Source organism: Camelus ferus, chromosome 9, assembly GCF_009834535.1.
Source record: "Camelus ferus isolate YT-003-E chromosome 9, BCGSAC_Cfer_1.0, whole genome shotgun sequence".
NCBI classification, from domain to species: domain Eukaryota; kingdom Metazoa; phylum Chordata; class Mammalia; order Artiodactyla; family Camelidae; genus Camelus; species Camelus ferus.
In genome coordinates, this window is record NC_045704.1 from 64,694,631 (window position 1) to 64,982,988 (window position 288,358).

The window sequence follows — 288,358 nt, forward strand, 5'->3', positions numbered from 1 at the left end:
AATGTTCGGGAGGGCTCTCAGCTGTCACAGCTCCTGGGATCAGGGCGTGACATGTGTGGCGGACACTGTACAATCTCCCCACTTTGTCGGAACGCCCTGCATCATTGCATAGGGCCCCACTTCCTTCTGGCTGGATGGTCTGGTCTGCCTTGCTGCTCAGGGCTGGCCCCCAGCACCTGGCAACTGGGGGGTGCTCTGTCGCTGCTGACTGAGTGGATGAGATGTCGCTCCGTCCAGCCTGTCATGCAACCCCAGCCTGAAGCCACCAGCACCCTGGGCTCCTTTCCCGGCTGGAGCAGCTGCGGCTGGAGGCAGTAAGCCTGGTATTCAGAAGGCCCTTTGCTCTTTCCAAACCTGTTCACCTGCCTGGTCACATTCAGTCTCAAGGATCCTTACAAGATGAACATTTGCCTGAGAGTAAAGGACACCTGAAAAGTTCTCGACTTTTCTTTGGCACATTCATTCAGGCCCACAAAGCCTGAAAAACCAGTGTGTTGCTGTATGTTACACAGACTCTGAGGGAATGGCACCATTCGCCACAGTTTAGGATTGATTCTTAAATACATGGCATTAAAGGGGTCATCCCTCCCACGTTGTCTGTGGAACTGTAGTTTATCCAGTTGGAGTTTTTCCTGGATACACTCAGCCCAAACTTAGGGGGCTTTTGGCGAGAGAATGCGAGTTTCTTCCAAGCGTCTTACTCTGGGAATGCTAAGGACTTTCAGCACAGCAGGTGCCTGGGTTAACGCCTTCCTCACGTCTGACAGAGTCCACTCCCTCACCTCCAGGGGCAAGGCGCACATCTGTGCTGGTCAGCTCCGCAGCCCCAGGACCTCGCATTTTCATAGACGGATGGATGAAACGTCAAAGAACCTTCCCCCTTCAGAGAAGTTTTGAGTTCTCTCTTTTTGTTACTCCTATTCATTTCTTCACAGAGGAGTATCGCAATGAGCAGACCAAAAGGAGCGTGTTCGTGAGCACAGAGAGCAGTTAAGGAGGCCAGGTAGCAGGGAATCTCTCTACAAAGAAAAACAAAAGAACCTAGAGGAAATGAAATGTTAAAAAAAAACACATGCAAGTTTCTGAGGACCAGGTACTCTATCTTACTTTATTCTCACAAAAACATCGTTACAGGAAGAGCGACCACTTGGTGTCCCCTGCGTAGGTTACATTGCTGAGGACGGTCCGTGCACCAGCTCATTTACAGCTCACGGCGTAATCAGGCCAACGTTATTATCCCCATTTTACAGACAAGGAAACTGAAGCTCACAGAGATAAAAAAGGCTGCGACAGTTGCAGGAATTGAATCTAATTCCGAAGAATATGCTCTTCTCTGCTATGACTTCTGGGAAGGGGGCGGATTTGATTTTCTTTGAGAGAGGTGAAGAAACTGAGGCGACTCCTGCTCCAGCCAGTGAATGGCAGAACCAGGACCCAAACTCAAGCCGGCCTTTCTCTAAATCCTGACCTCTGCTCAGCCCTCCAGACGCTCCTCCTTTCTGACACGCTCAGTGGTACGAGGCCGACTGCCCCAAGTGACAGTAGGTGGGTACAGAAGGAACATTTTTGACCAGAGACTTGGCAATGGTGTCTGATACACATTAAAAGAAAAGGAAAACAACAACAACAACAACAAAACAAGATTTCCCTAAGGGTTGGGCTACACTGAGCTGCCCAAACAGAAAACAGAATTAGGTCCCTGTGGGATGATTTTAAACATTATTTAAATTCTTTTTTTCAAAAACTTACTTGGTTGAACAAGCACTTCATGTTTTTGGTACAACTTTCAAACCACAGAAAAGGGCATGTAGAACCTCTCCTCCGGTTCTCCAGTCCCCCCGCCCCCCAGGGGTACCTGTTTGTGTGTAGGGGGGTAATCCTGGCCCGCCCCACCCCCTAATCCACGCTCAGGGCTGAGAGCAGGAGGAGAGGGGACTCTCCAAAGTGGCCGGGAGAGAGAGGAGGTGGGGGAGGCAGTGGAATGAATGGCATCTGGCGCCTCTGGAGACAGGAAGCTGGCGGCCGAGGCGCCGAGACTACCGGCGGAACACGGACCGCCCAGGGGGCGGGGCGGGGCCGTCCCCCTCCCCTCGCGCTGCTGGGGCTCCGGGGCTGGGCGGGGCGCCGGGGCGCGCAGAGGCCACGCCCCCAGGAGCACTGGCGCGCTCCCGATTGGCTGCGAGGCAGCTCGAGGCCCAAGCCGCGCGGCCCGAGAGGAGGAAACGGGCTGCGGCCACGTGGAAGAGTAGCTGACCAACTGGGTGTGAACCGTGACCCCTCGGGACATTTTGGGGGTGCGGCTGAGGCCACACTTCTAATGAGTGGAGGTGATCGAGCAGTAGACTCAGCCCTGTGCTGACGGGCCGCTTGCTGCGTGCCCGCCGTGGGCCGCCGCGCTGCCCCGCTAGTGCGTCTGCGCCGTGTTCTCAGCCTCGTCGAGCGGGAGCACTCCTCGCGGGGAGAGAGCTTTGCCGGCCCCGTATTTGTCTTCCTGAGGGCTGGTGAAAGTAGAGGACACCGGGGAAAAAAACAGTCAAGGAGAGAATTCTTGCTTGGTTCCCAGCCTGTGTGCAGCCTGACGAGGAGAAAGGCCTGGTCCCTGTATTCGCAGCAGAAAATGTCCCATGGCTGTCATTGGTTGCTGCTGTCGTGTTTGTTTGCCAACCTCAAGATAACCGGATGCAAATCCCTGCCATTCCTAGATAAGGAGAGGGCGGGTGGGCTGAGGGTGTAGTGACCCGCCCAAGGTCACCTGGCAGAGAAGACCGGTGGGGACCTGTCCGGCTGGCAGGTGGGGGGTACGCCCCACTTGGGTACGCCCCACAGCCTGACCAGAGTGTTCCCCACAGCCGTGTCAGTGCTCGTCAGCATGTCCTGGTGCCTCTGAGATCGAGGGCTGGAAAATCAGGTTTTTCAGATCTAAAATCCCCATTCTTCACTTCCGCAGCAGTCCCTGAGGCCTCAGGAAATAGGCTTATGATAACCAAACTCTGCTGAGGCTGATTTGTAACCAAGGAAGCTAATAATTTACAAGAGGTGGGGAGGGGCACAGTCCTATTCCAGAGTCTCTTCACCAGGTCATAGGCCTCCCTGTCAAAAGCATAACAGGAAAATGGGCTGATGGGCAGAGAATGGTAGAGCAGAAGAATGCGCCTAGTAAAATTTATTCAGTACTGGAGCTGGGAAAACCTGCTGCCTGCCCCCCACCTTTATTCACGGAGAGAGCTGCACGCTGGGTTTGAGTTTCAGCTCCAGCATCACCGGCTGTGTGGCTCTGGCTAGTTGTTTAACCCCCTGCGACCTCGTTTCTCCCCAGGTCCCAGGGGGTCGCCTACCAGAGTCTCTTTCTCTTAGATGGTGTGTTTGCACTGAGAGTTGGGTTCTCAGAAGAGGGCTGTAATTTCCACCAGTCCTTCGCTAGGTGAAAAAAAGACAATGTAGTGAATTTTCATCGTGCTAAATTCATTGAAATATTTGATGTTAAAATGTCCTTTATTTCATCAAATGATGGTGATAAGAGATTTTTTTTTTTTTTAATGTTCTTAGCTGTATAAGAAGTCAGTCCCTTAGTCCAGTCACGCGGGGTTTGCATCTGCACAGCCGGGAATATCTGGATTAAACCACTGCAGTAAACTGAAAGGGTGCACCCTCTTTTGCTTTTGGGTCTTCTACTTGACCAGTGGTTTCAGTGAATTTAGGAAATTTCTGAAACAGAATGTTTTAAGTCCATGTTATTCAGTCGCAAACTTCTTTATGTGTCTCAAGAGAGAATGTCACATTTGGTGGCGTTTTCCTCCCTGTCTGCCGACCACGTCTACTTTGGTTGCCCTTCACATACTCCCGTGTCTGGTGACTTGGGTGTTATGTAAGACGTTAGTGGGGATGCAGAAATTATGACTGAACTGGCTGCAGCCTCCAGCTCCTGTGGGAGTTTTGTGCAGCAGGGGGAGCTAGCGCAGCGGTGCCCCGCTCTGCTGGAGGGTCGGCAACTTCCAGAACCGTCGGGGTGGGGTGGCTGAAGCTGCTGAGGAAGACTTCAGCCTGTGTTTTTATGTAAAGAGAAAGTGAAAAAGAAAAACTGAGAGGAAGAGGGGAAGGGACAGAAAGAAAAAGAGAAGGTGAAGGGGATTATTTGAGCAAGGCAAGCTCTTTAAATAAAAAATCCATATGGCCCTCTAGAGGAAAAAAAAAGTTAAAATTTGGGAGATAGATAGTGAGTGACACCTGTTGTGTTCAGGGGGGGAGCTATGTAAATTGCAGCACCCTTTTCACCATTTCAGGGGCACACGCGCCACTGTTCTGCTCTGGAAAAGGGTCTGGGTGAGCTGGCTAAACCCAAGATTGGGGAGAGGCAGGGCCCGTCTGGCTGCAGCTGGGCTGCGAGCCTCAGGTAACTGGTAACTTCCGAGTGGTTGCCCCAGCGTGGGACCCTCGCTCCATCCTTCATCCTTGTCAGACAGTCATCTGGTTCCCCCCCCGAGCTGGTCAGCAAAAGCCAAGGTCGTCACCCTGTTCACAAGCTTGCAAAGGCTTTTTGTAACCTGTAGACTGTAGGCTGCCACTATTTTGATTCTTGGGAATCGTTTTACTTAAATCAGGGGAGACTGAAAACCAAAACAGGGCCTTTCTGGCAGCTTTCTGGGCAGACCCCTCCTTGGAAGAGCTGGGGAGCAATGCTATGCCAGAATATGAGGGTGTTTGCACACATGGCTCTGGGAAGATTCTTAAAGGATCTCCCACTTTTGTACTCGAGGCAAGACTGTGGAGGACGGGGAAGACAGCCACATCCCTCACCCTCGTATGTCACAGTTATAGTTGGAAAACCTTGGTGGTATTTGGTGGTGGTGGTGGTGGACGTGGAGGCAGGAGTTTCCGTCACTGACCTGCAGAGACTGGCATCAGCTCCAGCTGTGTGTTCAAAGCAGAGGAAAGCTTAACTACCGCCATCCTTTGTCTGGAGTAGCCTCCTAACCAGCTTTCTTGCCTTCCGAAACCTGCTCTGCTGGCTCATAAGAGTTGATTGTGCTTGCCTCGTCCTGTGTTCAGTGACATCAAATCGGTGTGCTTGAAACTGGCCGTGGCGGGAGAATGCACACTACAGAAATTGGCAAGTGCCACAAATCAAGGCTTCTGTTTTTCCCTAAAGGTCTGATTGATCAGCACAGCACCTCGCTGCTTCTGCTCCTGTCCCCCTACATTTATTTCCTTCCCCAGCTACAGTGGTTCCCCAACAGGTAAAGCTGACTGTTGCCACCTGTTGCTTAAAACATCCAATGCCTTCGCGTTGCTCTGGAAAGGACCACGGTCTTTTCCGTGGCTCCGGAGGCCAGCCGGACGGTCCCCCTGCAGCACACTTCACCTCGCCTCCGTCTGCGAGCCCCGTCAGTTCCCCCAGCAGAGCCGCGCTCTCGGCGCACGGGCCCTTGCGCACGCGCCGCGCCCGGGCACTCGCACCGCCTGCCGTTCCGGCCCCGCGGCCGGCTGGGCCTTGCGCCCAGTCCCGCTGCGTGGGCTGCGGGCTGCAGTGACACCAGCGGAAGACCCAGGCGCTCTTCTGCCGCCTTCCAGCTTTCCCTCGTGCGGCTGCAGCCGAGGGGGACACGCGCCGAGCCGGCGGAGCCGCGGGATGGGGCGGCCTGGCGGCCGAGCCGGCGCCGGAGGACAGCTGTCTGCGCGGGGCTGCTGGAGCGTCTGCGCGGGAGGGGAGGTCCACGTTTGCCCTGTGCAGCCTCTGGATTCAAGACAGTTTTGCTACCACAGAATAATTCAGCCCAGCAGTTCTCAGAACCCTTTAAACTCTTAGAAATTACTGATAATCCTGAACAGCTTATATTTATGTGATTATGTCTGGCAATATTCTCATGTCAGAGTTTAAAACTGAGGCTTTTAAAGCTGAGAAGTGGGAGAAATTTTTAAAATGTATATATATTAATTATTTTTAACGTAACAATAATAGAACCATTACTTGCTAACATACATAACGTATTTTATGAAAAACAGCTAGCTTCCAAAACTAACTAGTCGGAATGATAGTGTTCTGCATTTTTGCAAATCTCTGGATTCGCGGAAGACCCCGGCATTCTCGTTCCTGCTCTTCCACTTACTCAGCTGCGATCTGTTTAGTTGCCGTATTTAGGTGTAAAGAAATTCTCGTCTCACAAAGATAGTGTAGTTATAAAGGGTTGTATTTGAATAGCCTCTTTCTGATGATTGTGGACATTCTTTTTGGATACTAGATCAAAACTTGACAAGTGGTAATTTTTTTAAAGTTAGTACAATATGGAATCTGAAACCATATCAATGAACTTCTCATATTCTATTACATGAAAGTCCATTAGGCTATCTTGCACTTTGAATGGGTCCTTTACCCTCGCGTGATTTTGTGAACTTATGCATTGGTTATTTGGAAAAGATTGGTTCACCAAGTTACAGAGATCTTCCAAATGTTGACATACTTCATTATACAATATATTATAAATCACATTAATTAGTATCATCATCAATCTCATTGGATTCTTTCAGTATTAGGATGCTGTCAAGCACATAATAGTGGCTACAAGTTTTCTAAAATTCTAATTTTATTTGAAAGCTTGAATTTTATCTTTGGCAACAAACACTGTCAGTTATTATCCTTGAAGTGACAGATTTACTTTATTTATTCTCAGAAGAAAAAAAAAATCTGCCAAGAACCCAAGATGGAATAACCATAGTTTGTCAGTAGTTCTTTTTCAAGTAAAAACTGTGTTCCATGATAAAAGCAGCCAGTTCCATTTACAACTCAAAAAATCAAACAAGTGCTTTCCCTCCAGACAACCACCATACTTCCGTATGCAGCAGAAGGGCTTTGTGCACACTTCCCGTTTGTCACACAGAAGACTGAAAACATGTGCACTTGACGGGAGTGATTTAATGAAAGAAATAACTTGTGCGGCTTAATTAAAGGCACTTCTAAGTGAAACTGACTTCCCCACCCCCTGCAAGTGCCTGGCGGAAGAACACAGTGGCTATGAGAACAGTCTGGTGCCACGGCCTCACTTTGTGCTAAGGCCTCCAGTTCTGCAAACTGGTGCTTTTACATTATCAGTGCAAATACCAGTCTAGTTAAAAAGGGGCGGTGAAACCTTAGTGTAATTACGCAAATAAGGTTGACCTCAAAGAACCTCTGAAGGGGCCGCCAGTACCCGCAGCGGTGTAAGGACTACACTGTGAGAACCACTGATCTAGCCCATCCTCACTGATCCACTCATCCTCTTCCTTCCGGCTGAAATGTGCCCGGCCTTACCCCACCTCCCCACCAGGCTGTCACACTGTAGATATGACGCCCAGGTTCACGACCACTTTCCCAGGGGTCCCTCTTTGACTTCCTAGGTCTGCTCTCATTTTAGCCTCCTCACGTGCCGCATGCACCTCTTCACCGTAATAGTTATCCTACATCGACACCTGTCTTCCTCGCTGGATTCTCAGCACTGGTAGAGCAGGGATGGCTTTATTGGCTATTACATTTTCAGTGTCTGGTGCATAAGTGACTGAACAAGTGTGGGGTTCCAGAGCAGCCATGTGAAGAGCCCTAATGAGCTTAGGCGGAGGTTCCTGTTGACTCGGGACTAACTAGGATGGGTCTGGGGCCTTGAGTAAACTTCAGCTCAGCCAGGCCATCCCGCAAACAGGTTCCATATAAAAAAGACAGCAGGCCCGTGACCGGTATCTGAAATATCTTTTCTTAGCTCTTCCCTGTTTCTGAAAAATTTGTGTGTGTACATGTGTGCATGAGGGAGAATGGGTCTGGAGAAGGGACACTGTCCGTTCTTAATTGCCCCTGTAATGGGAAAAAGCACTAATCATACTTGGAAGTGTCCTGCGGTTCTATGCTTTTATCTCATCCCGTGGAGTCTTTAACAAGAGCTGCTGGTAAGTAGGAAGCTGACTTCCGCTCTAACGCGCTGGCTCCCCGGGTGGAGGTTGGTGAGCGCAAGGATGAGGAGCCTGTCTTTCTCTTCCTCTTTCTCTCTGTGGTGCCCAGCCCAGCACCTGAAGTACAGAAAACATTCAATAAATGTTCATGAAATTGTCGTGTGGCAAGAAGTAAGGCAATGTGGCACAAAGAAGGGAAGGCAAAGGACTTGAGCTGGGAGCTGACCGCTGAGGGTGACACAGCCCACCACCTTCCCTGTCCAGAAGGAGGTTTGGGCACAGCTGGCCAACCTAATGGCTGCTGTTGGCCATGGTTAGCGGCTCTTAGACCCACCTCCTTTTTAATTTCTACATCCACGATGTCCAGGGCCAAACCACTGCACGCTGCTGGGGAAGGGTGGGGGCCCCTCCGTGGTTCTCAGCCTGTGCCATACATTAGGTCCTCCAGGGAGCGTGTGAGAAATGCCACCCCCAGGGAGACCCCCAGGCATCAGTGTTCTCCGAGCTCCCTGGTGAGTCTGATCCTCAGTCGGGACACAGAACCACCAACCAGACAGGAAGGGGGCGCTCAGGTGCTCCTGGGGCTCCCCTACCTCCACGGGAATACCCTGGAGACCCGGTAATGAGTCCCCGAGAAGTTAACACACGGCTGTCGGCCGCCACTGTCGCTGTCACTGCCAGAGAGGAGGGCGGGGATGGGAGTCGGCTCCACGCCCGGACCCAAGCCGCCGGACCGCCTCTGACTGGTCTCGGGCCTGTGCTTGAGCGCGCCTTGCACAACCCAGCTTTAAGGCACTGTGGTCTCCAAATCTGTTCTTCGCACCTTTCAGTCGCTTGAACCAGAGGCAAGTGGAGCGGCATGGGCCCTGGAAGGCCAGGTGTGCGACCAAGTCCCGCTTGCGTGAAACTCCCCGAGGGGGTCCCGTGCCGGGAGTGCTGGGAGCAGTGCTCATAACGGCCCGTGTTTATAGCTCGGTTGTTGCTCAGGAGCCCCCTCCCGCTTCTGCTCCCCACGCGCCCACCCGCCGGCTTCCCGCTAATAGGGTTCTTCAAGCTACTCTCTAGTGGTGGGGCGGACACACCACTCGGGTCCAGTTATGCTGTTAATGGTGTTTACACAGGCGAAGTGCTCAGCTTGTGAGACCACCGAGCCTTAAGGACGGGCAGAACACCTGCTCGGGGCTGTGGTAAATTAACCTTTAGTCGGCTTGCCCTAATTGACCCGGTGCTTCACTCCCAGGCATTCTAAGCATTTAAAAGCACGTAATGAAAGATCTGATTAGCCTGTAACCACGGTGGTTTAAGAGAGCTGATACAGTATTCCTTTTGAAATATCCCACTGAATTAAAGATTATTTAGGAGACACTGGGCTGAACATAAGTTAATTCATTTTGCGTGACATTGGTCTTTAAAATGTGCGCCAAAATGTGTAAACATGAAAGAACCCGCTTTATACTCATGGAACACTTGCTGAAGCACTGACACCCCTTCACTGGCCGGAAGGAGAGGCGGAGCCTGTGTGCCCGGCGGCGCTCATCACTGAGGGACACATGGTGGCCTCGGTGTGTCAACAGACAGGGTTCGCAGGACAGAGGTGCAGAGGCTTCGGAGAGCTCTCCCAGGCTGGGACCGGGCTCCAGCTCTGGCCAGAAGCTTGCTGGCCAGCGGTCAGTGGGTGGATGGCATAGGGTCCGGAGTGGCAGAGACCCAGCTTAAAACCTCAGCTCTCACACCTGCTGGCTTTGTGACCTTGGTCAGCCTCAGCCTCGTCAAGCCTCCATGTTCACATGTGTGAAATGGGAAGGTTATCAGTTTCCAGCTGCCGGGGTTGCTACGAGGATTAACAAAGATAACACAAGCGCAGCACTTGGCACGCAGAAAATACGTAACAAATGTTAGCAGATCAAAACCCAGTCAACCACACAACGACAGAAATAGGACAAGAAGCCCTGAAGAGCCACATGAAATGTTTCAGCTGTTTGAAAGTGTGACTGCCGCCTTCCTCTTCACCCCGTCCGCAAGCCTGCTAGTGACAGTGACCTCAGAGAAAAGTGTACTTAGTGTCATATATGGAGCCTGTCACGTGGCCCTAAAGCTCAAGTGCCCACGGCGAATCTGGGACAAACCTGCAAAATGAGCTGCTGCTCTCAGAGGAGGCTTCTGGAAGCCACGAGAGTCCCTGACTGCCCTTCTGCCCGAGCACACAGTCAGATTCCACTCCCCAGCAGGGCGATGAGGCCACCTGGCTGACTTCTGGGCGACAGAAGTGAGGTCAAGCGCCTGAAAGAGGGCCAGCCCGGAGGGCAGAGGCGAGGCCCAGCTTCTCCCTGCATCGGACTGAGACACGGACGAGGAGTCAGTCCTTACTGCGTGATGCTGCGGAGACCTGTGGTGTGGCTGGAGCGGCTTGCCTGTCCCGGCAGGTACGACACGCTGCTTGCGTCTTTCGCTGGTCTCTGCAGGCGAGCGAAGCGCCATGCCGGCGGGCAGGGGAGCTGCTCCCGCCCCGGGCTCCACGCCTCGCCTCCTGTTGGACCTAAAGGGCCTCGGAGAGCTGGAAGTCTGAAAAGGAGGCCTCCTGCCTCCCCCATGATGACACCAGTGCCCCTGCCCGAGCAGAGACGTGGCTGGGCCGGCCTGTGCTAAGCCTCTGAAGGGAGATGCCAGCTGCCTTTCCCCTCCTCTTCCCAGAGCTTAACTCCTGTGCCGGCTCTGCCACCTCAGCGCACTGCAAAAACTATTTGGTTCAGTCACTTAAACTAGTTCAGTGACTTTGGCCAAGTCCCTTAACTACCTTGGGCATCAGTTTCCTTGTCTGCACAACGGGCATAATGATTCACCAACCCAAGAGGGTTCTCGCAAGGATCAGAAATAACTCTTGCAACACATAGATCACAGTGCCTGGCGCTGGTAGTCACACAACAAAGGTTGTTGCTCTTAAATTTGTGTGCTTGAAACTTGGTGAAGTCCACAAACATTTGTTGAGCACTTGCTACAGGATACAGAGGCGAAAGGGGGGACAGAGCTCTGCTCAGATGCATTTAGGCTCCAGTCCTGACATCGCCTGAACTCTTTCCTCCCCTCCCCTCCCCCTGAACACACACACACACAAACACACACACGCGTGCGTGCACACACATGCACACACAGGCGTAATTGGCAAGATGAAGTAGAAAACAAAGAAATGAATTTTCAAAGGGATAAATTCAAAAGGGTATCTGGGGCCAAACTTCTCTTCTCCCAGTTTGTTACACGGAGTCAGGTATCCCTTCCTTAAGGAATTTCTCCCTCTTAGTCCAAGGATTGGCAAGATTCCCTGGTTAGAACCTGGGCAGAAGCAGTCAAACCTCAGAGGGTTCTCAGTCAGTAGAAAAACCAAGTCTTCAGCTGCTGCTTAAGCCTGATTCCTTTGTCTAAAGGAACCTGGGGAGAAGGGAGAAGTCAGAGTTCAGAATCATTGCTCTGTTTCCCAGGCGTGGGGCTGAAAGAAACTGGAATCCTCACAGAGCTGGAGAGGAACAGCTAATTACATGTCTGTGAGTTACCGAAGGTAAAATCTTCAGTGGCCACTCCAAGCACAATATAACAGAGCCTTTAAGGGTGGGCTTAAGGAGATTAATTTACAAAGACTCTACAAGTAGAAGCCTCTAAAATAACTGTAAATGGAAAAAAGATGCTCAAAATCACAGAGTTTAAAAGCTAGGGAAAACTTCAAAGGACATCTAACTCAGATTCTCAAATCTGGAATTGTCACTGGTCCATGATGAAATGCAAACAATTAGGACAATTTCATTTATTTTAAATGACTTATCATTTGTTCTAAGACTATGGTCTTCCTAATTTTTTGGTTGAAGTCATTTACAGAATGATGGCCGTATTTTAGATGGTATCTTGGTTTTGTTTTCTGTCTTGGTACGTCATGTGGTTTATTGTTCTAGGGTAAGTAAAGCAAATTCCAAGTCTCTCTGACATTGCTTTAGGACAGCGCTTGGAGAGCCACACTCTCAGTCCTCTCCTTCACGACATTGGAGGCAAATTGGAACTATGGTCCTGAGTCTTCTACCCACCAAAGTAAGAGTCTTAGGGCCGAAGTTAGGAATTCCGTGCATCAGAGGTATCTGGAAAGATGCCAGGCTTGTTAATTTATAAGCAAATTTGTTTATAAGGACAACTGCCCTCCCACAGCTCCCTGCTACGGGAAGCTGACCCTTGGGCTGGGGTTGAAACATAAGTGGCCGCTGGACTGGACCAGGCTGGAGTGGCCACCAGAGACAGCTATCCTGGGGGTGGATACATACCTGTGAGACGGTCTTTTCTGACAGGCTCTGCCCAGGAAACAACTTCAAGTACTCTTGAGCAGGGAGGCGCCGAGAGAGCCAGGTATAGGTGCAGAGAGTCAGGGAGGAAGAGGAGGTAACACACGGGACACAGGGCTGGAGGGCCTGAGAAGCACCGCAGCGGCAGAGTGCGGGAATGAAGACCTTCGATTCTGGTAACTGAAGTGCAGACAAAACCACTTGGATCCTGGCCTGTCTTGGGTCTTAAAACAGAGCTGCTGCTTGGTTTTCATGAACTTTGCCCGGTCTGTTACCCCCGTGTCATAGTCATAGACGAGTGAACGGCGCACCCCCATCACCTGAGCAAACTTGAAGGAATTCTAGCAAAGTGTGAATCTTGGTCTCAGTATTTACAAATCGGGGCTGCAAGGGCGGAAACACGGTTGGATGACTAGAATCTATCAGGCCGCACAGGGGAGAGGATTCTTCCAGGGAACACAGCTGGGCCGGGTGTAGAGCGTGCAAGGTCAAGGTGGGTGCAGAGTGGTGGGGAGGTCAGTGTGACCAGCGGGAAGCATGTGGGAGGATGGCCGCTGTGAGGCTGGAGCAGTAGGGTCCAGACTGTCAGGGGTCTTCCTGTCATGCTGAGGTTCCGACGAGGTCCTTAAGCGGGGTGGGGGAGGGGCACACGACCCCATTCCCTTCTCCGTTGGCCTCCTTCAGGTTACAAACGCAGTTAATGCTAGAAAAGACAGACTGAGAAGCAGGGGGCCGGGAAACGTCACATCGGCTGCACACACAGGTCTCCTGGAGAAGCAGACAGTCAGGACACAGCCATTGCTCTAGGGAATTGAAGTTGAGGCCTTAAAAAATTTATTTTAAATTCTAGACGGCACCATTTTGCTTTTCACACCTCAGTATTCCAGTTACAGAATTGCCCCCTTTCCTACTTCAAGTTCCCGGGGCTTGAAGAACAGACGTGCAAGGAATATTTTCATATCGTCTTTCTCACATCAATTCAAATGATTGTGTCTAATGAGCCACAGGCCACTGCTCTAAACCAGAGAGCATTAATTCTTCAGGGACCAGAGGGAAGTCAGCATCAGCCTGACACAGGAACCCCTCTGACCACCTATTTAAGTGATGGGATGCTGGTCCTTCATGACGCGTGGCATTGAAAGGCTTGGCTAGCAAGTTGTAGTTAAAGTAATACTAATTATTACAGTTATACTAATTTTTCTTCACTTTGTAGTTAGTAACCATTGTGGCTTAAAAAGACTCTGAATCACTGTGTGATGTGACGGACTTCTCATTGTATGGGCTTCTAGGAATGATTTTTAGAACAAAGTTTGTAAATTTAAGGGGTCTAGAAAGAAGTATGTGATTTGACTTAGGCCCTACAAGTCTAGTTTCATAAACTTTAAATTTATTAGTTGACAAACTAGTGAATATAACATAGCAGAGGTAGACTCACAGACACAGGGAACAAATGAGTGGTTCCCAGCGGGGAGGGGCATGCAGGGGAAGGGGAGGGGGAGGTGCAAACTCCTGGGTGTCCAACAGGCTCAAGGATGCGCCGTGCGACACGGGGAAGACAGCCAATATTTCGTAATAACTGTAAGTGGAAAGTAGCCGTTAAAAATTGTATTAAAAAAGAAACATCTTCCAAACCCAAGGTCATTCAGATTTCATCTCATGCTTTTTTCCAGAATGTTTATAATTTTACTTCTTGTATTTAAGTCTGTTATCCATTCAAGTTAATTTTTTATATTGTATGATGTGATGGTCAAGATCTTTTATTTTCTTTTTATTTCTTCCTTTTCCCCCCTTTTCTGTTCTTTTTTCCCCCCTTTCCCTTTTCTTTTATCCCCCGGCATCAATCTTTGAAAACATTGTCCTTTCTCTATCGAATTGCATTGGTGTCCCTATCAAAACTTAACTGACCCTTCGTTACAGGTCTATTTTTAGACTCTGTTCTATTCCACTGACCTGTATGTCTGTGCCAACACCACAGTCTCTTGATAATTGTGGATTCATGGCAAATTTTAAAATCACGTAACACAAGTCCTGCAGTTTTGTCCTTCTTTGGCTGTTTCTGGGCCCTTTGTACTTTCATATGAATTTAAGAATCAACTTGTCACTTTCTACAAAAGAGGCTGCTGGTATTTCAAATAAGATTGCATTGAACCTATATATTAATTAGGGAAGAATGTATAATATTAAGTCTTTTAATCCATTAATATGGTGTATCTCTCCACTCACCTAGGTGTTCTTTAATTTCTCTCAGTGATGATATATGGTTTTCATTGACCTGGTCTGTATGTAGTTTGTTAAATTTATCTCTAAGCGTTCAATGTTTTTGATCAGATTCTAAATGATACTGTTTTGCTAATTTCATTTTTTGATTGTTTATTGCTAGTATGGAGAAAAACCATTGATTTTTGCTGTTGACCTTGTATCCTGCAGCCTTGCTAAACTCACTTATTAGATCCAGTAACTTATTTCGTAGACTTTTGAGGATTATCTGTCTAGTTTGCAGATTTCTAAGGTTTATCTATCATGGACAGTGAGCTTCTCAGAGACGGCTTGACTTGTTCTTTTCCAATCTGCGTGTCTTTTACTTCTTTTTCTTACTCTATTACTCTAAGATCTCCAAAGCAATGCGCAGTAGAAGTGGTGAGAACTGAAAAGTTTTCCTGTTTCTAATCGTAGTGGGAAAGCATGGACTCTCTCACCATTAAGCGTGACATTAGCACTAGTTTGCTGATGATTATCTCAGCCCCACTATCAAGTTGTGAAGTTGTCTTTCATTCCTTCTCTGCTTGCATATGTACTTAAAAGTCATGAATGGATGTTGAATTTTATTAAATGGTTTCCCCCTATTTATGGTCATAAGCATATGTATTTTGTTTTCAGTCTGTTACTATGGTGAATAATAGTAATTGTTTTTCTTCCATGTGAAACTAACCTTGCATCTCTGGGCTAGACCCACTCGGTCATGACGCGTTGATTTGCTAAGGAGTTTTGCATCGATGTTTTTGAGGGAGAGAGAGGTCTGTGGTTTTCTGTTCTCGTAACGTCTCTGTCTGGTCCTGATGTCAGGTTAACGCGGTGTAATGACCATTGGGATGATTAGGGCTATGGTGGTTTAGGGTACTTGTGAGTGGTCATTAGACTATGATCAGATTTAGCAACAGAAGGAAGTACCATTTCTTTGTGTGATTTATTATAGGTACCATGATTTTATTAATGCATGGGATTATTAGAATCAGAGAATAAACAATTTTATCCAAAAGCAAATAAGGGTCATCAGAATAAAAACAATCGAAAGGGTAAAACCTATTTTAGCAGAAAGGCTCCATGTAAAATCACCTCTAAATAAACATATGGGGAAATGAATAAATCTTATGTCAGGGCTTGGAAAGTGCCTGGCACACTCCTTGGTCATGCCTGTGCTCAAGAAGTTGGAAGGAATTCAAGCAGGGCACTCGGGGATGTTCTCGGCACACCTCTGCTGCTGAGACATGGTGCGAAGTGGGGCTGCAACGGGATCCCCTCGACTGGCCTCATCTTCCTGATTCCCCTCGGCACACCTCAGACTGGCAGTGATGACACCCACCTCCCCACTGAGAGTGTCTGTGGGGAGAAGAGGTGAGGACGCTGATTAAAAGTAATCATTGTTTCAGGAAACAAGGGGTCTGGATCATTGACTGCTACCAAGAGAGAGGCGTGGAGAAGCCCAGTGGGAGCAGGTTGGAGACAGACTCGCAGCCCCAGCCCGGATGCCTGCATTTGTGTGACGAGCAAAGATCTTTGTGTGCTTTGTCAGTCCTGAGAGAGTCTTCTTCCCAAAATAATTACTTTATCTTTGTAGCAAGAAGAGCTCTTATTTTCTGTCTAAATTCACATCTTCAGCTGCCTTGTGGAAGCCCCATCCTTACTAAGGCTTTGGCTGAGATGTTGGCTGCATTCTGCCGCAGTCAAGTCTTCGTCCTCATCTCTTCAGGACATTTTAATCTGGACTTTGAAAGGAGAAGGAGGTTCAGGATCCCATCATGCCTCCAGGATGAAAAAAACTGAACAGAGACGGAGAGAAAAATCACCGTGGTCACTAGCAGGGAGCAGTATGGGACTGAGTAGAGTGGTTTTCTTGAGAAATGGTCACTTCGTCTGTGTCCACCTGCCTGGCTTCCCCTAAAGGCCGAGCCTGAGATGAAGGCTCACATCCAGGCAGTTCACCTGGGCATGTGGTCCCAGGAGGCGAGGGAAAAGCGAAGGAGAAGGAAGCAAAGCCAGCGGCAGCCTGCGTTGCCGAGTTGCCACGGCGTGAGCCGTGCGGGACTTCCTGAGGGTCCACATGAACTGTGTTTCAGAATGTCCACGGGGGATGAAGGAAGGACACATTTATTTATCAGCTCTCATCAGCCCCTCATCAAGACTGGCCCCAGAGTGTCGGCACCCCTGCATTCTGAGTTGTCCGCGTGGGAGAAAGCTACGATGCTGACGGCACAACAGGAGCAGTGAGAGAGGACGGCACAGAGCGCGCTATTCGGGACTCGGACCTTGCCGGAGAGTGGGCGAACCAGACAGGCCTCCGGTTTGGACCGTGGGGTTGGGGTGGAGCACCTGCTTTTTAGCAAGTCAGAGGACAGGCCCTGGGAGGGGCGGGCACAAGTCTGACATGGTGTCGGGACGTCCACTGAGTCCACTCAGATCACAGACGGGAAACTAGAGTGTCACCGAGGAAGTGGATTTCAGAAACCAGCGGACGGCAGGAGGAGTCAAGGAAGGCTGAGACCACCTGCAGGGCGCAGAGGCTCCCAGGCTGCCCCCACCCGCACTTCCAGGCTGACAGAAGCCAGGCTAACGCGCACCAAGCACGGGGTCCCTCTGAACCGACGGTTCACCTGTCCACGTGGTGTGACTCATGGGTTCAGAATGAGGGGATCTGGTGCCGTCGACTGGGCCAAGGGTGACAGACTGGACGTGCCTGATTCTCAGCTCAGCTGCAGCTGAGCAGGAGGCCCCTGCCCTAGGGGGCTGGCACACAGCCCCGACCCTGGTCCAAGCTGACGTAGTCAGCCAGTTGGCCCGCAGACCCCAGGCTAACTGGGCCTCGGCTGCCTGGGGGGCCGCCCCGCCAATAACACATAATCCTCTGAGGCCAAAAACAACTCTTAGCCAGCACCAGCAGCTCCCTGGCCTAGGGCAGCGCACACAAGCCGGGAGCCCCTGACTGACGCTCACAGTTCCTCCTTAGTCTCATTTTGGAGGAAAGAGCCATGTTTTATTACAATAGACCAGGATTTCTGTCCCATCACACCACACATAGCAACAATGTAAGCAAATTCATTTAAACAAATTTTCCATTTTGAATCAGTTTAATGTCAACACCTTTCTTTTATGTTGTTCAAAGAATTATCTCAGATTCTCTAGGCTTTCGTGGGGAAAACACACTGAATTGATGTTTTTTATTGAAACAAAGACATCTGAAGCAAATTGAAATTAGACATGTGGTTTTATCCATTGTTGGCTGTGGAGCAATTGCTAGGTTAGCATTCCTTTATTTTCCTTCCAAGGAAAAAATTCCAATCGAATGAAGCTTTGAAAATAGCTAACTGGAAGTGTGAGTGACTTGTTTTGAAAGACGAGGTGACAACAGAAAGTCAAGACTACACATGCTCGTATGTTTCTTAGGGGAAAAATCCCCAATTTAAAGAGACTTGGGCGCAGCTGCTGTTTCTTTGGATAAAATGCATAAGGATGGAGAAGATGGCTTTTCTTAAGGACACAGTAGATGTAAAATTTTGAAAGTGAGTATAAAAAGTGCCACTTTTTTCCTTTTTCAAGATTTTCCCCTCAACTCTGCGTGGTTTTATTATTTGATGTTGGTGCTTTAACACTGTGCTGAGCACACTCAGCTTTCCAGCAGCACCCGGGGACGGCACAGCGGTGCTCCTTCGGGAAGCAGGGGCCTTGCTCCTGCCCGTGGGGTCCTCCGCTTGCTGGACCACTGTTTTCTGACGGCCCCTCAGCTCAGGGGTGCCCTCCCTGGCGCTTCGTCCTGGGCTCCGCCCTGTGCAGTCTCATTTGAACACCTCTCTCCCTGTTCCCCGAGACACGTTGTCCTGGCTTCCCATCCCAGCTCTGGCAGATTCCAATCTGCTCGCCGTCTTTTAAGATGAATCACAGATTACAGCGCTGACGAGCAGCCTAAGTCCCTAAAATAGCTCACACGTGGATCAGGGAGGAAAACTGGGCTAATTGGGTGGCTGAAATCAAGTGGATTTTGTTCAGTAACAGTCACTTGTCCGTCAGGCCCTCTCCTGGCAGCGTCAGCTTCTGAGCACTGTGACAAACACCAGAAGCAAGCAAAAAAGTCTAAGCAATGAGTCAAATAGCTGTCACGGAATCCACATAACTTTATTTCTTTGATTAAATTTCACAAACAGTTATTGAGTATTTTCTGTCTGCCAGACTGTCCTGGGTGGTAGAAATACTGAGATGAATAATTTATCTCTCTCACCTTGTTCCAGAAAGGATCTAAGGCAGCTGGTAGCAGAAACAAATAAAATAAAACGGTCACATACAGGATTTTAAACTCTGGGCAAGGCAAATATGAATTAAAATAGGTCACGTCGAGGGGGAGAAGAGGACATGGATACGTGGCCAGTGGCAGCCTTCATAACTGGGGTGCTTGAGCTGTGGACTTGACCCTCAGTGCACTCAGTGGCCAAGGGGAAAGGGAAGCGTGGTCAGCTACACACTTCCCGTCACGGAAACAGAGAAATTGTGTAGTGACTCGAGAGGAAGGTGAGTAAGACATGTTCCTAATGGCGAGGAATTCGTAATCCAGCGGGAGAGACAGACCGGTAGCGCGCTCTGTAAAACACAGCTGTGTCATGATGATCTGTGTGAAGCGCTGTGGGAAGAGGCCGGGGGAGCCGTTTATTCGGCTTGAGAAGGAGAAGACGCTGAATGCACAATGCCCCAAAAGACGACATGGACAGGAGGGGAGCGTGTGTGAGACGGGGCGGGGGAAGAACACAGTGACTCTGGATTAGCAGGCCCCCACGATGTGCGCATAAAAGTTGCTCCAAGTGACTATTAAAAGACTCCAAGTCAGCAGGGCTGGGGTTGCTCACAAGCGCTCTAAAGTGCTAATTCTAGTGCTCAGGGACCGAACTTTGAGAAACACAGTGTTGTGCAGTGTTGAACAGTGAAAGATGAAGCTGGAAGAGCAGGCTGGGCCCGCTTGGAGGGGCCTCCTCTGCCACAGTTAGAAACGTGGACTTCACAGGTTGGGGGGGCGGCTGGATGCCTTGACGCTTAAGCAGGTGAATGACGCCGTCAGCCCCGTGTGTCTGTGTGTGCACCTGGGTTTCATGTCTCTGTTTTCTGATTACAAACGCAGCAGCTAGAGGATGGAAAGCAGGAAGAAAGAGACCCAAAGGGAACCAGCTAGGAATGCTGCAGGGTCCAAACTGAAGCGGCTCAGGATGGTGCAGGGTGACGGCCGGGGCAATGGAGAGGGGACACCTTTTCCGCAGTGAGCATGAGCCTGTGACTGCCTTCTCAGCCGCAGGCTCACTCTCCTGGTTAGCGTGTTGTTTTCATGTCTTGCCGGCTGTTTGACTGCAGTTTCTGTGAGCGGCCAGCGGCCTGCTGGGAGGGGACCCGGCGGAGCTCGGCCTGGCCCACTTGTGGGCGGCAGGACCACCCGAGGAGCCGGAGGGGCGCGGCTTCTCTTACGGTGACCTCGCGTTGGAAGGGAACATAGTGCGTACAGTTTTTTCGTTTCCCTTTTCATGTTTACACATTTTAAAAAACTTTTAATAAATAGGCAAAATAGAGAAGATAGTAGTGAATCCTCATAACCAATTACTCGGATTCTGCAATTTCAGGATTTTTACATTTTTTTCCAGCTGAACTGAGGTGTAACTACACACTCAGAGTGTACAGTGTGATGCTCTGACATACGCACGTCCGTGAGGTGATCACCACAACCAGGTTAATTCGCACATCCATCCCTCACGTAGTTACCTTTTTGGGGGCTGACAACACTTAAGGTTCACTCCCTTGGTAACTTTCAAGTACACAACAGTGTTACTAACTACAGGCACCGTGCTGCGCGTGAGCTCCCCAGAGCCCAGCCATCTTGTAACTGAGGGCTTACACACTGGGACCGGCCCGTCCCCTTCTCCCATGCCCCCCGACCCCTAGTAACCGCCGTTCTTCTCTGTTTCCAGAATTCCATTTCTTCCTTTCTTTTCTTTCTTTTTTTTTTTTAGATTCCACGTATAAGTGAAACCACACAGTACTTGTCTTTCTGCATCTGGCTTATTTCACTAGTGTGATGTTCTCCAGGACATGCTGGAAATGGCAGGATTTCCTTCTCCCTCGAGGCTCAGTAACATTCCATTCTGCACGTGCACATCACGCCTGCTATATCCGTTCATCCTCTGTCCACAGACGTTTAGACTGTTCCGTGTCTTGGCTCTCGCAGATGACACTGCAAAGGACGTGAGTGTGCAGGTAACTCTCTGAGACACTGGGAAGGGCTCTCTGTGTGTTTATACCCAGGAGTGGAAGTGTTGGATCACGTGGTGGCTCTTCCGTTCTGAGGAGTCCCCATGCTGCTTCCCGTCACGCCTGTGCCCATTTACATTCCTGACAAACTGCATGAGGGTCTCTTCCCTCCACGTCCCGGCCGCCACCTGCTACCTGAGATCGTCTCTGTGGATAAACCCGCTCCACACTTCTTGTTCCCTCTTCGGGGAGAAATCTTGAGATTGCACGCCTTGTCTCAGTCCTGCAAAGCCAGGCTGGGTGCTGATGCCCCTGTTTGCTTTTCTTGGGTGGCACTGACTCCCCAGTGAGTGTGGTTTCTCTCACTTTCTTGCGCAGTCAGGCAGGTTTTCTGCACATGAGCACCAGCCATCTGCAGAGGCTCACACTTGCACCTTCAGGGGACACGCAAGGGGCAGCCACGGGGTGGGGTGGGGGTGGGGGCGAAGCGAGGGGAGCACGCAGGTGCCGGTGAGCCAGGCAGGGGGATCTGCAGGTGAACTGCCCCAGCAGCTCGTGGGCAGGCTCTGTGATGTTCCGTGAAGCTGTTCACAGGGCCCAGAGCCCCTCGACGCCCTCTGAGAGCCCTGCCTGCCCCACTGCAGGCCCTCCCACCGCTCCCGTGCAGCGCACGCCCGGCCCCTGCTCTGGATGGGGCGAGACAGACGTGGGCCCCTCAGGCAGCATCCCTCCCAGCGCTCACTGTGCCCCGCGCATGGAGCTGCGCCACCCTGGGGACGAGGTGACGTGGGGGAGGCGACACCATTCCTCTCACTCTCCTCAGTGTGCCCGGGGTCGGGGCTGTGCGGGCACCTCTCCTCCGGACTCCCGGACCACCGCGAAGGCTCCCGCATGTGGGTGGCTGTCAAAAGTGCTGTTCTTTGCAGGGAATACAAGAGAAAACTCCTGTTTCATCATTTTGCTGACGTCACTCCCACGGGCTTTCATTTGTCCTAAGAAAATGGGTGATAATGTCCAGTTCACTAGATTCTGCGAGCATAACGTCTCCCCCTCAAAAATGGGAATGAACCCTGGCACTTGGCGTCGGAGCTCACGCAAAGCAGCTGCCTGGCGCCGGCCGCATTCTCGCACAGACACCGATCGTCCTGTCTCCACTCCTGCTGGCGGGGTGTTTCTGAGCGTCTAGCCTGTGGTCCAGTCCATCACTTCACTTACAGTGTAGGAGCCGCTGAGCGTAGTCCCAAGACAAAGTCAGGTGAATAGCACTGGACTAGGACCCACTGAGCACGCCCGTGGTGAGCGGGGCAGTGGCCTCGCAGAGATGGCCCCGTCCTCGTCCCCAGCACCAGTGGCTCTCACATGCAAAAGGGAGAGTGTGGTTTGCTGGCATTGCTGTCACAAAGTACCACAAACTGGGTGGCTTAAACAGCAGAGATGCCTCCTCTCACGGTTCTGAAGGCCAGAAGTTCAGAGCCGAGACGTCAGCAGGGTCGGTTCCTCCCGGGGACTGGCCTCTCCCTCTGGCTTGGAGGTGGCTGCCTTCTCCCAGATTTACTCGCATCATCTTCCCTCTACGTGTGTCTGCGTCCCAATTCCCCCTTTAATAAGGGTCGGCCATAGCAGGTTAAGGCCCCCCATGGCCCTGGTCCTCACTGATCACATGCACAAGGACCCTCTTTCCAAGTAAGCTCACGTTCTGCGGTTGAAGACCTCAGCATAGGCGTCTGGGAGGCACAGTTCAACCCATGACAAAAGACTCTGCAGTCATGATTCACATTAAGGGCAGTGAGGTGGGGAGGTTATCCTGAATTATTCACATGGACCCAGTCTAGTCACACGTGTCCTTACAAGCAGAACCTTTCCCTCTGTGGTCGTGAGAGGGAGTTGTGATGGCAGAAGAGGGCGCAGAGCGAGCACGTGGCTGCTTTGAAGACGGAGGGGCCACAAGTCGGAAACGCCGGCAGGCCCAGGAAGCTGAGAAGGCGAGGAAGCAGGTTCTCCCCCAGATTCTCGCCTCCAGACGGAGCTCAGGCAGCCGAAGCCTTGCTCCTGCTTAGCCTGGTGAGGCCTGCTGTCAGGCCTCTCACCTGCAGAACCAGAAGAGAACACATTGGTATTGTCTAAGCCACTAAGTCTGGGGTAATCTGTAGCAGCAGCCATCAAACACGAACACAGGTCCCTCCCAGTCACAGCCCCTAATTCTCCATGCGTCTCCCACCCTCCGTAAGGGCTGCCTCCCTTCTGGGAGCCACTCTCCGCAGAGCTTCCCCAAGGCCCACCACAGCCACAAATCGGACCCGAGCCACGTCAAGTGTCAGGCTCCTCACAGTGTCTGCCAGCCCCTGGCTGAGGTCGCAGACCCTCCCGCCTGCACTGAGCTGACAGGAGCAGACAGTCACTCCCAAGATCTTGAGCGAAGAGGCGCTAGGACCAGGAGCTGGGAGCTGGTTGCTGTAGAGATGATGGAGTCTGGAGAGAAGGCCCACGGGCTGGTGGCACTGAGGTTCGGAGGGCTGTGTGGTTCTGCTCACCCCAGTTTGCAGCAGGTTTGCACGACTTGCTGGAGAGCCTGAGCACTTGCATTTGCTACCCCAGGAAGTCCCACCAAGACGCGCGCAGAGGAGGAGGAGAGGGGGGTGCGGCAAAGGCCGGGGCCGGGTGCTGCCCCCAGCCCCGGTGTGGGAGAAGCCAAACTCCTGGCTGCAGGGAGTCTCCGAGGGGTTTCTGGGCTCAGCACTACAAGGAAATGTTGTCCAACGACTCCGTGGTGTTTTTTCTGTGAATTCAGTAACCAATTTCTGGAGGCTTTGTTTTCTTCCAGAAGAGCCAAACCACACGTGTCCTCTTGAGGGCGCTGCCTGCACCGCAGGGCCTCATCTCTCCTTACACAGAGGATTGGCCAAATAGTCGACTGCCACTCGGGGCTTTGGTTTTGCATTGTTTTGTTTTGTTTCAATCTGTTTGATTTTTGAAAGCTGTTAAGATGTGGATTGGAAACTCTCAGACGATCTGACCCTCTCCGGTGTCAGGATGCAAACACCCCCTCCCTGCTTAAACAAGGCTCTGGTCTTTCCTTTGCATCTGTTCCATCAGGAACTGCTGGAGACGAAAGCAAGTGTCTGAGAAGAGCAAGTGTGACATGTGGCTCGCTCACTCTCAGGAGCACACCTGCCTGCCAAGCGAGGCCGCGGGGCAATCTGGAACCAGTTACCATGCGAACGTTTTACTTCAAAGCCAGGTCACTTGACTTGCCTTTCTATGTATCGCCTGTCTGGACTTCTTTTTCAGTATTAAGATGCCCCTAATGAAGCACAGGTGACCTGAGCTTGGAGGTGAGTGCTGGGCAAGGAGTTTGCCAAACGGACTTAGAGGGAAAGCGCTCTGTGTCCTCTGGCCTGTGAGGCTGCAAAGCCACCACCACAGAAACCGAGCCCCAGCTCTGGAGGGAAAGGAAGGGAAGGGAGGCTGGTGGTGTTCCGATGCCCAAAGCCCTGTCCTCGGCTTTAAGATGTGGCAAATACGCAGTACGTTTCTGCACTGACGTGCAGGGCGGGCCACTGTCCGGTGTGTTGAAAGGTCTCAGATAGAAGATGCTGGAGAGCAGGCCTGTGCCTGGGGGACTTGCTCTCCCCTGTGTCCCCCAGGCAGGGACCTGGCAAAGGCCTTGAGATGACTGACAGGTGACGGGGGCAGAAAATAAAGTGTACAAGCACCTGGAGGTACCAGGTGGCCGGCGAAGGCACACACCGTCAGGGCAAGCACGCAGACTCGGCCTGCGCTGCCGGCTGCCGTGTGTGCGGCAGGCGCCGCACTTTCTTACACGCCTTCACAGACGCTGTCTTGTACTGCTTTTCTGAGAAACCGGGGAAGATGCCCCCATCTTTTCCGTCCTACGGAGGAGGGCGGGGGGCCCGAAGGGCTGCCTGACTCACTACGACGCTGAGGAAGTGAGTCTCGGCGTTCACCTGCCTCCAATGCAGGGCCTCAAGCTCAGAGGCTGCAGGGAGCAGGCAGCACTTCTGGGGGACCAGTGGCCGGGAGGGCGCACGCCCTGCCCCGCCCAGGGGCCGCGGCCCTCAGCAAGGGCAGGGCGCTGCCATCCAGCACCCAGGCCCAGCGGTGCCAGAGCCTTCTAGTTTTCCACTCCCCAAAAGGGATTTTGTGTATTATTATTTTGTGTTATTCAAAACAACTTACCAGAAACTGAAAACAAATCAAACCCAGCTTTGTGGGCCTTAAGCAACGTGCCTTAAGGCCCTGCCCTGTGTTCCCGCCCATCTGCAGCGTGTGCTGGTGGCTCGTTTCATGTTTACGGAGCACCTGCTGCGTCAAGGAGCTGTGCTGGGGGCTGGGGACAGGCACATGTCCCTACCGAGGGGAGCCGCTCTGCTGGTGGGCGGCCCCTGTGCTCCTGTCCACGGGGCCTGCGCAGACGCGGCTTCCAGCCCTGAGCCCCGCTGGCTGCTGGGGCTTAAACAAAACACCACACATGTGCACAAGAGTGTGAATGTACTTAATGTCGCTGACTGCACAATTAAAGCTGGTTAAAATGGTCAATTTTGTTATCTGTACTTCACAACCATAAAAAATTCATGCTGAAAAAGAACCTAATTTTTATCCTTCACCAAGACGCACTCTAAATGAGAAGAGAAAACGTAGTGCTGTCAAACACTTCAACTCGACAAATACATGAGCACCGCCTGTCATCAAGCACCATGCAAGGTGCCGGGAACATAAGGCTGAGGTAATCAGTCCCCGCTGCGAATGTAACCTCCACCCGAAGCTGAGAGCGATGTTGGGAGCAGCCTGGGTTTTGCAGCTGATAACGGCGAGCTCCCGGCAGGCCCTCTAGAAAGGGATGTGTCTACTTCGCCGGAGCCCGCGGCAGCCGGGGGAGCAGACGGGTACCAACCCCGGGGTCCAGAGCCGGGAGAGGCAGCGGGGCAGTCAGCAGCTCACCCTGGTCACGCAGGGTTGGAGGCCGGAGAAGCCAGGTGCTGAGCCCAGAGCCCAGGCCGGGGGAGTCCTCGGCCCCGCGTACCCAGTCTGCAGGGGTCTGGGGAGGCAGGGGGTGCGCAGGACCAGGGTGTCGGTGCCGCACCCCAGGGCGGGTAACGTGCCACGTGTCCCCTGTTCCAAACGCAAGGCAGTGTCACAGAGGGCGTTGTCTTCGTCCACTGGAGCTGCCAGAACAAAAGCCCGCAGACTGGGTGGCTTGTAAACAGCAGAAATGCATTCCTCACAGATCTGGGGGCTGACGCCTGCGAGCAGGGCGCCCGCCTCGTGCTCCTCCAGGCCACAGGCCTCCCTCATCCCCTCAGCAGAGGCGGGAGGGAGCCCGGTGGGGGCTCTTTAACAAGAGCACTGACCCTATTCGAGGCTCCACGCCCCAGGACCACCCCCTTGGGGGTCAGGAGCCCAACACGTGTGTTCTGGGGGACACGAAGATCCAGCCCATAGAAGTCCCTGCTGCCAGTTCCTAAAGGCTGAGGGATGGACGAAACGGGAGGGACATTCTGGTCACCCGGGGGGAGGGCCCCACATCCTGGGGCCCTCAGCACCAGCTGTGGCCAGGGAAGGGTGACCCTCGCGACGTGGGGGCACCTCTGAGGGAGACGGCGGCTGCGGCAGGGCTTGGGGGCCCGCAGGGGGCTTGTGGGGCCCACCACCCAGAACAGGACCAGAAGAAAACGCCAGGGCCACCTGGCAGCCGAGGGCGCGCAAGTTGAAGCCTCTTGAAATAGCGGGAAGGTCAACTGCCGAGGGCAACTGGAGGGTCTGCTGGCACCCGGGGCGGAGGCACGAGGCGTGCCTGGATGCAGCCTGCCGCAGCCGTTTCGGGCCTGACCTGACCTGTAGATGCAGGGGTGCGACCCCAGCCAGGGTGGCCAGGGCGCCCCACGTCAGTCTTTCAACTAACACTGAGCCCCTGCGAGTGTTGTGCTGGGTCATTTTTTTTAAAATTTTTACTTAAAACATTTTTTTTAATCAAATCTTTTTCTTTCAAGGAGAGATGATTCAGTATTATATCAGTTTCAGGTGTACAGCTGAGTGCTGCAGTGGTTTTCCGGGCCATGCTCTGTTTTTGAATGCTGGGGACACAGCAGTGAACAAAACAGGTGGGCTCCCCGCCCCCACGGAGTTCCTTTTGTAGGTAGAGTTGATTATCTGACGAGATAATACACAAGGAAACAGGAAGCCATAAGAAATGTTCAGAGAGTGACAAGAAAATGAAGAACGTAGTGGAGAGCTCAGTGCGTGACAGTGGTCACTGGTCCAGATAGAATCGTCAGGGAAGGCCTCTCTGGGGAGGTGACATCTGAGCTGAGACCTGAATGAGAGGACGGGGTGGGCTTGCGCTGCAGTGCAGAAGGCAAAAGGGGAGGTGGGCAGATGCAATCTTGATCTCCCCACAGCTCTGAACACATCTGTCTGAGGAGAGGAGGAAGGTCAGTGGGGTCGGTGCAGACAGCTGGGGAAGGAAATGTAAGAGATGAGGTTGGGAGGGACCAGGTCGTGTTGGGCCTTGCCGGCTCCAGGCTATAAATGTACTGGAGGAGGCTTAGCACTTCATCCAGAAAGGAAGAGATTCCTGGACCAGCTGGGAAGGGTCCAGGGAAAATCAGCTGGGCCACAGGTGAACTTCTATGAGGCTGGTTGAGAGTCCAATGTGCAGAGTCCTGGACACGCGCCCCAGCCAGGGGTGGAGGGTGGGGCTGGGGCAACACAGGACAAGATCCTGGGAAGGTTAATAGGGCCTCTGGGAATTTCAGCGCCTCCTGGGGAAGAGAAACCAAAGCCCCAGTAACTGCTAAGTGAGAACGCTGGCAAACTGAAGAGGGTGTAGTGCAGGGAGGGTTTGGGGGAAAGGGGATGGTGGGGGGCCCTGGCAATACGGCTGATTAGGGCGCCACCTGCTGGTGGGCTGCGGCGGCGGCGGCGGCTGCTGCTGCTGGTCTCCTGGTCTTGGTCAGGTCAACCTCAAGTGGAGGCCAGGAGGGGATTTGTAACAGCATTTATGATTGGACTCTTGCTGTCTTAATTTTGTTTGATGCATGAATACAACAGATGCTAAATTCCAAAGGGCTCACTATGAAGAAATTTCAAAGTAGTATGAAGAGCATAGAAAACAACTCTTAAATTCCTCAACCACTGGGAAAAGGCAAGAGGGCTGCGCAAAGGGAATTTTCGCAGTGAGCACCTGACCAGTCCCGCCAGGGCTGGTGGGAGGGGCTGCTCCTTGCATCAAGCCTAGAGAGACTCTGAGGAGAATGCTTGGAGAGCTTGCTCAGCTCCTGCATAGAAAGACACTGGACTGGGATCTGACGTCTGCCTGGAAGCTCCAACAGGCTCGAAATGGGCGGGCTGGCTGCCCTGGAAAGGAGAAGTGAAAGAGAAGCGGTTGCTGCTTCAGGCAGAGTTAGTGGGGGCAAAGTATGCGTGCGTGTGTGTCCTGATGTGCTGGGAAAGAGACAGAAGAGCTTTTATTATCGTGGTGAGGTTGTTGAAGTTGCTGCTTTTCAAAGAAACAGCAAGTATTGATGGACTAGCCAGGTATAATAAACATCACGATATGAAATACTGTATTTCCCAAAGTGGACGTGTATTTTTTCTGATTATAAAAATGCTGTCTGCTAATCAAAATTCAAATAGCTCAGACATACACACGAGCAGAAAATGGGTTTCCCCTCTACTCCCCACGCTGATCCTCCAGATGGACACTCAGCGCGCGCCTGCGGCCCGGGGTGCGCTCTGCGCTGTGACCAGCAGGTGGCAGCACACCACTGCGCTACAGGGACCCAGAGCAGAACCGATCCGAGAGGCAAGTTCTGCCCAGCAGAGCGCTTCGTAAAGCGGCTTTAAAACAATGTTTAAGTGTTTAAAAATGGTGTCAGGGAAAACCTCCTAACGATTTTTTTTGTATGTTTAGAAATGGTCAGTTCTTGCCATTGTGCCCTAGGTTGTTGCCCCTAAGCCCTGAGCTTTTGAGAGCAAGGAAGAAAGAGTTTAGAAATCAGAGGGAACGTGTCGGCGCGCGTACCTGGAGGGCCCGGGGCTGCTCCCGGGGAGGGTGTTGCCGCGGCCCCGCGAGGCCCGGGGGACAAGGCCGCGCCGGCGCTCAGGGGCGTCTGCGCGGCGGGAGACGCGGCCTCGTCCGCCCGCGGCAGCGCCGGGCCTGTTTCCGCTCTGCCTTCGGCCCGGGAGGCAGCGCGGGTTCCCCTCGGGAGCCGGACTCCCTCAGCCAACTGTCTGCGCCGCGGACCCGCCAGCCCGTCAGCCTGCGCGGCCTCTGGGTCCCCCCGGGCGTCTTCAGGAGGCAGCGCGCAGCTGCCCCCGCTTCGGGGCGGCCCGGACGCTGACTTCGCCGGCAGCCGCCCCCGGTCTGCGGCGCTGGCTCCGGGGAGCCGCGCAAGCCGCCGAGGTCCCCCCGCGAAGGGCACGTCCCACCCCGCGGGGCCTGGCGGTGCCCGCGCCCCCGCGCCCCGGCTCCCCGCCCCCGGAGAGCGCGCCGCCTCAGCGCCGCCTGAGGCGCAACGGGGCGCGGCCAGCAGGAGGCGGGCAGGCCGGCGCTCACGGCAGCCGGTGCGCGCGCCAGGGCCGCCCCGTTGCCCGGAGGACGCCCTCAAGTGAGGAGAGGCTGGGCTTCTCGCCTCGGGCCTGAAGCCGCTCGGTGAGCGCGACAGGACGGGCAGGCACGGTCCCCGTCCCCCTGACGCCCCCAGCCCCCCCCACCCCTCTCACCGCCGGCCTGGGGGCGGGGGAAGGGGCGGCCAGGCTGGAGAGGGGCGTCGGGGCCGGGGGGCCTCTCGCCCCGCTGCCGCCGAGGCCGCCGGGCCCCGCAGACCGCACCTGGCTCAGCCCCCCTCCCCGGAGCCGTCAACCGCCGCACACACGGTCACTCCCGGGGGCGCCGCCCCGCGCCGCCGCAGGCCTTGCGCACCGGAGCGCGCAGTGGCTCCGGGAGGGGTGGGCAGTCCACCGCACCGGCGGAGGGGGCGAGGCTCGGCAGAGCCAGGTGGGCGGTGGGCGCCCCGCACAGCGGAGCGCCGGCTCCCTGCGGGGCCCCTTCCCGGGACCTGCATCCCGGAGCCTCCCGCCGTGTGCGCGTGGGCCTCTCGATCTCAGGGCAGTCTCCAGTGAAGGGGCTCTCGGGCGGCTCCTTCTCATTCTGCGTCCCCTGCCGCCCCCAGACCCACTGCTGCCCCACCACCACTGTCTGCAGCCCCCGCCCCGAGGGCCAGGCCGGTCTGAGGATGGAGACACCTGCCTCCGTGTCCAGGGCGACTTTTCACCCTGTCCACCCCCAGTCCGTGCCCACCCCTTTCCTCCAAACACCTCCTTTTCCTGTTGCCTAGAGATGTTTGAGGTCTGACAGTTTCTGCCAAGGTCGCTGACGAGCCTCAGATGGTGGCCAGTGGGCCGCCCCGCTGCTCGCAGGGCGGGCCCCTCGCTTCCCGGGCCGGCATTCCCCACCTGGGTCCGTGGACTTTCAGGGCACTAGAGCCCGCAGTGCTGGCCAAGGGCAGGCCCACGCTCCACCGCCCTCTCCGGGGCCCACCCGAGGACCCCTAGGGCTGGTGCTGGGGGTGGGAGCAGTGTGCAGGGCGTGTCTCCAGCCTTCCTCTCTCGAAGTAGATGCTGGCTAAGCCCTGCTATTTGGTTATTCAAGCAGCTGAGGAAAGCCTGCTCCAGGAAAAAAATCCCCGTTTCTCTTTACCAGAATCCCTCAGACCTCCCAGCAATTCACTCTTCCCAGTGAAGCTGATCACACTCCCTGACTGACATGGAGACGGCGCTGTTGCAGGGAGGTCAATGGAGCTGGGACATTTGGAGTGATATTATTATGACTGATAAGGACAGCTCACTTCCTGAGGGCTCACTTTGTTAGCCAAGGTTTATTGAACTCTCACTAGTGCAAGGTATCACTTTAAGTACAATATATGTGTAAACCATTCAGTATTCACATCCTGTGAGGCAGCATCGTCATTCCCATTCTGCAGACAAGGAGACTGAGACATAGGAAAGTTGAGTGCTTGCCTAAGGCCATGAAGCTAGTGTGAATAAGAGAAGCCAGGAGCTCAGATCAGTCCCTGCTCCGTCCCCAGACTCCCCACGCGGGGCACATTCAGCCACTCAGCTCCTCGAGCATCTGCGAAGTTTGCGGCATTCAAAGGAAATAAGGTTTAGGCCCTGGCCTCTGTGAGTTCAGTGCCAATAGTAAAGACAGACATGTGAGTTACAGCCCAAGGAAACAAGTGCTGGGAGAGGGGTAGGTAGGAAGGGCGCGGGAACCGAATGCGGAGGTCCCTGAGATACAAGGGCGAGGCACAGGGGAGGAGGTTCATGTGCCAAAGTCCAGAGCCACAAAGGAGGACATCCTTCCTGGGGCACTGCACTGCGAGTCATGGCGCTGCAGGACCTCCTGTGAGCAGGGAGGGTGGCCACATCCACCGAACCGCTGGATGACCGCCGGGCTCCCCAGCCACTGGTCAAGTACCCAGCTGGCCCTTCCTGTAGAGACCCATGCGCGGGTGATGGGAAGAGCTACCAGTGCCTGCTCCATGGCGGCGTGGGCCCTGCCTTCTGGGCCTTCTTACAGTGTGGGCCGTGGTTTTCTGATACTTCCCGTGTGTCACGAAATTTATGAGTCTGAGCTCACACAGTGGCAACTGGTGTTGTATGTGGACCTTCTCGCTCCTCCAAGAAAGGATTCAATTGTGTCTCTTGAAGTAATTTAATCCTAAATCTCAGGCTGGAACAAATAGAAAATGCAAATCTGTACTCCTTGTTTAAGGATTCTGCATTCTTTGATAGTTTCAAAACAATCATGCAGAGAATAACAGATTTTAACAAATACATCTTGTTGGAAAGTGTAGATGCTTCGACAAATTAGAAAGCCAAGTCACACTCTTCCTTGTCAACTCGTGCTTCCAGCTGGCAAGCATTTAAAATAATATTCCAGGAAGGTTTAACATTCATGATTACATTGTTTGATTATTGCACTTTCAAGATAATGGTTTTTCAAAATTGTATCTTGCAGCTAAAAATTAAATAGCGACTTCTGGGTATGCACGACATTCTTTAATAAAATGAGACCCAGCGTAATATTCTCAGAGGCTGAGCAGTAATATAGAGGAGATTTACTGTGGTCCAAATGAGTGAGATCACTGATCCGATAGATTCTTATTATTTTCTCAAGCTAAACTCCAGAGGGTGCTGGGAACGGAGCTCAAGCTCCATTCACATCTTCCAGGATCCTGGGTGGGCTTTTTTCTCCCCCATGGACAGCTGATGAATTCCTGGGGTCTTTTGGCTGTGCTGGGAAAATGCATCCTAAGAGAAGATTGTGGACAGAGCTGTTGATTTGTTGTGTCCACTGTAAAAAAAAAAAGTGCCTCTAATTTTTCGGGCAGTGAAACAATCTATTTGATACTATAATGGTGAACACATGTCACTATACATTTTTCAAAACCTGTAGAATGTACAGCACCCAGAGTGAAGTGTCCTGTAAGCCATGTGCTCTGGGTGACAACGACGTGTAGTGTGGGTTCCTCAGTGATGACAAGCGCGCCCGTCTGGTGGGGAAGGTAGGTAACTGGGAGAAGCTGTGCAGGTGGGGGGACACAGGGTAAATGGGAACTGTACTTTCCTGCCTAATTCTGCTGTGAACCTAAAACTGGGCTTTAGAAAAGCTCCTCTGGGCAGCTCGGGTCAGCAAGCCGCCGGCCCCGCCAGCACTCCGCACCCAGACTGCTGCCCCGGCTCCGCCGCGCTCTGCGCGGGATCCGAACCCCCCGCTTTGTCTCTGGCTCGTCCCTCAGGATCCGGACGTTTGATCAGTGCTCGCGGTGGACACTCCCGTGGGTGCCAGGCACAGGCTCCCACGTGGGTTCCGCTCGGCTCAGACCCAGTCTTCAAGACGTCTTCCCTGAAGAGGGGCCGGGTGAGTCTGGGTACAATAGCAGGTTTGGTGGGCTTTTCCATATGGAATATTGATTTAATAAAAAAAAATCATTGACAACGTGCTAGAAGGTCGAAGCTGGATGGATTCCCAGGGGAAAAAAAGTGTCCTGGGCGGTAGATCCATCCCGTGTTCATAGATCAGAACCAGGAGGACAGACGAGCCTGAGGATGGAGTCCACGGAGCGCTGGCAGCATCCCACTGTCCGGGCTCGCCTGCTCCCGCAGCCAGGCTCGGCCGGAGTGCATGTGGGCACAGACACGCACAAGGACGGCTTCACACGTGTCCAGTGGGTGTCGCTGGGTGGGGGACCCTGTGTCATGAGTTCAGGGGTCTGGCTCCTGGCACCACGCGTGGCTCTGGCATTTCGGAGGCCTTTGCTCCGGGGACAGAGATGGTGAAGACAGGGACCATGGAAGAGCTTGCTGGGCATTTTAGGGGCACCTACACCTGTGCTTCTGCCACACACAGTGAGGGAGCCACTTCCCCTGGGGATGATTTTAAACTAAAAGGTCATTTGCATCCTTTCAGGAATTTTTATATCCTTTTTCCTTAGCTATGACTACGGAGGCATTGACCCAGAGGCCCTTGGACACAGGTGTTCTGAACAGCCCACCTCCTGACCTGAGTCACAGGAAGGCCCTATGTGTTAGCACAGGGAGCTCACGGCCTTCTTGTTTTTTAAGAAAGGGATCTAGTAATACAAGAAATGCAACTACGTACGCAGCAAGAATCCCATAAAGGGAGCTAGTAAGAAAGAGAAACCCACTCTGCTTTTCTGGGACCCACATGTGAGTCCAGAGTACGTGGCATGTCCTGAATTGCAGGTCAATCTTTTTTTTTTTTTTTTTTTTTTTTGTAGATCTTTTCTTTTTCTAATTGAAATATAGTCAATTTACAATGTTGTGTTAATTTCTGGTGTACAGCATAGTGCTCATTTATACATATGTATCATTTATATAAGGCCAATCTTCAGTTTCAAAAGCATCATCCTCTTCCTAACTGCAAATACATGGTTAGAACTAAAGCATTGGACAGTTTGCTAATCATTGTCTGCAAATATTTGTCACTGAAAATCTCTTGTGCTAAGCCGTCCTAGAAAAAGTTGTATTAATGAACTCTATTAAGCTTGGAGAAAAATACAAATCTCCCCCTTTGTTACTTTAGGTAATCGCATCTTCATTCAAAAGCATGTTCTCATCAGAGGATTTCAGAGTAGAAGCTACAAAGAAGGAAGTGTGGGTGGATGTGTATTCACGCCTGCACATCGTGGTACCCACCCAAATCCAAACCTCGTTCATGTCGACAGTTTGAAGCATGTGATGAGAACAGTGACTCTGTTTGTGTGCTTAGGGCCTCAGTATGGCACTCCCTCCCTCACCCGCTTCCTGGAAAACCAGGAAATAAGACTGGAGCCAAGCAATAGGAAAATGAACATCAGAGGGAAGCAAAGCCACGGAAAGGAGACAGAATGACTCGGTCTGTGAAGCCCACTGGCAACCCAGGGGAGGCGTGGCGTGTGTGAAGGGAGAGCATGTCTGTCAGAGCAGCAGCCCGTCGGCCCTGGCGGCCTAGGAAAAGGGCCACTCCGGGGCAGCAGCTGATGGCATGAGCAAAGGGCCCTGAATGCCCGGGAGAGGAACGGACCGGGTCCGAAATGACGGCGTGGGTGCATGTGTCTTCAGTGCCCTTCGATGTTCTCCTTTTTACCTATTTCAGTTATTTTTAGGACCCCCTGTTTCCTCCACTTCCTCCAGATGGATAGTACTGTGCTGTCTTGTTTTTCCCCGAAACCAAGCTTTTCAGAGGCAACAGGAAACCATGGAAAGGAATCTTACCCTTTAGAAGTCATGATTCTGGAATGCATATATAATTATTGGTTCTTAACCTAATTATAAATGTTTACCACAGATGCTCAAATGTGAGATGAGGAGTCTTTTTCCTAAAATTTATCTCTTGGAAAAGAGGAAGTAGTTTTATATTTAAAACCTCAAAAAAGGTTCTCTGGAGGCTGCTCTCCCCGTTATGTACTGTGAATGGCAAGGCGCTGTGTGGGGAAGCCCACCCGGGAGAAGGCGGTCTAGGCCAGCAAACCGAGTCCTGGGCCCTTGGCGCAGGCGTCCCTAAGGCAAGGACGAACCCAGGGGCCGAGGCTAGCTGAGGCCAGGGCGTGCGCCAGCCCCAGTCAGCTTTAGGTGGAGCCGGCAGCCTGCCCTGGCCTGGCTTCCCTGAACATTCAAGTCATTGTGCTCTTCTTGTTCTGATCCCATAGGCCTCCCTCTTGGCACAGCAACCTTCCGGTGCTGACTTGGAGTCTGCCTTCAGGACGAGGACGCAGCGGTCACGCAGACTTCTGAGCATTCTGGCCCCTGTGACAGTCTCTTCTTGTGGTCAGTCAGCGTCCCGGCATGCTGCTTTTCTCCTGCAGCCTCACGAGTCAGTCTTTATCTCAGAAGTGTATCTGTTCCCGGTGGGTTGTTGAAGTTCTGAGTCTGCGAGGCTGAAATCCAGCCCAGCCCACGGACAATCCACACGGTGTGGTGGCTACAAGTCCAGGCTTCCCAGCAGGCAGACTGCTGGTCTTGTTCTTCAAGAAAACTTCTTGACCTGTTGGGTGGATTAAAGAGAGCTTTTGTTTTCTGGTCATATGATGGATACTTTCCATTCCAAAGGGCAAGTTTTAATTCCCATCTCTGCATGGCTCTAGGTTGCTTCTCTTCTTCATTCACTGAGGATGAATTTTGCAAGTAACACCCACAATTTCCACGTTACTTGCAATTTAGGAGGCAATAAACTTATCAGTTCTTATCAGCAGTTCCCAAATAAGAAATCACAGTTTACTTGCAGCTCAGTATAAGAGCTGAACTGATATGAGCTGCAGACCTGGACACGAAGGCTGGGACCAATAAGGCTGACAACCAACACTTTCTCTTTTTTGGTGTAACACCCCCTCCCCCAGACTTTTAGGGCACCTGTTTCCTGGCAGGCTCCTACATACACGCGCGTGCACACATGTGTATACTTCTGAAGTAAAGCGTTGAGGTGCTGGAGTCTGCTGCCATCTCTTTTCTTTGACAGCTCTATTCCAGATATGTCACGTCAGCTTTCTCTCACCAAGGGAGGCCTGTTTAGGACATGGGTTTTAAGTAAAAACTGAAGACACCACGAGCCACTGCTTACATGGGAAGCTCGGGAAATGGGAAGGCATCTCGGGCAGTGCTGTGAGACAGGAAAGCAGAGGTCCGATCATATGTAATAGAACAAACTATGCGGATAATTCTGAAGGGACTGCTTCCAACTCCCTGGAACCTGCTCACAGGGCACCCTGTCCTCTCTTTCATAACATTTTTGCCATGGTTGCAATTAACCAATTATGGAACTGTTACGTCAATGCCTGTATTCATGCAACATTTCAAGCTCTAAGAAGGCAAGACTGTGTCCAGATTTATTTTCCCTCTGAAAACTCAGCACCAAACTACAGTGTCTTGTACTGTAAAAATGGAAGATGGTTAGTAAATATTAGATGACTGGATAATATGCCATCTGAGGAATTACATCTTTCATCTTTGAGGCACTACTGCCTCAGCAGAGTGCCTGGCAGAGCAGGAATTCAGGCATCAGCTGTGAAAGGGAGGAAGGAAGGGTGGGAGGGAGAGGTCATCTCCATCCCAAGCTGGACTTGAGGTTTCCTGATTAATATCATCAAAGGGAAAATCTCCTTCTGTTAGCAAAAGATACGAAAAATAAACAGAATGCCATCTAATTTAATTTAGCTGCAAAGAAAGTGACTAACGAGGCGTTTCTGTACTCGGGTAGGAGGAGGGCTCTCTGAGCGCTGCCTGGAATGGCTTCAGTTCCTCGGGTGACTGTTACAGTCTTGTGAGAATAATCTCCTCTTAATAAGGACGATTACTTAGATTTATCACTCCTCTGTGGTCTTGTTAAAGATCTAAGAAGAGTCCTATTTAAATGAAAAGAACAATAGCAGCTTTTTAACAGGGAACAAGGTTTAATTAAAACCTGAGCATTGGATCGGCACCTCTGTGGCTGCGTGGAAAACTGGGTTAAAAAAAAAAAACAAGGAGTAAGGAATGGCACCGACTTCACCTACTTCGGGGGAAGAAAGTCTGTTTTGAACGAGAAGGCCTCGAAAGGGTATGTGTATTCAGATTACACAAAGCATCCTTGTTTGAAGGCGGCCTCTGGAATCAAGTCTTCCTACTTTGCTTAATGAAACATCCTTTAGAACTGAGATAATGAGCTCGAGTACCTGCAGGGACACCCAGTCCAAGAGGCAGAGCTGGGGTGACTGATGGGCACCACTGTAATCACATGCAGCAGCATTTTAAAGGCACTTTATAATGTCCTAGTGAGGGCCCAGATGGCTCTCAGAGAAACACCCTGCACCAGAGCCCCAGCCCACAAGTCGAGAGGCCGAGGGTTCTTCTTCCTGCTTGAGTGAAAATGGTAGGAGCCGTTTGGAAACCCCTGGAGCTCTGGCCCTGGGGAAATGCCATTAAAAATAACTGGTATTTAGAAGCCCACAAAAGTAACAGAATGAAACAAAACAAGCGCGGTGCCCCATCAGACTGGGGCCTAACCAGCGGCCAGGCTGCCCTGCAGCGGACCCACAGCCTCGCGGTCTCACTGGCTGCTGCTTCCGTGCTGGAGGCGCGCGGGTACACGCAGCTGGCTGCTGTTTGCAGCATCATTCTGCCCTAGATAAACAGCCAGCAGCAGTCACTTACATGCATTTTGGGTGACGATGGCACATGGGAGCGCATGTCATCTAACCTATGCCAGAAGTATTTCCATTAAATTATATTATTGAAAACAATGAAGGAGTAGGTATGGGGTGGGGTGGGCTGGGGGGGTGCTCCTTCTTGGCTTACCGGGTAGGTTCTGGTTTTATGGCACCCTTGTGGTCAACAAATGTCATACCAAGAGCAGGCGAGCACTAAATGAATCTCTTCCTGTGATGATTATAACAAGACTGTAAAATGGAAAACAGTAAATATAACTCATCCTTATTAAGACTCTGGTATTTGTTTCCAGCTAGAGCTCCTAACAAGAGAGTAAACAATACTTGGTCTCTTGTGATTGCTAATTAAAATGCAATAAATTATGGAATCAATTTAAATTCTGGATCAGCTCTACAGTGGGTTCAACAAGCCTCCTAAATTTTATTTTCCCCTTGGGGGGGGTCTCTTTTCCAGAACCCTGAGGTTGGGGCGGGGGGCATGGGCGCATGCACGATCTCTCTTTTGTTCGATGTTTAATCGCTGGCTGCTCCTTTCAACGAAAGATGGCCAATAGCGGGACAAATTCCAGGATCCCGGCAGACGTCCTCCCTGCCTCTGAACCTGCTCTTTGCTTCTGGCTTGCGATTTGGACCAGAATAAGTCTTGGGGCTGCTGCCCAAAGTTGTGCAGTGGCTGTGGCCTCAGCTAGGTCCCTGGAGCAGCCAAATAGCCTGGGCTGCCCCCCAGTCTCGTCTGGGCCCAGCAAGGACACAGTCTAGGCAGCACCTTTATGTGCCTAATGCAGGAAGATGAAGTGTTCGTCAGCAAAGCCAGCAAGGCAGGAGGCCAGTGCCTCCTGAGAGGGGGACACACAGAGATAACCCAGGCACGGATAGGGAGACGCAGCTGTAGATACCGGTGCAGTGGTTCAGGAGCAGCGTCCCACACCAGAGACAGCTCTGCACTGCATCACTGAAAACGATGGGGGGGGGGGTAAGGAGATACACGTGTTACCTCCATCTAGATATCTATACATGTATCTATAAATTCCTCTCGATAGTTATAGTTCTAATACATAATATGTAGTATATAATAGTATGCATTATATCATATATTGTATTAATATAGATATATTATCTATAAATTAATATGTAATGATTAGTAATTATGAATTACTAGCAATAGTACTAATGCTATATAGTTATCAATGTATAGTATGTATCTATATAATATATGTATCTATCTTCATATATATATATATATATATATATATATATATATATATAAAATCTTGTTCTGAGGCTATTTAAAATCCACTAGAACTCTGCAAGAAAGGAAAGTATTCTAAGAATGACTCCTCTGGGAAAAGCAAAGTTAACTTTGACTGGATGTGGCAGCAGCTCTTCCAGACTGTCAGAGAGGGGACAGGAACAATTCGCTGTGACTTCTGATGCTAATCCAGACACAGGACCGAATGGAGACCCTCGGAAGGCTTTGCTGACGGCTCTTGATCGGCACCAGCCAGGGGCAGGTGAAGGTGAGAAGACTCTGTGTGTTGCAGCCAGAATAAGGCTCAACTAGGACTGCCCGCTGGGCGAGACCAAGACAGTTTCAGGCAATACCACAATTTAACCAGAGCAGATACACAACCCAAGTCTGCTCTTTCCCCGTGTAGAACATGCCTACTTCTTTTCTGCCTCCTTCAGACAAACATCAGCAGTTTCTTCTCTCGCTACCCAAGAAGTAAGCTTGACACAGTAAAAGACATGCCACCTGCCCGGCTGTCACTCAGCTGTAACTCTGTCCCATGTAAGTTCTACCCCTTGTGAATGTGGGAAGTGCTCCAATCCGGCCAGTACTTAATAAGCTCTTATTGGTTACTTGAAAAGCAAAGGACATTTTCACCTCCTAGGTGGGCCAGGAGGTCTCTTTCAAAGTCAGCAGAAGCAGGGTGCAGGTCCAGCCACCTGCCAGTCAGGCTAACCAAATTCTGTGCTCTTGTGCTGCAAGAAAATTAAAAACCAGAACTCAGCAATTACTTGCTCTGATCCAATTCCCTGGTAGCTGCTAATGAATGTTTAATAGTGATTAGTTTCATTCTGCCCTGAAATCTCTGACAGGAAAACAGTTCTCAGGGCTGCAAACAATCACTAACAAAGACTGCATCTCTGGAGAGAATAACCAGCCACTAACAGGGTCTCTTCTCTCTGTTCTCCTTATTGCCCTGTATTTTTTATTTGATGGTGCCCCGTGCAATGAGCCTTTTCTGTTATTTCTCATCCTTAGGTCGGTAGTAAATCAAATTCCATCTTCTCATTTATTTCTTCTGCTGGGCGACATTTTTGCATTTGATACTGTTCACGGTGATGGGGTCCTGGAGAGCCAGTGCCAAGTCGGTGGTCAGGAAGAGGAGACCAGACAATGTGGAAAAGAGGGCAGAAACCCCTAACTGTTAAAGGCTGTGGGCAGAGCATTGTCCCCAGGTAAGAGAAGGTTCCTAGAAAAGTTCTGTTGGAAAATAAGTGCTTCCAAGCGCCAGACGAGGACAAGAGAATCCTTTTTTTTTTTTTAAATCACAGAAGGCATCAATCTTATAAAGAAATTTAAAAAGAAAATGCCCACAAAGAAGAAAGTTGATTTTAACTCTTTTTAAAAATTAAAAACATTGGCCTTCAAAAGTCTGGCATCATTTATGGCTGGTTAAGGGGGTGGATGTGAGGGAAAGGATACAGAAACGTGATGAATTATGAGCTCGGTTCAGGCACACGTTGGGAAAGCCCTTGAGTCCCAAAGGCATCTTTACATTTAGGGCCTTGAAGAAGGCAGGAACGCAACGCCTGTGTGAAGCCCCAGGAGGAACCTTGGCAAGGTCGGTGTTTCCAAAGCAGTGCAGGCGAACGAGGAGCTCCAGCCCAGGCAGAGCCGGGGAGCCCGCAGTCAGCAGCCCAGCGGGAGAAGAGCCCGACGGCACGCAGAGCGCGGGCGAAGAACCCCGCCCAGCCCAGAGCCCAGGGGCAGGAGCCGAGCGGCGGGGGCGCGCGGGGGCGCGCGCGCATGCGCACACTCGCAGCCGCGCCGGGCCCTGGCGCCCGGAGCCGGGTCCCCGCTTACCCGTTCTCCCCGTGACCTCTTTCCCCGAGGGAGGCCCAAACTCAACCATCATTCCTCGGCCCCGGACACTTACCGCAGCTTCAGTCCGGTAGGCCACACTGCCCGACCCCATCCCCCACCTCCCCCCACCCCCAGCCCTTCCCTGCGCTCCCTGGGACTCGCTGTCAGCAGCAGCAATGCCCCTTTCCGGTCCGCCTCGTCTTTTCTGACCGACACGTGCTCTTCTGGGACATTGCTCCCCCTGTGGCTCTATATGGTAATGGCTGCCTGGACCCAGCTGAACCTTTCCCCCTTTCCCTGCCCCCCCAGCCCCCTCATGCCCCCCCCCCCCGCCGCCCCGTTAGTCCATGGTGGCTCATTACAGTTCCTCCCAGGTCTAGGCCCGGGCCTCGCTCCTGAGCTGGCGTCCCCAGTTGCCTACTTGACGTCTTTACCTGGATGCCTAATAGGCCCCTCCGGCTTTAACTGGTCCAAAATCAAGCTCTCCTCTCTGCTCCTCTGCGTTAGTAAATGGCAGTCCTTTCTTCTAACTGTTCAGGTCAACACACTCGTGCATCTTTAGGGCCTTCTCCCCACCCGCCTCGATGGAGACACAGTTGACATGGAACACGGTGTGAGCTAAAGGTGTACAGCGTGATGATTTGACACATGAATACACTGGTCAGTGGTTACCGCAACAGGATTAGTCAACACACCCGTCAGCTCACAGTTACCTTGCTCTTTTGTGGTGAGGACTTTTAAGATCTACTCCCAGCAACTTTCACGTATACAGCGCAGCACGGTTAACACAGCCACCATGCTGTGCATGGCACACACAGAACTTACTAGTTTCATAACCGGAAGTTTGTGCCTTTCGACGGCCTTCGCCCATTTCCCCCACTGCGCCGCCCCTGGCAACCAGCAGTCGACCCTCTGTTTCCGGCTGCCCCCCCCCCCGCCCTCCTTCTGCCCTTTCCCCACACGGCAGCCGGAATAGCCCCCCTAAAGCTAAGACGTACTGGGCTCGTCCCCAGCCCGGAACCCTCCTGCGCCTTCCCCCGCGGAGCAGAGGCAGCCAAGTCCTCACTAAGCCCTGCAAGACCCCCGGAATCTGTCCCGCTCTGACCGGTCCTGCTCCTCCCCCTGCTGCCCGCACATCCTCGGGGCGCCGGGAGGGAGCTTCTGCCTCGGCCGCGGCTTCTGCGTAAACCCCACTCACCTGCTCCTGATCAGACCAGGCCGAATTTGGCAGGTGGGAGCAGAGGGTTTGGAGTCCAACGTTCTAGGGTAGACTCAGCTTCACCACTTAAGTTCACTGTGTGAACTTGAACGATTGGTTTCCTCACTTTTCTTGTTTATAAAATGGAGAAGAAACACCTGCTCCAAGGTGGCTGTGAGAGGAAGGGATGTTAGCACAGAATTCGGCACAGGCCTCCGGCGGCCGAGGCGGCCAGAGCACACCTACAAGGGAGGTGCTTCTAAGAGAGGAGCCAGGACTTTGTGGCAGCTTGATGGACTGTCCAAGGACGTCTTCACTTCTCTGCGTGCCCATCGCTGGCCCCTGGGGCCCGGCCTTACCAGCACCGCAGCCTGGAGACAGGGCCAGACACGCCACTGCGGTGCCATAGCAGCCGGCGTCCACTCTGCGCCTTTTTTCTTCATCTATCTAAATAAAACTAGGTTTCTTTTTTATTGTTTTCCCCTTGCAGGGGAATGATTGAGCAGATGACACCAGACTTGGAGGCCCGACTCTGCACGGGGAGCCTACGGAATGCCCGGAGTTAACTTCAGGAAGCCCTGGAGGGTCCTCACGCTGGCGCTGAGTCAGCCTCGCCTCAAGGGCTGTTACCCCCCCCCCCCGATTCCCGGGCCCCGCCCCAGGGTTTCTGACTCGGGGAGGGGGGGTCCGGCGTGGGCTTGGGAATTCCCACGTCCGGCCAGTTCCAGGAGGGACAGCCGGCGCCCTCCGGGAACCCCGCCTCAGGTGAGCCCGCGGGGCTGGGTGTGGGCGCGTGGGCCGCCTGGCAGCCCGCCACACACGCTGCGCCCCGGGGGCTGGCGGCCTCGGAGGCAGCCCGGGGGGCCGGCCAGCTCTTCTGAAGTAAAGCCTGCTCTGGGGACAAGGGGTTATCTGCAACTTGATCTCTAAAAGGAGTGTGAGCAGGGTGAGCTGCAAGGCAGAATTTCTTGTAGCTGTAACTCCTCCCCACATCCCCTGCCTGGTAAGCGCGGAGGAGAGCACCCCTCCAGCGCGCGCCCCCTCATTCGCGCCCTGCGTCCACCGCGGCTGCTACACTGGGGCTTGCGGCCAGAATTAGCTCCTGGGTAAGGCAGACCCGCTCGAATTGTTCTTAATTTCCCACCACACACACGGGTTGAGAAGGATGCAATTTTCTAATGATTTGCAAGTTGGAAATTGTGCTCATAAAACATTTACCTGAGATAACCCAAATCGCGTTTCTAAAATCCAAACCACACTCAGTTAATTAAAATGGAAACAGCTCTGTGAGACCTAGTCACCATGTCCTGACACCGCAGGTGACGGTGCTCCAGGGACCCCTGCCAGGCCCACCGAGCAGCGCTGCGGCCGGTCCAGGCTTCCCGGGCCCGCTCTGTGTGTGGCTGAGGAGGAGAGCGGGCCGCGAGGACTCCTGGGCTGGGGCGGGGCGGTCGGTGAGAGGAAGCCAAGGAACTTTCAGGAACAGGGAAAGGAAATCTCAAACGAATTGTTGGATGCACTGCTGTATAGCCCCTAATTTTAGAATGAGCTGCTGCAGCCACTGCTCTGTGTTCCCAGGGTTTACAGGGCTGGTCTCCACAGGATGGGAGAGGGGACGCACAACCGGTGGAACGTTGGCAGGTCTGGGGGGTTGGTGACAGAGGTGACTCAGAGAGCAGGGGCCTGGGGATTTACTGAGATCCTTTGGGGAGGTCACTAGCTTCCCACAGCTTGTGCTGCACAAGACTTGAGGTCTTAAATAGTAAAGAAAAGGGTGGCCTAGCCAGGGGACACCCAGGTGACAGAATTCTGGGTAACCCGAGGTGACAGGATACTGAAATCAACAACTGATTAGTTTTGCCTCATTCCTTTTTCAGATTTCTCCAATCTGAAAGTAAGTGTGTTCATTCGTTCGATAACATTTGTGAGGGGCTGCTGGGGCCTGGCTGGGTGCCAGGTGCCGAGGGACTCCTGGTGCCCACGAGGCAGGCCCTCATCTCAAGGAGCTTGTCTTTCGTTACCTCCCCGGCCTTCTCTTCCTCCACAGCCCAGCCCCATCACCATGTCCGCAGTCCAATCCACTGTCCTCCTCTGTGCTCTCACAAATCACCCACTCCTGGAGCCTGAGGTCTTCAGCCATTTATTAAACAATCGTGTGCCAGGTGCTGCTCGGGGCAACGGGGACTCAGCAGTGAAGAGAAGAGACAAAAAATTCTGCCTTCCTGGCAGAGACAGGTAATAAACAGGATAAAAATAAAGCAAAGACACAGCATGTTAAAGATGAGCATGCTAGGCAGTGATGAAGAGAAAAAAATTAAGCCGGGAGGGGGACAGAAGGTGTCTGGACAGTGGGGTTCAGGGGGCCGTCCAGGGCAGGGCTCTCTGGACACAGACAGCAGGGAATGGCAGGTAGCCCCAGCACCACTGCTGGGTGGGAGCTGGTAACTAATGAGAATTTGTTTTCACAAAGAAAAAATTAGTAATCCAAAAGGTAGGGAAGTATGGCAATTGTTGCAGAAATGCTAAAATGCGATGTGGTTACACCAAATGGGTTAAAATTAAAATATCATTTAGTTATTTGGAAGATGTACTTTCATGGAAAACAGCCCATTTACTGTTGGCGTTAGCTAGGTAAATGAAGCATTTCCGCAGTGTCCTTTTGTTCAAGTGCATGGTGAGTTTCTGAGGAATGGGTGTGGTTTTAAATTCTGGATGGAGGAGCAGTGCAGCCAGTCCTTGTCTTTCGTCCCATGAACTCAAGTGATGATGCTCAAGGCATTTCTTCACAGTGAGCCTCCTCCCGGGAACCCAAGCTAAGCAAGGGAGGCCTTTGTTGTTACTATTATTGTTTTATAAGTGTCTGCAGCAGACCTACCCACCTTACCTTTCTGAAAAAAAAAAAAAAAAAAAAAAAAAGAATCTAATTATTTTTCCCTGGTGACAAGGGAGCAACTTATGAAAATATTGCCTTGCAGGACAAGGAAGGATGCAATGACAGGCAACGCTCAAACTGGAGATTAATTAGAACTCAGCCTCCTGCCTCTTCCTAACGCATCTGTTAGCTCTGTCCTCACCAAGTGGGGTTGTGGTGTCCCACGCGAGACACTGGAGAAGTCCACGGCGTCCCTGCTCTGGGGAGGGAAGAAACAGCAATTATTCCTTTGAATTCTATTGGGTGAAATGCATTTTTTCCCTCCCCCCCACAAAACGACAGAATCATTTCCTAATAAAATGTCCCCTAGGCCAGACGGTGCTGCTGGAACACAGTTTTTAATATGCAGTGGTCCGGAACCTGACAGGCCTTGGCAGAGAGGGCGCCCCTGTTTTAAAAAGCTGAATGTGGCTGACAGTGACATCACTGCTGCCTGTGTCTGTTAGAGTCAGCGCAAGGTTAGACAAGTACACTCCCACAGGCGCCAAACGGCGGCCTCCAAATGCACGTCAGCAGTGTGCTTGCAGCCAAATCCGGGAGGAGCTGCTGCTTCTCATGCTGCTCCCATTAGTGAGACAAATGCCAGCATCTAGAAGCCATGTTTTTGCTCCTGCTTATCAAATCTTTCAAAACATTGATAACTCGTCTTTATAGATTGTGAAAGTCAGATATAACTCTGAATGCATGACTTTACTGGAGCCCTCGGGGTAAACTTATCACCTGGAAGCCATTTTACAGGGACGATTTGACTTTCATGTGGAGTGGCGTAGTACACCCCGGATGGAAATCTAAAATAAAATATCTGGACTACAACCTTCGTCTTGGTGGAATTTATGATTCCCTTAGTACAATAATTTTGAAAATTGTATCCCTTAAGCTACAAGACTTGATATATTATTAACTGCTTGAACTGAAGAAGCTTTCCAATAGGCTTACATGCTGTCTAGAGGCACGGATTAATTTCTGTGGAACTACCAGCTTATCTCAAACTGTTTTTCAGCAGTCTAAACTGCCAGCTTCATCTCCCGTCCAGGACAGGTCGGAGTGCCCGATTCCTGTCTGGCAGCTCTTGGGCACTGCTTTTAGCAAAGCTCTTCCAGCAGATGATGGCCATTGATCCACCAGAGAATTGGTTGTGTTCAGTCAATTACCCCCCAGAGAAACCTGCCTCCACTGGGGACTCTTATCTTTCTATTTCTGGGGCATTTTCTGGTTTTAATTCTACTCTGACAGGACTGAACTGGTGTACTGAGCATGCTGGTGGGACGGGGCCTGCGGGGTATTGTTTCTGGGAGTCAGAGAATAGCCTTTTTTTAAAATAGCTTTAAGCGGTTGTGTTGCCAGAGGGAAACTGTTCAGCTGTCTTCTGCTTTCACACCCCTATTCCCTCATCCCAGACACCGCGCCTTGGAAGTCAGCCCTGATGGGGTAGGTATGTAAGACCCACTGGCCTATCCAAAGGCAGAGAGGGCTGGAAACCTCTCCTTGGCGCTCTTCTAATAAGATTCTTCCCCTTCACCCACATCAAAGCTGAGTTGGGAACACATTTAATTATCTGCTTACGGTCAATTCTGTATGTATTAAAGATAATGCTAACCATCCCCTGATGTAGGGACAGCATCTCTAAACACTATTTCTGGGGACACAAAAGAGGAGAACTCAAGGAGCACGTTGCAGCAGAAACTGATGTGTCCTGTGGCCCTAGATGTCAGGAAATGTGGACGTGTTTAGGGTTAGTTGCTCCACAAGAAAACTTGCAGTTCCGTGAAACTTCACAGCCCATGTATGAAAGAGAGGTTCTCTTCAGTTTGACAACAATCCTAAAACTTTACATGACATTACATATAGCAAGTTGTGAAGATGAAATAAACTTTTCAAAACTATCACTAATAAAAAACAAATTTTCATCAACCACATTAAAGGGTAAATTGAACAGGTGGCCAGTCGTGGGGAAAGTGTCACAGAGGTGTAGCCAGTAGGTTAGTTTTGCGGCTTTTGTGAGGCTTATAATGTGTTGTGACTTCCCTCTTTTTCAAATTTATAATTTGTTTTGTCTCTGCCTAAATAAATACTCACTTTGTACTCAGCTGTGTATCAGTAATTTTTTTCTTCCTTAAACAGAGTCCTCCAAATTGAGTAAGCCTCAGGCCTCACAGTACCTGGATCCGCCCCCCCCATGTTTTAATCACCCTTCTCTAATCCTGGGATGCCAAACTTTGGATAATATAATCATCTTCTATGCGTATAATCGGATCCGTTACCAGGACTAAGCATTTTAGAATTTATAGTTTTAAAGTCTTTATTAAACCTAAAGCATCATAGGAACCTCAGCAAAGAGTGCATATAAATCTCCATATTTAAGAGGATAAACCGACTACATCAGCAAATTGTCACTGAGACTCTTTTTTTCAAGTTAGCATAATAGAGTTCTCTAAAGGCTTTAAAGTTCTCTGTGGGACATATATTTATGGTGAGTTTCTAAATTTTTCTTTTTCCCTGCTAGCTATTTAATTTTTCTTAGTCGTCTTTAATTATCTCTTTTAAAAAGTGTCAGCACACCAAGGACTTGAGTCATCCAGTAAATGTTAACACAGGGTTTTAAAATATGTTGCGAATTTGTTACCTGAGTTATTTAATAAATAAGTAATGCAGTGATCAGATGCTGAATCGATACAAATAAAGTCTGTTACTTAAAGGATCCCAAGATACTGTTGTTCTGCACGAGAATCTAAAGTTACCACTGGGCGATCGCCCTTTCCGGGAGGCCGTCTCCCTGCGCCGGGGAGCTGCGGCGGCCGGCCGCGTGGGGGCGGCCGGCGGCGGGGGTGGGGGGGTGCGGCAGGGGGTGCGGCGCGGGGCGGGGCGGGCAGGACCGGCGGCAGCCTCCGCCCATCTCTGCTCGCAGGTCGGAGAGGAGCCCGCACGCCCCGCGGTTGACGCAGGGCCAAAGCTGGGACAGATTTCAGAGGAACCCATTTCCTTCCTCCAGGGCTCCAGTAATTTGCCCCCTAATCTGTTAGCCGGGCTGTTGGAAAACTTCTTAGAATATGGAAGCGCTCCCTTCGGCCCTGCAGTAAAAGCTGCCCCTGCCGCGGGCGGAGCGAAAGCAGAGGACGCGGTCTCCGCTCCGGAAGGCCCCTGGGCGCGCGCCCCTCGTTGTCAGCTGTGCAGAAAGCCCGGTTTGCCGCTGGTAACTTCGGCTGTCACGGAGCCTCTGCATTTGTAGAGCGTTTAGCTTATTGACCTAAATGCGCTCATGTTTCGGAAGGAAAAAAAAGCGGTCTAATTAATTCACAATAAAAATTCTCCATTTCATAGAAGATAAAACTCGTATCACCCAAGCAGAACTGAATGTGTGAGGCGGTGCAGCCAGCCGCAGGCAGCAGCCTTAAAAACGACAATATCTGACCTTAATATGTGTGACTCTATCAGGATTCCATTTTCGACAGGTACATTTTTCAATATTCTCGGAGCTGAAATCATGTCATTTATATGCAAATGACCACGTCTTCGGCAGCTGCTGCTTCTCCGTTGAAGCCGAGGGACTTATTTGCACTTAATAAAGCCTCATAAATAGGTTTTGCTTCTAAAAGTGTGGGGGAGCAGGAAGCCCACCGCGGCCTCTTACAGCTGCAAGCTTCTTTTTTGTTTGGAAAGCGAGCGGCCGCGTCTGAGAGGACGGTTCTCGGCTGGGAAGGAAGCCGGGCTCCTCAGCGGGCCCCCCTCCCCTCCGCGGGACGCCAGCGCCCCGGCCCCCGCGCGCCCTCCTCCCTCCGGGGGGTGATGTACCGAGACTCCGGCTCCAGGCTGGGCCGGGGGCTCCTCTTCCTTTGCGCAGAGCCTCCTGCCAGGCGGTAGAGCAGGTGTCCAGCCCCCTCAGGCTGTCCTGGCTGACGGAGGAAGAGGTGGGGGAGTCCTTGGCAAGTGGGGGAGAATTTTTCCTTTTACGAGTTAGGACTTCCCCTTTTAAAACACTCCCACAGGGAAGGGAGAGCTTTGGGGGCTGTTTGCACACTCTGATGCTGATCAGGCAGCATGAAGAGAACATTAAAAACTCACCTTAATTCATGGGATGAGTACATAGCTCTTCTCCTTTTCCCCTTCCACTCCCACCTTCCTCGCTGGCCATTCTTTCTGGACAGAACTGGATGGAAAGGAAAAGACTGTATGTATCTGGTGTGCAGGTAACACGAACTCGACCCATTTCCTGTTAATGCTCCTGTAAAACCACCCAGGCTTCCTGATCGGGGTGAGCAGAAACGCTCCATTTACCATTTAAGACCATTTAAGACCTGCTAAAAAATAGAAGAATGTCATGAGATAATTGTCTCCTGCTGTTAGATGCTAAGACAAACCTGAGGCGCTTATGAAAAATAAATAATGATGGGAAGCAGGGTCGTTTATTTTTAAAGCACTGTGCTGCTGATTTGGTAATAATGACCTATTATCCTTGTCAGAGTAATGGTCTGTTCCTGGAGCTCATTTCTGGTGTGTGAGCAACTGGCATAGTAGAGATGATTATACTGTCTGATAAATGTGAAAGCATCGAAGACACTGGTTGACAATACTATCATTAAATTGTCACCAGCTTGGCAAAGAGACAAACAGCCCTCCCGCATCAACCTATCAGAGATGTTTATAATCGCAAAAACATCCAAGCACAGTATTAATGTAAATAACTATCACACACACACACACACACACACACACACACACCCCTAAAAACCCAGCCGCTAGCAGCACAGTGTGGCCAGGGAAGAGATGGAAGGAAGTGATACCCAGTCCTTGAGTCAGGAGTCCGGGGCTCTAGTCTTGTCTCTCTGAGCCTCAGTTTCATTAACTTTAAAAATAGAGATCATGTCTGCCCTGTGCATCTCCCAATGTCATTATCAGTATTAAAATTGTAACGATACAAAATACAAAGTAATAATAATATATTATCCGTATTAGATTATAGTGCAAAGTTGCTCTTGGTATATTTAAGATTTTACATTGGTTTACTTTTTACAAAAATTATAGTGAAATACATATAACATTTGTCATCTTAACCACTTTTAAGTGTACAGTTCAGCAGTATTAAACATGCACATTTTTGTGCAACCTTTATCAGCATCCATTTCCGGAACTCTTTTATCTTGCACCACTGAAACTTCCCCCCTCCACAGCCCCTGGCAACCACCTTTCTATCTTCTGTCTCTGTGAAATTGACTACTCTAGGTACATAAGTGGAATCATACAGTACTTATCCTTTTCTGTCTGGCTTATTACACTTAGCATATTGTCCTCAAGGTCATTCATGTTGCAACATATGTCAGAATTTCCTTCCTTTTTAAGACTTAATAATATTTCATTGTATCTGTAAATCGTTCTTGCTTACCCATTTATCTGTAGCTGAATACCTGGGTTCCTTCTACCTTCTGGCTACTGTGAACAATACCACAAACAGAGTTTATATGAATATGAATATGTTCTATTTATGAATATATTTATATGAGTATGAATATAACTCTTCAAGATCCTGCTTTCAGTTCTTTTGGGTATATACCCAGGAGTGGAGTTGCTGAGTCACGTGGTGATTCTACGGTTAATTTTTGAGGAACAGCAAGACTGTTTTTCACAGTGGCTGCACCATTTTACATTCCCACCAATAAGGGTTCGAATTTCTCCATATTCTCAACAAGGCTTCTTTTCTTTTCTTTTCTTTTCTTTCCTTTTCTTTTTTTTAAATAGAAGCCATCCTACTGGGTATAAGGTGTATCCATGGTTTACTTTTAATACAGTGATGTGTAGGAACCACTGTCTAATACTATCATGAAAGTTCTCACATTTGGAATGATGTATTTCTTAACCATACACTAGATATTAATTTGCCAACTATATTTACAACTACGGTAGAGGGGGCTTTAGGAGCTCCTGTACCTCCTGTATTATGTGTTTATATATATATATATTATATATATATGGTTTTAATGGAAACTTCCCCCAGAAATTATTTATATGTTAAATTATACATATATTTTTATAACTCACACATATATAGTGATACTTAAGAAGTTTTACAGTTTATATATGTATATCTAAGTCACAAAGCTTCTTAGTTTTATATACATAAGTTATATATATATATATATATATATATATATATATATATACACACACACACACATATATCTGTATCTCTTTTTTTTTTATTACAGAAAGTAAGCTTCTTAGTTCCAAAGCTTCTTAGATGCATCAGCCAGTCAATCTAGAGAGTAGGAATCATGGGGAAGCTGAAAAGCGTGCCTCATCTCCAGAGAGTCCCATTCAGCTGGTCTCGATCAGGCCAGATGTCAGTATTTTGGTGATTCTAGTGAGCGGCCAGTGCGGACCCCCGCTACCCTATATCCACTTCGTTTCCGTTTTAAATCTGCTAGTCCCTTACTTTTCAAACTATGGGCTTGGGTCATCATCGTCACCTGAGAGCTTGGAAACCGAGACTCAGGCTCTACCCAGACCTGCTGAATCTGAATCTGCGTTTTAACAAGATCCCCCGCTGCTGCACATGCACCTTGAAGTTTGAGAGGGGCTCTGGAGTGGGGACGGGCAGAAGTTGTTCACCACCAGCCACACACTATTCCTTTTCAAAAACCTGCACTGAGCTGTGAACCAGTCTTCCCTTGAAAGGGTCAAGGAAAGAGGAACTTAATGTCAACCCTACTGCACGTGGGCGGCAGCCCAAGTCGGCTCAGCTCCGTCACGCAGGGGAGGGAGGGCTCGTGAGTCCCGGCAGCCGGACCTGCACCTTCGCTGCGACCAACCCGCTCAGGCCCCCCACCCCAGCCCCCGTGGGCCCCGCGGCTGCCCCGCCCCCTGGTCAGCAGCGGGGAAGGCCCACCTGCGGCCCTCTGGCCTCTCTTCAGGATGCGTCTTCCCTCACCTTCGTCACCGTGCACTCTGCTGGGCCATCCAGATCTTCAGGCCACTTCAGCTGTGGGACAGAGAACACGCCAGGCTCCAGTGAACGGCTGCTCCTAGAATCTCAGCGGCCGTTTAGTGCAGGCTCGCACACAGCGACAGGTCCGGCCAGGTCATTTCTTCTCTGGGCTTGAATATCCCCAGGCGTGGAAGCAAAGCTGCACGGTTGACTTGTACTGACCTTGCTTTTTATAAAAAATACAAACTGCTAAGGCATGCACCCCACGCTCTGCTTATAAAGTTTGATACTGAACCAAAGTGAAAGACTACAATTTTTGTGGGCAAATTTTGTGTTGTTTGGTTTGGTCTGTGTTTCAGCCACATGAGAATTTTTTGATCCTAATTTAGTAACTCAGCCTTCTTTCACTGATCACCAGGCTGAAGACGTTAGGATAAAAGGTATTGGTGAAAATGTTGAACAGTTTAGGGCTGAGGGACCAACCTCTAAGTTGTCCCTCCTGGAAACCTTCCTCTGAATGTATAACATTTCCTAACTAGCACTGTTCGGATTATTCAACAAGTTAAAGATCCTCTTACCTAAAACGACAAGTCCATAGTTCTTTCATAAGGATGCCTTGAATTCTGGGCCATGCTGAAGTTCCAACACTCCTTGCCTACAAAACCGTTCTAACTTCCAGCATATCGCCCTTTAGAAAAAGGGAGTTGCATTATTGGCGTGGCTTGCTCCCACTGACCCCACACTATTGCTGGGGATGGCTGTTCACGTTGGAAACGCTCCAAAACTGTCCTTACTACAATCAGTTCCGGTTTCATTGACTATTTACTTACTCATAGTATTTATTCCTCACAATTCCTTAAAGACTTTTGATGCCATTTCAACTAGTTAGTCTGTAAAATAATAATGATGAAATGAAGAGCTACCGTGCATCGAGCATTTAACCTGCGCCAGGTGCTGTGTTACAGTGTTTTACACTGACGTGTCTCCCCAGCCCTGTTAGGTACACACCGTTATCCCAACTTTACAGGTGAAGAAACTGAAATTTAAATCTGCTAAGTGACTTGCTTGGAGAACAAAGTAGACGCTAGGTCTCCCTGGCTCCCAGGCCTGCTTCCCAGGCGATATACGTTCCCCTGGGATGCAGTGGTTCAGCTGCAGAATCTTGATTAAATTGGGGCTCCAAGTCCTTCTCATCAACGTTCGTTACGCCTTTTCCAGTCAGGTCTGATGAGTCATCTTCTTACCCAGAAAACGTACTAAAAGGTAGCACGATGGGACAGAGAGGTCCCGCCAGCCTCGCACCATTACTGTCAGACCGGGGGCCACTCCCTTCTCAAAACTCTTCCCACTCTGACTTTCTCGTTTTCCTTACTATTTTTATCTGGTTCTGAGCATTAGTCTTCCCCCAAGACTTCGTTACTCCAGATCTTGGGTGTGTGTCATCCTGGTCGGCCTCGTCCACGCTCGCCAGGCTTGCTACCCAGTCTGACGGACCTCATCGGGCTCCTCCAGCCTTTCTTCCTCGGTGGAACCATTGCAGCGTTCAGCATCAAACTGTGCACTCAGTCATTTTCATTGCTTCCTTACTTTTGATGGAGTCACTGTTGTGACCTCAGTGAGCGAGCTTTTCCACTGGGCCCATGAGAGCGAGGGTGCTGCGTGGAACAGCCACGCCTGCACTTCCCAGCTGCCCATCCCCTGACTGCGTGTGGCCGCAGGGCTGTGCCTGGCATCGGGTACAAAGTACAGGTTTCCTCTAGCACACACTTCCTGCGTCCTCAGGAACCTGCTGGGGTAGCGCACTTAGAACATCCAGAAAACAACAAACCTGCTGTGATGCTGTCATACAGAAAACCTGCCAGGTTGTCAGCCGTAGGGCTTCTGATGTGGAGGAGGGACGTAGAGTCGTGATTGACAGCTCACACTTGGCGTCCATCAGACCCACAGACAGTTGTAGGTGGTGTGGACATGGTGCCACTTCTTAAGCTTTAATCTCCTCCCCTGAAAACAGGGATGGTGAGAATGGGGTAACTGGGTAACGCATGTGCTCCTTAGTGGGAGGTGAGTGCTGCTCAGCACCGCAGCTGCTTATACGCTCATAATTCAATCCCTTGGCCCCGGTGTGAGGTTTTGATCAGCTGCCTCCAGCTCCTTCCAAGCACAGCCTATTAGCGCAAGGACGTGGGCAAACCTTGTGACCGCGGTGAAGACATCGCGCCGCCTTCTAAAGACTTTGTGAACAACCTGTGGTCTCCTCTTAGTTCTGAGTACAGATGAGAGGCCAAGTTGACTAGAAGTCATTGTGTAGAGCTGTAAATACATTTTTGGAAAATGTTTTGGGGTTTTAAAAAACTAAGAGAGGGGAACTAATTCAGGAAAGGACTGGTTTCTTTCAATACTTAGGAACCCTCGCTAACACTCCATTTCTCAAAAGGGCTGAAGATAAACAGAAGCGAAGTAAGCTTCTGCTCAGGGCCTCCCTGGCTTATGGTCGCAGCGCCGTCTTGGCTTAGAGGCACAGGAAGCTGTCTCAGTTCAGTTACAGTGACACCAGTGTGGCTCTGTGCCATGAGCCCAGAGGTGGTGCGTCAGTTTCTATTGCTGCTATAACAATTATCACAAGCTTAGTGGCTTAAAACAACACAAATTTACCACTTACAGTTCTGGAGGTCAGGAGTCCAAAAAATCAGTCTTACTGGGCTAAAATCAAGGTTGCCTGACTCTGAAATCCAGGGCTACATTCCTTCCGGAGGCTCTAGGAGAGAACCCATTATCTCGCCTCTTCCAGCCTCGGGAGCCCACCTGCGTCCCTGAGCGTGTGAGCCCTTGTCCGTCATGGAAGCCACGGCGGAGCGTCTTCACACCCATCTCCCTCTCGCTTTCTCTCTGAACTTGGCTTCCACCCGCACATCCCCTCGGGCTCGAGCTCTCCTGCCTCCTCCTTTCATTTGTAAGGACACTTGTGGGCACATCAGGCTCAGAAAAGCCGGGCTGACCTCCCATCTCAAGATCCTTAACTTCACATCTACCAAGTCCCTTTTGCCATGTTATGTGATGTGGTCGCAGACATGGGGGGTTAGAATGCGGATATCTTTGGGGGCCTGATTCTGCCTCCGGGGTGTGGGTTACACGCTCCTTGCTCGGTCACAGGGCCCACAGATATTACCAGTACTGGCTGACAGTTTACAGCCAGTACTTCAAGGGGGTCAAGCCGTCATCCAGAGCAGCTGAAGTTAATCAAATAAAAGCAGGTATCAGCATGCGCTTTGTCACATCAGCAAGAGAATCAAAACAGTATGACAGTAAATTTGACTTCTTGTCAGGTTGAGTTCTTCTTTCAGTGCTGTGTTATCAGAAAGAGGCAGTACTGTTATAATGTAATTTATATAGTGCCTTCCTCCGAGCGATCAACAGACGATTCTTCCGCATCCTCAGAGAATTAGTCTCTTTTTATCCCAGCTCAGCTTCTCCAGCAATATAATATCTAGTAATACAATATCTGTGTGCAAGAAATAAATCAGACTCACTAAATTTAAGAATTTAAGTTCACTTAAAGAAATTCCTTTTGGAGGTTTTTTTTTCATTTGAAAATGCTCCTCTTTGGTGCTGTGGGGCCACTGACCCACAGTAGGTTTATCAGGTCATTTAGCCTTTGTGTCAAAGTTACCGCTCAGATGGCTTTGAATAATTCCCCTTTAATAAAGATATGCCTCGAAAAAAGATTATCAACTTGAATTCCTGCCACCTAGTAGCATTAGAAAAATAGGTATTTAGCAATTCTTTCCTCAATGTGGTTTGGGGGTAGCGATGATACTGGGTGGGAAAAGCTTTCCCTGAGGAGGTGATTATTCACATTCACACATTGTTAAAAGCCACATGGGTGTTTTCCGTTCAGAGAAGCTGCTGGTAGCCCTGAACGCTGAGCCTAATTCAGAGCAACTCCCTCTCTTCCTCTAACCAGTCCGTATGAATTCCCAAGTTTCTAGATGCACTCTGGCCCCAGCACCGAAACTGGGGCTCTCGCCAGCCATCAGGACTGTCTGAAATTGTTTGCTTTCTGCTTCTCTCCTTCAACAACACCCCCATGTTTTATCTTAGTATTGACAATTGCTACCACTGAATGAGTATTTACTGGGTTCCAGACACTCACATTTGTTACTCCTAATTGTTACTGTGAGTTACCTCACTAGCAAGTATTTGTTGGAAGACCTGCTCTGGATCCTGGAGGCGGTGTCGAGTGGACGTGTCCACGTCCCAGCTGCGGGAACGGGCACCGCACGCTGGAGCGAGGAGCTCAGGGCCCTGCAGCTCACGGGCTTGCGGGAAGCCACCAGGGGGGGCCGGGGGGGGGGGCGCCCAGGAACCGCTGGCTGTCTCCTTTCGTAGCTGTGTTTGAAAACTTATTTGACTGTTTGGGACATAAGGTTACTAATGAAGTCAGGACCTTCAAGAGAAGTTAAAAGGCACTTTAAGAATCAGACTGAAAAACAGAGAACTCATAATTGCTTAGAACACAAGTCCCACTCTCAGTAATCAAAGGCTTTGATTTTATAAACTTCAGGATTCTGATATATACACAAGTGCAAAAAAGGTGATGTACCGCTTAGACGGAGTCATAGAAACGGCCCGAGGGCAGCTCCGCGTGCGTCCTGGCCGTGTGCTTCGCTCAGTCCCTGACGCTCAGGTCAGGGGAAGGCAGTGCTCGCCTGTCAGCTGCGAGCTGACAATAACATGCTTTTGTAGTCTTTGGTCTCCCACGGGACAGAAAGGACTCTGAGAGTAAATTTACTCTATTGCTGAGATCTGGACCTTCCGATGGCTGGAACATGGAGATACTTGTTTCTGTTGGTTTGTTTTACAAGTTTTACTCGGTAGGAATCAGAAAGTTCCATATTGGGAATGTCAAATGGTGTTTCTGGAGGGCAGTTTGACAACCTGTTTCAATAATTTAAAGGTGCATTTCTAGTGAAAGCAAATAGATGAAGATGTATGTGTAAGAATGCTCATTGCAAGATGAGTTACTAAAAAAACTGGAAGCAGTCTGAGTGTGTATCAATAGGGTAGTCACTCAGTAAGTCACGCGCATCCACGCATGAGCTACGTGGAAGATGATTATGTATCCCCTATCGTATTGCTAAATGAAAACAAAGACCAAAAGCAGATTATAACCCCACTGTGTGTGTGGGGGGTGTATCTGGATGACTGTACTCCAAAATACGCAACCTACGGTGATCCGTAAGTGGTGGGTTTGAGGGAGGTTATATGAAATTTCTTTTATTCTTTTATCCACATTTCCCGTTTAGATCACCCAAACCACCCTTCCACCATTGACAACGATTCTAAGTCATATGATATAAATGTTCACAAATATTTCTACAAAATTTATTTTTTGTTTTTTGCACAGATATTTTAAACTTACTTAGATAGTTTCACATTCTATTTCTTAACATCTCTCACCTAGTACTATGTTCTGTAGGCCTGTGTTGCTGTGTGTCTATTGCTGATTTATTTTCATAGTCTAGGTGCTGTAAATAAGCACATGCTACTTTCTTAATCAGACAACACCCAACAGAGCTCTTCCTACTGTGAAGAAAGAAAAGAAAGAAAATAATATTTCTTCCAGCATAAAAACATAAAGCCATAAATTAATTCACTTAATTTTGTAAATAGAAATATCCAACTGGAGAAATGTTTATTACACTTAAGATTCTATTTCACTAAACACCATGACTTTAGAAAAGTGTTTGGACATATGGAACTCTTTTCTATAAATACAAAAAATTCAAAGAGAAAAGAGAAATTTCTTTCTATGAAGACTCTAAAATGTTTGACTTACTTTAGGAGGCAAAAATTTCAAAAGACAAAGTTATTTTGAGAGTGAAAAGTAGTGAAATGAACTTATTACAGTGTGTTCTCACTATATATTAAAAATGAAATTAAAATCACTTAAAATAAGAGAAACATGACATTGTAATGCAAACAGAAATTGAGGAAAATCCCAGAAGGATGGGAAGCAGTGGGTTGATGGACAGCACAGGAAAATGAAAAGACAATCAGAGAAAGTAATAACGCCTGCTGGGGAAACCTGAAATTTATACGTTGAAAGTTCATAATTTTTTACATAAAAATCTAATAATAAGTAATAATCCCTTTCCTTTCTTTAAACTTTAATTTAAGGTCAAAAGCAGAACTTTAGGAACAACTCTATTCAGGCACAGTTTTATAAGACATACACCAAATACTCTTGGTGAGATTTGTGTTTAAATTTCAAACTTTTCTTCAAAACAATATATTTCTAGATGAGAGGTATGGGGAAAAAATCACCATAATTATTTATTATGGGGGAAAATGGCAAGATGAGAGTCGCATTTCAAGTGGATGTTTCTGAAGCCCTGTTATCCTGGAAAAGGTCACAAAGTCTGGGTTTCGTTTATTTCTTATTTAGGTTAGTTTTCACTGACAGCAGAGAGAACTTTATGACATCGCTCTGGCAGGCAAAACCAAGTTGCCTTTACGAAAAGGATTTTGTTGAAAACAGGGCCGCCTTTTTTTTTTTTTTTTTCTCTGCAAAATATTGGGTTTCAAAATGAAGTCACTGACCTAGGAAAGATAAACAAGTAGTCTTCAGGGGTCTGGGGGCAGGACAGAAAGCAGACTAAAGCACAGAAGCTCAAGTGTGAAAACCGAAAAATAGGACACTGATCTGAGGGTTTAGGGCCAAATGGGGAGAAGAAATATCTACTGATCGTGCCAGGTGAGCCGCAAAGGGGAACGACCAGGACAGCGACCAGGCTGTCTAAAGAGAAGGTCACAGCCGTCTTGCTTCTCTGGAAACTGGAGTTAAACTGGATCCTAAGACTACGTGGTGTGTCTTGGCTAAGAGCCCTCTTGAATTTGCCTTAAATTCTCCAACAGAAAAACTTCAAAGATTAGGAAAAACGTGGATTTTGATGATTTTATGTGACTTTAAAGACTAGTCAGTATTTCATTCGTTTCTAGGCAGAATGGCAGAACAGTTGTGCAAAGGGTTCTTGAATTACACAGAAATTCAAGCTTTGTGACCTCCTGCAATTTATTTAGCTTCCTCACATATAAAACATGTACATAACAAGAGACTTTACCTCACAGGATTATTGAAAGGATTAAACTAAGTATGTCATCTATGCACACAGTACATATTTGGTAACCTTAGCTGGTACTGGTGTAGTTACGCTGGGAGGTTTTTTAAAAAAGAAAGTATGTTTAACATTTGAGCACCTGCCTGAGACTCAGATCTGAATTTTACACCAGTTGAGATTAGTGTTTTGTAACGTTTTGACAGGTCATATTGAATCTGAAAAAGACATTATTTGTTACTAATAATATTAGAAAGCGAACTTCTTTCAAAATCTATCACGATGAATAATATAGTGGGTATAAATCCCAGCCCATTTGCTCCAGGATGCAAGGAATGTTAAGTTTCAATTTCTTTCAAGCGCCTCTTCCACTGGATGCTGGAAAAACAATCCCAGTCAACTCAAGACCCTCCACTTACACGGGACTGCACGCAGGCCCCGGGGCTGCCCGGTGGCCGGCTGGCACCCTGTCTGTGCGCCTGGCTGGTGACGCATGTGTCCCGGTGTCCCTGTGGTGGACACCAGCTCCTGAGACTGCTGGGAGAGTGAGACAAGCAGCCAGGCCCCAGAGGCCCTGCCGCAGCCCCTCCTAGCCCCTGGCTCCTGGGGGACGCTCCTGCTGTGCCACGTGCCATCCTGGGGCACAAAGGGCCCCTGGGAGCCTATCTCCGCCCCCGTCTCAACTCCAGCATCCCACACTGCCCGCCACTGCCACTCTGTCCCTCCCCGTGCCATGGACAACGGGGCAGTGAGGGAGAACGCAGGGGTCTGAGCGCCTTCTCAAAGTAGGGAAAGTGACATTCCTTCTGCTCTGGAATCTCCAAAATCATGCAGAGAGGAGTGTTTTATTATTGCCTAAGTCTTACCACACCCTCTTCAGATGAATCCAGGGGCAAGCTGGGCACAGGTCCTTTTTCAGGTACCTGGCATCTTCACTTTCCCTGGCTTCTCTCGTTTCTCAGAAGTCTACAGACTCTTCAGTCCTGGGGGCAGAGAACACAGATATTGACCCATCAGGTATTTTTCCAATTCTCTGGTCTCAAGTCTGGATTGTGGCTTTTAAAATTTAAAAAATTAGGGATTCGACACCCTCCCTTGAGGACTGTCTACTTCATAGCCTGGCTGCCTCCGTGCGGGGGCAACAGCAGACAAAACAAACAAACAAACAAACAACAAGACAGGTCAATGCATCAAAATACGTCCAAGCAGGGAGGGGTGCACATTTTATCATTTTCATCTAAACGTTTATTTCAAATACTTAATTTTCCATAATGAATTGAAAGTCTCCCAACTAAAATATTTTTCTTTAGTTAAAAATATGGGCTACTTTATATACTATTGGTAAGTACTTGATTTTATAATTTCCTTTCAGCCCAAATTATGATGATTAATTACATGAATTTTATGCATATAAATGATCCTAACACTATCCTGCCGGATGAGGAAGCGTCTTTTCTTTACGCTTTCCTTGTTCTTTTTCTCCTTCCTCAACCTGTCTGTCAGTATGTCCCCTCAGTGATCTCTTGTTCCTCTCCAAGTTCACTCCATCCTCTAGCCCCACTTCCTTAAATTTATAATCCACTATCCAAAAGAATGTGTAGCTTTCCTTTTTGTAAAATTTGACTGTCTGCATGTTACCTCCTTAAGAAACCCAGACACTGTAAATCTTACGTAGAGTCTAGAAAAAGCTTGAAGTCAGAGACATTTGGTAACATAATTTGATGAAGATGTTAATTTTTTAAAAACCTTGATAACTTTAAAGGGCCATATATTTTTGTTGCATTTTGATCATGGTTACCTGGATCATCATCCATGAACCCTTTGAAACGTGACCTGGTCGTATTCATCTTGGTAGGACTGGTTCATGATACAGCGGGTCGTAGAGAGCAGCTGTTGACTCACTCTGTTGAACGAGTGAGGGGATCGAGTGGTGAGAGACGGATCAAAGCAGATGAGGGTGAGCTGAAAGAAAATCAAAGAAGGCCCGTGAGGGTAAAACAGAAAACCGCAACCGATCACGGTCATGTGTGAGTCCAAACAGAAAAAGCAAAAAGGAAAAGAAAGTTAAAGAACGTAAGTCTAACAGCAAAGAGAGAGACAGCAGAAGAAATTCAGGAAAAAGTGACAAATGTAACAAAAACAAGGTGAAGAAAAGGGCCGAATCTAAAAGTAGGAGTAAGAGCGAAGAGAAGTCAGAGTGAGGAAGGCGCTGCGAGCATAACCGACGTGAGGAAAAGAACATGAAATCAAGGGGTAAAGGAAGGGAGCACGAGAACGTCAGAGAAAAAGAAGTTTGATTCTAAAGAAAAAGAGCAGGAAAGGAGCAGAAGTGAAGCCTACAATTCAGAACCGAGCCGCGATGAGCATGCTCATGATGAGCGCGAGCAGACGGGACGCGCGGTCCAGGCGGAGAACGAGGGGGACCTACCGGCAGCGGCGACAGGGCGCGGCCCGCGGAGCAGCCCGGCCGTCGGGGAGCCGGGGCGGGCTGGCGGAGAGGAGAGGAGCGGGGGCCGCGAGCTCTGGGAGAGGCGGCGGGGGAAGCCGAGGGAGGGAGAGGGCTCTGGGGTGAGGGAAGCGCGCGCGCTCACAGCTCACGTGTCGGCAAGGAGCCGGTGATCAGGTCTACGCTCAGAAGCAAGACAGAGTCGTCAGGAAAACAAGCTGAAGTTCTCCACGTCGAACAACAGGGCGCCGAGGAGACCAGCGCCTCAGCGGAAAAGGAAACCAAAAGTTAAACGATCAAGATGACAGTGCACGTGGTAAAGCCTGAAGATGCCGGCACGAGCCAAGCCCTGGGACAAACGAAGGCAAACGTGGCTGAGGGCGTTGTGTGCACTAGTTTCCAGTCTTCTCGATTTTTAAGTTTAGAAACTTGCTGATGAATCTCCTTTATGGTAGCTTCCTCTTTGCAGTTTTTAGGTTTTTGGCTTTCTTTTTAATGTGGACTTCACTGAGTTGATCTTTTGATAATCTGAAACCTGGATAATTTGGCCTGCTAAAGTTTTAATAAACTGGAAATGAGAAAAAATATTGTAGTAAAATTCTTTTAGATTTAAAAAAATTCTAAATGGTAAAAGTTTACATTCCAAACTGATTTAAAAACTAAAGAAAAAAAGATGACTCCATCACGTGTGCAGTTTCCAAAGGATTGAAGCCATTTACTGTCTTACGGAGGCAAAATGCTAGTGTCAGCTGAACTGTCATTCCTTTTTTAATGAAGTATTTCACAGCGACAACATGTAAGTCGTGACGGCAGGTCTGTGCACATTTTTCTAAACCTTTCAGAACGCTGTGTGTGGCTGGGTTTTGTTTCCCTGTCTTGCTGAAGTACGCAGGGCGTTTGAGGCAGATGTTAGTTTAGGGAAAGGCTCCCAAGTTGAAATGTGCAAATAAGAAAGACAAAGATTGCTCTTCTGAATATCTACTTCTATTACATTAGTTAAAACTCTACAGAGCATCCAAGTGCCTTTCAAGCTACATGACAAAACACCCAGTTGATGCATGAGAATTACAAAGATAATTTACGCGGCTGGTGAAGAAAACCGCCTGTCCTGAAAGGCAGTTAGACGAGAGCTACGCCTCACGCTACACTCACGGCAGGACCGCACTGTCGTCGTTGCTCTTGTACTTGTCTTCTGGGATGGCTTCCCTTACAGTTCCGGTGCTGCCTCCTTTCTTCTCCTTTCCAGCTAAAACAAGGGCTTCTCACACTTCCATGTGCATGTGATCACCTGAGGATCTTGTCAGAATGCAGATTCTGACTCGGAAATCCTGGCGCGAGGCCTAAGACCTACCCAGGGCTCTCCATGCTACTGGTCTTCAGATCAGACTCCGAGTGGCAAGATCTTTTAACGACTGGCAGCCAGGAGCTGAAATGCCGGAAGATAAGAAGTGCCAGCGTTTCCCTTTTGTTTTGTTTGTTCCACTAACTAAGCAAAGCCCACATGAAACTCTCGGCTCACTTAGCTGAACTGTAAGCTTAGCTTCCCCGACGTCCTCCTCACTGGTGCCTTCTGTGCACACACCTGTCCTCACCTAGGATGCACGGTAAATGTCACCCTCCCAGGGTGCTCCCTTCTGTGCTAGTTGATGGGGTCTTGGTGAAGCAACTCTTTGCATAGACTGCTAAGGAATACGCTGTGCCAAACCTAAAAGAGTGAATGATCTAGCAATCTTGCATTTGGAATGTATTACAATAGAACATGCAGAAGATTTATTTTATAATTACATTTTTCTTAAGGTAATATTAAAACAGATTAGTATGTTCTGACCATAAACCAACTGAGCATGCTGGCAGGGAAGGAACGGGGATGGAAGCCCATTCCTCATGAAAGCACGAGGAAGTATATGTAGGAGGGAGGGCTACAATTAAAATTTTTCCATGGATGATAATCTGTGGAAAGTCAAGAGTTCCTTTGTCAAGTCTTACGCAACTTAACGCAACTCAAATATGACAAATGAACATGGCATTATTTCACCTCTTCCCAATGGGTTATTTAAAAATTGCCCTTGAGGACACTTTCTTTTTAGTACGAACAGCTACCATTCATTGAGCACGTACTATGTATCAGTCCTTAAACGAAGAACTTCCTATGCAGTGGCTTGTTCAATTCTCACTCCATACCTATAAGGTAGCTGCCATTAAACTAGCATTACAAATGAGGAAAAATACAGCCAATTAAGGACGCTTTTAATTGAAAAAAACTGAAAAAATTTAACAAAGATTTTTGTGAAAGCTCTGTTGTGTGGTTCATTCTGCATGAATAAATACACCCAATACATTTAGAACAAAAGTTACAAAATAGAAAACCTGAAGGTTATTATTCACTTCATGGAAAGAATACGCAGCGACTGTAGTCCACTAGGTGGTCAGCATGTAACAGGTCTGTGAGTTACGTATATTTAATATACACATAATTTCCTCAGTAAACACTTGCACAAAGGAATTTGCTATTCGTCTTGACCACTTATGAACTGAACCTATTATCTACCCAAGTGTTTCCAAAATTGGCCTGATCATAGAGAATGACTGAGTGCTAGTTAACCCCACAGAATTCCCAGTCCTGCCCACTGCAGAGTCTGAGCCAGTAGCTCTGAGATGAAGTCTAGGAGTTTGTACATTTAATACATTATCCATATATTTCTTACAATGAGGTAAGTTTGAGAAACAGTTTGCTGAGTAAAGCTCAGGTTTCTTATTTTAACATCTAAAGTCCTCCACAGTGTGGCCTTAAGATATAGTTGAAACAGCTCCTACAATAGTAACTTATGTTTAAAATTGTCTATTCATTTTTCCCCAAATAGATACTTTCCTCCCTTGAACTGCTCAAGCAGCTCCCTAGGCCTAGAATCTCCTTCTGTCATAAGACTTTGCCCGTCAAAATCTTAATCATCTTTCAAGACTCAGCTGAAATTTAACTCCTCTAAAAGGCTTCCCTGACCCCATGATCAAGATTTTACTCTCCCTCCTATGAAATCCCACAGTTCTTTAACCTCTACTGCAGCGGCTTGCAGAGCGTGGTCCTTGGAACAGCAGCACTGGCATCGCCTGGCAACTTGGTAGCAGTGCAAATTCTCAGGCCCCGCTCTAGACCCACTGAGTCAGCAACTGGGGATGGTGCCCAGGAACCTGTTTCCAAACAAGCTCTCTTAGAAGATTCCAAAACACCCTTGAAGCTTGAGAACCACTCCTCTAATGTATTCTATACTTTATTATTGCTTTACTATAGGTCTTAATTTCTCTACCAGAATGTAAAGTAAGCTCCACAAGAGGAAAAACGGTGTTTTCATCATCTGGGTCCCTTTGCAGCACCAAGCACAGTGTTTTTCACTGAGCACATCACAGTAAGTCTTGCTGAATTAAATTGCGATTTCCTTAGTGTCAAAGTCTGTATGCAAGATGAGCAGATTGCAGTGCACCAATTTTTCATTTTAATGGTGTTTAATAACCTTTAAAGGTTGTAGCATGATTGATTCAGATGCAGAAACACCGACTGTAAAGATGACTAAATTAAAGGACTGGTTGTTCTTATTTTTCAACAGAGACAAAGCCTCTTAGATTTAAGTTTTTTTCCTCTAAGTTTAATACTATGATGCTTCATAAATATTTACTAATAATAACTAACGACCTCATTTTTCTTTACTTCTCTTGTCTCTAGAGCTTTTACACCTAAAGAAAAATTCCTAAAATTTCTTAAGTGGCTTCAAGTTCACACTGTGTCTACAAATAAGTTAGATAATGAACATTGCTTACAGGGCCTATACACTACTTATCAATAAAGAAATTTGATACAACTCATTGGAAAATAACATAAAATAGATTTTGCTATAGTAAAAGTCAAGATAACAAAGTTTCCACCACATTGAAAAACAAGCTAAGGAAAAACAACAATCTATATTGATTAATGTTTCATTTATTGTTGCTCAAAATTATATAACAACAGGCTTAGACAGCCACTGGATTCTGAAAAATCTCTAGTAAAACAAAACAATATTGGTGAAAATTTACAATAAATAGATTCACTGAACTAGCATTATTTTGTTTTCACAGAATGCCTTTCCTCTTGCTAGGAAAATATAAAAATGAAATATTAAATTGTTTCCCATAAAAATCCAATTAATAAACATAATTATTTCTAAATGAAACTTAATTATCAGCTCAGAAACAAAGTCACTGTAAAAATGCTTTCCATGAAGTTACAATATGATGGGAAAAAAACATCAGTCCAAATATTTTGCTGCCAAAAAGTCAACAAAGCTGGTCAAATTCAAGAGAAAAAAATCTGAATAATTACGAACTACTTTTTTTTTTAAAGCATGCTTTATAATTAGGCTTCTTTAAACTTTGTCTTATTAATATAGAAAGCATTTTTGTTTGTTTGTTTTAGAAAATACCATCGAATATTGAAAGAAAAGATTTCATTTCATCAGCTTCATCATTAGGATGATACCTACTGGGGGGAAAAAGCAAATGTAAAAATAAACATTTTTGTAACACAATTTATTTTTAAATTCACAACAAATAACGTAATAACAAATATAAAATGGGTAAACTTGAAGATTAATAAGAGGTTAGTTTATCATACAAACTTCAATATGCATAACCTTGCAGAAAGTCTGCAAGGTGAAATCAGACTTCATAAACTGTGAAAGGTAGAGACAAGTATCTTAGATATTTCTTCAAACATATTGGAAAGTAATGCCACTTAATCAGTGTGTGAGCAGGTCTATACACCTCGACTGTTCAAGAGGAGAGGGAATCCGCTAGTGTTACCCATGAAAGTGACCAGCAGTAGGGGAGCAGACTAGACTTAATCTGACTTTTTCTTTGAACCTGTAGTTATAAAAGATGTTGGTGGCTAAAATACAACTTGAACTTTTGAAAATCTCTTCTGAATTTCTCAAGTGACCTCACACTTTATATTTATAATCGGTATTCAAATCAGTGAAAAAAAAAAGTGATTATCAACACAATATAATGTTTTAAGTACTAGCATCAAACACAGGTTCTCAAAAATTGAGGTATTTGATATTTTGAATTACCTCATGAAGCTTAGCTTAACAGGGGTCTAAAATTGTAATGTCTTTAAGTAAATAAAATACATTTAGGTTCTAATCTTTAAAATTAACCAAGGAAAAAGGAATGCTGAACTCATTTGTAAAAGCTTTAATTTACAGTCTTGAAATGTTTTTAAAGAGTTCTTACCTGAAATCAATTTCCTTTTCATATTCTTCACTGTTTCTAACAAAGCAATCCACCTTCTCAACAAAATTTGAAGACTGTGATATTTTTTCAGAGTGAGTGAAGCACAGTTTTTCAATCACTGGTGACAGACTTTGTTGTTTTCTTTCTTGTAAATGGATCTATATTTTGGGTCAAATAAACAGCAATTATTGAAAGTTTAACTATCCAGGCAGTATTTAAAAGAAAAATAAGAAGTGCTTCTTCTCACAGTATCTGCAGTTTCAGCTTGTTGAGGTGGTTTTGTCATGGAGGATGCACCAGGCTTGGACATGGCAGAATCTGATAAATAAATATCTGGCTTCTCATGTGATGAAACAAAACTAAAAATCAAAATGAATTATTTGTAAAATATGGCAAATAAGAGAAACACACCATCCTCATTTAGATCAAAGGTGGTTCTTTGAAAAGTATGACTCAAGTTTATCTTATTTATCCCCCCAAAACGATGCTGTTTCATGGAGAACTTGTGTATCTCCTTTCTTTTAGACAAAACAACAATTTATATATTCTAAATTAAGAATACTAGTTTTAAAGGCCTACAGAAAGGATCATTCAATAATTTTCATTGAAATTGAGTCTTATGCTTAATCATCTGTCATCTCGCAGATGGAACATCTTTTCTAAACCCCACTTGCTTAACTTTTAGTCTCCTTCCCCTGTTCTGGTCTCACTACAGACAGACATCTCTAGCTATCTTCTCGTGTATAACTGTATATCAGAACTCGCCTTTGACCTTCTGTATTACATTCATTCATTAAAAAACATTTATTATTCACTACCATCTGCCACATGTTATCGTAGGAGCTAAGCATAAAGTGGTAAACAAATCCTCAGGGAGCTGTCATCTGCAGAGGAGCAGACAATGAATAACAACAAATACAACTATAGATCCTGGAGTGATATGAAGAAAATGAACTGAGTAATATTATAGGAAGTAACTGTGTGGAGGCACAAACCCACTTTAAAAAGATGGTCACGAATGCCAGTCTGAGGAGGTGACAATTTAAGCTGACACAGGCTAAAATGTGACAGTCATGCAAGGAGCAGTAGGTGGTGGGTAGGGGGAGGGGAGAATCACTATACTGATAGGACTGAAACTTTCTGTCTTTGATGAATAGCAAAGAATTAAAACAGTAAAAAGGGTATAAAAGGGAAAGCAAGTCTCTTGCCCGCAGACACTCAGGTCCCGCAGGCCGTCTTCCTTGCTGCAACTTCTGACACCAGTTTCTCAGAGGCTTCTTGATAGGATTCCCTTTTAAACCTACTTATCTTCTGTTGGTCACTTCTAAACTCTCCCAGAATTATTCGTGGTTTTCTAAAGGTGTGATGCACAAAATCGTTCACGTGCCTTGTTTTCTTCCCAGTGTGATTTGTCTATTTTCTCTAAACCCACAGCTTTGTTCCAGTTGTTGCTTCCAATCTGTCTTTTCTGTATGACTCAGAGTTAGAATAAATGAATGGAAATGATAAAAGACAAATTTTAGGCAATATTTTAAAAAGCTATTGAATGATCTGAGAGATCCAAACATGGAAGAAGCACTTTGGAGCAAACGAGCTCCTGCTCCCTGGAGCTGTCTTGGCAGAGACGGCATGATTACTTGCCAGTGACGCTGGACGGCTAATCAAGGATCCGGTGGTAGGGAGAACAAATGACATTTAAATTAAGTCTCCCTCAACTCTGGAGTTCTCTGAAATCTATGATTCTGTGGTAGTGATGCTAATGATCAGTCAAATGATAAATAAAAGCAAAACTATCAAAAGACACCACACATTTTGAAGTTTTTAAAGAAGGAGAAATAAATAACCCTTAAGCAGAAAACTGGACCCTGAATAAAAAGGGGTTAGCACCTCTCCTCTTTGGGAGAGCTCTGCTCTCCCTTGACCTCTGCAATCAGGTCCCACATCCAGATGCATTTACATTTCTGCAAAGACACTTTAAGCTGAACATTTCTAAAATTATTATAGTTTTTTCCCCCAAATGTCTTATGTGTCCTATATTCTCAAGTAGTATCGCCACCTGCCCACTTGCCATTTATTCTTCCCTCCTCCTTAACTACCACATCCTACCAACTGCTAAATCTGATCTGAGTTATCTGTGACGTACCTCAGAAATCCAGTTCGGCGCCTCAGTTCCTATCACCTCTGCCCCACCTGGAGCCGCATAGCAGACTGCCTTTCTCAGTGGCCGCCATGCCTCTGGTGGTCCCACCCTCTAAAACTCATTCTAAGTATCACTGCTAGAATGACTTTTTTGATTAAATTACTTACCCTTTGCTTAAATGGATGGCTCCTCACTGCCTCCGATGGAGGTCAAAAGCTAGAGGCCCCTAGGCTAAATCTGGCCTGTAAGCATTATTACCATTTTTTTGGGGGGGGGGGTGCTGCAGAGTATAATCACGTTTTACAAAGAGCAACTGTCAAAATTGAAAAGTCAGAAGATACCACATAAATTTTTGACTCTTAGTTTTGGGGGAACATCGGGGTATTTGACAACACTAGACTCACATTTCCTGCACAGCAACAACTGGCAGGGGCTGAGTCGTGGTGCTCCCGGTAGACAGGACACTACAGTCAACTGGGCCTATCAACCCCGAAGGCATCTGAGTTTGTGGCCCTGACCTACTGGATCCGGCACAGGTATCCAAATGCGGCATTCAAGGCCCCTCCCAGACCTCAGCAGTCAGCCTCGGCGCTGTGGCCACACGGACCACTCTTCACTGACCCTGAGCATGCGACTGCCTTAGCATATGCTGCTTCTCCCTGGAATGCCTTAGTCTCCTCCCTTCTGCTGGTCAAACTCCCATTCAGTTTAAACTTATTGTGAAAAACGGAGGTTCCTCAGCTCCAGCCCCAGAGGCCGTGATTCGGTAATCATGGAGCCCAGGAATGTGTATTTTTATATATGTATATACCCCTACACAATTTTGATTTGGGTGGTCTGACAACAGCACTTTGAGAAACACAGCTCCATGTTTAAGAGGATGCAGGCTGGCTCATACCTTATTCTTCTCTGACATCTAATAACTCGATCCCCATCTCCAGTTACGTATCAAGAGGATATAAAGTTGTAAGTAGTCTAAGTCTAAAACTTGCCTGTTTGACATTTCTGTTTGGAATCTGCTTTTTGATTCTTGGAAGGGTAGCTTACTTTCCCTGGTACTGGAACTCAAAGTGTTTCCAAATCCTATGTAAAGAGAGAACATTTGAAACAGAACGCCAGGAAAGAGCTAAACGGAGTTTTTCACAAGTTCTACGAGGGCTCTCTCCAAACAGACACGACAAGGTTAAGGAGGGAAAAGTCTTCTCAAAAGTCAAATTTAATGTGCACAGAGAAACAAAAGAGCAAAGCTAATGGAATACAAGTACAAAACACACAGGTTAGCTTATTAGTCACTATATTAAAGGGTCTTCAGACCACTATTATTAATTTATTTTTAAGCCATGTAAATGATCAAGTCAAAGTTCATTCAGTATTTTCAATGACTGCAAGGGGCTGATTTCCCTCTGTTATCCATCCTGGGAGAGAGGATCTCCATCTTGCTACCTTGTCTTATCATCAAGATTTTCACCCTTCTGTTTTAGTGAAATAGAGTCAATTCGCCAGTAACTCAAAGGCCTACTCTCGTTATTTTTTGATTGTATATGATTTAAACACACTATCTAATACATGAGAAGCTGACCTTTTCTACTTTATTTATTTATACCTGAAAAGTCAATATTTCTAGTAGAAATAAAAGTTATCTTTTAATGTTCTTTGCTCACATGTGAAAAAAAGAATACTTCAAAAAAATGGAACATTTTTGTCTTTCACAAACATTACCAGACCATGAGAGATCTTAGAATGGAGAGCAGGACTGTCTGTTTTATAAGGGAAAATTCAATAAACAATCTGAATTTGAATAGAGCCTTTAACAAGATAAGGAGCTGTAGAATAGAAAAAGCTCGTTTGCTGTATCATCATCATGGAATAACGCTGACCTCTGTCCTTGGGGACGGGAAATGTTATTTGTGGGAGGGTCACATTTTTAGTTTTGCTAAAAATTATGATCTTAAAAAAACCAAAGCTAATTAAACAAGCACACAAAAAGGCAAAGAAAATTAGTCCCAAAAGCTAAACTGAAAAATATTCAAAGAATTTTTCATGACATTATTTCATGCTAAAATATATACGTTTCAAATAAAATACATACATACCAAGAAATACATTTGATGCTATTTACCTGATGTTTTGGACTTCTCAGTATCAGCTGAAAAGCTAGTAACTTCTATTAAGTTTTCATCATCAAAATCATCCCAAACTTCATTTCCCAATTCAAAGTTCACATTCAAAAATGAAGAATTACTTTTATCTGCATCTGTCAAATTCTGTTTTCCAGATGCATTAAGATTTCTGTTGAACAGCACTGTGTGATGGGCTTTCTCATATGAAGTTGTAGAACAGGTCCATCTAGAAAAATCTGTCATATTTATGCATAAAAGAGTATAGGTACTTTTTAAACCATATGCACCATTATCTACTGACATATCAAACACATCTTTCAACTACCAGACAGAGGTCTCAAGAAAGCATTGCGGAGTATTATGTTCAACCAATTCTATTTACTGTATGACATGTAGTGATTGATTGCTGCACTGAATGTAATTTTCAAGGTATTCTTCTAGACAGAATTAATTTTCCCTCTTAATTCCTATGCAAGAATAATCTTAATCCAGGATTGCACTGTAACAGCTTCTGAAATGGACTTCCTCTCTCCAGCTCTTCTCCTACAAGTAGTAATTGAGTATTGTTATGAAAATACCTTTTTTTTATTTTTCAGTTTCATTAGGTAGAATTGATACAATTTGACTGCACATATACAATATATTACATGTAAATACATATATAATATATATTGCACATATTTTAAAAATTTACATATATGTACTACCCATTGTTTCTAAGAAGAGTTTAGAGCTCTAGCTTTTTAAACTTACAGTTATCAAAGGAATAAAGCCAACCACAAAATAAGAACAGAATGCAGTAATCCAATCATAAAGGACCGTCAAATGTACTTATACATATTCAAGAAATCAATCACTTAAGTTATAAATAATATGTAGTTCATTTGTGTCCTTTTTTTTTTAGATTCCACAGATAAGTGGCATCATATGGCATTTTTCTTTCTCTTTCTGGTGAAAATATACATTTATTTTTCTCCTGCTAAAATACCTTCAGTGTTAGTCATTGTTTATAGCATGGGCTTAGAGCCAGACTACCTGGGTGAAAATTCCACCTCTCTCATATACCAGTTGGATGATCCTAGACAAGTAATTTAAACTCTGAGTCAAGTTTTCTCCTCTGCAAAATGGGGGCAATAATAGTACCTACCACATATGATATGGGGACTTAATGCCTTTACTTGTACAGTTTTCCATAGTAGTGTGCTAATAAATGTTTAATAACTGCTTCTTCAAAAAAAAGTACATGTATATGCACTATATGTGTTTATTATATGTAAAGGGTTGTTGCACACAATTTACAAATAATGATAAAATATACAGTATTATTAATTGTAAATTCCATATATCTAATCGATTACCACTGAATGTTTTCATTGAATTTTGCCAAACTCTTATATCTGTATCAACCTACGGTTGCAATTGATAAATGAATGTAGTTCTCACCTTAATTTGTCAATTCAAATGTTGTTTGATATTTTTGGTGACTTTAATAAAAGTAAAACAACAAAGACATATATTCGGACTTCACTCATTCATCCATTGGCTTAAGCATTAACTTCTTTGTTGAATTAGATAATAATTTTCAAATGCTAGAAGAACACTCCTTCAATTTTTCATGCTATTCACAATGTAAGGTCAATACACACGACACACCGTTAAATTTAATCTGCACTAGTAACATTTTCTCCATTACTTTCTGAAATCTAAACAATAAACAAAACAATAAATCAAGCCCTGATTTGTAGTGTTTACTGATTTCCATGGTATAAATAGTCCCAGCATGACTGATTTCAAGCTACCAACATGACGCGACGTAACTAAAAGCAAAGTTGGGAAGAAACCGGACAATAGCACCCCTTCGAACAGTGTTTCCACCACACAGATACAAACAGATGCAAATAATCTCAAGAATACAGATACCAGCAAAGTGTAGCAGGATAATTAGGAAATGGTTAATTTTTAATATTTATAGCTTTTGTTTTCAATATAATTTGTTTAATTGAAAGCTTACATAATTCAACTTTAATAATACCTGAAAGCTTCCCCCAAATTTAACAGTCACCTCTCACAAGCCAGCACGAGCTTGCTCCAGTAAAGCGAGTTTCCTTCACTTTAAGTAACCTCTATCCTTTTCTTCATTATCCAAACCCTTCTCTAGCCTTCAACTGTTCCTACAACTCCAGCTCACATTCCTCTACCTTTGTACCTTGATACACATACAAGCATTACACAACATGCTGTGTCCTGAAAAGAGGAGTAGGTACAAAGGGCAGTGGACATACAATGAGAAGAGGACCGTCTAGCTAGATGGGGACCTGCACCTGAGGAAGGAAGACTGGAGCACATTTATACGCTGAAGAGAAAGAGACTGGCAGTAAGGGGAAGAGGAGAGGGGCAGCTGGTCTCCTGAAGCCGGGGGAGGCAGAACTGGAAAGATTAAGATTACAGACGGAGGGATGAGCCTTGAACAGAAGAAGAGATAATTCTTCTCTTAAAACAAATAAAGAGTTAAGGATGGGTACAGAAATAGAGAAGTATACAGTTGGGGGGCTAGAAAGCTGAAAAGAGTTCATATATCATAGATTTGATTTTTCAATTCTCCACTGGTAACTGAAGTCAATTTCATTTTATAGAAATGGCATTGGACTGGGAATCAAGAGATATGGAATCTATTTCTGGCCCTATCATTAATTAGATATGTGATTTTGGGCAAGTAATTTAATCTCTTTGAGCTTGGCTTCTTTCACTGTAAAATGAGAAATTGCACAAAGGTCCCTCATAATTTAAATTTTATAATTCAACATGCTTTCTGACATTTTTTCTTCTTTTCTTGAAACTGGAATACAGATGATAAAAACTGTCATGTTTTTCTTAAAACATTCTTAAGAGCATTATTTGAATACACTTTAAGTATGTTTTGCCAAAGACTAGTGTGTAAAAAGTATAATTAATATACCCAATTACTATTAATAATAGTACCAGATACTGTGCTAAGAGCTTTACATACATTATCCCATTTAATCCTGAAATCCCTAAATTATAAGCAGATGAGGGAATTGAGACAAAGCGGGTAAGTGCACTTACTATGAAGAGTCATACAACTACTAAATGACAGAGCTAGGATTTGAACCAAAACAGATTATTTCCAGATGCTATAAATTTAACTGCTATACTATACAGTTTCTTCTTTTTAAAAAGGTTGGGGGGGCACTCAGTAAAAGAGGGGCACAGTTATTATTGGGGTTTAAAGTATCCAAATGAGACTTTTACAGCATAATACAAATCACAATTGGAATAACGGGTGGAAAAGAAGTAAAAGTTGAAAAGCTACGTAAAGACAATGTGAAGGTAAACAGAATGAAGAATGAACTCTGGTGTGGAGAAAGGCAGGGAACAGAGCAGCCATACAAGGAATAAGTTAGAGGGCTACAGGTTGAAGGGGGATAAAACCAAGGGAGTTGACAATCTTACAATCTATCCACGTTGTGATGATAGTTAGGCTTGGGACAAAGTGGACAAAGGCTCTGATACTCTAGATGTGATCAGGGGATTTTTCTTGATCTGATATTGGGCCTAATGGCTGCCATGGTGTCATAAGAGGTGGGAGGTGCTCCAGCCCCTGCCTAAGTAGGATCTTAAATTATGGCTAGAGAAAGCATAATGCAAAAGAATGAAGGAAAGAGTGGCAACAGAGTCAAAAACAACACACAAATGAAATTGTGTTAAAAAAAGCCACCAAGCTTACCATTTCTACATACAGCCACTTGAACAAACAGCTCTGTGGCCACAATTATTTCTCACACGTTTTAACAGACTGGCTGTTAGTAGCATGACCCAGAGCAATGGTGTTATTAATGGCAGGATCTGGAGCGATGATGAATCAGGCCCAAAGCTGAAGAATTTATATGCACTATCTCACTAATTTAATGGCAGACATAGCAAAGCAAACCTAACTTACAGGCCAGCTATATCCCACAGACTAGGCAACAGTCTCACATTATCACAGAGAGTGTAAGAACCACAGGTTTAAGAACTGGAGAGATACTAAAGGTCACCCAATTTAATCCCTTAATTTTAAAGATAAGCCTAAGGTCCAAAGAGGTTAGAGAAATTTCCCAAGGTAACGCAGCTATTTTGTAAAACTGGACTAACTTTATAAACACAGAATTATTTTAAATGATTCTAAAGATACATAAAAGTAATAGTTCAGCATTTTAATACTTTGCATATCCAAAGAACCCTTATAATTCTCAGCTTTCCCTCATATTATCTATAAATTACAATAGTCAGTGCTATGTAGGTAAAGATGTTTTACATCTATGACAGACCCAGCAAGACCATCTGAAATAAAAGACCCAAGAATTCGAACTTGGTGCAAGAACTGACGAGAAAGATGTTGCCGAGTGAATAATCATAATAATTTCAGATGCTGGTTTTTCAATAACATTGCTTATCAATCCAAAGCAGTGATAAATCGTATTCTCTCTCAAGTCAACATCAACAGTAATTTACCTCTGTCTTGATAAGAAGATGGTTCTCGCTGTTGACCTTTTGCATAGACCTCATGCTGAGCCCTCTGCTCCATCATAGGCACCTCAGGTGTGTTTAAATATTCTGACCTTTATAAATAAAACCATAAAAATGTTAAAGAAAATATTAAAAATTAACCTGACTTTGAAAACTACTTATTCATATAAATGGAAAAAAACTGCTTCATCCACTCAACACTTCTATGATAAACTGTGCTAGCCTGACTAGTAAAGGGTAAAGACAGGTGTTTAATGGAAGTGACAACTATTCAGTCATCTTTACGTGCCCCCAGTAGGCAGAGTTCCGCTACCTGTGTGTAGCCTTAAAAATCTACGGCTCATGCGACTTGCAGTTAGATAACAAAACCAAGGATCTCTTGCAGCAGTGTTGGCGTCTATTCTGATCGGTCAGCGGCTGTTCTGTCCTGGCTGTTCAGTATATTAAATGTCATCCCTGCATGTAAAATGCCTTTATCTGGAAGGGAACTTACATAAACTGCTACCTTTTAGGCATCATAATATGGGAAAAGAATGCTGAGATGTCATTAGGGCCCTCTGCTTACCAGGAATATGAGCTTTGCTTATCTCACCTACATAGTGGGATAAAAATATCTTGGTTTATGAGCCAGGCCTTTGTGAAGGTCAAAAAAAATAATATACAAAAGTGTAATTTTAAAATTATAAAGTATTTTATAAATCTGAGGTATTATTAATACAGAGTGGGCCCCTAAATGGGAAAGATTAGACTTTACACACCAACACGACTTCTCTTTCTAAAGTATACTCTTGCCACCTGGTAAGTTTGGAAGGCAGAGAGAGCCTGAGGGCATGGCACACAGGATGGGTAGTAAAGTACCCTAGGACTGCAGAGTTCTAAATAAATTTGGGGTACGAAAGACTAGAAAACTCCTATCATGTCACTACTTCACTACGGAGCTAAACGATTGCTGTGATTTAAAGGAAGCCAGTGACCATCTTTCTCTGAATAAGTGATTATCTGGAGGAACAGACAGGTTATGATGAATATTTTACCTTAGATATTAACATTATATTTGTACCTTGATATACTGGGAAGAGAAGTTTTTGGAGTAAAACCAAACTCTTTAAGGTTCACACTTTGAGATTTATTCATCTGCATCTATTAATGAAAAAAAAAAATACAGTTCAACTATCAATTTCACATAAATACCTTTTAACAAATGAGCCAGACAGCAAAATTCCTGCTGACACATACAGTCCCCAAACCAATAAATTATAAGAAACACAGGCAAATTCTCAACTCAGATCTCCTTCTCAGGCCCTTCTTAAACACTGACATTCTTCCCGGCTCCCCTCACTAGGCCTTCTTCTCTTCTCACTCTACTCAGTCAGAGATCTCCTTCACTCCCATGGCTTCACGTACCATCCACATGTGAATGATTTTCTAGCTCAGTTCTCTCCTGATTTTCAAATAGCTATATCCAACTGTCTTCAGAACATCTTTACCTAGACATCCTGTAGGCCTCAAAATTCAGTATTTCCTCAGTGATCATGTCTCTTCTCCTCCAAATTTGCTTTCCCTTTAGAGTACCTACCCTAGTGAGGCCCCTCTTTTTTCCCAGTTGTTCAAGCAGAAGGCTGGGCACCATCTTTAACAACTCCTGCTTCACCCCTCATAACCAATTAAGCACCAAGGCAGCAGATTCTACCTCTGAAAAATATTTCAAACCCAGCGACTTCTTTCCACTGCTACTGCCACTACACTAGGCTAGGCCATCATTTTGCCTGGATTACAGCAAAATCTCCCTAATGAGTCCTTGTGTTCCTTTTCTATCATCCTCTAATCCATTCTCTACGCTGCATCCAGAGAGAACTTTATAAAATGCAGTTCTGATCATGCCACTGATTAAAGCCCTGCAGTGGCTTCCTAGTCCTTTTAGGATAAAGTCAAATCCTTAAAATAGCAAAAATGTCCTCATGATGTAGCTCCTACTTCTCCAGTCTCATCTCTCTCCAACCCCCTACTTGTAATTAAACTCCAGAAGGATCGTATCACTTCTGTTTTTAAAAAGCTCTCTCTCTCAGCTCAGCTCTGGCCCACTGCATATTCCCTGTATCTGAAACACTTTTCTCCCCCTCTTCACAGCCCCTCTGGTACTCACCTCTGCACACCTGGCTTATGCCTTCATACCCTTCAGGTCTCAATCATGCTTATTAGGAAGCATTTCCTGGCCTATCAAGTGTGGAGCGAGTGCACTTTCTACGTAAGTTCAAGTTGTCTTACACTTCTGCCACAGAATCACTTATCACACTGTAGTGAAAAAGCCTCTTTACTTATTTGTATCCTTCACTCAACTGTAAACTCTGTGAGGATTACAGAGGGACGAAAACGATCTTATCACTGTATCTTCCACACCTACTACAGTGCTTGGCATATGCCTGGTACTCAATGAATATGGAAGGAAAGAAGGAATAATATGGAATGAATCTGAAAAGAAGGAATGAAGGAAAAACTTGGGCTACTAAAAAAAAATTATCTCAGAAAAGGTGGTGGCCATTTCAAACTGCAAGCTTCTCCATGTGTCCCAATATTCTCCTTGTCTTAGCCTCATGACTTAGAATCGTCTTTCTTATAAAAGCCCTAGAAAAGAAACAGGCACTCTGCCATTTTCTTGGTTCTGTTTTGTGGCCCAATCAATTATTTTGCCCTGAATACGATGACTTAGGCCTAGAGTAAGTCTGCTAGCGACTAGCTTGTCAACCAATAGGAACTCCCACTGCTTCATCACTTGAAAGGGAGACTCATCCAGGCACATGGATCAAAACCAGCTTCAGACTTTCCAGCCCACTCCACCACAGATGGAGCCACGGAAGGGCAAGAGCGTCAACCGCTGAACCAAGCCAAGAGCTGCGTATCCCTCCCCGTTTCCCTCTTCTTTGGTCAAACAAAACAAAACAAAACAAAAAAGGCTAATGAGGGAAGGGGCTGTATAATTATGCCCCAAAAGTGGATTTACAGATTAATTAAAAACTATAGTATCTTTTCCTATAGAAACAATATTATGAATAACAGTCACGTTCCTAGTCAAGCCTTCGCTGTAACTCTAAAGTACACTGTGGATACCTGCCTAACTGATACACAGAATAAAGGACTATCCATGTACATTTAATTACAGAACAAGGGATACACGTTATTAAAACTAACCTTTAGACGTTTAACTGGAGGAAGAGATGAAACAGCATCCCTGCTTCTTAAATCAGATATATATGATGAAATCGTTGACCCTTTCATTTCTGACTTCTGTGCAACTCCAGTCTTACCTATGAAAATAGATTCTAGATTCTTTAGGTTAAACTTTAGTATTGTTCATATAAAGCCAAATTTCTTCAAAATTTCTAATCTAATATTTACTTTTAAAAAATGTTGCCCACAAAAGAAAAACTTATTTGAGTTATAAGCTGCATGAAATAAATATCATACACAGATAATCAGGGTATCATTACTATTCATCAAAGAAACTTCAATTTTTAAAACTTGAAATAAACTTGTTTAATGGGACTCACAGCAGTCATGTCCACATGTATGTTTATTTTTACAGTGATGATTACATTCTCGGTTCCCAGGTTTTTTGCAGGTAGTCATTCCTAAATTAATATAAGAAAAACAAACCTATTTTCACTATGTCTATTGTTATGATTTTAATTATGATTAATTTTTATCCATTGCCTTTCCTTTCTGGCAGTACAAAGAGATGATGATTTTCACACTCTCTCCTAATCCATTTAATACGTATTTTTAAAAAGATATTTCTGGTAACAGTTAGTCCCTGCCCCACTATTAGCCAGGCCCCAGCTTTTCATAAGAAGCACCCTGAGCCACCTATAAGCTTCTCTTAACCCCCTGATATAAATAGAGCCAACTGTCATAGAATCAGTTAACTCTTGCTGAATGAGGTAAGAATGCAAGTGGAGTTTTGAAAATTTTTTTTCTGCTTTATACTTAATAGCGAAGAACATGGAAAGAAGCAAACCTCATGGCATTTTGATGGCACCACTGACAGCAGCTAGTAGACAGGACACCATACATATTTAATAAATGTTAGAAATAGTGCCTTAGGGGTATAAGAAATTTGCTATATGATTCATAGAGAGACTGCTTCCAGCTTGACCCCTCTAAGCTAGAATTAATATATCCAAATATGTAGTTTACTCTTCATTTACTTTATGTAAGTAGGCTTTTTCTTGATTTTAACTCTTACTAGTAACATGGAGCAAGCGTGTGAATGGCCCCTAAGGACAGGCAGGATCTGGACAGGAGAAGGGGGCCAGTGGATGTTCCAGGTAGAGGGCATAACATCCAAAGGCAGCAAACCACAGACTGCAGAAACAGAAATCGGTTTATTTTTGCTGGAGCACAGATTTTAAATGAGCTAGAAATGTTGGAGACTGTGAAGAGCTCTGAAAACCTTTATTATCTTTCTTGGTCCTTTACTCTTCATTTTCAGTGTGCTACTCAGTCAGCCTTTTTCAAGGCATGGCACATCTAAATGATAATATGTGTATAGCACCCTGGGGTAAATGAATAAGGCTGCTCGCCATATGACGCAACTGGTTAGATGCCTCGAGGGGTGAGCAGATCAATGTACTGGGTACTGATAGAGTAATAAAATGTCCCTGGCAGCTGGAAGCTGACAGCTGAACCACAGTGTTCCCAAATGAACATAAACAATTTCGGCAGAACATAAACTACATTCAGTTAAGGCCGGTCTATGATTGTAGCAGAAGACAGAAAGAAGACTACTGTGTAATTATTTCTTAAAGCAGAGGCAAGGGCAGTGAAGAACCACGAGACTAACTAAACATCTCCCTCTTCTGGTAACACAAATGACTACTATTTCTTTAATCTTCCCATCTCCAAGATAAGACACACCAAAATATCCAGCGTCCCACTGCCGAGAGCACCCAATACAGAACTGACCTCTGCTTTCCCTACACCCTTCTAAGAATCACCGGGTACAAGGTGAACTCCTATAATAAGCTCCTCCCAATGCTGAGATGACCCACAGTTCTGCAGGTGCTGCGCTCTCCTTTGCTGCAGCAAGTTAAAAAATACCGACTTCCCTCTATACAGGTATGCCCCACGCTTTACAAGGTGTGCCATGGTGCTGGCTGAGAAGCTCTGTCCCAGTTCATGATCTCATCTCTTACCTGGTTTCCCTGAATCCAGTCCTACCATGCTGTAATTTACCCTATACGCTGTTGCTTAAGTAACCCTCCTAAAATTCAACTCTGATCAGAGCATTTGCCCACTCAGAAACATTAGCTACTTCCTCTTGCCAACACAATCAATCCCATATTTAAGGTATTTAAATGTAATTCTAGCTTTCCTTCTAGCACCCATATCCATCAAAACACATTAACCCTACATCCAACCAAACACATTCACTTGCCATTATTCAAACAGTCCCAAGCCTTTTTGTGATGGTACCTTTGATATTACCTCTGGTCTGAGAAGACCTCCCTCTGTCTTTTACAAGCCTATCAACTTTCAAGGGCAACTCCAATGGCACCTCTGTTGTGAAGATCTATCCTGATCACCTCAACTGGAAGTGACTTCTCTCTCCTCTGAGCCCTTGTGGCATTTTCTTCATCCCTCTCACTGTGTATTGCCTTACATTTAACGTATTTACATGAAAACACGGTGGTGAAGTACAGGGCACCATAAACTAGAGCAAGAACACGTGAGTTCTAATATGGGATGTTGTCTGCAGAAAACAGATGGAAGACAGTGCCTGTTTTGTTTACCTCACAGAGGTAAAAAGATAAAATGAAATTAGGTACGTGACAGCATTTTTAAATTAATAAACTAATATGCTAGTGTATGTATTACTTCTACTGTCACATTACTCTAAGATTATACTAGCAAGTATAAAATTGCTCTGTGTGCTATGAAGGCCAGGGGCGCAGCGCTGTGTAACAGGGGGCTGTCCGGGGCAGGAATGGCGCGGAAGGCTGAGGCTGTCCCTGAGGAAGTGATCACTGGATTGAGGACTGAAAAGAGAGGAGTTAACAAGGCAAAGGGGTGGGAGAAAGAACGTTTCAGGCAGGAGGGATGGCACATGAAAAAGCTCCACGACAAGTGGAGCATGGCACATGGAGAAATTAAAAGGTCTTACTTGTTGGCTGGTGCTCAGCAAGCGAGAGACAGCGCACGAGACGCGACCACAGCGGTGGAAAGGTCAGCCTGCGTCCACGGGGAAACGGCCCCACCGTGGCACCCCAGCAACTGCACGTCTCCACGTAGGAAAGGCTCAGTCATTTACAGAATGCCCCCTGATCTTCCCCAGGACATGTCAAGAGAGGCAGTCTTGTGAGGAACTGTTAGAGGCCGTTCCTCATCTGCCTCTTTAGCTGGTCGGAGACTCCCTGTCTTGCAGAAAGCTGCCGCAAGGCAGTCTCTCATCCGTCTCCTGGTTCCAGTGAGGCGTAGGACGCTGCCCCTCACCTTTTTCAGGTACAGCTGCAGGCTATAAAGCCGCTTAGCTGCAGCCTCGAGTAGACTCCTCAAAAACAAGGCAACCCACCATTCGTGTCACCTGGCCCCTCCAGTCCAGTGTTAGCCTGTGGGATGATGGATGCAGGCAGCTGATGCCACGCTGATCTCGTTTTGCTGTGCGTGTTAAGTAATAAACTGTCTAAATACAGTTGGGTCTCTTGTGTCCTTACCTGCCAATTCTATGGAGGTGAGGCAAGACTACACAGCAGTCGGCAGCCCACTGCTACTTAGGGACTGAATGACCACGTGATAGTGTGGAAACTTACAGCGGGTTTTAACGACTTGGATCTTTTACTCTAAGAGCTATGGGGAGCCACTGAAATGTTTTAACCAAAGAAGGGACATAACAGAGCATTTTGAAAAAAAATCAATCTACGGAGTGTGGTACAGAGAATGGATTTGAGAGAGGACAGAGTACATAAAAGAAAATCACCGCAGCAGTCTCGAGTGGTATTATTAGCAGATCAAAGAGAATGGACTAACTTGAGAGAGCTATAGAAGGTAAAAATATTTTTAATGCAGAGTCAAGTGCTTTCCTTTCTTGAGCAGCGTATTTTCCATGAAGTCTTACTGTCTTCCTTCTAGTCTAGCAACATCTACCTTAAGTTTCTTTAGCTCATTCAACATTTCCAAGGTGAGGACAACCACATGAAAACACCTGCCCCAGTCACCTCCCCCGTACAGACCCCACCTGCCCTGAGCCCTCCAGCCTCCTCCCAGTGCAAATCTACACCGGTCCTGCAGGTGTCATCCTGGAGCTTCCTTTCCTTGAGCTCCTGGGCTGAATCTACTATTGCTGGATTCTGACTTTCTCTTTCTTGGCTAACTGCTTTGTTTGTGCTCACCCTCAGACAACTGCCTGATTAAATAATGTGTGAGAATCAAAACTTCCGACTCCTTAAATGTACTAAGATGTCTTTGTTTTACTTTCACACTTAATTGTTTGGCTGTGTATAGAACACAGGGTTGGAAATCATTTTTTCCCTGGATTTTTAAGTTCATTGTCTTGTAGCATCTGGTGTTGCTGATAAAAACACTAAAAATACTGTGATCTTTGTTCCATGGACACATTTGTGATTTTGTCTCATCCATGATGCTCTGAAGTGTTGCCTTCTTCGTAGAGCTTCTTTCCTTCACCCTAACCAGCACCGAGTGAGCCTTTCTGACATGTAGATTTATGCCTCACTTCATCTAGAAAATCTCCTCAGATTATGCCTTCCGTCTTCCTGGAACTCGCAGTCGGGTACTGGACCCTGGATCTCCCGCTTGTCTTTCATGTTTTCTGTCTCCTTGTCTTTTTGCTTTCATTCAGGTTGTGCTGACATTATCTTCTGCCCTCCAGCTAAGATATTAGGTTTTTTGCTGTTGTTTTTGTTTGTTTCTTCCTGAATCACCATTTTCACTTCCCTGTGCTCACTCTTGTTCTCCAATTGTTCTTTTTTCTTCATGACATCCTATTCTATTTTATGGTTGCAATTCAGTATTTTAATTTCTCTGAGGTTACTGATTAGTTTATACTACGTTTTATTATATTTCTGAAGTATCCTCCTGCTCCTTCATCCACTTTCTGTTTCCTTATTCTGGGCTTTCTTTCACGTTCCGTATTTTCCTCAAATGTCTCTTCATCTTTGGTTGTCTGCCTATATGGCAGCCCTATTATAGCTCCATTTCACAGATGAGAAAATTCATAGAGCGGTTTGGTAGCAACACGTTCAAGACTAAGCAGATAATAACAGCAAGTGTGAGATTCTGATTCAGGTCGTCTAAATCCAGAGCCTGAGCTCTCAACCACCTGCCTCACTAGCTGCCTTAGGTCTCCCCCTTATAATGGGTTTAATTTATTTAGGGAAGGAATCTACTGTTTGTGGGATGGGAGAACAGGAGGAAATGCCTTGCAGGTGGCTGTTTTGCAGTAAGAGATAAGGGGTAACTGTTCCTTATCCCAGGACTTCTAATAGATGAACTTCTAAATAGTACCACAAGATGGTGCACAGTGACTACACACATTTGTTCCCAGAGAGGAAAAACAAACTAGGGCCTGGAAGTCTACTTACAGAGATTCTAGGGACACCCCAACATTTCAAAGCAGAGTTGGAAAGTCTTGTTAGGAATGAGAACTGTATACACAGTTTGTTTACAGAGTGCTAGCATATGGATATTACTTAAGGGACAAAAGCTTTTTTTTTTTTTTTTTACTGTATTTCTGCTAGAAATGGTACTTGAAAAATGTAAGTGCTTCCCCACCCCTACTCCACTCCCTACATCCTGAGGATTCTCTGAATTTGCCTTATTAACAGACACAAGCTTACAGAGATTGATAATTGGAAAAATAAGGTTCTCAGAGAAAACTGACCTAAGCTGTACACTTAGGTACAAAGTTAACAGATCCTACACCTCATCACTATCATAACCTGAAATGCATACATTTTCTTAGTTTTGCACATCATACACAAGTTTTTAAAGCTCCAGTTCCAAATATTCAGAGTAAATGAAATTCATTAATGTCAACTAGAAATGTATTTAAAGAAAATATTTAAGACTACTTTAATAGGGTTAATAATGACTAGTAGGGTAAGGCTCCGTTGCTTAAAAAATCCAGAAAAATGTTAAAAATAGCAGGCATCCCTGACACACTTAGCTTCACATCCTAATTATAAATTCAAATAATCTGATCTGTGCATAAGCAGCTGGAGTTAATGTTTTTAAAAGGCTATTACTTTGATTCTGCAGTTCCTGGTTTATGCTAATCATATTTATGCACTTTATGATTTTACCTTCTAAATGAGAGAACAAATCTCCTTTTAATTGTTTGCCAGATATTATACTATCATTTTGTTATTTATCAAAAAAAAGGGTAACAGTGATGAATTGGAGTCCTCGATTTTACAATTTAATGCATGTGTACACCAAAGAGTATAAAGAAAAGCAGACCCCTTTTTGACTGCTATTTAAATGTGCACACTTCCAAAGTGCTTGGGCACTGGTTTTATCCTTGCTTTCTTCAAGTACATTAAATTTTCATACTCAGAATGGCATAGCAAATGCAAATGAACTTATTAAAGTCAAATCAATTTTCTTCAAATTAAACAAAGCCCATATTTCTTATTTAGAATGCACTTTAAGGATAACAGGTTTAAATGCCTAAAAATAAAAGTTTAAAAATTTTTTACAACTAAAAATGTGTATTTTTAACATTGCTTAATTTACAAATAGCAAAACTATTTTTCCTTAAATTTTAGAAAAAAATTTATCTCTTGGACTACAACTGTGATAGTACCGCTAAAAATATTTTCAAAGAGTTGTAGGCAGCATAAAAATGTTTAATTATATTACACAGTCTAAGGTGCATTTAAAATATGGTCCTACAGTTTGAAAATATGAAATAGTAAACTATCTGTTGAATCTGCAAGCCCATTTGGAAATAATCATTTAGCAACTATGTTCTCTGAACTAATTATCAGTGTGTATCATTTAATAACATGGCCTGACAAGAGATTAGAAAAACTGAAATTTGGGTTGTTTACACAACGTCAGCAGGGTAAATCCATGACCCCGTCATTGTGTCAGTTACTGAGAGAGAATATGCAGATAGAGTATGTATGTTATGTATAAAGGTATTATTATATATCTTTATTTGAGGATAATGGATTTGCATATAAGAACTGAATTATACAATTGGGGTTTTCACAAGATTTGGGATAGTCGTGCATGTATGTATGTGAAGCAGGTGTGGGTAGTAAAACATCTGTCTGGTAGGAAGCATCTTCTATCTGTTTTCCACAGGGCTATGGTGAAAATGTAGGGAACTTCTGCCCTTATAAAGGGCTAGAAGGAAGTATATAAACAATCCAATTTTCAATACAGTTGAAAGAAGCAGAAACAATTCAAGCTATTTTAAACAAAATAACACATGTGGTGGGTGGTGGAAACGTATCAGCATGACCACAGATACCTCACAGAAGCCAAAAGCAGCAAGGCAGCTGGGCATCTGGAGGGGCTGAATCTAAGAACTGGAAAGCCATGAGGACTTCAGCTCTGGCGTTCTCACCTTCGCTTCTCTCTGTGCCTCTGCTTTGGTCTTCTCTTCCATGGTCCCACTAGCTTTAATTATTTCTCTACATAGTAAAGGAAGTCCACCTGACAGCTCTGAGTTTATATTTTCTTAGTGTAGTCCTAATTCTAAATTGTTTTTCTTAAACTGAGATATTTCCTTTCTTCTGGGAAATTGTACTTTGGACTGAATGAAAGGTCAGTCTGGTTCCTGATAATTCTGCTGTTGGAAAAACAGCAGCCAGAATGGAGGTCCGAGGAGAACGTAGTGTAAATTATACAAACATAACCTACTTCTGTGATGTGGCAGTCAGTTCTAAGAAAAAGAGGATACTGAAAGCTACGCAGAAACCCTCTTCCTTTTAATATCCAAACATATATACCATGAGATTTTAGTTTTCCTGTAGTGTGGTCTTTAATATCTTTCCTACTGTATTACTAGATGTTTGAGATTTTTGATGCTACTGTAAATAGTATTTTTCGAATCATGATTTCTATCTTTTTATTGTTGGTATGTAGTAATACAACTGATGTTAAGATTTTTTTTAACTGAAATAAAATTCATATCATAACACAGAACTTTTTAAAGTATATAATTCAGTGGATTTTTAGTATATTTCCAAAGTTGTACTACCATCATAACTATCTAATTCCAGACACTGTCATCACCACAAAAAGAAATTACATACTCATTTAATAGTCACTCTTCATTTCTTCCTACCCCCTTCCCCTGGCAATCACTTATCTACTTCTTATCATTATAAATATGCCTATTCTAGACACTTCATATAAATGGAATCATAACATCTGGCTTTTTATGACTGGTTTCTCTCATTAGCATAATGTTTTCAAGGTTTATCCATGTTGTAACATGTATCCTTAGTTTATTCTTCTTCATGGCTGAATAATATTCCATTGAAAGGAATACCATACTTTACTTATCTGTTGGTCAGTTGATGGACACTTGGGTTGTTTCTATTTTTTGGCTATTATGAATAGTGCTGCTATGAACATTCATGTACTAGTTTTTCTAAGAATATTTTTCAGTTCTTTTGGATATATACCTAAAGGAGGAATTCTTGGGTCACATGGTAATCCTATGTTCAACTTCTTGAGGAACTAATAAATGTTTTCCAAAGCAGCTGCACAATTTCACATCCCCACTAGCACAATATGAATGTTTCAATTTCTCCGTATTCTCATCAACACTTGTTATTGTCCATCTTTTTTATTAAAGCCATACTAGTAGTTGGGAAGTGGGGTCACACTGTGGTTTTGATTTGAATTTCTGTATTGATTAACGATGGTGGACATCTTTTCATGCTGTATATTGGCCATCTGTAGCTGTTCTTTGGAAAAATGTCTATTTAAATACTTTGACCAGTTTTAATTGGGTTGTCTTTTTCTTACTGAGTTGTAAGATTTCTTTACATACACTAGGTACTAGTCCTCTATCAGATATATGATTTGTAAATATTTTCTCATTCTGTGGATTGCCTTTCACTTTCTTGATAGTGTCATTTGAAGCACAAAAGTTTTTAATCTTGATAAAGTCCAATTCATCTATTTTTTTCTTTGGTTGCTTGAGCTTCAGGTATCATATCTAAGAAACTACTGCATAATTCAAGGTCATAGAAATATACACCCATGTGTTCTTCTTATATTTTTATAGTTTTAACTCTTAGCTTTAGGTCACTGATACATTTTGAGTAAATTTTTGCATATGGTATGAAGCAAAGGTTCAGACTAATTCAACTGGGTATCCAGATGCCCAGTCCTATTTACTGAAAACACTGTTCTTTCCTCTCTGAATTGTTTGGGCATCTTTGTCCAAAATCAAATGATTACAGATGTATGGATTTACTTCTGCACCTTCAGTTATACTCTACTGATCCACATATCTTTTATTATATCAGTACTATATTGCCTTGATTACTGTAGCTTTCTAGTAAGTTTTGAAATCAGAAATTGTAAGTCTCCATCTTTGTTTTTTTTTTTTTCAAAATTGATTTGGCTATTTTGGGTCTCATATTACCATATGAATTCTAGAATCATCTTGTGAATTTCTGCAAAAATCTAGAATTTTGACAGAGATTGCATTGAATCTGTGGATTAATTTGGAAAATGTTGCCCTTTGAATGATATTAAGACTTCTAACCCATGAACCTGGAATATCTTTTCATTTATTTAGGTCTTATTTAATGTCTTTCAATGGTGTTTTGTAGTTTCCAGTGTTCACATTTTGCACTTATTTTGCTAAATTTGTTCTTAAATATTTTATTCTTTTTTGATGTACTGCACAATTTTTCTATTGACTCTGTACCCAGGGATGTTTCTAAATTTATGTTTTAATTCTAATAGTGTGTCTATAGAGTCTTTCATATTTTCTAGGCACATAACCATGTTGCTTTCAAGTAATGACAGTTTATTTCCTTCTTCCCAATCCTATCCCTTTTATTTCTCTTTCTACATAACTGTACTGACTAGGACTTGTAACACAATGTTAAACAGAAGTAGTAACAGAGAACATTCTTATATCATTCCCTATTTAGATAGGAAAGTTTAAAAAACAGTTCACTATTTTGTATGACATTTGCTAGACATTTTTAAATCAAAAATGCGCACTGAATTTTTATTAAACTTTTTTTGACATCTATCAAAAAGATCACGTGTTTTTCTTTTTTTGCCCTGTTAATGTAGTGAATTATATTGATCCATTTTTTTTTTTTAGTGCTCAGGCTATCTTGCATACATGGAACAAGCCATACTTAGTTGTGCTGTATTATGCTTTTTAAATATATGGCTGGATTCAGCTTTCCAATATCTTGTTAAAAACTTTTGGATCTATATTCATGAGAAGATTGGTGAATATTTTCCTTTTCTTTTAATGTCCTTGGCAAGTTTTGAAATCAAGTTCATACTGGCCTTGCTCAAAAAGATTAAAACATTAGAAAATATTCTTTCTTTTCTTCTGGAAAAGTTTGAGTAAGTCTGATGTTAAAAATTGTAATTTTTGTAACTTATGTAGGCTTGTATAGTTGCTGCTATTGGAGCACTGGCCAGGCACAAATTACTGCATCTTACCCAGAAATGGAAGCTCTTCTGTATTCTTTAAAGAGGAGGAGGATGAGTGTCCCTGGGCTCACGGAGCATTTCTGTATGTGCTTTTCTCATCACCACTCACTGCAGTTACTATGTATCATAGCTACTAATACTATTCAGAAAACACGACTGTTCAGATTACTTTGGTAGGAGCTGTTGCTCTCACGTTCCTCAGTACCTGTGAATTGCTCCCCCTCCTGGGCCAAAGCAGTGAAAACAGAACCAAATGAATGAAGAACAGCTGGATGGCTGACTGCCTATGCCTCAAGTATTAACAACATTTAGCATTTGTTTTGTAGATTTGACTAGGGAAAATGTAAATATTTTACATTACTATCATTCAACATTAATTCTAAAAACGATTCTAACATAAAATAAAATAAAATAAAATAAAATAAAATAAAATAAAATAAAAAAATAAAATAAAATAAATAGTAAATGTGTATCCAGTTGGTGGCATTGCCACATACAGATCTATTCCAAGTGACTTTGAAACACAGTGATTTGATTATACATGCCTAGTGAGACGTAGTATAAGAAAGAACATATTTGCAAAAAAAGTCAAACTATTTTTAATAATCATATTAAGAGTACAGTTTGGTATTGTTATTCTGAGACTATCTGTTGTGTGTACAATGGAGGATAAAGAAAATTAGTGACATTCTATCACTTTTGGAGTCATTGAGAACCAAATTTCTCAGCAATACAAAAAGGAAATACAGATCTTAGAGTTTAAGGATAAATACTATAGCCCTGAAATGGATTTGGACATTTAAGTATGAATCAATTATGTATTTTATCTTTAAAAACAAAATAGAAGTCACATATTTCCTAATTCCATGCACGGAAAAATCCCAGAGATAATCACTCTATGGTAATGAGCTCCTCTAGCGCACAGACTGTGATCTTAAGAAATTATCATTAAAAGAAACCAAGGATCTTTGGAGAAAAGGCTTATTCCAGGTCTGCGGCTAGAACTATAAAAGGTAAGCCTGGAACATCCTATCACCCCACACAGCGAGGAAGCAATGAAAACTCCTAGGGACACACTGGAAGGACTCGGGAGCCAGTGTGGCACAACTGGATAGTATCAAGATGATACACCTATAACAGTTATGAGATAATTTAATGAGCAATTAGAACATTAACTCAATATTGGATAATTATTAGTTACTATTAGCTTTTTATGTAAAAGAGTAATGCAGTTATTTTTTTTAAACCCTTACCATTTACAAATATATACTGAAACATTTATAGAGGAAATAATAAGACATCTATTTTTCTGCAGAAAAATAGAAGGAAAAATCTGAACAGAGGCATAGATGAAACTCTATTAGCCCTGAGTTGATAACCCCACTGCTTAAGGCGGGTGATGAGTACATGAGGATTCATCATATACTTCTTTCTACTTTTGTCTTTATTTGAATGTCCTATAATAAAAGAAAAATTAAGTTTGTCACTTGCCTTGCCTCATCAAATCCGTTAATTCTTGTACCTCATTTGCTCTCCCCCTCACATGGCCGTAAGAACAGAGTGGGTATGAAAAGGGGGAAATAATTTGTGCTCCAAATATCACCCCAATCTGACAAATATTAACTTAAGAAAGAATTCCTTCTATAAATTATCAGTGCAATTATTAGAAAGCCTAAATATCTAATTCCAGAATACCTACAATCTGAGTTAAACCACGGATACTCCTCCCAGCCCTATCTTTGCTTTAATGCAAAACAGGAATAAATAGAGCTATTTACCTTTACTGGGTTCTGCTATAGTAGTTCTATCTGAACGTTTAGAATGGGAAATCTCTGTTTCTGATTTTTTCTGCATAATTATTTGATTTCCAAACCTCTTGGGTCCTAAGTAAAAGACTGTAAATTTCTGCTGAATATCAAGTCCAACTGGGAAAAGAAGAAAAAGCGTACAAATGCTTATTTAAATCATGTAAATCCATACAGGGGACCATTTATTTGTTTTTATATCTCTTATATTTTATCTTTTTGAACTAGAAGGTCTAGCAAGTCCAGGAAATAAAAATGTTTTTTAAAAAGTTCAGAAGTATAACATGAAAATTTATATATCTGTCATCATAAAAATAAAAGTCAATGTTCCTACAATAATTGAAATTTATCTTAAAAAACAAAATATCTATACATGAATAGTTACAATTTTGATTTTGTTATCCTAGTCTGTGCTATCTCTTACATATCCAAATACATGAAACTTCCTTTAAAATTCATTTTACTTAAATAAACTATTTTACACAATATCATTCATATTATTTTTCTGTTTAACATAAAGGAAATAATTTTTAAATGCTATCATATTTTTACATTCGTGTCTTCACTACTTCAGTAAACTTACCATATTCAGAACTAATTAGATTTATGCTAAGATCTTCAGATTTAAGAGCTCTCTTCACATCAATCTTTTTAGCCCAATTGCCAGTTTTTAGCAAAACAGAATCCCTGAAAAAGAGTAATGCATCATTTAACTAGTGATCTGAACATGAAATGAAATGAAATAATAAATTAATCTTCAAGGGCTGATTGATCCAAAAATAGGTCCTATCTGGTGGTAAATTGAAGTCAGTTACTGAAAACTACTTTCCCCTAATTCTGAGAGGGAAATGGAGTGTCAGTGAAGCTACCATGACCATAATTTTCTTAACGACATGTTGACCCAACAGCTGATTCTAAGCTGCATTAAATCATTTCAGGCCCATTTGAATATACAGTTGTGTCAATTACCTGTGAGCTTGCCCTTAAACCACCACCACTTTAAAACAGCTATATGTAAGTCACACGGATTTGTGAGAGCTTCAACAGTATTTTTCTGATTGACTTGAAATAGTCTGTATCTAATGACATCACATCACCAGCAACCGATTTTGTGACTGGACTTACTTCAGCCTCCTATTGTCAAGGCCGTCATTAGATTCAGTTGTCACAGGGAATAAAGGTTTGTATAATGATCCATTCTCTGTAAACGCATCATGGCTGTTGCAGGAGAGTAGTTAGAGTGAAAGGGCTGCCCTCTGGGAACCTTGTCTGCGATGTTCTAGGAAGGCACCCTCCAGCGCGCTGGCAACAGTGAGCAGATTCCAGTTTCAGAGTTGCTGCCACTCCTGACCGTGCAGGGACAGTACTGCGGTTAGGAGCATGGGCTCTGGAGTCAGAATGCTTGGGTTCAGATCTGATCCTTACTTTAAACTGCCTGTGTGACCTTGGACAAGCTGATTAAACTCTCTTGGTCTCAATTTCCTCCTCTATAAAATGCACATAATGAGAGCACTTGCCTCACACAAAGGTGATATAATTCAGTCCCTGGAAACTACTAAGTGATCTAGCTGAAAATTCAACTGCTACTTTTAGAATTTGCTTATGACATCCTGGGAGAAAATATGTAATAGTATTAGAAAAAAGACTGAAGTAAAAACTGCAGAATGACATGCTAGAGAGCTAGGTATAAGGTAAGGTACCTCCTTTATATATTGGATCTGGTTGCCTGGATCCTACAATGGCTATAATAATTTGTTGGATTTTAATTTGGAAATAGAAGGTATACTTTGAGTTGAGCAGGAGGAAGATTGTCCTTAAAGAGTAGTAGGGTCACGAATGATAGGAGAAAAGCAACAAAACAGGCAAGTTCAGCAACAGTGGGTCACAGATGCTCCCAAAGGTCATCCATTCTCTTGTTGCAAACGATGGTGATAGACTTTACACTGTGTTCACCTGCGTACTAAATACAATAATCTAAAACAACAGACCCAATGTTAATACGAGAAACCACCCCATTACAGAATCAGGAGAATGTAATTTAATTGATCCCCTCATGATTTTATTATCCTTTTTCTCAGTGGAATTTTTCTTCTATAGTATATGCTTAGAAATAATATCAAATAGAAATTTCACACTTACATAATTTTGTGCTTAAAAACCAGCTGATTATCTGCATCACCTATGATTAAGGTAACGTAGTGAGAATCTGGTGCTGTTCTTTTAGTTTGTAGCTGTTCAAAGTTTTTCAATATAACAGTCACTAATACTTCTGCCGTGGTATCACTGTATCTTGCAATCTTTAAGAAAGGATAGGCATAAAAAGTGTTAAAAGTAGCCTTACTACTCATACTCAGCTCCAAGTCAGCTATGGGTAGCTTTATTCCCGAAAATCAAAATTAGAAAAACAGAAAATATTTACCTGTTCCACTTCAAGTTTGTATTTTGGTAGATACATCACTGTTTCTTTTATCTGAGTTCCAAAAGGGGGATGTCTATTTAAAATCTAAAAACATATTTACATCATTATGTTCTTATTACAACACTAAAAACTCTTCTAGGGGAGGGGTATAGCTCAGTGGTAGAGGACATGTTTAGCATGCATGAGGTCTTGGGTTCAATCCACAGTTAACTTCATTAAAATAAAATAAAATAAAATAAAATAAAATAAATTAAAAAACCTCTTTTAGCAGGGGAAGGTATTAGCTCAGTGGTGAAGTGTGTGCCTAGCAACACAAGGTCCTGGGTTCAATCCCCAGTACCGCCATTAAAAAAATGAGTAGGTAACTTAAAAACCCAACTACCTCCCCACCAAAATAAAATAATTTTTTTAAAAACCTTAAACATTTTTAGAGTCAATAGTTTTAATATGTTTGTTACCCAAAACTTTAAATTAAAATATGACTGAGAGGGAAAATTATTTTTTAGTGGAAATAAAGATATAAAAGTCAGGCATTAGAATTTATACAGAATTCAGGTAACATTAGGAGTAAGTAAATATTAAATACCAATTCAAGTTGCCTTGCATCTGTTTCTTCTATTCTTTTAAAGGAAGTCAAACCTGTGTTTACCATAGCATTTGATAATGTTATACCTGTGGAAAATTAATCAAACAGCAGTTTTTAAACAATCCATTTTAAACTAAACTATATTTAAATATTTAACAATACATTAGTAAAAAAAAATTAAAGAGCCAAACTAATGACTTATTTTTAAAGTTTTTAAAAAATGTTCTCAGTGGGATTAACTGGGCTGTGACATTGATTGCTCATATTTATTTTTTCAAACTCAAATAAACATGCATGTGCTTTATAAAAGAAAGAGGAATTCTTTGGTCCACATGATGTCTCAACCCTTAGTTTTACCGTATTTTATCCATAAAGCAATACCAGGAAATATCTATGGTTATATTCATGTTTAAAAAAAGGCAGCATAATTTGGGGATGGGAATATTGCTTCATGAATCTATGGCTCTGTGAGCATTTCCGTCTTAGAAACTGAGTTCTCTCCATGTTTCTGTACTAATTTAATTTTTCTCTCCTGCCTAAAATTTCCAATGTCTTTTTAGAATAAAGTGGCAATTTCCTTATGGTGGTGGCCAAACTCCCTCACCTGTATGGCTTGACCACAGCCTACCTCTCCCATCTAATTTCCTGATTCCTCTCTTGTTGACTACTCTCCAGCCACACTGGTTTCAACTTTGTATCTTAAATACATCAAGTTCACTTCCATCTTTGGATCTTTTTTATTTCTTTATTCTTTAAGAAACTGTAATTTTTAATTCTCACACTGATGTGAATGAATTTAACCAAATCCCAAAATGGAAGACATTGTCAGAAATATAAAATCCCCAGGTACTACTACCACCGTCCAAGGCATATGTTCCTGGGGAGGGATGGCAGTCCTATTTCCCTACTCTTATCTCTGTTCTTGGGAATTTCTCAAACTCATTCTTAAGACACAGCTCCCAGTTTTCATAATTCCCAATGTTCATTTCCATTTTCCCTCACAATCTTTCCTAACTTTTAAATTTTAGTTTATGAACATTGTTGAAAATCAATTTGGATTCATTATTTCTTCCAGATGCTCAATAAGAACTCAGATTTGCTTTTTTGTTTGGATTCTCTCACCTTCCTGTTACAAGAATTTAGCTGGGCAATATTTGCTTCTTTCTGTTCAGCTGTACTGAGTAAGTGCAGAAAACATGTTCGTGTTCAACAATTTGGAAGGGACAGAATGCACCTGATGCACAGACTGCCAATGTTCTGCAAAGTCAGGAAGACTGGCCTTTTCAAATATAATGAAACTTTGATTACTAATCATTTTATCTAATTTCACGTTTTTCTGTAAGTTGCTGTTTCCTAAGTGTTGTATGTAACCTCCTTCCCAGTTCAGAACTCTTGTCTTTGTGGGAGAAGTGTAGTGTTTGGTCTGCCAGGACTTCTGCAGGAAGGTGAGCCTTTACATCAAGAATCTCTCTTCTACTCTGGCCTTTCACCAGCCAGTCCTCACCTTCACTCCAGCTCCCAGGACTGGTCAACCCTCTCCCTCCCTGCTGATTTCAAACTTGAAGGAAATACAAAGTAGTAGTTCCTTACTAAATAGTTGGCGATCTTTGTTCTAAGGAATAATTAAACAATCCTTAGTGACCCATTACCTAATTTTTTTAATGTCCTCAAGATGCATATAAAATTATAAAGCTAGTAAGACTGTCAGTCATGACGTAACAACTCTCTTTTTTGCAGTTCTAGCTGTCTAAGAAGCAGTAGGGCTACAAAGCTGAAGGCATCAACCTGGGAAATGCCAGTGATTCAGGCACATCTAGTAAACTGCACCCTCTAGTCTTCCAGTTCACTCCTGAGCTAGATCCCAACAGACAAGAAATAGATTTCTCTACAGAATCTCTATGAAAACCAGTACTGATATTGAAATGTCACTGAAAAAGAGAAAAGTCAAGATATAAATAAGTTACATAATTTTCTGTAATGAATTAGGAATGACCAGGACAACTAGCTCTGTACCTTGTCATTGAATTCAAAACAAAATAGTCATAAAAGTGGAAGACAGAGCAACACATAGTTACACAATTACTAAAACAAAATTTCACTCTTGATTTCAGGACAAATTTAAAAATAAGGTAATTAATTTTTATTAGGTTTCCAAATTGATTTCAAATGGAATCCTTTAAGCAGAAGCAAATGAAAATCAGATTTTCAAGACAAGTAGAGTAACTTATTTAGGCCTATAAACACATTTTTCCTTAAAGGTCTATAACCACCATAAAATAATTTTCCTAAGAGTGAAATACAAAATAAATTGCAGACATTGACAAACTGCCTACACGTATTCAGTACCTACCAATTTTTTCCAGTTGTTTGGATACATGCAGAGAGTTTTCCCAAAGTTTACATCTGAAACATTTAGCTAAAATCACACTGTTCAATAGTACAGCAAACTTTTCTTGAGCAGCCACAAAATCTGACAACCCTAAAAAAAAGTTTCCAATATTAAATCTAGTACACTATTTTACTGGAAAAGTATTAAAAATCCATTAACCCTATAACATACATCTCGTAATTCGTGAGCCATTTCTGAAAATCTTTGAGGTATCTTGTGTCAAAGCAAAGTCTTGTATGGGAATGCATCCTAGCTGAGCCTGAATAAGACTGGAGGAAAGAAGAAATTTCATTATTTCTTTTTAAAAATTACTGTCTCATAGTATTTGACATCACTGACTGACATATCTTAAAATTCCTCTCTGCCTTGATTTCTGTGACATGATTCTATATCTTATATCATAAGTCATTGTTGACTTTCTCCTCCCAGCCAGCTCTTATTTCTCTACTCTTCTTTATTTATGGAACCTCTCTTTCTCTCAAAAATTTCATTTCTTCTCAAGACTTTCATTATAATCTCTAAATTGATAAATTTCAAATGATCACAGGGCTCTCACACTTAAGACTGTTTTTATCACAACACATCTAAAATTGTTATCATATTCTCCTCCAATGCAGTTCTGTCTTTGGGCTTTAATATATATAGGTATTATAGAAAACAATGCAACTTATATAATCAATAAATATTTAGGTGCCTACTGAGTAAAAAGCATACTGTTAGGTGCCGAGGATTCTGTTCAACATATGTAGGTTGGTAGCATATTAGCTGATAATTAGAAACCAGCAATTTCTTGGCTATAAAATTTGAGGGATAGAAAAAAGGGAAAGAAGAAGTTACCACCCATTGCGCCTACTTATCCCAGGTCTCTGCTACCTGGTGACTTACTTAGCTAACCAGACACTGTCATGCAAATTCCCCTATGGACATGACTGAAGTCATTAGACTTGTATTACTCTCTGGGGGGATCTCTTGATAAGACCAGAAACAGGTATACAAAGAAAAGGGCAGAAAAATTATATCTCATAGTTTAGTTTTAGCAAATGATATGTGAAAATAGAAGCAATCAACTTAACTTCTCAGAATGGGTGCAAATAGCTGAAACTACAGACTAACTACTTCTTTCGGATATAACACATGCTCCTGAAAATTCTTTCATATCATCTATTAAGAAATGGTTATACACCCCAATGTTCATTATTTACAATTATTTACAGCAGCATTATTTACAATCACCAAGGTATGGAAGCAGTGTAAGTGTGCATCAACAGATGCATGGATAAAGATGTGGGGGGATACACACACACACACACACACACACACACACACCTTGTTGGCCATACAAAGAATGAAATTTTGCCATTTGCAGCAACATGGATAGACTTGGATGGCATCATACTAAGTGAAATAAGTCAAAAACAAATACTGTATGATATCATTTACACATATATATGTACTAAATAAATAGAAAGGAAATTGGAAGGATCCACAGCAAACCACTGACAACAGTTACTTCTGGGGCCAAGGGAGACCTGAATTTTTGCTTAATAAAATTTTTTTTGACTCTTTAAAAATGAGTCCATGCATCACAATAAAAAGAAACAAATATGAAAAGAAATCACTGATTTGAAAAATATCATTTAAAGAAAAGAGAGCTAGTGTTGAAGACGAAAGACCAGGTAATTAAAGCTATGAAAAAAAATTTTTTTAAGCCTTAAAGGACAAAGTTGAAGAATAAAAATTTTAAATTAAGAGGATTAACACCTATCTGAAAAAGAACTGATCTGAAATTCAACAGAGTAACAGGAACATGAGGAGACGTGAAAGTGGTAACTAGTCACCACCGTCAGCCACCAAAAGACTGTACGTTTTGGATTAAGAAAACACTCCACATATATTCTCTCTTCCTGGCCACAATTAAGTAGTTGCATAAAGGTGAGAAATTATAATAGGAAGCTGAATTATGATATGTATAAAATCAATTATAAAGTCATTAATTTTAAAGTGACAGTCCCAATCAAAAGAATGTATAACCCAATCTAAGGAAAGGTAAATGAAAGCATTATAATCACAGAGTGTTCCCAAGAAGATGCTTGTGGAAAAATACTTTGAATCAATTTGACAGAACAGTGGATGCAACAGAGAATACTGGAAAAAACACTGTGAGAATCAAGAGATTTAGATTCTAGTTCCAGCTCAGTCCTCAGTATAGCAGCACAACCTTCAGCAAGTCACAACTTATCTGGGCATCACTTGGCTCATTTGTAAAATCAGAGGATTAGGGTATATGATCTCTTAAGTTCTGTATGATCTCTAAGGATATTTAAATTTCTAGAGAAATACAGCTAAGAAACAGGACATCTAAGTTCTGCTCTCTAAGCTATAGATCTGCCTGCTGAGTTGTGTAGAACAATGAGAAGTTTGTTTCTAAGATGTCAAAGTTGGGGAGATAAAATTCAATCAGATGTCAGGAAGCATCCAGAAAAAGTGTGACCTCCTTTGGCTAAGGAGAAAAAAGGGAATTCTATGGCCAACTGGCTTCACTGAGCCACATAAAAAAGTCATTTTCACCTGAAATCACATCTCTAAATCAAAAGGTTTAACGCTAAGACCTAAATACTCAGAAAATCAAGCGCTTGGCATAGCAGAAAAGGATATCATTGCATTTGTGATTCTAAACTGGGTTTAAAATCACTACAAGCTACAGTATAACTTTAGTTTATTCTTCCAATTACTATTCCTCCATACAGACTTCCCATTTGTGGCAGAATAGTCATTTCCTTGTCCCACATGCATTCCTTCACATATGTTTTCGCCTTCAGGATTTGTCTTTCCCAAAACACCCTATCACTGAATAGACACTTACTACATGTGCTTTCATACTGCCCAGTATTTTTATACACATGCTTCTCATTCAAGCCAACCTGAAAGTTCCTGATGACGAGACACATACCCTCTTTCTGTTGTCCACGTGCCTCAACAGAACAAACTCAATGTCTGTTGATTTAAAAATGCACAAATTATCTCTTTTAATTAAAGTCTGAGAGTTTTGGGAAATTAATTTCACATCTACATTCTGACTCCTCATTTTTATATAAATATGTTCTTTTTTGTATTAAGGAAAACAAATTTAAAGTAAGTTAAAATTTTTTTGATAGCTGCTTCGAGTTCATTTTCTACTTGGTGCAAAGTAAAATAAGTTTAAAACAATTTTTTAAAAACTTCATAAATATGAACCATGAACAGGTAGTCACTATTTTAAGACATTTAACAATTAATTGTTTTTACCAATTTACTTTCATTTCTCTTGTTTTAATTTTTCCTTCCATTGGAAATCTGCAAATAAAAACATAGCAAAACTTATTATTATTACGTATTTTAACTGAATGAAACCTTTTTTAAATTATTTAAAACATATTTAATTTCTGTACCTGATAGTTATCCGATTTGGATCTTTGTTCAAAGTATTCAGTGTTTTCTTTTCACTTATCCTTAACTGTACATCTAGAAATTCCTTGCAGCTGGCTATCATTGTGACCTATAAAATTTCAGTATTTGTTCATTTAGTTATGCCCATTCATCTTTTCTCTCATCTATTTTATTTTGTATTTATTTTTCATGCTACCTTGGGATACCACATTTAGCATAATAGAGTTAAAAATCTGCCTTATACATTTTGCTTCTTTAAAAAGGGTTCATTCACTCACTAACAAATGTTTACAAACGCTTATTATATGCCAGAAACTGTGCTACATACTGGGACTATACCAATAAGATTGTAAAGATTAATAAGATAAAATTAAAAATATTCAGTCTAGCACCTACCACATAATAAACACTCAATAAATGTAGCTTTCACTACTACCACTATTACTACTATTATACAATTATTCATCCTTCCGTAGCTTGCAAGTTATTATCCCTACTGAGGCTAATTTTGTAATAAAAAGAACGCTTTAAGTATTAAGAATTTATATTCTGCAGCCTAATTCTGCCAGATAACTTTGAACAAAGTACTCTGCTTTGGTTTCTCACACCTGCAAAATGAAACTAACACCTTTAAAAATTCTCTTTCACACCTACTGAACTCAGAATCAGTTGAGTTAATGTTAACATTAGGAATTTTCTACTCTTGATTTCTCTTCAATTAAGAATAATATTTACGTGGAAATATAAGCCTTCTATTTCTCATCAATTTTTGTGCAATTTTTAGTATAATAATCTTATCACAATAATCAACTTAGATATTTTAAATAAAAATAAACAGTTTAAATTTGAGAATATAAATATCATGTTTCATGTTCATAGCTCTAGTAAAGCAAGAAAGGACCAATGCAGTCACCAGCAACCTGACTATGGTTCTGTCCACTGCTGTAGCTACAGAGCTGCCCCACTGTGGATATCTTAATATAACCTGTTTTTAATCCCATTTTCTCCAAAACCAGTTCTTTCTTCTGGTACATCACCAATACTATCCTCTTTCTACTGTTACTGTTATTCTGATGCAAAGGATTTAGGGAAGAGTTGCAAGTAGGTGGCACATGTGTCCCTCATTGTCCCTCATTCATGGCAGACTTTCCTAGTATGTCGCATCATCTTGGAATCTTTCTTAACATACTGTACTTGGTAGGCACTACGAGGTAATCAGTATCTCTATGTAAGTTAAAAGGCACCTGTTATCCCTACTTTTGATATGTATATACATTTTCTTAGCCGTGATACAGAGATCAAGGGAAAATATAACCTATGGAGTTAATATTCCATATCTTGTGACCAAAGATACATAAGGAGGAGAAAGAGAAGCACTATTAGAAATGCTTTCTTTTCTGCTCATTTATTCTTAAATTACATGAGATACACAAATTAGCTGTTTTCCCCAATATTATTTTATATTATACCATTATGTATTTATTTTCTTGTGAAAATTAATTTACCAGATCTGATAAAGTTTCTTCTCCACTAATTGTACAAAATTTCTTCACTGTCTCAAATGTAATGTAATACCAAGCCATCAATCTTCCAGCCTCTGTGGGAAAAGATGGAAAAATAAACATTCTCCATCAGCTGAAACAATATGCATATTCAACAGTTTAACAAAGAATTCCTGACCATCTCTGCTTTGCCTGTAACAGCGTCAGGTACAAAAGACACCAGAAGATCCAGCAGACACAGGTCTCCAGCACTTACTCACAGGCCAGCTCAGGAGAGACCCACCTGTGAACAGCTGGACCAGAGGACAACATCCAGCTAATTATACTACTTACAAACAAACCTACGTACAGAGGAAACTAAGCCAAAGAGAATGGTCAGTTTGGGATGGTCTTTTAGAGAAAATGGGTCTTGAGCAGGATTTAAAAGTACTCAACAGGCCTTGGCAGAAAGGAAATAAAGCTATGATGACCTCAGGAAAAAAACAAGACTTGCTTATCAAAAGAGAAAGATTAAAAAGACTATCCTTAGAATACTGTAATGAGAAACATGCCTTGATAAACATATGAATACAAGTCCAGGTCAAACTGACCTGCTTCAAATTCTTGCTCTACCACCAATTAGCTAGGCAATCAGATGCTGGTTATTTTTACCAATTTTTTAATGTGGTGATAATAGAAGTATGAATCTCATATGTTTGTTGTGAAAAAGATTAAATGCAATAACTCATGCATAGTACTTAGCACAGTGCCTAACATTAAATAAATGTTGCCTATTTTTATTGTCAAAACACGAAGAATTATAGACTGCAGAGGCCTGAAGGAGCCTTGAAATGCTATTAAAGGGATTTAGATTTTGGTTTTGATTTGTAAAATAACAGAGGACCACTTAACATTCTTGAGCAATACTTCATTTAAACGGGAATTTGAAACGAAATTGTTCTGGAACGAGAACATCAGGCTGCTTGGGGGGATGCCAACCAAAAGTGGGCACTTTTCATCCACCTCTAACCACGAGCTGAGCAGCCGCTGACTTCCAGCACACCCTGAAAGGAGTTCAGGGTGGAGATCAGGAATGAGGCCCTCTGTGCTCTGGGAAAAACTGGCAGAACAGGCCTTCAGACAGTTAGATATTTTCAGAAGATTTTATGAGCCCAAATGTTTGCATCTCCTCGTATCTAGAAAAATCACTAAAATCATTAATGGTGATGTCGACTGAAATAAATGCATAACCTAAAAGTTGAGAGTTATGTTTTATTTGGCGGGAGGATTCGAGCTGGGATGACAGCCTCTCAGATCACTCTGAGGGACTGCTCTGAAGAGGTGGGCGAGGAGCCAGGATATATAGGAGCTTTACAACAAAGACCAGGTAGTTGCAACATTAAAAGATCACCAGTTAACTAGAGAAAACCAGACATCTCAAGTTAAAGAATTGAGCACTTTTCTATGTATGGGAGGAAGCAAACAATTGGGCTCACTGAATTCATTCCTTTGACAAGCACCTAGCTATCTAGGGCCATTATCCTGTCCTTTCTTATTCTGAGTCCCCTCAGAGTGCACCATTGTTGAGTGGCTGCACAGGCTGGGCTGCAGGCTTGCCTTCATTGGGGGGTGGCGGCAGCTGCTGCTAACTTGATGGCTTCAGCATTCTTTGTTTTCTGATACGGTTTGCAGTATTTTTCGTTCACAGTGACATCTGCTCCTCGTGTGTAGCAGCAAGCCTCTGCCTGAATGTGTGCTTGGCTGCACGTACCTCCCCCTTCACTGAAATCATATAAAATACTGATGCGCCCCTCCTCCTCTTTGGAGCAGTTACTCAGAGCTATCTGAAATGCCTGGGCCATAGACGTCATTTTGTCCCAAATAAAACTTAACTCACAACTCTCACATGTGCGTTTGTTTTCAGTTGACAGGTAGAAGGATGAGTGAGGAAATGGAATTCTCTTAAAAGGTTACAGGTTTCAATTATAAGTTATCAAAAATATTAAAAAGAATTTCAAGTCTTGTGAACACACACAAAAACAACTGGGAAGAGGAAAATGGCATACTGCCTCTCAAAGAAAGGGCTAACATCTACGTATGTGCTGCAGGTTTTGCTAAAGGAGGGAAGAATTTGCCATTCTATCACTCACAGGCATCAAAATCAAGCTACAGTAGACAGAACCGAGAATCACGAATAGCCACTTTCTCAGTTAGGAGCCTGGTGAACATGTTCAGCCAAAACATGGGCAATGCAGTCGTTCATAGAAAGGAGCTTCCAAGAGCAGCGTGTGAGATGGCGAGAGCGCGGTTCTCAAGGGAACGCGTGTGTTAGCCTGCTGCAGGTATTTAAAGACACTCCTCTAATCCCAGATGTTTATAAATTAATATAGGATATCTCCCAGCTAGAGGAAATGAAAGGTTCTGAGAAAAGTCTTGGTACTTGCTGGCCTACTAGGAAGGATGAAGGTTTTCTAGGTGAGGTATAAAAATAACCTAGAAAGCAAGCCATGAAGAAAATGAGTCAAGGCAGAAGGAATAAAAAGCATTTTAACAGATGAGCAGGTGAAGAGAGGAAACAAAGGGGCAACTTGCTATCAACATAGGTTTAGAATGATGACTATCTTGTGGTAGCAAATTCAGCAAATTCAAATATTTAAAAACGTCATAGATTCAGGGTGAGGGGAGGCAAAGTAGAGGCCACGAAAATTCACCCCTCGCATCTCCTCCTGTGAGAAGCGTCCTGACGGGTGGATGGCCCCAGCTGCTGAGGTCTCAATCTATCACTATGTACACACCAACATCACACTTCTCATGAGACGCTCCCAACCAATGACTGAGCATGGCAGGAATGTTCAGGTAGGCCTATAAGACAAGGGACTCCTTGGATGGGCAAACTTGGTGTTAAGATTCCCCATCAACTCTGCCAAATGGTCTTAGGACTGCACTGCAGGATAAAATTCCCCACCCTTCTTTCTTTCCTTTCCTCCTTCCTTCGTTTCCCCTTCTTCAGAGAGGTAAGATCTGCATCCCAGTTTAATGACTCTCCCTGCCTCTTGCAGTTACTGCCCATTTTCAAAAAGTTGTTAATCCTTGAATTTGCACAAACTAAGACTTGGCTTTTTGAGTCCTTCTTCCATACACAGTAACAGGCAGAACAGCTTAAAAACCTGGACAATAACACAAGCATACAGATGAAAATACCTAGATACTTGAGTATTATGACCACAAATTGAAAAAGCAAAAACTGTATGAAGCATAATTACTGAAACATACAGACTAAAAATTTAAATACAAAAATAAATACTCAAAGAGAAAAAAAGGTAAATTTTTCCCTATTTTAATTAAAAAAAAATGATAAAGAAATGCTGTAGGAAATTTCAAGTTGTCCAGAAAACCCTTTCCCAGCCAGAAATTAGACAATAAGCTCTAATTTCCTTCATTTTTAAAATACCGTCATTAAGTCCTTTTGGTATCCATTTTAGCATATAACAATGCTTCCCAAACCATGTTTTATAACATTAGTGTTCTCTGCAATATTAATGGATGTCACATTAAAAAGGTTTCTGTGGGCATATAAGAATATAAAAATCCTAGGCTAACCAACTTCAGCTCTGTTGTACTGTCTTTCTTCCAGCACCTTTAATATGCTATTGAACCTCATGAATCTCCTAGAGAAGATGGTTTAGCGTAAAAACTGATTCAGAATATGTACTGAGATACACTGGTGTATGGCATGAAGTTCTAAATTGATTGTCACCATACCATCTGAACACTATACCATTTACTGAAACATCAATTCCAAGGCAGTGGTTCTCAATTTTAATGTGCAAAAGCAGCATCTGTGGAACACGCTTAAAATCTAAATTCCTAGGTTTTACTCCTAAAAGGTGAGGTCTGTAGGTCTGGAGTAGAGTTCATTAACTTCATTTTTAACACAAGAGCACTCTCAGGTGATTTTGAGAGCAAGTAGTTAATCTAACCACACTTTAAGAAACATCACCCTCATATGCAACAAGGAACATTTTCAGCTCTAAGACTGGATTGTCCTTTTGGACATATCTTGCCTGGACATGGAATGAGTGAGGAATGAAAGAGAAACCAAAGATATCAAATATTTTATAATCTTAGGCTTGATCAAACAGTTGTGCTATTGAGAATAACAGAGAGGAAGAGATATAATTTCCTAACCTTGGACGGAAGAGAACAACAACTCATGTTTACAGAAGAATTTTTTTTTTACTGTAAATGTTCATTTTTCTTATTTTGATCATCATAACAACCTAATAAGGTAAGTAGGATATATAAAATATTCCTGTTTTGCAGATGAATAAACTAAGGCTCAGTGAACATAAGGTCACAGCTAGTACGTGGCAGGGCTGGGATTGAAATCCAGGTATTTGGAACTCAAATTTTATGCTCATTCCATTGTACAGTATTCCAGGTCAAATGAACTGTTATATGCTTCTGGATGTCACGCTTCACATTTATATGTAAGGAAAGATTTCCAATAGGAAACTGACAATCAAATTTTGTAGCAAAGGGTCAAGATACTAGGAGCAAAACTACAATTCTGAATTCATTTACATAATGACTATAGCTTAATCTGTGAAGGTAAATTATGTTTTCAAAGAAATTATCATAAACTAGGAATAAAGGTCCAATGTTCACACATTTAAGAAGCCCACAGTAGAGCAAGAAAGGTCAGCAAAGAGAGATTGATTAAAGAAGCAGAAGGAGAACCAAAAGAATGTTAAAAAGAAGAAAATTAATCAGGCAGTATTCACTGAAGATGGAGAAGGTGGGAAAATAGTACATGTATCATTTATTAGGTATGTTTAAAGGCAGACGGAACGGTATCAGTGGATTCAAGAAGATCCACAAGGAAGGAATGATGATGGGAATAAGATGTTTGAGAATTAAAGTATCTACAGAATAGATGAAAAAGTTACATTAGTGATTCTCACGCTCCCTCTAGTGAGACATCCTAGAATACAAAGATGATAATTCTCACAAACAAAATAAGGTTTATCAGAATGAGGACCACGGGAGAAGAGAAAAATATTATAAATCTAGGGCTGGGAGTCAGGGAGATAAATTGTTTTTAAAAACCTCAGACAAACAAATACAAATAAAAACATGATACAAAAATCACACATTTCTACAGTACAATTGTAAGTATGTAAAAATACATTTAAAAATGTAAGGATACATGTTAAATGTTAACAGATAGTCAGATTCTGATTTTTTTTTAACTTTTCTGTACTTCACAATTTTTATTCAGTAAAGTTTCTTTTCTTAAAAAGATTAATTTCTTATAATGAAGTCAATATTTTTTCCCAAGAAACTTTAACCATGAGTGCTAGAAACTACAAAACATTCTTTCTTGTTTCTATTACACCCTAAATACAGGGAGAGGGAGAAAAGGAGCTTAAGTAACCATCCAGGTAATCAGTGTTTGAATAAGTATTGGCAAAAGGATATCTGTAAGAGTTGTAACAGGACTGACACAACCCAAAGAGCTGGACATTTCAAACCATTGCCAAAAGTCACCAGAATTAGTGAAGACAAATTCTGTGCCTGTCAAAAAGGAGGTCTATGATTTTATAAATAGGACTCGTATAAACTTACCATGCTAAAATGATACCCTGTTGAGACCTGAAATCATAATTTTACCATCATCTAAATTTAGTAGAACAAATTTCAAAACTTAGTCTTAAGTAAGCAACTGTTAAATTTATTAACCATAATGGAAAAATTACCAGTTGGTCTGAAGTTAACATCTTCATCCATCTTTATCAAGTCCAGAGATGATAAATCATTCAGATTCTTCAAACATAATTCTGTTCCATTATAGAAATATAATTTTAGTAAGAAAGGAAACAACATAAAATAGAATTTATTATTAAATATTCTGAAGTTGTGTTTCTGTGTAATTGTTCTCAGAACTGTAGTCTCTACTTAAGCGGTTAAAAAAAAAAACAAACCCTCATTTAAAACAAAAGAGCTGACTAATATGCAGAAAAAAATTTTCTAACAGTAAAAATAATACAAATAATAAAAATAACAGTAAGTGATAACATTTACAACTTAGAATTTTTAAAATGATATATTTGTATTATCTCATTCAATTCTCAAAATAACACATATGGTAGATATTAATATTATTTCACCTACAAGTTAGGAAACTAAGGAACAGAGGCCAAGTAACTTGCTCCACATCTAAGTAACTGCTTTGTCACCTAACTTCCAATATGACAGTAGTTTTTCTTTTTCTTTTCTTTTTAAAAAACTTTTATCAAAGTTATATACACACAAAGCATAAAGAGTCAAACAGTTCTACAGAGATTGTTCCAAAAAACATCAGTCTTTGCCCTCCTCCTGGTTTGCCACTCTCTTGAGGTAACTACTCTGGACTATTTTAGCTGATGCTTGTAGTATTTATTTCAGCATCTCTGTATATGACACTACTGCTGTCTGGAAGGAACCTAAGAATAGGAAGCAATGCAACTCCACTCTCACTGATTGACGGGGATCTGAACAACTGTAGGAGCCTGCTGCATACAGCATACTCTCTGTTCCATACTATAAAGCCCAGGAGACTGGAGGTAGTTAAGAGCAGAGAGTGGGAAAAACCACAATCTTTTCAATCTTACATAGGATAACCAGCCACAAAAACATAGTCCTTAGAAGGCAAGGTTCTTTGGGAAATACTGTAAGCAATACTGTTTAGGCAACTTGATAGGTTTAAGTGTTTGGTTAAGTAAGGCTTTTGAAGTCCCTGCTAATTTTATTAATTACCCACTATTAAAATAACATTCGGTAAGTTAATCAATCGAACAAGAATGCTTCCTATATGCTGAGCATTATTCTAAGCTTAAGGTATACAGCGGTGAGCAAGACAATGTTGTTCCTTTATAAAACTTGTATTTTACTAAAGAAAGCAATTAATAACAAATAAATAACATACTTTCAGGTATTAAAAGGTATTATGAAGGAAATAAAGCTGAGAAAGTACCTAAAGAATAATAGAATTTTAAAAACTTTTATTTAATTAAGCTTACATTTATTTCTGACACACAGCTTTATAATTTCTGATTAAAGTAAGGATGTAGTCATCCTGATTTTCAACGTAAACATATCACCTTTTCCAAGAACAAGGAAACAGCAATAACAAGATGGAAATATTTTGTCTTCCTCTCAGTAACTGTGGGTTTAAATATGGTAGCCCAGGAAGGCCTCTCTCACATTTGAACAAACACCTGAATGAAATTAAGGTTCAGGCCACGTAAAATATGCGAGACGTGTTCCAAGAATAAGGAACAGAGAATGCAAAGACTTGAAGTGGGGAAAAGCTTGGTGTGTTTAAGGAGCAGCAGGAGAGCCAATCTGGAGAGAATGGAATAAAAGAAGGGAAAGTGAAGAGATGGAGTCAGAGAAAAAAGGCAGGGAGATATCAAGTAGGATTTTGTGGGTTCTGATGAATGTTTGTATTTTATTCTGAGTGAAGGGAGAGCTACTGGGGATACTGAGCAAGAAAGTACAATCAAATTTAGGAAATAGCATATTCTATGCTAAGGACCCTTCCTAAGAAATTTAAGGCAGACCTCCAAGGAAATGGAATCATTCCACTCAGTTATACAATAAATTTGGCTATTCTTTATAGGCAAAACTTAGCTGTCCTATAATAACTAAAAAGAAGGCAAATATGAACCATGAAGAACAGTTAACAAAGGTTAAGTCATTACAGTTATTAGAATAGAGTAGATATTTCTTGGTCTGTATGATTTCTTGTGCATATTTGATAGTTATGATAAAAAATATACACCTTTAAAACTCTGCTACAAAATTGGTCAATACATAAAAGATAATACAATTATTTTATACATCTGTTTCTCAATAGCAGCATTATGAATATAAGCTATTGCTTATCAGCATGTTTCAACAATATATTTATTCTTTTAGAAAGATAATTTAACTGCTTCATCCTGAATTCTGCATTTTTATTTGCCATATGTGTACGTCCAGGTACAGGATAAATTAAAATTGGGTAAATATTTTTAGTGGATCTAACATTTTTTCTTTTTCTAGAAGATAGTCCCAGTACAATGAAGAGGCAGCAATTTCTAATCCTAATAAAAGCTCAACAATCTTTTGATACTTTAAAAGATAGGTAATGAAATACTGAGTGATTAACTGAAAACTAAAACGGGTTTGATAGACATGCATCATTTGCACAGATTAGGATAAAAAGCATATAATCAAGCTAGGCTTATATTTTCAATTAAAATTAAACTAGAAAAGGAAAACAAAGAGTTGTGTGTCTATAGGCAAGTATTTCCAAAGACGAGGATCATTTTAAAAATAAAAACAAATAAACCAAGTTAACATATTATACAAAGGAAGATACTCTGATAGAACTAATAAATAGATTATTTCAGAAAAAAGTACATGTGCCAAGCTTTATCTACCTATGAAAAAGAAACAGTTCATATATACTTTTTTGCAAACAAGGTTACTTTAAAAAATCATTTATAAGAGCATTCTTACATTCACAATTAACAGAATTTTTCATTAAAATTTATAGAATATAAATTTTTTAGAAGGAAATGCATCTAACCTTGTAATTTTGATTCAATTCCATCTTTGTTCAATCCAGATGCAAAACCTATATAAGTTATGAATAGTTATTAAAATAAAACAGAATGGGCTTGATTCAGCTTTATAAGTTCACTTTATACCCCAGTTAGCTAGAAAAGAGCAATCTAATTAAATCTTAAACACAAAAAGAGAGCTTAAAGAGTTAAAACAAAGCTTAAACATCTATGGGAAATAATCACTGTTGTGAATTCTCCTTCAGTATCAATCGGCTATCTTTTGTTTATTTTATTGTGTAACAGTGACCAGGAATACTATATATATATATATATATATATATATATATATATATATATATATTTTTTTTTTTTTTTTTTTTTTTTTTTTTCCCTTGGAGATCTTAAAGTTTTGAACCTGTGGGCATTAGAATGGTATTACAAGTCAGGTTTTAATTTAATATTCTGCAATCCCAAGTATTTTTATTTTATAACCTGTACCACATGAAAGAACCCACTAGAAGCAACATAACCATGTGTGTTAGCTTTTAGATGACAAAAATTCCAGCAGCAACAATATTATGCATACTTTGATCTGAACACCAGCTGAGACAAAATTCAAAATTTTCTTTTGACTTTAACTTATTTTAAATAATTTTAGGCATTTCTATTATTCTTATTGGAGCTATTTTTTTTCTAAAACACTTATTTTTAATGTTGTTGATTTCAAGTTTTTCTGAAGACTAGAAGTAAAATAGATAAAGATGTCTCACATTTGTCTACTTCTGCTTCTAAATGTATTTGTGATAGCTGTTAATTTTGCTTCTGCTACTTTTAAATTTTTATAATCTATTCTGTGACTTATTTGTATTAAAATATACACAACTGGCTTGAAAAATTACTGCTTCTCCAAATCAAAGTAACAAACCATAATGAGATGGATTTTTCAAGGCTCTGATATACAGCAAAGTTGATCGTATCCATTCCAAAGCAATATTCACATCTGTGATGGTATGCAATACTATTTCAGCATTTAAATGCTCAATTAGATGTCTGTGCAAACTAACGGAAAGAAAAACTTTTCATTAGTAATATGTATTTCAATGCCATAAAATTTTTAACTTGTTTAGAATAATATTTTGAATAATTCAACAATATAATTGAATATCTCATTGCTACTTTAATAATTCATGAAAGATAACTTAATTTTCAAAAATATGAGGAAACCTTGAGGTGTCAGTTCAACTTTTACTTTATTATATTGGGGGGGCAGTTAATTTGGCTTGTTTGTTTGTTTGTATGTTTGTTTGTTTATTGATTGATTGATGGAGGTACTGGGAATTGAACCCAGGACTTCATGCATGCTAGGAATGCACTCTACCACTGAGCTATACCCAGCCCCTCAGTTCAACTTATAAAAAGATTATAGATTTCTCTCTACTCCATGGCTCTAGAAGACATTATTGCTTCAAAAAAGGGTGGGCAGTGGATTATATCCTATTTTCCAAGAGTATTATAATCAAATACTTTACCAACAGGTCTCAGGTTGCCTATCTTCTATTATTATGCAAATTTTAAAGATGTAAAAAGATGTGAAAATATATTCCTCCCATTACTAATTTGGCCTTTTGTAACAAGGACATATGCAACTGCATACTAAGAAACACTGCTAGACAAAAAATATTACATCTTCTTTTTTTAACTTAAATTTCTTAAAAGGATACAAACTCTCTAGTTAGATTATTGAAAAGTTTCAAGAAAATGGCCTTAGAAAATCCCCTAATGTACTAAAAGGAAAACACACGCTGTATCAACATTATCTTTAGGGGACGGCTTCTGTATTACCTGCTTTCTATAGTGTCACTGCAAGCTAGCATCTGACTATACTTTTCTTTTGTACTTAATCGAGTCATAATAACTGCAGTGGCTGTAGTGTCAAACTGTAGGGGAAAAAAACAACAGAAATTTAGTAAAGAAGAGTGCATGTTGATATCAGTCTTCTTCAATAACTCAAGATTTTCATTTCATACTAAACAGTCCCCTGTCTTAAACAACAGGTCTAAAAGGCTTTAAAATACTTCTGAATTTGAACGTCAACTGAAAATTTAATTAAAAAAACTTTTAAGAGTATAGATGTAAAAATACCACTTTGGTTTCAATGTAACATAATTTTGGCAGCCATAAAATCAAAACAAATGTAGGTAATTGTATAAAAGTTGTAACATATGGTACAGTTTACATAGAATCTAATTTACTGTATAAAAATTATAAGTTTGTATAACATAATGCTTTGACATTCTTTGAAAAGAAATTCTTTCTAAATATTCCCTTAGTACCTACACGAATGACTTCTTTATTCGAGTACTTGTCAGATTAGGCCATGTTCTGTAATGTGTATGGGCTGATGTTTAATTGTCACAATATCTGGGGACCACTACTGGCATCTGTGCTAGGATCCAGGGATGCTACATGGTCTGCAATACATGACAGTCTTACAGAATGAAAAACCATCCCATCCAAAACGTCAATGGCATCCCCATTCAGAATAACAAACAAAAACAAAAAAACTCAAAACCAAAAAAAAATCTTTAACAGGGTATACATTCATAAACCCCACCATTCATCAACCAATGGAAGCTTAGAGGGAGTGGAGAGGATGTCCCCTCTGGTAGGACTTGTCTTACTTCCACTCCTCCGTTAAAGTAGATTTTCTTAGTTACATTTATTTTTAAACCTAATCTAAACGTGAAATGTTAAATCTTTAAACAAGAAGTACACAATATTTTTTTTTTGCTTTTTACTTTGTCTTTAAAATAAATCACAAAAAGTGAAATACTGTCACTTACTTGAGGTCGTCCAGCTCTACCAATCATCTGTAGAATATCTGTTTCACTGTACTCCTCAAACACTCCTCCAGAATAATGCATTGTAGATTTTATAACTACTAGGTGAGCAGGCAAATTCACTCCCATAGCTAAGGTACTGGTGGTAACTGCATTAGATTAAGGAATATCACTTTTAAGTCATATAACTTTACTGTTTCAGGCAAACATTTTCTTATAAAAGATATACTTATAAATGTAATAGAAATGCATATATATAGGAAATTAAGAATAAAAAGAGTAAAAAGAACATTACGATGCAAAATAACACATCTTAAAGCCAAAAAACTATTAAATTCTTGCTTTTTAAACTGTACTGTGTTCAGTAAGACGATAAAGAACTAAAACTGCCAAAGAGCTTACTGTAGCATGTAGTTATATAATTTTACATTCTTGGAAGAAAAGCAGAAACAAGTCAGAATATCTGAGCTTTTTCTTTTTTTCTTTTAAAACATTTTCCAAAAGAACTTATCCACAAAAATGTATTTTACTTACAAAGAACTGGTAGGTCTCCAACAGCAAAAGCTCCTTCAATTACTTTTCTATCTGACAGCTCCATACCAGCATGGTGATAAGCAACACCATATATTAAGGTATCTATAAAAGAAATACATAATTTGTTACGTATTGTTAATATTTCATCAGTAATTGGTTCCTTTTGTCTATAGCTGCAAATACTATTCAAAAATTATCTCTAAACCTACCTCTCAGCTTTGCATCTCTTATGGAATGTGCACACTTTTGTAGCCTGTTTTAAAAAACAATTGTTGAGAGTTATTCCCACCGACATCAAAACACGGCTAGTGCAGTAGTTAGTTACCTTGAAGCTGACATGTTTTCACAGTATCATTTTTTGAAAACCATCTTTAAGAAGCAGAGAATATGTAACTTTCATACTAAGTCCCTAATTTTACAACTCAGAAAAAAAAAAAGCAAATAACCCACTTAAAAAATGGTTAGAGGACCTGAATAGACTTTTTTTTCCAAAGATGACATCCAAATGGACAACAGTACAAGAAAAGGTGCTCAGTATCACTAATCATTAGGGAAATGCAAGTCAAAACCACAATGAGATATTACCTCACACCCGTGAGAATGGCTATTATCAAAAAGACAACAAATAACAAGTGTTGGTAAGGATGTGGAGAAAAGGGAATGCTCATGCTCTGCTGATAGGACTGTAAATTAATACAGCCACTACACAAAACAGTAAGGAGATTCTGCAAGTTTAGAAACCTTAGTAACGGAATCTGGGGTTGATGGGCAAAAAGAAGTCATATGGGAGCTGCTACAATGTGACTGGTTAAAGGTAAACTGACATAAGCAGCAGTCTCCCTCCCTAGTCTACACCAACTCAAAACATCATTCCATTCCTTTTCACTTATGCTTTTCTCAGGGAAGGAAGCAAAGGCAGAACATACCAATGAGATTGTATTCAACCGCTTATTGTTCCTAGTAAAGGACTGACTGTGATACATAATAAACATTCTCCAGAGTATAGAACAGAGGTGCATAGAAAGAAATCTATGCTATTGTTACCTTATTAGCATTAACTTCACTTTTTCCCCTTCTGGCTACTTTCTAGACCTCATGTACTTCTTTGGCTATAAGCTGTTTTGGTTTATCTTTCTCTCTCTGGCTCTGTACTGGTAATGTTGTTATTTAATCACGATTTGTTGATGTGTGTTATAAAAGCACTATTGTATATGCTGCATCACAGAGATTTTTTCTTATGGCAGTAACTAAGGGGATCAAGTTAAATCCTTTAAGTGGAAGCAAAATTATGAAAATACAGAGTGTGGGCAGGTGAGTACACAGGCAGTTCTTTAATGAACTAAACGACCAGAGGTCCATCTTTTTCGTGGATAGAAATTCAAAGGATGTCAAAAAACTAAAGTGGTATCCTCTAGGTTTAGCACACATCTCTGGCTGAATAGTAACCAGAGACGCAGCCACAGGGTAGACTGTAACTGGAAACACGATCTGATCCAAGGTGTAGAGAAGCACATCTCTCCCACACAAAACTCATCAGAAAAATCAGCATCTGCTCAGGGCCACATGTAATCAGCCAGTCCAGTTTGAGCTTGAGGTCTACTACCAGATATATTTAGTGATTCCCAAAAGTTGTTATTAATAATAAGCTACTATTAGTAGTAAGCATATGCTGGCATTTTGCTGAGATTTGCTAAGACTGAGTGGTAAATAAGATGACGTGAGTCCTTCTTTCCTCAAAAAGTTTACAATCTAATGAATAGAACAGATATTAAGATAACAATTAAACAAGAGTATTTACTATAATTATAGTAAGTGCTATGAAATAAATATCCAGGGTGCTTATAAGAGCAAATAAAGAGAAACTAAGAATCATGGAAAACTTTCTAAGAAACTGATATTAAAGGTGAGACTTGAAGGATGAAGAAGAGGTAAGAAAAAACATTCTGGGCAAAGAAAATATGACGCAGGAAAGCCCTATGTAGGGTACCAGCTTGGTGTACTCACAGAACAGAGAGGGCAATAAGACCTACGCATAGGGAGCAAAGGAGAAGCGTGGTTAGATGAGTCTGGAGAATTAGGTAAATATCACATTACACAGGGTATTGCAGGCCATATTGATTATTTAGGATTTTATCCTCATGACAATAAGAAACTGGTTTTAGGCAGGAAAATGACATATTTAGATTTGTAATTTTAAACAATCACTCTGTTATGTATATAACAGATTAAACTGGGATATGAGTGTGTTTGTGGTCATCAGATAAAAGGCAGTAAATGAACAGTGACTTTATCTAGGGAGGTGGCAGTGCTGATGGAGACAAAATAATATATTTGAGATATATTTAGAAGTAAGAAGAGACAGGACGTAGTAACTGATTGCCTATGGGGAACAAGGTGAAGGAGATGTCAATGATAGGTTTCTGCCATGAGCAACTTGGGAGATGATGTATAACTAAGATGGGGAACACTGGAGGAGGAGCTGGTTTGAGAGAAAGAACCAAGATTCTCTTTTGGACATACTGAGTTTGATACGCCCACAGATATACAACTGGAGGTATCAGTTAGGCTGATGGACTGTAAACCTGGAGCTCAGAATGGAGGTCTGTTTTGGAGCTATAAATTTGGAAATTCACAGACATATATAAATATGTGTGTACATATATTCTTTGAACCCATGTGATAATCAGCCATGAATACTTGGGAGTGTGGAATTAGAACGAATGAACCTTGAGTAGCACTTCTGGAGTGTTAACATTTAAGAATCAGGTAGAAGAGATATAAAAGAACTAAGAATAAGCAGAAAGCAAAGTAGGAAGAAACATGGTAGAGGATGATCACAGAAACCCAGAGTCCAGAATTTTTAAATAAGGTGGGAGAGGTCAAATGTGTTAGAGGCTCCTGAGAGAACCATTCGCAAGATCAGCTTTATGAAAAGATTACAATATACACTGTTTTGAAAATGGGTTAAAGTATGAAGATAGCAATATGAACAATCTTTCACACCTGGCTATGAAACAAAGAAGACAAGATTATAATTGCACTAAGATTCATTGTCTTACTTAATCCTCCAAATTGCCACTATCCTTATTTTACAGACGCAGAAACTGAGGCTTGGAGAGGTCAAGTTAACTTGAAAAGGTCAACCCAGTTTTTTCATCTCATCTAGGTGATCCCTAAAAGTCTTTCAACCTCCAAGAGAAAATTTAAAAATATACCTCTGTTTCTGTTCCACAGTCATAATAAATTTAGCGTCTTTCACAAGAACAGAAGCAGCCTGTTGCACACCTTTCCTTGTTGCACAAAACTAAAAATGAATGAATAATTTTTGTATTAATTGTATTCAAAACTGAACATTACACTGAAAAATAAGCAATCAACAATCCATACCACAAGTGTAGGTTTCTGATCAGAGTATGTTTGTATAACACTGGCAATTTTGTAGTTGAGGGTTAAATCAAACTTAAATTCAGTTTGGTTATTACTGCAAGGAAATCCAAGGACCACTTTCCGAAGTTTCACCGGTCTATGTCTCTCATCCATTTTCAGACACACAGCAGATCTTTCACCATCTGAAAGCCACTCTGCAATCTTTAAATAACGGAAACACACACATTAGACGTTTTTTCTAGTTAAGTTTTATGGCTAAAAAAACCCGCCCAATTACAGACCATTTTAAAGTCAGAGTATAAGAATATTTAATCAAGTAGTCTTTTCCAACATTACATATTCCAGTGACACCATTCTACTGACATATTGGTAAATGTTTTCAATAGTAGTGTTTCAAGATTATACCCACTTTCCACCATAGTAAACTTCCAATTAATTATTATTATTTTGCTTTATTTTCCTCCTTAAGAGTCCAAAGTAAAATTACAGCTGACTCTGGCAGAGAGTTCAATTTCTCACTGACACTAACTTCTCTGCTGTGTTTCAGAGCTGTGCCCAGGTATGGCTGACACTTTTTTTGCGGTATCCTGAATACTAGCTGAAGAGTAGCTACGTAATGACTGGCTTAGATTGGCAAGGTTGACAATTTTTTTAAACAAAGAACAAATAAACACTTGAGAGATGGCAGCACCAAAAGCACATTTCAGACTCAATGCTAGTTAATTTCTGGACCTGCGGTGAGCAATCCTTAACTTCATATACCCTGGTTAGCAATCAGGCTTCATGCCCTGCTACGAAACTGACTGTTGCTTTGACAGGAAGGTGGATTAATGAGTTTCTAGTTGCATAGCAAAGAAATATTAAAACATTTTCAAGGCTCTCATAGGTAGGGATGAGCTCACATAAGAATTTATAGTCCGAGATGAAAAGAAGGCCAAGACTGGATGCCTTAATTTAGAGGAAAACTGAGGAAGAGGACTTGTAGAAAGACACAGAGCTCATTCATAGAAGTAGTGATTATCACAAGAGGAAGTGAGTTTCAAGAGTTACAGGGGATTGATATTTAATAATTGCTTACACATCAATAAGAAAAGTTTAGTATCCCAGTGTGAAAAAGGGTAAAGGCCCTGGCAATTTGTAAAAAAAAAAACTTAAAGTAGGTGATAAATATATTAAAAATATTTACTTTAGTAGTAATCAAAGCAGCACAAAATTTTAAATGAAGGTACCATTTTAAACAGCAAATTTGAGAACTGTTTAAAAGTAATTATAACAATAATAATTTCATTGTTATTTATCCAGAATTAGAATACAGAGAAATGGCTGATAGTAGAAGTATAAATGAATATAACATTTATTGAAAGCACTGTGCCCTTAGTTTTACATACCCTTTGACTCAGTAATTTTACTTTACAAGACCATCCTAATAATCATGATGTTTTCAAAGATATATTAATTTCAGCACTATTTGCAATAGCAAAAAATGGAAATAATCTTCCATCATTAAGTTATTAGATAAATAAATTATAATAAAACCACAAAAATTATATTGAAGAATGTTTAATAACATGGAAGCATTTGTAGGTAACAAGCAAGTCATAAAAGAATGAGTGTATTATGACTCCATCAATATATCTAGAAGGACAAATGCTGAATTTTTATGGTTTATATGTACTTTAAAATTTTCTCTATTATTCTTGAATATGAACAATATAAGCTGTCATTTTACAAACAAAAATGATTAATTGTGCTAAATTAAAGATAAAGGCAAAAATTTCCATTTAATTAGACAATCTAGTAGCTTTTGTGAAAACAATTGCTAAGAATTAGCAGGGAAAAAAGTCGTATTACAGTAGGCTGAGAAGTAAACAGGAGTTAGAAAGAATGGTGAGATTGTACTATTTTTCAAGTATGCCAAAAGATTGAAGAAAAAAATTAGAACATATATCTGTTATAGAAAGTATAATACTGTACAATTACTTCTTGACATGTCCATGCACCCTATTAACCATGAGTCCTCCGCAAGATCAGGGTATGTTTTGCACCGATCATTAGTGCTTACCACAATTCCAGGCACACAGACTTGGGGGAGGTGATGGCAATCATCTAATTATTGTCATTCTCCAGCATACTTTGCTAGACAACTAGAGTCAGCTGGTTACAACAACCAGAACATATTATTACTCAAGTTATTATGAAGTGTCTAAAACCCATGAAACCAAGACCTTTAGATACTATCAAACAACAGACTTGTAGCAAAAATATTATACTAAACCTGATCAACTAAATTTTATAGCCTTAATACTGCCATATCTATGAGATCTAACCATAACTTTCCACAACATACTTTCCTATTACACTAGTTAGGTGATTTACAGAAAAAAAATTACTTTTCTCTGAGATTAAAATGATTAAATATTTCACTAAGTCATAAAAAATCTGCTAGACTAAAATTCTGACTTACATCCTCAGTATTTGGAATTGTTGCAGATACAGCTACAAATCTCATTGGAATAATACTGCTGGTATTTTCTACACTATGAGATAAAAACTGCATAGTTTTCATTCTGCTGACTACAACTTCAAGAGTTGGTCCACGATTTTCATCTTTTATAACATGTACCTGAGAAAAAATTAAGGAAGAACCATTAGCTATAAAAATAAAAATCTATCTAGTCAATTAAAATGTGCAGTAATATTAACATTCTTACTAACAAAATAAGCACTTTCCACTTGAAGGGATAAAGCAAACACAGAGTTTGGTTTAAAATGTCTTCTTTCTGTCTACTCAAATCATGTCTTAATGTCTATCTCTGAAAGTGAATAATGTGTTCACTACCTCATCAATGAGAAATAATCGAACCAGTTGGACCAAAGAGTTGTCTCTCCATTTTCTAGTCATGCTATCCCATTTTTCCTAGGGAAAAAAAAAGTGGTTTAATTATATTATTAAGATGTCGATAAAATTTTTAACATGTTACAAATGATAGGCAATATTTTAGTTGATGTCTTAAAAGTCATCCCAAGAAAGACTTAAAGATTTTAAAAATTTCAAAGGATTTTGCTAGTCTTGTGTTTAAAAAACTGAACCCCCATTATTTTTAGCTTTAACCAAAAATATTCAAAATTATAGTCTAATTATCTTTTTTAAGCCCTATCAAGTTCCTCCCTCTACAACACAAAGTATTTGGGTAAAAATACATGAAGTAAGTATGATTACAAGTATCCACAATAACGAATTACCTCTTCATATCTTTTGCCTATTTACGCCATTTGGTTGTCTCTTACTTATTGATTTGCAAGTATTCCTTATATACCCTGATACTAGTACTTTTTGTTTGTTTCACACTGCAAATATATTCTTCTACTTAACATTTTCTTGCAACTTTTTTTCTTGGTGAAGAGAAAGAGGTATTTTCTAATAAAACCAAGAAAATAATCAAGTATAAATAACACCTACTGGAGTTGTCATAATAATGTGGGCATGCTGAATCTCAAAGAGGTCATCCACTACTGTATCTCCAGTGAGTTCTTTACAATTCAGTCCTATTGGTCCAAATTTTTCTTTCCAGTCATCAAAACGCTGACTACACAGGGCTTTTATTGGTGCCACTACAATAATATAAGATATTTATCTTGAATGTCAGTGCAATTTAAAATTATTTTTACAAACAGTTAATAAACTAGGATAAAAATACACATTTAGATGCTGCCTAATGTTTATAAATTAAAAGTTAACAATATAAACAAATTATTTAGAACTGTAAAGGTAATCACCAAACAGAAATAAAAATAGAAAAAGAAGTGATTCCTCAGGGAACTGAAACTAACAGTGAAGAAAGGTAGTGCAGGAAATTATTGCCCTTGTGATCATTGATTTCTGTTTTTAACCATGTGCATAAAATTACTTAGATAAACAAAAAAAAATTAAATATATACCTAAAAAAGAAGAGCAGAGGTTCTTACGGAAATTTCTAGAATTAAAAATATTTGATTCTATTTGCTAATCTTTCTGCTTCTTTCAAAAATAAACATGGGAAGGCCAAATTCTCAATTCCAATACTATTTTTATTTATAAATTTGGGAAAATACATTTTGAATTTAATGTAACAGATAAGGTCAAGCACGATATATCTTTATTTAAAAAATATGGCAAACCAAATAATAATTCCTATATCTTGAATTTGAATTTATTTTTTACTTTTGACTTTGTAGTTTCTCATTATTAAAATTAATTATGACTCATATAAATACTTACTGTAAACAATTTTAATATTCGACCATGGCAATGGTACTTCCATTAGCAATCTTGTTATAGCAAGTTCAAACAGTACAGTTTTTCCAGAACCAGTTGGAGCACAAATCACAAAATTCCTATCTGTATAAAGAAGCTAAAACATAAAATTTAATCATGCAATATATAGAATTTTTCATTCACATTTTCAGTTTGTTAGAAAACATGCCTTAGGAAGACTCTATGGAATAACAGTTCATACATCTTCACCTCTAAACTTACAAAAATTGTAAGTTTGCCTTAGATCTACCATCCTCAAAAAATAATGCTATTAATAATTTATCCTCTTGTTCGTCAAAGTAATAGGCTAGACCTAAAAGAAAATAATTTCAGTAGCTTCCAGAGAAATTTTTATAAGTCTAATAAATATAAACAACCTACCTAAGAAAATTACATGCATTCATTTAACAAACACTTTTTGAGCTCCTATATTGTACTGGTCAACTGAGTGTGATACTAGAGACATAAAAATGAATGTGATCTAGTCCCTGCTCTTAGAGAGCACACAATCTAGTAAGAAAAGGCAGATAAGTAAATAATTAAACAAAATACTTACATCATCAAAGGCTTTGGACTGTATATAGTTGAAATATGGAAATTCTTTGAAAATGTGTCTAAATTTCGCCGCTTAGAATAACATTAAGGAGTCAAATATTTCAGAATTTTAAAAATTGGTTACTTTTAATTTAAAAATTAAATTAATATTGACTTTGACAGTATTTAATGATGAGGTTTTAATGCTTCCTATTTTGGCATCAAAAGAAAGGAATTAACAGGTATAGAGGAAGGGACCAAGATGGAAACAAAGGAGGCTCCTAAACTTCGATCCTACCATGGATCCACTGGATATATAGCTACATGTGGAGAGAAATTCCCAAACTAGCTGAATGATTCCTTTACACCAGGAGTATGAGAAAATATCTGCATCAAAATAGGTAGGAAAGGCTGAGACAGTTCTTCCCATAAATCCCACCCCTGGTGCATCACCATACAATTGGGAGGAAACTGCTAACTCCTAGCTTCTCCCTGAGGAGCAAAGGCTTTGGACCACACATCTAGTGCCCCATTTAAGGCTCCCACCCAAGGGAAAAGCATTCAGCTCTGTAAGCCACCAGGGCTTACGTTTACAAGCAAAGTAAAGAAGCAGCTTTTAAATGGTCACAGGAACATCCCATCTCACAGGAACAACCTCGCAGGTATACATCCAGGCTCAGTGCAGAGAAAGCAGGACAAAATGTCCATCTTCAGTTTCTCCCTGAAAGGGATTTAACTCCATACTTTCTCAGCTGCTGCCTGAGGTTCCGGTTTCTAATCAGCCTACATCTAGGTGCTGATTGCAATCCTCCCCTTTGACACTGATATATTTTGGCATACCCTTAACTTCTGAAAGCCACTAAGAGCAAAGATAATCACAAAGGTTTGACAGGCAACCAGGAGCCTGGGCCAGGTTGACTGACAAGGTTCATTTCTTACACAAGATCAGTATCTCAAGCTGGGGAGGTAGATGTTATATCTAATGTGCAGAAACCAACACAGAGAGTCAAGGAAAATGAAGAAACAGGAATATGCTCCAAACAAACGAACAAGATAAATCTCCAGAAACTGAACTTAATGAAACAGAGACAAGTGATTTACCTGATAGAGAGTTCAAAATAACACATAAAGATGCTCACCAAGGTCAGGAAAGCAACGCATGAACAAAGTGAGAATTTCTACAGTCATACAAAATATTAAAAAGTACTAAACAGAAATCATAGAGCTGATGAATACAATAACTGACCTGAAAATTTCAATAGAAGGGTTCAACAGCAGACAGATCAACTGGAAGAAAGGATCAGTGAACTGAGAGATAAGGCAATGGAATTAATGCAATCACAGGAGCAAAACAAAAGAGTGAGAAAGAGTGTAATTAGCTTAAGGGACTTCCGGGACACCATCGAGTGGACCAATATACACATTATAAGGGTCCCAGATGGAAAAGAGAAAAGCGGGATAGGGCTTATTTAAAGAAATAATGGCTGAAAACTACCCTAGACTGGGGAAAGAAACAGACATCCAAATCCAGAAAGCCCAAAAATTACCAAAGAAGGTGATCTCAAGACAGCCACACTGAAACACACAGTAATTAAATTGTCAAAAGTTAAAGACAAAGAGAGAATCTTAAAAGCAGCAAGAGAAAAGCAACTTGTTACATACAAGGGAATCCCCATAAGACTATGAGTGCATATTTCAGCAAAAACCTTGCAGACCAGATTGTGGAATATATATTCTGGGTACTGAAAGAAAAAACTGCCAATCAAGAATATTTTACCCAGAGAAGTTATCCTTCAGAATTGAAGGAGAGAAAAAGAGTTTTTTAGACAAACAAAAACCAAAGGATTTCATCACCACTAGACAAGCTTTACAAGAAATGCTAAAGGAAATACTTCAAGCTGATATGAAAGGATGCTAATTAGTAAGAGGAAAACATCGAAGTACAAAACTCACTGATACAGATTCATATATTTAAATTCAGAATACTCTAATATTGTAATGGTGGTAGTTAATCACTTACTTTAGTATAAAGGTTAAAAGACAAAAGTAGTACATCTATAATAATTTATTAATGGATGCACAAAATAAAAAGATATAAATTGTGGCATCAAAAACACAAAATGTGAAGAAAGTGAGTGTAAAATTGTACAGCTTTTGAATGCATTCACAATTAAGTTGTTATCTGCTTAAAAGAGACTGTTAAAAGTGTAAGATTTTTCATGCAAGCCTCATGGTAACTATAAAGCAAAACTTTACAGTTGATACATAGAGATAAAGAGAAAGGATAAGAACATACCACTACAGAAAATCATCAAATCACAAAGAAAAGTAGCAAGAGAAGAAAGGAGCAGCAGAGCTACAAAAAGTCAGAAAACAATAAAATGACAATGCTAAGTCCATACCTATCAATAAATACTTTAAATGTAAATGGACTAAATTTTCTAATCAAAAGACATAAAGTAGCTGAATGGATTTATAAAAAAAGACAGAATTAAATTATTTGCTGCCTGCAAGAGACTCATTTCAGCTCCAAGGATAGGTTGAAAGTAAAGGGATGGGAAAAGATATTCTACACAAACGGAAATCAGAAGAAAGCAGAAGTAGCTCTACTTATATCAGACAAAATAGACAAAGTTAAAAACTGTATCTAGAAACAAAGAAGTCATTATATAATGATAAAGGGGTCAATTAATCAGTAGGATATAGCAACTGTAAATATTTATGTACCCAACATTGGAGCACCTAAATATATAAAACAAATGTTAACAGATCTGAAAAGACAAATAGAGAGCAATAAATCATAGTAGGGAGCTTCAAGACCCCACTTTCAACAATGAATAGAACATCCAGAAATAAAATCAATAAGGAAACACTGAACTTAAACTATGATCTAACAGACATATACAGAGCATTTCTTCCAGCAGCAACAGAATACACATTCCTCTTAAGTGCACATGGAACATTCTCCAGGATAGATCATGTGTTAGGCCACAAAACAAGTCTTAATAAAGTTTTTAAAGAAGTGTTAAAAGAAAACTGAAATCATATCAAGCACCTTTTCTAACCACAAGAGTACGAAACTAAAGATCAATGAAAAGAGTAAAACTGGAAAGTTCATAAATATATGGAGATTAAACAACATGCTCCTGAGCAACCACTAGGATCAAAGAAAAAACCAAAAGGGAAATCAAGAACATATCTTGAGACAAGTGAAAATGGAAACACAACATACCAAAACTTATGGGATACAATAAAAGCAGTTCTAAAAGGGAACTTTATAGTGATAAATGCCTACATGAAGAAAAAAAGAAATATCACAAACAACCAAACTTTATACTCAAAGGACTGGAAAAGGAGGAACAAAATAAGTCCAAAGTTAGCAGAAGAAAGGAAATAACAAAGATCAGAGCAGAAATAAATAAAAGAGAGACCAGAAAAACAATAGAAAAGATCAATGAAACTAAGAGCTGTTTTTCTGAAAAGATAAACAAAATTGACCAACCTTTAGCTTAAATAACGAAGAAAAACATAGAGATGATTCATATAAAATCAGAAATGAAAGAGGAGAAAACACAACTAATAACATAGAGATACAAAGGATTGTAAGAGACTACTATGAACAATTATATGTCAAAAAAGTAGATAATCTAGAAGAAATGGAAAATTCCTAGAAATAAGAAACTACCAAGGCTGAATCATGAAGAAACAGAAAATCTGAACAAATCAATCACTAGTAAGGAGACTGAATCAGTAAATCAAAAATTTCCCAACAAAGTCCAGGATCAGATGACTTTACTGGTGAACTCTACCAAATATTTAAAGAAGAATTAATACCAATTCTTCTCAAACTCTTCCAAAAAATAAAAGAGGAGGGAATACCTCCAAACTCATTTTACAAAGCCAGCATTCCACTGATACCAAAGCCAGATAAGGACACCACAAGAAAAGAAAATTACAGGACAATATCCCTAATAAACACAGATGCAAAAATTATGAAATTTACTCCTGGGATATAAGGATAGTTCAACATCCACAAGTCAATCAACATGATACACCACTTTAACAAAATGAAGGATAAATATCATATGATCACCTCAATAGATGCAGAAAAAGCATTTGACAAAATACAGCATCTTTTCAGGATTAAAAACTCTCAAGAAACTGGATTTAGAAGAAACATACTTTAACATAATAAAGACTATATATGACAAGCTTACAACTAACATTCATACTTAATGGTGAAAAACTGAAAGTTTTCCCCTTAAGATCAGAAACAAGACAAGGATGCCCATTCTTGCCCCTTCTGTTCCACATGGTATTAGATATCCTAGCCATGGCAATCAGATGAAAAATAAATAAAATAAAGGAATCCAAATTGGAAAGGAAAAGTATAACTGTTTCTATTTGCAGATGACATGAAATTATATATAGAAAACCCTAGAGAGTCCACAAAAAATTTGTTAAAACTAATAAATGAATTCAGTAAAGTTGCAGGATACAAAATCAACATACAAAAATAAGTTGTGTTTCTATATACCAACAACAAAATATCAGAAAGAGAAATGATGAAAACAATCCCATTAATAGTAGCATCAAAAAGAATACTCATGAATAAATTTAATAAAGGAGGTAAAAGATCTGTAAACCGAAAACTGTAAGACACTGATGAAAAAAACTGAAGACACAAATAAACAGAAAGACATTCCAAGTTCATGGGTTCAGAGAATATCGCTGCATGTCCACACTACCCTAAGTGATCTACAGATTCAACACCATCCCTATTCAAATTCCAACTGCATTTTTCACAGAAATAGAAAAAACAACCCTAAAAATCATATGAAACCACACACACACAAATAGCCAAAGCAATCCTAAGAAAGAAGAACAAAGCTGGAGGTATCGCACTTCCTGGCTTCAAACTATTTACAAAGCTATGATAATCAAAACAGTATGGTATTGGCATTAAAAACAGACATATATATCAATGGGAGAAAAACCATCCAGCCCAGAAATAAACTCATGCATATATAGTCAATTAATTTTCAACAAAGGAGCCAAGAAATGGCAAAGAATAATCTCTTCAATAAATGGTGATTGGAAAACTGGATATCTACCTGCAAAGGAATGAAACTGGACCCCTATGTTATACCATACACAAAAATCAACTCAGAATGGTTTAAGGACTTAATATGACTTGAATGATAAAACTCTGAGAGGAAAACATGGGGTAAATGCTTCTTGACACTGGTCATGGCAATGATTTTTTTGGATTTGAAACCAAAAGCAAAGGCAACAAATGTGAAAATAAATAAATGAGACTGCATCAAACTAGAAAGCTTCTGCACTGCAGAAGAAACCATCAAAGTGAAAAGGCAACCTATGGGAGAAATACTAGCAAACCATGTATCCAATGAGGGGTTAATATCCAAAATAAATAAGGAACTTACAAAAATCAAAAACAAATAACCCAATTTTAAAATAGGCAGAGGATCTGAACAGATATTTTCTCAAAGGAGATATACAAATGGCCAACAGTACATGAAAAGGCACTCAACATCACTAATCATTAGGGAAATGCAAATCGAAACCACAATGAGATAGCACCTCACACTTGTTAGAATGGCTACAATTAAAAAGATAAGAGAAACGCTGGTGAGGATGCAGATGAAAACTGTAACTTTGTACACTACTGGTAGGGATGTAAACTGATGCAGTCATTCCTCAAAAATTTAAAAATAGAAGTACCATATGATCCAACAATCCCTGGGTTATACCTAAAGGAAACAAAATCAGTATCTCAAAGAAATATCTGCACTCTCATGTTCACTGCAGCATTATTCACAATAGCCAGAGTACAGAAACAACCTAAATGTCCATTAAGAAATGAATGGATTAAAAAAAAAGTGTATAAGAACAGAATATTATTCAGCCTTAAAGAGAAGGAAATTCTGCCTTTTGTGACAACATGGATGAGGCTAGAGGGCATTACACAAAGTGAATTAAGCCACAAAGAGAAAGACAAATCCTGCATGGTTTCACTTATAAGTGGAATCTTTAAAAAAAAAAAAAAAATTAAACTCTTAGAAACAGTAGAATGAATAGTGGCTGCCAGGGGCTAGGGGTATGGGGGAAATACAGAGAGGCTAGTGAAAAAGTACAAACTTTAGCCATAAGATGAGTAAGATCAAAGGATCTAATGTACAAAATGGTTGAGTAGAGTTTCAAATACTGATTTGTATAACTGAAATTTGCTAAGAGAGTTGAATGCAAGTGTTCTCACCCAGAAAAAAAAAGGAGGTAAATATGTGAGGTGATGGATATGTTAACTAACTAGAGGGTGGGAAACTTCTGTAGTGTATATATTTATTAAATTATCACATTGAACACTTTAAACATATTGTAATTTTATTTGTCAATTACATCTCAATAAAGCTGGGGTGGGGGGGAGGAATTAACAAATTATCCCCAGTCACATTCCACATTCTGAAAAGAACTTGTAAAGTCCTTATGGAGAAACAGGGTTATATATAAGGGTTACACTTTGACAATTAGATCTGATGGGGAGATATATATCTGAACTAAGTATGTAGTTTTATCTTTTCCAGAGTTGTTTTTTTTTTTTTTTTCTTATTCATCTTGACTAGGTCATTTGATTTTTTATCTCTTCTTTAAAACCCCAAATTTCATTTTTTACCTGCTGATTGTGCTCTATTAGCTGATGTATGTTTCTGGTCACCTAGCCCTGAATCCCTTTGTTTTTGATGATTTGGTTGTGCCAAGTGGTGGATTTAACTGTGATTATCAGCAATATTGGCTCAACAAGAACTTAAACATTAAATAGTTCTTCCTCGAAGAAAGCTCAAAAATATTGATATAAAGAATAAATTGTCCCCTCTTCAAAGTAAGAGTCTATTGCCAGCAAGGGAGATATCTGTACTTACATGGTATTCTTCCCCAGTCTGAGCCATATCTGTCAACTGCGTTTATTAAACACTACGCAAAATACATTACTAGATTTAGAAACCAGCAGTAAGTTATAAATAAAGAAGAAAATGAGTTCCTACAACTGAGACTGTTACAATCTTAGGAGATGTAAGACAGATAATTTACCTAAGAATGCAAATACAGTTATTTAAGCAATTGTATTTTTATAAAGATATACAAAAACTGATGAATTGTGGTAAGTGATCCTTTTAAAAGTTAAATCAGAGCATATTACTTCTCTGCTCAAATTCCCCTCTTCTCTCAAAGCATATGGCCACCAGGCCCTATGTGATCTTGCCTCTGGCTTCACTTCTGTTTCTGACCTCCTGTCCTACTACTCTTGCTTCTGACTCATCTCCTGTGGCTTTACTGGACTCTTTTTTGTTCCTCAAAAACATCAGCCACGTTCTTCCTGTAAAGCCTTCCCTCTGCCTAGACTGTTCTCTCCATATTTTCTTGGCTCTCTTCAATTGCTTACATCTCACCTTCTAAAGAAGACCTACCCTAATCACTCTAATTCTAGCCCTGAGCTCCCATTCCAGCATTCCCAATTTAACCTCCTTTACACTGCCTCCCTTTTTTCTTTTTCATATTACTCATCACCTTCTAAAATACTGTAAGACTTATTTATACACTGTTACAATGGCTCTGATCTATCCTCTTCCCCATCCCCATCCCAAGAATGTTAACTGCTCAAGGGCAAGGATTCATTGTCTGTTTTCTTAACTGACAAATCCCAAATGCCTGGTTTGCATTTATTAAATCAAGCACATAATTTACAAATCTTCCTTTTACTTTCTGTTGTGCATTGTTTCAGAATATTTGTGCCAAAACAAAAATGTAATTTTTAGTTTGTCAATCCATCAGCTTTTGAACGAATCTCATTTTTTCCTTTCAAATGTATCTCTTTCTTTAAAATATTTATTTGTAACAAGCCCACAAGTGGGTCAGCATGCTGGTTTTTCTCTCATTAGGTAGTTCCACATCAATTTACACTCACAAAAATGAATCTATGATTCAGAGCAGATATAAAATCAGTTTTCTAGCTCATGAGAAAACTACTAAGTATATCATTTATCATCACTTTCAACACTTAATATCAGATTTTTCCTTTCGTCCAACAAATTCTCAGCAGTCTCAGTGCAATTATATGTTATAACAGGGGAAATGTCTGCAGAACCGAAAATGACAACAGTACTGTGGCAGGATCAATCTGACTGAAATTCTATTGTCCTGAGGATTCAAATACAGTTAAATATTATAAAATAATCAGAAAATAAGTCCAAGTAATCCCGAAACTCTCAACCTATCATGAATAGCATTCAGTCCTCCGCTTTAAATATACATTTGGAAGCAATAAAGTGTAGCAAGCTTGGTGACTCTGACAGTGAATGAACTTTTTGGACAATAAATCAATGGACACAAGAGTAGACAGCAGTCCTAACTAACAAAGAGACCTAAGTAACAGAACCACTTCAGCTGTGCTAAAATAGCATGAAAATCTTTAAAACTCTTCAAAAATCAGTGTCATATTATGGCAAGTTCAGATATGGGATGAGAATTTCCCACCATACAGATAATGAAATTAACTTCAAGTGTTTACTGCTAACCTATGTCCTACATTCCTGCACTATTTAGGTCACCAGAGAGAAGGACGGGCAGCAGGGCTGAGGCACCAGGACGAACAGGAGCACTAGCGCTGGCTGTGTCTGGCGTGATTATATCACCAGGCATAACCCTTTTATTGTCCTCTCCTCCCATTCTAACTCAGTCCAGTTATCTGCTTTGAAGCAATTTTTCACAAGTGGTCAAGCGAACATTTTCTAACTTAACTTCAGAATTTCTCAGTCCCCAGAGTATCCAGGATTAGAATCACTCATCCCTAGGTTTCTCCAGCTCAGCTGCCCAATATTTGGAATTCACTTTCTGTTTTGCCAACTAGCCTATATCTCTTGTGGATTCTAGAACCTTCCCCAGCTTTGAGTCACTAATTCCAAATCCTAAAGCATAGTTTTGGTAATACAAGTTGACCTGTTCAAAAATATTACATGGTTTCTCTTCATGGACTTAACAAATGTATTAAAAATAAAAACAAAAGCTTCTGACCTTGATACTCATGGTGTTAAATGATCTAATCCTAAAATATCTATCCAACAGTATCTCCTACTACTTATTTAATCGTAATTTTTCTCACCCAAAGTGGAATGCTTTTCTTTTCAAACATATTCCATACTTTCTTATCTCACCCTTGCTTATGGCTACTCTTTTGCCAGAACAACTTCCCTACTTTATCTGTCTTTCAAAGTATTTGGAGATAAGAAGATACATAAGGCTTGATCCTTGCCTTCAAGGAGTTCATAGGTCATAGGGAAATAGACACACAAACAGTTGATGAATTATAATAAAATAGAAAAAGTACACTGTTACAGATATACACAAAGTATCAAATACACAAAGAGGATGTTACCTCCAGAACACACATATGTACTCAAAATATTTACATTGGAAATACCCAAACACGTAAATCAAATTGTAAGTATAAACTACAAATTAGCGTTCTTTAAAAAAATTCTAGATTTGTAAAAACATCCCAATCCAGACTGTCCCATTCTCAGTCACTTCCCCTACCCATGTTTATACCAATATGCTGTCCTTACCCAAAGTATAAGAAATTATCTGTATTAATTTGTAAGTAGATATGCTCTGAGTTCAGCCAATCATACAAATTTCATTTCTGTATTTATCTTGTCACAGACTGGTAATAAACGGTTCACAAACTGGCACCAGTCTGCAGACCATACTTTGAGTAGCACTGACTATCACGCATTCTGGGTCCCTTACGTGACCCAAAAGATTCACTTTTACCTCTTTTTCTTTATCAATGAAAATAAACAAACAGAAACACAATGAACAAAATGTTTTAAAATTATGACTTCAAATATAATGCTGCTATAGTAAAATAATTTAAAGGATACGGATTTCTGTGACAGCCTTCAAGGAATCTAAATCATTTTCTGTTACCCCTAAAAAAAAAAAAAAAACCACATGCTTATGGATATTTCCAACCTTTTCTATAAAAACTACTTCAAGAAAATTTGCATAAATTTTTTTGAGATCACAATTAAAAACATTAGATCACAGTTAAAAAATAATGCAATGTAATAAAGAAATTGCACATAGCCTATTCAGATTTACTATATTTTTGTATTCTTATCTATGCTAAGAAATATAGACTAATTGTACTTTTATAAAGCCAACTGAAAAAGTAAGGAATTACCTTGAACTTCATAAGGCTGGGATGCAACTGATAAAGAAGGCACCTTCTTTGATTTCAGAAGCAGAAAAATTATCTCATTTGCTGTAAACATATTAATGTCTGAATACTGAGGTTTCTACTTACTATTACTACATTTCCATGATTTCCCTTTGTTCATCTCCATTTGGACAATTTTCACAGAGCCAATATGAGAGTCCAAGTTTGTACTGTCACTAGAATAAACACTCTCATGTATGTTGTCAGATATTTTAAATAATCTGCAAAAAAAAAAAAAGTTTGCATTTGCGACAGTTGCTCCCCTTCCCCTTTAGCATTTTATCATAGTTACCTTGCAAAACTGCAATCCTAGGTCAATATAACTATATACTATTTTTTTGTAATTGCAGCCAGGTGGTGGAACACTGCTGGAAAAAGCACAATTGTTAGGTAGATGAGTAATATTAAAATTCAGTCATCATCAGCAAGACTGAAGATACAAGATCAATATACAAAAATCAGTTGTATTTCTATACAGTTGCAATGGACAATCTGAAAAACAAATTTTTTAAATTCCACTTAATACAGCATCAAAAAGAATAAAGTACTCATGAGTAAATTTAACAAAATAAGTATAAGACTTGTCCACTGAAAACCACAAAACATCTTTGCAAGAAATTAGACAAAACCTAAATGAATGGAAAGGTAGCCCATGTTCATAGATTGGAAGATTTAATGATATTAAGATAGCAATACTTATCACATTGTCTACAGATTCAACACAGTCCCTAGCAAAATCCCAGCTGGCTTCTTTGCAGAAACTGACCAGCTTATCCTAAAATTCATATGAAAATGCAAGGAACTCAGAATAGAAAAAAAATTTTTTGAGAAAAGGAACAAAGTTGGAGGACTCATACTTCCTGATTTGAAAACTTACGACAAAGCTACAGCAATCAAGACAATGCAGGGTATGCCAGTGTAGGATACATCCTTATGCCAGGCATAAGGACAGACACATTGATCAACAGAATAGAATTAAGAATACCGAACTAAACCTTTGTGTGGTATGACAGAAAATACACATTTGATTTTTATTTCCAATTCCTGGCACAGAGCTCCTAAAAGCTTTGGATTCCCTGTATGATGAAAGTAACAGAAGCATCTTTTGTCATTCATAACAAGTCCCTTTCAATCTACTTGAGTTTATGTTAACGAGGGGCCCTGCCGCTAGATAGTTTCAGGATGGGGACTGATCACCAGAAAGATCAAAACTTGATTAGAGGGCTGGGACTTCTATTTCCACTCCCAACATCCAAGGAGAGGAGAGGTGCTGGAGACGGAACTCAATCACCAATGGCCAGTGATTTAATCAATGATGCCTATGTAATGAAACCTCCATGAATGGAAAATTCCTATGATAGGGGGTTCAGAGAGCTTCTGGGTTGATAAACACATCAAGGTGCTGAAAGGGTGACACACTCAGGATTTGGAGGCTCTGTGCAGTCTCCCTCTCCATACCTTGCCTTATGCATCTCTTACATTTGACTATTCCTAAGCTGTATCTTTTATAATGAACTGGTAAATATAAGTAAAGTGTTTTTTAAATTCTATGAGTCATTCTAGCAAATTATTAAACCTAATTTGTGGTCGTGGGAACTCCCAAATAGTCTGTAAGGCAGAAATGTGGGTAGCCTGGCACCCTATTTGTGGCTGGCATCTGAAGTAGGGCAGTCTTCTGGGACTGAAACCTTAACCAGTGGGGTCTGATGCTAATTCCAGGAATTAGCATGAAAATTGAACTGAATTGTTGGACACTCATCAGTGTCAAAGAATCAGAGAGTTGGCTGGTGTCAAAAAGTCCCCCAGACCTTCCATTTATGGTCAATTGATTGTCAGTGAGGATGCCATGACATTCAATGGGGAAAGAATAGTTTTTTCAACAAATGGTGCTGAAACAGCTGGATATCAATGTGCAAAAAAATGAAGTTGGACTCCTATCTTGCACCATATCAAAAAATTAAAATGGATCACAGACCTAAAATTAAGAACTAAAACTATAAAACTCTTAGAAGAAAATGTAGGAGCAAATCTTCATGACCTTGGATTAGGCAATGATTTCTTAGATAGGACACCAAAAATCCAACCAACATAAGAAAAACTGGACTTCATCAAAATTAAAAACTTCTGAGCTGCTAAGGACACCACCAAAAAAGTGAAAAACAACACACAGATATGGGAGAAAATGTTTGCAAATCATATAACTGATAAGGGATTTTTATCCAGAATAAAGAACCCTTACAACTCAACAGTAAAAAGACAAATGATCCAATTAAAAAACAAGCAAAGAATCTGAACAGACATTCCTTCAAAGAAGATATACAAATAGCCAATAATCACATGAAAAGATGCCCACCATCTTTAGTCAGCAGGGATATGCAAATCAAAACCACAATGAGATACACTTCACACCCACTAGCATGGCTATAATAAAAAGGACAGACAACTAGTGCGGACAACGATATGGAGAAATCAGAACCTTCATACATTGCTAATGGGATTGTACAGTGGTGTAGTCACTTTGTAAAACTATTTGGCAGTTTCTCATAAAAGATAAACACTGAGTTACCATATGATCCAGCAATTCCACTTCTAAGTATAAATTCAAAAGAATTAAAATGTATTTGACCTTTGAACAACATACTGCACGGGTCCACTTATACCCGGATTTTTTTTCAATAAATACTACTATAGTACTATATGATCTGAGGTTGGTTGAATCCACTGGTGCAGAAGATAGGGAGGGCCAACTATAAAGTTATACTCCAATTTTGACTTCACAGAGGGTCGCCACCCCTAACCCCTGTATTGTTGAAGGGTCATATGTATATATACACACAAAAACTTTTACACGAATATTCATAGCAACATTATTCATAATAGCCAAAAAGTAGAAACCACTCAGATGTCTATTAGCTGCAAGATGGATAAACAAAGTGTGATGTACCTGTTCAGTGAAATACTTGGGCATAAGAAGGAATAAAATACTGATGCATGACATAACACAGATGAATCTTGAAAACATTATGCTAAGTGAAAGAAGCCAGACACAGAAGGCCAGATATTGTATGACTCCACTTATATGAAATGTCTAGAATAGGTAAATCCATAGAAGCAGAAAATAGATGAGTGGTTGCCAGGGGCTAGATGGGGAAAGGATGGAAGGGGAGTGACTGTTAATGAGTAAAGAGTTTCTTTTGGGGCAGTAAAAACATTTTAAAATTGGATAGTAGTGATGGTTACACAACTCTGTGACTACACTAAAAACCATGAATTGTACACTTCAAAATAGTGAATTTCATGATATGGGAATTATACCTTAATAAGATTTATTTAAAAATTAACAGACATCAACCTCAGCTGGGCCCTTTGTAGTGTCCGACAGTCCTACCATTATTCTAATTAGACTGCTTTCCCATTCTCCATAATTTCTTCCACTCTTCTCATACTTGCTCAATAGTCCAACTTTTCTTATGCCAGAGAAAAAACAAAAGCTATCAACTACATCGCTTCTGAATCTTAAACCCATATATCTGATGGCCTATTTGGATAATTTTTAGGTACCTAAAATCGACATATCCAAATCTGTTCTCATCACCTTCCCCAAAACCTGTTCTCCTTTTACAGTTTTCTGTATCATGAAAGAACACTATCACCCTTCACCATTCTGGCTCAAGCCAGAAAACTAGGAATCAGGTCTCGTATCCAAAAAATCATTTAAGGCCTGTGAAAGTCTATCTCCTAAGTAACTTTGAACTTTCTCATTCCTGAATCACAGTCCTAGGTCAGGTTACCATTCTGTCTCACCTAGACTAACAACAACAACAAAAACCTAAGTGACTCTTCACAATTCATTCTAGCTCCATTCTAATTTATCACACTGAGGTCAAATGGACTTTAAATTAAAAAGAAAATCTAATTTTACTCCTCTGCTTAAAACCAAGGACCTTAGAACAATGTAACAATCACCTAGAAAATTTGTTAAAAAGGAAGATTCCTGGGTCCCATCCCTACTCTTATCTAGACTGTGATTCAACAGGTCTAAGGTAGGAACCAGCAATCTAAATTTTTAACAAGAACTTCAGGTGATTCTGATGCAGTAAGCCAGTTTAATAAGCACTGCCTTAAGAAAAAGTACAAAACGTTTCATGGCCTACAAGACTCTGAATGACTTGGCCCCTCCATACCTTCTCTCTTAGCATTCTCTCTTACTTTAAAGAAAAGTTTCTTAGAATAAGCCAAGCTCTGTGCCACCTTAGGACTTTTGTGCATACTATTCCTTCTGCCTGGAACACTCTCCTTCTGTATTTACATTCAGCTTGATTCTATTCCTCCTTCAAGTTAAGCTTAAATATCATTCCTTCAGGAAAGTCTTCCCTGAGTGTGCAGAGCAGGTCAGGACCCTATGTTAATAGCACTTCTCAAAGGATGGTCAAGACTCAGAGAGTTCATAAGATCAAAACAATTTCCATAACACTTTTTTACATAATTTTAATTTCAAATATGATTAAATATTAATAGACATAACCCAAATAAGAAAAAGCTCCATGGGAATCCTCAATAATGTTTAAGAGTAAGAGGGTCCTGAGAAAAGAGTTTGAGAACCTCTGTTTTAACTATATATTTCATCAAAATAATTGTAGAACAAAAAGTATTCAATCACTTATACTTAGTTGTTTACTATCTGCCTTTCCCCCATGAACTGTTTAGTCCTCTGAAGGGGAGAAGCTGTGACCAGAGTCCCAGGGCAACCAGCGTCTAGTACGCGGCAGACGCTGTGCGTTGTTGACGTTTCTCTCATTCAGACTCCACCATACTCCTGGACATACACACAACTATTCAACTTTATCACTGAGTGTTATTTACTTCATTTAATTAATTACCTTTTCCGGAAGGCTGAGGTGCTCTCTCCTTTATCTTGTGCAAAATTAACTAATTTTGTATCATCTGGAACATTTTTCTCAAGTGCTATCTCAGTGCCAAAGCAAGTTGTATACTTCTGAGAAGAACCATATTTCAGCTTGCCAGCAACGTGTAAGTCATTGTTACTTGCCCCTCCTAAATTTAGATCATCATCCTCATATTTACTAGAAGGGAAGGCAAACTGGAATTTTTGTGTTGGTGACATATAATTTGTGTCTTCATTACTTATACTTAAATTTGATGTTAACATTTTTGACCTCTTTGGACCTACAAAAATGGAATATATCAATTACTACATGTTCTTGAAAACATTTTTCAAAATGACAGAAAAATTCAATAAAAATTTTCAAGAGTTTACTAGGTAAATATGAAAGCTAAAACAAAAGTATTAGCACAATAACTAGATACTCTGTAATACCACATATGATTTTGAAATACAGGTAGTTGTTACTCTTATGGTATATCATATCACTGAAGGATACTCAGAAATTAGTTAAGAATTACTGAAATTAAATTTGAAATTTATATGAAACCTCTAATATAAAATGGGCTTAATTTCTGACCCACAGAAATAACCATAATTGTAATATGTAAATATTTTACCTACTACAAATGATGTAATTATGTAAGTAATCATGAGGATTTAAAAATTTATATAAATAACTTACACACAGAAATACAATGACCAAACATATAAAATGTTACTGAACATGATTCAGTATTAAAATACATGATACAATGCTTTTAACTTTGTAATCTTGCTTCTAAGTAACTTAATAGCTTGATAATATCTTGATAAAGGAATGCTTTCACAAGGTGACAGTATTTTAGGTTTCTTTACAGAGACTTTACAAGCAGCTTTGAAAGGTTTGTAAGGAGTTCAGAGGCCTTATTAGGGCTTAAATTTGCTTTATCATTTATGTACTAGATATACATATTATATGTGTGTGTGTGTGTATACGTATACACACACCATTTATTCTATATGTTATTTGATACATCCAAGAGTATATAATATTTTCATATATAAAATATATACAAATTATGAGGCTTAATAATATATATGTATGAACTTACCACTCAATTTAAAAATCAAAATTTTACCAATATCACCTTAGATCACATATACTGTTCGAGTGTGCTTGTTTTCTAGCTTTATAAAAATGGTAACAAACTATATACAATTTTGTGTATCTTGTTTTTTTTCACTCAATATATTTCAGGACTCTAGTTTCCTAAATCAAAGGACCCTACCTTTAATAAAGGGCAAGGCAAAAACTTAACAGTAGTGACAGTCTTCATGGTAAAAGGAAACAAATTCACAAAACAATGTAACAGGTGTGTGACAGCATATTTTGTGCACATAACATATATACGTATGTATATATATATGTACAGAAAGAGAAGGTGTTTCAGATTTTAAGATTTGGTGAGCACTATTTTGAATAAGTCAAGTTCCTAACTTTCATCTTACTCCATTAAAATAAAAGAATTAATATTTTAACGTGTTACTATATTTTTTTCACAGTGACATGACCTGAATGGGTTTGGCCTCACAACAAATATGTGATAATTACCCAACAGCTTATGACTTTCTATTTCTTCCTCTAAAGCCTGAGTATCTGGAATTTCCGAAATCAATGGAGCAGGTGGGAGAAACCAATCCAATGATTTTTCGTTGTCGGGATAGCTATATAAAATACAAAAATATGAATATATGTAAATAAAAATATAACACCCGAAACTATGTATTTATTTGACTGAATATTACTCAATTACACGCTCTTAAATTTAATATACTATATTTCTGTGATGACTTTGATTTATCCCTATACAGCAGCATTTTCAATCTTTTTTCCTTGTGTGTTATGGGATTAATGATACTGCTATGTGAGATATGCTACCTAAATAATGGCTATAACTCCATTTTCTTTTCTCCAATTCAAATGCTTGGACAGGAATCTTAAATCTGCTCACTATATATATAAGAAAGCAGTAAATCATTCTGAAACTTTAGCATCTTAACCAATACTAGTAACAAATTACCAGTGAAACACCTGACAACTAATCATGGGTCTTAAGTGTGTAAGTGACATCATTACTGGTATTCTAGAGTATTCCTAAAACATTGTTACAAATTAACATCTTAACCCAAATATTCTTGGTCCAGAACCATCTACAACCACAGAAAATACAAGAAACCAGCCGTAACTGATAATCCCTTTGTAAACCCACAGTAACTGATGAGATTTCTGTCACCCTATTGGCACCATTAACTGCCTTTCCTTATCTTTCAGCTGACATTCTATTAACATACAATGTTTTAATGTTTCCTTTCCAAATCTGACTTGTCCTTCATTAGAACAAAAGGATAAGTGTTAGGTAACAGTAAATAAAGTTGAGAAGAACACCATATATACTGTCTAAGCCAAGTCCCAAGGATTTTATGCTTTTTTCCTTGTCTCTCCATTTAGGATTTTAAACTCCCAGCAGTGTGAGACCCAGTCTTCACTTTTCTGCCTCTCACAGCACCTCAAACATAGCTCCTATGGCTCTGTCTTCCAAATCAAAAATCTGCAATACATTATCTGACAGTGTCTGACAGATTGTCTAACAATACACCAAAGCAATTAAAATTTGGGACTACATCACAGAGTCCCTGAGATCACCACCAGACTTATTCTCTAGGATGACTCTCAGGACACAGCATTCAGTGTTACTCATGACTGTGGGGCGAAGTCCAGGGAAAACCAGGTGCAAGCCTCTAAAGGTCCTCTCCCACTAGAGTAACACGAGATGTGCTTCCTCCCTCCCGCAATGAGCTGACAACATATGTGAAATGTTGCCAACAACGGAAGTCATTAGAGACCTGAGGCCCAGGATTTTTACTGGGGGCTAATCACGTAGGCATCCCCTCTCTGGCACAGACCTAAAGTCCACATTCCCAGAAGAAGAACAGATGTTCAGCATAACCATATTATTTTCATAAATAGTTTATGCGCAGTGAGCCACTCATCACTTACTGGTGGGAACCTCCTTAAAATCTAAGTTCTCAGACTCCAGCCTTCAAGCAGGCCTTCTCAAAGAGAGCAGTTTAGTCCTGATACATTAACTCTTTTCTGCACAGAGACTACTTCTGAAAATCCAGGACAGATGTTAACAAGATACAAAAAGCACACATCCAGCTCTCCTCTTCAGCCTCCCCGTAAAATCAAGTCTTCCTTATGATTTCCCTGTTTTCCAGAGGTGCCATCATTCTCCCAGTCATCCGGAGTCTAAACCACAGTACAGTCTTTTACCTACCACATCCAGACACATACCAGCTCTCACTGCATGTTCCTTATAAGGGAACTTTCCTGTCCTGTAAAGGAAATTCCTTCCCAAATTCATCACTTCTTGTATTTGCACTAGCACTGTCCTAATCAAGGCGCTAATCAATGTATGTCTGGTGAAGAATAACAGCGTTTAACTGGCTTGGTGCCTCTTGGCTTTCTCTATTTTATGTAATCCTATCACATTTATGTGGAATTGTTTTTTCATCATATTTTACTCCATTCCAAATCCTTCAGTGGTTTCCAAATAATGACAAACTTCCTAGTGGCCTTAGGTCACTCTGCAGTTTCAGTTCTCCTACAGGTACCTTACAGTCCAGGCCAAAGTGAATTACTTACATACCAAACAGATAATACATCCTGTCCCTCCTCATCTTTGTTCAAAAACATCCTCTTTCTCCGGCTTGCCCTTGCACACGACCACCCCCACGTCCACCCGCGGGCATTCAACGGTCTTTCATGCGTTACTCGGCCCACAAGGACTGACTGAGTGCTGTGTGCCAGGCATCGTCTTCACCAGAGCTTATGTTCACTCAGAACCCAGCTCAGACCTCACAGTCACAAAACCTCCCAGCTCCCTATGGTTTCCTCCCTTCCTCCTTGTTAAGTGCTATTGGAACCTATACCATTTATCACATTTTCCCTTGTCTTGTGTGTGTCTATGTGTATGTCTGTAGACAGATAATGGAAAGATGATGGATCAATAGATCTGCTATGCCTCAATTGTAAACATCTAAAGGTTTTGTTTTTATTTCTATTTAATGTCAATTGTACTTAGCACAGTGCTTTATACAATTAGGTATATTATTCAGTGAATGTTCGTTGATTCAATTCCATAACTTTTAACACATAGAGCCATGACCAAGATCCTTATTCTGGCATTTAATAGCCACCAAAATCTACCCTCAGCTCACTTTTCTAACTTTATGTTTCACTGTTTCTCCTTTATGACTCTTCTATTCTAGGAAAACTGTCTACACACTATCCCCTAGAGGTACTGTGAATTGCTCCATCTCCACTCCTTTTCTCTTAACGTTACACTCTGCCTTCCGATGTCCACTGCTTCTCTGCTTATCAGTTATCAAATCCAAATCCTTCAAAGCCACCTGAAGTCCCCCTGACCACCATAAAGCCTGACCTAATCAGTCTGGCCCAAGTTTCCCTCCAATCTGAAATTTCTTTGCATGAATATACACTTATCATTTGCTTTGCACTTTTTTTTGATTTTGTATCATAAGAAGAGCAACCACGTGTTCCAGATTTGCCCAGGTGAGTCCTGATTAACACCTGTTGTCCCAGTTGCATGCACTCTTTCACTCTCAAAAGTGTCCCAGTCTGAATTACATGGTCACAGTATTTATCAATGACCTCTTCATATGTGTGTTTAACCTCAAGCAGACTTTAAGTTTTTTAAAGTAAAAGTCTGTTTCATCCTTTTTATATCCCTTTTAGCATTCAAACAATATTTAAATTAATATTTGAATGAATGAAAGAATAAATGAAGCAATAAATAATTTACTCAATGCTTCATTAAAAAAGGATAATACAACAAAACAAATACATAGAAAACGTAGAATTAAAGCAATTCACATGTGAAAATCCCTTAAGGCAGTATTTACCAGACTCCCTATTCTCCGTTCTTACTTCCTTTGGTGACACGTTTTTATTTCCAGCCCCACTTCATGCTTGTACTGAACCTGCCTGTCGCCCTTGACCTTTGGCACAACGCTCTTTCTGCTTCCAAAAGGTGCCGTTACCACTCCTTCTCCTGAGTCCTACTCTTTGACCATTACTTTCTTTACCTGAGCCCAAAATCATTTGAACAAGCCAGGAATGCAAATAAATGAAAGCCAAATAGGCAAGAATCTACTCTACTTTTAAAATTACAACATGTAAGATGTTAAACTTCAGTTACTCCCTTATATTTGAATTTCATGTTTACCAAATTTATATCTGAAACATTCTGTCGATCCCTAATTTTTTATTTGTAAATTTACCAGGGAGAAAACTAAAACTCTTTAAAAATCAAAGCTCTAAAACAACACACTATTATAATTCTTTAAAGCATACTTACTTTTCAGCTTCATCTGTTTTTTCAAAGAATAAATTATCCAAAGAAACCAAGGAGTCATTTGACTTCAACATTGTTAAACACTGGACTTTGTCATAAATCTAAAAAATACAGAAAAGTAGTTTATATTCCACTTACAAAGATGTAGAAAAAAATATTTCTGGATCCATAAGCTATAATCATTAATTTCTCAAAATAACCACAGACTGCCTTTCGGAAACATCTTCTGCAACTTCCTCCAAAGTGCTTAAATATTCAAACACATTATTCTCTATTCTCCACTCATTCATGCATGTTCACACTTGCACCCCTCTCTTCATGCTGCACCAATGCTTAGAATGTGTTTTCTTCCATTCTCCACCTGACAAAAATCCTACCCATCCTTCATGGCATAGGTCAAATGTCATTTCTTCTTCAAAGGCTTCTCTGAATTTGTCCTCTTACCCAAGGCAGAATTAAGAGCTCCTTTTGGGCTCTTAATATACTTTGTTCATACCATTATTTTTAAGTTAGGATAGTGCATTTTATTGTAAATGCGTGTGTGTCTCTGACAATATACTGTGTATATGTGCGGGGACTTCCTTCAAAATAAAGGGAGAGAGTAGATTTGTTTGAAAATAAAGAGGAAAATGTTGAGGGGTACTGACGAAACAAGATTGGCAATGAGCTGATAATTGCTAAAGCTATGTAACAGTCCATGGAGTTCCTTATAAGTTGTCTATTTTTCATATATGAACTTTTCAAGATAAAAAATTTACAAGTTTAACATACAGATAAATGTTTACATTCATATTACATAACATATAAATGTTCATATTCTTTTCTAAAGGATAATTTTCACATTCAGAGATGTCATCTAAATGTAAAGGATAAAAACATTCAGACTTGGCTACCTGGGAATATAACAATAATCTACAGCTGAACTATATATAAAAATAGATTTTAAAAAAACAAGTTTTTTCCTTATAGCACAGGGAACTATATTCAATATCTTGTAATAACCTTTCATGAAAAAGAATATGAAAATGAATATATGTATGTATATGCATGACTGGGATATTGTGTTGTATACCAGAAATTGTCACATTGTAACTGACTGTACTTCAATTAAAAAAAAAAATCTAGGGCTGAACAAAGCCTCAAATCTGATAGGAGACAGTAAAACCATTTCTACAGACACATACCTTGTACTTTTTCACCCTACACAGCAACACTACATCCCAATTTTTTTCTAAATTCAGAAACATGATATAAAATTCTATATGACAAAACATGAAATCAGATGCACAAATCATAAAATATAAATCATACTTCTGTTTATTCTGTGATAATTAATACACGGCAAATCTTTCCTTAGAGCTTTCCTTAGGAAGGAAACTAAAATCAAAGCTACTATATCAGCGCCATCTAGTGGAGAAATCCATCTTATCAAGTCAGAGCAGATACCTTCAAATTTGAGTCCTCCCTGATGTGAGGATGAAACACATGAGGAAGCATGTAGAGGAAAGAGGAAATGTTTCCACATGCACTCCTTGACAAAATGCTACTAACAAGAGGGCCAAATTTGTGTATACATTAGGACTGTTCTTCCTTAATCACAATATTGTGGAGTTTCTCACTGGTTTAGTTATTGGGTTTTCCCCCTTTCCATCTATTAACTTAATTGTCCTTTTCATTTTTCTCTACTTATTAATCACTTAGTCACCAACAAAAAGAAATAATAAACTTGAAACAAATTAGCATGGTTCTATAAATGTCTAAAACAACTTAACTATATGAACAATAGAAGCCTAAGGTGGGAGGAAGAAGGGAGTCACTCAGAATTTGCTAACAAAGTCTTTAACATCTTTAAGTAAAGAATGTGAGAAGTTGAAAACAATCACCAAAAAAAGTATAAATAAAAATGCCAATCATGTTTCTATATTATCCAAAAAGTAATAAAATGTTCCCTTTCTACTCTTAGGAGAACTTTATAATTTTAAACAACAAAAAAAGTTTTCCAAAAACTCACCAGACCACTTTTGTATGGTTATGCTACCTCAGAATTTAAGTAGAAACTCTTTAAGGCTAACATGCACATGTCTAAACTCTTTATTCTAGAAGAAATTGCAAACAAAAAAACCTGCAAATTAAAAGTATTTGTTTCAGAAAAAATTATTTCATAAACTAATTGAAAAAACCTCAAAAACAGCAAATATTTTCAAAAGAACTTTGATTTCTAGTTCCTGCCATAAAAGAGAATATAACGTGTTTGGGTTCAGAATAAAAACATTATGTATGTATTTTAGTTCTGATGCAGCCCTATGGAAAATCTAAAACTTTCCATATAATGCATTATTTTTCTTCATAGCACTAATTGATAACTAGTACTATACTGTATGTTTGGTTGTTTATCTTTCTTCCTGTAGAGGGAGCAGGGACTTTTTTCTCACTGATGTACTCCGATAACCCAGAACAGGGCCTGACACATAGTAGATTATCCATAAGAATTCCCTGTGGAATAAATGCACTAGCAATAGTCAGTTTACAAAAATACTTTTAAAGAAAATAATTTTCCATCCATTCTGAGACAAAATTTTACCCCCCAAATCTTTAATGTTCAGTTTAAAAACGTGATTTTTCTTCAAGTTCAGGAGTCAAATCAAATCATGAAGGTTCTAAAAGACCATGAATTTGGCACTTGCATTATGTAAATACATATTTTTTAAAAAAATATAGGCCTTACAAAGGACCTTGCCACATTTCAGTACGCGTCTGTGATTGTAGATGATAGATTTTAAATAACTGATTTTCAGTGTTGGGTTTAGAGTCAGATTTCCTGAGTAAGTTTTCACTCACGTTAGATTACTTTTTACAAAGTTTTAGTTTCATGTGGTATAAAACTATATTGCTAAAAATTGTTATTGTATTTTTTAAGTGTTTCTTCTGCTCTAATCGCTCAAAATACTTTAACTGTTCCTGTGACTACACAATTTTTTGAGTGCTGAGACGACCCGCACCTTACCTAATTACCTCAGAGACAATTTAGCATCGCCGTAACTTCTATAATCCTTACTGCATAAAATGTTCAGATCTGTTAGTTACTCCCTACAGTTTTTACTCTCAGCAATACACTGCTTATTTCAAAAGTGCAGAAACTCAGATATAAAATACCGATTTGCCAGAAATCGGCAGCCAGCGAAGAAGCTGAGAACAAAGTTCACGGAAAAACCAACCATCGCACAAGACTTGAGGGAATTTGACCAAGTAAGAGGGTGACGTGGGAACAGACTACTCCCCGGAGGCTCGGCCAGAGGCAGGCCGCGCACTGGCGCCCGCTCCCCGGGTACCCGCGGGGCCGGCGGGTCCAGCCGGGAACCGAACCGGGGCCCGAAGCAGACTCCCGCCCGAGGAGGTACCACTTACCCCACAGCCGAGCCAGCCGGGCCCGGACGCGCGTGCGGGGGGCGGAGGCGGCGCCGCCCGGACGCCGGCCACGGCCCGCGGGCGCTCGGCCCCGCCGCCGCGGACACGCGGCCGCACGCGCGCCGCCCCACCGGCTCCCGCCCCGGGGGCTTATTTCCCACCCCTGGAAATGAGCGCGCGGGCTCCGGGGTCCCCAAAGCCGAACACGCCCCGCCAGCTGTGTGGGCGCGCCGGGCCGCGCCGCCGCCGCCGCCTCAGGCCTCGCCTCTCTGACAGGAAGGCGGCTGAGGAGAGACGCGCCGTCCGGACCGGGCCGCTCGGGTTCCCGCGGCTGCCCGACGCCCGGCTGCGGAGGCCGCCCGCTGCCCGCCGGCCCCGCCGGCTCCCCGGCCCCGCCTCCCCGCCTCCCCGCCCTCGCCGGGCCCCAGGCTGCACCTGCCCCCGCGGGGTCCCTCCTCGGCGGCGCTCCCCTCTCGGCGGCGCTTCCCCCTCGGCGGCGCCGCTCACAGCCGAGCGCCTATTCACCGCCCCCGAGGGCCCCCAGGCCGGCTAAGCCGAGCTCCAAGCAATGGATCGCAGCGCCCCCCGCCTCTGCGCTCCCGCCTCTCCTTACCTCCTCCAACAGTTTGTAATTCCTTTCAGATAAATCGCTCTCGGGACTCTGTGGCCTACTTAATTCACTGAATAAAACTGAGTCCTCCCCAGCTCCTGGTGACACCTGTCCTGCCGTCCCCGAGAACCGGCCTGTTCCAGGCACCTCAAAACCGTGTTTGCCCTGCGTCTGGCTCATCTCATTCAGCATACGTTTTCAAAGTTCATCCCTGTTGTAGCACGTATCCGACGAATTTCATTGTTTTTAAGGCTGAATATTCCGTTTGTACGTATATACCACATTTTGTTTATCTGTTCACCCATGGGCGGACAGTTGTGTTGGACCAACATTTTGGCTGTTGTCAATAATGGTGCTATAAACGTTGGTGTGCAAATATCTGCTCCAAGTCCCTGCTTTCAACTACTTCCTTATGTACCTAGGAGTGGAACTGCTGGATCACATGGCAACTCTACGTTTAATTTTTTGAAAACCACCAGTTTTCCACACTTACTGAACTGCTTTACATTCCCACTAAGAATGCTGGTGGGTTCCAATGTTTCCACATTCTTGCCAACACTTGTTACATTCCATTTTGTTCAAATTATGACCATTCCAATAGATGTGAAGGGGTATCTCATTGTGGTTTTGATTTGCATTTCCCTAATGACTAGTGATGTTCAGCATCTTTTCACGTGCTTAATGGCCATTTCAGTATCTTCTTTGGGGAGATGTCTATTCAGATCCTTTGCCAATTTTTTGTGTTATTTATCTTCTTCTTATTGGGTTGTAGGAGTTTTTTTTTTTTTTTAATATTCTGGTATTAATCTTTTATCAGATATATGATTCGCACATATTTTCTCCCATTCAGCAGGTTTTCTTTTTGCTTTCTTGATAGTAACAGCTGATGCACAAGTGTTTAATTTTGATGAAGTCCAGTTTATCTATTTTTTTCTTCTGTCTCTTGTACTTTAGGTATCATGTCCATGAAGTTGTTGCCAAGTCCAAAATCGTAAAAATTTTCTCCAAAGTTTTCTTCTAAGGATTTTACAGTTTTAGCTCTTCAGCTTGTCTCTGATCCATTTGGGACGTGCCTTGCACCAGTAAGTTGTATTTATTTCACTAATGGGGGGGGGGGTGTCAAAATACAGTTTCCAGAAAGACTGGGAGAGCTTGAGAGACAAAATAATAGGTGTTCATGACTCAGGGACAAGACAGATTTCTGCTAATACAGCCGATGCATAGGTTCTGACTCATAAATTCAACACAATCAAAATTTTCTCAACTTTGTAAACTCTACTCTTTAATCTCTGATCAGGAGTTGATACTGAAAAAGTTCTGATGGCCCTAGAGAAGCAGGAACCAAGAAATGTTGAAGTTTCAGGACTGTTTTTCTCTGAGTGACAGCCAGAAATGTGTTGTGTTATTGTCAGACTTGGAAAAGGTAAGATCATTTGGGAGAATCTGAAAATTGTATAATTAATGTCCAAGAAAAATAAAAGGAAAGGAAAGAAATTAAGTTAGGTATGATGGGATTCTTGAGAGGAAAGAAAAATTTAGGATTATGCACAATTGGGTGGGGAAGAGTCCAATGCTATCTATGCATTTCGTAGATGCTTAATAGCAAAAGGATCAATGAATGAAAATCAAAGGATAACTGTCCTTTAGGGAAAGATTTAGCAAGTCTCTATAAAACCAAGAAAATTACAGACATAAGTTAATTAGAAGTAATTCCTTGAGTTCCAGCTGCTAAGGAGTATGTGTAATGGTGATGCAGAAGAGACCAGTACCCATATTTCAGAGACCTGTTGGCTTGTTTTTCAGGCAGAAATTGACTTCTTCAACCAAAATGAATTTAAAATATCTTCTGTTCTCCAAAGCCAATAATGTTGATTCTAATGGAACTGCTAGAGAGGGTGCTCCGGTTAGACCCAGAGCCAAAGCATGCCACAGCCACAGCCAGCCAGTGTATTATTACAAGGGATATAAGGCTGCCATTATTATTACAGTTGATAAAGACTCAATATTCAATGACTGCTCTTTGTATATAAGTAGAGTCTAAAATGTGGTAACACAAACCCTGAAGTAAAAAGCAAACATCCCAGAAGAGACGCTTTGGGACAAAAAGCAGTATTCCACACTGGAATAGAATTATTTCCTAATTAAAAATTAATACGGTTTCTTCAGAAGGAGTAAATGGAGACTGGTAACCAGTGTACATTCTCTATGAATAGTTGTATTTAGATTTGTAGAACAATTGTATACACTTCTCCTTACAGAGTAGTAGGTTTAATCATTATTAGCAAATTCTTCTGCCATTATTATAAAGTCCCTGGGTAAATAGGACTGAATACATTCCTTCAGTTGGTTACTATCTGAATCAGGTAGACTTTACCTGATTGTTATAATCAAGATTCTGGCAACCAGAATCTTATATAAGTCAGTCCTAATGAAACATGGGATATAGTATACTGCAAAAATTTTTTTCAAGGAACTTTTGGAAGCCACTGACAGACATTTTTAAAGACATTTAAATGTCAGAAATCAGAGTATAAAACATACTTTAAGAACAGGCATTCTTTGTTTCTTTTTTTACCTAAAGATTTAAAGTTGGCCAGATCTTGCAGTAATATGATCAAAGAGTAATTAATACTGTTTATATGTTGTTTAAAAATAAAATCTAGAAACGTATCATCACTATATCATCATTGCAAAGAAAGAGACATGCAGTGTTACAAGTAACTACTTAGGACACTGGACAGATTGGGGTATGGACAGGGTAACAGAAATAACAAACACCGTGAAGAAACAGGAATAATGCCTCTGCCTAGAATCCTCTCCAGGAAGGGAGAGGGAGTGGTGAGAGATGTTACTGCAGCTGGCAGATAATTATTCATTTGTGATACATGTTGAGTTAGAATGCATTTAAGCATGGGTTATCTCATGTTTAAATATGTCAAAGCATTGAGAAAGCCCAGTGCATGTTATAGCATTTTTTTTTAACATTTTTGATTGTCCCTGGAACAAAGTTGGGAATGCTGTATCCATGTCCACCCAGAGTCTGAAGCCAACACAAAGAGAAATAGATATGTCCGCTTTCTCACCACAGCTGCTACCATTAATAATAACCAGAGAAGGGAAGGGGCGAAATCTGAAGATGTTCTCTGGAAATTCTGGCTGTTCAAATCTCCCTTGAGCCCCAGGAACATGAAATAGCTTTCTGGAGAAAGAGTAGGCATGTTGAAGTGCACAAGGAATAAAAGCAGCTTGCTGCTGAGTTTAGGACCCCCAGCGCTAGGCACCAGGAGAAAGATTCATTCACATTCAGGGAGCAGCAGACTCCCTAAGACGCAGTAAGGGAAGCGGCTGGACCCAGGCTGTGGAGGGGAGGCAGCTAAGCAAGGCTCACAGACTATTCCCAGGGCATGGCCCGGCTAAGCCTTTCAGAGCAGAAGGTCCTGCCTTGGGACAGATTTGCTGGCTACAGAACAACACATTACCCAGGCAGTGGCAGCGATATGAGCAGCAGAACTGTCACCATGGCTGCAGTGGCAGCCCTACGTAGGAGCTATGAAATCAGCCAGGAAAGTGTGCCTGGCTTATGAAAAGTATGAGCTATTTACCATAGTTAATAGGACTTACTGCTAAAGCCAGGATAGGTTATGAAGCATCTTCCTCCAGCTGTCTGCTGCCAAACCGGAGGGAGAGTTGGGTGGGAGGCGGGAGGGGTATCAGAGAAGCTGGGATTCCAACAATTAGGGGCATGGTTTCAAGGCAACAATTTGCTTTGTTGTCTTTAGAAAGAGTCACCTGCATTATTATCTTGCTTTATCTAACTCAGATTAGTGGCTTATGAAGAATCAGTGTCATAACAAAATGGACATAGCATTCTATAGTTTACAAATATTTTGTTCATTTGATGTATGGGGAAAATGTCTAAGAATTCACTCAAATAGTGTGCGTGCATGTCTGAGTGAGGGGGTGAGAGAGTAGATGCAGTGCATGTGTGTGTCATGGGGAGGGCAAGAGAATGGAGAGGAGCCAAGTGGACGGAGAATAAATTATACATCTAAGCAGAAGGAATGTTGTCCTCGCACCAGCAAATACAGTGATGTGGGTTAAACAAGTCTAGGTAAAAACATCCTGGCCAGGAACACACTCCACAAAGTGAAGACTGTGGACGTAAGAAAATACATGGAGATTGGGAGGGAAATAAAAACCCCATAAGCCTAGGAAATAACAAGTAGGATAAGACAGTGGTTAATATGAAAGTGAAGCAAGTTAATGTGTATTGTTAGGACTTTTTCAGATAACTGTGGAATAAAAGAGCTGTCAAATTGTAAGGTGTCACTGAAAATCAGGAACTATATTCACCTATTTGATGTGTTCCTTAATTAACAGAACGCGTCAAACATGCTATCCTAGGGAAACAATTAAAGCATCAACTCCAAAAGCAGTCCTGCCAAACCCCACAGCCTGTGTCCGCACTTTCTGTTGCATCCACAGGTGCAGATACGTGCAGGTAACCAACCAGCAGGAAATCCTTCGCTTTGTACCACAAGTCATCTGGGAAGTTTTAACTAAATGAGTTATTTGGTAGGCTATGATCTATAATATTGGAGGATTAGAATTTTTTTCCTTAATTAAAAAAATGTACTACTTATACAATTTATCTGAAAATTTCCCCAAATCAAGAAATACTCTAGAAATTAGAATTTGATTTCTAATATAGTAATTTTGCCTGAATTTCTCTATACCTGGTCCCTGGCTCGTTCTACATACCGTATTATTTCCTTTGAACAACAGTTGCCACTGATTTGGTGGTTGTTGTTTAAATGTTCAATTAGATAAAGTATAGTTTTAAAATCTCTGGTTCTGAACAGATTCCTACTTTATTTGCAACATACACTGGTACCTAGAGTGGACTTAAAGTATAAAGAAGATTTATCTTTCCTTAGACTTCATTCCCAAGTGGAATTTCTCCAACATATTCATATACACAAATCACATAAAATATATATATAGCAAAGCATCTTCTAAACAGCTCTGAAATTTTTAAATTTTTTATTTCTCCCAACCTAACATCTGAGCTGCCATATGTTTTGAATTTTTCCAGCTCATGGAGATTGCACAGCAAGTCACAAGCCCACACAGCCTAAAGCACACGACTGGAAAACCTCTAACGGCAGAAGTTGGAGACCTTTGATGTGCCCCTCTCTAAACACAAATCTGATACAAACCTTAAAAACTCTTCTCAAATCACAAAATGTGTGGGTGTTTCGTTTTGTATTGAAGCTTCAGTCATTTGTAAGCAGAATGCCTCAGATGATTGATTTCCTAATTGAGAAAGTTTCTCAGAGATTTTTTACCTGTGCTTTCATTTCTGGATGCTAAAAATGAACAAAATCTTAGGCCCAATAAATAATTCCAGCTCCCTCATTACGCTGAGAAATCTACAGGAATTGATTTGCTTAAGATCAAAAAGCTAGTCGTTCACTGGCAGAGCCAGAGAACTCAAATTTCCCTATACCTGGTCCCCTGCTCGCTCTAAAAACCATACTATCTCCCTTGAACAAGACTTAATAGATGATACATAGCATATTGCATTCAGTTGTGGGTGAGTCATTTTATAAGGAATGTTGACAAACTACAGCATGTTTAAAGATGGGAAAGCAGGAATGTTAAAGAGCTTAGGATTTAAATAATATCTTAAAAAAGAGGCCGGGGTGGGGAGCTGGGGAGGTGTAGTACCTAATTTGTAGAAGAAAAGGCTAAGAGGAGTATGCTGGCTCATTTCAAAGATGTGAGAGACTCTTGTAGTGGAATAAGCCATTTCTTCATGCTTTTATAGTCATGGTTTCAGAGAGCAGAACCAGGACTAAAGAATTAGGGTTGCTGTTGATTGAGAAATAGAGTTCAATTATAAAGAATGATATGAAAAAGGCCTCCTCATTGTTTCTTATCAAATATATTGATAAATGATCTATATACAAAACTGCATTCATTTAAAATGTACAGTTGAATGAGTTGTGACAGTTGTATACAGCTGTGAAATCAACATCGTAATAAAAAATACAGAACATTTCCAGCATCCCCAAGATTCCTCCTTCTCTTTGTCCTCAGTCACAGGCAACCACTGGTCTGCTTTTTTTTTTTTTTTTTTTTTTACTGTAGTTTTCATTTTATATAAATGGAATCATACATCATGCACTTTTTTGTGTCTGGTTTCTTTTACTCAGTGAATTGGTTTTAAATTCATCCTGATTGTTTTGTGTGTTGGTAGTTTATTCCCTTTATGTGCTGAGTAGTATTCCATCACATAGACACACCACATTCTGCTTATCCATTCACCAGTTGAACATTTGGGTTGTTTCCAATATGGATTATTGTAAAAAAGTTGCTATGAACGTTTGTGCAAAAGCTTTTATGCAGACACATGTCTTCATTTCTGGGTGCAGAATTAATGCATTGTATGGTAGATGTATGTTTAACTTCTTAAGAAAGTTCCATATTGTTTTCCAAACTGGTTTTACTGTTTAACATTTCCACCAGCAGTGTATGAGAGTTTCAGTTAATCTACATCTTTGTCAACAATCATTATTGTTAGCCTTTTTCACCTACCCTTTCTTATGGGAGTAATGATATCTTGTTTTAATTTTACAAGTGGTTTTAGTTTCACTGAGGACTAATGAAGTTGAGCATCTTTTTGTGTACACAAACTAGGTATCTTTTTTGAGATGTTATTGAGTTATTTGTCTTATTGCTGAATTGAAGAAATCTTTATTCTGAATATCAGTCAGTCCTTTGTCAGATACATGATAGAGAATATTTTCTCCTATTCTGTGGTTTGCCTTTTCATTTTCTCAACATTTTCTTTCCAAGAGAAAATATTTCATTTTGTGAAGTCCAACTTATACTTTTTTAAATGAGTCATGCCTTTTGTGTCCTAAGAAATCTTTGCCTACCCAAGTCAGCAAAGATTCTTTTCCGATTTCGTTTTGTAATAGTTTTAGGTTTAGGTTTTACCTTTAGGTTTACCATGCATTTCAGTTAATTTTGGGTATTGTATGAAGTAAGGATTGATGTTCTTCAGCTCCCCCCTCATATGGACATCCAGTTTTTCCAGCAGTGTTTGTTGATTTTTCCTTTCTCCATTGAATTGCCTTGGCGACTTTGCTGGAAGTCAATTAACTGTATACGTATGGTTCTAGTTCTGTACTAATTTCATTAGTAATATAATATCATTAACATAGTACATATTACATATAAATATAATAAAATATTTTACTTTATTTGCATATTTTTATTTTAAGTTCATCTGTATGCTTAAAGCGCATTTCTGATAGTAGATAGTTCTGTACTAATTTCATTAGTAATATAATATCATTAACATAGTACATATTACATATAAATATAATAAAATATTTTACTTTATTTGCATATTTTTATTTTAAGTTCATCTGTATGCTTAAAGCGCATTTCTGATAGTAGATAGTAGATGGCTAGTAAACCCATTCTGATAATGGGCTAAATATAAATACATATTTGTATGTAATTACTGACATAGATTTAGGTCTACTATTTTATTAATTTGTTTGTCATCTCAATTTTTTGTTTCTCTGTGCTTCTTTCCCTGCCTTCTTTCAGATTATTTAAATAGTGTTCAGATACTCATTTTAATTATCTCTTGGCTTTTTAACTACACTTTAACAATTTTTTAAGTCGTTGCTTTAGGTATTACAACATACATCCGTAAACTTTTCCCAGTCTACTTAAAGTTAATACAGTACCTTACCAGCCCACTCACTCCCATTCCCAACATTCTTTTTGTTTTTTTTTTCGTTGAAGTGCAGTTGATGTATACTATTGTGTTTTAGTTTCAGGTGCACAGCAAAGTTACTCAGTTGTACATATATTTTTCAGATTATTTTCCATGATAGGTTTTTACAAGGTATTGAATATAGTTCCCTGTGCTCTACAGTGAATTCCACGGCAGACTGTTGCATGAGAGATGAATAAACTGTACCTTCTCTCAGAAACTGAATTAATGTTAGGTGTCTTTGTTTCAGAAGAATAGCCCTACCCGGATTCATACACCTCGGGTTTGGTCCCAGGTGACAGCACGAGCGGGGAGAACAGTGTGCGCAGCACTTTCTCCTGCTGTCCTGCCCCCTGCTCCTTCACACAAGGCCTCAGGAAGGGAGCACCTGGCATTCCCAGTGTGAGGCGAATGCCATAGGCTGGACAGTTGCACAGCGTAGACAGAAGTTATTGTCTACGGTAACTTTGACCAAGGTCAACATAAGAAATACCAGATATGCTTAATTTCCAGAAGCGCTCAAATGAGACGGCTAAAATTAACCATCTTAAAATGGCTCACATTCTTCCCCTGCTGACTTCATTCTCTATCTCTGGCACAAACCCACCCAACTTTGCCCCAGACTTCTCCCAAAGTAAAGCTGAGTCTTGGGAGCACCATTTTGAACAACCTCAGATGGTGCCCTTCACATCAGAGTCTAATTACTGTTTTCTGCATGTGTTTTTCCCTATTACAACGTTATTACCATTTAAGTACAGGTCCCAATGTCAGAGACATTAGGAGGTGGCTGTAATTTTCAGCTTTTCTTGTGACAATGTAACTCTTCTTGATTACATTTTCCCATGTTATCGGCTTATCTTACACTTGAGAGCAAAAGAATGCAAAATAATCCATGGTCCTGCCTGTTTTGTCTCCCTGTATTGTCCATCTCAGCTTGAAGTCTTCCTGACCTGCACAGTATCTCAAGAATTGACTAACGTCCCATAGTCTGTTTCAAATATTTAACCTTGATACGTCCATTCCTCCAATGCAGTAGTGTCTCCATTTAAATTTTTCTTCTACTTAATCTCTCCCTCATAATAACCTCTTTCTCTTAAATTATGAAAGGACTGTTCTTTTTTCAATTTCATTTTTGTATCTTTGAATGTGATAGAGTTTTTGGTTACGATGCCATTTTGTGACTCTTCCTGTTAGAATCCGCATTCCCCAGCAGCAACTTTCTGTGCACGTTCCTAGTAGTGACCTCATGGTCCGTCCTGGGCTCCAGGTCTCTCAGATATGGCTACAGACAAACTACATTTGTTTTGTCTTCCTCAGCACAGACTTGACTACATTTCCCAGCCCCAGTGTATTTTATACAACCAAGTGACTAATTCTTATTACACAATTAGAAGGGATGTGTCATCTTAGGGCCAAGGCAGCTAAAAAGTGTATGCTTTCTCCACACTCTGTTTTCACTCGCTGGCTGGCCAGATGCAGAGGGTCCAGGCAGAACTCGAGATCCGCAGGAAAGCTGTGCCGGAAGACAGAGGGAGCCTGGGTCCCTGAAACGTCATGTGGAAGGTCACTTGCCAAACATCTAATTAGGCTGATGAGAACAAGAAATAAACTTTGCTATTTTAAGCCACTGAGGTTTCGGGGGGTTCAGAGAGGAATGCTGTCGCTGCATCATAGCTTGGCCTACCACAACATACCAAGTGATTTCTCCTCAGTTATGCCTAAATATAGTCCAATTGAGACTTTAAAATCAAAGTAATTGTGTGAAAATGACTAAATCACACAAAAGATACATTTTAAGCACTTTTTATGAGACATTTAACTTAAATAATTCCTGCTACGAATTCTTCTTAGTAGGTTGCCATTCAGATTGTAACCACCAAAATCTTTTCACTAATGAGAAACCACTTAGGATGGCTTCAATTCTTTTTTCAAGCAGATTGTTTAATTGAACTACAACATACATACAGAAAAGTACAAAAATCCTGAGTGTACAGCTTCATGGTTTTTGGGTTTTGGTTTGGAGGGGTTTGTTTTTACAAAGTGAACACTCTGTATTATCAACCTCCTGATGAAGAAATGAAAATAATTGTCTTTCTCCAATATAACTTCCACACATTGGTATTGCCTACACTTGAACTTCATATAAGTTGAATCACATAGTATGTCCTATGTGACTGGCTTCTTTTTGCTCAATATTGTGCTTATGAGACTCAGCCCCATTGTTGCATGTGGTAGATGTGTTGACTTTCAGCGCTGTCTAGTATTCCATTGTAAGAATACGCCAAACTTGCTTAAGCTCTCGTCTGTTGATGGACACTGAGCCAAGAAGCAATCCTCACCCCCAGACATCGGACATGCCAGCACCTTGATTTTGGACTTCTCAGCCTCCAGAACTGTGAGAAGTGAATATTTGTTGTTTATAAGCCAACCAGTCTATGGTATTTTGTTATAGCAGTGCAGACAGACTCAGACAGACCTTTTGGTCGTTTCCATTTTGGATTACAGGTAGTGTTGCTATAAACATTCATACACGTCTCTTGGTGCACTTAGGAATGCATTTCTTTTTGGCATGTAATAAGCAGTGGAATCTTTGGGCCATAAATACACACCCATTCGGTTTCTGCAGACACTGCAAAAGTAGTTGTACCAACACACACCCTCCTTAACTGTCCACATCCCAGCCAATTCTTGATACTGTTGATTTTCTGATTTTCAGCTATTCTGACAGGTATGAAGTGACACTCTGCTGTGGTTGTAACTTGTATTTCTCTTATTACTAAGAAGTCTGAGCATGTTTTCCTTAATGCTTATTGATTGGCCTTTTAATCTTTATATTTTTGCTTGTGTGAAATGCCTGTCCCAATTTTTTATCCCTCCCCCCTCCTTTTTTTTTTTTTTTTTTACTGATTTGTAGGCATTTTTTATACATTCCAGGCACGATTCTTTCATCAGCTACATATGTTACAAATATTTTCTCCCACTCTGTGACTTGCCTTTTCACCCTCTTAATAGTGTCTCTTGATAAACAGACATTCTTGATTTTAGTGATGTCCAACTTATCCATATTTCCCTTTTTGGTTAGTACCTGGTTTAAGAAATCTTGGCCAACTCCAAGTGCATAAAGGTATTTTCCTGTGTTATTTTCTAGGAGTAGTATTACTCTGGTTTGCACAAGAACTGATTTTTGTGTATTGATTTTCTACTTCGATACTCAATTGACCTGGCACTATTTATTGAAAAGATCTTTTCCCCACTGCATTGCAGTGGCATCTTTGTTATATATTATGTGTGATTTTATTTCTGAACTCTATTCTGTTCCCTTGGGCTATTTGTCTACCCTTGTGACAATACCACACTGTCTTACCACTTTCGAATAAGTCTTGGTATTTGGAAATAAAAGTTTTCCAAGTTTATTTTTTAAGACTTTCTTTTTATATGTGTAATCATATAAATTTTAGAATTAGTTTGTCAAGTACTATGAAAAAAAATCCTGCTAGCATTTTGATTAGCATTGTAGTGAATCAACAGATTGATCTGGAGAGAACTGAAGTCTTATACTATTGTTATTATCAGATGATTTCCTGTGTAATAATTTATTTTTTATTTTCTTTGTCTCATAAATTGGGATGTAAGATCCATGAGAGCAGGAACCTTATCCATTTTGTTTACTGCTCCATCCCAGAACCCAGACTAATACCTGGCACATTGTGGGCTCTCAATAAATATTTCTTGAAGTAATTAACTAACATTCTAACTGGGATATCTTTTTTTAATCCTCCTCTCCCCTATTTGTTGGTCAAACCACCTCATCCTTCAGATCTGAAATCATACGCAATTTCCTCAGGGGAACTTTGCCTGATTTTCAGACTGGGCCAGGCTCCTCTGCTATCTGTCCCCTGTTACGACATCCTGTACCTTTTTTTTTTAGCACTTACCTACATGCTATCATGTAATAATAATAGTTGATATTAGTCTCCCATATGGAATGTAAGCTCTGTAAGTATGAGGACCAAGTCTGTCTTAATTTCTAACTCACTACTATACTCCCAGAACTTGGTCTGGTACCATACACGAGGCAGCTGTCAAAAAAATTACTAAATTATCTTCTGAAAAAGGCCTAGGGCCCCTCTGCTGTTTCTTAAAAATAGAAGTTATTATATTGCCAACTCTTTGCTATCCTGACACCAAAAATCCCTCTCGATGTTTGCTGCTGCTTCTGTTTTCTGGATTACTTGGTAGACATTCGCCAGCAGACTTCCTGGGGTGGGAAGGGGGCCCCTCAGGACCTCTACCCCAGACTGGCTGAATTAGAAGACTCTCCTGAACTGGAACGCGGGGTGGTATGTCGCTAACGAACTCTGCAAGTGACTGCTGCAGTGGAGTTTGGCACTCAGTTGTCTGGATTACATTCATGACATCGCTACTTTATCTCTTGCATGCCATATGCTTGTAACAAAGCCCTGGGTCCAGTTTCTCCCAACATCCCTGCCCATGTCATGTTCTGCTTTTGCTCTCAAGGCTGCATTTTCTCTTTGGCCATCTGCCTTCCAAGGACAGCTGGAAGGCCACCCTGACTGCCTAGTTAAGAACCTCATTAATCTCATCTTTATCTTTCTGGTCACGCTGACCACCCTCGCTAGAGGGGCCACACACTGTCACAGCTCTCTGATCCAACTTCAGAGACAGTGGGAAGGAAATAGCCCAGGATTTAGAGGGAATTTTAAGCCAGGAAACCAGAATTTGCTGTTTGTGTGTCCTTGAAAATGTCACTTAACTGCTTTTCACTCCAGGTGTTAATAATAACACCTGCTGCCCCTACCTAAGAAATGTTGTGAGGATCAGGTGACAAGCTGCGTTGCGTCAGAACTTTGTAAACTATGAATAGATGTTTCGGTACTAATTGTAATTAATAATCTCAGCCATCCAACGCTTTGCATGTTGAGAAGGACTGTTTGTATATACACTATGCATCAATGGGAAAGGACAGCCTTCCTAGCGCAGCTTCATTCCTTCTAAGAAATAGACCAGCCGGCTAACTGCTGTCCTCTCTGACTTTAAAACGTCCCATACCCTGTAGTTCTGGTTGCACGATAAAATCTCTTAATACTTTTGAGCCTTCCTGTTTTTCACTATGGGCCTGTATGGGTTACACAAAATTGCCTTGGTAAAAATAATATCTTTCAAGTAACGAAAGTAGAAAAGCCTCAAGTTGCTCTTTTACAAAGTCACAGGTATTAACCTGCCTGGTGAAATGACGATTTCCACTTCCATGATGAGCTTCACTGAGTCCTCCCCTGTTGCCCGCCTCCCAGTCCTGTTGATTCTAATCACTGGCTCTCAATTTCCTCCTCTCCCTGTCACCCAACTGCCACCGTCTTATGCAAACCTCTACAATTCCCTCCTGACTTGAGTGCTGCCTTTATTTGTTGCCTTTCACTTCTTCTTCCCACTGCCGTCAGGGGTCAGCAAGCGAGGCTCGTAGGCCCAACAGAGCCAGCTCATGCCACTCACTAGAACACAGCCACACTCACTCACTTAACGCGTTGTCTGTGGCTGCTTTGGTGCTACCGCAGCAGAACTGAGCGGTTTCACAAGAGACCACACGGCCTGCGCAGCAGGCCGAATGACAGCCCTCCCGAAGATGTGTCCACCTCCAGATCCTCGGGGCCTGTGAATGTTACCGTTTTAGGGAAAAGCATCTTTGCAGATGTAATTAAAGGATGTTGGCATTCGGGAGTATCTGGGGGGTGGTGCTAAATTCACTGACAAGTGTCTTTGTTAAAGGCACACAAAGAAGATGCACACAGAGGAGTAGGTGAGGTGGGGATGGAGGCAAAGAAGGAAGTGGTATGGCCACAAGCCAAGGAAGGCGCGGAGTGCCTGGAGCCACCAGATGCTGGAAGGACACAAGGAACAGAATCTCCCCTAGAGCCTAGAGCCGCCGGAGGGAGTGCAGCCCTCCTGACCCTTTGCTTTTGGACTTCTGGTCTCCAGAACTGTGAGAAAATTCTGGTTTTTTAAGACACCAAGGTTGTAATGTTTTACCATAGTCTTAAGAAATTAATATGGTGCGCAATTCTAAGACATTGACTATCTGGTATTTTAAAACAAAGTTTGATGACCTTTACATTTAGAATCATCCTTTCGAAAATACAAGTCTAATCATTTCAGCAAAAAGTTCAAACGTATTAACATGACTTATGAAGACCTTTTTAACTAACCCCTGCCTACCTTCCCAGCTGCGTGTTGCCCACTTTTCCTGTTTATTTTCTCCTCCCTTTTTTTTTAAAAATAAACTTTTAACTTAGAATACATTTCTATTTACAGAATAATTGCAGAGACAGTACAGGGGATTATCATATAGTCTGAACCCAGTTTCCCTTATTATTAACATTTACATGAGTATGATGCATTTGCCTTCGTCAATAAGCCAATACTGGTACATTATTAACAAAAGGCCATTCTTTATTCAGATTTCCTTACTTTTTACCTATTTTCTGTCCCAGGATCTCATTCAGAATACTGCGTCATTACACTTAGTCATCACATATCTTCCTTTTTATCTTTCTTTTTCTTTTCTTCTTTGTTATCTTCTTTCTTCTTCCTTGCTTCCTTCCTTCCCTCCCTTCTTTCTTTCTTTGCCAAACACTGGGCATCTAAACAAGCACGGCTTTTCCTTAAAAAGTCTAGTGAGGATAACTGAAAATGGAAGCTGACTAATTAATTCATATGGTCAAGATAAACGCAAAGAAGAACATGAGCAGTGGACGGGCAAAAGCCACATTGAACAGAGCCATGTTAAGGAATAACTTCATCTGATCACTTTTTTAAAGATTATCCCCTGTGGGAGTGAAAGTGGCAGCAGAAACATTCGTCACGGAAGCTACTGCAACCGTTCGGGTTGGAGATGACTGTGGCTTGGGCTGAGCTGGTGCAGTGGAGATGGAGTTAGAGCTCTTAGCCATTTTCCAGAGATATCTGCAACATAGAAACAAGGGGACTGGTTGATAACTGTAGATCTGGAAGATGAGGGACAAAGCGGAATCAGTCACCCACCTCTCTGAATGCAGATCTTCTGTTCTCCAGCCCTGCTGTCACTTGTTACTCCTCATTCTTCCCATGATAGAGAAGGTCCCAAGCTGTCACACTCACCGAATCCTCTGGCTCAATGCCCTTTTCTCCCGCAGTGATTTTACTGGCAAATAATTTCTCTTCAATATTCTGTTCTCTTTAATATCCTTCACCACTTCTGGGAAGCCTTCCTCTGCCTTGCCTCTGATTCCTCCCTGAGCTAGGAGCCTTGCTCCTTTCTGTTCCTGTCGCAGCTGTGCGCACTTCCATGCCAGCCTGTGGCACCTGTACTGTGCTGTTATCATTTGCTTACGTAGCTGTCCCTTGAAGACATTGTGTCATATTCATAGCACAGTCCCTGGCACAGAGAGGAGTAAGTGAATGTTTAACTGCTCAAGTTTTTACTATAACTTCACAGAAACAGAAAATAATAATATTATAATTTTCAAATTAGAAAGCCATTATAAAAGCCATCACTAGCAAATCTGAAACAGAACTAACGTCATCCACATCACACTTACAAATTCTGATCTTCTGCAAGCACATCCCTTGTTAAAACTTGTGATCTGAACAAATTTCTTTCATTCTAAAATACATAGAACTTTCTATTAAGACGGATCTGTAGAGAAGAGTCACGTTATTTGTAAAGTCTTAGCCTTCAGTTTTTAATTCCATCACTCTTTGGGTTTCAAGCAAGAACCATATATTTCTAGAAGTTTAGAATCATTCATGTAAATCAAAGAACTAAGGCCCTAAACTTTGACTAATTGGAAGTTTATATAGATATTAATAAACGTATGTGTGTTTCAATTACTTTTCTTTCAGGATACTGTCTTCTGTTTGATTTCAATGAAATTAGATTATGATTATGCAACTTATTTAATCAGCTTGATTTATAAATTTAATCAGCACACGCTGATTATATAAGGACAATTTTCTTCTACTTGCCTTGTATTTATTGTCATGTTAGAAACATGTTCACAAGTTGGTCGTGGTTTTATAAATATTAGTCACTGCATTTCCTAAAATCAGGAGCAACTTCCACCAAGTGTGCCTTGTTCAACATTTTATAGATTCCTTTCAAGATTTTCTCAGCAAAAAAAAAAAAGATGTTCTGCTGGGTCTAATGTTTTCTTGCCTGATGCAACATATTGTAGTATAAAGTACTTAGAAAGCCTAGAACTGTGATAGTACAAATGTAGCTATTTTTCAAATCTTTTGAGACGTCACAGTCTTAAAAATGTTAGCTAATTCTCTGTGAAGAGGCACTTACAAGGCTTGACTCCAGAGTGGGAGTCAGAAAATTATGGCTTATTTCCAGACCACAAAGTCTCAGAGTTGGTCACTGAACTTAAGCCAACTATAAATAATTTGTTATTTATTTTTATTATGTGTAGCATTCACTGGTTTGTGTTTACTTGTTAGCTTGAGTCAGTAATACCAATTTTGAGATTGGAATTCCTAGAAGGCAGGATCTAATTCTGGTGAACATACTCTATTTTGTACTTGGATACTGATATGTGTATATAGAGATGTTTTAAAAGTAATATTTAATGCTAACATGGCAACTTCCAAAAGTTCCTTCTGGGAAAACACTTCCCCCACCCCCGACATTGTCAAGCATAGATTAGATAGTCAGATGGGCCAGATTCAATTGAAAGTTCTCTTTTAAATAATCGTTCACTATTAAAGAATTCTGACCGCGGACCTGCTTTATTTTTAAGGAGGAAATTTGACCCTTATCTATGAGGGAAGCCTATCTTTCTGAAAAAGAATATCTTGCTCCAATTAGCTGAAAAGACAGCCATAGTCTGGACCCCTCTCTGGGTGAGAGTCCCCTGCCACCACCATCTCCAGAGCTCAGATGGGAAATCTTTCATTTGCATTCCCAACAGGACCTGTTCATATTTAGACTAAATCAACCATGTCTAAGACAATGCAATCAAAATGCTGTTGAACTTTTATTAAAGATCTTCAGGGCAGGATAACTCACAACATCTCTAGTGATAACCACTAGCATGGGAATAAGAAGGAAAAGGAAAAGGAGAAAAGAGGAGGAGAAGAACGAGGAAGGAAAGGGGGAGGGAGATCCTCAGGGGAGCTTTGTAAACAATGGCCCTTCTTATTAAAGCACTTTCCCACTCTCATCAGGATTTGAGCATTGGGAGCAGCGGCATGTCTGAGTGTGTCCAGTGGCCCCTTGAGTTTCCTGTGTACCCCCACCCTTCCCAGATTTCATGCCTCTTAGAAACCTGGCTCTGGCCACAATGCAGACAATAAACAAAGTCTTTCCCTTTTTTTCTCTAAACACAACTGAGAGCCCCCACACAGTGAATCGACATTCAACGTAAATATGAAATTGTTCAGAAAGTATCCAGAGCAATCTCACTCATATGAAATGGGAATGTTTTGGCCACTCATTTCCAGAAGCATAAAACGAAAGCTGTGTGGTCGAGGCTCCTTGTTGTTATCTAGTATCCATTCTCTTCTTTATTATGTGAGCAAATCACTGACTCTTAGCTGCTCGGAATAAAGCTGCACTTCCCACTCTGCCTTGCAGCTAGGTAGAGTCACATTGCTGACTTCTGGCTCATGGGATCTGAGCAGATGTGATGTACGTACCACTTGATCTACCCTTAAAAGGGAAGAGAATGCCTTCCACTGTTTCTCCCCCCTTTTGTGCTAACTGGTATGCAGAAGTGATGCTAAATAGTTTTGAGCAATGTGTGCATGGGAAATACCTCATGGCATCAAGACAGATGCAGCCTGGATTCCTGGACAACCTCACAAAGCAAAGTTACGCTTCTAGGCCTGGACCATCAACCACCGGACTGTTAAACAAGAGGAGATAAAGAAATAAACATCTACCTCATTTAAACCATTAAATTTGTGTCTCAATTTAGGTACTGAACTCATTCTGACATAGACTGGTATGCCAATGAGTTAGGTAGAAAAATAACAAAAAATACCCTAAAGCTGGAAAATTAAAACTTATGTCCAAAAGGATGCAAAGAACTCAAATATAGTCAAAACAACAGCACCACAAATAAAAAGCTGAAATTGAAAGTTAAATATTTTTAAAAGGTTGACTTACCATTTGAGGATTGACAACAGAAAACTAAATTTGATAAAAGTTTGAACAATAGCAAAAACATTCAAAAGCTTAGCAGAAATGTCAGAAGAAATCAAAATATCTTATCACAGATGAGGCATCATGTTTTAGCTTTAAGCAAGGAGCAACTGGTATTTCGAGTTGATAAAGAGTTTGCCGGAAGATTTGACATCCTTCTGTTCAAACTAGTGAAAAGGAAATGAGGATGTCTGGGAAAGATCACTAATTTCAACTGTATGTTTAATATCTTGAATAATATTCAGACTTTCTTTTATTAGTAAGAAAGTATAGGGAAGTATGCAGAAAGGATCTAAAAATAAATGGAACAATCTCAAAATGCTAAAAGATGAGTAAAGCGAGAAATGACAGGATCAACCACACCACGTAATAAATTTGACTGTTGTCTTAGAAATAAATGAAGTTCAAAAATTCTATTTGAGAAACTGGTGAGAGAATTCTAAGGACTCTAAATATTGGCAAAACAGAAATATCACTGAAAAAGTTTAAAAAGAAGTTAGAATATACTGACAAAAAACACACATGTATTGTTGACTCAGTAGAAGGAGGGTGCAGATGTAGAAAAGAACGGGGGCCACTGGGAGGGAGTAACAGATGAGCTGCAAATTCAACTTCAAACGAACTTTGCCCCTGATTGGGAATGAGGGGAAAGGTGTCTGGATTTCTTACATTTTATTCCTGTTCAGCACGTAGTGGAAGGTTTTCAAGATGAACGGTTTCCAAGCTTTTTTTTTTTTTAAATGATGCCTACCTGTTTTCAAAAATGATCTTGTGTAAAAGCCCAAAGTACGAAGTGAGCAGTAAGCAGTGGCTCTTCCTAAACTGAAGCAATTGCCATGGACCAGGGCTCCAGCCGCCCAGATTCCCAGGCTTTTCTGCATCTCCCCTCCTGTGCTCTAGATGGTTCTTCAGAGGAAGGGATTCCTTGGAGTCTTAGAGATTCATGAAGGCTCATTTAAATGCCGCATTTATATTGTTACTGGTTTGTTGTCCTGACCAGGGGTAGCATTCTTCCCTGTTTGCCTGGATAGCAAATGTCTACTTCCTAGTGGAAGGAGATGGTAGTCCCTTTTAACCAATACTTAGTATCTCTCATTTACATGCTGTTTTTCCATGGTAGGTAGATTAACAGCAGGCATTATTTCCTTTTCCATGAGTGTAGATGCAGGATTTCCTCTTCTCAACACCTCCATTTGAGAGGTATCATTCAACAGTAATGCCAAATATCTGGTGAGGTTCTGAATAAGAAGTTGTTTAAACCTTTCAGTTCTGGTTTAAGAGGACAAACAATTCTAGACATCGTCCTAACTTTTAGTCTTTTTTACAAAGATGTCTCTCTTTTTTCTCATCCACTTTTAAAAGTGACTATTTACAGGAGGCTAAGTTCTAAGCCACCCTATATATTCATCCACTCATTCCAAGCCATTACTGTTGCCTTGGGCTTTGTCCTCTGCAGACCATTTTAAAGACAAAACTGAATTCTGAGTCCTGAACAGTCTCCCGGAGGGACTCAGAGCCGCGGTGTGTGTTACAATGCCGGACCTGTCAGCAATGAGTGGGAGAACGTACTGCCTTTCTAAAGACGTATTGATTAATTCCTGGTAGAAGACAATGACTTCCTTCATATGAAAAGTGTTCATGTCTTCTTTATGAATTTTATAACCTGAAATTAATATGAAATCTTATCATCATTAAGAAAAAAGGGTAAACGTAATTTCCATGCCAAAAAACGGAAAAGAAAAACATGCTAGATCATACACTTAACTCAAAGTTTCATAACAAAATGTTGGTAAATTATTATCATTATTTGGTAAAATTAAGAATTCTATGATACTGCTTGTTCAGTTTATTCAATTCAACATTTAAAACCACCAAAACTGGCATCATCAGTGCTGAAAAAGTTCCTTTTTTTGTCGTAATCCTTTGCTTGGCCTCAGTGTACTGGATGGTGCTCACTGGAACTATGACTTCAAGGGTGAGGAGGAAGAAACAGGGGCCACAGGTTCTGTGATTCTGTAGCCCTTTAATCATAGGGTTCCTAGAACAAGAGAAGAGCGGGGACAGACGAAACAGCCTCAGGGAACCAGCTGCTCTGGAACAATACACCGCAGCCCCCGAGCAGTTCCATTTTAACAGTAGCCACAGAGTCCTTTCTAAGTATTGTCCCATCTTTAGTACTTTAAGCCCAACGCCCTAAGTGGTACACGGGTCACTCTCCTCTCTCTGGACGATCCCTGCTTGATGAGCTGCTTTGTGTCTCAGGGTTTCAGCAGACGGTCTGCTGGATACAGCAAACGCAGCTCACATTCGGCTGCTGAGATTCCTGTACACGTCTGCCAAGCTGTCGGATTTAGGGGTAAAGCAAGATTTTCTCTGAATGTGCTTCTTTGTTCTGTTTTGGGGTTTAAAATAATTTTCTTATAAATCCTCAGCCTTTTTTTTCTTATTGGAAGCGAATGAAAAACAAGCAGAAACCTTATGATAGCTTACTTTTCACCTAAGCAGTAAATAGATCTTTAAAATCCATAATCTTTGTAACTGAAAAGTTTATAAATTTTTATATCTTACAAATTAAAGTAGATCAAGTTATATTATGGAAAAACTAATTTGAAAGAGTGTCTTCCAAGGTTGTCACATAGTAGGTGCTTCACAGATTCACGTTACTTTCTTTTGAGGTTATCAGGAGGGTCTTCCTTTTCCTGCCCACAAAATTTTTATTATGCTAGTTATCCTTGAAACTCTCACTGACTTGGAATAAGTATGCTTAACGAATGTCTAATTTTTTTACTTACTGTATCCTCAAATTGGACTTTCAAAGCCATCAGTGTATTTATTACTGAACGATGGGGACTGGCACAGGGTGTGGCTAGGAGCATGGTCTTTGGCATTACCCAGACCTATGCTGGAGCCCAGTGCTCCTGGATGGGTCACCAAACTTCTCTGTGCATATGTTTCCTCACCTATAAAATAGGGGAAATAATACTTACCTCAAAAGGTGTTAGTAAAGGGGGGAGGGTATAGCTCAGTGGTAGAGCGCATGCCTCACACACATGAAGTCCTGAGTTCAATCCCCAGTGCCTCCACCAAAAATGAATAAATAAGCCTAATTACTTCCCCCCCAAAATAAATAATATTAAAAAAAGATGTTGGTAAAGACATGAGATTATGCATGAAGAGCCTAGCCCAGTAACCTACACTGTGAAAGCTCAGTAACTGAGCATCGTCATTACTGTCGTTATTACTGTCGTCATTACTGTCAAATGTCTGAAGTGTCAGAGGAGACGGCAACAACATAGTTTTAATATGTTTATAATATACTTATAAGGTTTTAATATATTTATATATTATAAAATTTATATATAAATTACATGACAGCAAGCTTAATCAGTAAATATCTGTATTCTGAGTGCTCCACTGACTAGCTGCTCTCCCATTTAATATATATATAATATTAAATATATTTAATATATTTATATTTATAAAATATATTTATACTATACAGTGTATGTCTTCTGTATCTATCCATACTATGTTAGTACTCTGTACAAATGCTATGAAGAAAATGAGAAACCTGTTATTTTCTAGAGAATATACTGAAGCATTAGATTTTATCAACGAAGTTGTCAAAATTAATTTTTTATATATTTACATGTATATGGAACCATGAGAAGCACTGGAGGGAAAATGCAAAAACAGAAAATCCTGAGCCTTTAAGTAATATCCACCTAATCCTTCTAAGGATCTGGGTAAAATAATCATAGTTTAATTTCTCCTCTGGTTTTTAAAATTTACACTGTGATATATTTTCCCTGTCCACCAGAGGTAGTAATTTATCCACTGGAAAAAGCTAATTGAAGGTCATATCACAGTTTTTAATACTCTTTATTGTAATGATATTCTATAAATGTAATAATTAAATTAAATGAATTAGCCTAACAAGGTTATAAAAACTAGAGGAAAGCAAAAAACAGGTTAAAAAAAAGTCTTCCTAAGACATACATATATCAATGATAAACTCCATCCCAGCTTAACCTTACAGTGTTATCTAGAGGTTTTAATATACTGACTCTTGGCTCTTTTATCCGCATCCCAAATTTTCTTCTTTTAGGAAACACTTCACCACTCCCTCCCCTTCTTCCTGTACCATTTTGCTGCTGCCTTACTCCTAACTTTCACCATGTTTTCTCTGGAGAGTCTTGTCGAACATCACCCCAGCACATCGTTGTCCTGAAATCTCTAGTTTTCTCCCTCACTTAGATAGACTGGCTACATTCAATCCTTCCTCTTTTTCCCTCATAAAATATAGACCACACACAACACAGACCACACACAACATAGACCACACACAACACAGACCACATACACAGACCACATACAACACAGACCACATACAACATAGACCACGTATAGGCCACTTCCTTCTACTGCACTTCACTTCTATAGTGCTTCGCAGATACTGCATTTTTTTTTTTTTTTTTTTACAAACTGAAGATTTGTGGCAAGTTTATCAATGCAGCATCAAGCAAGTTTATCAGTGCCATTTTCCCAACAGCGTTTGCTCATTTCTTGTCTCTGGGTCACATTTTAGTAATTCTCTCAATATTTCGAGGCTCTTTCGCTATTGCTGTATTTGTTACGGTGATCTGTGATCAGCGATCTTTGATGTTACTGTTGTCATTGATTTGGGGTGCCACAAACCATGCTCATATAAGACAGCAAACAATCAGTAAATGTGTGCATTCTGACTGCTCCACTGACCAGCTGTTCTCTCTCTCCTCGGGACCTGTATTTCCCGAGATACAACAATATTGAAATTAGGTCAATTAATAACCCTTAAATGGCCTCAAAGTGTTCAAGTGAAAGGAAGAGTTGCAGATCTCTCGCTTTAAAACAAAGCTAGAAGTGATTAAGCTTAGTGGGGAAGGCATGTCGAAAAGCTGAGATTGTTTTAAGAAACTGCCACAGTCACCCCAACCCTCAGCAACACCACCCTGATCAGTCAGCAGCCGTCAACATTGAGGCAAGACCCTCCACCAGCAAAAAGGCTCAGATGATGATTAGCATTTGTAGCAATAAAGTATTTTTAATTAAGGTGTGTACATTGGTTTTTTTAGACATAAAGCTATTGCACACTTAATAGGCTACCATCTAGTATAAACACACCTTTACATGTACTGGGAAACCAAAAAATTCATGTGACTAACTTTACTGTGTTATTTGCTTTATTGCGCTGGTCTGGAACTGAACCTACAGTATCTCTGTGTAGACACCACTTCTGCTGCTCTTCATTATTTTATGCAGACCCATACTTCCCATCTGGTGTCATTCTCCTGCTGCCTGAAGGACCTCCTTGGCTTTTCTTGCAGTGAAGTTCTGCTGCTGATGAATTCTTTCATCTTTCATGTGTCTGAAAAAGTATTTATTTTGAAAGATATTTTCACTGCTTATAGAATTCTGTTTGACAGTGTTTTCCCTTCAGTAAAGATGTTTCTCACTTGCATTGCTCCCAGTGAGAAAGCTGCTGTCATCTTCATCTCTTTTCTTTTTCACTTCATAACATGTCCTTTTTTTCCCCTCTGGCTGCTTTTATGATTTTTCTCTTCATCACTGAGGTTGAGTCGTTTGAATGTGATGTTCTTTTGTGTAATTTTCTTTATGTTCCTCTTGCTTTGGCTTCATTGAGCTGCTCAACTCTCTGGGTTTATACTGTTTATCAGATTTGGAAAATTTTTGGTTATGATTTCTTCAAATATTTTTCTATTCATCTCTCTCTCTTCTCCTTCAGGATCTCCAATTACATGTATATTAAACTGCTTGACGCTCTCTGTTTATTTTTTTAAACATTTTTTATTGAGTTATAGTCATTTTACAATGTTGTGTCAAATTCCAGCGTAGAGCACAATTTTTCTGTTATACATGAACACACATATAGTCATTGTCACATTTTTTTTCGCTGTGAGCTACCACAAGATCTTGTATATATTTCCCTGTGCTGTACACTATAATCTTGTTTATCTATTCTACATATGCCTGTCAGTATCTATAAGTTTTGAACTCCCAGTCTATCCCTTCCCGACTCTCTTTTTATTTTTTTAAATTCTCTTTTCTCTTTGCTTCATTTTAGATTGTGTCTATTAATATCTTTGAGTTCACTAATTTTTTCTTCTGCATACTTAATCTGTTGTTAATTTTATCTAATATATTTAACTTCATATATTGTTTCATTTCTAGAAATTATATTTGGATTTTTCTTACATCATTAGTGTCTCTATTTCACTTTCTGATGATATAAAATACAATTATAACAGTTGTTTTAATGTCTTTGTCTGCTCATTCTAACTGTGTCAGTTCTGGGTCAGTTTCAATTGATTAATTTCCCCCTCATTACAGGCTATATTTTCCTGCTTCTCTGTATATCTGGTAATTTTTGATTTGGCACATTGTGAATTTTAACTTGTTGGGTCCTAGGTATTTCTGTATTTCTATAAACATTGTTGGCCTTTGTAAGCTACCTGCAAATAGTTTGGTCCTTTCACGTCTTGCTTGTACGACTGTTACACGGAAGCAGGGCAGTGCCAAGCCTGGAGCTAATCACTCCTCACCACTGAGGCAAGCATCCCTTGTGTATTCCACCTGGTGCTCCATAAACTCTGAGGGTTCCCTGTCTGACTGTGGGGAATGGGCATTACTTCTAACCCTGTTACTTCAAGTCCATCTGGATGGTTCTTTCCCAGCCAAAGGCACGTTTCCTGGCCAAAGGCAAGATTCTTTCCTCTTGCGGTTGTGCTTATCAGTACTCAGCTGAAAACCTGAGAGGACCCTATGACGAACTCTGGAACTCCTTCTCTGCTCTCTCTCTTCTCTGTCATACTCATTTCTGTGAGTTCTAGCTGTGTTGGTCTCCCTGTATTTTTAGCTCTACCTCCCTAACTCAGAGATTCTTCCAGACTCCATCTGGGTTCCCCCTTTCTGTGCTGGAACCAATGCTTTCAGAGCATTTCCCACCTCCAAGTCGTAAGTGGAACACAAAAAAAATATATAGAGTTATTAACTTATTAACTCGGTGACTTATAGAGACGGGGTGCTCGTGATACAAGAAGACTGGACTCTCATTCTCCAAGTGGGCAGATTCCTAGGCAGTGGTCTTTTTGATTGTCCTGTACCTACATAAGCTGGAAAAAGCAACTGGAGTAGGGTATAGAGAAGAGGTTTTAGGGAACAGGCACAGTAAGAATGCATGAATTCCCCATGGGTCAAATATCAGGAAAGCAGGAAGGGCTTTAGCCATCTTGCTGGTGCCCCAGCTAGAGAGGAATTCTGCTTGTTAACATGACTCCAGCAGCAAGAGGAAATTAGAGGGGGACACCGTCCTTGAGGGAATCAAGAAAGTGGTTCCTCTGAAGAATCCCATAACTGCCCCACCAGAAATGGCAGTCAGACATCTGTCATAGAAGACACCAGTGTTTAGTCAACATTACCCAGAGAAGCAGTGATGCACATCAGTTTCAGTGATGGGCTCAACTAAGTACAAAAAACAACTAGTACATTTTTCTTTTCATCTTTCTTCCCTGCCCTCAAGCCCAAGAGAGCGATCCTTGTCCCTTGAGCCACAGTCGAGCCTGGGCTGGAGGAAGAAAGAGAAGATTAGAGTTTTAAACTGACCAGACTGATTGCTTGGGAACTTGAAGGTGACTGTAAAGTTATGTATTTGCCTAAGATTCTATCGAGAGCAATGACTGGAGGGAAAAAAACACCTAGTGTTTATTTCCCAACTAGTTCAAAGTGCTAGATAAACTGATCACACTTCTACCGCCAACACGGAGTCTCCAACACACAGGAAATATCCGCTAAATTAATCAATTAATAGCCCTTGATTATTTGGAATTGTCATTTTTAGATGATATTTAAGTACAAAATACAAACAACAAACCATCACAACTAAATCTTTGTCATTACGCAGCTGCCTGGATCCTCCAACATTTTGATCAAGAAACTCAATCATATGAAACTGATTCCCAAATATAAAAGTAATTATTTAAAATTTTTATTTCTACTATCAAATCAAGTATTTCCTTTGTGTTGTTTTTCCATATTTGTGATGACTTTCTTCCTTTCCATACAGTGGGAAAAAACATTGTCTGGGGCTAAGGTGATATTTGTGTAAACACTTCTTTGTGGAAAGGTAAGTGACCCGTTAAAAATTACCCCACTGCCATTTAGCATCAAACGTGAACCACAGGGAATTTACACTGCCCCATGTGATGGGTCTCCTTACCACTAGGTGGCCTGATCCTCTCAAAAAATGAGGAAGAACAGTTTAATATTGGAGATGGTAAGTAGAGTCATTAGTTGCCCTGCAAGTAAAGAGAACGAAGTTATTAAGGGAAGTGAGTAAGAATATGGGACTGAAATATTTTCATTGTCATGAATGAGCTTTAATTGACTTTTCCTGATCTGTTTTTTAAAGATTATTCCCACTTCTACTATTCCATTTTGATTTATGTCTCTCCATTTTATCTTTTTCCACATGGTATATGCTATTTGCCTTTTAAAATCCTCAGAATACCTTGCTATGGTGACGACTAGGAATAAGCTGTCTAATTCTCATTACCACAACCTTTCCAAACCACATAGTTAGTTTCATCACTGGAAAGATACTCATTGTCTGTGAAGCATTTCATTAGGAATTAAAAAAATGAGGAGGCATCAAAAAAAAAAAAAAAAAGACCATATGCCTTCCATAAAAATCCTTTGGCGTTCATAAAGCATTAAAATTCTGTAACAAACACCTCAGATGTAATTTTCTCTCCCTTTACATTCGTGGAACTTGCAGTGATTCGGGGCTCGAGCGTTAATTCTGTAAGCTAATGCAGAGACCTCAAATCCCTGTTCCTCTCTTAAGTGAAACTTGCCTTTAGGTTACTTCCCTGCTCATTGGGACCCTGACCACAGGGTGGACACAGACAACAAAAACTTTGTTCTTTTTGAAATGCACTCCTGGAATGTAAATGACTGGTGCTGCAATGACTCCCACCTTATTGAGAAATGAAGCAGACAGAGAAAATTAAAGACGAGAGGTGTCAGGCACAGCTCTCTGTACCAGGCCCCACAGGCATAGCAAGACTGAGTCAAATTCTGGTCTTAAAAAGCAGAAATGTAAGATCTCTTGTCCAGATTCTTGGAATTTCCCTCCATTCATATCTGTGAGTATGATTAGAATTGCCCGACCCTCGGTGCTTTCCATGATCACTCCATTTTGTGGGCCCAGAAGAGGAGCACCATATGTACACAGGCAATGTACATGTTTCTGTAAAACCTCCATTTTATTATATATTCACGTGCTTGCATTATTTCATAAAAAGCGCTTGGAAAATTAAGGCTATCCTGGCTGCATTCACAAAGGTTCAGACTTACTGAAATACTCCCAATTAATCTATCAACCACAAATACGTAAGACGAATATAACAGCAATTGCCTTGAAGAACTATTAGAGGATATTAATATTATTAGACGATTACAGTTATGGATAATGTACTTAACACAATGCCTTGCACATTCGTAGATGCTCAATAAATTGGACTCAAATATATTTAGCAATAATAGTCCTAATTATTTAATTATTTACAACACCTACTAATAAATTTATATTGTTAGGTAATTCAGAAGGTACCTCAGAACCTGGAAGTACCTCGAGGTCCTTGTGCCCTATATCCAATTAGTGACCAGTATCCCATACAGTTCTGAAAGCACCCAGCAGTCCTACAGAAGCTAGAACAAATGCACTTCAAAACCCCATGTAAGGCCCCTAGCTTTTCTACCAGAAGCAGTCTGCCACCTCTCTGACGTCCATATCTTTTTATTTCCCTTCCACATCTTGATTCTCCTCCTCCCTCCACCCCTATGGATTAGTCATTGCCCAGGCTCTGATCTTGGCATCCCTTCAAGGCAGTTTCTGGAATCTCAGCAAAGATAAGAAGTACCCAACCCGCCACCTCCACCCTTGCTGAAGCCTTATCTGATGGTGGGAAAACTTTGGGCAACCAGACTCCACCGATCCTGATATGAGTAACAGACAAATTTCAAATTAGCTTCAGCAAGAGGAATTTATTGGTAATGATTCTGACTTTGATTCCATTGCATGTGTGTGTATTGAGAGGTGGTTCCCCAACCACCAAGCAACTCTCCTACGCCAACTGGGTATTGTACAATTCCACTCAATTCTGATACTATCTACTGGGGGTAGTGTCAGATCCCACAGGTTAAGGGCTTTGTCCCACAGGACTCCTCAGACACCAGTCTCAAGCCCAGGTTATCACCTGTGCTTCTGACTGACCAGCTATAATACACTGGAGGTTCCAACAACCCCCTCCTTAGGTTCAATTAATTTGCTAGAGTAGCTCACAGAAGTCAGAGAAGCATTTTACTTACTAGGTTCCTGATTTATGATAAGAGGATATAAGTCGGGAACATCCAGATGGAAGAGATGTACAGGGTAAGGTGTGGGGGAGGACAGGGAGCTTCCTAATGCCCTCCAAGCGTACCCCTCTCCCCAGATCTCCACCTGTTCACCAACTTGGAAGCTCTCCAAACCCCATTCTTTAGGGTTTTTATGGAGGCTTCAATATATAGGAGGCACAACTGACCAAATCATTGGCCATTGGCAACTGATTCAACCCCTCAGAGATGGGGGCAGGGACGGAGAATGAAAGTTCCAACCCTCTAATTACATGGTTAGTTCTCCTGGAAACCAGCCCCCATTCTTAGATGGGGTCCAAAAGTTACCTCATTGACGTATCTAAAGACACCGTGAGGGCTCTCATCATGGGAAATTTCAAGGGTTTAGGAGCTCTGTGCCAGAAAGGGAAATGAAGACCGAATACATACATCTTACTATAAATCACAGTATCTCAGGTGAAAATTCTGATTGTTTTACAGGGGCAAAGGGCAAGAACTCAAACAGAGCTTCAAGGAAGACCTGGAACCAGGGACCAGAAAGTCATTAAGAAACGAGACATCTTCCCCTGCCCCCAGCCCTGCCCCTAGGTCTTTCTCTTTTTGTTGTTGTTGTTCCAAATCTGCCTTCAGTTTTTATTTTAATGTGGCCAACATAACTTCCAAACTGACACCATCTTCACTCATGGGAAGATTTCAAACTTACTAAATGATTCAGTTCAAATTTCGGATTCTCAGGAGAGGATGTGATTGGCCCAGTTTATCAGGTATCCACCTTGGTCCAGTCAGGTGAGGACAAGGGACAGATCTGTCAAATACAAACCAACCAACTCAGGAACTACTCTGATGTTCTCAGAAAATAGCGGGATGTGTCAGCAGGCCCGAATGACGGCTCCTACATGGTCTCTCTCCCAGTCTTCGCTTCTTTCCCTGCTCCCCTTGCCACCGTTCCTGGCCCGCCCAGCCAGGTGGGCTTTCCTGTTCACCTCTCCCCAGTGCTCTCCTCCTTCTTTCCTTCCAGCTCTGACTTCTTTCACTCACTTCCACCTGTTTTTGTTTTTGTTATTGTTTTCCCTTTTTTTGGAGGTGTGATTGACATATAACTTTATCTTGGTTTCAGGTGTTCAACATAATGATTCGATATTTATTTCCCTGCAAAATGATCCTCGCCATAAGCCTAGTTGCCATCTGTTACTATACATAGTTACAGAACCTTTTCTTCTTGCAATGAGAAATTTTAAGATTAACAAATCTTTCAAATATGCAGTATAGTATTATTAACTATAGTCACCACACTATACTTTAAAACCTTATTATTTATTGTATAACTGGAAATTTGTACCTTTTGCCTCCCTCCAATTTAGCCATCTCCCAACCCCACTACCCTCTGGCAACCAGCTATCTGTTCTCTTGATCTATGAGCTTGGTTGTTCTGTTTTGTTTTGCTTGTTCGCTTATTTTGTTTTTTAGATTCTACATATTACTGAAATTATACAGTATTTGTCTTTCTCTTTGTGATTTATTTCATTTAGCATAATGCCCTCAGTGTCCATCTAAGTTGTCACAAATGGCATGATTCCATTCTTCTTTGTGAATGAGTAGTATTCCACTGTATTTATCTTTATCCGTTCATCACCCAACAGTGGACACTTAAGTTGTTTCCTTACCTTGGCTATTGAAAACAATGCTGCAATGAACATGGGGTGCATATATCCTTTTGAACTGGTGTTTTCATTTTCTTCTGATAAATACCCAAAAGCAGAATTGCTGGATCATACGGTGGTTATATTTTTAGTTTTTTGAGGAACCTCCGCACTGTTTTCCATAGTGCCTGCACTGATTACACTTCCCACAGCACACAAGGGCTCCCTTTTCTCCACATCCTCACGGGCATTTGTTATTGCTTGTCTTTTTGAGAATAGCCATTCTGACAGGTGTGACGTGATATCTCACTGTGGCTTTTATTTGCATTCCCTGGAGATTAATGATGTTGAGCATCTCTTTCACCACTTTAGTTTTAAATTCTTGGTTCATACCCCAGCTTCTATTTCTGCTACTGGTCTCTTTGTGGATTGACCACTCCCCTGGCACATTAAACTGCAAGTTTCCCTTATGAATTGTGATTCAGCTTACTTCTCTTGGTCTAGCAAATCCACTGGCCATCTCAGGTAAAGGGTCCTGTTACAGTCCTAACCCCGCAGAACTCTACTCCCTGCCCCCCTGCCCATTTCAGCAATGGTCCCATGAAATGGGAGGGGGAGAACACAAGCCTGCAAACTGCTTCCAGATGAGTACAATATTCCTGAAACATTCCTTTGATCATATCATTCCTTGCCTCAAAAATTCTTCCATGATTCTTTAGCCTGATAGTCAAAGGTCTTTCAGAGTCAGGCTCCAAACTATTTTCCCACCCTTTTCTCTATTTCCTTAATGAAGATTCTAATCTACACACATTCCCTGAATGCTTTGAACAGAATTGTGCTGCAGGTCTGTCATAGACCTGGCACCTGGGGAGCAATACATACCTGCTGTCTGTGTGAGTCAATGCACAGTAATGCTGGTCTGGTGTAAGCTGACTTATTTGACCCTGAACAGTTTTCACAGTACAGCTATAGGAAGATGTGAGAAACTACACTAAACTTGTAATGACCGTATGGCATATGCTGGTTGGGTTTTTAAAGCAGAATTCTGACAACAACATATTTCCTATCTGCCCTTTTCACAGAGTGCAGAATAAGAAGGGAAAACATCCTAGCTCTTTGTATATGCTGGTGGTTTGGATTCCAAGACAAACAAAAGTTTACAGTACTTCTAAATCCACTCTTTGCTAGATGCCAGTAACTCGGGCTGTACTGTGAAGCCATCTGTAATTTTTTGCCTCTAGGATCTTTTGGCCTCTGGACAATACTCTTGCTTATCCTCTTTATCATGCTTAGGCAAGTAAAATGAGACAAGGTCTGTTTTGTATGCTGTAAGAGCAATCACTTCAAGTTAAATTCTTCTGAGTCTGTTCTCACATTATTCTGTATCACAGATACAAAGTACCTTGACCTTCATTCTCTAAAATCTGCCTTTTGGAAGGTCATAATGAATCACAATACTAAAAAAAAATGATTTAAGCATAAACATTTTTTGCTGATGTATGAAGACACTCTTGTCAAAGGGATGTTTTACTACTAAACAGACTATGTCTGTTTTAGCTCACCACATAAACAAAGCTTTGGTGTGGGTATCAATAAATATTTGTTAAAGGAATGAATGAATGTGTATGGAAAGTAAGAGAATTATGCATGTCCAGTCAATGACAACTAAATCAAATGGAGTTACATATAGGCCAATTAGCTTTAAAAGTCATTCAGGAAAGTGCAATACCCAGTAGCGTTAACTAAACGCAGACTGCAATAGAATGTGTTATGCACCCCATAGCTGCCATTCTCCCCTTTTCCTCTCTCTTCTCTAAAAATGAAAACTGTATTTTAAAACTTTTGGTGTTAAAACTTTTCAGCATTTACATTACCATATAAATTTGTAATTCTTATTTACTGCTTCCATACTGAATTTTAAAATGTGTTTTATCTTGGCATAGTGACCTTTAAATTATTTTATTCAATTTTTTAACTGTCATGTATGCAAAGTGGGATTGGGGCAGGGAAGGCAAGGTGTCTCAGCCTGAGTTCCTAAAATTGATGCTGTGACAATTTTTTGATGACATCTTCTCAGGCTACTTTTGTAGTGATAAATCGCTATCTTATTAAAGGGTCCTTGCCCTTTTTAAAAATCAGAATCAAAATCTCTTTAAAGATCCTTTAAATTTTAGAAGATTTTTATCATATATGAGGCTCATTCATGAATGCTAAGATTCCAATAACTTTTCACTTATAATATTGGAAATCTTATTACCAGTTATGTTAAATTTATGATAATATTTTCAAATCTTTAAAAATGTATCTAATAATACTAATATATTTTCAAAAATTGCACCTCTTGGGAAGTAATGGAAGTGTTAGCTGTTTTGGTGGTGGTGGTTTCATGGGTGTGCACATCTATCAGAATTCATCAAAGTGCACATCTGAAATATGTGTGGTTTACCGTACAGGAACCACTATCACAATAAAAGTGTTAATATATACATATACTTATTTAATAATACTAACAGCTAACATTTATTCAGGGTCCTTACTCTGTGTCAGATACTGTTGGGGCTTTTACATGAATGATCTTACTTAAGGTGGGGAGGGTGTAGCTCAAGAGGTAGGGCGCATGCTTAGCATGCAAAGTCCTGGGTTCAATCCCCAGCACCTCCTCCAAAAACAAAGAAGTAAACCTAATTACCTCCCCACGTCAAAAAAAAAAAAAAAAAAAAAAAAAAAGAATGAATTATCTTACTTAAGCCTTTATCACCATATTTGTGCCCATTAAACAGATGAAACAGGAATTGAGAAGCAAAGCAGTGTGCTCAAGATCACACAGCTGGCAAACGGCAAGGCCAGGATCTGAACCCAGGTTTGTCTCACGTCAGCTTTCAAACGTGAAATATTATGGCAAGGTCCCCTAGGAACACGGCCCTGATGGAGGGCATTTTAAAAAGGCAAAGGCCTGAGGGAGGTTGATTCCTTCAGCACACCTTCCAGGCCTCCGGTACAGACTGCATGTGCCTGCTTCGCAGAGGCATGGGGAGCCCGTACAACAGGAGAACGAGTCAGCTGCTACTGCCTGTCCTGGGTTAGTGCCCTGCAGCAGCCAGTACCTCCCGGTGTACTGGACTCTTGCCTTTTGAAAAGTGTGTTGACAACAGTTGTGCTTATTATGAGGTTTAGATGAAAGAGAGTGTGAAGTCTGGAGAGCTGTTTTACATCGTGTGAGCACGAGGCTGGAGGGATGACTGTTTAAAGAGAAATAAAGGGACCCTCTCCGCCCCAAAAGGAGAAAATGTGTGCTACCCTGCTGCTCAGGGGTGCATCTGGATTCTCCTCTTTACCTGCTCCTGCAGGAATTGGACATCTCCGGGAATTTTTCAAAGTTAACTTGTTCCCAAGGGAGTGCAAACGAATGGCATGCTTTTAGCTCCCTGTTGCTGGTTTAAGCTGAGAATGATGCTTGCAGACAGCAGTGGGAGGTGAGTATGTGGCTGAGTGCAGCACGTGCTCCCTTAATTTTACTAGAGTTCCATCCTGCAGACTGTGGTTCTTAGATGTCATCTCAAGTGTGTGTTTAATATTTCTCAGTTTTAAACTCTGACCTTAATTTAATCTGGGCAGGCCATATGCAGCTACTTGCTTTTAAACAGGGGCACCAGCAATCCTCTTGTGTCAGTGTTTCAGGTCATACTCTTTTGGGCATCAAATATTCCCAGGAAAAGTCTAGCACTGCCAGACTTGTTTTTTTAAAGTCATCACTGATGGCTCTTGAAAAGAAAGACCAAACTAGCATGCTTAAGTGCAATCTCTAAGGCTGGGTATATCATAACTTTTTAAAAGATATTTTGCAATACTCTGGTCTAGTTCTTCCCTTCATATTAAGTAAAATATATTTGCCTTTCACACACACACACACACACACACACACACACACACACACACACACACACTCTTCTAGAAGCAAGCCTTTGGTTTCACATCCCATTCTCATTTCAACACCATCACTATGCTGAAGCTGCTTTGCTAAGGTCACTGGAAAACTTTATATTGCTCTGTTCCAAAATCTCCTTTTAGTTCTTTTGTTGTTGTTACTAATCCAATTAAGCTCCTTATCCCCCTTTTTATGTAGCAAAAGATACAGATACATAAATTTAGTCCAAATGAAGTGCCTCCCACCCCCCACCATGGCAGGACAGACGCATCGGATTTTCCCGAGATTTCTGAGTCTCTACAGGACATACTGCTGCCAGTGACTGTATCTGCAGCAGGTGGAATCCTGCTAAATCCAAGACACTTAACTCTGTGCAGCGCCAAGCCATTTTACACTTTGAGCTTACATCACCATTCAGGAAGCACCTACACGCCTTTCTTTAAACAGTTTCTGGTTTTGGTTTCCATGTGAGTACACTCTTCACTTTCTATTTTTTGGCTATTCTTTCTTAGTCTCTTACGTCAGCTTCTCAACAGCAACCCAACAATTAAATGTCGGTGTTCCTCAGAATCCCATCCTAGGCCCTCCACTCTTTGCTCTCTACACTTTCCCCTGAGAAAACACCATCAATTTCCATGACTTCAGCTGTCTATACACAGACAAATCCCGAATGAATACCTCTGGCACAGATCACACTTCTGAGTAACAGATCTAAGTATGGAACTGCCTACGGGTTATTTCAGTGTGATGGTCTCAAAGGCAACCCTGAAATCACTCAGTATGTCCAAGACTGAAGTCATGATCAGTGCTTCTTACCTCAGCATGTGGCTCCATTATTCATCCAGTTGCTCAAGTCATAAACCTGGAGCACATCCTTGACTCCTACTTCTCCCACACCCCGCTCCCATCCAATCAGCTAGTCAGATCTTAGATACGATTTACCCTTGTCATCATCCAGTGGAAAGAGTGTCTTTGGCCACCAGTGCAAGCGTCCTAGTCCCTGGGGTGGGTGTATCTCATCTATGGATCACCTGTTACCAAACACTGAACTGAAGAAAGACCATCACATCTGTGACAAACACCCCCCGCGCCCCCGTGAGGTAGTTCACTGCCAGATGCCCCAGCGGTAACATCAGCTGCAGGTTATGTGCAGTTCCTGGCACTAAGATCAACTCCAGCCATTCCTCTCTCACAGATGTATGACACATGGAGCTCTCCTTACTGCAATCCGTCGTCAGATTTCATCTTCTAAGCAAGTATTCCAGTCCTTGGGATGTTCCTATAATATATAGATGTTCCAGATTTTCCATCAGTCTTTGCGGGCTGATTAATATGAGCCACGAATGACAAATAGATCTATGTTGTAAGTGTTGACAAAATCCAGTTTCTAAATCTGCAGGGCTGAGAGCCAGATCCTAGGCCGTGGTAAATTCACCAAGATAATCCACCCTGCGGGGCCTCTTGAAAGGAAGCCAGTTGATCTTGCCTAGAGATACCCATGTGCTTCCCATCTGAAATGTCTCTGAGGTCTTCTTGGGAAGATGCCTAAAGCCCTTGAAACATTTATTGAAAAAAATACAAAAAATCACTTGATTTAGCATAAGACACGCACAGACTTCCTTTAGTGACGGGGATCATCCGCAAAACTGTGCTGGAATCCGGCCCAGCGGAGAGAGTTGTCTCACCAGCCGCCCAGCGCCTCCCACACTGGGAAATACAGTGGCTGCACAAGATCTGAGAGTGTGGCGCTTCTCACAATAGCTACCTGAATATAAATGCCTTTGTTCATCAAACATTTTAGCTTCCCCCCTGAAAGGATTAACCACCACAGGAAATACGCCTTTGGGGTCCAGATTGTGACAAGTAACCGCAGGGATGCTCAGCCCAGATACAGCTGACTCTGGCACATGCAGTGCCTGTGCAGGCCTGTCCACTGCGGCCAGCACGCTGAGCTGGGTTCACTGAAAGCGTCCTGCTGGAATCACTGCCGCCTACACCGGGAACAACTGGCCATTCTGTGTGGGGCAGGCATTTCTGGGCTTCAAGGACTCCTCTTGTGGCCCATCAAGCAAAAAACACAAACTGCTTTCGGAACTCAGAAGAGTGGGAAACAAGGAGGCTAAAATAGACAGAGGACTTCAAGGAGGAAACAGCAGTCCCCATGTACAAGAGGAGAAGGCAGGGCATTCCAGACAGAGACAAGTTTTAGAAGCAAAAAAGGGCTTTAAGGAGACCAGCCTACAGAGAATAGAGGGTACAAATCAGGCAAGAGTTAGGAAGACAGTTCAAACAGAGGGTTGGTGCCAGATTGAGGAGGGCCTTGGAAGCCAGGAAAAGGAGTTTAACCTTGACATGGCTGGAAACAGAGAGCATCTTGAGGACAGCTTGAAGAATGGAGACCAAGAATCAGGAAGACTAACCAGATGACTACTGTCGTAACCAGGGTCTAAGGACGTGAACTAAACTGGTTGCCGTAAGAAAGAGGCATTTCTGAAAAGAAAATGGTGCAGAAGAAAACAACCTACTTCACAGCTATAACAAGCTATCCCAGCAGAAGATGCAGTGCAGGGCCTGGCACCGCGAACCTTTCGATGGGGCCCGTAAAACACTCATAAACACCCTCCTCGGGTCCCATTCATCACACACGCCTTGACTCAAAATTCTGGAACACTTTGCTGTTTCCTATCAGAGCAAAAAGAGAAAAATTTCTAAGCTGCTAGAAAGTTTTTGGCCCACAGTACGAGAAAATTATCCTCTCTCTCCCCATCTTTGTCCCTCAGATGTAATTAGTCATCAAGCCCTGCAGATCCAAACCTTCCTTGTATCTGTCCCCTTTCATCCATCTCTTCTGCCTCTGTTCTCATTGCTGCATGTAGTCCCTACCATAGACATCCAACCCTTCACCTGTCTTCCAGTCTTATCCCTTTCCAATCCACCCCCGCTACTTCGATCAAAGAGCTGGTATCTCTGTAAAACACAAGTCTAACAGTTCCACTTTAAAATATTAGCGATTTCCTTCTGAATGTGTTTAGGAAAAGTTCAGCCTCTTTTATCTTAACACACAAGGGTTATCATGATTTGGCCCAGATGTTGCAGACAGATGTGTTTTGTTTGGCCACATTTTAATATTTTAATACGTTTGGGAAAATTCACATAAAAATCTGTATGTTAGGTTTCTCTTGAAAAATAACCAAAAAATGTCTGGCAATATTCAGACCTCTACTCACAGTGACAACATCAGGCTGGAGTGAGGAACAGTTGCCCATCTGGACAAAGCATGCAGCTCCCCGGTTTGTCACGGTCTCCACTCTCCCACGTTGTATTTTACCCAGCCTGCTCCACCCATTCGCCTTATCGGCTCAGCTTCTGTAAGAATTTCGTTTGTAGCCTGTGGATGCCCTCATATCATTCCCTATTACTTCTTCCCACACACTCTTACTTTACTGAACTACTTACAGGAATAGGTAACATTGCAATAGGTGATGTAGCTTCAAGTCCGTGTGACTTTGTAAATGTCGCTTCCTCTGTTTAGAACATTCTGCCTTTATCCTTTGCCTACCTAACACCAACTTTCCTTCAAGACAGTTCGAGGGCTCCTTCTCTAACCTTCCTTTAGTTCCAGGGCCGTGTCTTTGTCCTCCTCTAGTTTCCAGCTCTTGCGATCTGGCTTTTATTGCGCCCAGCACACCCTGTGCCGGCTTTTTCTCCGCACCCCTCGTACTGTGCTATAGCTGATAATTAATGCATTTTTCACACGAGACTATAAATTCCTTGATAGACTTGCATTTCCATCGCTTAGCACAGGGTCTAGCACCTTCTAAAAGTTGAACAAGTATTTGTTAAGTGAATGTTTTTCAAAAGATTTGTTCAGCCGTAATAGGCAAAACCAAACAGTACAAAAGAGAATGTGAGGGAAAGTGGAAAGCGGCAGAGGACTGATTAGCAGTAAATAGGTGAGGGAAGGGAAAGCAAGCAAAGAGCCCATGTGGAGAATCTGTCCACACAGTCCAAAGCGGGGAGACTCAGAGCCCTCAAATGCCCCAGGAACGCCAAGGGTGGCGGCGCGGAGGGGTGCACTGAGAAAGCCCGGGCTTTAAACAAACTGAAGTCCCACCTCAGCTCCACTGCTCACTAGCTGTGCTGATTCTAGTAAGTTACTTAAGTCAATTTATTTAGCTCTTTTGAGATTCAATTTCCTAATTTGTTAAATAAAACCCAACTGTGGCAGGGAGGGAGTAGAAATAAAAAGCCCCAAACCAGGAGAACTGGTTCATTAAAAATGCTGCCATACACTGATATCCTTTTATCAGTGTGAGGCATCCTCTCCCACTTCTCCACAGAGCACCACGTAACTCTGAAACCCTCAAGACTTGAGGCCATTGACAGTGGTAGCCAGTGAAACTGACAGTGATGCCCAGCAGAGACAATGGTCTCTACCACGAGCGGCAGTGGAGGACAATGACGACACCCACTGGAGCCCAGAGAAAGCAGCATTAGTGCCTGGCAATCTGCAGCAGGGTGTGCGTGGCAGAAAGTGGTACCCAAGAAAGATGGCCACTGGCTGAACTTGCCTGTGAACACGTGAGGCCCCATCTGAGGACGCTCAGAAATATTTTACGGGAATGAGGGAGTTTTGGAGAACATTAATAGGTAAGAGCAAAAGTCAGCAAAACTCAGGTTACACTACCGCAAACAGTTGTGAAGATTCAAGACAACGCATGAAAAATTACCTAGCCGAGCACCTGGTACTTTGTAGGCTCTTCAGGGCACTCAGAAAAGACGATGTGTATTGCTGCCATCGTTATGAGAAGAGCCCATCATTACAAAGAATTTCTCACATAAATTGCCTTCCAAAGCAAATACTGTTTTCCCTTTTCTTTGCCTATGTTCATCTCATTATAAGTAATTCAGCCAGGCTTCTTCTGCATACCTGCCCGTGCTTCCTACTTTATTCTTTCCCGCATCTTGGATTCCAATGCTGCAAAGCGTCAGAAAAGTTCAATTGAAAGATTTTACTTCTCTCAGCCAATAAAACACATCTTCTGTCTTATTTGCAATGGAAAATATGCCATCTATTCTAATTTCTCACCCCTTTACCCCCCAGCAGAATCTGCTATCTCCTGAGGATTTCCCTAAAGTCTTTGAAATACTAGTAACAGACATTTAATGAGGGCCCAGTAGAATCTTCAGTTTTCCTGCCTCTTTACTAGGAGCTGGAGTATTTTATCTTCTCCACACATGACCTAGAGGAATAAGTGAGCTTCTTCATGTTTCTAATAGTCTCTGTGGATAACTTACTCAATAACCGAAAGATAATAAATTACAGGAGTAAAAAAAAAAAACATTTAAAAAAACCCACCATACACATAATTTTTATGAGCTTGCCTTGATAATAGTTTGATTACAAGTTGCATTATCTAGTTTTTTTAATGCAAGTCATTTTAATTGATAAATTTTTTTAACATTTTTTATTGATTTATACTCATTTTACAATGTTGTGTCAAATATATTATCCAGTTTTGATGTAAATATTGTTCACAGTTTAAAAATACCAACCTTGCCATGTTCTACAGATTTCTCAAAGCAAAGAAAAATTAAATTTTATTTTTGAAATATTGCAAATTATAAAAAGATTATTTCATAATGCTTATGTGATCTCTTAAAATCGTTTGAATAATAGAGAAACATAAGTTTGCAGAAATAAAGTGAACATTTTTTTTCATCAAAAGTGACCTTTAAGTAAGTATATTTGACTTAAATAAGTATATTATAGCTAAAGGAAGAATGAGACATTTAAAAGAGTAACATTAGTGCCATGTACACAAAAAAAGCTTATTTATTAATGAAAAATAAAAGGGTTATGTTCCCTTATAATAAAGCTGAAAAACAGCATTTTCTACACAATAAGGACAACCAACAAAATCCTCTAGCAACAAGAATAAAAGAAGGCAGGGAGTTGTTCCAAACTCTAGAGTTAATTCATTAGGTTCTAGGATGACTAGTTGACCTTCTGACTCTCTGACCACTCCTGACAACCAGCTCTCCTAACTCCCAATAGGCAAGAAGTGCTTCAGGGGGTGAGGAGGGGACTACAGCTGGGAATCTGTGTTGACTGGAAATCATCATGGCTTCCGGTCTCTTGTACTGGTCTTCAGAATCTAATCAGCTTCGTAGGACACTAAATATACATACGTATATGCTATCTATGGATAACATATACAAATTTGGTAATTTTGCTAGAAGTTTTCTTAGTGGAAGGTCTTACAATGGTTGAAAAGGAGAAATTTATTTTTATTTTACTCATAGATAATTAAGAACTCTAAATACATTGGTATGAAACATAGAACCGCAGATGATTTGAGATTCTCTTTGCCACTACAGGTTGAAAGGGCAAAAATGGTTTATAAAACCACAGTGATAGATGTGGATAATGAAACACAGGAGAAATGACTAGAATATACTTCTTTATATACACACTGAAATTATGATGTTTATATCAAAGTAGCTGTTGACTTACATTATCCTTAAGTTAAAAACAAAGATCCTTCTTGATCTCAGACTCTTGAGTGATTCCATTACATCTGGAAAAATCTTGGTAATTAAGGCTTTTGTTGTCTCGAGCTTAGCTCCAAATGGGAACATTTTTAACAGGCTTATATAAACTAGAAATAGGGTGACCACATAACTTATTGTCCAAACCACTACAATTCTGAGACAGAAAGGGGGCACTAACCAGAGAGTACACAAGGAAATAAGGCATAAACTAGGACTGTCCTGGGCAGCCCAGTGTGTCTGCTCCTTCTAGTCTTGCTGTAGACCAACTCCTTCTTCCATCTCAGCTTTCCTTAGATACTTCCCAATTTCGGCCTTGCCCCACCCCCACGGCACTAAGGCAGTACCGAGGGAGAAGCCCATCTTTCATCCCCACCTTAATCTACCCTGTATTTCAAAGTGGCTTCATCTTCGCTTTGAGAGGTTCCTTTATCAGCAACACTCAGCACTTGCCTACATGTCCAGCATCAATGAAGCAGATGACTGTCAAATGACATACAACATATCTGCAAACTAGAGAAAACATGAAAGACTTTCAAAGACTAAAGACAAAAGAGACTGTAGGTTATCGCCTGATGACTCTGTTTAAAACGTACTGGAATAGTGTCTATGAAGAATGAATAGACTATTTTTCTTTGACACCTTCCCATTGCCTCCTTCGTTGCCTTAGGGAAGGGGTGTTATAGAAGAAAGCAGATTTTAAAAGAGCCTTTTCCTAGCTTTTAAATTTTAAAACCTGGGCCCTGAGGGGAATTGAAAAGACTCAGGGTAGTTTTCAGAAAAAAAGAAAAAGAAGAAAAGAAACAAACAGAAGAAACTGGCTTCAGTCTTGGAGGATGGGAGGAGAGGAGAGTCAAGGGGAAGAAACAAGAACTCTGAAGCTTGGGGTCCTTGAGAAAAGGGCATTTATATTTCCCACCCCATCCCTTAGGCTGCACTGAGACTTGCGGGAGTCTCCAGAAACTTGGGATAGGTTAGGAGAGTCAAGAACAGAGGTGAGGTCCTGCAGGTAGCAAGACCTGGGAGAAGAACTAGCACCTTAGACAGCCTCACCCACATCCCCCAACATGGTGCAGAAACTAGAGAATGCCTTCTGTGTACCCCAGAAGGTGGTGAATGACCCTGACACCTTACAGAACTTTCCAATGCCCAGCATGATATGGTAGGAGGAGCCAGAACCCATAGGGAGCATTAGGAATGAGGCTGAGAGCTGACTCAAAGACATCCTGCCTGGAGCACAGACCGAAGACCCAATGAGGTGATGGTGGCCCCAGAGGGTGTCAGCTTAGCCAGGTGATCTAATATCCAACTCCAACTTCACATCCGGGCACTCCTAGGATATAAGTACAACCATGGAAGAAGGGAGGAGTAACCCCAATTTAACTGAAATTGTGTTTCTGCCATCCAAGGGAAAGGCTCAAAACAGAACTTGGGTTGAGCTAGAGGAAAAGAAAGACATGTTTCTTGTACATCTGTGTTTGTGGATGAGAATTTGAGCCCAGTACATACAGACAAAGACATGCAAGATGACAGAGTCATAATGCCATCTACTCAAAAAAAACAATGGAGGAAGAATGTCAACCAGGTCAGCTTTGGATCCAGACCTCCTCCACTCACACACTGAATTCAAATAGCTTCTCTGCCCCTCCAATCCTTTAAAGCCACTTTAACCCACTCTGTTACCAAGTCCTGTCCATACCATTTCCTTGACACCAACCCCTCCTCTCTATCTGCACGGCCACTGCCCCGGCCCAGGCACTTATCATTTCTCAGAGGTGCTAATGTATTAATAATAATAATGATAAAGGCAACAAGCTCACATTTATTTGGGCCTCACTATATGGCAGTGGCAGGACTGTGCTGTTGGCTGTATCTCTGTTAACTCTTCCTTTAAATTTTTATTTATAGTTTGTTTGTTTTTTGTTTTGTTTTGGGGGAAGGAAATTAGGTTTATTTATTTACTTCCTTATTGTAATGGAGGTACCAGGGAATGAACCCAGGACCTCGTGCATGCTAAGCATGTGCTCTACCACTGAGCCAGACCCTCCCCCCACTATGAACTCTTTTTATTGTCACATCAATCCTGTGAGGTAGTTACTATCTTTATCCCCATTTCACAGATGAGAAAATTGAGGCACAACGAGGCTAAGTAAACTGCCCATGGCCGTACAGCTCAAAAATGATGAAGCCAGAAAACCTGGATCCAGGCACCTGTCTCCAGAGCTCGTACCTTACAACACTAGCCTACACTGCCTCCTCTTAGTTTCCTGCCTCTCCCTGCATCTAACATTGCTCCTCTCCTTCCACACTATTAGCTATGCAGTCTTTCTGAATCATAAATCTAAACAGAGTACATCTTTCATAAAATCCTTTAATAACTCTCCATCGCTTTTAGCATAAAATTTAAACTTAGAAAGCTGACATGATTCAACTCCTGTCAGTCCAGTCCCATCCCACAGGCACATTTTTCTAGCAGTACAGAATCTCCCTGACATACAGTGCTAGCAGTTATTCCCTGACCCAAATGAATGGATGGGATGTCCCCCTAACACCCGCCCCCTCAATTCCCACTTACTCCTTTTAAGAGTCCACTTATGTTCTCCCTGGTTTTGGAAGCATGTTTTTAGCATCCTAACCTAAAACATATAATATTAAATTCTAATCAGTAACTTTCTTACCTGAGCAGTGAATTTTTTATCTATCTTCCCCACTACACTGTGAGCATCCGAAAGTCAGGCTGTACTTTGATTCTGGTTGTATTGGGCCAGAATGTGGCAAGTACTCAATACAATTGCCAAATGAAATAGTCAATCAAAATATCTTTCATATCCTCATTGTTCTGCTTGATTCAACAATAATTTCACAAATATAAATAAATGCCAGGCACTTTGAAATACTTTTAAATTCAATTCTCCCAGCATCACTGTAAGATAGACATTAGTATTCCAGCTTTACAGAAGACTGAAGCAGAGATGTGCATATAGTACAAAACAAGATCATCATATATTATTTTAAGGATTTTTTGAAAACTAAAGATAAGATAAATGAGTATCAAGTACATAGCAGTAACTCAGTTACTGGTGATCCTTACAATTATTGATCTGTGGTAAGTGGCAAGGTTTCTTTCTTTCTTTCTTTCCCAGGGCTTCTTAAAGTCTCCTGACTATAAGTCAGGGCTGGTCCCGATGCACGACGTCTGCTAATAATTCCAAACCAATGGCTTGTCTCTTTTCCCTAAGACTGTGACTTCCTGTCTTCAGTGCTCATTCTGATCCTTAGCGTTATCCCTTGGTTCCCACAAGGTCCACATTTCTAATTTCTAGAGATCATTTCACAAAATGAGACACAGCTCCCCTCTGGGGACCTCCTGACCCCGCTTTGGGGAATACATGCTCACATTTTCCCAGCATTTTAGAGGAATTTCCTTCCTGGCTTTAAGAAGCTGGACGCTGCCTGTTTCTTGTCACTTTAAGAGCTGATGAGTTGCAGCCTTCCCTCAGCACAGCCCCGGAGGACGGTGAGAGAACCAGCTGGCTCTGCTCAGATGAGCCAAGTGAGACCCTCAGACTTCAGCTCACTTGCAGCCCCTCTGCGAGCACCTGGAAGTGCTCACGGTCTCTACTGCTAGTGTCAGGGACTTGCTTCCCACCGTGGGGTGGGGTGGGGTGGGGTTGGCGCTTCCCAGCCCAAGTGAGCAGTCCCTAATTTTAGGATGCCGCTCCCACTGTGCTCCCACCATGACTGCCTGGTCCCGCTCCTGCCACTTCTGTGCCCTCTCCCGGGGAATCCTACTGAGAAGGGAAAGGAACAGAAGGAAGAGAGTGCAAAGAAGAGTCAGGAGGGGCCAGATGAGCTCACACTTGCTCAGAAAACAGGATCTCAGTGTGAAAATCCTAGCATCAGAGAGATGTATGCGAGTGGGAGTGAACGCTGAAGTCGACCAGTTCTTCTATGCATCTGGGCCAAAATGAATGCAATTCAACAGACATTTTTGACTTCACATTTCCTCACACCTCTCCTGACACAGGTAGCAGACAGATTATAAGAAAAGATGACACAGAGGATACAGATAAGAATTCTTGGCTTATGAGGTTCAAAAGCTTAGGCCTAGGCTAAATAATAATATTTTATCAAACTAAACATTTTACATGTATTCCCTTATTTAATCTCCATAACACTCCTATTACATGGTATGGTAGATAGAATAACAGCCCCTCAAAAATCTCCACGCCCTCATCCCTGAAACCTGAGAACATGTGACCTTATATGGCAAAAGACACTTTGCAGATGTGATGAAGTGTCTTGAGATGGGGAGATAAGCCTGGATTATGGGTGGGGTCAGTGTAATCACAAGGGTCTTTATAAAAGGGGGGCAGAGACTCAGAGTCAGAGGAGGAGACCTGATGGTGGAAGGTGCGGTGAGGGGAAGGGGAGAGCAGCGGAGGGGAAGGAATAGAGTTCAGCCATTCACTGCAGCCAGGACCAGGGAATGTTTGATTGTTACTATGATTTGGACAAGGTTCACGTTTTGTTCTGACAGAAGTGTAGCGTGGACTTGCTTTTGCCTTGTTCCATCCCTGCCACAGACTGGCCTTGTCTGATGTTGCTGTTTTGTGAAGCTGTTTATGTTGAACGGGGAACAGTAAGGCCTCGCCAAGGGTACCGGGCCAGCTCCTGTATGTCAGGAGCGCTTCCTGCTTTCTCATCTTTTATGTAGTCTATGTAATCACTCATTTGATGTTTCATTCTTTAACTATGCCCTTCTATTGGACATACAGGTTTTTCCCTGATTTTCAGTATTACAAATAAACCTATAAAGGAGATATACTGGTTCCTGTGACTTGTATGTCAAGAAAATGGAAAAACCAACCACAGACTGGGAGAAAATATTTGCAAATCAAATATCTGATAAAAGGCCTTGTTCATCTAAATACACAAAGAATTCTTAAAACTCAGTAAGAAAACAACCTTAATATTTTTTTAATGAACAAAAGGTTTGAACAAACACATTACCAAGAAAGATACATGTTTGGCATAGAAACTCATGAAAATGTGCTCAGCATTATTGGTCATCAGGGAAATGCATCATGAGATACTACTCTACACCTATTAGAGTGACTAAAATGAAAAAGACCATTCATGCCCAGTGGTGGCAAGGAGGTAAAGGAACTGGAACTCTCAGAAACTGCTGGTGGGGTGTAAGATGGTACAACCACTTTGGAAAGCAGTTTGGCAGTTTCTTAAAAAGTTAAACATATACCTACTATGTTTGACAGCCATTCTACTCCTGGGTATTTACCTAAAAGAAAAATATATGTCCATACAAAGACTTGCATACAAATGATCAGCAGTTTCATTTGTAATAGCTAAAAAGAAACAACCCAAATGTCCACCAGCAGGTACATGGATAAACAATCATGGTACATGCGTGCAATGACATACTACTCAACAATAAAAAGGAATGAACTTTTGATACACACAATATGAATAAATTTTAAAAATAATTATGCTAAATGAAAGAAGTCAGACATAAAAAAGTACATCTATTCATATAAAAAGTACATTCTGTTTGTACAGAACTCAGGAAACACAGCTGGTCTGTAATGAAAGGAAGGATGTAGGACTTCACCGGAGGAATGGGAGGGGCGTGATTACAAAGGGGCGGGAGGAGACCTCTGGAGGTGATGGGGAGCTTCACTATCTCATTTGTGGCAACGGCTTTACAGGATATACAAACATCAAAACTCATTAAATTATACCATTCAAATATGTGCAGCTTATTTTAGGTCACTCTACCTCAATACAAGTGTTTTTTAAAAGGAAGGGAGAGTGAGGATGGGCTTCAGTGAAGCCAGTGACTGGCATCGGATCCAGTTTCTTTCCTTTTCCCCGCCATGCCTCCTGGTCTGGAAGACAGACAGCATATCCCAGTTGACAGGGGATTTCCAAGCAAGACGCCTGAGACCTGAAATTCACCCTGACTGAATATGCTTAGGTCCTGGGGCCACTTTCCAAACGATCGCTACAGCGTTGGGGAACAAAATATAGGGAACTGGCTCACTGCTGGAGGTGGGGTCCTCCATCTCTGTAGCTCTGACTGTTTCCCTGTGAGAATCTTAGAAATAGAATTATCCTGAAAAGAAAAAGTTACCAAAACTTTTAAGGCTTAACGTCCTGGGAAAAAAGAGAAAAGCAAAGCACAGTTAAGAGGGCAACTGAGGAGAGTTTCTCAAGTCACAAAGATATGAGGAAATGTAAGGGCTAATGAAACTTCTGGGGTGACTAACAAAAGCAGGGGGGATGGGGGAGACAAGTTCTCTGTTCTCTAGAGCTGACGGTGAACGGAGGAGCTGTCCTGGGAACCAGGAGAGAGTGAGAACTGCGGGAGAGGAGCTACTGGGGCTGCTGTGGCCTTAGGTAGGGAACACGGCCCAGCCAATTTGGGCCCAGTGGGGAGGGAGCTGGGGAAACAAAATCCCGGCCTCTCTCTCCTGCCAGCTAACCAATCTCTTACAGAGTCTAGAGAGTATGGGAGCCTGGGCCACATGATGTGGTCCAGTCAGTGAAGGTCAACCTCCCAGAGCACAGGTAGAGTGGAGAAGGGTGAAGAGTGGACGTTGAACAGAGAACGTCCAGCCCGGCACTTCTTGTTCAGCTACTTTCCCCAAAGCTACCGTTTAAAATGCTGTGTTTTCCTTTCTTGAAATACTGCTGGCAGGTGGTTAATGAGGGACTTCCATGCCCTGCTAAAAAGTAGTCACCTTTCTTATTCCTGTCCCCACATTGTTGTTTACCAAATATGTTTCATGTTGTCTTCTAACAGCTGAAGTTCTCTGAAATGTCAGACAGCTGGACAGTTGGCAGCAGAAACGAGGAACAGCTTTTTAAAGGAATGTCTTGCCAGCTCCAGAGGCCCAAACCACCTTAAGTTAAAGGAAAGTCCAGGGGAGCTCTTTCTCTAGGTTTCCCCCCCTCTCCAAATGCATAAGCAGAACAGTCTTAACTAGATATAAATACTTTATAATAGTCTCCTCAAATTGTCATGAAAAGATGTAAACACGTGGAAGGTACCACTGAATGAAAAAAAGATGGGACATTCCGAGAACAAGCTGTATCAGGAAATTGGAAAGCAACTGAGAAAAGATAGTGACTTCCTTTCCTCCGTAAAACAAAGGGATTCCTGCCTTTATTTTCCAAAGTTTGGTATCTGTGATAAAGTTACGTGGTTGTTTTTCACTGGAGTAGTAGGGAGCCCGGTCTAAGCAACGCCTCCCTCTGCGGACCAGACTTGTGAGGACCAGACTCAGAAGTCCAGAGGTGTGTCTGCAAACCACGTGGGCCAAAACCTATCAAATGAGGGCCATGCAGCCTTCGGGAAGAGAACAAATCCCATGAGGCAGAGTTTCTCAAACTTCAGTGTGCACAGGAGTCATGTAAGATCTTTTAAAAATGCAGATTCTGATTCAGGAGGCCTCGGGTAGTGCCTAAGAACCTGCCTTTCTAACCAGTTCCCACGGGATGCTGTTGGTCTTCCGAGCACGCATGGAAGAGCAGGCTATAAACTGGCGCTGCAAACTCAAGAGCCCATCCTGGCAGCAGAGGTGCGATACAGGAGGATACAACGTAACATGCTGGGAACCAGTGGGAAGCATGGGGAACCGGAGCACGCATGCTCAGACTTCAAGCCTTCAAACAGCAACCGTGTGCTTTCTCTATAAAAACTGTCAGTGGTTGAATTCCACCCCACCCAGTGAGCTCCCTCAAAAACACAAAAGGGCAGAAGGCGTTTTCCCGGTTTACAATGAGGTGCTAATTCGGCACGTTGAGGGTGCAATGGTTCCCAATGGAAATGGCAGCCATGGTGCCAGGCAAGGTGGATGCTAACAGCTTTAGTTAATGGAACTTAATGAACGAACAAAATGTTGTCTCAAATATCAGTGCTGTCTATTTAAGTTAGAGGTTAATTGAAGATTTTAAGAACCGAAACAGTACTGTGTAGGTTTAAAGTGTCTTTAGAGACCAGTGAAGCCTGATAAAACCACCTACTCGCTTTACATGAGAATACTGAAGTGGCGGTTCAAATAAGCCGGGACCAGAGTGACCACATTTTCCAGCTTTCCAGAAACAGTGCCAGTTCATGCCCGCTGTCCCTTCAGAATTATCAGTGATTCCCCTTTCCACTCTCAAAATTATCACAGCTTAAACAGCTTTGGATAAAGTGTATGCTCACCCTAGCTACGGCACATAACGTGGTAAAAATCTTAGCATTAACTGAAGTTTAAATTTAAATTACTGACATGTATAGCTTATACTTAAACACAAAAACCTCCTGTGTTGAGTCTTCCTATGTAAAATCTGGTGCTCAGCGTAAACAAAGAATGAAGGGCATGTCTATTTTTTTTCACGCTTCATTCCAAGACTATATTCAATAGATTTAATTTACTACAAAATGAATTCTAGAACATTGATCCGTGGACATAACAGAGTCACTTTATTGTCTGTGTTTCACTCTAAGATTACTTATTTTGTTCCTTATTTTGTGCTGACATAGGACTCCCACCAATATGTTAGTATGCAAAAGTTTTTTCCAAAAAAGAAGCTATGTGGATGTAATTTATTCTTCCTGCCACTAATATAATTACTTATTTTCAAATAAAGTAAGGAAAATATTTTAAGCAGTTTATTTTAAATCACAACAGTTCGCATAAAATGGCCTGCAATCAGACAGGATATTCCCAATATACCACCAAGATGGTTCTCAGTTGTGGGGGGAAGGGGGCCCAGGGGGAGGGGCAGACACAGACCAGCTCTGGCACACAGCCATGCCTCCTGTGTGGCAGACTTTAGATGTGAACATGGGTTTCCTAACGTCAGGCTGAGGCTTTCCCCACTTCCTTCAATGTGTCAGACATTGTGATATAATGTAAAGAGCAAACATCTGGAATTTGAGGGATGAAACTGGGGGAGGGGGAACACATAGAAAGATGTAATTTGTTAATGTTCTGGTTCTTAGGTAATAGTTTGTAGGTGTTCATTATACCATTAAAAATAAACAAACAAATAATAGATTATGCATGGCCCAGTGATAGCAGTGTGTCCATGAACCAAAGATTATAACTAATTGAAATCTATGCCAAAGGATGTGCAGATTTTTTTTTTTAATTCTAGTACTGTTCTTAAGAGCTATATGGGGGAGGAGGGTATAGCTCAAGTGGTAGAGCACATGCTTAGCAGGCAGGAGGTCCTGGGTTCAATCCCCTAATTATATCCCCCACAAAAAAAAAAAAAAAGAGAGAGAGAAAAATTTAAAAAAAAAAGAAAAATTAAAAAAAAAAGAGCTATATGACCTTGGGCAAGGCACATGACCTTGGGCAAGGCACATAACCTCTCTGAATTGAATTTTCGTAAATCTATATATTTAGTCAGAGTTCTCCAGAGAAACAGAACAAAAAGGAGAGGGAGAGCGAGTGGGGGAGACAGAATTATTACACAAACTGGCTCCTGTGATTATGGAAGCCAAGAAATCCCATGATCTGCTGATCTGCTGACAATGAGCTCGAGAACCGGGAAAACAGGTGGTGTGATGCAGTCCACGTCTGAAGGCCTGAGAAGCGGGAGTGGGTGGGTGAAGACCGAGAGGCGGGAACACCTGTGTCTGACGACGGGCGAAGGAGGATGTCTTAGTCCAAGCAGAGGGCAAATTCACCCTTCCTCCGCCTTTTCGTTCTACTCATTTTCTGACCAGTGGGTTGGATCTAGCCCATCTGAATTGGTGAGGGTGGTCTTTACTCAGTCTACTGATTCAAAAGCTAACCTGGAAGCACCTCACAGACCCACCCAGACAGAATGTTTCACCAGCTATCTGGAGATCCCTTAGCCCAGTCAAGTTGACACATAAGATTAACCATCACACAATGTTTGAAAAGAAGGGGGAAAAAACCTGCTTTACTACCTGCCTAACAGAATTATTAAAATGTTACACTAAAAAAATTTACGTGGGAAAAAAAGCGCAGTGCCTGCCTCCTTACAGGCAGTTAGTTTTCTTCTTTTATCTGCTTCCCCACTCAGTGACACTGTTGACACAAAACCTCTTTCCAGAAGTTGTTTTTATATGTGTACGTATATGTATGACTGAAACATGCTGTACACCAGAAACTGACAAAACGTTGTAAACTGACTATACTTCAAATAAAAGAAATGTAAAAAAAATTGTTTTTTAATCACTTGACTGCTTTGTCCATTCTTTTTTTTCTTTTTGTTGAGACTTGAGCTGCCACTCAATCAGGTATTATTTGCAAATATCCTTTGTAACATACTCAGATTTGAGTTAAGATAAATGCTATGAACATTTAAGGGAGGAAGGGAAAATGGGAAAGTAACTAAGACAAGCCCAGTTCCAAATCTCTGCAACCCATGAATGTGACCTTATTTGAAAAAAGGGTCTTTGCAGATGTAATTAAGCTAAGCATCTCAAGATGAGATCATTCTGGATAATCTGGGTGGACCCTAAATCCAATGATAAGTGTCCTTAGAAGAGACACATAAGGAGAAACAGAGAGAGAAAAGATGATGGCCACGTGAAGATGGAGGCAGAGATTGGAACTGTGCTGCCACAAACCAGGAGATACCTGGAGCCCCCAGAAGCTGGGCCAGGCAAGAACAGATCCCCTCCTACAGCCTTACTGACACCTGGATTTCAGACTTCCGGCCTCCAGAGCTGTCAGAGAATAAATTTCTGTGATCAGCTATCCAGTTTGTTACAGCAGCCCCAGGAACTGATGCAGGAGCTAACGTCTCCTGCATGCTTGCACTCTTCCAGGAGCTTCAAACGTGTTGTCTCCTCAGCCCTCAAAAGAAGTCAGTCAAGTAGTATTACAATTGACTGCCTATTTTTGGATGAGGTAGTTTGTCCACAGTCACAGAGCTAATGAGTAATGCACTGAGATTAAATCTAAATTAGTTTGATCATAAAGCTCATACACCTATCCACTGCCTCATGCTACCTGCCAAATATATTATGGCTATTTAAAGAGAATGTGACATTAAAAAAAAAGGGATTTTTTTAACCCACAAACATACAAAGTAGTCTCACTGTATGTGTTGATAAATATTTTCCACCTGCTTGATACTTGAATGGAATGTTTAAGTAGAGATGACACAGCGCTACCCTATCAAGTGTGTCAGGGAGTGCTGTGCTTCAACATCGGTGTTTAGGTTTCTTTTCAGTCTTCTATCTTTCCTTTAAGGTGACCTTAGTTTTTCCGTGTATTCATTTAATGATTCATTCAACAACTACCTTTTTGAATATCTATTATAAGCCAGGTATTGTGCTAGGTGATGGTAATATAAAAATGAGTGAGATATCATTCCTGTCCAAGTTACTCCAATGGGAAAATTAGTTACAGCTTCTATGTTGTATAAAATAGATTGTACAAATACTTTAACCAATGTGTTGCTAAAATGTACATATCTTCTGCTCTACCCCCCCTTAACAGAAGCACTGGAGATTGAACCCAGAACCTCACCTACAAAAAGCACACACTCTACCACTGAGCTACACTTGCACCATACCTTCTGCTCTTTATTGATACTCAAACACTGAAGATTTCCCACCGTGGTGTGAAATATAACTTTACATAAGCTCAGTTTTATACAATCTGCATGGGACAAGTTGGCAAAATGACATAAATACATGTAGTTAGCAGCCATGACAATACATGGGAATGGATAAGGGTCAAGGAGACTTATAGAACTTCTAAGGTTTTTTGTAGTTTAGCTCAGACAATTGTGTGAATTTTCTGAACCCAGGAACAGGAGACTGCAGAGACAGTCTCATTAAGCAAAGTGACCAGTCTCAAAAGATGCTGAACATTTCTGTTAGTTAAACCTGTTAAACCCCATTTGTACTGAATACCTCTAGTAGGTGTTGGGAGATAATTTTCTGTTGCTCTCACTTTTCAGCACTCCTGTGAGCAGAATCACTGATGGCTATTGTTCTAGACTATCTTTTTGAGGATGTCTATATAGCCAACAGCTTTGGAAGACTGAGATAGCATTTCTTTCTGGGAAAGAGGGCAGATTTATTTGCTCACCAGTGAAATAAAGATCATGTCTTTCACAAGGGAAGAGTTTGAGCAGGTTTGCTTGTGGCTGTCATAAAGAAAACTGAGGATTCTTGGGCTCGGAGTCCCTCACCTTCTCTTCACTCTGTGTGTGCCACATCCACTTGGATCCACCTCTTTATTGTCCCTGTAGGACTTGGGGGAAAACACCAACATGTGTCTCATGCTGCCTGCAGTGCAGTAAGTAACAAAGTTCTCTGTCTCTGACCCAGCAGTCTCATGTCTTCTGCCAGCACCATGAAACTGCGACAGCCTAACTTCTCAGCATGCAAAGTAGGGTAACATTTGGCGCCCTCACAGGTCTTGCTGGTGCACCACTTCAAACCCTATCAGACACAGATCTCACTTCAGCCACTGCTGCTGCAGCTTGCTCCGTGTTGACCTCCACCAGTTCTGTGTAGAAGCAATTTGATAGCACCCTTGTTTCAACCTCTGAAGCGCCCCTCTAGCTGTCCGCTCTGGGGAACCTCCGACATCTCTGAGTGGCACACCCACAGGAACCCACCCAGCACTCTGGCATGTGCAGCCTGGACAGGCGGTTGGCATTGACCAAGGGAACAGAAAGCAGTGATAAGTACTTGCTCCCTCTTTTAAATCCAGATGAAAAGTTCTACAACACATTTCAAAAGCCCCCTCAGAGGCTTCTGCAAGACTCTACATCAGTCCCCCACGTGGGTGGCCAGCCCCTTAACAAATCCTTTCTTTTTTTTTAAACACTTTTATTGTGATATGATTCCTGTACAGTAAACTACACATGTTTCAAATGTACAATTTGATGGATTTTGATAGATGTCTAAACCAATGAAACCATCACTACAATCAAGATAGCTAACACTTCCATCACTCCCCAACAGGTGCAATTTTCCAATTCCCAATGTATCCCTTCCCACCCCCTTCACCCGCTGGTAACCGTAAGTTTGTTCTCTACGTCTGTGAGTCTATTTCTGGTTTATAAATAAGTTCATGTGTGTCCTTTTTTTTAGATTCCACATATAAGCAATATCATATGGCATTTTTCTTTCTCTTTCTGGCTTAAGCAAGCCAGACACAAACGAATTTACCTACAAAACACACCCTTGCCTTGGCTTCTCCTCTTTCCTGTCTTTCATGCCTGCTCCCTGGAATCACAGAGTTTAATGAACGTTACTGCTCTGAAGGGGAACTCACACAACGACACCATCTCACATGTTCTGGCTTTAGCAATTGTCATTTTCCCATAAATTAATGTTTGGACTATTTGAAGAGTTGTTATCACCAGTGTTGGGACTAAGCTGTTTAGTGCAAAAATCCTGGGTTCTAGCAGAATACCAGTGCTTTCTGGGTGCCTTAAGAAGAGTGTTCAGTTCCTCTATTAGTTTCTTTCATAGAACTTCCTAAGCTCATATTGAAAAGAAGAAAATGTAAAATAATAGCCACAAAAGGGCATGGAAGAGGTAAGTGGGCATATTCCATGAACACGTTAGTTTCTATAACTGCCTACTCAAGATTAAATTTAGAAAAAAAGAAAAGAAAAAAGACAGGAAAATTTGGGATGCAGGTTGTTAAACCAATTTTACAATAAAGTGTTCACTTTGTTCACGCGAAGTGTAAAGTTTAGGGAACTTATCCTTCACTTTTAATATTCATGATGACTATCCATGGGTAAACTGCAGTGGAAATGTGGTGGAAAGAACGCGCTGGCCAGGGGTCTTGCTACAAGGGAATACCCTGTAAAGTTAACCTGCTTTGACAAGTTCCAGATGTGCTTCATCTGACACTGGAGCTGAGCATAGATCAAGGAAATGTGGTTTCTTGCTATATAGAAGGTGAGTGTTTGTATAATCAATTGTCTATCTTACAGAGTCTAAAAAATAGAATATTTTTTAACTTTAATCATTTTTGGTAAGACTGCTGTTATGTTTTTTGTGTGCTTTATGAGAGAAGGCACCAACAATTTTCATTTTGGGGCCTCCATTTTCCCTTCTCTTTTATATTTTGCCTGCCACCCTCAGCCACTTTCTTAGTCATGTGATGGCTTGAAGAGACGGTGGCCATACCTCCACAAAGCCTACAGCTCCCTAGCTTCAGGGATGGCTCGTAGGCAAGGGGCCCTCTTTAGCTCCTTATCATATATTCTGAGATCAGAGTTACCCTTTCTGAGGAAATTCCAGGCTTCTAAAGGAGTGCCATAAAGATTCTCTGAAAGTTGTTGTAACTTACAATTTGCTCCACATTTTAATGCGCAGCTGCTACTCTATCCTTTTCATGTGGCTCGGAAGAAGCAATGTGTGAGTAACAACAGAAATGTGACTTAGAATATGAAGAAGAAACAGAATCTTTGCTACTGAGAACAGTGAAGTAACTTTCCCGGCTTTACTGTAAGCCGTTACCAGCTGTACGAACGTAGGAAGGAGAGGCTCAGAGGCTCTTTGCCTTCACTTCAGGGAGGCGCTGAGTGTTTGCTGGCTTTTCCCTCCTCATGCCAAAATCAAACATGGCAGTCACGGTCCATCCATAGCCACACTGCTAACAAAGCCTTCAGGATAAGCGTTTGTGCCATATTTCCTCTCTCTCTGCCTTCTGTATTTTTTCTCACACAGAGAGGGTGAATTGGGGCTCTCTTGTCAAGAAAAAGAAACTACCATGAGAAAGCACTAATCACAATTCTTTTTGGGAGGGGCGAAGGTAATTAGGTTTTTTAAAATTTATTTATTTATTTATTTATTTATTTATTTATTTATTTATTTATTTATAAATTGAAGTATAGTCAGTTTACAATGCTGTGTCAAATTCTGGTGTATAGCATAGTAGTTCAGTCATACATATACATATATATATTCACCTTCATATTCTTTTATTTATTTATTTATTTATTTATTTATTATTTATTTATTTATTTAATGGAGGTACTGGGGATTGAACCAAGGACCTCATGCTTGCTACGCATGCACTCTACCACTGAGCTATGCCCTCCCCGACCAATCACAATTCTTAACTGTTGTACTTAACAAATATTAAGCATTTGTGTCCTTTCTGCATATCAAATAGCTGATTGTATAGTAAAGATTTCTTCTGCACTCCTTAGTGGCACTTGTTTAATTTGTATGCTCATCCAAAATGCAAGCTGCTTTTGTGATGCTCCTGGAGTTGACAAACTTTTCCCATAAAGGGCCAGACAGTAAATATTTCAGACTTAGCGGGCCACACATCTCTGTGGCAACTGCCAACCCTGCCACCATAGGGCAAAAACAGTGAAAAACAATACAGCAATGACTGAACATGGCCATGTCCCAATGCAACTTTATTTATGACACTGAAATTTGGTTTTCATGTAATTTTCATGTATCATAAAATAGTATTTTTTAAAAGTATTTTCAATAATTAAAAAACATAAAATCCATTTTAGCTTGCTGTGAGTACTAAAAGAGGCAACCAGCTAGATTTGGCCCATAGACTAGTTCACAGATCACTGATGTTTCGATATTGAACTTATGAGAGTTACAGTTTATCACTGTGTTTAAGGCTTCAGAGTATATTGTGCCTGTGTTTCCATTTTAAATTCTATTTTAGTATTTTGAGGGAGGGGCAGGGATTTACAGCCTAACTGCAAAATTCTTCTTTGGGATAAAATTTGGTATTTAAAACCTAAAACAGAGAGGACAATTGTTCTAAATTGAAAAATCACTAGCACTGAACCCAAACTAACATTGTGCTGTGTTAAACTAAATTTTAATAAGTTGTCTTAAAAATAATGAATATTCACCTCTTTAAGTGCTTTAAATAAAAGTTGTCTAATTATAATCTTATTCTGGAATTTAAAGACATACAGGAATATTAAAGGCTTCATACAATATTGATATATCATTTTAAAATTTTACTCTCAAGCATACTTCTTTTCTAGCAAAAGGGCACCAAGACAAAGGCCATGAACTTGGAATTTCTAGGGATTTTTCAAAATCTCAAATCATCTTTAAAGATAACAAGAAAATAGAAGTCAAACCATTATGACTTCATTGTGGCAGGTATTTTTTCCCATTAATGGCTGAAGTGAAACTGTCAGCCCATTTCAGAGTGGTATGAGATGCCAGCAAGTTTTAGTCCCAGGAGATGAAACCTGACACATGACAGTGCTGCTCCTTGACCTCTCAGTCCTAACAGTACTTTACACTATGCAGGAACCCAGTGAACACAAAGAAAATCTCAACTTTCATAAATTTGCATTTAAACTTTAAAAATATAAATTTGGTTCTATGAGTCTCTGAATTTCAGTAAAAATAACAGGATTTATTCCAAAGTGTTTGAAATCTGTATGTTTTAGGGGAAAAATATGTTGTTTTCTTTGTATGCTTCAATCACCTATAAGTATGAATATTTTTTCTCCCTTAGCAGATTTCCAGTTATTTCTTACAGAGTTTCATGTTCTTTATGTTTTTAATTTTGAAACTGGGTTACGACTACCCACAGGTACCACAAAGATGGATAGATGAACAAGATAAAAGGCAACAAGATAGAAAATATTATACTAACTAGATTGGCTTCTTTTTTTTTTTTCTAATTGTCAGACAATTGTATCCCTTTAAAACTGTGCTACAAAACAGTATCTTCTTTTCGTTAACAGACCGTGTAATCACTTAAACTGTACTTCCAAACTGAATTTTAAATTTAACTTAACCTGAGATATTTATTTGCTAATATGTTAAACAAAACTTTTTAAAAAATATAACTGAAGTCTACTGGAAAAACTGGATAACCACATACAAAAAAATGAAGTTGGACTTTTACCTAACACCATATACAAAAAAACATTCAAAATGGATCAGAGCCCTAAACATAAGAGCTAACACTACATATCTCTCAGAGGAAAACAAAGGGCAAAAATTAGACTTGGTAACAATTTATTTAATATTACACCAGGGGCACAGGCGATAAAAGAAAAAATAGACAAGTTGGATTTCATAAAAATGAAAAACTTTTGTGCATCAAAAGACACTCTCAACAGAGTAAAAGGGCAACCCATGGAATAGGAGAAAAGATTGGCAAATCATATATCTGATAAGGAATTATTATCCAGAATACATAGAGAACTCCTAAAACTCAACAAAAACAAAATCCAATTCAGAAATGGGCAAAGAACACGAACAGACATTTCTTCAAAGGAGAGACATCCAATGATCAAGGAGCACTTGAAAAGAGGCTCGGCATCACTAATCATGGGGAAAATGCAAATCGAAATCACAATGAGATACAACCTCACACTCATTAGGATGGCTACTATCAACACAAACAAAAGGAAAATAACAAGTGTTGGTAAGGACATGAAGAAATTAGAACCCCTTATGCACTGTTGATAGGAATGTAAAATGATACAACTGCTATGGAACACTGTATGGTAGTTACTCAAAAAATTTAAAATAGAATTAGCATATAAGCCAGCAATTCCACTTCTGGGTATATACCCCAAAGAAATAAAAGCAAAATTTTGAAAAGATATTTGCACACCCATGTTTACAGCATCATCATTCATAGTAGCTAAAATGTGGAAGAAACCTAAGTGTCCACAGATCAATTAATGGATAGTCAAAATGTGGTGTATGCATATAACAGAATATTATTCAGCCACAGAAAGGAAGGAAATTCTGACATATGCTGCAACATGGCTGAACCTTAAGGCGATCATGCTTAGTGAAATGTCAGTCAGGCATAAAAAGACAAATACTGTATGATTCCACTTCTATGTGCTACTGATAGTAGTCAAATTCATACAGACAGGAAAAAGAACAGTGGTTGCCAGGGGCTGAGGGAAGTGGGGAGTGGAGAGCTCTTGTTTAATGGCTAGAGAGTTTCAGTTTTGCAAGATAAAAAGAGTTCTGGGGATGGATGGTGGTGCTGCTGCACAACAATATGACTGTACCTAATACCACTGAACTTAAAAATGGCTAAGACAGTTAAGGTCATGTGTATTTGACCCCAATAAAAATTTATTTTAAATATAGTTGAGGTCTAATATACACCAAGACTTTTGTAATCAGCGTCCTGGATTCAAATTCCAGCTGTTCCACTTACTAGCTTGTTGTCATGAGCAGTTTACTTAGTCTTTGCTAAAGCTCATTTTCCTGGCCCATAAAATACTTCCAATAATTAAAGAATTAATGAGATAGCACATGTAAAGATCTTACTACATACAGTGCCCGGATGAGAGCCTACGACAGTGCCCATTCAGTGTATCCCCTTCTCTTCCTCTCATTACACCAATAATTCAAACATACATCAAATGGGACTGAAAGGGAAGCCTTGGAGGTTTTCTTCTACCGCACTGTTATTGAGCTCTCCTAATTTCCATTCAGGAAGTCTGGATGGGAGGGAAGCCCCCTAGTGTGATCGCAAAGAATTTACGTCCCTCTGTGCCACTTCTGTGTTCTTTTACCTGCAAATGCCCATCTCCCTCACCATTCCAATTCAAGGCTAAGCTTAAACATTATCCACCTACCTCAACTAGAGCTGGGCCCTGGGGACAGGGGTGGGGGTTGGAACCATTGGCCTGAATTCTCTCTCAACTGTCCACCAGGTTTTAAAAAATAGGCCTATGTATTTGAGGGGCAGCAAGCCAAAAAGAAAGTAGTGCCACCAGCTGCCAGTCTCTTTTTGTGAGCCCACACCTGTAAACAGGAATATCTGTTCTCTTTGTTCATATTCTCCCACCATGGGCCCCAGGGCAGCTCACTCTCTTGTTTCAGGTGTGTTCTCACAACAGAGATGTGTCTGGAGGCAAGTGCCATGTTAGTGACCCTTTCTGGACCACAACTTCGACTGCTACTGACTCTTATCTTCAGGGGGAGGCTAAACAATTTTTTAAAAAGTAGAATCAAGTCTCAATCTGTCACCCAGACAAGCAGCATACACATAGGAAGTTCCTCCTGTGTCCGGAGCTCAAGCTGTCCCCTCTCCAACAGCTAGGGGCCCACTGCTCACTAATCCACCTCCCTCCAAAATGGCTACATCAAACCATGAAAAGAGGGGATGTATTCCTCATTGGCTAATTTGTTCCCACATCCACTCATTAGAATCACTGACCTAGTTATTATTGCTTCCGCTGTTTTCTCTCGCAGACGAGACCACATTTGGCAACACTAGAAACAACATTTTTGCGGTCACATCGGCAAGGGTAAGAACAGGGTTGTTACTTTTGCTTTCTTGTAAACCTTTTGGTTTATAAACAAACTAGACGCATGCGTCCCTTCTTTCAACATCCCTCAAACGGAAAGAAGCACAAGCAAAATAGAAAGGCCATGTATGCAGCATAAAGCCTCATGTAGGAATAAACTTTAAAATTTGAAACTTTTCCAAAAAGAGATCATCTATTTCAAGTTCTCACTCTCACTGGCTCACTCGCTCCCTAAACATTTATTGAAAAGGTCGCCTGGCTTATAGCCTCTTCCTCCTACAGTTTATTTCCTACATTCTCCCCTAAGTGACCTTAGTAAAACTCGAGCTCATTTCTCTCTTCCCCAGTTAATACTCTTTACTAGCTCTCGATCACCCTGACTTCGAGAATAGCACACAAGCTTCATGATGAGGTTCCTGTTTATTCTCTAGCTTTTCCCTACCAGTCTTTCTCTATTTGTACTGAAATAATACCAAACAATTTATAGTTCCCTGAACACATCTGTCTGTTTCAGTCATCCTAGAATGCCTCAGAGAATACTTCTTCCTTCTCCTATCACTGGTGAACTCCTATCCATTTTTCAAAACCCAGCTTAGACTTAAATTCCCCCTAAAAAAGTTTTCTGATTCAGAGTTAATAACTCCTTTTTCTATGCACTTATTTCATTCTACTCACTTATTTTATTTGACAAATTCAGTAACATTCGACAAATATTTACTGACCTACTTAATACATTTCAAGTACCGTGCTAGGAAATTTCATCATCATTGTTGTCATCTTGGCTAATACACAGACTTCACTATGCGCCAGGCACTGTTCTAAACCATATTCATTTATTAACTCACTGACCTGAGCGACAGCTCTGTGAAGTAGATACTCTTACTACCATTATTGTGTAAATGAAGCAGCTAAATCCTAGGGAGGTTAAGTAACTTGCCCGTGCTCACCCTGGCAGTTTAGCTTCAGAGTGCATATTCCAGACAGGCCTTGTCAATAACAACTCTACTGGGCAAGACTGACATTAACAGGCAAATTATAATAAAATGTGATAAAAGAAGGAAAACAATGCTATGGAAGCGTGCATCTGTAGATCTCATCTATTCAGTTGGTGAGGCTTCCCTGAGGAAAGACATCTTAAAGCTAGGTTGGTGAAGGATGACCAAGGAGACGGTTCACTTCAACCCCTAGATACCCCTAGTCTAGCTGAAGAGGACGTCAAACTACTGGAGGGAAGAGTCCTCTTCTTAGTCATCTCCATACGGCAGGACCTACTCAATTGCTACACACAGCAAGCACGAGGAGATATTTATTGAATGAATACATAAATTAAAACATTAGATATCTCCTATGAGCTCTATCAGAAGCTTTAAATATTTCATTTAGTCTATATATGACAATTCTGCAAGGCAGTTATTTTTCCCTCCCACATTACTAATTGAGAAACTAATTTGCGTATTTCAAAATTCCTTGATGTTCCACTGTGGTATCAGAACTGACTCATGGACAGCTCTTTGACTTTTAAATAAATAATAATTTTATTTTTGAAATAAACATTTTTCACTGTGAAACTCTAAGTGTTTTGCCCCATGTATATTTTACAATAAATATCTAGGATTTTATTTTATAACATGCGGGTTTATTTCATGTGAGCATTTCTGTCTTAGCCCACTCAGGCTGCTTTAACAAAAATATCATAGACAGGGTAGATTAAACACCATTTATTTCTCACAGGTCTGGAGGCTTGGAAAGCCCAAGATCCAGATCCAGACAGACTGTGTATCTGGGGAGAACACGTTTCCTGGTTCAGAGACAGGAACTGCTTACGTCTATGACTATGGCTATGTCCCTACCTGGCAGAAAGGGTGAGGCAGCTCTCTGAGGTCCTCTGTGTGAGAGCCCTAATTCCATTCACGAGGCTCCACCCTTATTGCCTAGTCACCTCCCAATAATTGCCATGTTGCCAAACCCATCGTCACTCCTGTGTCCTCCCTACTTGACTTGCATGCGACATTTGTTATGGCTGAGTACTCCCTTTCATCCACAAAGCTTTCCTCTCCTGACTCCTGTAACATCACACTCTTACCTCACAGTTACTCCTTCTCAGTCTCTTGCTGGCTCTTCTTCCTCCTCTGTCCAACTTTGAAATGTTGGAGATTCCCACAGCCTAGTTCTGTCTACAGTCTTCAACTCACTAATCTCATTTAATCTCAAAGTTTTAAGTTTCACGTCTAAACTCATAACTACTAAATTCATGTCTCCAGCCTAGACTCCATTCCAGACCAGTCTGTTCATCTGTTTACTTGACATTATCATCTAAATATCTATAGGCGTCTTGGGCTGGATCATTGTCATGCCCTCCAACCAAAGGCCATCAGGAACAAGTTAGGTTTACGACTTGTTTCAGTAAGTGAGAATGTGCACCACCGAGAACCATGCGGCATCTCGGTAAGAGGGGATCAGAGATCTGGGTTCGTGTTAGGTGGTTTAGGGAAGGGTTCGAGGAGGAGGGACTGTGCTCTGGACTGGAAGCTGCACGAAGGCAGGAGTAATTCTGTAATTGTGGATCTTAATGAGCATTATCTAGAAGGACTGAGTAGTACCTACTGGACAAAGATTAACACTGTAATTAGTGAAGCAGCAGCAGTCACTCGTATTGGCCAGGATAAGGAAACGTCTGCTCCCTTTCGTGGTTTGGACAACGCTTACGTTTAGTCTGCACCCAGACATGATTACAGAGTGGCCGTGCTTCCGTCTTGATGCATCACGGTCTCCGCGTGGCCTCGTCCGATGCGGACGCTCGGTGGACCTTCCCCCAACTTCCCGCTTACCCGCGTTCCCACCTCTGCATCTGCTCTGTCCTTCGCCTCGGGGTCTTCTCCTCACTCGGCTCCCATCAGCGGCGCCGCCTTCTCAGCCTCGGTCGCACCCTTCCATCGTCCTTCCCTCAGAGCACGGGGCAGATCCAGGCGGCGCCGCTCGCCAGCTCACGGCGGCCGCCTCCTCGGAAGCTGGCTTCGCGGAGGGAAGGCGCTCCTTTCCCGCGGGTTCACGCCGGAGGCCCGCCCGGGGCCACGGGTCGTGCCGCGTGTGCCGAGGCCGGCGGACTGGCTGCCACTGGTCTCGTTCCTTCAAACACAGCCATGAACGACGAGCGACTGCCTTCTTGTGTTTGTTTCCAACGGGTACGGAGGGCACTCAACTAAAAGAACTAAAAGCGGGGGTCAAAGTGAACGGCTTGCCCGGAGTGAGTGCCCAGTATCTCTGGTCACTGCGCGTCGGGATGGGCTGGGATTTCAGTATCTGAGACTTCTCTGAATTATCCTCTTTCCTGAAAATACTGTTGGATCCTTAGCCACACGGTTCACTCCATTTCTGGTAAAAGATCGTTCTCGGGCTTTACACCTGCGACCGCCCTTCCAGTCAGCAGGGCCTCGGGGAGGAAGCCCGCCACCTCGCGCAAGCGCCGGGAAGCGCGCTCCGCGCCGCCCGGGGCCCGGCAGTGCGCATGCGCAAGTCGAAGCGGCGAGGCGGGAAGCGCCGCGCAGGCGCGTTTGGCCGACTCGCTAGGCGGGAGCTTCTGGCGGCGGTGACCCGGACATCTGGGGAGCCGTAGAAGTCTTATTCCTTTAAACCGTGAGTTTCCGACGGTTTGTCCCATGGCGCGGGGTTGTGAGGGACTAGAAACGAATTCTGGATGGTGACTTCGGTCTGGTCGCCGCGCAGTCCTCCTCCCCCCGCACCCCGGGTCCCTTTGCCCCGGGGCGGGAAAGTCGTGCGCCTGCGCGCTAAGCGCCCCGCGCGCTCTCGGCTCTGAGGGAGGCAGGACCTGCCCCGCGGGGCTCGCGGCCGGCGCTGCCGGAGAGAGCCATTGATTCCCCTCCGCTTCCGCCCGGGGCTCGCGGCCAGTGTCGTACAGCTCTTGCCGGCTCGCATGGGCCCTGGATGAGCCGCCCGACGCCCCCTTTCACTAGTCAGCCGACTTCCTCCTCGCCCTCCCGACTGAGGCCCCCGCCCCGGTCCGCTGTCCCCGGCTCCCCGGGTGCCCTGCCTCCTCCCCGCGGTCCCCCCCGCCGCCGGCTCGGGAGGCCCCCCGCCTGGCGCGTTCCCGTCGGCCCTGCCGGAGTCTCTGGGAGGTGGAAGTGGAGCCAAGGGAATCCTTAGAAATGGCTGTTTTCCTTCCTCTGGGGATTTGGACATACGGTGCGTTTTTAAATGTTTGCCCCTTCGGGGACAGTAGCATTTCTGAGCACTTAGTTAACTGAGTGACTCAAACCTCTCATCGTCTCCAGTGTTGTGATTTTCACAGCTGCTTCGCTCCCCCTGTGGGCATGACCCCATAGCTGACATTTTGCACCCCACTTGCTTTGTGATGGAGCCTTCTTTGGGGATTCAGATGGATGAACCAGTGGCTTTTTCTCCCCTGCGTGGCTGGTTTCAGGCGGATGGCTCGTTAAAAAAACATGAGCAGAATTTTAAACTACAAGGTATGTGTTTGTTTCCAAAGGTATACAGGCAACAATTCTGTCATTTCGATTATTAAAAAAAAAAAACAAAGCCCACTTCCTGAATCTTCAGGTGAGTTATATGTTTATACAGGAGCGTTTTACAAACCACTTAAGCTTCCTAAGATCTCGATATAGGATTAGATTGCATTTCAGAAGGGGGATCGTAGTCCAACCATGTCATTTTACAGATGAAGTTGCTGAAGTGTAAATATTAGTTGTTATCTGAGAACACAAAATTTCTTGATACTCAAACTGGCATTTCCCTTCTCCTAGACCTGTGTTCTTGTTTCTACTCATCATATTGCAGAAAGCTTGAATTAAGAAATCCTCAGCGGAGGGGTTTTCACTTACGTATTTAAAAGCAGACTTCACTGACAGAAGTGAATGAAATGTCTGTAGCAGTTGTAAGGAACTGTATCTCAGTGCACATCATGAAGTGGTGTTTGACCCTTACCCAGACTTGAAATGGGAAGGAGACGGTCAAACAGTGCCTGACCTTGTACACTGTGATGTGCACCCTCATTCCTGGTCTACTACAATGCCTGGGACGTGGTAGGAATTTCATAAATATTGGTTAAATAGGAGTTCCAATTGATTGTTGTTGCTGTTTTTCACAAAATGTATATGTAGCTAAATCTTCTTTTCTGTCTTTGCCTTAAGTATATTTAGTACTTGTTCAAAATATAAATTTTGACCTTTCATCCATGATAATCTACTTACACACTACAAAATAGATTTTAACGTCACCCTGGAAAAATATGACTAAAGCTGCACTCATTTTGGTGTTAAAATGAGTACCCTTCCTGATGTCCTTATTTGGTGAAAGCCACTATTCCAGTTACCTATGCTTAAAACTTTAGAGTTATGCATGGTTTATGCTTTGTATTTGCCCTCCACGTCCAGTCACCCAGCTTACTTCTTTGTAATGTGTGTGATGTTGCCTCTTCCTGTTCCCACTTTCACATTAATTCATTGCCTCACACTTTGCTCCTGAGTTACAATGAAGTTTCTTACTCAAACTGCCTGCTTTCACTTCCTTTTCATTCTCCAGTTCATTTAGTACACTGCCACTAGAATAATCTTAAAATGCCACTTTCATCCAGTTTCATGGTTGCTGTCCCTCTTCCCTTCCATTTTTCTTGCAATTGTCTGCTTTTCACAGGTCACCTTTTCCTTATGTCATAATACAATGACAGTCACTGTATTATTCTTCTGGTATTATTTAGTACTCTGTGTGTCTTGTCTCTTCAGTTATACTGCAGGCTCCTTAAAGGCAGTATGTTGTGTAACTCCTGATGTATGTTGTGCATTAGGCAGAGTGTACGAATAAATGAATCTGACTTGTCCTTAGGATTGTGTTCGGATAAAAGCAACTATTCTAAAACTCTTCCGAAAAGTGGGGTGAATTTTATTCCAGATTTCTAAAGTTTTGTGGCTTTTATGTAACAGAACATTGAACATTGTAAACAATACCTTTGATAATTTATAAAACATGCTGAAGTTCTATTCATATGGTTTTTATTCGACCCTTAATAAAAGCTGAGTTTATATCAAAATATAACTTCAATAAGGGGTTAAGTCGATAAAGTCCAGACATATAACTGTCTCATGATCTAATGAGATTGACTTTTCCTTGATGGAATAACTTCTGAACGGTGGGACTTCTTGTATATCTTTGTGTCCCCAGAGGCTAACAGTGTCCAGTGCATAGTAGGTGTTTGAAAATATTTGAATGAATGATTTAATGCTCTTGCATAAAGTAAAATTCTTAGTATAATGGGTGCATACAATGGCTCTTTCTATTAGGACGTTTGTGAGCTTTTTAACTTTTTTTCTGATAAAAATTACACATGCTTATTGAAAATATCCAGTTATTGTCACTGTTGGCATTTTGTTATATCCCTGTACTCTTCCAGTGAGTGCAGAGATACGTTAAGTTGGGATCATAACCAACTCACGTCTGAGCCCCACTTTTCCCTTAGCAGCATACACCTTGACCGTTCTTAGAGTGATCAAGTGCTCTGTAGCTGGGCTGCCGATGTCCCATTGTGCGGTGTGCTGTGATTCATTTAATTGTCTTTGCTTGTTGAACCTTTTGTTTTCCATTTTTTCCTATTAAGAAAAATGCTGCCGTGAACCAAGTACCTGGTATAGTATTAGATCAAGCGTTTACTTCATTCTTTCAGCAAGCGTTTTTATAAAGTGTCTACCATATGCCAAGTTTAGTATGTTATAAAGATATCTTTGGTGAAAGAATGAAGTATGAACTGTATGTACACTGTTGAACTGTACTGGAAGGCTTGCTTTTGGTGTGTTATGTGGGTACTCTGAGCCCACACTTCTAAAATGGATTACAGGTAACTTCCTGGTTTGCCTGAGACAGACCCAGTTTGTGCCTGTTTTCACAGTGTAATTATTAGTACCCCCTTTCATTCTCAAGAGTGTTCCAGTTTGGGCTAAATTATATGATCTCCCTAGTTACAGGAGGCATTATTTTAGGCAGTACACGCGGCCCTGGAATAAGCATGATGTATTTTCCATGAGTGTGAGTTCTACTCCATGGTAAATAATTGAAAACATTTCTTTTATATTACGAATATTTCTTAAACGTCTGTTATGTGCAAGTACCTTTCCAGATGCGAGGAGTGAATCAGTTCATAAAACACAAAAATCAGTACCCTCAATCTAATGGATAGCGACAGAAAATAAACAAAACAAGTAAATAGTATGTTTAAAAGTGATTAGTGCTGTGAAGAAAATGTAGATGGGAAGGGGAGGTAGGAAGTACTGGGGGAGGGAATTGTGATTTTGGTAAGTGTAGTTGGTCAGAGAAGGCCTCAGTGTGGTAACATTTGAACTAAGACTGGAAGGTGGTGAAGGAGTGAGCTCTGCACATGTCTGGGGAAGAGCATTCCAGGCAGGGGAAACAGCACGTGCGAAGGCCCTATGCATGGAGTGCGCCTGGCGTTCAGAAATCGCTAGGAGCTCATGTGAAGGGAGTGAAGTCAAAGACAGGTGAGGAAAGGAGGTAATTCTTTGACTTTTGTGTGGAGCAAGAAGTGAAACTATTAGTGGTTTTTTGCAAAATAGTGATATGGTGTCTTAGCTTTAACAGGATTGCTCTGGCTGCTGTTACAGATAGATTATAGGTCATCGAGGGTGAAAGCGGGGACTCTAGTTAAGGAGGCTCTTGCTATAGCCAGCTTGGATATAGTGTGGAGCAGCGAAAAAAATTTGCTTAAAATTGCAAAACAGAACCCTAGACCTGCATGTATGAAATACGGGCATTTAAACAGTATTTTAATTTGTGGACTTTCCAGGGTCTTTCCCCAGTCCTCAATGTATATATTCATTGGTCTCTGCCTTTAGCAGTATTTTCTAACTTTTAACATGAGTGCTTTTTCTCCTGTCTGCTCTTATCTCCCACTTCAGAATTTGTGGGGTTTTCATTCACATTGGTTGTCAGGAAGTTCTCTGTTGTTCAGAGACATCCAAGTTGTTCTCCAGTGACAGGAAACCTTAATGTAAACGAAGCTGGACTTTTGTAACTCAGCAAGGTTGTGAGCACATAGTGAGTTGTGGTGTGGGAGCACCTTGGGCTTACATGGTCATTCACATGGCTTGTGCATTACAGTATTTTCTTACTACATATTTTTTCTTCTAGTGATTTTGAACAGCTAACTAGCATCTCCGAAATTAATGCCAGCTCATGCTTATGCTAAGGGAAGTTCCAAAGTATGGGACTCGTAGGAAAACCATAGAATATTGTGGTTGGGAGGTAAAGTTCGTCTAATCCAACTCCTTTGTTTTACAGCTTAAGAAACTGAACTCTAATGTGGTTTAGTGATAGGAGTTGAATCCAGACTCTTTAGATTCCAAGCTTTATTTATTTTTTTTAATAACCAGCACTGTCTGATGGAACTTTCTGCAATAACAGGTGTTTGTATGTTATCACATGTGGCTAGTGTGACTGAGGAAGTTAATTTTTATTTTTGTTTAACTTTAATTAATTTAAATTTAAATAGTCACATGAAACTGGTAGACAGGACAACTCTGTATCATCCTGCTACAAAGTTTTCGATGTTATTAATCACATACACAACAAAACACGCACACCAGCACTTCAAAACATTTAGTAATAAAAAGACTACAAATAGTTCTTAAAGTGTTTCGTTGGACCTAAACACCATGGATTGTAAGACACACCGTGATTTCATGTACTGCTCAGAAATGATGCCAGTTGCAGTATCACACAATGCTTTCTTATCACATGGAATTTTTTATACTTCTTGGAAGAGTTCTTTTAGACCTAGTTACACAAGTAATTGTATATCTCTGGGACATACGTGAAAAGAAAACCATTTCAGAACTGTCTCTTCTGAATCTTTTTGTGCTCAGACTCACTGGTACCCTTTTTCCTCACGATATTGTTCACATACATTAGTGATGCAGAATTTCTTTGAAGAATTCATTTTTTTAAAAAAGCCATTGTTAATGGGTTCTTAAGAAGAGCCCAATTTTGTGGAGCTGGCCTACATTTGATTTCTACCTCACCACCTCTGCTGTTCCTCCCTACAGCCACTTAGCTCTTAAGGGTTAAATGTGAATGCTCCTCTGTGATTTCTTGAATTTTCTTCAAGTCATTGAGACCTATTGTGTAAGTTTTAATGCTAGCCAACAACAGTTGTAAGTTGCATCCCAATTTCACAGTTGTTAAAATTGTTTCTTAGAGTCAGAGAAATATAGTAGCAGATTGGACATACCGTGTTAGTGACCATTTATGATGTCTTTTCTCTGACACTGGAATTTGAAGCTTGTTGGTCTTGACACTCATTAGGAAGGTTGTAATTGACTGTGACAACTATGACTGCTAGAAAGCCAACTTTTCCCCCAGGCCTTGGTTTTGGTTTTAGAGTGAGGTGGTGTGGTAGGTTATGGTGAGGTGATTGCTGTTGTCTTTGGCTTCATTCTGTTGTAACTTCTGAACTTTTGCTGTTTTTCTACAGCTATTTCTGAATGCCCATAATGATAGTAATCATTCATTCGTTCAACAAACGTGCCAGGCCCTGTTCTAAGACCTGAGCACATTGTGGTGAATTACATAGGCGGGAGCCTGTGCTGGTGGAACTTACATTCCAGTGGGCGGAGGCAGGCAGCAAACAAATAAATAACCAGGATAATTTTACATTGGATAAGTACTCTAAAGACAGTAAACAGGGTAACGTGGGTAACGGGAGAAGTGCTGACTTAAGTAGGATGTCAGAGGTAACTGAGACGTAGGAAGCGGTACGAAGTTGTAAAGGAAGAGGATTTCAAGCAGAGGGAATAATAGTAAGAGCAAAAGCCCTGAGAAATAAAGTTAATAATAGTAGCTACAACAGTAAGAATCACCACTGTCATTTAGTATTTACCATGTGTCAGGCATTGTGTTAAAAGCTGCCGTAGTGTTTGGCATATTATTTCATTTAATAGTCACAGTATTTCAGCAGCATGGGTACTGTTATTACCCCCTTTTCTACAGATGGGGAAACTGAGGCTCACAGAGACAAGCTGTGTGCTCAAGGTCACACCAGCTGGGTAATAGTGGATCCAGGATTTTAACTTAGGCTTCTCATCTCCAAAACTGGTACACATAATTAGTGTTATATTGCCTCTCATATTGAAATTCATGAAGCTTCTCCAGTTCACGGGCAGCGTAGATGAAAAGGTGAGGGAATTTGGGGTTTTCCCATCTCCTTCGATGGGGTGATAAAGTGGGAGAACTACTGGATTAGGTCTTCTTGGCCTCTCATTTGGTCTCCTCCTCTTAATGTTCTCCTCCTGAAATTCACCCTCCACTTGTCATCTTCCTGCTTAAAAACTTTCCATGGCTTTCATTTGCATTCTCTGCCTTTCCTTCCTCCCACGTTGAATTTCATTCTCTCTGACTCTCCCCTCCTGCACAATAATCCATGCCTTTTTCCTTTTCCTTTTCCTTGTCTTTCCGTACTTAGTAGTTCCTTCCTAAAATGCCTTCTTGCACTTTGTCTACTTGGCAAATGCTTCAGAACACAGGTTAACTGTCACCTGAGGCTTCCTGGCACCTTCAGCAGTGTTTATTCCCTTTCTACCTAGTAATATATGCATTCCTCTGTTATTACAGTTGAAATCTTGTACTAAAAGTGAGCTTTTAACATGTCTCTTCCACTAGACTAAGCTCCTAGGGAGCACGGAGACTTCATCAACTTGGTTCATTTGTTTTCCAGTGTGCAAATTGCTGGGCGTTTTTAAAAAGAGTGTTTGTTAAATGAGTGAATCTATAGACTTACCAGCAGTACCTCTGAAATTGGGCAAGTGATTTAACTTCTCTGAGTATGGTTTCTGTACCTGAAGGATCAGGATAGTTATTTCCTTTCTCCCAGTATCACAATGCTGTTATATAGATCTGAAAAGATAATACATGAGAAAGTGCTTTGAAAATGTGTTAAACTATTCGATGATGCCGAGTGTTATTATGGTCATTTATCTGACGACTCTCAAATATGTAGTTCTCTTTTGTATCCAGTAGTTTATCACATTTTGTATTTATTATTGACTGTATTTTAACCATGTACATTTTTGTGCAGAGCTTATATTTATTTAAAAGTAGTGATTTATCCTGCTGTCAGGATATAGGGTACTACTAGAAATTGGGACCATTTTTAAAGAATATTTTTTAACATTCCTAAGATGTTTAGTAGACCTTCTCTCTAGGGTATACTGTGAATATTCAATACATAAAACCTGTCCCGGCCTGTAAGATTTTGTATCTTTGGGGGAAGGAGATATTTTCAGGAAGACTGCTTTGTGTCCTTGTCATGCCATCTAGTGATCACAGCACAAATTGTTTAGTTATTTTTAAAATTTAGCTTCTTCAGTGCGTTGTCCTCTATGCAGTGACAGTGTATCTGTTAGCATGTAATTTCTGAGTAGTAGAAATTAGGTGTGAGTGATTCTGGAACGTTTCAGTTTTGTCTGCTGGTTCAAGAGGTGTGGGAGTTAAAGCAACTTGATGGGATTTTAGTATTATGATTTTAAGGTTCATTATAGCTATTTGATTTGTAATTTAATTACTTACATTTTAGAAATTATTGAGTTTTTTTTAACCTAAGAAAATATAAAATTTACTCTCACTAATTGTAACTAAATTCTTTTTTCCTTGGTAGGTGTTAAAAAAGACATTGAGAAGCTTTATGAAGCTGTGCCACAGCTTGGTAATCTGTTTAAGATTAAGGACAAAATTGGAGAAGGTAATTTGGGGATATAGGTCATTATCTTTATAAGCTTTTTTCCTCCTGTTTTCCTTTGTATAACCTTGATTTTCATTATTATCTCTTATTGGAAAAAATACCCCTTTTAAAATAAGACCATGATTATATTACTAACTATGGTAATAGCTTTTCTTTTTTCTCCTGGAAAGAATGAAAGAGTAAATAAATATTTGTAAAATGGACAGTCCTTTGTAACCTTTAAAATTTTAGGCCATTATAAGTATTGATATACTAATAATGTATTATTGATAATTAATAAAAATGAAAAGTTTAAAATTCAAAGGGGGGGAATTGATCAGGGAAAGCCAAATCTTTTTTCTCTTTTTCCATTACAGTTAGGTAGACTTGTACATTGAAACCTAAGTTGGCAAAATGATGGAGTTAAAGTGGTACGTCAGTGTTTACATCAATACCATTGAGACTGACAGTCATGTTGATTTGACTGAAGGGTGAATTTGGCAGGCAGATGTGAAGGGAACGAGAAGATAAAAGATAATAGAACTTCTTGGTGGCTATGCTGTTAAAAACTTAACAGTTAAAAAAAAAACAACTTCTATTTGCTTCATTGCTTCCTTTTCACAATGAAAAGTGTCAGATGAGAAAAGGGTAGGTCAGTGAGGGAAGAGAGGTTAGAAGGTGATGATTTGGGATGTAAGAGGCAAACATTTATCTCTTTCTTCTTACCTTTTTCTGCACGCTGACTTAGTGTGCAGAACCTTTGTTCTGGAAAACACTGGTATCCTCCTAACAAGCTGAAGCTGGTCCCGGGGGGCGGAGGGTGGAGTGTGTTCCGAGAGGCTGAGTGGGTTTGGAAACTAGAGCACGCGTAGCTCCGTTTTGGTTACTTACGACGGACTCCAGAACACTAAAGTCTAGAAAGTTTTGTAGTAAAGAAGTCTCCCAATTTGTTTTAACTTAGTATTTCTCAAGTTTAATTGACCACAAAATCTTTTTACTTTTTCTATTTAGTTTCATGGTAAATTTAAAAGTTTAAAAAACTTCTTAAAATAAAAAATTTTGTAGGTCTTCTTTTCCCCTAAGACTATTATCATTTTTACTTCTAGGAGACCTGTATCGAAGTCTCAGTCAATTCAAATAGCAAAATTGTAGAAAAATACCTACTAGAATGGGTCATATGGGAATATTTAATGCTAACCCAGTCAAACAGACTTCTGTATAACTTTGGTGAATTAATATACCCCCTAGAGAACTGATGACAGTTAAGAATTTATTAAAAATTGGAAATAATTAGTATTTACAAATGTGTTTACTTTTTGTATTCAATGTCATTAAAATTTTAATGATTATGATATTTTTATGTGTTTCAAACAATTTTTAAGGACTATTTTAGCATTGTCTCATTTTTAAAAACCAAATGTTAAAAAAATCTAATAAATTGTTTTACAGGCACTTTCAGCTCTGTTTATTTGGCCACAGCACAATTACAAGTAGGATCTGAAGAGAAAATTGCTCTGAAACACTTAATTCCAACAAGTCATCCTGTAAGAATTGCAGCTGAACTTCAGTGCCTGACAGTGGCTGGGTAGGTGATTGGAAGATGTTTTTAACTGAACTGCTGTATATAATTTTTAAGACTTTTAAGTACATGTCTAATAGGGTGATGAGACTGTAGATTAAATATATTCTTCAGCCAGGTGTTTGCAATTTGTGGGCACTTTTCCTCTAATCTTGGAATGACTAGTTAGGTTTATATTAATTTTTAGAGTAGATTTCCCTTGAGGCTCAGCTTGGCTTCCTGTTCTCTGACCACTTCTTTTTCTATTCTTCCTGCCAAATCATAAACCTTGGCTTGCATGGTCTAGATATTTTTTCTAATGTGGGGAACTCATATTTCACATCTCCCCATGTACTGACAGCTTCATCTCATACTTCATTTCGAACAGCAGAGTCATCTGGTGTGTCTTTCCCATTGGTGTCTGTGCTAGGTCGTTCTGTCAACACAGAGACATGATATGTCTCTTGTCCTCCCTGTACTGCTGCCCCTCTTCCAGCTGCTCTCTCATTTCTTTGCTCCCCTTCACAGCCAGATTTCTCAGAAATTACCTGCACACAGTTTTCACTTCCACACCCCCCTTTTACCACACGCACGCAGTGTGGCTGCTCTCATCTGTGCTAAACTGAAACTGCTTTAGAGTCACCCATGACTTCCATTGTGGCAGTTCACGTTCCTTTTTCTGTTCCCATGACTCCTGGGAGTGTTTGACGTCACTGATTTGAACCTCTGTCTTGACTTCTGTACTGCCACATGCTTCTTGATTTCTTCCTGCTTTATTTGGCCTTTTATTTTCAGTATCCTTTGCCAATTCTCCCTCTTGTACCTGACCCCTAAATGTTGGAGTTCCTCTGTGCTTCATCCTGGGGGTTGCTATCTCTAGACTCCCTTAGGTGACGACATGTATTTCCACACGGCTTTAAATATGTAGTAATGATTCCCATACGTGTATATCTAACCTCAGACCTCTTAACTGCAGATTTGTATAATCCACCTGCCTATTTGACATTTCCAGTTGGGTACCTGATAAACATCTCAAACCTAATAAGCCAAAAACTAAATTTTAATCCACCTTCACCTGCTCCTATAAATACTTGTTGCAACAATCTGTTTCCATCTACCCATGGCAGCAAAGGGCACCACCATGTGCCTCGTTGCTCAAGCCAGAAACCTAGTAATCGAACCCAGTTTCTCCATTTCTCTCCTAGTCCACATCCATCACCAAGTCCTGGCAATTTTACCTCCAAAATAAGTCTAAAAACTCATCCATATCTTTCTGTCTTCTCAACCACTATCTTCGTCCAAGCCTAGATTACTACAGTGGCCTACTGCTTTTCTTCCCCTTTTAATCTCATAGTCAAAAAACAACCAGAGTGATCTTTAAAATATAAAAATATATATGTATGTCGTGTAAATTGGATACTGTTAGTTCCACCACTTACAGTTCTTCAGGGGGTTCCCAGTGTTCTTTGAAGAAAAAGCCTCCAACTTTATCTTATGCCAGTGTTTCCACCTGTGCTCCAGAAAGAGGACTCACGGTGCTCCAGTTTCTCTTGCTCACATTTGTCCCAAGGGCTTCGTCACCTCAGGGCCTCTGCCTGTACTGCTTTCCCATCCAGGAAGGCCCTTCCCCGTCTTTGCATGTGAACTCCTCGTCCTTCTGCTCTGAGCAAGAGTGGTAACATTTCAAAGAGATCTGCTCTGAATTAAATTAGATTCTCCTGTTTTCTATTGTCACAGCACCTTTTTATCTCTTTTAAAACCCTTATCATAATTTGCCACTATTTATTACGTTGATTATTATTCATAATGTCCACTAGATAGTAAAATCCATGAGGGCAGAAATCTTGTTAATCTTAATTCACCATCCATGCTTTGATACAGTATCTGTCAAATAATAGTGCCCACTAAATATCTGTTGAACAAACATGCCTATTTCTTTGTTTCCCCCCTCTGTTTATTACAGAAGACAAGAGGGGAGATGGCCTCTATATGGCATGACTACATACCTTCTAGTCCCTAAATAAGATTATTCCTTTGTCCACACTTTAAATATCTCCCTCCACCACTTTTCCTTTCCTTGTTCTTCAAAAGCATGTGTGCTGAAAAAAAGTCTACCGGGTCTTGCTTCCTTTCTAGCTCCCACACTGGTTTTTATTCTTTTCTTTACCAGATGTTTCAGGCAAACTGTCTTTATGTTCTGCCTCCACTGTATCCTGTTTTCCCTCCTTAAACCCTGTTTGGTCTCTTCCTTTCCACTTAAACTGCTCTTTGAAAATGAGCTCATTCCTCTGTGCCAGTTCACTCCTCTCGGCCAGACTGAAAGCCTTTCCTCGGTCCTTATCTCTTTGACGTGCATGCTGATCACCCTTTCCTTCAAAACTGCTCACTTGGGTGACGTCCCCATGTGGGCTTTCTGCCCCTTCTTCCTTATCTTGTCCCCCAGCTTGAGACTTTCCCAAGGCTCGCTTTTCTCTTTGTTTTCACAGCTTTAGGTATCACTTCTCCACAATACTGTCACTGGCTTACCCTTGACTTCTCACTTAAGATACATTCTTGTAGGTAGATGGCATTAAAATGATGAGGTTTTGGTTCTTGATGCTTCTTTTCCTGCTTTCTCCACCTATTTGTTGGTGTGCGTTCTGTTTTCTCACTCAGGCTCAGGAGCGTGGAAATACAGTTTTCCCCGTTTTCCTCGTCTTCTGTGAGGCAGCGTAGTCCAGTGGTTAAGAGCACAGATCTGGAGCAAACTGTCTGGTTTTAAACCCTGGCTCGGCAACTTACTAGTTCAGTTACCTTGGGGAAGTTCCTTAACCTCTCTGTGCCTCAGTTTCCTTATCTGGAAAAAAGGTGGGGAGGAAATAACAGCGTCACCCTCAGAGGGCTGTTGGGAAGGTGAGGTGAACTTTTTGATAGATGTGAAGTGCTTAGCTCAGCCTGGCACGCAGTGAATGCTCGATAAATGTTAGCTGTTATTATTTAATTTATCTATTACTGTTATCATCATATCTGCTGCTAAGTCTTGTTAACTCATTTTTGTTACTTACCTTTTCCTTCTCATTTGGTCACTTTCCCAATTAAAACTCTTAATTATCTTATTTTTGAATTATAACCTCATAACTGGTACTTTTTTTTTAAAGTTTTATTTTTTGTATAAGTCAGTTAAATGTGTATACTGTTCTATACGGTGATGGTTTTAAGTTAGTTTTCTAGCATTTATGCATTGCTAAAATAGCATTTTTTAAAAAACTGAGTATAAAGTTTCACTTCATTTGACCTTTCCTCTAAAGTTCATTGTGCATTTTTCCACTAGGGGGCAAGACAATGTCATGGGAGTTAAATACTGCTTTAGGAAAAACGATCATGTGGTTATCGCTATGCCGTATCTGGAGCATGAGTCCTTTTTGGTAGGTTTTAATATTTCTTGAATTTTTATTAGCAAAATATTTCATTGAAAACAATCTTATGAACTTATTCATAACTTTATTTTAGGACATTCTGAATTCTCTTTCTTTTCAAGAAGTACGGGAATATATGTTTAATCTGTTCAGAGCTCTGAAACGCATTCATCAGTTTGGTATTGTTCACCGTGATGTTAAGCCCAGCAATTTTTTATATAATAGGCACCTGAAAAAGTAAGTATGGGAAACTACCGGAAAATATTTACCCTTGAAGGAATTTGTACTATGGGGTCCATCTCTTAGACATAGAACATACTGCAACAGATATTTTTCCATTTCAGATTTTCATTGTAGGTGGGGAAGGGAAATACACTTAAGGAGAAGACAAAACTGTGTTAGTAAAACAGCGTACATTATTAGATGCACCATGGCTCAGTGAAAATGGCACTTAGCTAAGAGAGACTTAGAAGGGTCTGGGGTTTGGTGCTTGGTGTTTATTTCTGCTTTGTTACCTCACACGTTTATCTCTGGGCTTCGTTTTCTAGTAAATGGGGGGATTGGACTGCGTGATAGCCAGTTTCCTGTTTGAGCTCTGTTTTGCTTTTGTGTATATTGTTTATGCTAACTATGTACACAGAGGCATTGTAAACTGAAAACTTCAATATTGCTGTTTGTACGGTGGATCATATTGAGTGTAGTAAGAACAGAACTATAACTTCTTGGGCTTTTACACTCATGACTTTTTAATTTTTCTTTAATTAAATCAGATCTTTAAACCATGATTTTTAGTTTACTTTTCGTTTAAACTTGTTTAATTAAAAATTATCTGCTGTGATGCCATCTCTGGCACCGTCAGAGAGCAGAGACATGTTTACATATGGCTTTCCTGGTCTGCCTTGTCAGCACAGGCCATTGGAAGAAGAGGAGAAAAGATTTGTGTGTGTGGAGGGGGATAAGTCTTCCCTTAATTTTCAATCCTAGTTAGCTGTTAAATCTTTGTCTTGTCTGTCAAACTTACTTTTCTTTTTTCAAGAATATTATAAATCCTTAATTTATCCCCAGAAGAATCACAGTGTCTGTGTGAGTGCGGTTTGAAAGGATTATGATGTCACCTAAGCTTTAATTGTTACAGAGGTTACGGAGAAGTAAAAATGCTTGCTTTTGTTTCATAGGTATGCCTTGGTAGACTTTGGTTTGGCCCAGGGAACCCATGATACGAAAATAGAGCTTCTCAAACTTGTCCAGTCTGAAGCTCAACAGGAGAGTTGTTCACAAAATAAATCCTACGTAATCACAGGAAACAAAATTTCGAGTGGCCCAGCAGCACCTAAGGAGCTGGACCAGCAGCCCACCACCAAAAGTTCTGTTAAAAGGCCCTACACAAATGCACAGATTCAGACTAAACAAGGAAAAGATGGAAAGGTTCTACCTCTCTTATTTCTTAAATACTAATGTGGTTTTAGACGTGTACTTCATCCAACAGAGGGAGTTCTAATTCTAGGATGATACTTGCCACTAAAAAAAATGTTTTTTTGTTAATATATTCAGTTGGTGTCCACACTAAGCTTTACAATGGATTGTTTTACAATTTCAAAACAAATTTACTTGGTAGATTTATAATGTCTTTGTCATCACAACTGCATTATATAACAAAAATGGAAAATAGTAAATTTTCCCTGCATGTTATAAAGTTCATATTAATTATCCTTTTTAAAAGAAAGCATTAGTTATAGGGGGGAAATTCTGAAGTGTCTGTCTCCATTTTAGCTGCACAGCAAAATGTAACATCCATGCAGGTGGTTTTGGAATTTTTTAGTAATATATGTATCTGTGGACTATGATAACATTGTATGGGGTGAAGGGTTCTGTCTAGACTGTTTTCTCCTTTTACAGAATTGTTTTGGTGCCTGAGAATGACTTGGATGCAGCTGTTTTTGTTTTATGTCGCTTAACTCTTTCAAAACTGTAACAGAGTACAGCTGGCAGGAAGTGTTAGCGATGTAATCCTTATTTTCCTTGTTTCTGTTGGTATTGTAGGAGGGATCTGTAGGCCCTTCTGTCCAGCGCTCTGTTTTTGGAGAAAGAAATTTCAATGTACACAGCTCCATTTCACATGAGAGCCCTGCAGTGAAAGTAAGTAACGTAGCTTAAGAGTGCAATCATCCGGCAGTTGTACGCCGAAGAGAATTTAGGGAGTGGCTAGATTAGCTTTTATTATCAGTATGTTTTTAAAAGAGTTTTGCTTTGGCAGAAGATATTACTGCTTTGAGCATCTTGTCAACACTTTCATTTTCTCCAGTTTTTTCTGAACTTTTCTTGTGGAATTTTTCATCATTTTTGATTAGTTGACCTTGTTGCTGTTTCTTTAAAGGAACATTTAGGACGTTAAGGCTCTTACTTTCCTGAGCTAGAATGTGATCTCCCCAACAGCTAGCGCATTTGCAACAGTTGATGGCGTAAAGGTGTCCGTAAAGGTTACAAAAGTGCCATCAGTGTTAAGTGGCTTTGAACTGACGTGTGGTGCCCTTTCAGCTGATGTGCGGGTGCAGTTTGCAGCTGTGGAAGGAGTTAGCACTAGAACGTAACTGTTTATACTTTGTAGCGTTTCAGGAACCTGAGTTCTAACAAAGTGTAATTCAGAAATTCACCAAACTGGGACTAATTAGTAAACTTTAGTATGTTTATTCAACACAAAAACCTGAAAAGACTCCTGTTGCTTTTCGCCACACTGGCATTTGAGGCATCATGTTAAATGACATGAAAATAGAGACTATGACTTTTCTTTTACAGCTTATGAAGCAGTCAAAGACTGTGGATTTACTCTCTAGAAAATTAGCAACAAAAAAGAAGGCTGTTTCTACCAAAGTTATGAGTAGTGGTGAGATGAGGAAAGCTGCCAGTTCTTGTCCAGCTAGCCTGACCTGTGACTGTTATGCAACAGATAGAGTTTGCAGTATTTGCCTTTCAAGGTAATGTGTTTTGATGGTGCTATAAATTCACCAGCATGTGTCCAGACCAGATGAGAAATTGCGTTGATTTTGGTGGGCAGTTGATCTAAGTGAAAGGAAACAGTGAAGTTCTGTGAACTGCACAGGCACTAGTGCGGGTTGGTACCTTGAAGAGCAAACGACAGCTGTCATCATGTTTTTTCACTTGACGTGCACATGCTCTTTGGAAAACACACTTGCTTTTTACATGCAAATACTTTTGGTAGCGGTAGGGATAACTCTTTTGAAACTTTAGAATTGCGTGTTTCACTCGCTAGCTTAATCTTGATTTCTTTCTACCTGCCTGTGTAGAGTAACCTGAGTCAGATAATAGAGCTCCTCTCACTCCCACCTCCAGCTCTTTGCTACATAAATTTCTTTCCTCCCTTCAGGACTTTAATAAGCTTTCATGAGCCTTTCCTGATGAACTCACATGTGTAAGTGAACAAGAGTATCAGTAGTTAATAATCACTCCAAAGAGAATTTTTGTACCTCGGAGTTCCTGTCGTCTTCTATTCTTCTGTTATGCCTCTTATCATTTACTACCTCTTTTTATGCCTAGAAGCTACTTAAAACCTTTCTGGAGTTGGCCTTGGGAACTAGTGTTGGGGGAGGGATCTCCAGAAGCAAAATATAGAGGATTTTTATCACTGAAATATCATTTGCTTAAAACTTTCATTTATATAAGTATCAAGGTAGAAATTTCTGTGAACTAAATTGATAAATGTTGTTTTTTGGTCTTAAATAATTAAACTTTAACATAACTAGAAAAATCTTATTTTGCCATCATAAGACGGCAGCAGGTTGCGCCTAGGGCAGGTACACCGGGATTCAGAGCGCCGGAGGTCTTGACAAAGTGCCCCAATCAAACTACAGGTATGTTGCACTGGAAGTACAGAACCTGACTAAACTGGTCGCTGCGGGTGCGTGTGATGGTGTGTCTGTACCTAGAAAGAGCTGCCATGGGGCAGGAACCCAGGGACATCTTGCTGAAGAGCTGAGTCCTGCTCTTCACTGGGATTGTGGACTTTACAGAAGCGCATTCAGTTGTTGTATGTTTATTCCGTGCTTGCTAATAATATAGAAAAGGGATAGAACTATCTGCTTGCACTCTAGTCAGGATATAATCTCAAATAATTATATAATAACCTGTTGTGTGTGGTTATAAAACTTCATACAGAGGATTTAGGGATATTCTTATCTGAAGGGCTCATGGAAGGAAGTTCGTGGAAGAGGGAGCATCTGAGAAGGGAATGTAAATGGAGTGGGGGGGTTCTCACGAGCAGAGGGACTTAGAAACAGCATGGCCATACAGGAAACAGTAGAAGTTTACTAGTGTTGCTGGAATGTTTGCTGGAAATCAGGGGGTGGTGAGAAATAAGCCTGAAAAGAGGTAGACAGGATCAGATCACACTTGTTATGTGGCCTGGGCTGTTTCCTGTAGGTTTTTGAAAGTTATTCAAGAGAAAGAAGTAGTAATAGTTGTATTCTAGATGGGTCATTCTGGCAGGTGTGCAGGGAGGACCAGGTCCAGGTGAGAGATAATGAACACCTGAATGAGGGCAGTAGTCATAGGAATGAACAGAAAAATGAAGAATTGCAAAGGCAGAGCTTGGTGGCTAATTGGATGTGGGATTTGGGTGTTAGGTGGTGGGCAAAAGGCATCAGGGTGTTTATCAGATTCCTAGCTTGGAGGGACTTGAATGGGTGCCAGTAACCAAGATGGAGAATAAAGAAGTAACTGGGGTACAGGGAAGGGTAAGGATGATTGAGGGCATAATTGGTTTGAGATATTTGTGAGACAAACAGAGATATCCAACAAAATAAAAGTAAGTCTGAAGCTCAGGGAAGTCTGGGCTGCAAATACAGTTGAGTGTCATGATTACTATGCAAATGGTAGTTGAAGCTGTGAAGTGGATGGGCCGATCAGGGGAGTGTACAGGGAAGGAGTTGGAACTCTGGGGAACCTCAGCCCCAAAGGCTTGGGGGAAACATTGAAGGAGCAGGCAGAGGTGCACAGGGAATGAAGAAAGGCAGATGATGCGGTGGCCAAGAGATGAGAGCAGATAACTTGGTGATACTGGGAGTTCAACAATTAAGAGAGAAGGCGTCCCTAAACTTTTTTTTTTGTGAGTGTCTTCACATGAGGCTGAGCTGGTTTTACTCTTAACTGCCAGAGTTCTGGAGATTAAAGTTTCCACAGCAAAAGTTAGAGTTAGCACCTGGCTGAAAACGAGCTGCTCATGTTCAGTACTTTTCACAGAAATGAAGCACTTTGGCCACTATGGTTTGTAACTCTTGAGGAGCATCAGATTTTTTCCTACATAGCTACTTTTGATTTATTTTGATGTTATAAAATGTGCATTTACTTAGTGACGAAATATCCTTTTAAATTCATCAACATGTTACTCAAGAAAGAAAAGATTGTATTTTGCATTAAGGGTGTTAGACCAGGGATTCTCAAACCTGAAATTACATTAAAAGCACCTGAGGAACTTTAAAAAAGACTTAAATAATTTCATTTGCAGCAACATGGATAGACCTGGAGAGCGTCATTCTAAGTGAAGTGGGCGGGAAAAGAGAAAGAAAAATGCCATATGATGTCACTTATATGTCAAATCTTAAAAAAAAAAAAAAAAAAAGGGAAAGACAGACACAAATGAACTACTTGTATTTATAAGTTAGATAATTGATTTCTTGAATGTGTGTGAGCACATCTGACTGTCCTTTATGACTGGATTACCGCATTCTGTTGATTCTTATTTTGTAGTTGGCTTCATTCCTTTGATAACTATGTGAGTTTAAAGATCTAAAGCTCTAATCTGTTCTTAGAAACAAGGAACAGTACATACATGTGAACTAAAAAAGAGACTGATGCCCAAGCCCTACTCCAGAAGAGTAAATCAGACCCTCTGACGAGCTGGGGCCAGGGCATCAGAATTTCGTTTAAGGCTCTCAGGATTATTTGAATGCGCAGTGAAGGCTGAGAACTACTGATGTAGAAACAGAATTGTAGATTGGAGTTCTTTTTAAAGTTTGTTTTCCATTACAGCAATTGACATGTGGTCTGCAGGTGTCATATTCCTCTCTTTGCTTAGTGGACGATATCCATTTTATAAAGCAAGTGATGATTTAACCGCCTTGGCTCAGATCATGACAATTCGTGGGTCCAGGGAAACTATCCAGGCTGCTAAAGCTTTTGGTAAGCAGGTTTGCATTATAGAACAAAACAAATGTCTTTTATTATTGCCTATAAATCACTTTAAAGTTCAGCTTTACAACCTGAAACAAAAGAATAAGGAATAAAATCTTAACTCCTTGTAGTTGTGTTTGACTTTATTACATAAATATTTTTCATACTATGTTTTAATTTGTTTACTGTGTATTTATTAAGCATCAAGTGTCCTTGGGCCTGCCTTTAATGATTGTAGTCTGTCCTGAAAAGTAAATAGTTAAGTATAATCCAGTGTCGTGAGGACTGCAGTGGGGAACGTAATGGAGTGTGTGTTAGTGTCAGGTCCCTTAGGGTTAGAGCACCTGAGAAGGGAAATGAACCAGAACACCTTTACTGATGGAATAGCATTGTAAGCACTTACTGGACATGAGACGTCATCTCCTTAACTGCACGAGTTCTTGTACTTCAAAACCGGGCTCTGCAGTGTGCTTCATGGGGCACCTGGGAGTTCCCTCGCCTTGCTTTGGCCAGCAGCTTGAACTCATGCCCAGCTCGTGCTTGTTTTCCATGCACAACTGTAGTTAATACTTCTCAGAGTGGGTGGATGTGATTGAGTCATCATGCTGCCACACAATATGAAACACTCTTTTGGGACAGAATTTCTGTCAACCCACCTCCAGTGTAGCTGGGCTGCGTCTTGCCCAGCCCCAGAATCAGTGGGGCTTAATTAGGGGCACATTTGAGAATTTTCTGAGGAACTTCAAGTAATACATATGCCTGTCTCACCCCATCTTTTCCTGGAAAATATGATTCAGAAAAATATGATACATAGAAAGGGTCGAGGCTTGTTAGTTTGAAAAAAACAAGCGATTCTGACCAACAACTACTTCTGAGGAAAAACCACTGCAGAAATGATTGTCCCTTGCTTCAGCACCAATGCCATGGTCCTACCCGCCAGGAAAAGATAGCGGTGGTTGTGAAGAGAGCTTCATAATAGATGCTTACCAATAAGTGTTCCTGCAGCAGAGTTGGTCTACAATTTGTGCCTTTCTTGAGCCTGTTGTAAGAAAGTTCTATCTCATGGTAGTAGGGTGAAATATTACACACACGTGGGGAATGGAGCCAGAGAAGGAAGGCAAGATTGACACCTTGAAAATTACCTTCTTACATGAGTGTGTTTATTTTCAACTGATTGAGAAAACTTTCATCTGCTATTAAGTAACTTCATGAGAAGCCTATGAATAGAAAGTGTGTCTCCAGAACTCAGAGCATTTTGCTGGAGAGCTCCAGTCACTCCAGGGCGAGCGCCATGACAGCAGGCAAGGGCTTTAGAGGCTTGTCATTGTCGTGTCTGCGCTCATCTAAAAAAGTAACGCTATAGTAGTGCTGTCTTAGCTTCGTCACTGTGACTTTTGTAGCTGCAGCTGACCCTTGAACAACACGGGTTGGAACTGCGTAGGTCCACTTGTTTGCAGCTCTTTTTGCAGTACTGTGTAGTCCGGGACTGGTTGAGTTCGCAGGTTGGAACTGTAGATACAGAGGACAGACTATGTAAACTTACATGCAGATTTTTGGCTGCGTGGGGGGTTGGCACCCCTAACCCCCTTGGTATTCAAGGGGCAGCTGTATTTCAGTCCAGTCTTCCTGTAACTTTGGGCTGAATACAAAAGGACTCAGAACTCAGCAGCGACAGCAGTGTTGCCCTTGATGACCCAAAGGGCAACCTTACTGGAGGTTCCCAGAAGAGTACTTCCACTTCTCGTGTGCTGTGTGTAACCTGCCCCCATCCTCAGTCCCTAGACCTGGCCCGTTGTAGCCTGTCCTGAAGTGCTTGTTGAATTACATCAGATAAATTCAGAAGAAGACCTTGAGCTAAAACAGATACCTGGGGAGAGGGTATAGCTCAAGTGGTAGAGCGCATGCTTAGTGTGCACTAGGTCCTGGGTTCAATCCCCAGTGCCGCCTCTACAAATAAATAAATAAATAAACCTAAGTACCTCCCTCCCCCTACAAAAAAAATAAAGAAATAAAACAAATGCCTGACACAGTAGTCTGTAATAAAATATTTTTGATTGAGTGTAGTAGTTTAAATTATTTTCCCTGAATAATGAGCCCTCTCTGGACACGTAAAAAAATTAATTCAGGCACGTTGTATAGCTTGAGATGCTATAATGCATAATGATAGTGATCTGACTTCAGAGCAGCCTGTAAATTAAGGAATAAAACTATATGACCATTCTTTTCTGGCTATAATTTTTTAGAGAGAATAGGAATAATAAAAGTAAAAAAGGATTGACATTGTACCCTCACAAACTTAGTCTTAGGTAATTTGTTTTGTCTCCTCGCTGCCTGCCACCCACCACCACGACCTTTTTTTTTTTTTCTCCCATTTTAATACACCTCTCTCCAGTAGAGATGAGAATACATAAAAGTAATGTTCTGTCATCCAGAGCTGGAGTAACTGCTTTGTTAACAATCCACATTCCCCAGAAAGGAATCTAAATGCTGTGCAGCTCACTGTTCGGAGCCATTCTGTTCAATGAGGAAGTACACGGCAAAAGTAATGCACTGTTGGCTCTCCGTGTGCATGACTTATTTTTGCCCATGTCTGGTCATTCTTTTGGGAAATTGTTTCAAAGACATATTTTTTAAAATGGAGATCCGGTTGGTTTATTAGTTCATTCAGAAACCTTTACTGGGACTTCATGTGTACTGGATACAGCAGAGCAGCTGTCGTTGCATCTCTTTTCTCAGAGCTTAAGTTCTAATGGAAGAGCCAAAATGAACATGCACATACTGTCAGGCGGGTACTGGGGAAACCGAAAGTGGGGAGGGAGTGAGGGGGGCTTAGCTGTCGAGTAGGCTGGCGAAGGACAGCATCATGAGGGTGTGATATTTGAACAAAGACCTGAGAGGTTAAATAATGCCTTTTTGTCTGGTCCAGTAGGCATTAACTGAGAGCCTGGTATGTACTAGACATGGTCTAGGGTTGAGGGATTCAGAAAGATAAGATAGCCCACATCTGCAAGGAGTTCACAGCCTAGTAGGTGAGACAGACATATTTTATCAGTTACAGCACAGGACTGCAAAAACAGTGATAGAAGTCTTACAGGATACGACAGAAGCTTAAAATGACCGGCCCTCTGAGAGCGTCCTGGCCTCACAGAGGTCCTGCTGGAACTGAGTGGTGACGCAAGCAGGAGTGTTCTGGGCACGGGGCGTGCAGGGTGTTGTGACCAAAGACAGGAACCGCGTCAAAGGCACGTGGAGGCTTGGGGAGGGGAGAGGGATTGGAAACGGCAGCCTTGTGAAGAGCGTGGGGAACTGGAGCCCGGCAGAGTCCGGGGAGGCCTTCAGGTAACTTGCAAGCCACTGCCTTCTCCTTACCGTCCCCCACTGTACGGTCTGACTTCAGCTGTGCGATGCGAAACGCAGCTTGCGGTGTGTGACACGCGCTCATGTTCAGGGCAGACACATCCACGAAGCACACGGCTAGACTTGCATGTTTCTCGTGGGAGAGGCTTCTGAAATGTTCAAATGGTATAAAACATACATTTTTTCTCTTTTAGGCAAATCAATACTGTGTAGCAAAGAAGTTCCAGCACAAGACTTGAGAAGACTCTGCGAGAAGCTCAGAGGTATACACTCTAACACTTCTGAGTTAACAAGTGGTCCACAAAGGCCCACTTCCCATGACCCAGCTTTCCCTGAGAAGACTGGCCACGGAGCTGCTCAGCTCGGGCAGACACCTCAAGCACAGCTCTCGGGGACCTCGCTGTGTAAAGGGGACAGCACTGGGGACAGCAGTGGCTGTGGGGGTCACATTGATGAGCATACCGCCAATGTAGAAGGCTGGGATGAGGTACCTGACGAAGCTTACGACCTGCTTGATAAACTTCTAGATCTAAATCCAGCTTCAAGAATAACAGCAGAAGAAGCTTTGTTGCATCCATTTTTTAAAGATATGAGCTAATGATTGTTCTTTAAGTTTGCTGTTGTGTATTGTGAGGTGAGGTTTGTTACAGCCGTAAATTCTTGATTAGACACCAGGACAGAGTAAATAGTTTATTTTAAAATTTCAGTATCTGCTTTCATTGCAGATTCTAAAATACAGATTAAGATTACTTAAAATGCATGGGCTAGTTCTGTGGACTGACAAAATGACGTTTGAGTTAGATCTACCTGAGCAGAGTCGGGTGTTGAGTTTCCCTAATTACTTGTGACTGCCGCATGCAGAAAAAGTACATAGGGGTTTCAAGGTTTAAGTCTTAAAATTAAGGGTTGTGATAGGAATTATGTGAGTCAGAAGACTTCGTTTACTGGTGTCTCCGAGCTGTGTGCACGTCTGGGAAACAGCCTGGTGCTGGTGCTCTAACCATCCTGTAGGTGAAGAAGATATTTTTCCTTCTAGACGCATATATTACACCTTTTATGAACACTAAAACAATGAGGAGATACTGGGAGAGGGATTGCTTAAAATTGAATTTAATTTATTAATTTAAAATAGTATTTTGTGAAAGCAGTTTTTGTGTGAATTGCTATGTCTTTCTTAATGGTTTCTCTTGATATCTCTACCTTGTCTACCCCCATGTAACACATTCTCCTTGGAAATTTTATGGTGCTTTCCACAAGGTTTCTGGGTGCTTTGCTAAATATTGCCTGTGTTTGCAATTGGGAAATTAAAATAATATATTCACTGGTTGATATAAGAAGCCATAGGACCAAGGTGAAGATAGATAGTCCAAAATGCTTTTCTTTTTCTCCAAATATGTGTGGGGTTTTTTGTACTGTCTTAGGTATAATTTGGTAGCTGCTAAAAGGAAAGAGAACACGGAATTGAGAATATTATTGGAAGTTTCTGCTCCGCCTGGAGCCATTCAGATCTGTGTCCTGTTTTGACGGAGTTGGTCCTGTGCAGAGGATGATCACTGGGGTCTTGGTTAGGCAGGGACAGTAATAAGGAGGCAGGCAAAGTAGAAAGGACCTGAGAGAGGTTTGTGTGTTAGGACGCTCCAGAACGATGTACATCAGTGACAGCGGATCAGATTTCCTGTGGGAAATGAGCCTGGGGGTGTGGGTCGGCTGAGGTTTCCCACTTGGTGATGGTAGAGTTTAAAACAGCTCTGAGCCATGTAACATCCATTTTGTTGTTTTGAGCATTGAAGTTACTATATCTCTACTCCATCTGTAAGTATTATTCATACACACACACACACACACACACACACCCCATTATCATTGATCTGTTGACTTCTCATGCTGTAATCTTTAAGAAAAAGACTTGAATGTCCTTGAATTTGTACGTTTAATAAAGCTGTCCTTTTACATTTTTTATGTCAATGTCAGACTACTCATCTGAAAAATACCTTTTTTAAAAAAAGCATTGACCACTAGGAGTGTTTCCTTCTGAGACAGATGAATTCTCTCTCTTCAGCAGATGGAGGATTGACAGACACTGACCTGCCTCAAGAAACATATGAAAGATAGATGTCGTTTTTAGGTAGAAAAGGCACTCATTGACTTCTTTTCTAGGATATTTGTCACAAACAGTAAACAATAAACCATCTTAGTATCTAAAAAGAAGTCTTTACTCAGCTACAAAAGTTTTTAATGTGGCTCACAGTCCAAAGTTAACATATTCTCAGAAAATTACCAGGAAGAAAAATTTACCAAAAGTGCAGGTAAGAAGACATATTAAGAGAGTCTAGTATTCCAGGCTGTTGCTTCAACTTGCCATTAATGTCTTGTGAATAGAAATGTTGAACTATTCAACTTTTAGAGTAGAATTTGATTATATGCGAGGGATGGTAAAGAAAGCCAGTGTTTTCAAAGATACCCAGTGTTACAAATCAATTCTCGGAATTTCAGCCCCACCAGAGAATGTTGCCTCAATTTGAGGTGTTACCTAGATAAAAATCAGCAAGGAGCTTGCATGTGCATATTCTCCAGGTTTTTCAGCCTTCTGAACACTACAATGGCAGATGTCTCCCTAAAAGATGTTAGGCAGAATAGTCATTCCTGGGGAAAGATTGAGAAGGTAACTAGTTAATGCCGTTTCCTATTATTAGGGAAGTTCCCAGAATATTCAGCAATTTTTCATTGTCAGCTTTTTAAAATTCTTACTGCTCACTCTTGAGATAAAGCTGTTGTCGGCGTTTGCATTTAATAAGCCTTGGGCATTTAGAACTGTTAACGTAAGAAGCTGCCAGTATTGGGTTTTGAAACAGGCTGCAGCGCTAGCATTTTAAATGAAACTTTTCCTTATAAGGAGATGATTATAGTTGTCTTAATGACCTAAATAAAAATGTGGCTCAAGAATGGTTATTCCAAAGAATTAAACTTAGTTTGTTTCAAAATCTGAACAAAAGTCATCAAGTGGTGTTATTAATCTCAAGTTTCTGGCATCAGCATTTTAGGAACAAAATGGTGTTACAGATGTCAGAATATTGATTGCATAAAATCTTGAAACCCACAAAACTTGTAGGCTTAGGTCTTAGTAATTTTGCTGTTTATGTAATTTCAGCCCTACAGCGTCACCGAAAAGTTATTTATCTTAAGAAACTGTGGCCAAATTTGGCGGGTAATGCTGTCTGCCAGTGTCTGCAGATGTATTGTTTCCGCCTACGTTTGTGCGTGCTGTCTGTGGTCTGTAGAGAACACTAGCCAACGCCAGGCAGAAATGTCAGTTCTCGGTTCGGAGTTTTTCCTGTTCTTAGAACTGATGTTGCCTTTGCCTAGTTTTGTCAGATTCTGTGTTTGAGCCGTCTTCCTTTCTTGAAAGGTGGCTATTATCACCCGTGTACTAGATAAGCAATCAGAAGTGATTAATACTGTGTCACATGGCAGCAAGATTTTCAGCAGAGTGACCACAAAGCTCAGTGCTAAGGCAAGTACAGTAGTAAGTAGTGACGTTTTAGATATCTGAAGTGGAAAGTCACGATCTTCAGAAAGCAGTTGCGAGTTGGCTGAGAAAAGTAGAAAAAGATGTTCAGAAAAGTGATTGCAGAATAGTTTGAGCTTAATCTGTCATGCTAATTTTTTTTTTTTTTGCTTAGTAGAAGAAAATGAACTAAGAATAAAATTTCCCTGACTTTTTTGAGTACTTTAAAAAATTAACAATATATTAAAAAGAATGAGCAAAAAACTTACTTTATAAAGCTTTTATTAGGCAAGAAAGGTAACTAGAAAACAGATGTAAATGGTTTAGAATTTTGATGCAAGCATGTAGCATGTGCAAAATGCCCTTTTAAATTTAATACACAATGCTGTCCCAGCCCTTAAGCAGATTCCATCTTAGACCCTACTGAAGCAGCTCTTTGAGGAAAGTAACACTAGCTTTAACACTGGGAAATGTAATCCTGTCCTGGGAAACAATAAGGAGCTGCTAGATTCATCTCTAGCTTGGATTCAGAGAAAGCCAAGGTCACTCCCTCAGGTACCATGAAGGTGACTCTAGGGATGGGCTCCCGACCTCCTGAGATCAGAGCAACGGGGGGTAGGGGTCACACAAATCAGAGAGGGGAAGAGCCATCTGATAACTCTAACCAGAATTTTTGCGTACGTTTCTTAACTACACTCTTCCTGGTGTGTTTTACATGTTTGTATTTAACTGTGTGTTCACCTTTGCGTAAATTCCTCCTGTAGCTTCTCTGAAGACTGTAGCATGTGACCTAGAGGCGACTCCAGCGAGGACAAGACAGAGTCAGTCAGAAGCGGGTGTGCGGCCCCGCGGCCTCACGCTGTTGTCTCAGCTCCGGCCGCAAGCAGAGGGAGCAGCGGGCCAGGGCATCCAGCCGCCTTTGAGTTTCTCTAGACTCTCATCTTAATAGCTTTTTTACCTGATGGAAGGTTCTTTATTTCTTCTGGCACGTTGCTGGTCCTCCTACACACAAACGTTCTGACTGAAAACAAAACCAGCCCCACTGCTGTGTGTGTGTGTATGAGTGTGTGAGTGTGAGTGTGAGTAATCTCAGACAAATACTAGCAGTGCTCCTCTACACTTGTCCCTCAGGCTAGTGAAATGAGTGGTGTTCTGTGAGTGCGCTTTCTGTCATTAGGACTTTTTATTTTAAAACTATAAATAGACGGCATAGCAAATGCGTGCTCCTCTTTAAAAAAAACTTACCGCTTTCATGTGTTGAGCACCAGCATCTTCCCATCTCCTTGCTGTGTGTTACGAAGAGACGTCTCGTTTGTTTGCCCCTATACAGTGTGACTAGGAGAGTGCCTGGCATGTCCTGAGTGGCTATTCAGTAAATAGTTGTTAAGTGATACATTGAAGCTAGCTTTAATTAATTTGCTTTTTTGGCAAAATAGAAGCCAAAAACCTCTCTTAATAAGGGTGCCTATTTTCCTGTTTGGTGCAATTTATTTGCTAGTGAGTGACACCAAATGGTAAGACAAAGGAAATGCCTCATTCCTCCTTACATCATCTCTTTCCAGTCAGCCATCTGCCACCCTCCACCCCCTAACAAGTCATTTAAATGAAGGCAAGATTTTGATGCCAGGCTTTACGGACTTTTAGTTGCCCATCGCTCTCTGTACCCGGATGCATTCACTGTCCCTGGGCAGTCAGCAGCCCTGCTCCTCCCTCTGCAACACCTCTCCTCATCAGTCCAATCCAAATGACCATCCCCTTGGTTTCCTATGCCCAGATGGTAAGAAGGTAGTACTGTTTTAGGCGCCCCCCCCCCACCTTTCTTACCAACCGTTTAGAGACCCAAGCGCTCAGTCTAAACTTCGGGTTGACTGAGGACCTGATACCAGGAGTTCTTTCCAAACCCTACCAGAACAATCCCAGCCTAGAGGCAGCCCCTTTTATTCCAACTGCTTTCCCTTGGTAGTCTGTCCTAGGATTTCTCAGCTCCTCACCCCCCCCCATCTGTATCAGTTCTCATTTTTCTCCACTCCAGTTTGCTGCTGCTCCATTCCCATTGCTTTGACCTCAGTGGAGACAGAACAGCTGGTGGACATTCTGTTTGTAATAACCCTTAACATCCTTGTAAAAGAGGCAAGTGAACAAAATTTTTATCATTATAGTCATGGTTTCAGCTCCTACTGTATGCCAAGCACCATAACAACAACAACAACAACAACAACAACAACAAAGCAGTCTGCCTGAAGGACTGGTTAGTGTGTGTAAGCCCCCAAGGGAAGGCATCGTGCACACCCCTGGTTATGCCTTGCTGACGCGGGGCATCTTCACACACGCAGGACCGTATTCATCTTGGACTTTCTGTGGCAGCTTCTGTTACAAAAATGTCAGTTCTCATTGATGTATTCTAAGGATTCCAACATTCTCTGTGTCCAAATTGCATTTGTAGGAATGTCTTTCTCAACTATAAGTAGTGTGAAATTGTCAGAAACGCGTTCTGGTTTTTTTTAGCTTTGAAAACATGTCCATTACAACCTATGTGGCATTTGAGGTTCTCTGCTTTGTGAACCAGCGGATGTGTATATTGTTGAGTGAGATGGAGAGCCTGTTAATGCCTTTTGAGCGCCAAGTGGGGCCTTAAGTATTTTCATTGAGGTTCTGACACTTAAAAAAGTATAGATGTAACAACTGGGGAACTAATGCCCCTTACTCATCCTTTGTCAATTAAAAATAAACCTGACTAGAGGCAGCATAACGTGAAGGAGTCAGCCAAGGCTGGCTTTTTCTCCTGCTGTGAGCCTTGATGTCCTCAGCTGCAGAATGGGGTTGATACGCCTTCCTGTTGTTCAGAGGAACGAGTGTAACTTGACACAGCACGTGACAGTTTCCCTTTCTGATCTTCCCCCTCAGGGAACAGAGCCCAAGAATATTTATTCCTATTTCTTCCTTAGCCTTTTTTTATTTTTACATTTTTTTTTAGCACATCAGGGCTTTTAAACTTTTGAGTGGAAATTTGCCATAATCTGGGATGCTGAGCCTGACACTAATGCTGATTTTCCACGCATTGTGATGCTCTGTCTGCCCACCAGGTGGCAGGAGTTCCTTGGGCGTATTCTGTCAGCTGTCAGACACATTTGGACTGGTGCATCAGTAAGGCTGCTAAAACAGACAAGGAGGGACGCAAAAATCCTGGCCCTTACACAGTCGAAACCGTTTTACCAGACAGGAGGAGCTAGCCGTCATCTACCACACGCTCATCTTTTCCAGCCACAGACTTCTCATTTGCTCTGCTCTTTTCTCTGGGGCTTTTGCATTCTCTGCCTCCTTTGCCTGGAACTTCCCCAGCAGACCCACCATTGTCACCAGATGACTCCTGCTCATCCTGAAGGGCCCCCTTCAGACATCAGCACCTCTAGGGAGGCTTCTTCGGCTGTTCACCCCGAGTTCCGTGCACCACACCCTGCTCCCCGACCCCGGGGTCTGCACAGTTCAGTGCTGATCCGCTGACTCCTCAGACTGGCCTTTCAGTGTGCTTACCCGCTGTCTCTGCCTCTGGAGTCTAGAACAGAGCTTGGGGCAGCTAACCCCGAGCACTCAGACCCCTGTGGTAAGGAGAGACTGTGCTCCCACGGCGCCCTGTAGCCTCCAGTCGTCCTGGGTGGCGCTTACGGCGTCTATCATCAGTCTTCTCTGTATCACCTACTAGACTCCCCATGGCAAGAATCCTGTCAGTTCTGTACACCATCGAATCTCCAATGCCTGGCATATAATCAGGTCTCAATAAATAGTTGTTGAAAAATGATCACACACAATAGGCACACCATATGACCGCAGTGAAGCAGATGGGTTTGTTTTTTGAAGAGCTCGGTGAAGCAGAGGGAGAGGAATGTAGCAGGTGCGAGCAGGGACCTGCACGAGGCTGTTCTTTTTTTTTTTTTTTTTTTTTTTTTTTTGCTACAACAGCATCTGTACGTTCGCAGTCAGCCAGGTGGGCTTTTGGTAGCAGCTGCACTAAATGAACAGGTTTTATGTTGGCCAGAATTCTCGAATGGATTTAGAATTAGAAGTAATGTCAAACTTTGTAAGAAGTTAAACATGGTTTGCAGAGCAAGAGTTTGGGAGGCTGCAGAAGGTTTGAAGAGGTAGGAAATGTTTCTGAGCAACCATCTGGTGACCAGATAGACAGGGTGATGTAAAAATATGCAGCGGGAAGATTTAGATTTAGATTTAGACAGTTAGTTACAGAAACGAGGCTGAGGTAAGCTAGGAGTTTGGGATTGACAGATACACATTACTACATATAAAACAGCTAAACAACAAGGACCTACTGCACAGCACAGGGGACTGTATTCAATTGCTTGGTATAAGCCATAGTGGAAAAGAATCTGAAAATATGTGTGTGTAAATGAAGCGCTTTGCTGCACACCTGAAACCAACATTATAAGTCAACTACGCTTCAATTTAAAAAACGAAGCTGAGGTATAACGTCCGGAAAAGGTCTCAGACTTGAATATGAGAAGTGCCTCTAAAGACGCGCCGCGGGCCTTCAGCAGCGTGTGTCGGAGGGAAGCAGAGCCGGCCTCAGCCAGAGCCAGGAGAGGCCTAGGTCACGCCCGTTTCTTTAAAGAGCTCACTGTATTACTTTTAAAAGAATAACAAAATGGCAAAGCAGGTTTACAAAAATGATAATTTTAACATATTTTATCTAACAAATTAACATTTTAAACCTATATATAATTTGCAGTGTATGTTATATATTAAGTTAAGCCATGTGAAATTGTTGATACTCAGCCATTTTTCTGACCTTGAAAAATAACTGTTCGGCCTAATACAACCTCAGCTGGAGGTAAATGTCAGGAGTCTACATGGGAGGCTCTGCCCGCCCTCCTCATGACTACGAGGCGTCAGCCCAGCGCCCTGCCCACCCCGGCTCCCCGGTGCTGGCTGTGGCCCTGAGCTTGGGGGCACCCCATCCGTGCGAGCACAAGCCCCCGGCCTCCCGGCAGACGCGCCCCGAGCCCCCCGCCCCGGGGCTGGAGGCCGCCGCCAGGAGCAGGCGGCGCTCTAGGGGTGAAGCCGGCGCTCTAAGGGCGAGGCGGTGCCCGCTGCGGCTCTGTGAGTCTCCCGGCGCAGATGCTGGTGGCCTCTCTGTCCCGAAGCAAGTACCCAAGCCAAAGAAAATGCAGCAGAGCTGGACACCAAGCGGGCCGACGGAAATACCAACCAGCTGGCTCATTTGCTCCCTCAGCTGACCGCCCCCGGCCGCCCGCGGCTGAAGGGGAGCTGCTCGCTCGCTCGCTCGAGCCCTCCTCACGGGAGAAGCCGTGCGAAACGGTTCCCGCCCTTGCTTCCCCGGGGCTCCCGCTCCCAAGCACGTGCCCCCTCCAAGCTCGGGAACCGCCCCGCTTGCCGGCCTCCTTCGCCCCCTGGGCCTCTGCGTCCCGTCTGGCCTGCCCTCTCCTGTAACCGCTGACCAACGACAAGCCAAGCGGCTGGTTGGTGATCGAAGACGTCATGGCTGCCCCCCCCCCCCCCCCCCGGTCAGGTCCCACGCCGACTGTCCCTGACCCTGAGAGGTCGGGACGCGCACCTGGTGCGCTCAGCGGAGCGAGGTTGTCCTGACAACCCCAGTGGGACCAGGATGTTTGAATTCCTCTTCTCACTCTCACCACCGTAATGTGAGGTGGATCCAGATATGTTGCAACAGCATGGCCTTGGGCCTGCAGCCCCTGCGCTACGACACATCGCGGCAGACTCCTTGTGTGGCAATGTTACCAGCAAAGGCCTCCCCTTAACCCCGTCAGTGAGGGTTCTACAGGCCTGCCTGTCTGTGCCCCCAGATCTGACGTCTTCGCAGGAGCATAGGCGGGGCTCTGGCGATTCCCCTCTTCCTCCCAGATGCCGTGTTTACATGCCCACCTGAGCAGGGGCTTGGCAGCGGCACGCGAGCCCCCTGAACCTGACGCTTCCCTGAGTGCACGTTTAGGGGGTGACAGATGTTTGAGTTGGCAGCCGCGCTGCAGGAGGTGGAAAATGAGGACGTGTGTTCCTCTCCGCGTGGACTCATGCACAGCTTCTCCGGCCTGTGGTGAAGCTGCGTAAGAAGGGAAGTCTGGGCTCAGGCTTGGGTTCCTCTGGGTGTGAAGCTGAGGGACTCCCTCCGCACTGCAAGCCTCACAGCACTTCACGCCCTTTCTGGACGTTGCTCCCTTTATCCTGCCGTGCGTCGTCACAGTTTGTGCGCTTGTGTTACCCTGGAGCCAGGTCTTACCGATTTTCACATCCCAGCCTCATGTTCCCCCATCCGGGGCCTAGCGTAGTACTTTGCAGAGTGAGCCTTCAGTGACTATTTGTGGAGCTGTCAAAGATGCTTTGCTTTGGAGCTGTGTTCATCCAGCCCTTCCATTATCCAATTTTCTTTGGGGAACATAGTATTTAAAATATTGGAAAGATGGCTGTGGGCGGCTTAAGTTAGGATGTGTTCCTGGGTCTCAACAGCTCCCTCTTCCTTTGAGAGGGTCTCTAACACACGGGAGCGGTCCCCCGACGATCGCATCAGTGTAAGGTTTCCCTGCCCCCTTCCAAACACACCCCCACCAAGGCTGACTGACCCAGGCTTACACCTGACCAGGCGGGCTCCCTCGCGTCTGAAACTTCCGGACAAGTGAAACATCAGAGAGTGGGCTGGAGCTGAGTCCTGTGCAAGAGTGGGATCTCGAGGGGAGACTCAAGGACTTACATTGCTGAGACCGCCTTCGTTCCCACTTCATCTGGGGTCTGGTCCTTCAGCTCCACCAATTACTTGAGCCCCCCATGTCCTTCCAGGAAATCCTTTTTGCGCTCAGGGTGGCTAGAGTCAGTTTCTGTTGCACGAACTCAGAGGACCTGAGCCAGTGCAATGATTGAAAGGGGCACAGAGAAAGCCTGCTAGGCTCTGAGGCCTGAGCCTGCCTTCTGCCTGCTGTGCGATGTGGGACCAGTCACGGCCTGGGGCGCCTCTCACACCCGTGAGTCAAGCCAGTGCTGCTGAGCGGACACTGACGGGCGGATAGAATTGTAAGATGCAGAAATGGCAGAGGGAGTTCATCCTGAGAATGAAGACTAGCACAGGCGAGACAAGGGTGCAGGAGCGCAGGGGCCTGTTAGGGAAGCAGAGCTCCTCCGGAGCATGGAGTTCCTGGTTTTAAAGCATAAATTTTACTATTGTTCAAGTGTCCCAAGACCAACCGATTAGGAGAGGACTGCCACTGAAAAGACAGTCACCCTCACAGGTCCCCGGAGAAAGGGGCGCCCCGCAGCAGAGGGGGCCGCACAGGGAAGACTCAGCTTGGCCGGGAAGCAGAGGAGCAGGGGAGTACGTGGGCAAGACGCCTTACTGTGGTGTCTGCGGGGAGAGACGGGCAAGACAAGGGAAGCAGTTTGGGGACTGGCAAGTCTGAGTAAGTCCAGAGGGCTCGGGCACAGAGAGTGGCCCTAGTTGCTCGGTGCCAGGGCCTGGGGTGTCTCGGGCAGGGGAACAGCGGTCCTGGGTGTGAGAGCCCCGTAGAGGAGGCACCTGGGGATGGGGGCTCTGGGTTGATTGGCTTGCCTTTGAAAGGTACCTTCAGGGGCTAGGCATTTACTACCTCTAGGCTTTGGCTAGCCCTGGGAGGAGCCGTCCCTCGGGTCAGCAAGGCCCCAGGTGTGAGAACCAAAATACAAAAGAAAGCAAACAAACGTGGTTGATGCATTCCTACTGGAGAGCAGCAGGACCTGAGGGAGCAAGCGGGAGTCGGGACCAGATCATAAGGAACCACAGATGCTAGGCTAAGGAGTCTGGGTTTCATCCTGCCAGTTCTGCAGCACCCCGAGGGCTTTGAGCAGGGGATGACATAAGAGCTATGTGCTGATGTCTTTGGACAGGATGAGGCAGAACACAGATCAGATCAACAGGACCTGGTGAACTGGATGTGGGGATGAGGGAAAGACAGGAATAATATTTCAAGCCATTGTGATTGGAAGATATTATTACTATTAATAGATACAGGCATCTGAGGAGAAGGTACCTCCAGTAGGAGACTGGGCAGGAAAGTGGGCAGAAATGATGCGATGGGTTTCAGAGATACTGAGAGGGAGACGGTACCAGCACATCGGTGTGACCACGATCAATATTCAGCTCCCATGTACTGTTGCTTCGTATAATTATGTGGCACTGTGTCTCAGCTCCCCAACCATGTCAGAGGACCCCAAAGACTCACGTCTCACTGTCTTTGTCCCCCCAGTACCTAACACAGAGCCTCACTCCCTCGGTCCCTGCCCTTTGGGAGGTTATCATGGCTATTTCCCAGGGGGCACATCCACCGAGATTTGTCCACGTGAAAAAGGAACCAGTCGGGGCTCTCTCACTGCTTAGCAGGGGTCTAGGTGTCACCAGGTGACACACCCAGGACACAGGTAAGAGACTTAGTTCCAGTGAGCTTTGGAACTCACTGGAGTAAGTAAGTGAAGGAGCTTCCTAAAGATTCTCTAACATCTTTTCTGCTGCTAACATTTTGTGAATCATTTTTGAGACTCAGTGATGCTACTGAAGTACCTAGTGGATCAGAGAAGCTGCACACTCTTGTCTTGTCAGTATCGACTTTGGGCAAACGTCTTCCTGCTCGAGTCCAGGCTACCAAACCTTACCAGCCTGAGAGGCAGTCAGTTCTGAAGGTCTTAGTGCCTTCCTATTGCCTTCATCTTCCTTTTCACTCTGGCCTCCATTTATGGCTGGAGTAATGACCCCCTCCTCCACGTCGGTCCGTTTGTTGGGGGTGAGCGCCTCCCAACTTCTGCTTCAAACACACCAGGCAAATGTTCAGCCCCTGACACGAGCCAGGACTTCCCTGGAGTGTTCTGTCGGATGCGAGTGTGCTGCTCAGTGGCAAAAGATCCATGATGAAGAGAACAGTCAGGAGAAAGAAGAGGGGAAGAGAGTCACGTTTATCGAGGGCCTCTGGTGTGCGGCCCCTTCCGGGTTCCCTGGATGCCCCTGTTAACCACGCCCGCAGTGCCTTGAACTACCGTACGTCACCAGACTTGTCGACGTTCAGTTCAGTGACTCTCTTCCCGTTAGACTGTGCTCCGTGAAGACAGGGACGAGCTGTGTCTGTCTTGTTCACTTTCCTAGTCTGGGTCCTCCCAGAGTGCCAGGAAAGTGACGGCTGCTGGGGAAAGAGGAGACGGAGGAATAAATAAATGCAGGCAATCCGGGTGGTTCTGCAGAGCGGCAGTATTCCCACTTTGCAGAGGCCGAGGCTTAGAGGGCGTTAACGGCCTGCCTGTGGTCACAGGTTGGGAAGGTGGGCCCCTTCTGCAGCCCTTGCACGCCCTCTGTGAAAGCTGCCTCACGAGGGGAGCCAGAGCCAGGCTCTATGTCTGTTCTTTGAAACAGAAATGGACCGCAGATAACTTAGGCAAAACAGAAGTTTTTGGAATGATAGCAGGGGCTCACAAAACAGCCGGAGAGTGAGGAGCCCGGGGCAGAGCTGGGATTCAGGCAGCAGGTGTGAGTGAAGGCTGGGTGAGGGGCCAGCACCAGAGCGTCTCCTGCAGTTTTGTTTGTTTTTCTCCCCCATCCTTATCCATCTCTCAGCTCAACTCAGAGTCCAGGAGGAAGAATCTGATTGGCCAGAGGAGGGCAGTGTACCTGTGTTGACAGCCCCACCAAGACTGTACATAATGAGGAGAGAAAAAAGAACCCCAAATCCCCAAAAAAGAAACAAAGTGATCTTACTAAAAACAAGCAGGAGCACGTGCTGGGCGTTCAGAAGCACAGCGAGTGTCCACTGCACGCCGCTGCCTGGAGGCTGCCCGGGTCGGGGCCAGGAGTGAGTCGTCGCCTCAAGCCACGGCTTTCCCCTGCTCCCCAGGAGGCCTTAGTGGGGAAGGGGAGGGGGACCCGCCACAGAGCCATCTCTGAATGCCAGCTGGGCTCCTCCTTAGAAGGTCCTGAAGTGCGGAGGAAAGTGAGAGGTCACCCCCGCCCCCGCCCCGGCCTGACTGGCTTTGTGTGTTGCTTCTGTTGTTAATTCACACCTTCCTGTGGGATCACTTCAAATCCCTGTTTCCTGATGATCCAACATCCGTCTTCAATCAACTGGCAGGGGCGAAGCCTGCCAAAACCTCAGGTAGCAGCCCTGCCCGGCACCGTTTTCAGTCACATCCTGTGTTCACAGCTTTCCAGTCCAGCTCCAGATGCCAGTTTTGGCTTGTGAAGATTTCCACGGCCTCCCGCTAAGCTAACACTCACAGGCCCCAGCCCACGGGCACGGAAGCCTGCTCAGGCTATATTCCGTCCACGCCGGGCTCCAGCGCCCACCCTGCTCTGGGCCGTCACCACCTTGCGCAGGACGCAGCGTCGGCGATGAGCCCTGACCTCCCCAGCCCTGTCTAGGGGAGAGGTGTGTCTTAGGGACCCATGACCACTATAACTTACGTCACAGCCTATGGCACAGCTGTGGTAGAACCAGGCTCCTGGCCCCTGGCCCCAGGCTTCTTCGTTAATAAAGCCGCTAAGTCAGGTCAGTGAGGGGCCTGTGGTTCTGCTAGGACACCCCAGGGAGCCCAGAGCTGTGCGGCTACTGCAAAGCTCTGAACAGGCCGCAGGAGCACCTGAGCAGGATTGTCGCTCAGCAGATGCCTGCTGCGGTGTCCAGCCCCAGGTGAAGCTCTTTGCATACATGCCTTCCGTGCTCACAACTGTCTTGCTATTTTTTTATCAGCTCCGTCTCGCGGAGGCTCACAGGTTAAGTCATTTGTCTCGAGTTCATATAGGTGGCACACGGCAGAACCAAGATTCAGGCCCGGTCTCCTGGCTCCAGAGGCCTGTATTTCTCCACTGCACTCGAGTCCCTCGCTGTCTCCCACAGGTGTATCCTCTGCCCCTGTGACAACTACACACACACACGCAAACCACGCCCCTCCCCAGAGAGCTCTCTGGGAGCCTCCCCGTGCTTCACTGAAGTATAATCTACACGCTGTAAAACTCACCATCCTACGTGTGCAGTTTGACAATTATAGCAACTTTAAACAGTGGTGCAGCCATCACAGCCATCACAAAGCCCAGCTTTAGAACACCGCCACCACGCCACAAAGTCCCTTCTGCTCTCCCCACTGCAGTCCCCACCCCCACCTCCACTCCTCTGCCTTGCCGCCCCTGTACTTTGGACTTTTCTGGAAGTCTCATATTAACGAAATCTTACAAAACGGAGTCTCCTGTGTCTGACTTTTTCTACTCTGCCCGTTTTTGAAGTTTATTCATGTTGTTGCACGTGTCAGCGGTTCATTCCTTTTCATTGCTCGGCAGTTTTCTGTTGTACAGATGAGTTACTAGATTGTGTTTGCTATAGATCAGCTAATAGACATTTGGATTATTTCCAGCTTGGCGTGCAGGGCAGGGAAAACAATTTTCCCGCTATCCTTCTGAGTTCTTGGTTGAGACCCCTGGAGTAAAAACACAGTAACACAAGGAAAACAAAAGGAAGTTTATCAGCACGTATACCTTCAAGTATATACCGGAGACACCCAGGAAAACAGGAGTAGCGCCCCGAGGTGGCCCAAGCCGCTAGTTCCAGTACCATCTTCAGCTGAAGACCATCGGAAGTCGTGGGCGGGGAGCTTGAAGTCTGTGTTATCTCCACGGTAAGGTTCTCCTGTGACTCTGAGTCATTCTCTTTTCCCCGGTGCAGAGAGGGAGATAACCTTACAAATGGACGTTTCTTTCATAAATGGAGACTTCACCTGCAAGGAGTCACTTCTACTCTGTTTTCAGAGCTTCTCCTGTAGCTGACGTTTCTCAAAGTAATCCTTATGCCAAAGAGGCTTATTTTGGGGTGGCAGATTCTGCTCCCCTTCAAGGGCCACTGTAAGTTATGCAGCTACGAACACTTGCATGTGTTTATGTGGATATCTGTCTTCATTTCTCTTGGGTAAATACTTAGGAGTGAGATTGCTGGGTCATATGGTCAGCATATATGTATCATTTTGAGGAACTGCCTTATTATCTTATCCAAACTAGTTGTAGCACCTTATATTCCCAACGGCAAAGTGTGAGAGCTCCAGTTTCTCCGCGCCTTTGCCAGCACTTGGTACTGTCAGCCTTCTACTGCAGCCGTTCTCGTGGTAGGCAGGAGTCGTCTATTGTAGTTCAATTTGCATTTCCTTGTGACTAGTGATGTTGGCCATCTTTGCATATGCCTGTTGTCCATTTGTATGTCGGCTTTGGTGAAACGCCTATTTGTCTGTTGCTCATGTTTAAAAAATCAGTTTACTTACCTTACTGGGTTGTAGGACCTCTTTATGTATTCTGGATGTGAGTGCTTGATCGGATTTGAAATGATTTCACGTATTTTCTCCAGTCTGTGGCTTGTATTTTCATTTTTTCAGTGGTATCTTCTGAAAAGCAAAAGTTTTAAATTTTGAGGAAGTCCAATTTAGCAATATTTTTCTTTTAAGGATCATGTTTTTGGTATCATATCTAAGAAATCTTTGCCTAATTCATTTCAAGAAGGCTTTTTCCTATGTTTTTTCTAGAAGTTTTATAGTTTTAGCTCTTACATTTAGCTTTATGACTCATTTCAATTTTTGCATATGGTATGAGGTTCATTTTTTTTTTTGCATATGGCTATCCAATTGTTCCAACATCACTTACGGAAAAATCTATTGAATTACCTTGGCCCTTTTGTCGAAAGTCAAATTAAACATAAATTTAAGTGCTTATCTGGACTCTGTTCTGTCACATTGATCTACACGCCTCTCTTTGGGTCAGTACTAGCCTGACTTGATCACTATAGCTTTAGCATGGGTCCTCCACATTTGTTCTTTTTCAAAATTGTTTTGATGTTTCTAGCTCCTTTGCATTTTTGTGTAAATTTTAAAATCAACTTGTCAAATCCTACCCAAAAAATTTGCTGGAATTTTGATATGGACTGGATTGGAACAGTGAATCAGTTCAGGGACTGCTCCTGTGCCAGCCAGTGACATCGGCTCTTCCAATCCACGAACGTGGCACATTTCTCCATTTGTTTGGCTCCTTAATTCTCTCAGCAGAGCTCTGAGGGTTTCAGTGTGCAGCTCTTGCACTGCTTTTACTGCAATTGTTTTTATGTATTTTATCCTGTTTTGTGCTACTGGGAATGGAATTATTTTCTTAATTTCATTTTTTGATTGTTTGTTAATCGTGTATCCTGCAACATTAGTAAATTTGCTTACTGGTTCTAGTAGACTTTTATAGATTCCTTAGGCTTTTCTATACACAAGATGTCACGCCATCTGCAGACAAGGGCCGTTCTCGTCCTCCTCCCCCGTCTGCACGTCCTTGTGCCCTTTTCTCGCCCGCTGTGTTGGCCCGGCCTCTGGTGTGACGCTCAACAGAAGAGGTGAGTGAGCGTCCTCGCCCTTTTCTGCCCTGTGCGTTTGATGGGTCCTGGGCGTTCTCTCTCTAAGGGAGCCCTGATGCCTCCTCCAGAAGAGGAGGTCTTGTTCTCTTGTTCTCTCTTCCCACCCACCCCTGCCTTGTCTTAAGGCCCAGCTTCCCGCCACCACAGCTGGTCCTGTACTCAAAGCCTTTCTGCTTACTTAGGGGGTCCCGTCAGCAGCCCCTCCTGCCTTCTTGGCTCTGTGCCTAAAAGGCTTTAGAAGCTCCTGACGCCCACGTTTCTCTCTCAGAGGTCCTTTTGGAGCCTCTCATCCTACCAGCACCGGCATTTAGCACCTCCGACGAGGCGCCTGCTTTTTTGGCCCTCTTGCACAGGGATTCAACGAGGGGGACTGAAAGTGAACTGCAGTGCGTGGAACTCTGAGGAAGGGTTTCCCCAGCTCCCGGAGATGCTGGGGCTGAGACTCGGGAGAAGGCCTGACAGCTGAGACCCTCCTAACGCTGTGGGGCCCTGCAAGGAGCCTCCTCTCTGAACCCCAGCTGCCTGTACCCCTTCCTCTCCCACGCTTCTCAGAGCACCTGCCGAACCCCAAACAGCCTAATTCCTCCCAGCCTCATAAACACACGTGTTCATCTCAGCGTCCTCGGCTATGCCTCCCCCCACCCCGACGCCTCCCCACTTTCCTCTGCCTGCCCGTGGCTTGCCCATCCATCAGCACCTCACTCCAGTTTTCCCTCTTCCACAAAACTTTTCCTGATCACTCTGGCTCCACCTCACCACAGCTGTACTCAACTGCCACCCAATTTAGCGCATGATCACAGCAGGTTTCCACCATGTAATTAGTGTGGACTTTCCCAGACCACTTGGATGTAAGAAGCTTCACATTTATTTGTCCTAAATCATGATCTCTGGCTTGGCCCCACTCACCAACGCTGACAAGAAATCCACTATTGGACACCAACAGGAATATCTCCTCCTCTTAGAGGCTTGTGTAGTGGCTGTAGGAGCAAGTCTTCATCACTTGCCCCTCATCGCTGCTGAGTCACTGTCTACACCCCAAAGCCCATTACTTAGGTAGTGGGGGCCAAATACGGCCACCATGCTGAGCCCAGTGCAACAATCCAGTAGTGTTGCTGACCAACTGACAGATGGCGCACACTGGTCCCCTCCTGCCACCCTCTGACTTGTTCATCGTGCCTTCCTTCCCTGTGGAGAAGCCTCCCAGCTCTCCTTGACATGCACAGTACCCTGCGTGGCCATCCTGGATTGGCTAACTTGCCCCGACAGTGATTAGTGGGCGGAGCCAGCTGCAGCCCCAGCAGGCAGTGCTGGGGTAGCAGCAGACCCAGGTTTCCCCCACCCCAGTAGTCCCTGCCCCCTCAAGGCGCCCTGCACCCTGGGAACCCCATCCTTGATGCTGGAGCCTGGAATTATCTCATGGTTCATGCTCTTTCTGCCTGCAGGGTGCATGCCTGTCTCACTGCTTTGCCAGCATTTCCATAGCACACAGGGGGCCGGGAATTACAAAAGTTACTTTTCTCCAGTCAATTTAAGCCAGCCTGGCACAAGTCCCTCATTCTCCTTTGTCAGTGAGGCAAAGAGTCAGTTGTTCTCCCAGCTTTGTCTTGTAGCAAGGCAGCCCTTTCTCTGCCCTTCCTCTCTCCCTCAGAAGTCCTGGTTGTGCCTTTCATCAGACCCTGCTCTGAAGTGCGTGGAAAATCTGCTTCTTTCTGCCATTCCCTTCTGCCCAAGTGAGGCCACTCCAGGACAGGTAGGCATAGGGACAGGGAGAGAGGAAGTAGGTGGGGACAGTTTGCAACTGGCAGCTCATTAGTTGGAAGTTATTTTACTGCTGGGCAACAATGATCAAAATAACACCGTGGGGAGGTCTCCAAAACCCCAGGCACTGTAGGTTCCCTGACCATCCTGCCCGGGAGGGCCGGATGTGGTCTGGTCACTGCCCCAGGCGCTCACCGTCAGCGCTGTTAGAGGAGACTGCCCTGTGGGTCCCTGACAGATTGAGGTAATTCCTTCTGATTTTTAAACCCCAGTGGCCTTTCAGGGAGGCCCCCAACCCCTGCTAGAGTTTGTTCCTTCCTGCCTGGGTACTTTGCTTTTCAGTCCTTTACCTCAGCAACATCCTCCGTCCACTCCCACTAAGCCCCCTAGATTAGCTCCTGCAAACCCTAGTGTGAAATTCCCTTCTGCCTGGAGGCCTCGCCCTGCTCACTGTCCAGCTCAGTTCTCGACTGCTTTTTGGTTTTTTTCCAGCACCCAGGTGTTCTGTTTGATTTCTTTTGCATGTGTTTAGCAGGGCTTTGAAGGGATCTGAAATCTTATCTTAATTTAAAATTCCCTAAAGCCGGAGAGCGTGCTTTTCCTTACCCCCCCACCCCCCCCAGTGCCGCTTTCAGTTTCTGGCCCTCAGTGCTGACCAGGCCCCATGAAGCCTCACAGCCAAACCCCAGGACGTCCGGGGTCTGCTATCAGGACCCATCAGGTCTGCTATCCTCCTGAGGCCAACCACCCACCACCCCCTACCCCGGATCTCAGAGTCACCGGGGCCCTTGATGCCTTCTCTTGCGTGAGACCGAGCTGTGTTCATTGAGATTAACGGGTTGGCTTTCTGTTTGTATTCCCTCAACCCAAAGGAAAGGCTGGGTGGAAAAGGCAAGAGGGAATTCCCGTAGGGGAATTACTTAAGAGCAGTCTTTCTGAGCCTTTGAGGCACAGCAGAGAGGTGACTGAGCCTCGGAGGCTGCAATTTAAACAACCAAGGTGATGCCGACTACAGTTACAGTTGAGAATCACTGGGGGATCCTTGCCGCTGAAATGGTGGTCCTTGGACAAGCAGCGTCGGCCTCATCCGGGAGTTTGAAGGAATGTAGAATTCCAGGCCCCACCCAGACCTGCTAAATCAGAACCTGCGTTTTAACAAGATCTCTAGGTGACGGTGTATACACTGCTCTATCAGGGACTGCACTGGGACACGAGCTTAAACTGGGGCACCTGGACTTGCGGCCACCCTCCTGGAAGGGAGCCGGCAGGTGGGGCCGAGGGGGGAAGGGAAGCTTGAGCAGCCACAGCTCAAACTGGGCCCTGGTTCGGGGATTTGGTTTCAAGAGCCTGCCTTTCTGTCCCCAGCTCCCCGCCTGGCAAATGTCTCACAAGTGAACTATTTGTTCTGCTCGCTGGTTGTGTTTGTTGCTAGAAGCGGGCAGGGTGCGTTCACAGGAGCCTATGGGGCTGGTCTCGGCGGGACCCCTGCACTTGTCACGACCCTTTATTCCAGGCTCACCCATACATCCACCTCCTTGTGCAGAGGCTCATCCATCAGCAACCTCTGTTTCTGTGAATGTTCTGTTCCTACAGCCTGTTTCTACTTTTTCTAGATCTTGACATTTTGGCTTTTTATCCTGTTCCAGGCTCATAGCTTGCTTCCTGCCCTCCAGTGTGACTCCTCTGTTAACCTTCAGTCCTTTCACAGATCATTCTTTTAGCGCCTTCTGTGCACCGCAGCAAGCACTGAGGGTTCAAAGGGAATCGAGACGGTCCCTGCTTCCGGGGCTTGCAGCACTGCTGGCCGTCCTCACTGCGTGCCAGGGGCTGTGCTACGTGCTTCACTTACGTAACCTAACGTCATTTCACAAGCTCACCTGTGCGGTTGCCCCCACTTTCTAGCTGAAGAAGCTGAACTCAGAGTCAAGACATTTCCCCAAGGTCACAGCTAATTCATGGCCCAGGAGGGATTTAAACCCGAGTCTGATTGTTTCAAAAGCCGGCCTTACGCTGGGTACAAGACCGCCTTCTTCGTCGCTGTGTCTCCAGCGCTCAGGGACAATGCCTGCACGTGTGCCACGCAATCAACATTCGTTGGAGAAGAATGTCGTTCTGAACCATCTCCTGGGCTCCACCCTTCAGCCACAGAGCTCTTCAGATCTAGGTCCCTGGGCACCTCTGGGCACCTCCTGGTCCACAGACCCAGCCCGGCATCCAGGGCCCCCCTGATTTACCTCAGGCCTCTCGGGGCCAGGCAGTCACACCAGGAAACCCCTCTCCATCGTGTCTGAGGAAAGTACATCTGGAGTGAATCCAAGATTTCTATCTAGAAAACACCAAAAAATATTACCATGGAGTTTTGTAATTTATACAGCAGGTAATAAAATTGTTGCAGGCATTTACGTAGATGGACACGGCGCATCCTCACCCTCCTGGCGGAGTGCAGGCTGCCGCATTCTGCCAGCCGCCTCCCACGGCGGCTCACGGGGAAGGCCCGGTGCCCGCCCCTCCTCAGCCTACCTCTCTGCCGCCTCAGGCAGAGACCCTGAGATGTATGCTTTTTCTGTTCCTCTAAAGGGGAAGCACAGCACAGGCCGCAGAGAGTGATCCAGGTTTCCTGCGGTGCAGACGGGGTTTTCATTGTGATTGTGTTGTGGCCTTTCTTTTCTGTGCACCTAATGGGCAGTGAGAAAGTGTCCTGGAGGCTAACATGGACTGAAATTGTTTAGACAATCTAAATTAGAACCCTGTCCCCATTAGGCCTTCCAGAGCGCTTCCTTAGGACTGGGAAGTACAGAGCAGGGGTCGGTCTCATCCTATCGGCAGGAACCTGGGACAAGGTGAGTGAGGGCCTGGAGTCCCAGGGATGGTTAGTGCAGGAAGGAGGCAGGACACAGAGGCCTCGGTGCCTCCGTCCACGACGCCACGTGTTGTCCCCTGAGCGGAGTATTTTGATCCTCTCTGTTATAAGAAGACTCAAATGAAATACATCTATGTCTATACATTTTTCATATTCTATGCTTTTCTTTTTTGCCACTCTAGAAGTGTTACCATTTTTCATGAATTCACAGTGAATATGAAGGTTGGCGAGGTCATGATTAAAACCTTGAATTTTTAGAGTCAGGAAAATCTGTCTCTACCTGGGCAAGTTAATTAACGTCAGTTTCCCGGCCTGTAAAAAAAAGTTTTAATCCCGCCTTCGCTGGCACGTGCCGTGAGGAATTAAATAAGTGGTGCATGGAAAGCGCCTGGCAGGGCGCCGGGCACACAGCACGCGCTCAGCGAGGGTTAGCTGCTGTGACGGCGCTAAAGCTTTTGTTACGTGAGGCCGCCTTTAGCACATGGATGGTTAGCGAGGCTGGAGCCTTGCTCGTGCTGCTCTCCGAGGAACCCCTGCTTGGGGAACCAGCGAGCCTAGCCCATCAGGGCCCGGCTCCACGCAGTTCTGTTTGTCAGTTTTTCTCTTGACCTGTTTTCCGACCATAGCTTCTAGCTTCAGGACCGCCACCACATCCCTGGAGGTCGTTACACCCGTTTCAGACAGGACTTCCAAAACGGAGATTTTAGCTGACTGTCTGAAGGTATTCCGTCCTGGAATAACCCCCCGCACGTCGCTGTGGATTCCTGGTAACTCGGATCAGAAGCGCCCGCGCCTCAGGGTCCAGGGACGTTAGGCCAGGCGAGGAAGTCCAAGCCAAAGGACTGCTAGCCCTTTTGAAGGAGGGAGCTTGCTTCCTGCAGCCTCTACAGCAAACATTGCATCTTGGGCATCAAATTACCTGAGACATGTTGCAAAAGAGGGATTTAATGTATGTGAACTGCTTTGGATTCAAAACTACATACGCCTCTGGGACTTTGTCAAGTCTAAAGAAGGAATTCTCCAGGAATAGACTTCCTCCAATGGGTCATTGAAAAAATTTTGCACGATGTTGGTGTCAGTCAACACTGGTTTTTCTTCAGTGCAGAGTGATCGACAGAGCCACTTCAGAGTTCTCGTGCGGGCCGCATCCCGAGCTTGCCCATTCAGTATATTTGCAAATCAGTTTTAAAATAAAACATTTGATTTTTCACTCCTATTTGACTGCCTGCCATCCATTTCTTTGATAGCATTTATGGAGCCCCTACTATGTGCTAGCCATTCTGGTGAGAGGAGACACCGATAATAAAACAAACAAACAAACAAAATGTACAAAAAAGAGACTATCAGATACCAGGGAGCCACACAGAGAATTATAATCGGGGGTTCAGTAGGGAGTGACTGGGTGCCTGCTTTACATTGAGCTGTCAGCAGAGCATTCTCTGAGGAAGAAAATGACAAGAAGAACCTTCCTGGAAGGGGGAAGACCTAAATCCAAGGCTCTAGGACTTGAACGAACTTGACATTCTTTCCCTAGTCTCCTCTGTTCTACCACTTAGACTGTAAACTCCAAATGTCAAGAAGATGATGTTTTTATGATGAGAAAGTGATTCCTTCAACTAGCCGATTACCTCCTTCAGTCTTGTTTAAACTTTCTAAAGTGTGAACCAGAAATTTTCAGGAAATTTCTACAATTTCTACTTTGATGAATGCAACCAATGTACCCAGTTGTTCAAGTAGAAGCCTGGGGTTCATTCAAGACTTCGTTTGGTAGGCTGGCTATTTTTTATATGGTTTTTTTTTTCCTAGCTGGGAAAATATAATTAAAAGTGGTTACATTACCTGACTTAGCCTAGATAATTTCTTCTTTTCTTTCCGTATTAAACTTAGACATCTGCACATTTAGACAGTATGTGCTGGTTAGGAAAAGCGAGGCTAGGTTACAACAAATTGTGCCCCATGGTCTTTCTGTGGCTCTCCTCCAAGTGGTGACTCAGGGATCCACATTCCTCTCATCTCATATTGCAGGATTCTGGATTCACCACAGAAGGGACATTAAGAATCTGGACAATTGCACAATGAATTTTATGGCCAGGCGTGAGAGGAACATACATCATTTCTACTCTATTAGCTAGAATCCAGTCATGTGGCCCCAACCTAATAAGGACTCCCAGAGGAGTCTGTGAAATGTAGTTTTTCCCATGTGCTTGGAAAACAGATGAACGACATGAGATTTGGTGACCCCTGGGTTAGGTTCCCTTCTTCGGGTTTAGCACAAAGTCTGACTTGCAGTAGGCACTGAATAACCGGTGGGCTGGATGGAAGGCAGGATGGGTGGATTGTAATCTAAGATCTTATGGCTAGTAAAAGAGTGAATAGAATGAATATATGTTGAATTGATTAGCTAATTAATAGAAAGTTCCATACTAATTCACAGTATGCCCGGAATTATAGGAAGAAGCCACAACCATACTGTTCAAAAATAGATGAGACTGGGGGTCCCTAGGAAATTCTTTTTATTATTTCAATACACAACCTTACTAGCCAAAGTCCCTCCAGCCTCCTCCCCTCTGAACCCGCTGGCAATCACTGTAGTTATTTCAAAGATTGGGAAATTATTCTGAAGGCAGCATGGGCTGTCGATGGCACTGACTTTGGCTTCCCTCACGATCACTCTCAGTGTTGCCATAAGCCCGTTTTTAAGGCTCTGAAGTTGGCTGCCCTTGAAATGAAATGGGAAAACCTGAGTTTGAGGGCCAGTTTGGTCCCCAGCCCAGTTCTCCAGCCAGAGAGTGAACAATCCTGTGTTTGTGGCACCCTGAGCCTGCAATGACCTTCTGGGCCAAGACGGATGCCGGAGGGAGCACATATTCTCTGAAATGACAGCAAAGGAAGGACCAGCCCATGGCCCAAGGACTGATGAATGGGCCCCTCTCTTCCCCTGGGACAGCCTCTGCGAGGCCCCATGCAGGGCTTAACTCTTTCCCGTCTTGAGCTCTGCGCATAGAGCCCTACCTGTCCTGTCGCTAGGCTGAAAATAGATACAAGTTAGTCCTCAGCGCTAACTACAGCTGGTACTTTTTTGAGCAATGATTCCATTCATGTATTTCCCACCTGTGCCTCAGAGGGCAAGGACGGCATCCGCTTTGTTGCTTTATCCCCCGGTACCTAGCACCGTGCGTGGCAAAGAGCAGGTGCGGCGGACGTTTGTTAAATGCATAGTGAGAGTGGGCAAACCTTGTCTCAAAGCCTAGGCTGTCGTGTTGCTTTGTTTTGGCACCATCTTCCCCAAGAGGGATCACTCCTTTCTCATTATAAACAGAAAATATACATCAAGTGGCTTCTGTGTTTGTTTTGGACTCAGTGAATCTGAGAGCCATCAAGGCAGAAGCTTGGGGTCAGCACCTTCACCAACTTTAAATTTGGGGCTGGTGGCAAAAACCTTTTTTCAAATTCTTCATACAAACACATATTCTGGATGAAATGACCAGTAGGACTGCTCCACAAATCCAGGGGGCAAACACTGTCATTTAGTTTTCTCACACAAAGCAAGTGGCTTACGCTCTCATGCTTTAACAGGTTGTGGCATTAGAAAGTCCAGCATTTCTGTCATGGGGCTGTCTTCTACCCCATGACTTGCCCAAAATCTCAGAGAATCATTTTGGATTAAAGAGGGGTCACCCTGACTTCCACACCCCAGTGGAGAGATGTTACTGATCACTGGTACACGGCGGGGTGTGGGCCCCCACGGGCCTTCAGAGATGGCGTGCAGAGCTCTGCACAGGCTGCTGACGGTCTGTGTGGGGAAGTGACCCTCAACCTCAGGCTCAGCTGAGCCCAGACTGCCCCTCGCTTAGGGTCCCAGAACTGCAGGTCTCAGTGCCGACTGTATTCCCTTCTGAGAGCTTTCCCCAAAGATCCAGTCACCTGAGGGGGCTGCATCAGATTTTACCAGGCTGTCCAGCTCTGCAGACCCCAAACTTCTGTAACTTTCCATCCCCAGAGACCAGGCCACAACAGGTCTGGCAACTTTTCCTTTTCAACCTTTGAAACACAAAAGATCCTCATTTTCCCTCATTTCCAGCAAATAGGGTCCTTCAGTGTGGTCACCCTGATGGTCTCTACGGGGCCCCACGCCCTAGGAGGCAGGAGCCACCCAGTGCCTCAGGATAGCTCACCCTCCCAGACTTTCTGCTCCCTTTCTCAGTAGAACAGAGAAGTGGGAGGAAGACCGGGGCAGGAGGGGGAGGGTGGCACTGTCACAGGAGCTAAGTGCCAGCAGGTCATTTCACTGTGCGGCTCCGCACACGCCAGCGGCAGAGGCAAAACCCTGCTTTGACCAAAAGGCAGATTTCCTCCTGTAAGTTGTACATACTCCGACATTGACCACACAAATTCAGTCAGGAGGAAAAGTGAGATGGCTCTGTTCCTCCTACACCAAAATAAAACCCTTATTCTGAGAAGAAAAAGTCTGACCAAGCACTGTCATTCCACCCCAGGAGCCCGTCCTAGACATTACTTGGAATATTATTTTGCATAAAAATGTAAATTATCTTACCATAATGTCCAGCAAAGATTCAGCACCTTGGAGCCAGACAGGCTCCAAGTTTGTTCTTTAGAATTGAGTTTAGTGTTGGTGGAGTAGGAACAGTGGTGGGAGGACAGTCTCCACAGACACAGCCTCGCAAACACAGCGACATCCAGGCTGACGCAGGACTCCCTCCAGGGCCTGGGGCCAGTCGCCCAGGCCCCGCGCCTTAAAGGGGTCACGCAGCAGCTAAGTGCAGCTGTCAACACCTGGCTGCCGCAGGTGGCCAGGTACCGACTCAAAAGGCATGGTCCGGAGCACTGTGACCATCAGTAGGGGGTCTGAAAGGAAAACATCAAACCTCAGGGTGGTGGGAGGGGTTGCCACAAGTTACTAACTCATGAGACAAACCTTTAAGACCAAGGAAAATTTCCCAATACGTCCTACACTCTGTGAGGACGTTGTGAGAAGCAGATTAATCAAGTGAAGAGCTGAGCATGGATGCCTTCTGGTGCCTCGGGCCGGCTGCTGCGGTGCCTCCATCGCTAAGACTTAGAGAGTGAGACCCCCGGGAGGGAGGGCCTGAGCCTCGCGGACTAAGCCTGTGAGCGCTGGCGCCCCGCGCCCCCACCCTGAGCGCCCCCGGCCGAGTCACGCCGCTGGGTCCTCGAGGGGGAGCACCAGTGCCCCATGCCCCACGGAGCGTCCCCGGCCGAGTCACAACGCCGCTGGGCTCGCGGGTTTTTCCCCCCGCATGGTTTGCTTCTCTAACAATCACTTCAAAAGTTAAACAACTGCGACCAGTTGGCTCTGAATCCTGCGTTTTACAGGCAGGCAAAGAGCAGGGGCCGCTGGGCTTCCTGAGGGTTTGCAAGGGGAATTCGAGCGTGAGGGAGCTGCCTCCGTTCCCCTGCCATTGGTTAAACGTGATTCGGTTCGGTTCGGTTCCGTTCCTGAGCAGGCATCTGGTGTGTGCGCACACCAGCACGGCGGGGGCGGCCAGGACACGCAGGGCGCTGCCAGTGCCCGTGGGGCGCGTCACCGAGCGGGGCCCACAGGCAGGGGGACAGGTAACTGCCGTGTGGAACAGAGACGGGAGTGACACCCCGTCCCGGGCGAGGCAGGGAGGGCTGCAGTAAAGGGGGTGTTTGAGTTGGGCCTTGCGGGATGCGCTGGCCTTCTGGGCAAGACGGGAAAGGGCCCATGAGCAGAGGGAGGGCATTGATAAAAGTGAGGTCGTGAGGCAGGGTGTGGGGTCTAAAGGGAGCCAGGTGGGTGGTGGGTAGGGGTGGGCAGATGCTAGAACAATGGAGTTATAAAGAGGGGCCCCAGTGTGGGGGGGGTTGTATCTTTGTTCAGGACTTAGGCTTCAGGCAGCAGAAGCTCACTAACACAGAAGCCTCCAACATAGCACCTGGGGCGTCCAGCTCTCACGGGAGCCTGGTTCAGGATGGAAGTTATTTCCTCAAGGCCTCAATGCGGGTGCCAGAAATTCCCAGCATTCCACTCACTCCTCAGAGGCCTTCTGGAAATGTGCACGTACATGTCCCCTGAAGGGGGTACCACACGAATGCCCTGACCCCGCCCCCTCGTGCTCACTGCCACCGATACCTCAGTCACTCATTGCTGGAACTCAACAGCAGGCTTTGGGGCTCGGCTGCCTAGTTCAAAGCCCAGCTCTGCCGCTTGCAGCCAGGGAGCCTTGGGCAAGCTACTGCAGCAGCGAGGTGAGGCTCTGCCGGCCGAGAGCCGGCACCTGGGCGCACCTGCATTCCTTTGTCCTCGGGCACCATTCTCCACCCCATGCCTCCTCGCAGCTGACTGCCCTAGAACAGTGTTGACCATCAGAAATACAATGTGAACCACATGTAATTAAAGTGTTTTCCAGTAAACTGATTATAAAAAAGTAAAAAGAAACACTTGAAATTAATTATTTAAGCAAATACATCCAAAATATTGTCATTTTAAACATGTAATTAATATAAAAATCAGTATGGAGATATCTTACATCCTTTTTTGGGCACTAAGTCTCAAATCCAGTGTGTAATTCTTACAGCACCTCCCAACTTGGAATAGCCACGTTTTGAGTGACCACATGTAGCTCAATGGTCACACGTGGCTAGAAGCTACCACACTGGGCAGCACAGCTTTGGAACAATGGCCCACATGGCTGGACTGAAATAATAGCAGTAGTTAATATTTCTTGACTACCAGCTGAGAGGCCCTGGGTAAATTACTAAACCTGGCCTGTGTCCTCCATAAGAGAGAAGAAATAATACATCTAACATAGTGTTGGGAGCCTTAAGTTAGGACACATATCTGAAGGCCTGAATGTGATTATCATTTCCTCTTTGCCTTTGTGCATGTAGTTTTCTCAGCCTGGAGTTCTCTATCTCCTCCACCTGCAAATCCTTATTCATTTGTTAAGACCTTGTTCAAAGGTCACCTCCTCTAGGAGGCCTACCCACCTTGCCTATTAGTTAGCATCACGTGTTCCTGGCCCCGGACCAGCTTAGTACATTTTCAGACCTCTTTAGGCCTCATTCATTGAAGATGCAGATTTTCAACTTTTTAGCATCTCTGAAATCAGGGCACATTTATATTACAGTTGGAAATGTTTCTTCCTCTCTTGGTGAGATTAAAAAAAAAAAGCAAAGGCATGATTGCAATATCTTAAGTATAGATTTAATACATTTTAGTATTTGCCTTTGTGTCCCCAGGCACTGGGCTCAGTAAATGCAATAAATGTGTCAAATGTTCTGACAACACTAATAAAAGTTTACTGCAATTACCGCACGTGTAAGTTATTTGGCTGCCTGCCTTCCCTTCACTCTGGCTGGTAACGTCTCCACGGGCAGGGACTATGCGCTCTTTCATAATAATGGGCTGGGCATCTGTGAGAGGCCAAAATGTAACACCTGGTTTTGGAGGAAAACGTGCCCTTCAGTTACCTGGAAGGGAAGAAGTCCCACCTCCTCACTGCGGCATGATTAGGCTTTAAGCTTTTCTTTACCAGAATATTTAATCACGGCATCAGGAAGCAGAAGATCCAGCGAGAGCGCCAGGCTGAGACATATGCACCTGTGGGAGCAGAGGGGAGAGGCAGCATTTCCCCTCAAAGCCATGCGTTTCCTCAGAACCCACATGGGGCCCCAAACAGGTTATCTTTCAAAAGACTCAGTACAGGGCAAGAGCTTTTAAATTCCAAGAGTTTTAACAAAGTCTTTCCCATCTAATGTCAGATTGTGCTGTCTCTCCCCAATTCGTAAAATGATACACAAATTTTTTAAATGCCAAACAGCTTTCTTATCAAGAGAGCTCCAACTACAGCCAACTACCGTTCATTAGAGGGATTAAAAACAGTGCTTTGTCCAAAAGAAGCTGAAGGGCTGGGGAGGTGTGTGGACAAGGACCTCTTGTGCGTGGTGATGCCCAAGCGATGCCTCCGCAGAAACTCGGGATTTAAAAAGACCCCAATAGGAAATGTCCGGAATGTCCGTAGTGCTCCTGTAAGCAAGGATTGATGTTAAGATTTTGAGGTTATCTCAAAGCTGTTGTTTGAAGGTTTATCTTGATTTTTCCTTGATGAGTGGATTGGAATTTGAATCACATTAAAAAAAAAAAAAAGGACTCACTCTATTTGGGGATTTTACCCAACTAAATACACGCACAGACAGTATGCCTCAAACTACCACCACCCCTCTGTGGGGGAATCTCATCTGTTCTTTGGCAAACAGTGCAAACATTTGGATTCAACTAAGGGTGTGTGGTTTTACTTTTTTTTTTTTTTCCCTGAAAAGAAACTGTGGCTTTACAAATTCAGTTACTGTAAATTGCTCCCTGCCTCACTAAAATCTCAGGTGGGTTGGTTTAGAGTCCCAGGCCATGCTAGGCTGGGTTTGGGCTGCAGGGGCTCCTGGGAGCCCTGATTAAACTGGGCCCCTCTGCAGGCTTCAGCATCCTGGCTTTGAAAAGGAAAAAAATCACATACTCTCTAACTTACTGTTTTCCCTTCACTTCCTCCTCTCCTCCAGTTCAATGTAAATGAAGTCACTCTGGCTGATGAACCAAAAAGGATCATCAAGTAGATGATCACCGGGTCCTTCCTGTGAATATTTCCACCCTTCTTCTCCCATATTAACAAGCCTCCCATACCCAGCTTTTCCTGGAGGAGATTCCTGCTGACGGACTGAAGTCCTCCTAAGCGTAGCTACTAACGGGTTAGGCAGCTGCGAGTCATGTCAATGTGATGCCAGTCCCCTTGCTGAGCTCTGGTAGGAGCTCACAGCCCCCATGCAGCAGGCACGCCCAGTCCCACAGAAAAGAGACAGGTTCAGGAGGGCAGGGTCTGCAGCAGGGGTAGGAACAGAGCCTTTGACAGGGGAAGGGGGCGCTCTTAGCTGTCCACGTAGCAGCTGCCCATCAGATGCTTGCTCCGTGCAGGCACCTTTGCACAGGATTCCGGTGCATCTGGGTGTAAGAGGCAGCTGCCGGTTTTGACTCCTGAGGAAGGTAGACTCACCACACACGGTGCCCAGCAGCCCTCTCCTTCTTGCCCGACTCTTTCCCCTTAGTTAAGCTAAAACAAAGCTGGCATTTTTTTCCCTCCCACAAATAATTTTACTGGAACTAAGGAGGAAGCTAAGGAGGCACAACACAAAAACACAGAGGCCGATGAGTTTTCAGAGTCACAGATTTCTTATCTGGCAGAGCTTCCTGGGGAATTGGCTTCCTCCCCTACCCGCACCCTCCATAAAGAAAGGCCCTGATCCTTTGTGTGCAGTGAGATAAACACATTTCCAAAGGGGATGGGCCCCTCTCTTCTAGAGATATTTCTTTCCCTTCATCCTGCTCCACCCTCTCCCCCAAGGCCCTGACACTAATTAAGAACATGATCAACAATAATACATTAAAAAAAAAAAAGCCAATAGTATTATGAACCAAAATTGAAAAACGTACAACAAAAAACTGACGTGTTATCTTTAAGCATATTGAGGTCATGAAAGCTTAGGAAATAGAGAACTGTTCCAAAATGAGAGACTAAAGAGATGTGACACCAACATGAAGTTCTGGACTGGTTGCTTTTTCTTTAAAGATTATTATTGGCAAAGATTGAGTGGAGTCCAAGGATTAGACAGCAGTATTGGGCCAATGTTAATTTCCTGATTTTGACAGTTGTGTTGTGATTATGTGGGCAAATGTTTTTGTTTACAGGAAATACTAAGTATTCTGTGGTGACGGGGCATCATGTCAGCAACTTACCCTCAAACGGTGAAGGAAAAAATGTTCTTTGTACCCTATTTGCAACTTTTTAAAAGTTTGAGATTGTTTAAAAAAATTTTTTTAAACTACTCTGTACCAAGAAATCCCATTTTTAGGAAGCTATTCAAAAGATACACTGTTGAAAATACAGAAAGGAAAGAAGGGAGGAAGGGAGAGATGGAGGGAGGGAGAGAGGGAGAGAGGGAGCAGAGAAGTACAGGGCTATTGTGTTTGCCAACAAAGACAAAAACTCAAACGCCTGTCATTAAGGGACGGGTTGAGTAAAAAAATAAGAAAGAGTAAGAAATAGCTCTGTATCCCACTACGGAGTGGTTTCTGAGATACAGTAAGCAAGAAAGGCAGGGCAGAGCAAACTGTGTATGTATAGTTGACCCTTGAACATGAGCTTGAACTGCATGGGCTCATGACACAGTCCTGGGTGGGCTGACTCGTTCACGTGGAACCAGGACACAGAAGACCGCCTGCAAAGTTGTAAGTGGAGTTTTGACAGTGCGGAGGGTGGGGCACCCCAAAAGCCTCGCCCAGCCCCTGTTGTTCAACGGTCAACTGTATATATAAGAAAAGGAAACATGTATCTGTGTGTGTATGTGTAACATTTTTAAAACAAGCAATAGAGGAATAATCATAAAATTTAAAAACAAATGATTACCTATAATATATAGGAAGAAACAGGATGAAGATGTGAAATAGAAGCCATGCTTTTTAGTGGGGAGAATATAGCTTAAGTGCTAGCTAAGCGTTCATGAGGCCCTGGGTTCCATCCCCAGCACCTCCATTAGAAATAAATAAACAAATAAACCTAGTTACCTCCCCCCACCCAAAAAAATTTAAAAAAAATTTTTTGAAGCTATACTTTTAAAATATACTTCATTTTGTAGACTTGACTTTAGAACCATGTAAATGTTTTTTAAAATTACATTTAAAAAAATGAATCCTGGAAACTAAAATGAAACAAATGATACTAAATGTCAATACAGTTTGCACAGCCCCACGGAGAGAGAAACTGTTCCATGGGACTTGAAAACTCCAGCCTGACTTCAGGTCCCACAGAGAGCTGTGTCCTAGGGGCAAACAGAACCACAAGAGCAGAAACAAAACCCACTCCAACTCTTTTCAGGAATCGTGTCATTGGTGGAAATGTTGGTAGTTTTAATGATACGTGTGTGTATGTGTGTGTTGTACGAAAGAACGAAAGAGTAATTATGTGGTAACGTACCATTCTCAGTGTTTGGGAGAAAGGAGGTGTAGGATTGAATACGTAAGCAAAGTCCCTGAAATCTTGAACTTGAATTGGAAGTATCAATGTGAACTCACAAAACCCATGAACTTAAGAAATAAATAGATTTCCTAGCTCCATCTACTACAAAGGCCAAGGAACAAGGAGTCACCGGTTAGCCCAGAGCCCCCTGTGTCCAGAGTGAGCTGCGGAGACACCATTTCCCACTGAAAGGCTCACGGCGAGAGCCTTTGGAGGAACAGCTGACGTCGGATTTAGAGCCGGAAACGCACAAGACGTGCCCGGAGCACCTTGTCATGACAGATAGAAATTCACCGAAGAGTACGCAGGCTGCAGCAAGGGGGTAGAGGGCCAGCCCGAAGAGGCTCCCACTGGCCAAGGATGGGACAGCTTGAAACTCAGGGACGCTAGTGACTGCGGCCGGTTAAAATGCATCGGACGTGTCTCATTCACGAGTCACGCTGATTCTAACAGGTAATGACTGGCCACACGTGAAGGTGGCTGGTGAGTCAGTTCTCTTTTTTTTACCACTGGTAAAAAAAAAGGGAGAAAAAAAGTCCAGCGATCGTCTTGTCTTTCCTACACGGACAATTGCACCGGTTGACCAGGGAGCAGGAGAGAGGCATCCGTCCTCGTCACAGAAGTGTCGGCAGCCGATAAACAGAGCAGCAGTGTTAGAGCGTCACCATCACCGTTCCACAGGAGCCGGCGGTCAGCGGCTGCCAGCGTCACAGACGGAGAGAGACTAGGTGTGATGTGCTCCTGCCGCAGGAATACAGCCTCTGTAAAGCCGTCCTACCAAAAAGAGTCACACTAAAGCTGACCGAGCCCAAGATCCACCTACCAAAGGACAGGAAAACCAGAAGACAAAGGAACGCACGACGACACCACTGCGACCAGGTCAGAAGACTCCAGCCTGGGAGAAGCTCTGCATGGTCAGCAACCTGGTTCCTCCGAGGGGAGAGAGAAACAGGAGGACAGGGAGAGCGGGAGCGGGAGCCGGAGCAGGGGAGCTTCAGAGCGGGAAAGGCGCTCAGTGAGACCGAGCACCCAGTCATATTTGGATAATGAATCAAGTAAGGAAACTTTGAAAATGAATCATGACACTTATGAGACAATAGAAAATCTGAACACTGGCTAGATTTTGGATATTAAGGGCTTGGTGTCTTCGGTGTGGTCATGATACTGTGGCAATTTTTTTTTGAGTCATTTTCTTTTAGAGATTCAAATGGAACTGTTTATGGGAGAAATTCTATGATGTCTGGAATTTGTTTCAAAATAATGCAGATGGGGTGGAGGAAGTGAGAGGGGCCAGGAATTCATAGATGTTGAAACTGAGTGATAGGTACCTTTTTACATGCCTGAAATCTTCTTGTATATCCTGTCTATCTTTGTGCATGCTTGGAATTTTCCATAATGAAGTTAGGAAGTAGCACCTACTGTGTGCCAGGGACTAGGCCGGCACCTAAGGCGCGAGCTGGCATCACAGGAAAAGTCAGAGCTTCTCCTCTGTGACTTGCACACGTGGAAAGGGAGAAGGATCTGGTGGCAACGCCCTTCACTCCCACCTAACTTGATGAGATGAATATGCACGTTCCTTTGCCAAACGGGAAATTGAGAGCAGAAGGCAGCCCTGCGTAAACTGCTCCTCTGTGGAGCTCGCTGGAGGCCGGAACCATTACTCAGGGTCCAGCTGCTCGGCTTTCTCATCCACCCAGAAACACAGGCAGACATGTGCCAGATCGAAATAGGCCCACGTGTGGGTTTTAACAAAGAACAGCCAGACAACAGCCCCACAGATGCATCTGACCTCTCCCTTGGCCTCTGGGCCTTCCATGGAAATGTGAACTTTCCTTTGACACTCAGATGACACCCACTAGCCGTTCACAACAGTCCTATAGAGAGTGGGCAGTGCCCTTTGGCTGCATCGGGGCAGGGGGCCTGATGGTCTAAATTGCTGGCATTCACACCCACAATCTCCTCTTATTTCTGGGCCCCACCCTGTTTGGAATTTAGCTTCATCGTCCTTGAGGGTAAAAACATCAATGCCACTGGACATCCCCTGTCCGGAGCGGTGACCTCATTGTACAGGCCCGGGATGTTTTCCCAGGAATCTGAGAGAAAATAGTTTCATCAGAGAGAGAGACCTGTGGTGTCACGGGCGTCCTGGCGGAGGGCCAGGCCTGGGCGCGGGTCCCGCGGGCTGGTGCTTGCTTGCACTTAGCTCGCAGTGAGGGGGCGCTCCTGTCGGGGTCTGCACCGTTATCTCCATTCAGGCTTCCTGGCAGTGAGCGTTAGAGACTCTGGAAGATGCGAGGAAAAGAAGATCATCTTTGCCCTTCAACTTAGGTCAAGGAATAATCAGACCACGACGGAGAGGAGGGAGAGACAGCTTCTAACTGCAGTAGTGAAGTTGCCGGAGTGTGAAGACCTTAAAAGATAATAAAATTTCCAATTTCATTAGTCAAGAGACTGGGCCTGGGGTGTGTGGAGAACAGAGAATTCCAGGTGGAGGGACTGTCTTGAACAAAGTCATGCATAATGGATATTATAAAATCTTCTGCAAGTTGAATGAGTAAAACCGTTGGTGGTAGGGGACCTCCAAATGCAGAATGCTGTCGAACCTCAGGAACTGTCTTGGCCTGTTTACGTCCGTGTGGTTATTCACTAGTCTTTCAGAACGCTGGTTATCTTCTTTGCAAAGACAGAGGAAAAGCACAGGGGTCAGAGTAGTTGACTGTGGCTTGATAATATGTGCAACGGATTAGCCAGTCCTGAAAGTGGAATTTGAGAATTGGGTCAAAACGATGTGTGGCGCAGCCTTATTCAGACCAAAGAGGCCGTCTGCTAACCTCTTGTACCCAGCTTTTCCAGTCTCATATTGGATCGAATATCCCACCAACTCCTTGGTAAACAGTAGATGATCCCCAGGGTTTGGTTTTTGCGACCCCTGGCACCATGGACATGTGGGCTGGGTCATCCTGTTTTGCGGGGGCCTGTCCTGTGCATTGCAAGGTGTTCAGCAGCGTCCCAGGCGTCTACCAACCAGACAGCAGCAGCACTCGCCCCCGCAGTTATGACAACCAAAATTGTCTCTTGTCTCCAGACATTTCCAAATGTCCTGTGGGGGATAGGGTGGGGGGAGAAGCAAAATTGCCCCTAGTTGAGAACCACTATGTTATATGAAGAAACTAAAATCCTATTGCGAGCTTACACTTACTGGATATTTATTGCATGCTAGGCTCTCTGTTAAGTGTTTTCGTCTATGAACTCATTTAACCCTCACAAGACCTTGATGAAGTATACGTACAATTATTATCCACATTTGACTGATAAAGAAATTGAGGGTCAGCAGTGTTGACAACTTAGCCAAACTCACGCTCCTCGTGAGCAGCAGATTCAGGACCTGACTTAGGCACTCCCACGGCAGCCACACTCTCAGCCACCCAGTTATACGCAGGCCTCTGTCACCTGGCGGAGTAAACCAAACAGTGTGGGCGCCAGCAACGCAGGAGACCCAGCCTGCAGTCCCAGCTTAATCACCGGCAGTCAGACTCAGCAGGCCCCCAGGACGGTGCACACGTTGCCTGGGACGGCTCCGGGAGCCCTTCTCCCGGCCACACCCCGAGGACCCAGGGGCTCGCCTGCATCCCCCCGACAAAGAAGGATGACAACAGCCGCTACTCCTGTTAATGCCCTACAATCATGCCGCTCTGCCTGTCATCATGGTGACGTTTTCTTGATGGAGAACGAGTCAGCTCTTGGCCTCAACATGGGGGTGGGGGAAACTCACCCAGAAGGGACAACGGTTGTCCTCTAAGGCCCAGGACATCAAGGCTGGTTACAGAGCCTGCAGTGCCGTTGCGCCGACCCCCCAGCGTTGGGTCCCCTCCCTCAGTGACTGTGCTGCTTGTCATGCAGATGTTCTCGGTGCCCCAGGCAGCCTTGGTTTTAGGCAACATGTAGGTGAACATTCTGAAAACATTTACAGACAAACCTGAGTCCAGCCCTGAGTCCACGAGGCGCTGGATGTGCAACCCTGCCCAGATTAACTGCCTGTCAGAGCCTTGATTTCCTAATCTATGTAACAGCAGATATTTATGTATTTTTAGAAGGCGACCATGGAGAAGTGCCACAATGCACTGCGAACAGCACACCCTGTGAAGTTCGGGTGCACGGCAAGCGCTCCTTCGTGCGCGTACCCCTGTTCCCAGTCACTAAGCTCCCCCCGGGGACAGGTTTGCCAGGCTGCCTCCGAGTGTTGTTCACAGTGCCTCCTGATGGCAGACGAGGCTGGGAAAAGCAGCAGCCCTCAGGAGCCAGGGCCGGCAGCCTGGACTCGGGGCGGCAAGGGGCAAAGCGCTAGAGGTACTTGAAGGCTGCCCGGAAGCTTCCTGCAGCTGCATCGCTGAAGACACAGTTCCATGGCCGTGTTGCAGGTACCAATGCTGGAGAAAGGCTTTAGCATGGGACAGGGTTTTAGTGTCCCTCAGGTCTTATTGTGCACATTCCCCTGACAGAACAGTCTGGAACTCTGCTCCTGTGTGCTCATCACCCATGGACTCGCTCAGCTCTCCGAGATGCCCAGCCATTTCCTATTTCAATCCTAATTCATTAACTTGGCTCCCAATGAATGAATTTGATGGGCTGGTCTTCACTGGCTAGTGAGCCAAGACTAGTCCCAGTCTCTGAGTTGAGCATCCCATTGCTTTGTGCCGATTTCTGAAATCCTGATCCATTTATTTCCCACCGATCTGTATCCGTCAGAAGCACAGATGACATAACTCACTCCTGGGTGTTTCCTTCGTAAAGCCTGCAGGGACTCTGTGAGCAGCCATCTAAATCGTGCACATAAGAGTGTGTACCACTTACTGGGCACCTGTTCTGCAGATCTGAGTTCTTCTATTGCCCTGGTAAGGCCTTCTTCCCCATTACGCATCCGAGGAAGGAACAGAAGCTCAGAGAGGTTGAACGGCTCACCCGAGCCCCCCCCCCCCGCCGCAACCTAGTGAGTGTCTCGCCAGAATGCAAAGCTAGGACTGTCTTCTTTTTGATGATTCTAAGTGACCGCCCTGTCCTATTACTTCTTTGATGTTTGTGTATGGGGTGGGGGTGTCCACTGGGCCCAGAACAGCTGGCAGAATCTTCTTTCACTTTGCTTACTGCTTGTGGAGCCAATTGGTGGTTATACTCAATGATTTGCAAAGGAGGAGTAGGATATGGGGGTAGACTGCTCAGAGAGGAGAGCCCCAGGGAGGAAGGAAGGAAGGAAGGAAGGAAGGAAGGAAGGAAGGAAGGAAGGAAGGAAGACAAGGGAAGAAGGCAGAGAGGAAGGAAGCTGCTTTCTCTTGCGCTGGTCCTGGTGACTCAGAGGGATAGTTCCAGCTGGCTTGTCGGTGGGGGGTGGGGGGGTGGGGCCCGTCCCCATCACTCACGACGCATGTGCCTTCTCGGCGGGGTGCTGACCCCACACACGTTCACCTCCCAGGAGGGGCGCTTCCTGCTTCCTTGAGGGGCACACGTGACGGGTACTTGACAAGGAATGCAGTGCAGACTCAGTGAAGAAGCCTCATGCCCCACAAGGAGAGTCACTCCAAGGGCTGTGGAGAAAATGGGACCAAGATGTGGTCTCAGACACTCAGAGGAGGCTGTGAGAGATGAGGTGTCCCTGGGCCCCCCGTCTGAACCACCCTCTGTACACCCAACGCCCTGCGTCACAAAGGCTGTGTTTAGAAAGCAGAGGCACGTTTCTGTAAACACATAGATTTAGCTCCAGTTTTACAGTCCAGCTACTCCCTGCAACACAGAGTCCGCAAAGCATTCGCAATGTTGTGCGAAATCTATTACCATTTACACTCCCTGTCCTCCGTGCAGGTAAGATGGATCTAGGAACTTGGCCAGAGTCCCGGAAAACAGCCAGGATTAAACAGAAACCACAGAAACTACAGCGAGATCACAGGAACCCTGAACGGGACATGAGGAGCACAGGGAGCCCCTGAACTCAAGTCCCCCAGATGAAGAGGATCCGGGCCACATGGGGGCCAGCTCAGGGAGACAGGGGGACTGGGGTGGGGGGGCTCCTTTAGGTGACCAAATGGATGTTCAGCCCTGCCTCACAGCCTACATCTTAATGTAAGTTTGTTTTCCAACACTCCGTCAAAAGCCACCTCCATCTGGTGCTTGGCAATGGATATAAACGTCCCTGCCTCTCATCACCCAAACGTCCCCAGCGTGGCCTGTCCCTTGGGCCCCTCCTCCCACCGCTGCCCTGGGGCCGGGCCCTGGGTGCTGCTGACATGGAGACGGTGCCCAGCTCGGCGTCACAGCGCAGCAGCGCCCCTGGCCTCAGGCAGGCTGTCCCGAGGGAGCCTGGAGGCAGTGAAGCCCCTCGGCCGGCCCTGGAGTGAGAGCGCTCCTCAGTGATAGGCTCCGGTTCGGTGAGGCCGCAAACTCCTGCAGTTCTGGCCCTTTAAGGAAAACATGCAAAATTACAAATTCAGAGCCAGGTGCAGCGCCCGGGAGGGGCCTGCTCGAGAAAAAGCCCCTCAGGCTTGGCCTGCCTCGGCTGTGAGCCCGCTCTGGCCGCCCCCACACTGGCCGCCTAACGGGTCTGTGAGGCCTCCGGCGGCGGCGGCGGCGGAGGCAAGGCTTGACCCAACTTCCTCGGCACACAGAGGTGCTTAATTGTTGGGTTTCAAGCTCGGGGTGGAAATCGTGCTCAGAGTGAGAAATAAAAAGAAACTGGGCAGGCTGGGGGCTTGCTGGATTGAAACACTGGGCTAATCAATTCAAAAGGAGTCATTTTAAAAGATCGTTTCAGGGACTGTCGTTCTGCAGAGTAGTTAGTTTTAAGTAGACGCGTGAGGCGCCCTTTGCCGCGCCCGGCGTCGCCCACTCCGCGGCCTGCTGCTGCCGCCCCGCCGCCCCGCGCCCGCGCACCCCCCTCCTTCGGGACCCGACACCGCGCCACACGCCAGGCGCCGCGCCACGTCCGCCTCGGCCCTTGGAGCCGGCCCGGCAGCCGGGGGCGAGTTTAAGGTGGGGGGCACAGCCCGTCCCCGGCTTAGCTTTGACCCTTCGGCCACTGACGCTGCTGCGATACGCCGAGTAGAGGAAGGAGACTCTCCAGCAGCCACAGAGAACTAGACCACTGGGTCAGGCAGCCACGGCCGCAGGGAAGCTCGGCCGCCGGCCGTCACAGGAGCTGGGCTCTAGCCCCGCAGAAGCGGCGGCGCGCAGCCCAGTGCGGGCCACGCAGACGGGCCTCGGTCCAGGCCCCCAGGCCTTCCCTGAGCTCGGCAGCTCCGGACCGGGCTCCGCTGGAAGGACCCCGCCCCAGCAGTAAGACCTGCGTCAAAGGGCGCGCCCTCCGGGTGCCACAGCCTCTGCTCCTGGAAACCCCAGGCCGGAAAGGGGACGGACGCCTGTTAGGGACACAGCGGCATGGCAGGAAGCCAGTGGGACCCTGAGAGGGGCAGAGGAAGGTTCCGCTGGGAGGAAAGGAGGGGGAGGGCAGGGGGAAGGCGGGTGCACTCGGGAAGGGAGGGACCAAGACAGGCCAGCCAGCTGCCCCGGCCCCAGGTCCTGGCGAGCCTGTGTCTCTTCAGGGGCCAGCAGCAGCTCTCCAAGGGCTGGGCGCGGGCTGCCATCCAGCTCCCGGCCACCAGGGGAGCAGGGCAGGCTGGGACCGTGCTCCCCATCCCGCTGCCTGGAGGGGAGTAAAAGCGTTCCAAGGGGGCCTCGGCTCACGTCAGATCTTCTCACCTTGGAAACTTCTTGCTGGCGTTTCCTGAGGGCGTCTGTCTCTTCTGGCCAGATTGGAAGGTCCTGGGAGAACGGGCCTTGTCTAAATAACGAGCGCTTCCTCCTGTGGGGCCCTTGCTGCGCGCCAGGCGTCGTCGCGCCCGCGCTCCCCAGCGCCACCGCACACCTCAGGCGCCCGAGACCGCACAGCGCATGAGGCGGTGTAACCAGCCCGCGTGTCTGGGAGGTTGGCTTCTAAAGCCGTTCACTAGATGTTGGTCAGATTCACTGAACTAGTTCCTACTGGATAAGAACTATGAATATAGCTAACTCCTGATCTGCAACGATTAAAAATAATCCTAAAGCAAGTAATCAAAAGTTCATCAGCATTTGCCCTCAGAGTGCACCTCTGTCCACGTATTTGAACCATGTTTGAACACGGGTGTGTTTGCTATTCTGGGAATTTACAGCTAAACCAGGTCACGAAGACGGCAGAGGAACTCCAGGCTGTGGGTGGTACAACGCGAGTTCTCCTGCTAGAACGTCTCCCTCCACGGGGGTCAGTCCTGAGCCGGCTCCCCGTCTCCGTTCAAATCCTCTCTACTTTTTACTTCCAGCCCTGAGCTCCCTTGAGCTTCCAGATTCACATACTCTGTGCTTCCTTGACATCGCCCCTTGGACAGTTAACAGGCGCCGCAGACAGCGTCGGCAGTGGAACCCTGTGTTCTGCCCCCTCCCGACCTGTTCCCCCAGGCGCGCCGGCTCAGGGACGGCATCACCACCCCCAGTTGCTCAGATCAAAACGCAGAGCATCCCTGACTCCTTTCTCTCTCCCCCCACACCCTATCCAGCGCCGATTCTCATTGGTTCCTGCTCCAAAGGAGCGTCCTGTAGCTCGCCTAAGCTATCATCTGGGTTCACAGACGCCTCAGTCCTCTCGTCTACAAAATGGGCAGCCCACCTAGTTTATTTTCTTCATTTGTATTTTGGTTATCACACTGTTAAGAAAAATCCTAATGTCTTCCTGGGTAGCCCTGCTCAGAAGAGAGGAATGGTCATTTCCAGTTCTGTGATTCTGATATAAAGTTCAAAATGCCATGCATTCCATCACCAAAATACTTCCTGGTCCATCCACCAATTCACTATGAAAAAATTCCCCTCTTGGGAAAATGATTTACCTATTTTAAGTGAGGTGTATTTTTTTGCCATTCAGATGCCAACTGTTTAAAAAAATAATAAAACTTTAAGAAGATAATATACGTTTATCATTTTTACATAAAAACAAGAGCTAAAGGTTAACTCATTTGACAAGAATGTATTATTTTTTTAAAATGACAGAGATGGTCTTAAAGTAAACTGGGCAATCGCTAACTCCCTTAGCAGCACTAAATAAATTCCTCTTCTGTGAAGTATCAGGAACTGTTTATTTCTCCATGCCCTCAAAGGCAATCTGGATTTTCAGTTAGCCCTCACAGAGGTGGACTGAAATGGGAGCTGCAGTTGCTGGTAGATTAATTACAATTTTTTTCAAATATTTTGAACACACTCTTCCAGTTATGCAATCAACCTTAAAAAGTAGATCTTAAAATCTTGGAGTCTATAACACTTTGGGTCTGTATATATAAGAGAGAGAGAAAGAGGGAGAGAGAGAGAGAGAAAGAGAAAGTGTGTGTGTGTGTGTGTGTGTGTGTGTGTGTGTGTGTGTCTTGCCCAGGATTCCTGCGTGACCTGCTGCTGGTCTGTGTGAACTGACAGGCCCCAAACGACACTGCAGAAACGCAGACAGCACCACTCCACGGCTGTGGTCTTTCATACACATTCTTGGGAAATGTGATCCTTGTGGTTTCCACTCTCATTTCTCTTAGAATACAGATATGAGTAAATTCTACTTTGAAAAGAACGCATACACTTTGGCTTACATTAAGATTAATTTGAAATGCATAAAGAAAGTAGAGCCATTTGGGATCAATATTTACGAAATCCAAATCTCCTTTATGCCGCGTCAGCCCTAATTAGTGCTTAGATTCTAACTTAATTGTGGCGGCTTCCTTCTGTTTACATTTCTGAAATTAAACATCCCCTCCTCAGTGGTCCCTCTGGGAGAAGCAGCACAGCTGGCTCCAAGTCAGTTTTGGTTCCCACCCCCTTACCTTTTTTTTTCCTCATAGATTAAACAAACAAACAAACAAACAAACAAATACATAGTTCTGCTCCCAGCCCAGCTGTTAAGGAAATATGAACTCTTGTTGACAACTAAATTAAACATCTAAATATCTGCAGTTTATTTAATTCAAATTTAGTGGGAGTGAACGGGGGCCTGTGGGGGACTGACAGTTTGATTTCACTGCATTAGTAGTGAGGAATACTTCTAGCTGTTTTCCTGTCCGTGACACAAGAAGCTACCAACTCATGGTTTACACTTTAAAAACAGCAGAAACCATTAACTCGCTCTCCATGCCTTTCCATGATGGCTCTTGGCTACTAAGTCTACTTACAAAAATGCCGGGGGGCAGCAGGTCTCCCACGGGGACGCCGGGCCCACTGTCTGCGGGTGACGAGGCAGCTCCTTCCTAGGTCGGGGGAGTGGGAGGGGCTCGGGCTCCGTCCGCGCTCGCGGATAACTGGGGGGTAATTCTAACCTAGCAGAGAATTTGACTTCCAGTCTTAGTGTGCTAAGTACGGGTAATTCCCTGAAAAGAAAGACCAGTTTGAAGCAAATGTGAGTCATGATTCATAGAGCAGGATGCAGCTGTGGTCAGACACAACGAAGGGCGAGAAATAAGTGGCCTGAGATTGTAGGCACAGATGAAAGTCCCCGTGGTTGGGAGGGGCTGTGGGTTTACGTGAGTCGCTACCGAGTGTAGAGGCAGGTGTTGACTAAACCACAGACTGAAGGCAGTGAAGCTGGAACTGCAAGGCTTCAATGCGCATGTGTTTGCATCAGCCTTTCTCCCACAGATCACGGGTCCAGACCCCTTTTAGCTTCTTTATTAAATCCCCAGTGTTTTCAGGCTGAGTTGTACCCACAGAGGTGCTGTGAAGCCCAGCAGGTCTGTCAGAGGCGGCAGACAGGCATACCAGCTAAAATCAGAAACTGAAGTTTGAACCTGTTTTCATGACTTTCCAAGATGTGAAACCTCACCGAGCTTCAATTTCCTCATTCGTAAAATAGAGGCAATACCTCTGCACCTGCCTGTATCATAGAATTGAACGGATGCTGCTTCAAAGGCCTGATATATAGAAGAATTCAACAGAGGGTAGATGCGCACGCGTGACTTGAAAGTGTTTCTCCCTCCAATCAGTTCTTCCCTTAACAGCCATCAAAGTGGCTGAGAGCTCCCGGAGGGAAGGCTGAGACACAGTGCAAAGCAGCAGCTGGACAAGCTCATTCTGACCCAGAGGCAGAGCTCGTCGCTGTCCCACTCAGATCCTGCTGTGGTTTCCCAGCACACCTGGAGCAAAAGCAAAGTCCTCAAGGCCCTTCGCGACCTGCACCCCCGCCAGCCCCCTGATCACACGTGCTCCTGGCCCGTCCCTCTCGCTCCCTCTGCTCTAGCTGCCTTCTCCTCCATGTGCTTGTTCCCCAAACATGCCAAGCATCCTTTCTGCCTTGGGGCCTTTGTACCTGCTGTTCCCTTTGCCTGAAACTCTTCAGATATACACTGGCTTGGACCCTCCCTGCCTTCAGATCTCTGCTTAAATGCCTTTCCAGGAAGGCCTTCCCCGACCACTTCAGAAAAAAAGAAAAAGAGCGCCTCCACTCTCCACCCCCTGAGCCCATCTCCCCCATGAACTTGTTGCTGTCTGATGTTAAGTGTGCCTGCTTGTGTCTTCATTTGTCTCCTCCTCTGGACACTGAGCTTCACTGGGGAGCAGCTCTTTACTTGCTGCTGTATTCCCAGAGCCGGGACCAAGTATGAGGCATGGTAGGTCCTCAGTAGACACTTGTGACCTGAATAAGTGGCTACCAGACGAGGCAAACTCTTATTGGTCAATGTAAGTTTGGTGCGCATCGGAGTCACCCGGAGACCCATTTCTGGGCCCAGTCTCAGAGATTTTGATTCACTGGGTCCGAGATGGGGCCAGGGATCATCGCTTTAACAAGAATCTCAGGTGATTCTGAAGCAGACAGACAGACTGACTTTCAGAAACATTACTAGGGACACAGAGCCTGTTCAATCACAGTAACGAGAAGAGACTGTACCGTAACCACCCGTTATTTCAACGCAGTGGGTGGGGCACGTGGGTGCGCAGACCTTGACTTTTCTTTCAGCGGGAGCTGCTGTCTGAAGGCTGCCAAGCAGCTCTCCTAGAAGAGACAGTGAAGTGAGCCTTTGTCCTGCAAGGAATCGCTTGATGGCCTCTTTGGTCCTAAAGCCCACAGGCACGTATCGCCCTGGGGGGCGGAAAACGGGAACGTTGTTTGCAACGTGACGCAGGCTTCCCCCCCCCCCCCACCCAGGGCAGCAGGGGCTCGCGTTACGAGGGCTCCTCCGAGGGCAGAGGCTGCGAGCCTCGGGCCTGGGCTTCAGCAGCCAGTGGGGGACGGAGGCGCAGAGAGGGAGGGCTCTCCCCCGTCTCCATCCCCTCCTTCGGAGCCCTAAGCACTGACCACGCGGAGTTACAGCTGCGGGAGCCTGAGCTGTGACGCCCGTGGCCGCGCGTGCCCCCAAGGAGAGCCGCTCCGACCTGGCGCCGGCCTTCGTGCTGGGGCTGGTCTGCGTGCTTTCTGTGGGGCACGTCCCGGCAGACAGCTGCTCGGTTTACCTTTAAAAAGACTGGGGGGAGGACTTGAATCTCTGGAAGCCGCCCACCCCTGAGCCTCAGGTAGCGTGCTCTGAGGGCACAGAGTGAACCACCCTTGGCTGAAATGTCCAGCTCATTTAGCGAGGTGGTAAGAAACTGTACCTCCTCCATGCTGGCTGCGTCTCTGACGATCATTCCTGCCAGGTGATGTGAATGCTTGTTTGTGCCCTGTAGTGCTTTAAACAAATGATGTAAATTTAAGAAATCTAACTATCAAATCATATTGTTGCCACCCATGTTGGTGTGTATTTCCCAAAAGAGCCGTGGCAGGTTCCACAGGCACCGCTTGCACCTGCATTTCACTCTCCCTACTGTACCCCCCTTGGCTGGCGCTGTGTGAGTGCTAGCACCAAGGGAAAGCTGGCAAATCTGATACCAGGGCCCTTCACTCCTGTCCGGACACCTAGGCTGCATGCGTGTGTGCGCACAGACACCCCCCGCCCCCCACAAACAGTGGAGAGCCCCGTGCTGAGAACAGAAGTGAGTGCGGTTCACACGGGTCTTCTCATCAAGCACCCCATGCCTTCATTTGGTGGGAGAGGAAACTGGGGCTCACAGGGCGCCTTCGACCAACACCGTCACTGACAGGGAGGAAAGCCACAGAGGTGAGATTTGCACTCACAGTTCTCAGCCAGGGCAAATTTCTCTCTCGCTCTCTCTTTTTAAAATAGATATTACTCACTGAGGACATGCTAAGTGCTGTGCTCTGTGCTAAGCACTATGCTCAGTGCTCTGCATGCATTAAAGCATTTAATCCCCAACCCCCGAGACACACATGGCATTGTTTCTATTTTATAGATGGGAAACCGAGGCAGGGCTCTGAGGCTCAGGAACTTGCCCAAGTTCGCAGAGGCAATAAGTAGCAGAGCTGGAATTACGCTCCTAACCGTCACGCAACACTGCCCTTGTGCCACTTGTTTCAAGGCAACACAGTCCAGAAGCACTGGACTTGGGGTGAGAAAGCTTTGCTCAAACGCGAGCTCTGCCTCCAAGTCTAAACTTGGGCAAATAATTTGAGCCTTCTGATTTCATCTCTGTTTTTCCTGTCTATAAAATCCCACCAGGATTGTTGAAAGGTTCACATAAAATAATGTATGGAAAATCATTTTGCAAACCTAGCGTGCTCTGGAAGACATGATTACTGTGATGAAGCCTGTGGCCCCGGTACTGCTGCACCCTGTCCCTTCCCCTTTGCTTGAACTGTAACAAGTGCCACGGATAAAGGGCTGTGTTAACGTAGTTCGTGGGCCCTGTGGCTAGATTTCACATCAGAGGGAAGAGTCCCAGAGGCTGGGAACCTGGGGTCAAGCCGTGCATGTTGCAGAGTGCAGTTTTTGAGTCTGTGCGTCAGACTGCCCAGAGCAACGTCTGCAAGGAAGGCTCTGCACCTTTGCAGGAAGTTGCAGGAAGGAGAAATGAAAGACTCCGTGCCTCTGTAACTTTGTAGCGCGGTAATGCTTTCCGAGCAGAGCTCACACCACACTGTTTACAGTCTTTGAAGAGAGTGATGTGTGCCAAGATGTCAGCACGACCAGAGAGTATCCTTGCCATTGGAAGAATGCATCAACATAGAAACTATAAACAACATTCAGCTTATGCCTTGTGAGTTTTGCTCTTCAGCCAACAGATTCTCACAACCTCTCACCCCGGCCCCTCACAAAAATTAACTTCTATTTCATTTATAATTTTGAGTGAATATAGGAGCAAAGGTTAGTCTTCTAACAGCGAATGAAAAATACTTCCAGATTCAGTTTTAGTTGGGAATAGCCCACCATTCCCCAGCCTGAAATCCAAGTGCCAGAGCGCTGGCGAGCGACGCCCGGAGCCGTTCCTGGCTGCAGCTGGTAGCACGTTCAGGCTCCTCCCTCCTGTGAGGGGTTTGATGGTGCTCAGCCAGTCCCCAGCAGACACAAGAAAGCCGAAAATGGAGGCAATAAGCCAAATAATCAAAGGTGGAACATCTAACCTTTTTATTCACCAGATACAGGTAGACAATGCTTTTAGAATTCTCCTTGACTCTTTTTACTGTGTTGTTTTATTTTGGAATATTTGTGCTATGAAGACCTTTAATGATGGCAATAAAAAGAGAACAGGAGGGGGAGGGGATAAAGAAATTCTGAAAGTAAAATACAGAGTATACGTGGTGTTTGTTCTGTCAGCTCCCTGACTCCAGGCAGAAGGGACAATTTGAGATCAAATTTATGTTTGCAAAATCAAAAATCTGTTGTTGGGATACATACAAACATGTAAATACTTTCCGACTATCTTCAAGAGAATCTTTTTTTTTTTTTTTCCTGAGGGGCAGGTGATTAGGTTTCTTCATTGATTTCTGCTTGGAGGAGGTGCTGGGAATTGAACCCGGGACCTCGTGCGTGCTGAGCACGTGCTCTACCACTTGAGCTATACCCTTCCCCCTGAGAATCTTTAATTTTTACATTTCACAGGGGACAAAGGAGCTTTTTCTAAAACTTGAGCTTGGGATCCCTAGTGGGGTTTGGGACAGTAAGCCTATGTCAGTGTCTGTAGCTCAAGCTGCTCCTGGGGCCTCGGCCAGAGGCTTGACTCCTGGGTGAACTGGTAAGGTTAGCTGTTCTAGGGCCTCCTCCGTCCGCTTTGACCCCCACCAGCTGTCCCCACGTCCCCAGCCACCTGTTACAGGGGGTGTTCCAGAGCGAGAAAGCATGCCTGCTCCTAACCGGTCCTGAAAATGCACGCTCTGCTGACTCAGTGGTGCCTTTGTTACAAACAGGGCCCGGTGGGGTACCACTCAGATCTGCCTGTCTTGAGAGGTGGAAACGAAGTAAGTCGTCATCAGTGAAGCATCATCACTGAGACTTATTAACATGTAGCTTAATGCTACAGCATCTGGGGAAATTTTCACCTTTCAGAAGTCTTTTGGCAAAATGATGTGTAAGGTGACGTTTTCAGGAATGTAATGGAGAAGGCGGGTGGCTGGTCTGTGTGCTGCTTTGAAAGCCCTGTTAGATGTGTCTGAGTGCTTTGGACAGCCAGCACTGCAAACGCCAACCCGGACTGACTTGGACGAGAGGGACGTCTGTTATTTCACACAGCAGGAGATCCAAAGGCAGGTGGGCTCCAAGTGGGTCGGGTCAGGGCTCTGTTCCGTCTCTCGCTGACTCTCTTTGCCTGGCCCAGCCCCTGCATCAGCTTTCCCCTTGCCCGAGAGCACGATGGCTGCTGCTTGGCCAGTTTCAAATCGAAACATGACAACGTTCACAGGAAGAAGAGGCTTGTTTCTTCTTGCTCCTCTTTCTTGGAAGCAAGGCAATCTTTCCCCAAACCCCTTCAACAGATTTCTCATTTCACTGGACATAATGGGATCACCCGCCTGGTCCTAAACCAATCGATGAGGTGCCTGGGATTGGCTTAAACGGAATTCACTCATGGAGCCCACCCGCTGAATCACAGGGGGAGAGACAGATGGCTGAGCAGAATCAGGGCCCTGTCAGGAAGAACCTGGGGGGAACGGCCTGGGGGGAAGGACGATGGACCTTGAGGAAGCAGCGAGCCAGCTTTGCCATAGAATCCTTGTCTCACTGAGTGAGCACAGCATTGCCACATGCTTCATCCTCTCCAGACAACATTACTCAACAGTTTACTCTGCAGAATTTTCTATCAGATTCTTACATGAAGCATCATTTTTCTCTGACCGCCGACTGCAATCTTGTTTCTTTTTTCCTTAGCAGAGACCACAATGGAAATCCTACTATAAAAACACTCGAGGGCTATCAAAGGATCGAGCCATATAAGGTGCTAGGGACCTTTTTATTTTAAATAAGAAACAAAACTATTTATACTCTTGCAAAGAGTCTGCCCTATTTTAGTAAATATTTGGCAAGGCTTCTTGATTAAAAGAGCAAACTCACCCTTGTTCTGCAGGGTTGTTTTGCTGTAACTGGAATCGTTCATTAATTTTCTGAAAATAGAAGCAGCAAGTGCATGTTCTTTTGCTCTGTGAGTCACGTGGTGCTTACTTGTGACTTGTTTTAAGCCGTATTTACTCAGGCGTCATTGGTCAGGTGTCTCTTAAACCTTGGTCCTAATCAGACCCCATTCTGAGTCCCAGTCACCAAATGGTACAACTGGAAAATGATCTCCTGTGGATGGAGCAAAGATGCATTAACCTGGCCCTGGAGAGTGTGCTGTGTTTGACAGTATGTTCAAACTGGACTTCAGAGGCCCTGGGCTTGGTAACAAGCCCCAACTGTTTTGAGAAACAGCGATCCCTCGGCTTATTAAACAGTGTGCATTCTGCCAGAAGACGCTGAGTACCGGGTGTTTCTGACTCAATGGCAGTTGATTCATTTTGTGGTGCGGGACATGTAGGAAGCGCTCCAGGCCCGAGCACCTTCGCTTCTTTAAAGGCGCCCTCTTGCCAGCCAACTTTGGAAGGGTGTGGTACAGCTGCAAGGGGTGTTTTTAAGTCATTCTCAGACATTTTGTAGGACAGCCACACTACTCAGAAACTATCCAAGATGCTGCACAGCAGTTGGGCTGAGGCTGGCCAGCAGGCTGGGTGCGGGATTTGGACACAGCTTGCCATGTGTCCTCGTCACAGTAAAATGTGGCTCTGCCTCCAACCCCCATCACCCAGCCTCTGGTCTGGGCAGATAGCTTCTGACCCTAAATCAAAACTGCTTAAAAGAGAAGTTATCAGTAGAGACTGAGGGACGGATTTAGAATCCTAAAACTTCAGGGCTGGAAACTGCCTTAAAGATCACCTAGTTCAACGTCATCACTTAGATGAGTGACGTGAGGTAAGCCCCCTGCCCAGCGTCACACGGCTGGTGTCCTGTTTATGTGTCATTCCCTGGTCCCTCGCTGCTTCCTTCTCGCTACTGGGAAACCCAAACTCCAGCCGAGTCTGGAACACGCTGGTTGCTTCTGGTGCATCACCACTAAGCTAGCTGAAAAGTTAGAAAAGTGAAGGTCCCCGTCCTGGTAGGGCCAGGGGGCGGCCACAGCTCAGCACAGGGCGTGGCATGGGGCGAGAGGTCGGCAGGAGCACCCATTGCCAGGAAGCAAAGTGACACAGCCGAATGAGCTCCCAGCCAGCAGAAGGTAAGACGTTTCTAGTTCTAGCCAAGTCGCTCACCTCGATCCCTGTTCCCCTGCCTCCCCAGAAGCAGTCTTCGTGTGTGACAGGCAGCGCCTTGCTGGCCACCACTTTGCAGCAGAGCTTCTCAAACAGTAAAGTGCACACAGATCCCCTGGGGGTCTTGTTAAAATGCGGCCTGTGTCCACAGATCAGACGTGGAGCCTGCGATCCGGCATTTTTAAAAGCTCCCGGGTGATGCAGATGTTGCTGGTCCAAGGATCCCCTGTTCCCCTGCTGCCCCCAGCTCCCACTGCAACCCTTCTGATCCGCTGTGCAGCATAAGGGCATCGGCCATCAGGCCGACAGCGACCGCCAAGCCCCTTGGACTGTCCGGCCGCAGCCCCTATAAGGCAGTGCAGATCAGTGACGTGCTGCTGCTGCAGACTTTGCAGAAAGATCTCTTTTGATGTCTAGTTTCAGGGTCATGCATGTTGTTTACTGAGCTGAGCCTTCAGTCTCAGGGTAATCTCACAATTTGCTCAATGCCATTTTGCAGATCTGGTGCCTATGACGTCAGCATTTAAAGCCCCTGCCCTAACATCTGGCTCCGGTTCCCCAGCAGTTCACGCCTTCAGGCTACAGCTGGGCCGGGCCCAGAGGGTGCTGTGTGGGGTGGGGGGCAGGTGAATGAAAAATTCACCTCTCGGGCTGGGAGCCAAGTTGTGTTTAAGACAGTTTCTGGCCACCTTCCGAGCTTCGATGTGGACGGGGCACGAGTGAAAGTAGGGACGTGAGCAAAGTCTAGCGGAGCAGCCGGGGGACCTGAACAACAGGAAAGAGGCTTGAAAGCGAAGTGTGTTTGTGTTTGAGGGGAGCTGCACAAGGCTGAGCTGGGAGGACTTACCCGGCTTTGACAGAAGTGAGTGGGTTCATGGGCGCCTGAAAACTTCCTCTGGGTCCTTCTGGGGAGTCAGGAAGTCAGGAGAGTTTGGCATTTAAGGATGATTTCTTGGCCCAGGAATGGGGTCCAGAGATGGCCAGGAAGAGGTTTACTGTCTGCTGCCAGCACTTTGTTTCTTCAGACAGTCTAGTGGTCAGCAAATGGTACCAAGGTTTGGGCCAAGAAATGAGAACCAAAGAACACAGGAGACCACAAGTGATCCCTGCTTTCACCTCAAACTCAGCTCGCCTGCCGCCCGCCCTCCCCGCGCCTGCCCCCCCCCCCCCGGGCAACGCTGTGTGGTTCCTCTGTCCCCTGAGGGCAGAGGCTGTGTCTCCCCAGGGTTCCAGCTCCCATCACAGCCTGATCCCGGTAAACCCTTGGCTGTGTGCTTCTGGAATGAGAACTAAGGATGGGTGGAGAAGAGGGGAAGGAGGAAGAGGGAACCGAGGAAGAGGAAAGGAGAGAGAGAGACTGAGCAAAGCTTTGGGAAGCCGGCTTTGTGTTTCCAAGAACGTTTTACAAAATCCTTCCAGCCCAGGAGCTATTAAATGGCTCTGCTTTCCAGTTTAGCTTGAATGCACGTGTGTAGTAAAACTAAATGATGTCTGGGTCTCAGTAAAACGTAACTGTCTGGAAGGCATCGGCTGTGGCCACCAAGCTTCACCTAAATGTGGGAGGAAGACCTGGCTGCCTCGTTTCTGCTGGGTGTTGATTCCCTTGGCGTCCGAAGCGGGGGGATGAAGCAGACAGGGCCATGCCAGGGCGGATGCTGTCCCCCTTTCACAGAACCAAGAGGGCCTGACTCCTCGACTGGCCACCTCCACGGAGAGAAGAGAGCCGCCAGGCCGACGGGCCAGCTGGCGCTGCGCTCCCCAAACTTACAACGGGGAGACTTATTTCAGCCGTGCTCCCTGGGGCGGCGGGTGCCTGAGCTGCCTTACGTTGCCGGTCTTCAAGTTCACAGCCGAGCTGACCCACACGAGTTGACTCACTCCTGGTGCTGCTTGCAGTGCTGGCTGTGGAAGTGCCCGAGCCCCCAGCAGGACTAGGTCAGGAGGACGTGCCAAGATGAGAAAAAGCTCACGTAGGCCTGCATTTCCAACAGCCTGGGGGCTCCCCTTGCCCCCAGACTTCGCTGCAATGACGGTTGTGAAACGGTTGTGGAAAGCATTGCCTTGGCACTCACGCCGCCACCAGGGAGAGGGCACCTCAGTTCTCAACTCATTTGTAGGACCAGAAACCTAAGTTTTAAATGTCACCATTCCTGCGGGAACAAGATGTGACTATGGGCCCAAATTGGAACCTTTGGGCTGGTGTTCTATGCTCTTACAGGACTGAAATCATTGCTTGCACCCTGCTTTGTGCACTTGGTGCCTACATGACTCTGTGGAGTTCTTTAAAGCACTTCTGAAAATAGAGAGTGTGCGTGGTGCCTTTGTAACATATCCACTCAGCCACAGTGAAGCCGTCCCCACAGTCCTCTTCCCTGCGTGTCCCAGGTGAGGCTGGGGAGGGAACGTGAGACAGCAGCCATTGTAATGCCCTGAAGGTCAGCTAGGCACCAGGTACCCGGTCAGCCAGCATGTGTGGTTAGCCTCTGGCAGCCTACCTTGTTAGTGTGGGATCCCAGCTCCTCCAGGGCCTGGGCCGGGTATGTGTGCACCTCTGACAAAGGGCGCGAGCTGCTTTGTAAGCTGCCCACATCCTCAAGGCTGGAGAAAGGGGAGACAGACGTGGGTGCCGGCTGTCCTCGGGAGTTCCCACCTGTCTCTGTTCTCCCTCGTTGCACATCCAGTTTACAATCCCTGCTGGTCCCTGGTGACTCCAATCCCCACACCAGAGGCAGACACAACAGTCTTGCACAGACTTCTCCATCAGGTCCCACATTGCTTCCGTTCTAATCCACATTTTAAAAACTCTCGTTATGTATTACCCATAGTGGTTCAGCCTTTCTGATTGAATTCTGGCTGATACAACGCACAGAGCCAGCTCTCTGGCACAGACTTGCAAAGATAGTGTGAATACACAACGGCTGAAAACGTCTGGCCCTCACTTCCATTGTTAGTTTGCTGTCCCCTTTCTCAGCGGGAACAGTCATCGAGAGTGTTGACCAAGCTGGCTGCTTTTAGCACACCCTCCTTGTACTTCCTCTCTTCCTTCTCTCCATTGTAAATGTTCCTGTGGTTTCCACGGCCTGACCCCACTCCCAGGAGAGGACCTGCTCCCTGGAAAAGGCCAGGGCCCGGCTGATGTGACCCCCACACCTCACAGTGTCCCTCCATCCCCATTTCCCTCCTCCACATCCCTCAGAGCAACAGCTGCGCTCCCTTACCCGTGCTGAGCCCTCGCCCTGGTCGCCCTCATGCTGCGTGCGTCATCTTTCTCTCCGTCTCTTCCAACATTCTCTCCCTTTCCAGGGAATCCTTCCTTCTGCCTTCAAACATATGCAAGTCACCCATCCCATTGCTAAAAGCACCCTTTTTTGACCCTGCTGCCTTACCCTCCTGTCTCTTTGCCCTCCATCAAACTCCCTGCAAGGGAAACGTGTCTCCGCCTCCCCAATACCTCTTTTCTTATTTGGTCCTTTAAAGCAGACTTGGATCCTCGCCTTCGACACCAGTGGTTCTCAGCCTTGGCTGTACATAGCAGTCACCTGGGGCCTGGGATGCTGTTCAAGTGGGGCGGGAACAGCTTTATAAGCCAAAGCAATTTAAGAAAGGGAGAACAAGGAACATGTTTGCCTTCCTACAAATTTTAAAGCTTCCAGGTAAATCATTTTGTTATTAAACTAATGGATACATTTTTCATATTAGTACCCAGTGCTGGTGAAAGCGAGCTCCTCACTCATTGCTAAATGACTTGGTAACAAGATACAATCTCTTGGGAACACAATCTAGCAAACTGTATCCAGAGGCATGGGGATGGACATACTATTCGACTATTTGTAAACCGAGAAATTGATCTAAGGGAGCAATTCAAATAATGAAATTAGCTGAAGTCCTCAAAATTGTTCATTGTGGCGTTATGTATAATAGAAATTGGAAACAAGCTAAGTAACCAAAAAACGAAAAATGACTGTTTTTATGATGCATTCAGTGGTTGGAATATTAACGTATAACGAATACTTTACTCATTCGTATAGAATGAAGACTGTGACAGAAAGCGCCTATGATGCAGTAAGTAGCCAGAAAGCCCCCGACACGACGCGTGACTAGGACGTAGCGGAGAGTCAGCAAGGACGCCGTGCAGAGCAGGCCCGGCGTGAACCGCCGGTGCGGCTCTTCAGGTGCCAGTTTCGCGGGTTCATAATGAATTCTAATACTAACTTGGAAACTTGGGTAAATAATCTTTAAAACACCCTGTCTTTAAAAAACAAATGAAAGGCACTTCCAGCCCTCTGGAAGTTTTCAGTTTGCTTCACCTGACTTTTCCGAATCCGTCCGGAAGCAATGCCGGCAAGCGGGTCCTGTGCTGATGCCGCTGCGCCCGGCGCAACCTGCGCCCTGCGGCGCGGCCTGGGGGTCCCGCAGCCCCTCTGCCTGGCGCGCGGGGCGCCCCACCTCTGCTCTCCTTTCCGCTTCGCTGGCAGCACGGCTCTCCGGGGAACTGTCTTTCTCGAGGCAAAAGGAGGCGATGTTCAGGCTCGCAGCTGAAGGCTGATGCCAGAAGTGACCCTGAGGGACTTCGTTCTCAGGTTTTCCTGAATTCCCGGAGTTGGGTCCGCGGTCTCCGTGTGGCCCGGGGAACGGGGCTTTGGGGTAGAAGAGAAGAATTACAAAGAAGCCACGAAACTCTCATTCAATGAGAGAAATACATCCCAGAGGGGAACGAACTAGCGACTGGTTGGAAAGAAAGGTGGCCTCTGAGGGCCGAAGGAAAAGCCGAGACCGAGGGGCTCACCGCGCCCGGGGCCCCCCGCCCGCCCGCCGGGACCCGGCCGAACGCGAGCACGGGCCGCTCCACGTGGGTGTCCCACTGAGGGCGAAGGGGGCGCTGAGCGTGGAGAAGAGGGGCCGGACGGTGTCCCCGTGAAACGCGGCGCCGCTCGGGGCGCGTTCAGGTCAAGGGGGACACCGCGTCCTGCTGGGACAATGCTTAGTCCTCGGAGGGGAGCTAACGGGCCTGTCACCTCCCCCCACTCCCACCTCTGCTTTCTGGCGAGGACGCCTCACGGGCCTGTCTCCGCGAGCAGGTTTAAACTCGCTTTCACTGACCAAACTGAGAATATTTTACTACTTGGCGCTCAAAAGGTACAGATTTCTATTTCCTTAATTTTTTGGAAAAAATCTCACTTGCCCGAAGCTTGATTCCTTTCAAGCCCGCTGTGCTTTTCCTTGGAAGCCTAGGGTTGTGGAAGAGAAACCCTTACGTGTCCCCCTTCGCCGAGTCCAGCCCGAGTCTGCAACGTCCTGTTTGACAAGCTCAGGCTCTGTTCACTTGCGGGGCTCAGGGGGTCCACCTGCGTTTAGCTTCCATCGGAGGGCCACGGGCAGGTGCGTGAGGTGCGGACGGGAAGTGCCACACAGCGTTCGGTGGGGAGCAGATCTGCAGAAACACACCTGCTTGTCCGTGCACATTTTGGAAGCCTTTCTCATGAAGGAGAGCCATGTGTTTACGTTGCCTTTGGGAACAGCTTAAAGTTTGGGATCAATTAGTTAAATTGATGTATGCTGCACCATTTTCTACTTCAAATTACAGGAGCATTTACGTGAAATCTGCAGAATATTGTAAGTGCAGCGTCCTGAACTTCCTTACACTCGGGCCCTTCCTGTTGGACGTGCTCTGGAGACAGAGGGCAGGGGGGTGGCCCACGAGGCAGCCACCACCGCTCCGAGCCTATTGGGACAAACCTCTGACCTGCAGGGTAAAGGAAAGGTACACTGGGGACATTAGAAGGGAAGGCAGTCAACACTGACCTCTCTATTCAGCGTCTGTTTACCCCTCACACTTCCTTAAGGAGGGTTTCTTGGGGGCCTCAGAGCCACACTGGGCTGAAGGTCGGCGTTGGTGCTGTGTTTGCATTTACAATACAGTGAAGGGACTGGCAGGAAACTCACTGAGACACATTAACAACGAGCGTGGGGAGGCAGAAGGAAACTGAGGCAGTCATTGGCAAAGGTCTAACGTGGGGCTTGGACTCAGAGCCAAGGTTCCCGGGCTTGGGTGTGCTCTTCCGAAGTCTAAGGTGACTTTTTAGGAGGTAAGTGTGAGCGTGGGTGTGTGGGTGGGTCTCGGTGGCGTCCCGTTAGGGCTCCGTGCTGAGGATTCAGACAGCGCAAAGTCCTTCCTGGTTGTGCCAGAAACTCACCGCATGAGTTTGGGAAAGTAGCCTTCTTTCTCTGTGCCCTGCATCACATGGTACGGAGAGGTCAGC

At 43.1% G+C, this 288,358-nt stretch overlaps 3 protein-coding genes, 2 long non-coding RNA genes and 1 other non-coding gene across 18 annotated transcripts; 4 read left to right on the forward strand and 2 right to left on the reverse strand.

Moving 5' to 3' along the window:
• Positions 1–19,999: 19,999 nt before the first annotated feature.
• On the reverse strand, positions 20,000–32,702 carry LOC116666104 (collagen alpha-1(I) chain-like). The gene is made up of 4 exons (XM_032488204.1): positions 32,464–32,702; positions 29,618–29,965; positions 28,759–29,384; positions 20,000–22,804 (listed from the first exon to the last, which is right to left on the reverse strand). Exons 1-4 carry the CDS (start codon positions 32,700–32,702, stop codon positions 22,527–22,529), a joined length of 1,491 nt encoding a protein of 496 aa, XP_032344095.1. The 3' UTR covers positions 20,000–22,526.
• A 7,782-nt stretch (positions 32,703–40,484) lies between these two features.
• Positions 40,485–46,808, forward strand: LOC116665878. The gene is made up of 4 exons (XR_004322641.1): positions 40,485–40,620; positions 42,221–42,495; positions 43,778–43,965; positions 44,706–46,808. It is a non-coding gene; the product is annotated as an uncharacterized LOC116665878 (long non-coding RNA).
• A 10,124-nt stretch (positions 46,809–56,932) lies between these two features.
• HFM1 (helicase for meiosis 1) lies at positions 56,933–208,525 on the reverse strand. Of its 9 annotated transcripts, none has more exons than XM_032487067.1 (41): positions 145,600–145,784; positions 141,763–141,860; positions 137,934–138,046; positions 136,317–136,623; positions 131,524–131,657; positions 131,099–131,146; positions 121,162–121,232; positions 120,570–120,702; positions 119,772–119,923; positions 119,151–119,228; positions 118,776–118,934; positions 116,312–116,512; positions 116,140–116,228; positions 113,134–113,177; positions 112,925–113,026; positions 112,394–112,539; positions 111,393–111,487; positions 110,476–110,609; positions 109,574–109,621; positions 106,716–106,796; positions 100,981–101,072; positions 99,478–99,584; positions 99,335–99,382; positions 96,221–96,318; positions 96,011–96,139; positions 93,661–93,746; positions 93,075–93,158; positions 92,795–92,952; positions 91,239–91,342; positions 90,629–90,775; positions 78,734–78,814; positions 78,375–78,490; positions 76,249–76,328; positions 75,174–75,280; positions 70,661–70,897; positions 69,534–69,624; positions 66,649–66,760; positions 66,402–66,559; positions 61,292–65,649; positions 60,492–60,655; positions 56,933–59,676 (listed from the first exon to the last, which is right to left on the reverse strand). In XM_032487067.1, the coding sequence occupies exons 2-39, from the start codon at positions 141,831–141,833 to the stop codon at positions 65,580–65,582; spliced, it is 4,311 nt and encodes a 1,436-aa protein (XP_032342958.1). In that variant the 5' UTR covers positions 141,834–141,860; positions 145,600–145,784; the 3' UTR covers positions 56,933–59,676; positions 60,492–60,655; positions 61,292–65,579. The 9 variants fall into 9 exon arrangements, with proteins under 9 accessions (XP_032342958.1, XP_032342957.1, XP_032342960.1 ...); XM_032487066.1 differs by having other exon boundaries at positions 61,122–65,649; XM_032487069.1 differs by lacking the exon at positions 145,600–145,784 and adding an exon at positions 208,437–208,525 and having other exon boundaries at positions 60,492–65,649.
• LOC106730405 lies at positions 144,999–153,068 on the forward strand. Of its 2 annotated transcripts, XR_004322640.1 has the most exons (6): positions 144,999–145,153; positions 145,807–146,041; positions 146,197–146,299; positions 146,729–146,856; positions 147,072–147,197; positions 150,870–153,068. It is a non-coding gene; the product is annotated as an uncharacterized LOC106730405 (long non-coding RNA). The 2 variants fall into 2 exon arrangements; XR_001366860.2 differs by lacking the exon at positions 146,197–146,299 and having other exon boundaries at positions 145,000–145,153; positions 150,870–153,065.
• TRNAV-CAC lies at positions 166,785–166,856 on the forward strand. The gene has a single exon. It is a non-coding gene; the product is annotated as a tRNA-Val (tRNA).
• Positions 208,526–209,134: 609 nt separating the features above from the next.
• On the forward strand, positions 209,135–233,812 carry CDC7 (cell division cycle 7). 4 transcript variants are annotated; one of them, XM_032487075.1, is made up of 12 exons: positions 209,135–209,241; positions 209,898–210,092; positions 217,298–217,381; positions 218,810–218,945; positions 222,229–222,322; positions 222,408–222,550; positions 223,489–223,738; positions 224,354–224,449; positions 225,107–225,285; positions 226,097–226,179; positions 228,356–228,505; positions 232,048–233,812. In XM_032487075.1, exons 2-12 carry the CDS (start codon positions 209,978–209,980, stop codon positions 232,449–232,451), a joined length of 1,734 nt encoding a protein of 577 aa, XP_032342966.1. In that variant the 5' UTR covers positions 209,135–209,241; positions 209,898–209,977; the 3' UTR covers positions 232,452–233,812. The 4 variants fall into 4 exon arrangements, with proteins under 4 accessions (XP_032342966.1, XP_032342967.1, XP_014420045.2 ...); XM_032487076.1 differs by having other exon boundaries at positions 209,155–209,241; positions 209,915–210,092; XM_014564559.2 differs by lacking the exon at positions 209,135–209,241 and adding an exon at positions 209,250–209,808.
• The last annotated feature ends 54,546 nt before the right edge of the window (positions 233,813–288,358 follow it).

Bases quoted from the DNA above. Each gene is read 5' to 3' on its own strand.
- LOC116666104 (XM_032488204.1), bottom strand. From the start codon at position 32,702: ATGGAAAAGCCCACCAAACCTGCTATTGTACCCAGACTCACCCGGCCC. The intron at 29,966-32,463 runs GTGCGGAGTGCT...CTCCATCCTCAG, and splicing joins GAGCCGGGGCAGCAGTCTGG to ACCGGCCTGGCCCTCGGGGC. The intron at 29,385-29,617 runs GTGACCGTGTGT...GCGCTCACCGAG, and splicing joins GCGGGGCGGCGCCCCCGGGA to CGGCTTCAGGCCCGAGGCGA.
- HFM1 (XM_032487069.1), bottom strand. From the start codon at position 141,833: ATGTTGAAGTCAAATGACTCCTTGGTTTCTTTGGATAATTTATTCTTT. The intron at 113,178-116,139 runs GTATATTTTTAA...TTTTTAAAACAG, and splicing joins ACTGTGGAACAGAAACAGAG to GCTACAAAAGTGTGCACATT. The intron at 111,488-112,393 runs GTAAGTGACAGT...TTTCCCCTACAG, and splicing joins GTAGAGCTGGACGACCTCAA to TTTGACACTACAGCCACTGC.
- CDC7 (XM_032487075.1), top strand. From the start codon at position 209,978: ATGGAGCCTTCTTTGGGGATTCAGATGGATGAACCAGTGGCTTTTTCT. The intron at 210,093-217,297 runs GTATGTGTTTGT...TTTCCTTGGTAG, and splicing joins GCAGAATTTTAAACTACAAG to GTGTTAAAAAAGACATTGAG. The intron at 222,323-222,407 runs GTAGGTTTTAAT...ACTTTATTTTAG, and splicing joins TGGAGCATGAGTCCTTTTTG to GACATTCTGAATTCTCTTTC.